At 42.9% G+C, this 288,358-nt stretch overlaps 4 protein-coding genes and 4 non-coding genes across 17 annotated transcripts; 3 read left to right on the forward strand and 5 right to left on the reverse strand.

Annotated features, from left to right (window-relative positions):
- Positions 1-5,629: 5,629 nt before the first annotated feature.
- On the reverse strand, positions 5,630-82,422 carry DENND6B (DENN domain containing 6B). Of its 4 annotated transcripts, XM_040343193.1 has the most exons (20): positions 82,198-82,417; positions 81,959-81,997; positions 76,696-76,738; positions 73,355-73,464; positions 72,531-72,611; positions 49,255-49,360; positions 47,740-47,819; positions 44,090-44,149; positions 42,751-42,806; positions 41,261-41,383; positions 37,556-37,651; positions 34,964-35,058; positions 34,767-34,832; positions 33,162-33,226; positions 20,831-20,920; positions 20,680-20,733; positions 19,004-19,113; positions 11,286-11,388; positions 10,037-10,111; positions 5,630-6,556 (listed from the first exon to the last, which is right to left on the reverse strand). In XM_040343193.1, exons 1-20 carry the CDS (start codon positions 82,345-82,347, stop codon positions 6,434-6,436), a joined length of 1,725 nt encoding a protein of 574 aa, XP_040199127.1. In that variant the 5' UTR covers positions 82,348-82,417; the 3' UTR covers positions 5,630-6,433. The 4 variants fall into 4 exon arrangements, with proteins under 4 accessions (XP_040199127.1, XP_040199128.1, XP_040199130.1 ...); XM_040343194.1 differs by lacking the exon at positions 81,959-81,997 and having other exon boundaries at positions 82,198-82,418; XM_040343196.1 differs by lacking the exon at positions 76,696-76,738 and having other exon boundaries at positions 82,198-82,415.
- A 17,291-nt stretch (positions 82,423-99,713) lies between these two features.
- Positions 99,714-99,785, forward strand: TRNAP-AGG. The gene has a single exon. It is a non-coding gene; the product is annotated as a tRNA-Pro (tRNA).
- A 749-nt stretch (positions 99,786-100,534) lies between these two features.
- CALU (calumenin) lies at positions 100,535-119,014 on the forward strand. 4 transcript variants are annotated; one of them, XM_040343200.1, is made up of 7 exons: positions 100,535-100,641; positions 108,481-108,717; positions 111,599-111,792; positions 115,310-115,476; positions 115,610-115,670; positions 116,556-116,755; positions 117,071-119,014. In XM_040343200.1, the coding sequence occupies exons 2-7, from the start codon at positions 108,497-108,499 to the stop codon at positions 117,173-117,175; spliced, it is 948 nt and encodes a 315-aa protein (XP_040199134.1). In that variant the 5' UTR covers positions 100,535-100,641; positions 108,481-108,496; the 3' UTR covers positions 117,176-119,014. The 4 variants fall into 4 exon arrangements, with proteins under 4 accessions (XP_040199134.1, XP_040199132.1, XP_040199135.1 ...); XM_040343198.1 differs by lacking the exon at positions 111,599-111,792 and adding an exon at positions 111,848-112,041; XM_040343201.1 differs by lacking the exon at positions 111,599-111,792 and adding an exon at positions 111,848-112,029.
- Positions 119,015-128,172: 9,158 nt separating this feature from the next.
- Positions 128,173-154,919, reverse strand: OPN1SW (opsin 1, short wave sensitive). Its single transcript, XM_040343202.1, has 5 exons — positions 154,535-154,919; positions 151,753-151,921; positions 136,645-136,810; positions 131,624-131,863; positions 128,173-128,455 (listed from the first exon to the last, which is right to left on the reverse strand). The coding sequence occupies exons 1-5, from the start codon at positions 154,878-154,880 to the stop codon at positions 128,327-128,329; spliced, it is 1,050 nt and encodes a 349-aa protein (XP_040199136.1). The 5' UTR covers positions 154,881-154,919; the 3' UTR covers positions 128,173-128,326.
- Positions 141,665-141,738, reverse strand: TRNAT-AGU. The gene has a single exon. It is a non-coding gene; the product is annotated as a tRNA-Thr (tRNA).
- Positions 154,920-160,028: 5,109 nt separating the features above from the next.
- Positions 160,029-160,100, forward strand: TRNAP-UGG. The gene has a single exon. It is a non-coding gene; the product is annotated as a tRNA-Pro (tRNA).
- A 349-nt stretch (positions 160,101-160,449) lies between these two features.
- TRNAP-UGG lies at positions 160,450-160,521 on the reverse strand. The gene has a single exon. It is a non-coding gene; the product is annotated as a tRNA-Pro (tRNA).
- Positions 160,522-206,188: 45,667 nt separating this feature from the next.
- Positions 206,189-269,323, reverse strand: IMPDH1 (inosine monophosphate dehydrogenase 1). 4 transcript variants are annotated; one of them, XM_040343203.1, is made up of 16 exons: positions 269,131-269,323; positions 264,070-264,168; positions 240,471-240,519; positions 236,940-237,041; positions 234,428-234,502; positions 232,587-232,793; positions 231,767-231,854; positions 228,384-228,583; positions 228,194-228,284; positions 227,022-227,129; positions 226,512-226,655; positions 225,755-225,899; positions 223,599-223,742; positions 222,349-222,432; positions 214,564-214,580; positions 206,189-207,242 (listed from the first exon to the last, which is right to left on the reverse strand). In XM_040343203.1, the coding sequence occupies exons 2-16, from the start codon at positions 264,165-264,167 to the stop codon at positions 207,151-207,153; spliced, it is 1,644 nt and encodes a 547-aa protein (XP_040199137.1). In that variant the 5' UTR covers position 264,168; positions 269,131-269,323; the 3' UTR covers positions 206,189-207,150. The 4 variants fall into 4 exon arrangements, with proteins under 4 accessions (XP_040199137.1, XP_040199138.1, XP_040199139.1 ...); XM_040343204.1 differs by having other exon boundaries at positions 227,034-227,129; positions 269,131-269,316; XM_040343205.1 differs by lacking the exon at positions 269,131-269,323 and adding an exon at positions 253,931-254,052 and having other exon boundaries at positions 264,070-264,159.
- Positions 269,324-288,358: the final 19,035 nt, after the last annotated feature.

Consider the following 288,358-nt stretch of genomic DNA (forward strand, 5'->3'; position numbering starts at 1 on the left):
TCCACTCCACGCTGTAAAAACAGCAGGACCCTGGAAACCGAATACGTCCGTGGATGCCAGTCCATCGCTTCGCACATAGAGACGTTGGCCTTCCAAGTGTGATGGTATATCTTCCGCAAAGATGACTTTGGTGCCCTCAGCATGGTTGAAATGACCAAATCCGACAGACCTCGGTCCCTTAGCACCTGGCTTTCAATAGCCATGCTGTTAAAGCCAGTGACTGTAAAGCAGGATGAAGTATGGGAACCTGAGATAAAATGTCCTCCCGCATTGGCAACCGCCAGGGTACATCCGCCACCAGGCACACAAGGTCGGCGTGCCAAGGACGCCGGGGCCAATCTGGAGCGATGAGAATCACCGGGATCCCCTCTGTGTCCATTCTGCGGAGCAGACGAGGAAGCAGCTTCAGTAGGTTAAAGGCATAAATTAGCCGATACTGACCCCATGGGGCCACCAACGCGTCTGCCCAGGGATCTCTGGACCTGGCCACGAACCTCAACACCTTGCTATTGATTCGAGAAGCCAGGAGATCCACGTCCGGTGTGCCCCCACCTCCGCCAAAGGAGCTGAAACACCTCCTGATGTAACGACCATTCCCCTTGGTCCAGCATCTGGCGACTTGGATAGTCCGCCTGACAGTTTTCTACGCCCGGAATGTAAACGTCTGACAGAGCCAGCACGCTCCTTTCTGCCCACCGCAGGATGTGAGCGACCTACGATGCCGCAGCCAAGCTCTGTGTTGTGTTCCCCCCTGATGGTTGACATAAGCCACCACGGTGACATTGTCCGACTGGATCCTGGTTGAACGTCCTTGTAGCCTCTGCAACCACGAGGAGAGGCAGAGCCTGATCGCTCAAAGTCCTAGTACATTGATCGGCAGGCGGGATTCGTCCGGAGTCCAGCGACCCTGGGCCAACTGGACTCCCCCCCAACCTGTGAGGCTGGCGTCCGTCGTGATCACAGCCCAATGCAAAGGAAGGAACGACTTCCCGGACTGAAAAGCCGGGGATCTCAGCCACCAACTCAGTGAAGCCCTGACTAGGTGACTCACCTAAACCTGACGATCCAGAAACGATGGAGATCTGTTCCATATGGACAGGATCTTCTTCTGCAAGTCTCGAGTATTGAATTGGGCATACGGTACTGCCTTGAAGGAGGCCACAGAACTTGCATGCAAAAACAGAGAGACAACCTTTTGCGGAATGCTAACAATTTCACGACTGGAGTGTCTGCAACTTCACCAAAGGAAGGAAGACCTTTGCACATGAGGAGTCCAGGATCAACCCTAGGTACTCCAGGCGCTGAGTCGGTAACAACACCGACTTCTGGATGTTCAGTACCCAACCAAATTCCCGGAGGGTCTGACTGGCTATAGACATGTCCTTCTCTAATTCTGAGCCAGAAGTAGCTCTCAGAAGAAGAGTAGCCCATGACAGCAATGCCTCGCTGTCTTAGCAAAGCCATCGGGGCGAGCACCTTGGTGAACACTCTTGGTGCTGACGCTAGGCCAAAAGGAAGAGCGCAAACTGATATTGGTCTTCGCCAATCGCAAAGCGCAGAAACCTCTGATGTATGGTGAGGACATGCACGTATGCGTCCTTGATGTCCAGGGACACCAGAAAGTCCCCCAGATGGAGCGCAGCAACCACTGAACGAATAGATTCCATCCTGAACTTTCGCACCCTCACAAAGGCATTGAGAGCCTTGAGATCCAAGATTGGATGGGATTTGGGACTACAAACAGATTCAAATAGAATCCCTGAAACCTTTCCTCCAATGGCACAGGTAAAATCACCTGCACCTGAGCACGTCCTGCACTGCTCCCATTAAAGCAGACTGACAAACCGGAAGGAGAGGAAGATTTGAGGGAAAGAATCTGGCGGACAAGAAAGAATTTCGATCTTGTACCCCAAAGTGACCACCTCACAGACCCACTGGTCGGAGAGCAGGGTGTCCACCGAGCTGCAAACACGTGACGCCATCCCCCCCACCCTTGAGTCGGGCGGGGGCAAAACTTGTCAGTCGGAGGATCTGCCGGCTGACCCTGACTGACGAAAATACCACTTCTGCACAGAATAGGAGGGCCCCAGCTTACGGCGCGGCTCCTTTCCCTTAAAGGACTGAGGGAGAAGTGTGCTCTTGCCTCCAGTGACATCCTTAAAAATGTCATCCAGCGAGGTACCAAAAAGCCTCCCTGAGGAAAAACCTGTGAGGTGAATGTACTGCGCGCCGTTCAGAAAGTCAGTGCTAGAGGCAAAAACCCACTCCAAAATGGCCGCCAGACGCCTCAGATAAAAGGGCGCGGATCACAGCACAGCAACAGCAAAATGGCCGCCAATGGAATTTTCAATAGAGAAAGGCAGGCACACTAAAAATGGCGTTGGCACTGTAAAAATGGCGCCTGAGCACTGCGATGTGGACAAGAAGGCCGTGTCAGGGACCATCCCAGGAGACAGATCACCCCTCACAGAAAGCGGACCCGGAGTCCCCCCACAGGTACACCCCGATCGCAGCGGCCTTTAGGGCAGGGGGGGAAAAGGGTGACAGAGAGCCGGTGAAGGGAGGACAGGAGAACCCCTTACTCCCGGGAATGCCCAGCTGTTCCATCCTGCCAAGGAAGGAGGAACCGTACTTACCCATCCATGCGAGGACTTGCTGGCGTTTTGACAGACCTACAACCGAGTGGTACGAGTAGCTGTCGGCACGGTCCACTGTGAGTGAGACAGCAGCAGCCCAGTCTTATGTGGACCCCGGAGCATATGCTCACCGGCCACCCCCTGAGGTATGTCGTGGCCGACCCAGCACGTAGCCAATGCCTGCTCATGCTCGATGGCCGGACCGGGGAGACTACAAGGATCTATAATATCCAGCCTGTCGCCCAGCCAGCAGTTAAAAGAAGAATCACAAAAATAAAGTAAATAAAACAATTTTGGGCCCAAAGGGAGCCATGTCCACCTCCTCTGCTAGGCAGAAAAAAACTGAGCTGCATGCTACCCTGGGCGGGGCTGTTCAACTCTGTTAAAATTACATGTTTTAAGATAACCAACATGTCTGCCTAGTCCTCTCCTAATAGACGGAACATAACCCACTTGTCAAGATTTATGGAGCTGTGTCCGTCCATGGACGAAAAAATAAATATGTGGAGGGAGTTGAAGGTTTGAGTTACCAAACGTCAGCCTCAAAACCTTAATGAGAGGTTCTGCAAAGAGGAGTGGGACAAAATCTCTCGTGAGAGGTGTACAAACCTGGTGGCAAACTACAAGAACCATTTGACCTCTGCGATTGCCAACAAGGGTTTTGCCACCAAGTACTAAGTCATGTTTTGTGAAGGTGTCAAATACTTATTTCACTCATTAAAATGCAAATCAATTGATAACTTTTTTGAAATGCATTGTTCTGGATTTTTTTGTTATTCCATCTCTCATTGTTAAAGTAAACCTTCCATTAAAACTCTAGACTGATCATTTCTTTGTCAGTGGGCAAACGTACAAAAGCAGGGGATCAAATACTTTTTCCCCTTCACTGTAGGTGCTGTCAATGTTGATAGGCTTATCAGTGATTAGCCATGCCTGGATGCGCCCATAGACCTTTAGATTAACAACACATTACTTAGGTAGGCCATACACAGCAGATTTCTTTCCTACAATCACTGTATTCTCCCAACAGGGACGGCTTCCCCCATAAAAGAAATGTGCTCCGTGTATGGCCTGCCTAAATTAATGTGTTGTCAAGCTAAAGGTCTGCATCCAGGCATGGCTAAGACAGTGATCGCTGCTAGCGATAATCATATGTAAAATCAGGCAGCCGGGTTGACCAACTAGATAAATTCAGCCTGCCCATACATGATTTGAACCTTCTATGGCTGATCTTAATCGTCAGGCGTTAGATCAAATCATGTAAAAGTCCTGCTCTGTCCTTCCCCACCCCACCTCTGTCCGGTAGGGTTAAATTACATCTCTTAAAGTCATTTAAGATGCCAACTTGCACTGAATATACTTGTTTATCACTCTGCCAAAGAAAGAAGTAAAGGGTTTAGATGAACTTTAAAATACTTGGTGATCCTGCCATGACTATCCTTGTTCAGGCACTTCCTGTTATTGGATGACAACTGTCTCCCAGTTGTGTGCCTGCTTTGTCATTCTGTGCATGAGATAACATTTCAGGTACATACAGTTATGCCGCGTACACACGGTCGTTTTTTTGTGATGAAAAAAAAACGACATTTTTAAAAAGACCGTGTGGGGGGAAAACGTTGTTTTAGGTCTTCTGAAAAACCAAAAAAAATAAAAATCGAACATGCTTCAATTTTTTATGTCGTTTTTCAAAACGTCGTTTTTTGTGTCATAAAAAATGATTGTGTGTAGGCTAAAACAACGTTTTTAAACCGGCGCATGCTCAGAAGCAAGTTATGACGCGAGCTTGAATGGAACAGAGGGCCGCCGTACGTGCTGAACGTAACCGCGCTTTGCTAGAGCATTTTGAAAAAACGATGGTGTGTAGGCAACGTCGTTTTTAAAAATGAAGTTTGAAAAACGTCGTTTTTAAAAATGAAGTTTGAAAAACGTCGTTTTTTTTTCATGAGAAAAAACAAAGTTTTTTTACAAGACAAAAAACAACCGTGTGTACGCGGGCATTAGATTACCAATAATAAATAGATGGTGCAATGACAGCACCATCACTATGCAGTTCAATCAGAATAATGCCACTGACATACCCAAACACACACCAAAAGCCATTCCATGCTTGTATATTGCGTAAGAAGGCCAATTGTCACATTATAGGAAAACGATGGCCTATACATCTGGGCATAATGATCATTGCAGTTTTCACTGAAGATAATCTTTTTTGAACATATGCTTAGTTGACAGCTTTATTTTACAGATAAACACATGCATTTTAAAATAGACTTATTCAACCAAAATGCTGATATACAATTTCGGAATAGGCCTTCTAAGATATTTTATGTTTCTGAAACAATATGTGCCTCCAATACAGAAAATGACTTGTGCTTGAGTTCTATATTTACATATAATTTAATAATTGGGATTTAAGCTTCTATAACAAAATGTGTTTTAAGGATCATACACATGGGCATCAACTGTGTTAGGAATCATGCACACAGGTAGCAGATGTGTTAATGAAAAAGCAGCTTTACACCCAGTATGTCAGTTGCTCTGCAACAGCCCATATTTATCACTGTGGTAATTGTAGCCTGCAATGGACACACAGCATTAGTCAGTGTTTCCAACCTGCTTTAAGCAGATACCAAATGCACACATCCCTGTACCCAATGGGGGGTGCTGTAGCTTTGACCTACACCAGGGGTCTCCAAACTGTGGCCCTTTGCTAGCCTTTATCCGGCCCTTGGGGCTTTATTCCTCCCACCGATATGAGGCACGATTCTTCCCACTGACACCAACAAGAGGGCACAATTTCTTTCACCGATACCAATGATGGGATACAATTACTCCTACTAATAGGGGCACTACTCCTTATCCTACTGACTGCAAGCTCTGAGGCCATATTTATTCTCACCAATGCTGGTCCCGGGACATTTTCTACCCCCGCTGGCCACAACCCGGCCCTCCTAAAGTCTGAAGGACAATAAACTGGCCCTTTGTTTGAAAAGTTTGGAGACCCCTGACCTACACTGTGCAGGTATTAAAGCCTGCATTCACCTCAGAAGCAAAAGGGTGGTCAAACCACATATTTGTTAATGCACATGTGGATGTCTAAACAGCTTTACATCACAATAAATTCAAATGTTGTTATATTACATTTAACTTAAATCAATAAATATAGTGACATATATGAAAATATGCCCTGTGCAGCATTTTGCACAAAGTAATACAGAATATAAAACATAGTATCATCCACTTAAAGCCCAGCTCCAATATAGGTCTTGCTGAACTGAAGGGTGTAGTTCTAGCTATAGCTGAACCAATTCAGAGATTAACAAAAGTGAACTATTCACAGAAGAATCCCAAACTCTTTAGCAAATTACACAAACCTCTATTGTTACATAAGCAATAAAGTATCAGTATTGAAGAAAAATAGGTTACATATTTCATTGCCTCTTCAAAGGTTGGTATAACCAAGCACCCAATAAGCTATCTTTACATGGGACCATCTTTGTTGTGCTTGTTCCTTTGGTGATAATGCAGGATCCCAGTAAATCAGACGTTAATTTTTTTTTTTTTTTACAGATTTCGTAATTTGCAAATAAAAAACATACTGTAGATCTTCCAGTGCTTTGGAGCCTTGTATGGTGTTGGCATTACAGGTTTCTCCTAAATATTAGGGTTGCTTTTTTTTCTCTAGTTTCTCTTATCAGTCCTGCAGAAGATTGTCTTGATGAAATAGATACAAGAGGGTTTACATATAATGCAAGATTCTCTACGGGTCTTGGAATGTTTGGGAATGCTACTGAAATTTACTGAGGATGCAAAATGCTCTGCAAATCTTCAGGAAGCGAATGGATTACTTCATCAATGTGAAGTCTCAGCTTGGCCAAGGAAGTAGAGCTGATAGGAAGGTGTTGTCTGTGAGCCCTGAGCTGCAAATGGGACATATAAAGAAACAAATCAGAACATTTAATAAACTATACGCAGTATCTACATTCAGTTAAAAATACAGATTCTGAAGCAATCTAGTTGTAGATATTATAGCACAAATACAAGAAACGGGTTTAAAAAAGTATTTTCCTGACAAACAAATTGTAATCTATTGCAACAACTCAAATATACTATTGTCATACAGCCCAGCTATACTAAAGACAATGCAAAAAGGAAAGAGATTGCGCTAAATAAATGATGAGTGAACATAAATAGTGACAAAAGTTCAAATAGGTGGTCAGTCCCGCCACAAAGGCAAGTTAAATCAAATCTCCCAGGTGATGAACACAATCCACAAAAGAAAGTGCTTGACAGAAAAGATCCTCCACCAACGATATAAAAGCTTCTTATAATCTGGAGATCAATTCCATTTGGTAAGAGATCAGATGGCGCATGGTAAGAGACATGGATGGATAACATCCCATAAACAGCAACAGCGATGGAATCTTGGTAACTATGTCTTTACAGGTATATGCTCTCGATATGTCATCCGGGGGTATATAAAGACAGAAAGGACTCACATAGCGTAAAACTGTCTTGTTTAATGGTAAAAAAAGAGAAAATGCACTTACATAGCACAGCAGGTAAGAAGCATGTAAAGGTAAGCCGGCCAGCTCGATACACAGCCCGTATCCGGGTAGAAGATGCGCGGTGACGTCAGAACGCCACCTCCCTACGTTTCGTCACGACATGACTTGGTCACGGGATACGTATCCCGTGACCAAGTCCTGTCGTGACGAAACGTAGGGAGGCGGCGTTCTGACGTCACCGCGCATCTTCTACCCGGATACGGGCTGTGTATCGAGCTGGCCGGTTTACCTTTACATGCTTCTTACCTGCTGTGCTATGCAAGTGCATTTTCGCTTTTTTTACCATTAAACAAGACAGTTTTACGCTATGTGAGTCCTTTCTGTCTTTATATACCCCCGGATGACATATCGAGAGCATATACCTGTAAAGACACAGTTACCAAGATTCCTTCGCTGTTGCTGTTTATGGGATGTTATCCATCCATGTCTCTTATCATGCGCCATCTGATCTCTTATAATCTGGAGATCAATTCCATTTGGTAAGAAGCTTTTATATCGTTGGTGGAGGATCTTTTCTGTCAAGCACTTTCTTTTGTGGATTGTGTTCATCACCTGGGAGATTTGATTTAACTTGCCTTTGTGGCGGGACTGACCACCTATTTGAACTTTTGTCACTATTTATGTTCACTCATCATTTATTTAGCGCGATCTCTTTCCTTTTTGCATTGTTGTTTGTGTGGTATAACACTTTTTGATCGCTGCTTTTTTTCACCTTAACAAGCGCAATATTTTCCTTTTTACTATACTAAAGACAACCCTATTGCCTGGCCCAACAATTCAGCTTTTTGTTTGCCTGGAGCTTTCAGTAAACCTATATTTAGAAATGACTAAACTGTAACATCAATAAAGAGCAGTCACCTTTTGTGTTTGCACACATTTTTAAATGCTTTAGGACCCCCAAAGCCCAAAGAACTCCAGTGTGCAAAATACTGTCTATGAAAAACAAAGTCGAGGGCTGTCACATCTACTTCCTGTGCCTTCTGTATGTGCTTAAAGAATTGGCCATAAAGTAACAACTGACTTGGGAGTTGGAGAGTGTGATATCAGCCTGCCTCTCTGACTCAGCTAATCAGAGGAAACTTTGTATTCATTGATGGAATACAAAGCTGCCTATGAATGAATGAGCCCTGGTCAGACCGAATCAATTTTGTTCTGGGTGTGAGAAAGGAAAGTCTTGTCTTGCACCCAAAACACAGCACTTTTCAAAATTGTCAGCTTGTTTTATTTATAGTGCAAAAAATAAAACGCTAAGGTGATTAAAAGCCACCAAAAGAAAGCTCTATTTGTGGGGGGAAAAAAGATAGAAAGAATATATATATATATATATATATATATATATATATATATATATATATATATATATATATATATATATTCTAACACTTACCTGTGTCCAGGGAGCCCACGATGTCGGTACCCCAGCAGATTTTCCAATCGGCTGTCGGGTACTGCCACCGTCATCTCCACTAAGGGAAACCAAATTGTTCACTACTGTGAATGCGTAAAGCGCGCTGCGCTTGCTAATTGGTCCAGTGGTGGGCCGAATTCACCAAGAGGTGGTGAGGGGACTTGTCAAAAACAGGTGCCATAGGGGGCTGAAAGGTGCCGCAGGGGGTTTAAATGCAAATAGGCGAAGGTTCCACCTTTGGGTGGAATCTCCGCTTTAAACACCTCAAAGTTACACATGGTAATAAATATAACAATTGAGATTATGATTTTCCTGCCATATAGATGCAATTGGATTCCTCCTCTGCTTGATAATGCAAGTGATGGTGGGAGGAGTTCTGCAGAGCTAGCACGTCATTTCCTTTGTACTAGCTTCTGCATCTCCCACATGGAACTACAGTTCCCATGACCCCTTATGCCTTCCATAATGCTCAGTCTATTTTAGATAACACACACCCAGCTGTTGATTGACAGAGGGCAGTGTGTTATGTAAAACAGGGTCAGCACGATCCGAGGTATGTAATTGCCAGTACTGATGTAGCAATGCTCCCAGTGAAAGGTAGAATAGACGGTAACAGGCTGTATAGAGATAGGCAGGAGTAGGCAGAGCATAGGCAGGAGCAGGCGAAGGATGGGAGGGACATAGGCAGGAATGGGCTGGACATTGCAGGCAGATTGTGAGGGGGAGTGGGCCGAGCCTTGGCGGGACTTCTGTGTTGATTGAGATGACAGGGCTTTTCATGGATGAAAGAACTCCCCCAATCAAGTAATAACAGTACGTTGCAGTCTGTACAGAGCCGCATAATGCAAAAGAGGACAACAGAGGCATTTAGAAACAGAAGAAGCAGCGTTGTCTACTGATTACAGGAAGTGAATGAATGTGAATAACCTTACTGGTTTTTGCAAAACAACCAGTGAGATATTTAACAGTTTACAGATTTACATTCCATATTGATTTTTTCTTTTTTTTTTAATAAGTCACCTCATAACCTTCAAATGCACTCCCACGGGAGCATGGTGCTCATAGCTAACTGGAGAAACACATCCAGCATGAATCTATCAGTGCTTGTTGGCTGGCTGGAGAGACTTGCAGGATTTAACATATTTATCATAAATCTAACAGCAGCTGTTAGTAGAAAAATATTCCAAACAAAGAACAGCAGACCTGCAAAAAACATGTTCACTCTCCTAAAAAGACACTAGGAAAAAATACGGTATGATGTTTGTTGGAAGAATTTTCTTGCCAGAAACCTGCTATAAAGCGTTTTTTTCCCCTTTTGACTTATATGTGGAGACAAGCAGTTCTAATACCAATAAAAGGCCAATCGCCATGAGCCATAAAAAAAAAAAAGATATTCGTAGAATGGTTGGATTCTGATACATTACCAATTTATCCCTTAGCTTCAATACCAGATCTACAATCTCCACTTCTGATTTGTTCTTGATCCATGCTCCAATGTTCTACAACAGAAGCAACACACACATATATGACACCGCTATGGTATGCTCAATACATTTTAGGAATTAGGCTTAACTGTTTATGAAAAACTACTTGTGCTGTTTCTTAAACTTCATAGAACAATTTAGTTTAGATGTTTTGGCTCCATTAGTTTAAATTGTTTTCTGGATTATTTTCCTTTTCATTACTGGTGGTCCTGCCACTAGAACATTTAGTGGAGGAGCAGCATTGTCACCCTAGGGTGCTCTCTCCTAATTTAGACAATACAACACTCTCTCTCCTCCTAATCTCTATAACATAAGGTGGATGTGTTCTATATTTTAAAGAGAATAATAGTGCTGCTAGCACTGCTTAACATTTCAGTGCAGCACAGGCAAAAGGCACATAAAGTTATTTCGGGCAGGATCAACACATTTTACTGTACTTGCACTATTTTAATTCCCTTCATTGCCAATAATGTGTACCACACGTCATGGCATTAAAAGGATTACAACAGGCTTGTTAAAAATTTATTTATTTATTAGCCAGCTGCTGGCTTTAATTTAGAAGTAAACAAGGCATCTGAAAATCTGTCTGATCACTTCTATGGGCAGCGGCAGTGGTCCTGGGCTCTCCCACTACTTTTGGGAGCCAAGGACCCCAACAATGTGTCAAGGTGGCCAGAGGGGAGTAAACAGGAAAGATCTGATGCTTGATCTTTCTTTCATGCAGCGAACCCAGAAGCTCTCTGCTCTAAACACTTCCAGGTTTACAGCTGTCAGATGACAGCATGTCGTACCCAGGTCACATTAGATTGTGTACTTTCTGTACTGGATCTGTTAAAAGGCAAAGGAAACATTATGGGTCCAATGGACCCCTGATGTTTCTATTACTGGGAACTGTCACCTGACCAATGCCATGACAATCTCCTTGTTATAGCAATACTATCAAGTAAAAAAAAAGAAAAACATACAACCTAAATAAAAAAGGACCCCCTCCCCCTGTGCACACACATACATAAAGTAAAACCTAGCACACAATGTGCTTAAGTAAATGCCAGTTGTGCAACACATATATGGTCCTGCAGAAGGGTCGTTATATACATATCATATTAAGGTTAACTGTAAATAATATGTACTGTAGTGGGTTTTATCCTGAACATTTCTGAGCCTGGAAAAACTGCTCTTTGACACTCACAGCTTCACAGATGACATTGAGATGTGCCGTTTCCAGCTTCTCTCTCATCTCACGTTGTTTGTGACGATACCAACCATCGAAATGTGGAGATTTCAAAAAACGCCTGCAGAAAAATAAAAAGCATTAGCTTTCTCGAAAAATAAACTAAGAACTTACGAATTCATTCTAACTTTGGTTAAAATATTTTAGGAGTATTCATTACTGTGATGTAGAAAAGGATTCATCTGGTAAATAAAAAAAGCCAGGTGTGACATCAAACGCAGCGCACTGTATATTACCAACAAATGTGTAAAGATTCAATGGGTCTTTATGCTTGGTAATATGTAGGAGAGCAAATACTAACATATCACCTGAAGACCTGCTGACATGTTTACCACGGCATGTTCCCCCTTATCTCATTACTTTAGGTTTCCCCTGTTTTCCCACTGAAAAATATGAATGAATGAATGAATGAATGAAAAACTTATATAGCGCGGCACATGCGAACTGAATCGCCTCTGGGCGCTTGTTGTTTGTGTCTCATGCCTTTCAGAAAAGCAGGGTTTTGATCTGCCTTCTGAAAGACAGGTGGTCTTGCTCCAACCGAATGCTGGTTGGTAAAGCATTCCAAAGCCTGGGGCCCTGGAAAGCAAACCTTCTTTCTCCTTTGGACTTGCATTTGGTTTTAGGAACCTTGACCAGATTTTGGTCGGTGGATCGCAGCATGCGATTGCAATTGTGCGGTTTGATCTTGTCGCATAGATATCTAGGAGCCTTCCCTTGGATGCACTTATGTGTCAGGCAGAGTGCTTTGAATGCAATTCTGTCTTTCACTGGCAGCCAGTGAAGGGATCTCAGTGAAGGTGAGATTGATTCCCAAGATTTTTTCCCAGTCACCAGTCTAGCGGCCGTATTCTGTACGACTTGAAGACGAGCGATTTGGTACTTGGGTAGCCCGAGGTAAAGGGCATTTGCATAGTCCAGCCTGGAATTCACGATAGTTCCCACCACGACTGCTACGTCTTCTTTGGGGATAAATGGAATTAGTCTGCGTAGAAGGCGCATCAAATGGTGCGCCCCGCTGACTACTGACCCTATTTGTGCGTCCATTGTCATGAAGGTGTCAAACGTGACTCCCAGACTTTTGACTTTGGAGCTAGGGGCGATGATTTGTCCCAGGATGGGAGATGGTGTCCAGTTTGTCGGTGGTTTCTTCCGACTGGCATCGAAGATAAAGAGTTCTGTTTTAGCACTATTGAGTTTGAGATAACTCTTAGTCATCCAGTTTTCTATTGAAGAGAGACATTTCTCTAATCTGAGATGATGATCCTTTTTATGGCAGATGCGAAAATACAACTGCGTGTCGTCTGCATAAGAGTGATAAAGTAGTTCATGGCTACTGATAATATCAAAGAGAGGACGAAGATAGATATTAAACAGCACTGGTGATAGGGGGGATCCTTGGGGGACCCCACATGGCACCGTGCGTTTTTCTGACGTGAAGGATCCCAGTTTCACTGTTTGTGATCGGTTTCCAAGAAAAGAGGAGAACCATGGTAAGGTATCTTCTGAGACTCCGGCGACTTCTGTTAGTCGTCTCAGTAGCAATTTATGGTCTACTGTGTCAAAAGCTGCGCTTAGGTCCAGCAGAACCAGGAGACAGGATTCTCCTTCGTCTGCGGCCTCGAGTGCATCGTCCCATATTTTCAGTAAGGCCGTTTCTGTCCCGTGTCCGGGACGGAACCCGGATTGAAATGGATCGAGTAGGTTGTGGGTGTCCAGATGCTGTTGCAGCTGATTTACCACCACTTTCTCCATTATCTTGGACAGAGCATTTAGACCTGTTATGGGACGGCGGTGAGTTGGGTCCATAGGATCCAAATTAGGTTTTTTCAAGATCGGCAAGATTGTGCCCTCTTTCAACAGGGAAGGCACTATGCCTTCCTTAAATGACTGATTTATAAGCTGCGTGATCGGAGGCGCCAGGATGTCGGCACATTCCTTCAGTAGCTTAGTGGGAATGATGTCATTTGGTGCTGTGCTGTTGCGCAGCAGGCCAATAAATTTTTTTGTTGTATCAATGGAGATGGGTTCCAAAGTGAACTTAGTTGATTGTAGAGGCGTTCTGTCGTTGTTTTGATTGAAGACGGGGCTGAGTGGAGTATTGTTTTGCCGAATACTTACCCGAATTTTTTCAATTTTGTTGATGAAGAAATCCGATAGTTCGTTGCAGAACTCTTGGGTGTCTGAAGTGGGGACTTCTAGACATCCAGGGTTCATGGTCTGGGTGACCATCCTGAAGAGTTCGCGTGGGCGATTCATTGCGCTGTTAATCACCCTGGAGAAGTGAAGTTTTTTGGTTTTGAAAATTTCCTTGTGGTAACGCGTTGTTACTGCTTTGTAGAAGTTGAGGTGCTCTTCTGACGGACTTCTTTTCCAGGCGGCTTCCACCCTCCTGCGCTCTTGCTTCAATAGCGACAGCTCGTTATTGAACCAGCTGGACTTTTTTTCCCGGCTGCGGACTTTGCGCTTTGGTGCTGCTAAGTCGGCTGACTGTAGCAGAGCTGCATTAATGGCATCCAAAGTATCTGAGGCTGCTAGCTGGGGAGGAATAGCCCCAATTCGGTTTCCCAGGGTAGATCTGAAGAGTTCCGAGTGGAGCTTCTTGTGAGATCTAGCCCAGTGTATTGTCACCGGCTTGGGTACTTTCATGACTAAAGGAGTTCTGGGGATTATGAAGCTAATTGCATGGTGGTCTGTCCATGGCAAAGGTTCATTTCCCAAAATGTTTATTTTCAGATTTTGTCTGAAAATTAGGTCGAGTGTGTGACCTGAAGCATGAGTTGGTCCGCGTATAAGTTGTTGAAGTCCTAATCCTTCCAGGTGGTCGATGCAGGCATCCGCGATGGGATCCTGTGAGGAGTTAGCCCACAAATTGAAATCCCCGAGCAGCAAAAGATGATTGCTGCTAAGGGAGTAAGTGGAAATGAACTCCGTTAATGCTGAAATCAACTGCGATTTGGGCCCAGGGGGCCTATAGCAGAGGAGAATGTGAACGGTCTCCTGAGAATGAGCTTGAAGTTGAAGCGTAAGGGTTTCCATAAAAGGTAGAGGATTTTGAAGGACCGGTTTAGTGATTGCAATATGCGACTTATGAATCACCGCCAGGCCTCCTCCCCTTTGCCCTATTCTATTTTCCGTTAAGATACGATAGTTTGCTGGCACCAATTCTCCAAGAATGGTGTTGCAATCGTCCGACAGCCAACTTTCCGTAATAAAGAGGCAGTCTAGATCGTTTTGTAGTAAGAAATCATGGATTTCTGATCGGTGTTTAACTGCTGATCTAGTATTAAGCAAGGCACAAGATATGTGCCTGAGCTGTATTGAATGATTGAAATTTTTGATGATCGATCGATGATCGAACCTCAAAAGTTGATCTGATTTTAAGGCTATTGTGGTGGCGGCAGGTATTGTAGTTGCGAATTGTCTCAGACCCCAAATGGTTTCTGCAGAGTATCGCAACTTAACCATTGTTGCCCGTCACCGAGGGCTGGAGTGCGGGCGTAAGGTGAGAGAGGATTCGAGAATCCTAGCTCAAGGGGAGTTTAGGTTTTTTGGTCCAGAGGAAAGCAAAAAAACCCTTGGCAAGCTGGCCAATGTGCTGCGGCAGGGAAAAAAATTCCTTCCTGATCCCTGAAGGCGATCGGCTCAAAACCCTGGATCAAAAGACAGACGGCTAAGGAGGGGAAAAAAAGGGGGGGGGGATGCTGGGTGTCACTGCTGCTGGGGTAAACCAAAATACTGGCCGCCAGGCAAAGTACAGGACCCGGGCTGGGGGGGGGCTGTCAGCTTGGTAAAAATAATATTTACCGATGAAGTTGCTGAACAGGGGGCCTCTGGGGGTGTGGGGGTTGAAAAACTAGAGCAATCTATACTTAGGAAGTTAATAAAGAGAGAAATGAACGGCGCGCCGGTAGGCCGCGGCTGAAGCCGCGGACTTTCCTAAGGTGCGGCGGCCGCGAGAAGGAGCAGGCTGGCGCGGGGGTGAAAAAGCACCCGAAAACGCCGGAAATACACCCAGGGGGGGTGACTTGGGATCACCACAAGAGCGGGTGGCCGTGCGGGCGATGATGCCGGCGAGAGATTGTATAGAGAGCCGCAGTGTGGGGTCAGAGTGACGGCTGCCCTGATAAGGACGGCCGTCCGTGGATCCCCAGGATGTCGGGCCCTGAGAGACAGGGTCTTACCTGCGGAGGTAAAGAGGAGTCCTTGTGGAGAGCGAGGTGCTGTTTCCTGGTTCCAGGGAGCTGTTTCAAGGAGCGTCTAGCCTAGCAGCTGCCTAGCCTCTGACTGCCAGGTCTGGGTGGAAGCAGGCTCGTATGCGGAAGGTCCGAAGCGCCCTACTCCACCGCTGACACTGACTGAACTGACTGACTGACTGAACTGAGTGAGACAATATAAAGCATATATCTAAAATGTTTCCCTGCATAGTACATTCTTCAAATCTTTTTTAGATAATTGGATAGACTATTTGCTGTCTGCAACCCATTAGGGAGATATCCATCGACTTTCTCTCCCAGAGACACAGCTGGAACAGAGAGAACTCTGCAAAGAATGGACAGTTTACACCACAGAAGGTGTACCCTTAGAAAAAAAACACCTTCACATCTTGCTCTGACAACTACTAGATTTCCCATCACCTCCTGTCTTGGAGACAAGGGTCAACAGGACATAGAGGGTGAATATACCCAGTGGGGACCCTCAAAACACCTATTACCTTTGCAATATATTTTTCTGAAGAAACAATTGGATCTTTGTTCTCATAAAATCTTTTTCGCTTGAGTCCATTGAGGGACACAAAAATTCTTAGACTCACAAGTTAAACTGCCACCTACAGGAGAAATGGACAATTGCAAAAAAAAAAAAAAAAGGAGGAGGAGCATTGGCGAGCACAGGATAGCCCCACCCACAAACATCACGCTTCAGTTTTTTTGGCAAAGTTGTACCGAAAGCATAAAACCTGCGTCCCTCAATGGATTCCAAGAAAAGTATGTTATGGTGAGTACAAAAAGCCTATTTTTATTCTTGTTCATTGAAACAGGAATTTTTTGACTGTCAGCATGTTCAATAGCAACCCAAAAGAGGGATGTGCAGCATAAAGACAAACAGACTTCAAAAAAATCAACAGAAAACTAGGTACTGCCCATAGCTCAAAGAACTGCCTGAATAATCCATTGCCTGAAGTGGACTGGTAAGACCTCAAACATTCGCCTGGTAGAATTTAGAAAGAACAGAAGAATATGTAGAAGCCTTGCAAATTTGCAAAAGATGCTTGATGGCGAAAAAAAACCCCCCAAAACATTCACATTTAGTAGATTGTTTTAAAAGAGGCCTGGATTCTTTCCTAAATTAACATAATACACTATATTGCCAAAAGTATTGGGACACTCAAAGGGTTCAATATTGAGTTGGCCCACCCTTTACAGTTATAACAGCCTCAACACCTCTCGGAAGGCCGTCCACAAGGTTTAGGAGTGTGTTTATGGGAATGTTTGACCATTCTTCCAGAAGCCTTGAGAGTTTCCTTCACTGGAACTAAGGGGCCAAGCCCAACCCCTGAAAAAAAAAATCCCCCATCCAACAAACTTTACACTTTGCACAATGCAGTCAGGCAAGTACTGTTCTCCTGGCAACCACCAAACCCAGACACGTCCATCGGATTTCCAGACAGAGAAGCGTGATTCGTCACTCCAGAGAACACATCTTCACTGCTCTAGAGTCCAGTGGCGGCATACTTTACACCAGGGCTCAAAATTTCAAGTCCTGAGCTACTAGCCAGGCCTCAAGAGTTACTCGCCACCAGTTGCCCCACCTAATTCATACACTGCCCTCCGCCTTATTGCACCCGTAAACACGCCCTCGTAGATTATCTCATGGAATGACAATGTTTTATGCAGAATCAAGTTACAAAATTAAATATTACCAACAACTTTAACAAAATAGGACCGGGCACTGGGGGCAGACCAGAGGGACAGGGCACTGGGGGCAGACCAGAGGGACAGGGCACTGGGGGCAGACCAGAGGGACAGGGCACTGGGGGCAGACCAGAGGGACAGGGCACTAGAGCTGGGTCTCTTTCCCATTCTCTTGCTGTCTCCTCTGCAACTCCCATCCATCCTCTCTCTCTCTCCCATTCATCTCATCATCAGGAGCCTGTGTGTGCGGCTCCACGCTTGCATGTCCCCACTCCCCCCTTTTTATTCAGGCTGGCAGAGATGAGAGGAGCTGCAGCACAGTGGGAGGGAGTATAATCCAGCGCTGAGATCCACACAACTGCAGAGCCATTGACACCATAGCACAGCGCACATTGAGACCAGTCTGTTCACAGTGCTCAGGCTAAACTGTTGGACACTTACATAGAGCACAAGGAGAAGAAAACTGCACAAACTAGAAGGCTGCCGCTCTCATGTCAGGGCAACTTTCAGTGAGCGCTGCACCGGAGTGGTAATTTTTGCAATCCTCCACCTCACTCATTACTTTCTGCTCTCCAGCTACATTGGTCGGGGGAGGGGGGGCAGGCTCAGAGAGGTCATACTGTTAGGCCCCAATGCTTAATGAGAATTGTAAAGGAGAGCACCTGTGTACTGCTCTGCCTGTGCGCGGCTCACCAGACTACTTTTCCCGAGCATGCACCTTTCCTCTTCGGCCACCAATCTCATCGGGACTCTAAGTGTAGGCACAGATTGGAGGGAGATTGGTCATGCAGCCCTGTCATCACTCGCCCCCAGCTTAAATCCACTCGCCAAATGCTAGTAGGCGAGTGGAAATTTTGAGGGCTGCTTTACACCACTGTATCAGTCGCTTTGCATTGTGCTTAGTGATGCAAGGCTTGGATGCAGCCGCTTGGCCATAGAAACCCATTCCATGTGCTAATCCGAAAGCCAAAGTTTGGAGGTCTGTAGCTATTGACTGCAGACAGTTGGCAACTTCTGCGCACTTCAGCTTGCGCTGACTCTGCTCCATTATTTTATGTGACCTACCACTTGGTGACCCCCCTCTGCCTGTCAGCTCCTGTGTGTGAGTCTTTGAGGGACACCCCCCCCCCACCACCACCACCACCACCTTCCCCTGCCGCTATTAGTGGGAATGTAAACTGTAACAAAATGTCACTGCCAGACCCTCTCTTTTATGCAGCCATAATGCACAGTGTAAGTGTTTGTTGAAAATCAAGGCATGTAAAAAAGGTATTTACAGGCTTCGTTTTCAGCAAACACTTACACTGTGCCTTATGGCTGCATAAAAGAGATGGGCTTGCAGTGACACTTTTCTAAAGGTTACAAACACCTTAAGCCACTGCTGTCATTCGCAGCAATTGAGCCAATGAAGACAGAGCGGGGGAAGGGCCAGAGCCAAGTTCTGGGTGTGAATGGACAAGAGACTTGCTATTGAGGGCATTGAGCAGGGGGGGGGGGGAATCAGGACTGCCATTGGGGGACCCAAAACAAGAGGATCGGGTTTGCTCTGTGCAAAACCATTGAATAAAGCAGGTACTGTATGCCCTAACAGTAACAGTCTCTGGCTGTGCTATGTGACTGAATCTCAGGACTTGTTGGCCAGAAATACAAATCCTATGGCCAGTAAAACAGCTCTCTTGTAGGTTTTTTATGTGCATTTAGCTGTCCGTTTAGACTTTGATAAAAAAAAAACAAAAAAAACAAAAACAAACACAGCTCGTTTACCTGTACAGCCCCATCCAATCCCCTTTTATTGTAGAGCTAAACTGAGGTCCTGTGTGTTCCAGCATCTTCATGAGCTCCTCTTGCTGGAAAGGTCTCACCTGGGGTGGATTCTGTACATTTAGATTAACCATGTGTTAAATGATGCAGCCTTTGAGCTTGGAAACACAAATAATATAAAAATTGCTGTCAGCAATAACCATTTTTATAGGTTACATTAAACTAAACCTATCCTAAGAGAAACTTTGAACCCATAGCAGACTTTTCTTTCTGCAGATTCTAGCTGCTTGGTTGTCAGACTGACACTCTAGCTTCAATACTTCAGATCACTAGCCCAGAACAAACATGTAGATAAGGGCTCCTAATCTCTGTATATGTTCCAGGTGCAACTCAGACAACTGAAGCTAAAGGTTCAGCATAACTGTCAGGCAACTAGCATTTTCATTACTTTTCAGAATTGAAAATATATGCACAAACTGAATAATGCATAAAAAGAAGTTATGGAATTATTTATAATGAATTCTTAAAAGAAAGGTTTGGTTTTTAGAAGAAAAATTATACTCACCTAGGTGGATGCGGCATAAATCCGATGCTGCATCTGTCCCCCGCCGCGTCCAAGACTGAAAACTGAGTGATCAAAGACCGCTGATCGCTTAGTACTCACTCTTCACTGAGCAGAGAGCCGGTAACAGTCAGCCACCGACACTCTGCCCCTCTAGTGCTCACTGGGAGTCGAGAGGGCAGCAAACTGAGAGGTTGCCAGTCCAGGCATCTGGGTGGATCCTGACTTTCCCAAGCCTAGATCAGCTGAGGGACGCTTTAGGTTTTAGCTCGTCACCGGAGTGAAGTACGAACTGTGCTTCTGTGACCTACAGGAGAAGTATAGCCAAAATAGCTTTGACTATACTTCTCCTTTAAATAAAATATTACATGTTGGGGTGCATGTATAAGACTAGACAAGATCCATTCTGAGAGGAAAAATAATCTGAGCATAACTTTGATCCTCTCCTTCAGTAGAGATCACATGAACATCTGTCTAGGCCTTTAGACAAAGCTTAAAGAGGAAGTTAACCCTGATTGGTTTTACTTCCTTCGCCCCTGCAAATTAAAAGCATAATGTGCTAATATGCATCGCTCCATCCCTGCTGCAGGCCACATTCATGTTCACCCCTCTTCCTTCCGGGGCCACAGACTCCGGCTCTGTGACTGTCCAGAGCCGCGGGGCGTCACTCCCATGCATGGGAACAGCCAGTCACGGCACTTGCTCGTGAAGAAACTGCATGGGGGGGGGGGGCGTTTCCTCACAGCGCCTGAGCTGATTACATCATCGGTGTAAAACACAGTAGATCTCTCCTAAACAGGGCATGTTTAGGAGATATTTACAGTACCTATAGGTAAACCTTATTCTAGGCTTACCTATAGGTACAACTTCCACAGCGAGGTTTACAACCTCTTTAAAATATTTATTTTATTTTTGTTTAAAAACAATATTGCTGTCAAAATAGCTTTTATATATTATAGCTCAAAATTTTATATATTATATAGTTCAACTATTAAACAGGCAAAAATTAAAACATCTGCTGTAATATTTAAAGAGCATGTTTTTGATTCACAGGATTTTTTTTAAATATGATAAATGTTTATGTATAAAAATATGTTATTGTATAAAAACTTCTTACCTTCCAAGGGGTTATAGAACTGTGATGTGGCATCAGACTACCAATGTACCTCTCCTAAAAGAAAAAGTGAAAATATCATGATCTAAAAAAAAACATATGATGTAAAAAAAATAAAAAAAATTGAATACCAAACAAAAGCCGAGTGCCTCACCAGTGGAAGCATAAAGCTTTGTGTAAGCTCAAACAGATGTTTTTGAAGCAATAAACTCAGCGTAGAAGATGGGAGCCTCTTCTGAAGACCCTGTCGAAGAAACATCAGACAATGTAAACTTGCATGCTAGTATCCTTATACACACAGGCTATAGTAGAGTAAATCTTCACATTCTGGTGTCTGAAGTTTATGTTTGTGTTCAAACATGAGGCGTGCCGTATGGTGCTGCAAAAGTTATCAATGACCCCTGTCTGTAGTGTGAGAACTACATTTTCCTCTGAAGAAACTAGATATCCCACAATCCAGTGGTCTCTCAATCTAGTGCTGGTCCAGGTGAGAGCTTCACAGTAATGATATCTAACACAGACTCAAACAGGCACAGCATTAAGCCCTGGTTCACATTGGTGCGTTTTGGTATGGAAAATTGGCTGCAATTGCCAGCAATGGCACCGTCCGAATCGGTGCAATGCTACAGTTGATTTCAAAAATCGTTTTTGTACTACTTTTTGCAATTTCAGAGTGCAATTTCCATTGACATCTGTGCAGAAACCCTCATAGATGTCTGTGAAATCGCTGCCGAAATCGGGACCGACATGCAGGAGTGAAATTGTGTGAGTTCAGCTCAACTCGCACGGCTTCATTCCCGTAGCTCAGTGTGAACCAGGGCTTACACTGAGTTCACTGCTGCAGCTAGATGTTTTTTTATTAACTTAGAAGAAACAAAGGAATGAAGGGTATTTGACGATGGCCCACTGGTATTTATATTGGACCTCTTGTTCTGTCAACCCCACATATCTATTTGTTTTCAATGTTTTTATAAACTCAGCACTCCCATGTTTGTGATGCCATACAGAGCAGATGGCAACGCATGCTCTAGACCAGGGGTGTCAAACTGGCGGCCCTCCAGCTGTTGCAAAACTACAAGTCCCATGAGGCATTGCAAGGCTATAGGTTACAAGCATGTCTCTCACAGGCAGAGGCATGATGGGACTTGTAGTTTCGGAACAGCTGGAGGGCCGCCAGTTTGACACCCCTGCTCTAGACTCTGCGTGACCCGGAATAGGAAGTTTTCTTGCCCCTTTCGCAAATAGGGACAAGCTAGGTGAATGAATTTATGGGCATAGGGGAATCGATTAGCATGGCACTACAAACTACAGCTACAACATGTGAGCCCATCCTTAGAAGGTAAGGCAAACAAACAGCACAGGAAATATAACTACACTAGTACACAGTTAAAAAAACAAAAACATTTGAAAGTGTACAATGTCTTTAAGTAGTCCCCCCACCTCTATATCTTGGTTGAACTTTCCTGTTTCTTATGTTACCTGCTTGATTATTGGGCAGTAATATGGCATCACTGTACTGAAAGCAACAAAGTTAAGGTTAGGTTGACATGCAGAATTCAACCCACATTTACTACTTTACACCATCCGCTTTGGAACAGCAAAATAAAACATCAACGGCCTTTTTATTTTGTAGGGAAGACCCTCACCATGCCAACATCCAAAAAAGGGATTTTTATATACATCTTACCTGTAAAATTATTTTCTTGAAGTACATCACGGGACACAGAGCGGCATAGTCATTACTATACGGGTTATAGAGTCTACCTTCAGGTGATGGACACTGGCAATCTCAGACAGGAAGTCCCCTCCCATAGTGGGAATACCTCAGGTTTTGTAGCAAGCAGTATGCATCCCAAAATCTTCCCCATAAGAGGGGCGGGAGCTCTGTGTCCCGTGATGTACTTCAAGATAAGGATTTTACAGGCAAGCTGTATATAAAAATCCCTTTTTCTTTATCGTACATCACGGGACACAGAGCGGCATAGTCATTACTGTACGGAATGTCCGAAAGCAATGCTTTAATGAGGAGAGGGAGACATCTCAACCAAAAAAGACTTAATTCAGGAAATAAATTTAAATCCAAATTAAATCAAATTTTTTTTTAAATCAAGGGTGCCCCAGATACCGAGGATCTCAAATCGCAGCTTGCAGTACCGCCTGCCCAAAGGCTGCATCGGCACTCCTTCGAACGTCCAACTGGTAAAACTTTGTGAATGTGTGGACTGACGACCAGGTCGCCGCCCTGCAAACCTGAGCCATGGAGATCTGGTGGTGTGCTGCCCAGGAGGCGCCTATGGCCCTGGTAGAATGGGCCTTTATTGACAAAGGAGGGGGTAACCCCTTCAAGCCGTAGGCCTGACTAATTAATTGTTTAATCCATCTAGCGATGGTAGCTTTTGCTGCCGCCTGACCCTTCTTGGGCCCATCCGGCAGGATGAACAACATATCCGTCTTTCGAATCTTTTCTGTAGCCTTAAGGTAGGCCTTCATGGCCCTGACAATATCCAAGGTATGCAGCAACCCTTCCTTTCTAGAAGTGGGTCTTGGAAAGAAAGATGGTAGGATCAAATCCTGGTTTAAGTGAAAACTGGATACCACCTTAGGCAGAAAAGACGGGTGAGGACGGAGAACCACCCTGTCTTTTTGCAGAAAGAGGTATGGTTCTCTACAAGACAAGGCCACCAGCTCTGATACTCTTCTAGAGAGGCCATGGCGACCAAAAATACTAACTTTCTAGTTAGTAATACCAACGGAACTTCAGCCAAAGGCTCAAAGGGCTGCTTTTGCAGGGCAGATAACACAAGATTTCTAGCCTTAATCAGAGTAGCAATTACCTGGCGAGACAGGCCTCTACCCCTGAGGATCAGGAATTCAGCCTCTAAGCCGTTAAATTTAGATGCAGTAAGGCAGGGTGGAGGATCGGGCCTTGTGAGAGTAGGTCTGGACGAAGCGGAAGGGTCCAGGGCTCCCCCCCACTGACATTCTCACGATCAGCTAGTACCATGACCTCTGGGGCCACGCTGGGGCTACCAGAATAACTGGTCTGTTCTCTACCCTGATCCTGCGCAGCAGGCGGGGCAGCAATTGTAATGGGGGAAAGGCATATAGTAGACTGAACTGATGCCAAGGACAAACCAACGCATTGGTTCCACAGGCCAACGGATCCCTTGTCCGGGACATGAACCTGTTCAGTTTCTTGTTGAACCTCGATGCCATGATGTCTACCTCCGGAAATCCCCACCTCTGGCAAATCTCTTGAAAGACCTGGGGATGGAGAGACCATTCCCCTGGGACTAACTGTTGCCGACTTAAGAAGTCCGCCTGCAAGTTGTCCACTCCGGGAATAAAAATTGCCGAGATGCATGGCACATGTGCCTCTGCCCACAGAAAAATTAAGTTCACCTCCTTTTGGGCGGCACGACTCCTCGTGCCCCCTTGGTGATTTATATATGCCACCGCTGTGGCATTGTCGGACTGCACTCTCACCGGAGACCCTTGTAATCTGGGTGTCCATGCCTTCAAGGTTAACCGAGCAGCTCTGATCTCTAAGACATTGATGGGCAGAAGCTTCTCCGACTCTGCCCAAGTCCCCTGCTGAGTCTGCCCGTCTAAGACCGCTCCCCAGCCCTTTAGGCTGGCATCCGTGGTCACTATTTTCCAGCTGACGGGGCTGAAAGACTTTCCCTTCAGTAGATTCTGAGAGATTAACCACCAGCAAAGGCGATCCAAAGCTGCCAGCAGAGAAGCTTTCTTTTCTTTTTTGTTTAATATATTTTTTATTGATAGAAATAGACAGTACAAAAAGAGTAAATCAACTCTTTAAAGAAGCATCAATACAGAGTAATAACTTGGGGAATATAACAAATGATGCATCATAGAGAGCACAAGCATTTCAATTGTGCAGAGAAGCTTTCTTTACCGGATCGTTTGGTACCCTTGACTCCTGAAAATGAGGAAGGGGAAACCCCAAAAATTCTATTTTGTAGCCCGCGGCCACCGAGGAAAGGACCCACTTGTCGGGGACATTGGCTTCCCAAACTTCTGCGAAGAATCGAAGCCTTCCCCCCACCCGATTGAGTGGAGGCGCCCCTTCATAAAGCTGATTTGGGAGCTGGGTTTGCTGGCTTGCGAGACCATGGTCTCTTGCCACCTGAGGCCTGTCCTTGCGACTTATTACCAAAGTTTGATCGTGCAGGAGGCCGTCGATACTGCCTGGAGGCCGAGGGTCCTGGGGCTGGAGACAGCTGCCGCTTAAACTTGGGACCCCGTGATCTCTTTTTGACCTGCAAAAGAGTACTCTTGCCACTAGATATTGTCTGTATGTATTTATCCAGATCCTCTCCAAAAAGTCTTCCTCCGTGAAAGGGGAAGCCCGCTAAGAGTTTTTTACATGGAGTCTCGGCCGACCAGTTCTTTAGCCACAAGAGCCTTTGCATATGCACCAAAAATAGTGACAAACGGGAAGCCTGCTGGATGGAATCCTTTATAGCATCCACCGCAAAACACAGGGCTCTGGGGAGGTCGGCTAATTCTCGTGCCTGCTGAGCCGGAATGTCCTTCAACATCTGCTTTGTCTGGTCCTTTAACGCTTGACAAACACCAATAGCAGCTACAGCCGGCTGCACAACTGCTCCTGCCGTAGTAAAGGAAGCCTTCAAAAGAGTTTCTAACCGTTTATCGACCGGGTCTTTGAACATTTGTAGGTTCTCTACCGGGCAAGACAAGGATTTATTCACACAGGAGATGGCTGCGTCCACAGCCGGGAGCGCCCATTTCTTTGAAAATTTCTCTTCCATAGGGTAGAGGACAGAAAACCTCTTTGGAGGCAGGAATATTCTGTCAGGCCGTACCCAATCCTGAAAGATCAGATCCTCCAAAAGAGCATTACTTAGTGGCGCCTTTAAGGAGCCCAAAGAAGACACCGCAGGGATCTGAGGCCCTGGTAAAGGCAGCTTAAATGCTGAACGGACCATGTCTGTTAAGGACTGGATCCACAGACTCTCCGCTTGGGAGGCTGAGAACGGTTCTTCTATGGTGGATTCCTCAATCTCTGAACCTTCTAGGTTCTGTTCCATTTGATCCTCCTGAGATTCGTATTCCTCAGGAGAGAGAATCTCAGCTTCCGAGCATACGAGTTTAGGCGATGGGGATCTAGTCCGCTTCCTGCCTGAAAAAGAATTTGCAATTAAAGTTGTCAATCTTTGTTCTAGCCCACTCAGAGTGGTAGCTAGCATATCCTCTGTGACAAACAGAGGGTTGGGATGGTTAGGGCCAGCCAACTAACCAAACATACCCAATGGCTCATCCAGGCGACTTCCTCTGTTTTTTTAGGTGAGGGTAGAACTGGCATAGCCTGACTAAAATCCTCAGAATCAGAGGGGGAACCCTTCTGCTTTTTAGCATTTAGCATTAGCATTTTGTACCTTTAGTTCCTGAGCCTTTGGGAGCCATGATACAACACCGAGGCACTCCACAAACAACAACCAACTGTTGCAGCAAGGAGTAAATAATATGGTTAGGGTAAATAGGTACTACCTAATGCCCCTAAGTTCTGGGAAGGCAGTTGCGCTTTTTTTTTTTTTTTTTAGACAGTACTGCTCCCACGGACTGTGCTTGCCAGCTGCCAGCTGCCGCAAGAGACTTGGCTTTATACTATAAGGTCATTGGGGAGCAAGCTCCAGACCCGCAGTTCTCTCTTACGCCACCGGGTGTCATGTGTATCCTCGGAGCGCCACCGCTCTGTGTCCGTCCTTCAGCGTGCTTCTGAGCTGAAGATAACAGTGAGGAGGGGACGCCCCCTTCCTCCTGACGCTGACTGACGCTCCCCGCCCCCCCCGCACGCCGCGCATAACCACGTGCACGCGCGCGTACCCGACGGGGGGGGGGGGGGAGAAAGCTGTGTCAGGCACTGGTGGACTCCATCCAGCCTGGAATGAGGGACACCTGCCTTTCAGCATGGGAGCGGTTGAAACCCTGGCCAGGTAAGACAATTTAGGCCCCGCAGAGTCCTATTGTCATGGGGTAGGCTTGAGCTCCTATCCCCACCATGCAGAGTTGCAGCAGCAGAAAAAACACAACACAATCAGGGGGACCAGCAACTGAGGGTAAAAGTATGACCATCCTGTCTTTAAGCAGACATAGCGGAAAGTTTTGCCAATGCAGAGCATATCCAGGCTAAACCCCCCAATATCATCCCCTGGGGCACCTGCCGTCGAACCAAGTCCCGCATGCCCCCCTTACCTGCTCCATGCCGCAGGACAACTGCATAGCAAGTGGTCCAATCTTCCCCCATCTCCGTGGGTAGCGTACTAGACCTTCAGGTACTGGGGTCCAGGAAGGAACACCTCTGCCCTGGACCTATACAGCACCCTGGCAGCAGGTACTTTTGGACTTTAAAAAGCTCAAAGCCCTGGGCCCAGGGTCCAGCCCTCCAAGGAGAGGCATTATAGGCAAAAACTCCACGACTTGGGGCCTGGGTACTTTCCACTTTGGCTCTGAGGCACCTTGGACAGATCCGGTTAGCCTGCCTAGGTCCCAAGTACGTGGAGGCAAAGCTATCTCGTGACCAAACACCTAAGACACTGGCGAAAAAACGGAGGTACTCCCACTATGGGAGGGGGTTATATAGGGAGGGGACTTCCTGTCTGAGATTGCCAGTGTCCATCACCTGAAGGTAGACTCTATAACCCATATAGTAATGACTATGCCGCTCTGTGTCCCGTGATGTACGATAAAGAAATATATATTCAAGGATTAACCAAGTCAAAAAAATTTGCGGACTTTGTGGGCACACAATGAGAGAGAGAGAGAGAGTGCGAGTCAGTAAAATTTTTTATTGCAACATATTTAAAAACAAAACAAAAACCATTACCTTGATACAGTATTAAATTAATCTTTGTACCGTAGGTCCAGTCCTCTAACTGCATTATTGGGAAACTATGTCCATACAGGGTGTTTGTATGTTGTAATAAATTTATACTTTTTTACAGATTCTCTCTCAGTAGTGCGGAGTGCCTCGGTGTTGTATCATGGCTCCAAAGCTGTTCACTATGTGGCCCTGCTCAGCCTTTCTTCCAAAAATGGAGCTTCTTACTGTGCATGTGCACCGCAGCCCCATTTATTCCTTTGAGAATACAAAACTCATGGTAGCCTCAAGCAATTGCTCGGAATATAGCTTTCCCATAGAAGTGAATGGTGCTGCAGTATGCATGCACAGTTAGAAGTAGGGTTGTCCCGATACTAGTATCGGGACGGATACAGAGCATTTGCGCGAGTACTTGTACTCGCGCAAATCCTCCCGATGCCTGATCCGATACCTGGGAGAGAGAGAGGCAGCGTGTAATGCCTGTGTCCGTGTATAATGCTCAGACGACAGCCATCCAGTGTATAAAAGCCACGCCTCCTCCTCTGATAGGGGAACACTCCCAGCAAGTGAGTCAGTCAGTGTTCTGCCTATCACGGACACCCTCTCATCCTCATCCCATGGACGAGGATGAGAGGATGTCTGCGATAGGCGGAACACTAACTCACTGCTGGGAAACTGAGTTCCCCTATCACGGACGAGGAGGAGGAGGAGACGCGGCTTTTGAACACTGGATGGCTGCCGTCTGAGGATTATACACGGACACAGGCATCAGAGGCGTTGAGGATTTTTTATTTGTTTTAGCTGACACGTCCAGCGCTGCCGCGTGTATGTCTGTCCCTCTTCTTGTTCCTCCGCTCACCTCCCCCATACTGAGCCAGCCGCCAGCGAGGCGAGACTCAGCTCAGCCTGTCACACTGATGATGTGACGCGGCTCAGCGGCTGCACGCACCTGCTGCAACGATTGCTGCCCAGTCCTCTGTCTCCTCTCTATGATATGGGGGAGGGTGCGTTGGCATGTAGTCCGCCGACCAGTTACACCACCTGAGCGGCCCTGAGCTGGTGTGACAACAGGGGGGGGAGCTGCTTTTGTCATTTATTGTAAGGTTTCATTTTATGGAATAAAAAATGCATAATAAAAAAATGATACATATTTGAAAAAAAAAAAAAAAAAAAAAACACAATTTGGAAGCAAATCTGTCACATGACATTAAAAAAAGTATCGGTACTTGTACTCAGTCTTAAAAGAGCCCTTTCACACTGGTGCGTTATTGCGGCATTTTTGCCGCATTTTTGCTGTAAAAATAGCGATATACTCCCCATGCATCTCAATGGATCCTTTCACACTGAGGCGTTGCGCTGGAGGAGCATTGAGAAAAGTCCTGCAAGCAGCATCTTTGGAGCAGCTTTTGAGCGCTGAAAAAAACACTCCAAAAACACCTCCCTCCATTGAAATAAATTGAAAACGCGGTAAAAAAGTGGTGTTTTACCGCTATTTTAGCGCTCCGCTATAGGCGTTTCCAGTGTGAAAGGGCTCAAAAAGTGGAATCGGGACAACTCTAGTTAGAAGTATCCATTTTCAGGGGAATATAATACACTGCAGATTGATGGATCAAGGCTAAAGGGCAAGTATAAGACCTAGAGGGCAGCAATCATATGGATAGAGGCAATTAAAGAAAAGGAAAACAAATAAAAATCTACAGTTGGCTTTTAAATCCCTCAATAGCAAAAGATAAAAATAGCCTACATGAACATAACCATGGCCTGGTTGCTTCAAGTACAATGTTGCCTATTCACTTTGCAATAAGCAAGCAGGTAACATGGGAGAGTGGAAAACTAAAACAAGGATATAATGGCGTCACCTGTCTTAACTAAGCGAAGTGAGGGAATACATGAATCATACGAATGGCTCAATTCCAAATAAAAAGCAAACAATTGGAACAGCATTTTGCACTGATTCGTAGAGCAAGGCTGCAGTCACACCTTTGCGTAGGCGATATGCCTCGTATTGCGGCAACATAAAATAGGCGTTTTGTCCCGCGATTTGCGGCGACAAAACGCGTTGTTTTTTGCTGGAGGGGTGATTTTAGCATTGTCGGCTATGCCCGAACGCCGAAGCCACCCGAAAAAAAGGGTCCAGGACTTGTTTTGAGCTTCAGGCGTTTCGGCGTTCGGCGTGGAGATGTGAACCATCTCCATAGCCGACAATGTAAAATCACCCCTCCAGCGTATTAGGGGCTGCTGCGGCGTCGCGCTTCAGGCGTATATACGCCTAGGTGTGAATGGAGCCTAAGGGGAGGTCCTCTGTATATATTGTAAGGACTTGCAACAGCTTGGTTAAAGCACTTGCCCACCGCCATGCTGCTAAGGCAGTCTGCCCTGTGTTTGGCAGAACTGCTCCTCTAAGCAGCAAATCCCCAGCTCCTCTGCCCATACTGGGCTTATCCTCATAAGGAATCAGCGCCCCGGGAGTGTGTCACGTCACTTCCGGTGCCATCTTGCCACATCACCGGAAGTGCGTCATCAGACACCATATTGATACACCCAAAGCAGAGAAGACCATGAGAAGAGCGCTCCCTCTGTAACCTCCCAACACCCTGGCAAGATGACGGATCCGGACAGTGGACATTGCCAATGAAAAAGAAAACCAAAAGAAAAAAGTAACCCACAAGGAAAAGGGGGGGGGGGCCTTTTTAGAAAACAATGCAGAGAACACCGCAGACACAGCCACAACCAGTCTGGGTATTAATAAAAAGTGGGTCCACTAATCACAGCTATCAGACCTGACCAAAATAACAAACATTTTTGGTGCATATCCTGGAAATCTGGAAACGCAAAACAACTGAGCGTCAGAGGAGAGGGAGGGGCCTTTTAAATTGTGTCTGGTTTGTGTTTCCTGTAGAAGGGCGGAGCCAATCATCTCTCAAGTAGCTGTCCTGGAAGATGAAGGGGGAAAGTACTCTTGCCAAATCTTGGAAACAACCTACAGTGTCCCTGGCACAGACTAGGAAAAAAGTCATCTGGATTACGCTGTACTCAAACAAAATTGATGTCATTTTTTTCCCCACAAATAGAGCTTTCTTTTGATGGTATTTGATCACCTCTGCGGTTTTTATTTTTTGCGATATAAACAAAAAAAAGACCTACAATATACATTATTCTACATATTTTTGTTAAGAAAAAAAAAACAATTGGCAAAAAGCGTATATTGATTGGTTGGCGCAAAAGTTATAGCGTCTATAAAATAAGGGATAGATATACAGTACAGCCCAAAAGTTTGGACACACCTTCTCATTCAAAGAGTTTTCTTTATTTTCATGACTATGAAAATTGTAGATTCACACTGAAGGCATCAAAACTATGAATTAACACATGTGGAATTATACATAACAAAAAAGTGTGAAACAACTGAAAATATATTTCATATTCTAGGTTCTTCAAAGTAGCCACCTTTTGCTTTGATTACTGCTTTGCACACTCTTGGCATTCTCTTGATGAGCTTCAAGAGGTAGTTACCTGGCGCAGCACCCCATCACTCTCCTTCTTGGTCAAATAGCCCTTACACAGCCTGGAGGTGTGTGTGGGGTCATTGTCCTGATGGATGGAATAGCATGCCGCTGCAAGATGCTGTGGTAGCCATGCTGGTTCAGTATGCCTTCAATTTTGAATAAATCCCCAACAGTGTCACCAGCAAAGCACCCCCACACCATCACACCTCCTCCTCCATGCTTCACGGTGGGAACCAGGCATGTGGAGTCCATCCGTTCACCTTTTCTGCGTCGCACAAAGACACAGGGGTTGGAACCAAAGATCGCAAGTTTGGACTCATCAGACCAAAGCACAGATTTCCACTGGTCTAATGTCCATTCCTTGTGTTCTTTATCCCAAACAAGTCTCTTCTGCTTGTTGCCTTTCTTTAGCAGTGGTTTCCTAGCAGATATTCTACCATGAAGGCCTGATTCACACAGTCTCCTCTTAACAGTTCTAGAGATGTGTCTGCTGCAAAAGGTGGCTACTTTGAAGAACCTAGAATATGAAATATATTTTCAGTTGTTTCACACATTCTGTCTCCTCTCCCCTGCCAGAACGGGGGGGGGGGGGGGTGTGCGCACACACACACACACCCTGTTCTGACTCTGTCAGGAGCGATCGCGGGTGCCCAGCCGACATGTGCAATGGCTCCTCAGTGCGCGGCGGGCGCACCCCCTATACCTCTTAAAGCGCCTGCCATACAGCTAAGGCGATTCGCGCAGGGGGGCCATTCTGCCACCGTCGTTGGTCGGCAGGAGGTTAACTTGGCACATCTCTTTGGTTTTAGAGACTATTCTATCCCCCTTGACCCTGGCTCGGACCACTCTTTTCTGCTTTGTGCTTTTTCTTTTAGCTTTTTTCTCACTTTCCTTCTATTGTACGTTTGGTTTCCCAAGCGTTTCTATACTACCACCCCACATGTTTAGTTTTTTTTTTTCTTCCGTTTTTTTGATTTTGGGGTAGTCTTTATTGGGTATGTACTCATCTGCTAGATTTATCGGGTAATAAGGTACTGGCCCCTATTTAGATTGCCGTTACTTTCACTGTTTTGGAATTTACATTGTGGGTTTCAATATCTCATGTACCGTATTTTTGGCTGCATAAGACGCACTTTCCCCCCCCTAAAAATGGGGGAAGTGCCTCTGCGTCTTATGGAGCAAATATTGAGCAGGAGTCGCCACCGCCGCTTGCTCCGTCCACACACACGGGGCACACCACCTACTTGGGCCGCCCTCTCTTAACTCCAGCTAACCAGAAGCCAGCCCCGCCCAAGGCAATGCCGCTTCGCCTCCAATCACGGCGCCGCTAACCCAACATGTGGCAACGCCGTCACCAATCGCGGCCATCCCCATGATGTTTTCTGGGAACGCCTTCCTCCTGGGCTGCTGCGAGCCAGAGGGAGGCAGGGCCAACTGAGATGGAGAAGCGGCGTGTGTGTTGGAAACATGTGGTATGTATCATGTTAGGTGCTTAGACAGATGGAACGAGACACAGCTAACTACACTCACTGTTTCTCACCTTTTCTTACCATTTCAATATCTTTGCTTGTATTATGACATTGGTGTGTGCATACTGTGCTATATATCCATAGGAACATGGGAGACATCCTGCTATAGATTTACACTGTATGGCCTTATAACATCCAATTACTCGCTCATCAGATCATACTCACATAAACACTGGTGTATCCTTATGTATTATAGGAATACCACTGGCTAACGTACGGTCCACTGGCTAATGTAAAAAAAAATTGCCAGGCTTCTGTATGGGTCAGAATATTTTTTTTCTTGGTTTCCTCCTCCAAAACCTAGGTGCGTCTTATGGTCAGGTGCATCTTATGGTGTGCGAAAAATACGGTATTTGTTAATGTTTTCTTTACTTGTTCCGCTAATGGCGGTTCTTATTATTTGTAAAAGTTTTCAATAAATGTTTCGAAAGAAAAAGCAAAAACAACAACTAGTGTTTTGTTGGATGACAGATAACAATATATGAAGGTTAGCACTTTCCAAGGCTAAACTAACTAAATGTAAAGGATGTAGATGTATAGGGTTACACAAATATTGAATATTCACCATTCTTGCCACAGTATTACCTTTAGCAACTGTTTGATCAGTGTTTTGTCTTTATGAAGAAATGGCTTGTAGGAGGTATACATTCCTAAAGTAGATTTAAAAAAAAAAAAAACATGTAAAGGAACAACAATGCATTTTTCTGGCTGGGCATTTGAACCATAATATAGAGGGGATGGCTGACTGGATGAACAGATTTTTTTTTCTACCACTCTCTTTCTTTCCTACAGCCGACTCTTGTACTGTATTTTGTGGTTAGTTGTGACTGCCATTTCTAACCTTTCCTTCTAAAAGTGCTAGTTGCCTGGCTATCATGCTGACCCAGCCAGCAAATTGCATTTTCAGAAGGAAAACAGCAAAGGCAGACTAGGTTAGGGAAGCGAAAGACTGGATCGCCAGCTGCAGAGGTGCCCAGGACCGCTTCTCCGGCACTTGGTCAGCTTGGATAGCATATGTCTGCGACCCAGGACAAGTGTCCTCTAGCTTGGACGTGGCCCTACTGGAACTGGCATAGCCATCCCTTAAGCGATGCCCTCAGACTCCACAAGTGAGAATAGAGACCTAATTTAGCCGCCTGTTGGGGGGGCAAAAAAAAATAAAAAATCTTTCAGTTACATATTTTGCTTTGGCATCAGAGGCAGAGCGTGAGAGGTGGCGTTGGACGCAAGATTCCAGGTATGTTACAGTTATGCAACCGTCTTCCTTTTCTTGTTCCCTATACTTTTTCTTACTTTTATCTCTTCTTACCCGGTCCCCTGACCAATGGTTGTTCATTTGTTTACACATCAAGTAGTAAATAGATGTGCCAGCTGGACAGGCAAGCTAGAGCGTTTGTTACCATGAGACAGCCCAGCCCACCCGTTTTGCCACCATGGAGCAAGCACTCTGCCTTAGGGTGGCCCTGGTAAGGGCGGTGTGTAGGGTGAGGTCAGTTGGAGGCCTATAGTTGCCCCCCTCCCCTTGCACTCCACCCAGGAGACCCAGCCCTTAATCTTCTTAACACACCATAACCACTTGTTGTTTGGAAAGCGGACTAGTCCACTCCTACATTACAACTCCTCTTCAGGGGACATGTAAATGTAGAAAACAGGGTGGTTGCAGTTCCCCCCACTCCCTGTAAGGGAGGGTGCCCCACCACCGCCCTGTTACATGATTGAAAAGCCTTTCACAATTCTAATTCTACTACCTATTCTAATTACCGTATTTATCGGCGTATAACACGCACAGACGTATAACACGCACCCTAACTTTAAGAGGGAAGATTCAGGAAAAAAACTTTACACAGCCCCCTGCATATAACACGCAGGCCCAGTTTCCCCTCTATTTTCTGGGTAAAAAAGTGAGTGTTATACGCCAATAAATACAGTATGTTGTTCATGTTTTATACTTTGATATATATGACTCGTGCAACATTTTCTTCTTATGCCAATGGCACTGCTCATTGAGATGTAATGCCTTGTCTTTCACAAATAAAGATTTTACAAAAAAAAAAAAAAAAAAACCCCTAGGAGTCCATCAAGTCTGCCAATTTGTTTGGGTTAACATTTGTGTCCAAGCATAGACCCGCATTTATGTGTGCAGTCCAGACCCATTTAATTTGCCTCTGTATTCAACACCAAAAGTCTCACCGGTTTTAGTATCCAGCGTCTTTAGTTTTGTTAGCTTCTTCAGTTTTACTTGCTTTGGCAGATCCCCTGCAGATAAAAAAAAAAAAAAAAAAAATAGTACACCATCTGCTGATTCACGTGCAAATTGACTGATAGGTTTAATTTTTTTTGGCAACAAAAGTCAAATTAAACCATGCAAAATCTATTCTGTCCCTTACCAGATATCCTGGGTTCTCCTACTCGTAGAATGTGTGGCCAATGCTGCAAAGTTTTTATGAAAAAAGGATTGGTGACTCCTAGGAGAAGGCTAGGTCTATATAAAAAAAAATAAAAAAAAAATGAAAAAGCAGCAAAACATGTCTGTACATTATTTTCACTAAACAAGAAGTAGTATAAAATGCTCAGATGGTTGGTGTTGGTGTTCAGTATTTACGCAAACCCCCAAAAAAATAAAAAAGACCCCCCCGACTAGCTCCATGGCAGCATACGAATGGGTAGTCTCTTCCCTGGCCTTCCCCTGCCCTTGAGTCTGATCCAAATGTTCCTTAACTAGCCTACTTTAACTGGGAGGGATTCTATCCTGCCATGGAATTAATCAGGAAAGAAAAAATTTGGTAAGTATTTGATAATAAATTTCGGTTTTCCTGACTAACTCCATGGCAGCAAACAAATGGCATATAAAGAAAAAAAAAAAAAAAAAAGTACAAAGTAATGCCGCGTACACACGCTCAGAATTTCCAACAACAAATGTTCGATGGGAGCTTTTGGTTGAAAATTCTAACCGTGTGTAGACCTCATCAGACATTTGTTGTCGGAATTTCCGACAACAAAAATTTGAGAGTTGATTCTCAAATTTTCCGACAACAAAATCCGTTCTCGGAAATTCCGATTGTGTGTGGACAATTCCGACGTACAAAATTCCACGCATGCTCTGAATCAAGTGCGAGACGGAATCGCTTGGTCTGGTAAAACTAGCATTCGTAATGGAGAAAGCACATTCGTCACGCTGTAACGGACTGAGAAGCATGAGTCTGAAAAAGGGCGAATTGTCTCTCACCAAACTTCTACTAACACGACTTGTATTGAACTTCCTTTTTATAGTGCCGTCGTACGTGTTGTAGGTGACCGCGTTCTTGACGTTCTGAATTTCTGACAACATTTGTGTGACCATGTATATGCAAGACAAGTTTGAGCCAACATCCGTCAGGAAATGTATCCACGGTTTTGTTGTCAAAATGTCCGATCGTCTGTACGCGGCATAAGCGTTCAATCACAGCTTTAACTAACAGAAACTTTAATGCCAAAAATAACAGGAAAAGGATGCTACAACTTCAAAAAAAGATGGGTCACTAAAAACGACATAAAAACAGAATGCAATCCTTTGCAAATCTCATAAACCGTTATTTTAGTCACAATAGAAAAATAGAAGACATCAAATGTTTAAACTGAGAAAAATTTACCATTTTAAGAATGATTAAAGTGGTTGTAAACCTCTGTCATGAAATCTGAAAAAAGCACATTTATATGTAGTGTTTACTTATCTCTCTCCAAAGCTCCGTCAATTCTCTCTGGTGTTTCGTTCCTCCGTTATCAGCATGTCTCACTTCTGAGAATTTTCCCCAAAAAGTTAGGTAATTTGTGACTGGGAGGGAGCTCAACATGGAGTTGGTCTATTCAGAACACAGCTCTGTATCCTTCCTTCGTTCCCACTTGCTGTGTGGAAGGGGGTGTGTGCCTTTCCTCCAATCAGCTCTCACACAATGTAACTACAGCTCTCTGCCCCCCCCCCCACCTCTGTGATACTAACGGGAGAAAGATTTTAACAGGATTCTGCCCTTTTGAAGGGGTATAGGGAACAGGACTGCAGATAAACAAGGAAAACCTTTGTAGGATGATTTGTTTCATCTCTGTGCATCACCTGAGGTCAGTCACTTCACTGGGTATATGAGAGGGTGTATAACCACTTTAAAGCAGAGCTCCATCCAAAAGGGACCGCCTAGGCGATACGAGTGGAAGTTCTCCTCTCCTCCTCCCTCCCTGCAGTCATCTGGGACACGTCACAGGTCCCAGGTCCCTGATGACTGCCGGACCATTTAGAACACACAGCATGATCTCGCGTGCGCATTGCGTACCCGGCTGTGTAGCCGCAAGCTCCCACATCCAGGTGCCCAAAGTTGAAATGCCATCACTGGAGACAGAAGAGGGAGAGAAGCGATTGCTCGGGTGAGCACATCGCTGTATTCTGGGACAGGTGAGTGTGTGTTTATTAAAAGTCAGTAGCTACACTTTTTGTAGCTTTTGACTTTTAATAAACATAGAAATGACTTGAGCTCCTCTTTAAGGCAATTTGGAAATTGATGGCAGCAACATGTCTGAAAAAAGTTGTGACAAGGCCACGATTACCAAGGTGTAGCATCCCCTCTTCTTTTAAGAACACCCTGTAAAGGTCTGTGAACTGAGACCAGTTTCTAGAGTTTTGGGAGAGGAATTTTGTTCCATTTTTGCCCGATATAGGAACTGCTCAACAGTCCTGGGTCTTCTGGGCATTCCCTGAAAAATAAATTTTCTGGATGGGAGAATATACTGCTCTAAAAGCTGGATATATCTTTCAGCATTGCAACTTCACTCCACAGTGAGCCATAAAGGTATTTTTGAGGACCATGTGGTCACCCTACAATTACTTTCGGCACCACGTTACAGAAGCTCACCAAGTCCACAAACGCTTGGTTGAATGTGTTGTCAATGCTTTTGAAGGAGCCATTTCAGTAGCATAACTATCCTCAATTTGCCCCATGCCAATATTTACTCACGGAGCCTGTGTCCTTGTTGTATATTCTTTGAATTCACTGTCATGGATAGTGAAATATGGACGGAAGTCTGAACAAAACTTCAGAGGCGAAATGCATCTAGAAAACACAAAAGCATAACCGATTTGTATTTCAGCATATTTAACTGTAAAGCCTGGATACAGCAGCAATGGCTTTAAACCCTGTCAGATTGTTTTTTTGCCATCTGTGTCTCATAGGGGTATTTTCCTATCACTTCCTGTCCAATAGACACAACAGGAAGTAAAAAAAAAATGTATTTCTAAAGCATCACTATTGAAAGATTTCCCCTCTTATTTGTGTCCTGGTGACTCAAATTAATGGGAAGAATTTGTGAGTAGGACAAATGGAGAAATAGAATCTCCCTAGTTTGGAGACAAACAGCAACAATAAAACCTGACAGAGCAAATATATTAGATCATTTTGCTTAAGTTACACACCAACATCATGATCTGTACTATAAATATCCTAATAATAATTAAAAAGCAACTAAAGATGGAAAGGTGGTAAATATACAAATAAGCCAATATAAACAAGACACCAAAAATATGCGTGTGTCTGTCCTGCTTTGAGATCATAGGGAATCAATGGAAGCCATACTCTGTGTGCGCCCTCCCCGACTACTGGCCACAGAGTTCTCTTTTCTTTTTTTTAATTCCTACAGGTGTACAAATGGAGCGCAAGGATATAACAAACAATACATCTCTTTACCCCAGACTAAAAACATAATATAGTGCCTAGTTTAGTTGTAAATAGTGTTTAATGAAACTAAATAGCATTATAAAAAGTAACATATTACCAAAATAATTTATCCAATAGGCATATTTTATAAGAAAATGGCTGTGAATAGTAAAGGGTTGAATGTAAGCTGTTGTGTTCTATCATGCTACCCTCTGTATGTGAAGCATACACTGTTCTATCCTGATAATCAGTGACTTGTTCACTTAACAATTCCTCCTAGGGTGGAATAAAAATTACAGTACACACCTTCAACCTTGTGCAGTTCATAAATGTTGCCACCCTTTCATTATCTGCCATTACTAGTGGCTTTAGCTTATTATGTGCATTGCTATCGCTAAAGCATATCCTAATGTTGCCTTTTGATCCCCATGCTGTCACTTACATATGTTATACAACATTACAGTAACTTGTATGCCACTTCTGGAAACAGATAGGATCGAATAACTAAAATAAAGACTAAGATTACTTGGATGGTAAAAGACTAGGCAGAAAACAATGTAGCAAAAGTGTGAGCTTTGCCAACACAGAAAAAAAGGTGTACAGTGCAGTGTAAACAGTATATACAGTGCATATAGGAGGCAAGAGAACCAGTCTATAAGTGCCCCCTAACTGTGCAAGCTCTAAGAAATATACCATTTAAAGCCTAAAAAAATAAATAAAAAGGAAATGAGCACAACTGAGAGATGCCTTTAGTAGGATGTGTCCCCTGTGCTTCTGTCTTCTGGTTCAGTAGTAATTTTCCTCCTTCAATGCTGCCCCGGGTCCCCACTCACCGCCATAATCTTTCAGTATATCAAGCATTAATGGAATTGAGGAACTGCCACAGGCACTCATCATAAGTGCCCGACTATGACCACCCCTTCTGCCCAGCTCCTCCATACACAGAAGCTGTACTACATGAACCTGAAGGCAGAAGAACAAGGGACACATCACACTGAAGGTAAGTAATGTCCCCTGTGCTTATTCTTGTATTTGTTTTACAGGGTAAACTCAAGGGTAAAGTTTAACCACTTAAGGACCACCTCCTGCAGATATACATCGGCAGAATGGCACGGCTGGGCACAAGCACGTACCTGTACGTCCTCTAAGTGTCCAGCTGTGGGTCCCCCGAGCTGAAGAACGGGGAGAGCTGTGTGTAACACAGCTTCCCGTTCTTTACAGTGGCAGCTTCATTGATCGTGTGTTCCCCAATATAGGGAAACACGATCAATGATGCTTTTTTATATCTTTTTGGGGGATATTTATTATAGTAAAACATATTGATTTTTTTACAAAATTGTCGCTTTATTTTTATTTATAGCCCAAAGAATAAAAACCGCAGAGGTGAGCAAATACCATCAAAAGAAAGCTCTATTTGTGGGAAAAAAAGGACGCCAATTTTGTTTGGGAGCCACATCGCACGACCGCACAATTGTCAGTTAAAGCGACGCAGTGCCGAATCGCAAAAACTGGCCAGATCCTTTACCTGCATAAAGGCCTGGGTCTTAAGTGGTTAATCTGTTTATATTTTGCCTCCCCTGGTTTCTCTATCAGCATGCTTATGACATTTAAAAAACAAAACAAAAAAAATAACCTTTCCATTTTCATTACATACGTTATATTAGTCTCAATGATGTCATCACTGTTTTTTTGCATATCTATGCAATGCAAACATATCTTGGCTGGTGGAAGGGGCTAGCAGGGTGCGGTCATGTTTTCAGAAAGCCATGAACAGCACCCTCAGCCTCAGTACTCCTCATAACGTTCCTCAAACCTGATGCAAGCAGTGGGAGTGCACAGAGTCTCACTTTTAGAATACGCTGATCAGCAGCTGCAGTTACTGTTTGAGAATACAATTCCAATATTTCCAATTGACAGATGTCTATTTTGATCCATTTATGGCCAGCTAGAAGTTGTTGGATGTCCTCCAGTAAGACTAAAGTAAAGCTAAAGTTCAGCTTTACCTATCAAAAGTTTTATTATACTGGATTAAACCTTAAACTCAAACTCTAAACAATTTTTGGGGTTTTCAAATGTCAGTATAAAAGGAAGAATACTGGATCAAGTATCTAACTATAGATTAAGAATCAGTACGTAATAATTAGTGAGCTTAAAGCGGTGGTTCACCCAAAAATCAAATTTCTGTCACTAGATCCAGCATACTGCTGACATCTGCAGTATGTTGGATTATTTTTTATATTTTTTGTACTTAGCATTTTAGCCGTATTTCTTCTCCGGCTACGAGCGGCGTATCCTTCCGGGTATAGGCGTTCCTAAAAAAAAGCACAGTTGCTTGGATACCGCGGCACACCATCCGGAAATAGCCGACGTGACTCTCTGCAATTTACGGCGCCTGCGCAGTCAGCTGTACACGGCAGGCGCAGGCGCCGTAAGCAGCGGAGAATCACGTCGGCTATTTCCGGATGGCGTGACGCGCTTATCAAGCCCGTCAATCAACTGAGCTTGATTTAGGAACGCCTATTTCCCGACGGATTCCCCGCTCGGAGCCGGAGAAGAGATACGGCTACAACGATAAGTACAAAAAAAATAAAAAATCCAGCATACTGCAGATGTCAGCAGTATGCTGGATCTAGTGACAAAAAGTTGATTTTCAGGTGAACCTCCGCTTTAACCAGTATTTTTTTTAGTAATTCTTAATGGTCCGTGGAAGTGAGCTTGGCAGTGTGTATGTAGCCTAAGCCTATACAGTATATTCTGTTGGTAAAAGCTGTTCCTCTTTCTCAATTAAAGAATGTTAGAAGGTGGGTCAGAATCCCAACATATGAGAGGCTACCCCTAGATCTACTTTATAGAAATCTACAAAAAAGTATCACAAGCCATCTACTGTACAACCAAACCAATGTCTTATTAGTGTGGTTTCCCAGCCAAAGTTTCCTATATAAGCAATAGACTATGGTTTCCATGCTACACACAACATTGTAGTTCCAAAAAGAAAGGACAAGCAGTTACCCAGTTAATGCCAGTACAATCTCAGAGGAAATGGTTGGAGAAGGAGCCATAACAACCAAAGGTTCCCCAAGTAGAACCAACTCCCATAGTAACTGGAGGTTCATCAGTACAGACTGAAAGGATCTAGAGATATTGAAAAAGACAGTCGTTTATACACTAGGAATAGATACTTACATAAATACATAGTACATATACACAGGCCACTACAGTACCCAGCAGTGTGCACTGCCTGTCAAATCGCATCACCTCATGCTCACAGCAGCTACAACTATGAGGAGAGGAGATGTGTGAGATAGACAGTTACAATAAAACACTGTTAAAAAAAAAAAAAAAAAAAAAAGGAAGAAGAAAAAATAAAGTTTAGAGGTCATTACAAATAAGACACAAATATATCTGGTTATATTAGGTTAGCCGGTTAGAAGATGAATTTGTTATACAAAGCATTATATAAGCATTAAGTCAAGAATACAATTTTCTCAGAATCTGTGAATTACAGCAAACACAGTACTGGAAAATGTATGATAATTAGAAATCCTAAAATCTAAGCTTATTATTCAACAACATAGTACTGACTTATAAATCAAAACATATGCATACATTTGGGGTCCCTGTATTCAGGTTATACAACAGGAAATATTGGAAAAAGTATTTTACAAAATAGATTATGCATTTAAAAAATTTGTGGTATTTTGGTCCATTTCATATGCTTTTTATAAAATAAGTATTCAAGGTGTTTTTAAAAACAAATAACCAAATTGGGATGCCATTTGTAAAACTCATTTGGTATGCAAATCAGTTAAAACGTTACTGCTAAATAAACTACAGCATACTAAAAATTATAATTATGATCTTACAAATGTTGTGACGACTCATTGACATGGACAAGGATTTAAAAGGAAAAACTATAAATATTGGTTGCAAAAAATCTCTTAACAAAGTCCCATGTTCAGGATCATTTCACACTGTTTTTTCTTTTTAGTAAAACTGCATGGTGTAAAATCTGGTGCAGCTTTCCATAGAAACCAATCAGCTTCCAGGTTTTATTGTCAAAGCTGAATTGAACAAGCTCAAGTTAGAAGCCGATTGGCTACCATGCACAGCTGCACAAGCTTTAGTAAATGTCCCCCACTGTATCTTACGCACCCAGGGCCAATTTACTGTGCAATGTAGAGGAGAAAACGTTATTTATTCTTCGCAGGGTACCACAGTACTTATTCCACACTGTTTTTTCACACTGTCCACACTGCATTTTATTCACCATATGCAGAGGGTGCTGTGCAGTCTATGGTGTCCTAAAGAATGTTCTCTCGTCAATGATAGGTGGAGAACCCTATCACAAATCCTGTCAAAATCATGTGACCACTTTACTCCTCCCTGCACTTTTTCTCAATTATTAAAAAGACTTGCTTTTACTGTTACTCCTGTTCTTTTCAAAGTACTCACATAGCTAAACTTAACTTGGCATGGGTTTCTTTTCAATTCTAGCTCACCTGAAAAGATCCAACTCGTGGATGCTGGAGATGTGATAAGGAGGATCCAGGCGGTCCTAGTCACAATACAAAACACAATCAGCAGAAATACAGGAATCTTGTTTAAACGTGAAATAGCCTATGATATTTGTATTATCTGTTTCTTTTGCTCAAATTAACAGAGTTTTTGACATGGGGGAAAAATAGAGCAACCAATAGGTCCTGTTACCAGTGTGTCTGTTGTAACTTACATCCACCATGATCATGGGTACTTAGGTCCTTGGCTGCAGTGCTGCACAAACACCAGGAACATTACAGCAGTCTACCATCCTCTTTGCAGAAATTTTCTTCAAAATCTCCATGCTTGGTATATGGCCATATTCAAGTCTAGGTGAAGGAGGAGCCAGCATTGAAGAGAATTTCTGCAGAAAGGAGGTAAACACCAGAGTGGGCACCCACTGTGATGTTGAGATAAATCCTGAGGATGTAGGGGGGCTTGAGAGTAGAATAGTGTTACTTTTTAAAAAGGAAAAATAATAATTAAAAACAGGATAAAATTGACCTAAAATCATTATAGTTTGTCAACAATTCGGGTATAGAGATATAAAGTAATGCTGTATGATAATGGGACCTTTTTGATTTGTAAAAACTTTTCTGAATAATGTATATATTTAAAGCTGAATTCCAAGTATGTTTATTTTGGAAGGGGGGGGGGGTCACCTGCTTGGCATGGGAGCTATTTAGAGAACACCCTGTATTAATCTTTGATTGGATGAGCTGGAGATTGTGACATTAACGCCATGTCTCTCCAAGTGCAAAGCATTCTCTAAGAAGTGCCAGGAAGACAGCAAAGACCAATGTAGTAGCACTGGCTTCTATAGAGATGCTTTGCTTCTACAGGGATCAGTCAAGCATGGAATCTGCATACTTACATTGGTCCAAGCTAAACCAATATAACTGTACAAAAAAAATACCTGCAATTAAGCTTTAAACACAAAACGAATATGTCAAAGATTTTCATTATTAGCACATAGCTGTAAGCTTCCTATACTATTTCTAATGGGGTACCATGGCAGTTAAGGGTGCCACCTTGCACTAGTGCTTGTTGGTGGTGAATAGGCATTTGAAGACACTGTAACCATCTGCTCCCATATATTTAATTTTCTAACCTTTGATTTGCTTTGAAGTAGTTTTCAAAGTATTAGAATAATTATCATATGAAATATTTGTTGTAAAGCAAACAAATAATGGGAGCAGTACAAGTACTGTATTAGCTAGTATTTAAAAAAAAAAGTTTGCATATTATGTATAATCAGGTAAACTACATATTAACAACTTACAAGAAACAAGGATCACATACTTTTTGATGATCTGTAATAGCATTTGTCTCCAATAGATCATCATGGCCTGGAATTTTGACCTTTACAATATGAAACGAAAATCAAAAAGGTAATTGATTACCGTTTTACTAAATAAATTGCACAGTACTGTCTTATGCTAATCTTTTTATATTTCGCATGCATACAGTACACCTACCCTTGCTAATCATCTGCCTAAAAGTATGGCTTGAAGAGTAAATTTTGTCAGAACAGGTGATCGCCGGCCTCAGGTAAAGCGAGACCAGGTGTAATGGGGAGGGGGTCCAGTGTAAGTTCATCTTTACGAAAATCTGTAAGGTGAACTTACACTTTAACTTTGATCAAATGATTCACCATAACTGTAGTCTTGATAAACTGAATTTCAACCTATGGATCAAACTGTGAAAATAGGACAAAAATGTAGCGCTCATGAGATCAGTACCCAAGTACCAATCACTGAATAACTGTAAACAAATCACTAGTGATTGATATACATTAGATAGATAGATAGATAGATAGATAGATAGATAGATAGATAGATAATATAAATAGTCCCACGTGACATGTGGCTAATTAATAAATAAATTAAATAGTCCACAAAGTGAAGCGATATTCAAACAAGATTCAATCTTCTTAAAATCTTCCACCACACCGCCGTGCTTGTGACACCACCCCTCTGGAATCGCACTCACCAGCTAAACTTGCCTCCCACTTTTGTGTTCGGCTCAAGAGCTTGTTAATTAGGACTCAAACGATAAAACGGCCGTCCACTGTGTGTTTCAACTCAGGACAAAACGACCATCCAATATACAACTGTGTTTCAACTCAGGGTTTATCCACACATGTAAATAAGAAAAAGTGCTCCAATAGTGTAAAATAATAACGACCAATTTATTAAAATCCACATTAACACTTCAATCATTGCACTCATGATGAACTTTAAAAACCAGCCTTTGAAAAATCACAGCAAACATGTGTATATGATGGCTCTGCAGTGCTCTTTGCGGTCACAACGGACCCGAGATATGCGCTCAATCAAGGTCTCTCACCCCCTCCTGGATCCCAGACCGTGCTGATCGTATCCCGAGCTTAGCTGCGGCGTCTCACTTCAGCATAGATTCCTGTCATGCAGCCACGCCGCCGACCTTTCGTCACTTGGACTTATTCATGGGCCCATGAATAAGTCCAAGTGACGAAACATCGGGGGCGTGGCAGCATTTCACCTGTTTATCCACCTGCCGTATGTTTAATGTCTATTTTTTATATTTTAATATCTGGGGTAAGGGGACACCTATACCCCAAGATGAACGGAGAACCAGCAACCACCTATTGGTAGCACTCCATACTAGAGCAGCGACGGCTGGTGCTCAAATTTTTTGAGGGGGGGGGCGCAAACAAAAAAAATAAAAATTGCAGTCTCACTGTGCCCATCAACCGCAGCCACTGTGCCATCAATTGTCACCACTGTGCCATGCCATGAAACGCAGCCACTGTGCCCATCAATCGTCGCCACTGTGCCAATTGTCGCCACTGTGCCCTGTAATTGTCGCCACTGTGCCAATTGTCGCCACTGTGCCCTGTAATTGTCGCCACTGTGCCCTGTAAAATGCTGCCTCCTCGCCCTGTAAAATGCTGCCCCCCCCCCCCCCGCCTGGCACTTACCTTTCTGGGGTCGGCCAACCTCCTTCCACGGTCCCTCGATGTCTTCTCCCGCCCTTGGTGACGCTTCAGCCAATCAGGTTACCGGTAACCAGAACCGGTGAACCTGATTGGCTGAGACGCCTGTCAGTCTTATCCAAGGAACGCACCCCCCTGTGCGTCCCTGGATAAGTATTTGGAAGCCTATTACAGCCTGAGAGCTTTAATCGTAAAGCCGCTGGCAGTGATAGGCACTTCCACAGGCAACCAGCTGCCGTTATTCAGATGGCTGGCGCTCACCAGGGGGCCGGCCATCTGAATAGTTGGCGGCAGCGGCAATACATAGATTCATGCAATGCAGGAATCTATGCATTGTATTCAGTGGCGGTGCGGGAGCGAGAGGGGGCGGCGCTCCGGCGCCCTCTATGGACGCACCGTCACTGTACCAGATACTGACTACTAGCACCAGCACCTTCACTGTGATCACTGTGCACACACAGCCATCCATCCAGCTTGCACCTTATGGACATTATCTGCACTGCGTTTTTTTTTTTTTATTCATTTTTATTTAATTTTATGGAATTTAAGTGTGAATATATTTATTTATGGTTGCACATGCCACATGATGATGCCATTTTAAAGAGTTTATGAGTTTTATTCTCACATCTATTTTGTGGTACACTTTTCACAGTATTTGGACACTTTATTAGTCCATCGTTTATACTGTCGCAGCCGATTTATATTTTATTGTTGCTATTTTTACCATTCATTTATTGCCTTTCGAGTGTACCTGTCACAAAAGCACATTTGCACTTTATCACCAATTTATGAACAGTGCAGCACTACTTCTACATTTATAATGAAGTGTTAGTGTGGATTTTAATAAATTGGTCGTTATCATTTTACACTATTGGAGCACTTTTTCTTGAAACACAGTTGAATATTGGATGGCCGTTTTGGCTGAGTTGAAACACACAGTAGATGGTCGTTTAGCCCTTTGGAGTTTTAATTAACAAGCTCTTGAGCCGAACACGAGAGTGGGAGGCAAGTTTAGCTGGTGAGTGCGATTCCAGAGGTGTGGTGTCACAAGCATTGCAGTGTGGTGGAAGATTTTAAGAAGATTGAATCTTGTTTGAATATCATTTCACTTTATGGACTAATTATTTATTGATTAGCCACATGTCACGTGGAACTATTTATATATATTATTTCTATCACTAGTGATTTGTTTACAGTTATTCAGCGATTGGTACTAGGGTACTGATCTCATGAGCGCTACATTTTTGTCCTATTTTCACAGTTTGATCTATAGGTTGAAATTCAGTTTATCATTATTATTTTTTAAGTGGCAGCTTTTATCTCACATTCTTTTCTTTGGCGCAGTGGTGGTACAGGATATTAGGGGCGGTTTCATATCTTTATACCAATAGTTCAATAACTGTAGTCTTGTATGAATTTAATGGTGTATTTAAAAGACCAAAAGAAAGCAACTAAAATAAGTTCATATTTTGGGCTTACATACACTTTGTTTATGCTCCGTGAGCAAACAGCTGGCGACTGTCAGTAACCGACTCTCTGCTCCGACACACCCCCCCCCCCCCCCCACACACACACACACAGAGAGCTGCGCTGTGGAAAATGTGGGAGCAGCTGGCTCTCAGTGGCACGCTGAGAGGCTGAGCCAGGTGTCAGCCCAGGCTCCTGGTTGGATTCCAATCATATGGATGCGATCTTTCTCCAGCCTAGACTAGCTCTGACATCAACCACCAGCGGGATTCAACCTGCAGTTGGCTGAAAACAAGTCACAGGAGTGCAGACCGAACTGCACTCCTGTGATCCACAGGAGAAGAAGTACAGCCAACAAGCTTTGGCTGTACTTCTCCTTTAAAAGTCAATAGCTGAGACATAATAATTGTGATTTGTCCTTAAAGAAGGTACAATAAGATTATTCTGTATATGGACCTACATATGGATATAACTACTACTATTTCTGCTGCTACTGAAGGCATAATACCTGTAGAACAAGGCCCATGATTGGTAGAGACAGTGAAAGTCCTGGTTCTGGAAATGGCCAGCGGTCAATCTGGTTACATACTGAAGGAGATAAAAATATAAGTTTGCTTAGCTTAAAAGTAGACGCATGTAAAATTATGGTAAAATCAACAGTGCTGTATTCCTTATCCTTGTCTGTTACCTTAATGGCCCACTGTGAACAAAGTAGAGAGACAGTAAGTAGTGAAGCAAGCAAAAGCAATAAAGCTTGCACCTTCAAAAACAAATCTACAGTCGCCGCTCCTGTATTTCTGTCCTGAGAGCATTCCGGTCGATTTTTAGAAACCAGTCAGGAATCGTATGGTTGCTTTCTTGAATAAAGCAACCCATCAATTACAGCCCAACCCCTATTGCTCCTCCAGTTGATACAGTATCCAATTAGAACATTTGTTCTGTATTTGTGACATGAGGTTTAGCAGCACCAGACAAATGGGAAGATACAGCAGAACAATCTTAACTAAGATTACAGATCTTTAAAAATGAATGTCAGCAAAGGATGAGCACACAGGGACGCGGGGGCAGCATACGTATGCCGCCTGCCACCCCCATCGCCTGTTTTTCAGGTGTACAGGGGATCTGCATGGGTCCCCTGGAGCATAGGGCTGGGTCGCAATTGTGACCCCTGTAGGTAGTTCCCTGGCTAACAGTAAAAGTTAGTGTCAGGTTAGGGTTAGAATATTGTGCAGTTTCACGATTAATCAAGCATAACATTAGGCTGGGAGGTTAAGTATTAAGAATATATGATGTATAGGATGCCGGGGATGGGACATATGTGTCCCCATTATGTGGGTTGTGGGGGACGAAGGGGGACGAAATTAAACAATTTTGAGTATTCAGGGATTGTCAACCTAGGGTAAGGAGTTCCAGTGTCCTCCTGCAAAAGGGGAAAACAGACTTAGTTTTCTCAGGGATTGTCAAGTCCTGGTATGGGACCCAGAATTTAGAGGCTCTGGGTTTTTTTGGTGGGAAAGAGCCCTCAAACCCCGATTATGGGTATTTGGGTCCTGTATGGATTAACCTGCCTGCAAGAGGAGGGCTAAAAAGGACAGGAAGGAGTCAGCAGGTGTCTGTGAGGTGTAGAGTGGAGCATGACACAGATGTGTGAGGACTGTGTGTGGTCTGTATCCAAGACATTGATGAACTGTGGAGACTTCTTTTTTGGGATCCTTGGAGCAGGTGGGGGACTTTAAACCCTGTATGGGAGAAGTTTTATGCTGGCGGTGAGCCATATCTTTGTGTTACAAGTGTATTAAGCATTTTGTTTGTGCTAAAGGAAACTGTTTTGTTTTGCATGTTTTTGAAGGAATAAAGACAGCTAACTGGTGATCCCAGGCTCCCCAATATTACAATTAATTCATTAGGGCTTAGGTTGTGGGTCATTTAGGAAAACTGGTTATTTTTTACTTATTTTCAGAGCCAAAACCTTAGCCCAACAAACACCAGCAACAGGTCATGAAAAAAATATTTACATTCTTACCAGCTTCAAGACATGGCTCCAGTTTGTTGAAATATTCAGGTGCAATCAGTTGCAAAAGTGTGTGGAAGAGATTGGTATATGGCAAACTTGAAAGGAGAACTAAAGACTGAAAAAAGGGAAAGGGAAAACAGTCACATACCTGTAAACAAATTAACCAATGTAACAATATAATGCAAGGAGCATGGAACGCAGCACCACATAGCATTCACAGGTCAGTGTTTAATAGCTTGTTGGCGAGTGTAATACACAGCTGAGAAGTATAATGCACAACAAATAAGAAAATAGAAAAACTAGCATGAGTGTCGTGACCTAGTACAATCCACAACCAACATTGATGATGGTGAACACATACTTTTGAATTTGGACTCTTCAGTAACCCTCTAGTTAGAATTAGGATTGAAATTACAATTAGATTATCTATCTGTCGTTTACAACATAATTTAATTGACCCTTTCCTATGCACCTAAATGATCAATTATTTTATATGCTACAAATGCCATAATACCAATATAAGCAAACATTTCCAACCAGTCTAATAATTTTTTTCATCTATTCCACCTATAAAACTGAATAAAAGGGGCCAATAAATGCCTACACATAGGATTTTTGAGGATCCGATTTGAAGGTGGGATTGCCAACAACATAATACCAGTTAAAAGTATAACTTCAGTAATTCAATCATGTATATTACAGCAAGTATTCTACCTACATACACCTTTAAAGATGCAAACATGTGTTGTAGCTCCCCCCCAGGTCTAAAGCCATAGATTATGCAATTTTCTTTCTTTGTTTGATTCCGGAAAGCCGTCCCTGTGGGAAGAACACAGTGATTATTGCCAGCGGCTATAGCCATGGGCAATAATCGCATGCAGAAATCCAACATGCTACACAAGTTGATCATAGATGGATCGAATCTCAGCCGCTCCAGGCTGAACCAGCCAAGATTCAAACCATCTATGACCAGCTTAAGGTAAAACTAAAAGGCAAAACTTTTTTTTTTGCTTTGGATAGAGTGGAGATGGATTAGAATACCTTTCAGTTTTTATTGCTGTCTGTACCCCATTAAGGAGATTCGCCACCTCTATTTAACCCATTTACTGTTTTCATTGAAAGCAAAAGAAAATCCCCAAATGTTGGGTTATCCCCAGAAAAGTAATAGAGGGGAAATATTCCAATGGGGACACTAGTTCTTGTGACCCTCAAAGAATTCCCTTAATTTGCAGGGATTTCCTCTCATTATGGGACAGTAAGTGATGCGAAATCTATGCGATGGGACACAGATGGTGAGGGGAAAAAAAACTGACAGGGGTTATAACCCCCCCCCCCCTCCCCATTACTCTATCCAAAATGAAAAGTTTTGCCTATAGTTGTTCTTCAAGAACCTAACATCATTTGGGTCACATTGGAGTCTGACAGGTCTACTGTAGCAATTAAAGATGATGGTTTAAAAAAAAAAAAACACACACACACACACACACACACATCCAGTGAGCCAAGGTCCCTTTCACACGGACGGATAGAATGATGCTTTTAGCTGCGGATTCTCAAGTTATTTACCGCAGCTAAAAGCACACAAAGCTTTCCTATGGCTCCATTCACACACTGCGTTTAGTTACATGCGGTTTGGTGCAGATAGAAAAAATAAAATTGACTGCGTCCAGGAATGAATGAATGAATGAAAAACGTATAAAGCGCGGCGCATGCGAACTGAATCGCTTCTGGGCGCTAGTTGTTCGTGTCTCATGACATCAAAAGAGCAGAGTTTTGATCTGTCTTCTGAAAGTCAGGTGGTTTTCCTCCAACCGAATGCTGGTTGGTAAAGCGTTCCATAGTCTAGGACCCTGAAAAGCAAACCTTCTTTCTCCTTTGGACTTATATTTGGTTTTTGGTACCCTGACCAGATTTTGGTCGGTGGATCGCAGAACGCGATTCGAATTGTGAGGTTCTATCTTGTCGCAAAGATATTGCGGAGCCTTCCCATGGATGCACTTATGTGTTAGGCAGAGTGCTTTAAATGCAATTCTGTCTTTTACTGGCAGCCAGTGAAGGGTTCTCAACGAAGGTGAGATTGATTCCCATTTTTTTTTCCCAGTCACCAGTCTGGCGGCCATATTCTGAACGACTTGCAGACGGGAGATTTGGTACTTTGGGAGTCCGAGGTACAGGGCGTTAGCATAGTCCAGTCTGGAATTCACGATTGTTCCCACCACGACTGCTACATCTTCTTTGGGGACGTAGCTATGGCGTGATTTGGCGCAGCTATCTGCACATAACAGCAGGTAATTGCAGTGCACCATGTCAGCTGCGTTTGGTATGAATCATGAGAGGGAACTCCACGCCAAATTTTAAATAAAAAACAGCATGGGTTCCCCCTCCAAGAGCAGGCCCTTGGGTCCCCCCCAAAAGCCATACCAGACCCTTATCCGAGCACGCAGCTCAGCCAGTCAGGAAAGGGGGTGGGGACGAGCAAGCGCCCCCCCTCCTGAACCGTACCAGGCCTCATGCTCTCAACACGGGGGGGTGCCCTGCGGCCCCCCCTACCCCAAAGCACCTTGTCCCCATGTTGATGAGAAGGGCCTCTTCCCAACAACCCTGGCCGTTGGTTGTCGGGGGTCTGCGGGCGGGGGGCTTATCGGAATCCGGGAGCCCCCTTTAATAAGGGGGTCCACAGATCTCAGCCCCCCACCCTATGTGAATCAGTATGGGGTACATCGTACCCCTACCCATTCACCTGGGGGAAAATGTGTCAAGAAAAAAGAAAAAAACAACACTAGACATTTTTTTTTAAATGTATTTATTAGGCAGCCTCGGGGTCTTCCGACTTCTCCCGCTCTTTCTGCCGGGCTAGTCCTCTATCTTCTTTCAGCTCTTTTACTAGCGGCGGCCCGGTCTTCTGCCTCGTCTTCTTCTGATGTTGACTCGACTATCTCTCCCGCTGTAATGCCGCGTGCGCGGTGCGCAACGATTTATATAGGCCTCTTATGACGTCACAGTCCCATCATGCTCCGGGTGGTAAAGACACGGAAGACCCCCAAAGACGGAAGACCACCAAAGACGGAAGAAGACCGCCGAAGACCAGGCCAACGCTGGTAAAAGAGCTGGAAGAAGATAGCAGAGGAGCCCGGCAAAAAGAACTGGAGAGCGGAGACGTCGGACGAAGACCCCCAAAGACGGAAAACGACCCCCAAAGACCGGGTCACCGCTAGTAAAAGAGCTGGAAGCAAATAGAGGAGCCCGGCAGTAAAAAACGGAGAACGGGAGAAGAGAGCGGTAAAGTCGGAAAAGACCCCCCAAAGACGGAAGACGACCCCCAAAGATCGGGCCACTGCCAGTTAAAGAGCTGGAAGAAGATAGCAGAGGAGCCCGGCAGAAAGAACCGGAGAACGGGAGAAGAGAGCGGTGAAGACAGAAGACGGCCCCCAAAGACGGAAGACCCCCAAAGATGGAAGAAGACCCCCAATGACCGGGCCACTGCTAGTAAAAGAGCTGGAAGGAGATAGCAGAGAGGCCCAGCAGAAAGAACCAGAGAGCTGAAGAAGAGAGCAGAGAAGTCAGACGAAGACCCCCAAAGACGGAAGACCCCCAAAGACCGGGCCACCGCTAGTAAACGAGATGGGAGAAGATAGCAGAGGAGCCCGGCAGAAAGAACCGGAGAGCAGGAGAAGAGAGCGGAGAAATCAGACGATGACCCCCGAAGTCGGAAGACCCGCAAGGACCCCCAAAGACGGAAGACCCCCAAAGACGGAAGACGAATGAAGAAGGGGCCGACGCTAGTAAAAGAGCTGGAGGAAGATAGCAGTGGAGCCCGGCAGAATGAACTGGAGAGCGGAGACGTCGGACGAAGACCTCCAAAGACGGAAGACGACCCCCAAAGACCGGGCCACCGCTAGTAAAAGAGCCGGAAGCAGATAGCAGAGGAGCCCGGCAGTAAAAAACGGAGAACGGGAGAAGAGAGCGGTTAAGTCGGAAAAGACCCCCAAAGACGGAAGACGACCCCCAAAGACGGAAGACGGCCCCCAAAGACAGAAGACGGCCCCCAAAGACGGAAAGACGGCCCCCAAAGACGGAAAGACGGCCCCCAAAGACGGAAAGACGGCCCCCAAAGACAGAAGACGGCCCCCAAAGACGGAAAGACGGCCCCCAAAGATGGAAAGACGGCCCCCAAAGACGGAAAGACGGCCCCCAAAGACGGAAAGACGACCGGGCCACCGCTAGTAAAAGAGCTGGAAGAAGATAGTGGAGGAGCCCGGCAGAAAGAACCTGAGCGCGGGAGAAGAGAGCGCAGAAGTCGGAAGAAGACCCCCAAAGACGGAGGACAACCCCCAAAGACGGAGGACAACCCCCAAAGACGGGGCCAACGCTAGTAAAAGAGCTGAAGAAAGATAGCAGAGAAGCCCGGCAAAAGGCAGAAAGAACCAGAGAGCGGAGAAGTCAGAAGACCCCTGAAGTCGGAAGAAGACCCCCGGAGCTGCCTAATTAATTATTTTAAAAACCTGTCTATAGTGTTTTTTTTTTCTTGACACTTTTTCCCCCAGGTGAATGGGTAGGGGTACGATGTACCCCATACTCATTCACATAGGGTGGGGGGCCGGGACCTGGGGGCCCCCTTATTAAACACTTGCCGCCCGCCAATGACAGATGGACGTCGGCAAAGTGGTTGTAGAATCCTGACTGGACGTCATATGACGTCCTCAGGATTCTGAGCCGCTGCGCGCCCCAGGGGGCGCGCATCGCGGCGATCGTTGTTGCAGGGTGACAGTCTGACACCCCGCAACACCGATCTTGGTAAAGAGTCTCTCACGGAGACTCTTTACCACGTTATCAGACGTGTCCAACCACGGCTGATCACGATGTAAACAGGAAGAGCCGTTGATGGCTCTTCCTCACTCGCGTCTGACACCCGCGAGTAGAGGAGAGCCGATCTGCGGCTCTCCTGACAGGGGGGGTTAGCGCTGATTGTTTATCAGCGCAGCCCCCCCTCGGATCGCCACATGGACCACCAGGGAAGCCCACCCTGGACCACCAGGGAAGGGCAAACCAAAAAAAAAGGGGGCAAAAAAAAAAAAGTCTTAAAAAAAAATGTCTGGAAAAAAAAAAAAGATGCCAATCAGTGCCCACAAATGGGCACTGACTGGCAACATAAGTAAATCAGTGCCGCCCCACAGTGCCCATCAGTGCCACCCCACAGTGCCCATCAGTGCCACCCCACAGTGCCCAGTGCCACCCCACAGTGCCCATCAGTGCCACCCATAAGTGCCACCCATGAGTGCCCATCTGTGCCGCCTATGAGTGCCCAGTGCCGCCCATGAGTGCCCATCAGTGCCGCCTATGTGTGCCCATCAGTGCCGCCTATGTGTGCCCATAAGTGCCGCATACCAGCGCCACCAATCAGTGCCACCTCATATGTGCCCGTCAGTACTACCTCATCGATGTCCATCAGTGCCATCTCATCTGTGCCCATCAGTGCCACCATATCAGTGCCCGTAATTGAAAGAGAAAACTTACTTATTTACAAAAAAAAATACAGAAAAAAATAAAAACGTAATTTTTTTTCAAAATTTTCAGTCTTTTTAGTTGTTGCGCAAAAAAAAAAAAAAAAAAAATCGCAGAGGTGATCAAATACCACCAAAATAAAGCTCTATTTGTGGGGAAAAAAAGGACGCCAATTTTGTTTGGGTACAGTGTAGCATGACCGCGCAATTGCCATTCAAAGTGCGACAGTGCTGAAAGCTGAAAATTGGCTTGGGCGGGAAGGTGCGTAAGTGCCCTGTATGGAAGTGGTTAAAGGGGGTTCTCGGATTCCGATATGCTCCCCCGCAGACCCCGACAACCAACGGCCAGAGTTGTCTGGAAGAGGCCCTTTTCCTCATCAACATGGGTACAAGGTGCTTTGGGGTGGGGGGGGCACAGGGCGCCCCTGCCCCAAAGCACCCACCCTCCATGTTGAGGGCATGCGGCCTGGTACGGTTCAGGAGGCGGGGGCGCTCGCTCGTCCCACTACCTTTCCTGACTGGCCGGGCTGCATGCTCGGATTAGGGTATGGTATGGCTTTTGGGGGGACACCCGCGCCGTTTTTTCATAGGGCTTCCCTTTAAATCCATACCAGACCCAAGGGCCTGGTATGCTCTTGGAGGGGGAACCCATGCCACCGTTTTTTTATTTAAAATTTGGCGTGGAGTTCCCCCTCATGATTCATACCAGACACAGTGCCTGGTATTGGCGGGGATTCAAGTCGGATCCCCGTTCAATATCGTGCCGCAGCTAAATGCAACCGCATGTAAACGCAGCTAATTGTACTGTACAAATCTTGAATTTCACAGAAAATAAACATGCTTTTAACTGCGGCAGAACAGCCGTCAGTATGAAAGGGGCCTAAATGTCTTGGGGGCAAAAAAAAAGCAAGTTAGGCTTACCGGTAACTTGTTTTCCAGAAGTCTTTCAGGACAGCACCTCGAGAGATAGTGGCTCCTCCCTCTCCAACAGGAAACACCTTCATTCCAAACTTTAAAGGGAGGCTCCTCCCAGCACACTTCAGTTGTTACCGAGAAACCTCCGGCCCCGGCTGGAACATATAAACACATAGGTTAGTCACAGCATGGCACATTTAACAAGTATCTCAAACGGGCGGGTTGCTGCTGTCCTGAAAGACTTCTGGAAAACAAGTTACCGGTAAGCCTAACTTGCTTTTTCCCAGAGCGTCTTTCAGGACAGCACCTCGAGAGGATACCAGAGACTTACCACCTTAGGGCGGGACAACAGCTTGTAGGACCTTTCTGCCAAATGCTTGGTCCTTGGCAGAAATCAGGTCCAATCTGTTATATCCTCTGTGTTGTGAGGGAGACAAGACTCTGGTCTGGTACAATGGATGTTTATTCAGTACAGACTGTACACTGGAACATGCATCTCAGGACATTACAGGTTATCTCTGCTTTCTACATGTGGTCTCTCTAAGATGGCTACTATACCCCTTGACCCTTGTCATCACTGCTGGGTGGAGCCAGCCTTAAAGTGCCAGTACATGTGAAACCCTTCAGGTATAACACCTTCCATCCATCCCTAAAAAAAAAAAAAAACAAACAAAAAAAAAAAAAACACAACAAAACAATAACAGGCACAAAACATTAACTGATAGCTGTCCAATAACAGTCCTCCAAACACAGGAGAATTACGGGACTTCAAGCTTCCAGGAACCGTTGCGGGGTTAATATGTCATCGGATCACTTCCGTCGGCCCCGTCGAAAGTCTCGTAACCGCTCTTGCAACTGAAACCGGTCAGGAGGGCGACAGTATCGTTGAGGCCGGGCATCCAGCGATTCGGGACCGGAGGATACTGGGCTGGCCGGAATGGGTACCGGCGGGGCCAAGAAGGGATCCCCCAGCTCAGAGGGTAAACAGACCTCCGGACCAGAGCTGGAGGGCTCTGTTGGAGACGAGTTCAAAAGTTCAGAGTCCCCACAATCATCAGTCTCTGTGCATCCTGATTCGCTGGGAGCAGATCCTTGAGACACTGGTGGTTCAGCTGGCATCAGGGATTCGGGCAGTTGAGAACGAGGACGCAGTTGGTCCGCATGACGTCTGCAAATGGAACCATCTTCCAGGCGGACCTTGTACATCTTGGGTCCCAAGGTCTCTGCAATGACAGCAGGAAGCCAACGGGTGTTGGAAGCCCCATAAGATCGGGCCCATACCTTTTGTTGGGCTGTGAATCGGGGGAGCTCGTTGTGTTTGACCATTTTGTCTTGGGACTGTAGTACATGTTCCTGGACTGTTTGAGGGCGGAGCATATCCAAAACAGTCCATGGCTGCCGCCCCAGAAGGAGTTCTGCTGGAGTTTTCCCAGTGGTTGCATGTGGTGTGTTTCTGTAAGCAGAAAGGAAGGAGTCCAGCTGCTGGGGTGACAGGGACTGTTGTTTACTTGCAGCCACTGTAGCTTTGAAGTAGCGTTTAAAAGTCTGCACAAACCGCTCTGCTTGACCATTTGTAGCCGGGTGGTAAGGTGCGGTCAACTTGTGCTTGATGTTGTGGGCAGTCAGGAAATGCTGAAACTCCTGACTGGTGAATTGTGCACCGTTGTCTGTGACGATTTCTCTGGGGTATCCAAACGTAGCAGCGAGATGTAACAGTATGGAAACCGTTGCCTTAGTCGTTGGCTGAGTAACAGGAATGACCTCAGGCCACTTTGAATGGGCGTCCACTATGATCAAGAAGGTGTGTCCTCTGATCGGGCCAGCAAAGTCCAAGTGTAGGCGAAACCAAGGAACCGTGGGCCAAGTCCAGGGCTGGACGCACCCTCGAGGAGGGTCTCTTGCCGTTTGTGCACATCCAGCACAAGCATTCACATATGTTGTGATATCTGAGTCTAGGTTTGGCCACCACACATAGCCTCTGGCCTTTTGTTTCATACGTGTGCTCCCGGGATGACCAGTATGTAGCAAGTCTAGAATGTGTCTCCGGAGGGTCTGTGGAATGATCACTCGGTCTCCCCATAAAACACAGTTGCCAGCCACAGTTAATTCCATACGCCTACGGAAATAAGGTTCATACTCCTGTGTGACAGTTGCAGGCCAACCGGAACGTACCCAGGAGAGTATGGTTTTCAGAAAGGTATCCTTGGTTGTATGGGCTGCTATCTCCCCAGAAGACAAGAAGGACAGGCTGGTGTAACGACAACTCCTGACCGGTGGAGAAGAGTCCATGGACCTCCCTGTCAGTCGGGACATAGCGTCCGCATTAGCATTGGCATCATGACCACGATACTAAATTTTGTAGCTGTATGCCCCCAAGAATAGGGCATAGCGTTGGAGGCGGGCCGCAGTAGTCTGGGAGATGCCTTTGTCAGGGCTAAAGATCTGAAGGAGTGGTTTATGGTCCGTCAGTATGGTGAATTCCCTACCATACAGGTAAAGATGAAACTTCTTAATTGCCCATATCAGCGCAAGAGCCTCTTTGTCAATGTGTGAGTAATTGCTTTCTGCTTTTGTCAAAGACCTGGAGGCAAATGCCACTGGTTTTTCTGACCCATCTGGTAAGATGTGAGATAGTACCGCCCCCAGACCATAGGGTGAGGCATCACAAGCCAAGGTGAGAGGCTTCTGGAGGTCATAGTGCACGAGCATGCGTGACGCCAACAGCTTCCGCTTAGAAACTTCAAAAGCACGTTGGCATGCAGCCGACCAGTCCCATCTGGAGTGTTTCTCCAAAAGCTTGTTCAACGGAAACAAGGTGTGTGCCAGATCTGGCAGGAATTTGTGGTAATAGTTCAGCAAGCCAAGGTATGATCGCAGCTGCTGGACGTTGGTTGGGGCTGGAGCTTTGACTAAAGCATCAACCTTGGCTTCCGTGGTGTGTATACCTTCTGCATCCACAAGGTGGCCACAAAACTCCAATTTAGGCACCATGAATTGGCATTTTGCTAAGTTCACTTTCAGACCCTGTTCTTGGAGTCTCGCCAACACAAGCTCCACATTCTGCTTGTGTTCCTGGTCGGTCCGACCTGTAATGAGCATGTCATCTAGCAGGCACTGAGTTAAAGGAATGTCCGCCAAAATCTCGTCCATTTTTCGTTGCCAAATGGCTGGGGCAGAGGCTACCCCAAACACCATCCGATTATATTGATACAGTCCCTTGTGGGTGTTGATGGTCAGAAACTTGCGGGAAGAAGGATGGACCTCAAACTGTAAATATGCTTGTTTGAGATCAAGCTTGGTGAACTTTTGACCTCCTGCAAGAAAGGCAAAAATGTCATCTACTCTGGGTAGGGAATACTGGTCTATTTCCAGTTGAGAGTTCAGTGCCATGCGGAAATCGCCACAAATGCGCAAGTCCCCATTCGATTTCTTTACCGGTACAACTGGTGATGCCCACTCGCTGTGCTCTACCTTTGAGATGACACCTTGTTCCTCCAGCCGACTTAGTTCTGCTTCCACACCTGCTCGGAGTGCAAAAGGTACTGTCCGAGCTTTGAAGAACTTAGGCTGAGCGTTGGGTTTCAGCTTGAGTCTCACACAGTCATGCTTTATTTTTCCCAACTGGTCATCAAAAATCTTTGGGAACCGCTGCTTCAGGGACACCACCCATCCCTCATTATCTCCTAATGGAATGGTAACGGTGTTACAGGGACTTATGGCGATGTCTGGCATACCAAAGTGAGCAATCCAGTCTCTCCCGAATAGAGGGGGTCCCCCATTTTCTAGGATATATAATGGCAGTCTCTTTGTCTGACCCTTGTACAATACTTTTACTTTTGCGTAACCCAGTGGGTGGAGTATCTGCTTTGAGTATGTCTGCAGTTTGATTGGTGTTGGGCGGACAGTTTTTCGGGTCTGAAGTTGTCTCCATTGTTTCTGGGTGATAACTGAAACTGCTGCTCCTGTGTCTACATCCATCCTGAGATTCTTTCCCTCAACGGTTACATCTATAGTCATTGCGGAGGGTGCTGAATGCATATGATGTATGTCTAACCTGTGGAGCACAGCCTCATCCTCTGACTCAGATGATGATGTATATCTTCCCACCATATATGTCTTAGTCTTGGGGTTCAGAGGTTGTTTATCTCGCACCTTCTTGCTACGGCAAACTCGTTTCAGATGGCCGGTCCTACCGCAATTATGACAGGTCTGATCCTTAAACCGGCAGACTTTGTAATCATGGTCTGTATTCCCACAATGGTAGCAAGCTGACTCCCGGCTTGGTGGGGGTCTGTATTTCCAGTTTGCAGCAGTTGGCTTGACTGCTGTTCTGAAAACTTCCTGCTTTACCTCTTCCCTTCTGCTCTGGGGGTTCAATTCCTCTGTATCTTTCACAGCCATTTCCATCACTGAAGCTATCTCAATTGCCTTTGTAAGGGTAAGGTCTTTCTCTGTTAACAGTCTCTTTTGTGTTGACTCACAATTCAGTCCCATGACAAACTTATCTCTCAGTGCAGTAGGTAGGTAGTCCCCAAAAGAACAGGTCGAGGCTAGTCTGCGAAGGGCGAGCACATAAACTTTAATCTCTTCACCTGTCTGTTGCTGCCTCTGATAGAAGCGAAATCTTTCTGCAATCTCTAATGGTTTAGGCTGGAAGTGATCCTCTAGCAGTGTCAGCAGCTCTGCCAATGTCTTAGCTGCTGGTTTTACAGGGGAAAGCAGATCCCTCAGAGTGTCATATGTCTTGGCCCCAACCACTGTCAGAAACACTGCTACTTGCCTGTTGTCTGGGATGACATTTGCACTGAAATACTGTTCCAGTCTCTCAACCCAGGAACTCCAGGATGTCTGTTCTCCATCAAACTCACTTAATGTCCCGATTAATGACATTTTCCTGCTGGGATCTGTGATTGCTTTTATCCAGGTGACAATCCACAATGTCTTTGTCTCTCTCTCAGACTGATAGACACTTTGTAAATCCCATCCTCGTCGCCACTGTTATATCCTCTGTGTTGTGAGGGAGACAAGACTCTGGTCTGGTACAATGGATGTTTATTCAGTACAGACTGTACACTGGAACATGCATCTCAGGACATTACAGGTTATCTCTGCTTTCTACATGTGGTCTCTCTAAGATGGCTACTATACCCCTTGACCCTTGTCATCACTGCTGGGTGGAGCCAGCCTTAAAGTGCCAGTACATGTGAAACCCTTCAGGTATAACACAATCTATAATGCCGTATGAACGTGTTAAAGCTTGACCACGTCGCCGCCCTGCAGATTTGTTCCGGGGTGGCACCAGCTCTCTCTGCCCATGAGGTCGCAAGCGCTCTTGTAGAGTGGGCACAGATCCCATCTGGTGGGACAATCTTTGCATGCAAATAGGCCTCCCTGACGGCTAGCTTTAACCATCTGGCTATCGTGCCCTTTGAGGCTGGATGGCCCCTTCTTTTGCCCCCAAACAAAACAAATAGTGAATCTGATTGTCTGAAGGACTCTGTTATTTTAAGGTAGCATAACAGAGCCCTTCTCACATCTAACATGTGAAAAAACGATTCTTTTTCCCCCCCGAGGGGTTTGAACAAAACATAGGTAGTACAATCTCTTGAGCTCGATTGGCTGCTGAGGCTACCTTTGGTAAGAATGTTGGGTCTGTTCTAAGCACAACCCTATCCGAAAATAAAGAAAAATACGGTTCCCTTATTGACAGGGCCTGTAGTTCGCTCACCCTACGGGCTGAGGTGATAGCGACCAAAAAAAAGAACCTTTAAGGTAGCATCTCTAAGAGAAGCATCACACAAAGGTTCAAAAGGCTTTCCAGCTAAAGCTTTCAAAACAATTGACAAATCCCACTTCGGGAAACCCCTGACCTGTGGCGGCCTAGCCCTCGAGAGGGCTCTAAAGAACCTTGATACCAACGGTTCGGAGGCTATTGATCTTTCTAGGAAGACTGCTAAGGCGGATACTTGCACTTTCAGAGTGCTGACCGCTAACCCCATATCTGCTCCGTTTTGCAAAAATTCTAGGATGGCCCTCAAACTGCTAGGTTCCATGTTAGCAGTGTGACACCAGGACGTAAATACTCTCCAAACTTTAGCGTAGATGGCTCTTGTGACCTTCTTCCTGCTATTTAATAGGGTAGACACTAACCGATCCGAAAACCCCTTATCCTCTAGGATCCTTCTTTCAGAAACCAAGCTGAAAGGGAGAGCCTGGATACGTCCGGATGACACACTGGACCCTGACTCAGAAGATCTGACCTGCAAGGTAGGTGCCAACATGGTCTTGTAGCCATGCTTAGGAGTGTCGAGAACCATGGTCTCTTGGGCCAAAACGGAGCAATCAGGATTACTGGGACTCCCTCCTTCTGAATCTTTCTCAGGACCAGTGGAATCAGTTGGAACAGGGGGAAAGCGAAGGAGAGGCGAAATCCCCAGGGATGCGCCAGGGCATCCACCCCTAAGGAGCCCTCCAGTCTGTTTAGAGAAAAAAACAGAGGTACCTGGGAGTTTTCTCTCGAAGCAAATAAGTCCACCTCTGGTTGACCCCACTTGCTGACTGACTATTTCTGCGAAGACTTCGGGGTTTAGAGACCACTCCGACTCCTGAACCTGACGCCTGCTCAGAAAATCTGCCACCCCATTCAGGGATCCCTTCAGGTGTATTGCCGAGAGGGATCGCAGATTTTTTTCTGCCCATAATAGAGTGCCTTCGGCCAACATCAGCAGGGACTTGCTTCTGGTGCCCCCCTGCCTGTTCAAATACGCTACGGCCGTAGCGTTGTCCGTCAACACCTGGACATGTTGGTCTAGAAGATCCGGAGCAAACCTCTCTAGAGCTAATGAGACTGCTCTCAACTCCCTCCAGTTCGAGGATCGAGCCGATTCCTCCTTTGACCATCGGCCCTGAACAAAGTTCTTTCCCAAATGGGCTCCCCATCCCCAGGCACTGGCATCTGTCGTTATCCTTTCCCCCACCGGAAAGGACCAACTCAGACCTCTCGAGAGAACCCTCTGGTCCTTCCACCAATATAGGGATCTTTTTACCCGAGATGGAATCTTTACTAGACTGTCCAGGGAATTGAGGTTGTGATCCCATGACCTTAACAGAAAACTTTGTAGGCACCGAAAATGCAGCCTTGCCCACTGGATTGCAGGCATGGTTGAGGTTAATAGTCCTAACGCCGCCATTATTTGCCTTATGGATATGGGTTGATAGGACTGAAGTCGAGAGATTGTCTCGTGGACCTTGATCTTTTTTTCTTGGGGCAGAAATATACTTTGGCTCAGAGAGTTCACCTGAAATCCTAGAAACAGAATATCCTGAGCAGGTACCAATGAGGATTTCTGAAGGTTTAGGATCCATCCCAGGGACTCCAGGTGAGTCTGAGCCGTGGCCACGTCTATCAGTAATTTTTCCCTTGACGGGGCAAAAAATAGCAGGTTGTCTAGATATGGTACCACTGCTACTCCCTGTAGCCGCAGCGGGGCCAAGGCTTCCGCCATCACCTTGGTAAACACCCGGGGTGAGGATGAGAGCCCGAAAGGCAGAGCCCTGTACTGCAGATGCTGAACTATCCCCCCTCTCCTTACCGCAAACCTGAGGTATCTTTGGGATTGCGGAGAGATCGGGATGTGCAGGTAGGCGTCCCTTAAATCTATCGACGCCATGAAGCAACCTGGCGTCAATAGATTCCGGACCGAGAAAATAGAGTCCATTTTGAACCTCCTGTACCTGACTGACCTGTTTAAGGGTTTCAGGTTTAAGATCATCCTGAATTTTCCTGTCGCTTTCCTTACCAGGAAAATATGGGAGTAGAAACCCAGGCCTTGTTCTGCCTGAGGTACCTCTATTATTACCCCCTGCTGCCTCAACTCCTTTAAAGAGGATTTCATGGCCAGGGATTTTGCTGGATCCTTCGGGAAATTTGTCACCAGAAATCTTTGGGGTGGAGTTTCTGAAAACTCTATCTCGTAACCCCGGGACAGGGTGGTCAGAATGTACTGATTGGTGGTTATCTCTGACCATCGCGGAAGAAACCTTTGTAATCTTCCGCCAACCCGGGACGCCGAGTCATTGCGTTTTTTGGGGCTGTGCAGGAGGATTGAAAAGGATTCCCTTCTTTTCTTTGGCTTTCTGTGCCCAACCTCTCCTGTCCCCTTGGGGTTTGTTACCCTTATCTTGTGCCCTTTGCTGATGAAAAAAACGTCTAGGGGGCTGCCTTTTCCTTTTGACCGGGAAAGATTTCTTTCTATCTGCGGTCCTGTCCAGGATACTATCTAAGTCTGGACCAAATAAGAGATCTCCTGAGAAAGGGATACCGCAAAGTTTGTTCTTTGATGCAGCATCCCCTGGCCAGGTTTTTAGCCAAAGCGCCCTCCTGGCCGAATTAGCCAGGGCCGCTGACCTTGCTGACATTTTAATGGCCTCCACTGAGGCATCTGCAATGTAGGCTACTGCCGCGGTCAGAGTAGAAAACGATTCCAGAATCTCCTCTTTCGACGAATCAGCCGAAATATGATTCTTCAGCTGATTTGTCCAGAATTCTAGATTCCGGGCAACACAGGTTGTGGCCATGGCGGGCTTTAAACCATTCATGATTGACTGCCAAGATCTTTTGAGGAGGAGATCCATGCGCTTATCCATGGGGTCCCTTAGAACGCCCATGTCCTCAAAGGCTAGGTCCGTGGACCTAGATACTTGCGAAAAAGCCGCATCGAGTTTTGGAATTTTATTCCAAACTGCTGTTTGATCTTCCTCAAAGGGAAAGCGCCTTTTATGTGCTTTAGGGAAAAAGGTTTTTTTCTCTGGGTCCTGCCATTCTCTAACTATGGTCTCAGAAATCACTGAATGGACCGGAATGACCCGCCCCTTTGACTCACCCAGACCCGCATACATGCGGTCATGCAAGGTTAGATCCCTTTTTTCCTCACTCAGGCCTAGAGTTAAATGAATAGCCCTGATTAAGGCGTCCACTTCCTCCAGGGATAGTTTAAATTTTGAGGGGTGCCCCACAGACTCCCCTTCTGACTCCTCTGAGTCCTCGCTGTCTGGTACCTGAGAGCCCCCTTCCCTGGGACCTGCGTCAACTGTTCCCAAAATCAGTTCCGGTACTGACACTGAATCCTGAGAGGATTGGGAAGTGGAGGCTAGAGGGGTGGTAGGCGGAACTAATGACTCACGTAAGGACTGAAATGTGGACAGTAGTTCTTTCTTTGCTGAGGAAATCAGTTCATCCCGCATAGCGGCTGACTCCTCCTGTATCAAAGAATCAATGCATGGTTTACAAAGTGCCTTCTTCCAGCTGTCACTCATCTTAGTTTTACATGATGGGCATCTCTTTTTAGAGTCAGACTTAGCCTGCAAGGAAAAAACAACAGGGAAGAGAAGGCAGGGAGACCTTAGTGAGGAACCCTGTTCACACTTATGGACCCCCATAATAGGTGCACTAGGAAAAAATAAAGACCAACCAGTGCCCAGACAGGCCCCCAAACCACTGGGGGGGAGAAAAAAGATTTTGAGACTGACCATCCACCTTACAGAAAAAAGGAAAAAAAGGCAGAACTCATAAGGAAGGAAAAAAACACTCACTGTGCTGCTTCCCGCCGAGGTCTTGCTGGTGCCTGTGCCTGTCCCCACCGCTGGATTCTCTGCTGTCTCCATCGCAGAATACCAGCGCTTCACTCGTGGCTTCACTGACCGGCTTCCGGAGACTTATAGCGCCGTTGCGCCGGACCGGAAGTGGAAATCGGCACCAGCTCCCGCTCCGCCCCTTCCTGGCCGGCGCGCCGGAAATGACGCATCGGCCAGCGCCCGCGCTGTAAACAGAATGGCGCGAATCGCGCGCGCGGCCGCCGGACGCCATCCCCTGCTGTTTGTGGCTCCACTGAGCACACCTCGCCCGCCTGTAGCACCCGGACCCCGGATGCATGGAAGGGGAAAGCCCGGCTACTACCGTCGCCGAACGGGTAGCTCGGGGAGCGGAGTCTCCCAGGCTCTTAGCCTGTAAAAGGTATGAAAAAACGGGAGTAATCCAGGGCTTCCCTGGCCTCTAAGAACTCCCTTGAAGATGTTCCCTCCGGGTCGGAGGAAACACAAAAACTGAAGTGTGCTGGGAGGAGCCTCCCTTTAAAGTTTGGAATGAAGGTGTTTCCTGTTGGAGAGGGAGGAGCCACTATCTCTCGAGGTGCTGTCCTGAAAGACGCTCTGGGAAATAACCTTGATGAGGGAGGTCAGAAAAGAACAGCCAGACTGCTGTTCTCTGCATCTCTGAACACAAACAAACTTGAATAGGATGTACGTTGTACTACAGCAGCAGAAGACTATGGCAGACTCCACCCCTGGTTTCTAGGAAAATAAGCACACATTGGGATCACCAAACAAATTTGATGAATCTCAATTTCTGATGGGAAGACTAGATCTTCGGGGGTTTACTAAAACTGCCGGACAAAGAATCTGTTGCAGCTGTGCATAAAAACCAATCCGCTTCTAGATTTTATGGTCAAAGCTTAAAGTGGATGTAAACAATGTAGAGTAGATGTCACAATGTCACAATGTAGAGTATAAGATTTCCTATCATCTGTGTCCAGTCTTGCCACACAGAGTTAATCAAGCTCTGAGCAATCCTCTTTTAATGTTAATTTTCACTGAACAGACTTCCAGATAAAACCCTGTCTAAATAGAAAGTCCTTTCCTCTCTCCTTGTTTGAGTGACAGGTTATTTACATATCTAGCTTGGACATGTTTATCATGTTATGTTATATCATAATATGAGGTGATCCACAGTATAAAAAAGTGAGAAATTCACCCCTCCCCCACATAACACACCCTGGTAATATACAATGAACTATAAATCACCTCATATTATGATAAACATAACATATGATAAACATGTCCAAGCTAGATATGTAAAAAAAACTGTCACGCAAAGCAAGGAGAGAGGAAAGGACTTTTTATTTAGACAGGGTTTTATCTGAAAGTCTGTTAATTTTCACTGAACAATAAAAGAGGATTGCTCAGAGCTGGATTAACTCTGTGTGGCAAGACTGGGCACAGGTGATAGGAAATCTGATACTCTACATTGTGACATCAAAAAATATATATATATTTTTTTTTATATATATATTTTTGGGGGTTTACATCCACTTTAATTGAACAAGCTGACGTTTGAAGCCGATTGTTTACTATGCAGAGCTGCAACAGATTCTGTGTAAATTAGTAAATCCCCCCACTGTCTTATTTCAACAGTCCAGGGTGGTGGACATGATGTGGACGGTTTCAATTTGCATACATCAGGCCTTTTAATACCAGCTGAGCATGATTTGTAAGCCAGAATGTAGTGGGTATTGTTGCCAATTCTATTCTCCTCTTTACTGGTACGGATAGGTATAATATAATGGCCACACAGAGTATATAGAGCTATACTGTAAATGGAAAGAGACAGATGAGACGTATCTTTATTTATGTGCAAGTTATTTAATGTATCTCAAATTATCCATATGGTGTTTCTGAAATAAAGTCTGTACTGTATTTATAAACAGATTTATTTAAAACCCCATCCATCCTAGATTTTGATTTTCAAACAAAATACATGCAATTAGCAGCTGCTGACATCTGCTGCAGTCAAGAAGTAAAACGAGCATTCAAGTGCAAAACTATTTGTCAGACAGAAAATCAGCTTCAAACGTTAGCTTGTTCAATTAGGCTTTGACAATTTTTAGTAAATAACCCCCCCCCCCCCCCCCAGTGTGTGCCTTTCTGCAACATTTTCTAAAAATAATGCTGGGAATGAAGGAGGTAAAATTTTTGGCTGTAAAGTATTTTTTGATTGATTTACAAAGCCTTGTTAAACGAATAGACCACTTCCAAGTGTGTCTTCATGTATAACAATGTAGAGTGTATGCCAGCAAGTCATCCAAGCATGGCATGCAACGACTACAGCCAATAAGCATTCACAATTTTCACACAACAAAAAAGAAGCTTCATTATACTTCAGGATCATTTGCTGACCGTGACAATAAGGGACATAGCCAAGGTATCGTATTGTTTGGGTGCAAAGGATCATTACTCTGGAGAAGTTGTTCTTTGACATGTTCATTCACTACTCCAAAATGGTTAGAAAATCTCCTCATTAGTGACTAAAAACGCAGCAATGGGAAGCATCAGATGATCTAGGATCTAATGCTGCTACCCCGATACAATGGGTGACTGTGGGCTCAATTCACTAAGAGTTAAATACTGCATGAGTATTGGTGTTAACATTAAATAGTATTAACTCAAGGGCATGCAATTCACAAATTAACCACTTGCTGACCAGGCTTTTTCTGGCACTTTTTGTTTACAAGTTTAAAGCGGAGCTCCACCCTAAAGGGGAAGTTCCTCTTTAACCACTTAAAGGGGTTGTAAAGGAAAACAATTTTCCCCCTAAATAGCTTCCTTTACCTTAGTGCAGTCCTCCTTCACTTACCTCATCCTTCGATTTTGCTTTTAAATGTCCTTATTTCTTCTAAGAAATCCTCACTTCCTGTTGTTCTGTCTGTAACTACACACCGTAATGCAAGGCTTTCTTCCTGGTGTGGAGAAAGCCTCTTGAGGGGGGGGGGGCAAGCAGGAGTGTCAGGATGCCCACTAACACACAGCTCCTTTCTCTATCTGCAAAGTAGAGAGTGTCCTGACCCTCCTGCTCGCCCCCTCCCCCCTCAAGAGGCTTTCTCCACACCAGGGAGAAAGCCTCTCATTACTGTGTGTAGCTACAGACAGAAGAACAGGAAGTGAGGATTTCTCAGAAGAAATAAGGACATTTAAAAGCAAAATGGAAGGATGAGGTAAGTGAAGGACTGCACCAAGGTAAAGGAAGCCATTTAGGGAAAAAAATGTTTCCTTTACAACCCCTTTAACCACTTCCATACCGCGTCATAGGAAAATTACGGCGGCAGGAACCCCTCGCCGATCCGGGTGGACGTCATATGACGTCCAGCCCTTCTCGCCGCTACTGCGGGCTCCTGGCAGCCCGCAGCACGGCGATCGGTGACGCGGCGAGTCCCTCGGAGACAGCCCGTCCCCGATTACGGTAAATAGCCAATAAAATTGTCTCTTTTACCACGTGACCGGCTGTTTCCAATCACAGCCGGTCACTTGCCTATGAAGGAGGCGCGCGTGCGGCCCCGGGCGCGTGCATCTCGGCGATCGGGCGCGCGCACTGCGGTAATCGGGCATGAGGCAATAAAATTCAGCTCTTTACCACGTGACCGGCTGTGTCCAATCACAGCCGGTCACAAATGTAAACAAACAAAGCTGTAACCGCTGTCTCTGGGCTCTCCTCCTCACACACCGATCCTGTGTGAGGAGAAATCAGAAACAGTGAGTTACAGTTTACAGTGTCCGAATAAAGAGTACCTGTCACCCCCCCCACCAAAAAGTACCCGAGTACCTGTCACCCCCCATCAAGAGTATCTGTCACCCCCCCCCCATCAAAAGTACCTGAGTACCTGTCAACCATCAAGAGTACCTGAGTACCCGTCACCCCCATCAGGAGTACTTGTCGCCTCCATCAGGAGTACCCGAGTACCTGTCGCCTCCATCAGGAGTACCTGAGTACCCGTCGCCCCCATCAGGAGTACCTGTCACCTCCATCAGGAGTACCTGAGTACCCGTCACCCCCATCAAGGGTAATTGTCACCTCCATCAGGATTAACAGAGTACCTGTCACCCCCATAAAAAAGGAATACCCGTCACCCCCATAAAAAAGGAATACCCGTCACCCCCATAAAAAAGGAATACCCGTCACCCCCATCAGAAGTACCCGTCACCCCCATCAGAAGTACCCGTCCCGTGAGCTCCATCAGGAGTACCTGTCCCGTGAGCTCCATCAGGAGTACCTGTCCCGTGAGCTCCATCAGGAGTACCTGTCCCGTGAGCTCCATCAGGAGTACCTGTCCCGTGAGCTCCATCAGGAGTACCTGTCCCGTGAGCTCCATCAGGAGTATCTGTCACCCACCCCCCCCATCAAGAGTACCTGTCACCCCCCCAACAAAAGTACCCGAGTACCTGTCAACCCCTATCAAGAGTACCTGTCACCCCCCATTTTAAAAATTTAAGATAAAAACTAAAAAAAAAAGTGTTTTTTTTTTCAAAATGTTCTCTTTTTGGGGGAATACAAATAAGGATTTTACGGTGAGTACAAAAAAAATCCTTTCTCCGACATCCATGGACGGACACAGCTCCTTAAATCTTGACAAGTGGGTTATGTTCCTGTTCACAAGAGAGGACTAGACAGAAACATGTTAAAGTAACATGTATTTAATGATCTAACATGTTTATGCCTAGTCCTCTCCTGTGAACCGGAACATAACCCACTTGTCAAGATTTAAGGAGCTGTGTCCGTCCATGGACGTGAGAGAAAAGGATTTTACGGTGAGTACAAAAAAATCCTATTTTCTCTTATCGTCCATGGACGGACACAGCTCCTTAAATCTTGACAAGTGGGACTTCCCCAATAAGTGTCAAAAACGAGGGGTGGGAACAGCATCGGTAAAACCAATTTTAACTTCACCCCAAAACAAGCAGAGCTCCTCAACAGAGGAGGTGCAACTTTAAACAGCCGCCTGCAAAACCTAGTGGCCGAAAGAAGCATCAGAAGATGCACTCACAGCAACCATGTAAAATCTGGAAAAAGTGTGAATGGACGACCACCTGTGAGACAGACGCATGATGTCAGAAAACCCAGGAACCACCAATTGCCCTGGTCGAAAGTGCCGTGACCGGAACTGAGGCAGCATACTGCAGGGAGGGGGGTTATGTCTGGAGGGACCGCCCCCTGGGCGGGGCTGTTCAACTCTGTAAAAGTAACATGTATTTAATTATCCAACATGTTTCTGCCTAGTACTCTCCTGTGAACAGGAACATAACCCACTTGTCAAGATTTAAGGAGCTGTGTCCGTCCATGGACGATAAGAGAAATAACAATTTTGTTTGGGTACAACGTCGCACGACCGCACAATTGACAGGTAAAGCGACGCAGTGACGTATCACAAAAAATGGCCTTGTCATTAAGAGGGTAAATCCTTCTGGGGCTGAAATGGTTAAAAAAAAAAAGAAAGTGAAGACGTTGCTCTGGTCTTCCAAGGCCATAGAGTCAAAGGGTTAACTCTTTGATCGCCTATGGCAACAGCCGGCTGTATCGTTTCTCAGGCATACCAGCGAAAACACTAAGCCCAAGAAACGCCAACAGCTGGATTGGGGGGCGCTTCAGAAACCGTTCTGTTAATGAGCTACTCGGACCAGTTTCATGGAAAAGCCAGCCGCCTGCTACAAAAAATAAAATAAAAAATAATAATAATAATAATAATAATAATAATAATAATAATAATAATAATAATAATAATAATAATAATAATAATAATATGGTACCGGGGTTATGGCGGATATCTTCAGCCGTAATCAGGGTAAACCTCTGTTTAATGGTCCTCTTAGATGAAGAACATAGGCAAGATATTCAAGAATATTCCTGAGAGAAACAATTTTTTATAAACATATAACCCTGAAATGGATGCAGCCCTCCCCACTCATGTGTGGTGTGCATCTACCTTAACGTATTCAACCTCTAGAGATTGAGTACCTCTTTTCTATGCCCACAAATCAAGTTAACCTTGATCATAGTGATAGACGCCAAGATCATTGGTATATTCAAAAGAAACTGAACCAACTCAGGGAAACGTTGGTTTGTTATACTGTTTATTTTGTTCCATGGTTTATTGCACGTGCTTGCCTTTTTACTATTGTATGCTGCAAGGATATCTGTATGATATATTGTATGTAATGTCAAGTTTTTGGTACCCTGTCTTTGTACCTCTTTTTGCAATAAACATAGTTAAATAATTAAAAAAAAAACCTGTATATTCAACAAAAAATATAACACGTCTTTAAACGATACCTTTCCATTTCTAATTAAAGTTTAACTAAAATGGAATATATTTGTTTTGGACAGAACAGAAAGGGATTAGCACCCCTGTCAGTTTCATTGCTGTCTGTGCCCCCATTAGAGAGATTCACCCTCTCAATTTGTTCAATTTACTATCATCATTAAAAGAGAAAGTAAAAGAAAATCTCAAATTTGGTTGCGTTGTCCCTAGAAAAGTAGTAAGAGTGGAAATCTACCAATGAAGATATTAGTTCTGGTGACCTGGGAGTCCCCATGGAATTCCCTTAATTTGCAGGAATTTCCTCTCACTTCCTGTTTTGGCTATGGGACAGGAAGTGAATCTAAATCTTCCCAATGGGACACAGATGGCAAAAATAAACTGACAGGGGTTTTGACTTTCTCTTTAAAAAAATTAAAGCTTTGCCTATAGTTCTACTTTAAGGACAAGCATCTTCTAAAACTGCCAAAAATTCAAATATTGCTTCTTTGCAACATGAAAAACAGGAACAAAAATTTTGTGTGTGTAAAGTAATATAAAAAATAAAAACAAGAGGCTTTGTGTACAGCATTTTTGTACAGGACCAACCTAAAATTCTGCTTCTTTTATTAGCTTACAATTTTTCTCAGAATTCTGCAGATTAGTGGAAGTCAAATTATAGGCATCCCCTGCATCCGTTTAGTCTTTACCGAGATGCTTTTTGAGACTACCAGGTAAAGGGATGCATGCAATGCTGTTTTTCTTATTTCTCAAATGGTTATGCTGAATGTAGATCCTCTTGTTGCCCCCATCAGTTTAAGAGGATAAAAAGGTATGACTAACCGTGTCTTCAGAACAAAAAAGTTACAAATCTGAAAAAAAGGCTTGTAAAAATCCTTACAGTGTATATAGTTTACTGGGGAGAGACAGTTTTTTCTCTTAACAAATCTTAACGCCTATTGTAAACACTTACCTTTTGGAAGTAACCTCTTTTCACAGAGCTGTCTTTCACTTGTCTGAAATATACATATCCATAGTAATGGGCGGGATCTCTCTGATAGAATAGAAGAACATGTCACTATATGGATACAATAAAGATTTAGACATAGCCAGCCACACAAGTTACAATCTGATTTTGCAAACCCTGTGCAATCTCCTGTAGATTTACTAACAAAAAGATAGTGGCGGAAGCAATATCTAACAAATCCATTTATATTGCTTATATTAGACAGGGGGACCCTTTACACAACATAGTTGCGATTGTTAGCAAGCTGAAATGGATGGTACAAATGGGTTGTAATGTGTGTAACCAGTTTATGCCATTATTTTTTTTAATTTTGTCAGAAATTTCAGACATTAGAATTTACCTGTATGTATGCTAATTCAACAATATCATCATAACACTAGGCTTATTGTACATTTATTAGGAGTACTCCATATTTATGTTTACTGGGGTGACTTACGTATGCATCTTACACTGTCCCATTATACATTTTTTTGACCACTTTTATTCCCATTACAAGGAATGCCAACATCCCTTGTAATAGAAAGAAGTATGACAGGTCCTTTTTATTGAGGGATCTGGGGTCAAAAATACCCCAGATCTCTCATTTAACTTAAAAGACGAAAAAAGGACATTGCGCAGAACTGTGATTCCATTATCCACCATCCAAGACTTATATTTGTCAATTCTCAGGAGAATTCATGCCGTCTTGTATGCCAAAGGTGGTCCAACACCATTTTAGGTAACTTTAATGTTTCAATGGTATACTGAACACTGTCTGTGTTTGAACTCACCTGTAACGTAACAGGAGCTTCTCTATTGTACTTTTCATTGTCTTGAAATATGCTTCTCTGCCCTGCAGAGCGCCGCATTCGAAAAGTGAATTGTGTGTCACCCAGACATCCTTCAAAACAAAGAAGAAATGTTAGATGCTTAAGATTTGCATTTTGTTTGCCAATTAGAACTTTCAGCCTCTTCTTAAATCCAGGTCTGGATTTAGTAAAAGTAAGAATTACCACACAATGCATGCAGATAAACATAAGGACAACCCTTAAAACATTGACAAATTGAATACATGCAAAAAGACCTGATCCAGGAAAAACAGACAGATAATCTCTTGCGTAGGACCAGCTAAAAGTCAAATCTACTGTATAGCACCACTAATCAGAAATCAGAGCCTGTATACAGTATATGTAGCTGACCCCATGTACAGACATAATTACAAACCAAACATGCAAATAATTTTTTACTATAGGCTTATTACTTTCAAATGAATTTGTAACAAAATAAAATTAAAATAAAACACAATCACTCTAACACTCAATCATGCAAGGTCAGTTAAGTATATGGTTTCTAGCTTTGGATTTTGGAAATATTAATAAAAAAAAAATGTCTTGTGCTTGTTTGCATCAGCATATTAATGTGCTTCAAATAAACTTTGAATCATTCAATTAAATCTTAATTTAGCTTAAAGGAATCGTAAAGGTTTTTTATTTTATGTATAGGTTCCTTTAAGCTAGTGCATTGGTGGCTCACTTACTTTTTCCTTCAATTTCCCTTCTAAATGTTTTTTTCTTTATCTGAATTTCTCACTTCCTGTTCTTTCTCAGTAAGCTTGCCCCCATCATCTGAGCCATTCTGGCTGGGGGTTAGTCAGCCAGAACAGCTTACTGAGGAGGAACATTCAAACAAAGGAAAAAAAAAACATTTAGAAGGGAAATCAAAGTAAAAAGGTAAGTGAACCAACAATGCACTAGCTTAAAGGAACCTATTTAGAAAATAAAAAACAAACCTTTACAATCCCTTTAAAGCGGAACTTTAGCCATAATGACTAATAAATAAAAAATGTCTTTAGCAAGGAACTGGAACATACAGTACAGACCAAAAGTTTGGACACACCTTCTCATTCAAAGAGTTTTCTTTATTTTCATGACTATGAAAATTGTAGATTCACACTGAAGGCATCAAAACTATGAATTAACACGTGTGGAATTATACATAACAAAAAAGTGTGAAACAGCTGAAAATATATTTCCTATTCTGGGTTCTTCCACCTTTTGCAGCAGACACATCTCTAGAACTGTTAAGAGGAGACTGTGTGAATCAGGCCTTCATGGTAGAATATCTGCTAGGAAACCACTGCTAAAGAAAGGCAACAAGCAGACGAGACTTGTTTGGGCTAAAGAACACAAGGAATGGACATTAGACCAGTGAAAATCTGTGCTTTGGTCTGATGAGTCCAAACTTGAGATCTTTGGTTCCAACCCCCGTGTCTTTGTACGACGCAGAAAAGGTGAACGGATGGACTCTACATGCCTGGTTCCCACCGTGAAGCATGGAGGAGGAGGTGTGATGGTGTGGGGGTGCTTTGCTGGTGACACTGTTGGGGGTTTATTCAAAATTGAAGGCATACTGAACCAGCATGGCTACCACAGCATCTTGCAGCGGCATGCTATTCCATCCGGTTTGCGTTTAGTTGGACCATCATTTATTTTTCAACAGGACAATGACCCCAAACACACCTCCAGGCTGTGTAAGGGCTATTTGACCAAGAAGGAGAGTGATGGGGTGCTGCGCCAGGTGACTACCTCTTGAAGCTCATCAAGAGAATGCCAAGAGTGTGCCAAGCAGTAATCAAAGCAAAAGGTGGCTACTTTGAAGAACCTAGAATATGAAATATATTTTCAGTTTCACACTTTTTTGTTATGTATAATTCCACATGTGTTAATTCATAGTTTTGATGCCTTCAGTGTGAATCTACAATTTTCATAGTCATGAAAATAAAGAAAACTCTTTGAATGAGAGGGTGTGTCCAAACTTTTGGTCTGTACTGTACATTCCACATTAATAATTAAAAAAGAAAAGAAAAAGAAAACACACAACACCCTTCATCGTTAGTCAAATCACTTGCCTGTAATGAAGTATTAAAGATAATTTTTTCTCTTCTTGTCCCTGAACTTCTGGCACTGCAGTGGTTAATAGCTTTAGGCGTGCAGGCAGAAGACATTGACTTACGGTGACACATCCACTCCTCCATCATTGATTACACAGCTTCTAACAGGATCTAAATGCGGGAAAGTCGGATCAGTCACAGGATATTATCCCCCATTCGCAGATCCAGCCAGAAGCAGCATAATCAATGAAGAACTTTTATCAATGTAGGAGAAGGAAAGAGGAGTTGTGTCCCTATTGGATCTTCTATACCGCCGTTCTGCCTGAAGATCCTAAGCTGTTAAAGAATAATTCCAGGCATGGGTATTTTATGCATTGTCACATTGGTCCAGCTTAGATTAATGTAATTATGTATATACCATTCCTAGCCGATGAATCTGGAAATCACTGAAGTATACCCTGCTAATCTCCACTTACTTCCAGGCCTTGTGCTAAGCAGCTGTTCTTCTGCATTGTGAATACAAAAGGTTGCCCACTCACACAGGTGCCATTCAGAGGATGCTTTGCCATTCCTGAATAAATGCAAAGCGTTCTCTTATTTGACAAGGTGCAGAACCTAACACCTCTTCACCTTATCCAATCAAAGAATACTTTCAGAAAACGCAAACCATTCTTTGAATGGCGCCTGTGCTGAGAAGCTGACCTTGTGTGTTCATAATGCAGAACAGCCACTAAACACAGGACCTGGAAGCAAGTGGAAATCACTGAAGCAATGGCGTCCACTTCAGTTATTTCCAAAAGCATCAGCCAGGCATCTCCTCCTCCTCTGCTTCACGGGGGCTTCCCCTGCATCTCCTCCTCCTTGGCGGCCAATACGATCGCTTCTCTTCTCAGCTAATCGGTCTCAGGGCCCGCTTGCTGATTGGCCGGGGAGGAGAATCAGGAAGCCAATAGCGAATATTAATATTATTCGCTATCGTCACACAACTGGATGGGCTCAGGGCGCCGTGCTCTAATCAAGGGCTTCTAAAAAAAAAAAAAAAAAAAAAAAAAAAAAAACATTGGAGTCCATGCGTCTGGCTCTTAGCATGTAGATTAGGGGACGGGCCCTTGGACTAGGGGGGGCAAAACAAAAACTTTGTAGTAAAACCCACGAAATATCTTGTTTTGGGTTTCATATTCATCATATTCAAGGACAAATTCTCTACAGTGCTAAATGTTCCTTTAGATATTATCTGCCTACCTGAATAGGAGTCTGGAAAGGACAGGTAGCAAATATTAGTTTTCTGCAAGGAAGGAAACAAAGCAAAAGGAAAGAGAAAGTGTGAGATTCTAATCATGCAAGACAGAACAGAGAGAAACCTGGTCAATAAAGCATTTACTACTCACTTTAACACCTTCCCGCCTGGCCTATAGCAGAATTACAGCCAGGCGGTGGCTTTACTATCCTGACTGGATGTCATACGACGTCCTTCACATTGCACCGCTCGTGCACGCCCCCAGGGCCGCAAAGCGATTGGTGGTGAGCTGTGTCCCTCAGTAAATAGCCGATGGCATAGGCTATTTTCCATGTGATCAGCTGTGTCCAATCACAGCTGATCATGTGTAAACAAACACCGATTATCAGCATTTACTTTCCCCAGCGATGTCTGTGTCTGAGGGAAGTAAAGCAGATATCCGGCTTTCCATGTACAGTGGACATTTACACTGATAATCAGGGCACTGATTATAAGTACAGCCTCATCAACGACCATCAGTACAGCATATCAGTGTCGCCTTATCAGCTTCCATCAGTGCATCCTCATCAGCGCAAAATCACTGCAGAAGAGAAATTACTTATTTGCAAAATTGTTTAACAGAAACAAGGGAAAAGGATTTATTTTTTCAAAATTAAATACCACTGAGTTTTTTAAATAGAAAGCTTGATCTGTCTCAAACAATTATGGGTTATTTCATATGGGCACAGTGTTGCATGACCGTGCAATTGTCGTTTAAAGTGTGACAGTGATACAAATTGGCCTGGGCAGGAAGGGGTGAAAGTACCCTGTATTGAAGTGGTTAAGGAAAGAAAAACTGCATGGATTACTGTGTTATTTCCAGGAACAAAAACAGAACGACTTCACCTCCTCTGCACTTTTTTTTTTAATCCCCTCGAGTGCATCACACACACACACATATACACATATATATATATATATATATATATATATATATATATATATATATATATATATATATATATATATATATATATATATATATATATATATATATATATATATATATATATATATATATATATATATATATATATATATATATATATATATATATATATATATATATATTACAATCTGATTGTACAAGTTCTTTTATTTCTACCAATGAGTGTGGGCCTGCTTAATTGGATACAAACTGGATAAATTAGGTAGAATTTGCATTGTCATGCTATAATCAAACCATTTCACAAGGGTTGTCACACCCCCATGTTCTTCGCTTACCATGGAGAGACAACCCAGTCCTGTCCCCCCTACCGGTATGCATGTGCCGTTTCTGTAGATTGACCTGAAGCCTCCTGGGATATGTAACATAAGTATCCCAGATGGCTGCAGGCTGAATAAAAAAAAAAAAAAAAAAAAGGATTTATATACATATTGGCATATACAGAGCTAATTTCCAGCAGGAAAGCAGGGGGAACGCAGTTCCGCCACCTCCAGCACTGAATGCATGTAATGGCAAGGGATGTAGGGTCTATTGATGCTATCTGCTGGGGATCTATTGTTGTTGGAGGGGTCTATTACTGCTGGTTGGGGGATCAGTTGTTGCTGGGCAGGATCTAGTGATGCTGGCTGCAGGGAGATCGGTTGTTGCTGCTGGGGGGTCTATTGTTGAGGGGGGAGGGGGTAGTTTGTTTGGAAAGTTGGAAAGAAACTGCGCTAAAACACCATAAACAGAAAAAAGTGAAACAAGAGGAAAAGGGGACCTACAACCAAATGACAGTCTATTCACTCTGAGAGCTGCGATTAGCATTTAAACAATAAATACAAGTGAAAAAATGTGAGAAATATATAAATCGTGCTGACTCTAAACATAAAAAACTTTTTAAAAACACAAAACTGTGATTTGAACATGAGTGACATATATGTGTGGCAATCTCAGAACCCCACAGTGTTAATAAACAGTGATATAAGAAATACCAACAAAATAATAAATTCTTTGGTGGCCCATTGTTGCTTTCGGGGGGGGGATCTAGTTTACTGCTTTTCTTGTTATTAATAACAAATTCCCCACAAATGACTTAGTACCACAACCGTTACTTTGTTCTAAAGAGACAGTACTTGGAGTTGGGTAAGGGGTGGAACCAAGGAACGGTGCTCTGAGGTGAGATGAGGGTGGAGAGGGTTTTTTCCTAAATAGCTTCCTTTACCTTAGTGCAGTCCTCCTTCACTTACCTCATCCTTCCATTTTGCTTTTAAATGTCCTTATTTCTTCTGAGAAATCCTCACTTCCTGTTCTTCTGTCTGTAACTCCACACAGTAATGTGAGGCTTTTTCCCTGGTGTGGAGTGTCCTGCTCGCCCCCCCCCCCCCCCAGACTACAGGAGAGTCAGGACCCCCACTAACACACAGCTCCTTTCTCTATCTGCAACGTAGAGAGTGTCCTGACTCTCCTGTAGTTCAAGGGAGTGGGCAAGCACGACTCTCCACACCAGGGAGAAAGCCTTGCATTACTGTGTGGAGTTACAGACAGAAGAACAGGAAGTGAAGATTTCTCAGAAGAAATAAGGACATTTAAAAACAAAATGGAAGGATGAGGTAAGTGAAGGAGGACTGCACTAAGGTAAAGGAAGCCATTTAGAGGGGGGGGGGTTGTACCTTTACAACCCCTTTAAGCTGATAACACATAAACAATTCTTATTGTTTGTGTGCCTTTATTGAACACCCCCATTAAATATTCACAGTGCTAGAGGAAAAAGTAAGTGAATCCACAGACTAATTACTTCAACGAAAGCCAATTGGAGTCAGTAGTTTGCACACTTGGGAGTCCAATTCACAAAATGAGTTTGACGGTGTGGCTTAGAGCTACTTAGACTGATAAAGGACACAAACAAACAATTTTAAGATTGCTGTTTATAAGAAGCATCAGCTAATGTTAACCATGCCTCACAAAACTGGAGCTCTCTGTATATGTATATTATATGCAGTTATCTATGAAATGGAGAGAAGAGGGGAAGGAGCAAGATTTGTTACGTGAAAGAAAAGGAAGGCGCAATATTATTGAAAATACCAAAGGGAAGTTAGGGCTTGGTCACACCATAGAAATGCAGTCTGGATGCGATCCGGATGAGATTCTGCATGCAAGTTGTTGATACGTTCCAGTGCATTTTTTCCCTCACCTTAACTACTTTCCGCCCATGCTATAGCCGAACGACGGCTACAGCAAGGGCCTTAATTGCCGGGATAGCGTCCATGGACGTCCCGTGCATGAGCTCTGTGATCAGGCGCTCTGTGATCAGTGGGGTAGATTCAAAGAGCAATTGCGCCTGCGTAACCATAGTTACGCAGCGCAATTGCTTACTTGCCCCGGCGTAACGAGTGTTCTGTATTCAGAAAGCTTGTTACGCCGACTGCAGCCTAAGATATGAATGGCATAAGGCTTCTTATGCCATCGTTTCGTAGGCTGCATTCTTGCGATGGCCGCTAGGGGGCGTTCCCGTAGTGGTCAGCGTATAGTATGCAAATTGCATACGAACGCTGATTCACAACGTTACGCGAGCCCTGCGTACGCAGTTTACGTCGTTTACGTCCGTCGGGTTTCGCGTAAGGCTGCTCCTGCTAATAGCAGGGGCAGCCAATGTTACGTATACCCGTCGTTCCCGCGTCGCAAAGTTTAAATTTTACGTTGTTTGCGTAAGTGATTTGTGAATGGCGTTGGACGCCATTCACGTTCACTTTGAAGCAAATGACGTCCTTGCGACGTCATTTACCGCAATGCACGTCGGGAAAGATTCCCGACAGGGCATGCGCCCTATGCTCGGCGCGGGAACGCGCCTAATTTAAATGATTCCCGCCCCCTACGGGATCATTTACATTAGGCGCCCTTACGCCAGGCATTTTTGAGCAGCGCCCACGCAAATTACGTGGCTACTGCTTCATGAATGAAGCGTAGCGCAGATAATTTGCGTAGGCGCAGGGTAAAAAGGGTACACTGCGCCTCCGTAAGGAGCGCGCAGCTGTACCTGAATCTACCCCACTGAGTCTATGAGACTCGGTTGATCACAAATCTGAGTAAGGGTGTCGATCCCGGCCCCTTACCACGTGATCAGCTGTCAGCCAATGATGGCTGATCATGTGATTTAAACAGAAGCTCGGTAATCTGTATTTTTTTTTTTACGTCACGATGTCAGCGTGGGTGGAAAAAAAAACGATCACTGGATTCTGTCAGAGGGACATTGGTCCCTCACACAGAAAGCCTCAGCTGTATTTTCTGTGCCCACCAGTGTCAGCTGCCTGTGCCCACTGTGTCACCTATCAGTACCCACCAGTGGCACCTACCAGTGCCACAGATCAGTGCCCCCCATCAGTGATCATCATTGTCCATCAGTGCCACCCATCAGCGTACATGAGTGAAGGAGAAAAATTACTCGTTTTCAAAATTTTATAACAAACTATGAAACAGTATTTTTATTTTTTTCAAAATTTTCCGTCCTTTTTTGTTTTATTTAGCAAAAAATAAAAAACCCAGCAGCAACTAAATACCACCAAAACTAAGCTGTGTGAAGAAAAAATTATAAAAAAATAATAATTTTGGTACACTGTAGCATGATTGCGCACTTGTCATTCAAAGTGTGACAGCGCTGAAAGCTGAAAATTGGTTTGGGCAGGAAGGGGGTTTAAGTGCCCAGTAAGCAAGTGGTTAAATAAGGACCTTTGTGGTTTAGTGCATTTTACCGCGTTCCAGCACAGCTCAGTGCAGAAAAAAATGCACTGGACTGTATGTGGTGTGAACCGGGCCTAAAGGTCCCCTTTACAGTGAAACTAAAGTCCAAAAAAAATGACTTCTGCTCACCAGTCTGACACCCACAAGGTCCCTCGCCAGTATGTTCTGGGTGCCTGGTCTACAGCCATCTTGTTAGGATGGCAAGAGATGATTCAACTCCCGCTTACAAGGTCAGACTTCCCAGCGCAGGTAATGTAAAGTGAGCTGCGCATGTGTGGCTCAGTGTACATTTTAAAGTGGACCAGAAGCAGACAGGTAAGTTTATTTTATTACAGAAAAGACACTGCATGTCTCTTCTGCAAAAGAGATGGCTGCATTTATATTTCGATTTTAGGATCATATGTGCGAGTCGGGAATTCATGGCTAATCGCACATGAACACGACCTGCAGACAAAACACAGAAACATGGCCCCCCCCGGAACCTGGGCTTATTAGACAATGATAAAGTCATAGAGAAGGGAGAGCGGTGCTGACAATGCTGCATGGTTATGGGGGGCACAGGTTACCTCTTTCTCTGTGATCCGGGTGTTATGGGGGTACACCAGCTGTAAGAAAAGACAGATAGTTATTGTAGAGGACACAGTCTATGGTAAAGACATTGGGGTGCTGACCCTTCCCTCCCCGTGTGGATGATCTCTCCTCCAGTCCTCCTCCTCTATCACCCCCCTCCTCCGGCCGAGTATCTCTCCTCAGCCTGCCTCTCCCATACAATGACGGCCTCTCCCTCCTCCTCCCCCGTCCTTACCTCCATCGCCTGACCCAGCTCCAGGTCGAAGGTAACCACACACACTCCGTCCAGCCAGGCTGAGAAGCATTCCCATGGCAGGCGGCCACCTCTAGGGCTCTCCGGCTCCTCCATCTCTCTCCCCTTTCCAGCCCACTCACTGCCCAGCATCCCCTCGGGTTACCATAGACACTGGGTCCGCCCTGTGCCTGCGCACTATCATCCCGCTCTGCGCCGCTAGGTGGCGATCTTGCCATACAAGTGCTGCTACCATAAAGACGAGCAGCGCTTATGCCAGATAATGGTGCGCGCTGTATTGCAGAGGGGAGTGTATAGGGGATGGGAGTGCGACTGACTAGTGGAGAGAGTAGGGCAGGGCTGGAAACCCTTGTCACATTTTTGTACTTCAAAACAATTCTTCAAATAAGGAGACTTTTTTCAATGATAACTGGCTGTGAGATTCGGGGTTGTAAAGGTTCGTTTTTTATTTTCTAAATAGGTTCCTTTAACCACTTCAGCCCCGGACCATATTACTGGTCAAAGACCAGGCTACTTTTTGAGATTCGGCACTGCGTCGCTTTAACTGACAATTGCGCGACGTTGCTCCCAAACAAAATTGGCGTCCCTTTTCTCCCCACAAATATAGCTTTCTTGTGGTGGTATTTGATCGCCTGTGCGTTTTTTTGTTTTTGCGCTATAAACAAAAATAGAGTGACAATTTTGAAAAAAATTAATATTTTTTACTTTTTGCTGTAATAAATATCCCCCAAAAATATATAAAAAAAAACAATTTTTTTCCTCAGTTTAGGCCTATACGTATTCTACATATTTTTCATAAAAAAAATCGCAATAAGCGTTTATTGATTGGTTTGCGCAAAAGTTATAGCGTTTACAAAATAGGGGATAGTTTTATGGCATTTTTCGTAATAATTTTTTTGGAGGCGATCAGCGATTTTTTTTATCGGTACTGCGACATTTTTGGGACCATTGATTACTATAAAAATGCCACTGGCAGTAAAGGGGTTAACACTAGGGGGCGATGAAGGGGTTAATCATGTTCCCTGGGTGTGTTCTAACTGAAGGGGGGGTAAGACTGACATGGGGAAATGACAAATCGCTGTTCATACATTGTTCATACATTGTATGAACAGACGATAGGTCATTTCCCCCCCTGACAGGAGCGGGAGCTGTCTGTTTACACACACAGCTCCTGGTTCTCGCTCTGTAACGAGCGATCGCGGGTGCCCGGATCGAGGAGGAACATGAAGTGAGAAATTCAGACAAAGGAAAAAAAAACATTTAGAAGGGAAATCGAAGGAAAAGGTAAGTGAACCAACAATGCACTAGCTTAAAGGAACCTATTTAGAAAATAAAATACAAACCTTTACAACCCCTTTAAAGCGGAACTTTACCCATAACGACTAATAAATAAACATTTTCTTTAGCAAGGAACTGGAGCATACATTCCATATTAATAATTATGATACCAAAATTAGTGTAAATTGCCTCCAGCATTGATCTTGTTTCTTCTGGCTGGAGGCTGCCATTTTGCTGAAACACAGAGCCCCTGAACAGCAGTAAATCATAAAGCAGAATTAAACCCAACAATTTAACGGTTTCAAAAAAACAGCTACATTCCCAGAATGCAGGGATTATTAACTGTTACATTTGCTTGTGTCCTCAACCAAACTGTCACACCATCAAATGGCTGGTGTCATAACTGATCACATGTGCAGCACCAGGGCAGTTGCAGATCGAACAGAAGCAGCTTTTTTGGCTTTAAAGGATAGGAGGGTTTAATTCCACCTTTAAAGCAGAGTTCCAGCCTAGGGAAGAAAAAAGTCAGCAGTTACAAATACTGTAGCTGCTGAATTTTAAAGCGGAGTTCCCACAGTTTACATTTTTTTTTTTTTTCATGAATATTGTTTTTTTAATATTTTCAGTTATATTACTCGCGTGTTTTATATAGGTCGCCGCTCGATTGCTGATTTCCCAAACAAATATAACTTTTATTCTGCCTTGCTGGCAATTTCCATATTGCTTGTGAGCATGTGAAGCCCACAAGCACTATCTTCCTGGGACACAGTGCAGCTGAGCGACCAGCATGCACCGCCTATTCTCGTGCATGCGCAGTATCAACGGCTCGCAGCGCCGTACACTTCAGACAGTGCCATTACAACGGGCGACGGCAGCGTCGGAAGTGCCGCCCCGTTGTTATGGCAAACTAGCCCTCTGCGCTGCCCACTAACTCCTGGGAAATGATGACACACATCTCCCAGGAGCACCAGCGCTGAGGAAAATTACATCAGGCGCCACAGAGAGGAAGTGGCAGAATGCAAAGGACCACATAGCAACAGTGCTGAAGGGATGAGTACATTTTTTTTTAAATAAATTCCATTAAAAAAAAGAAGGTAGGGGGCGCTCACTGACTGAATAACTATGTAACTAAATGGGTGAACAGAAGGATAATTGATAAGATAAAAGCTGATCAATTATTAAAAAATGTCCAGACAAATCCAAAACATGCAATTTCAGTGCAAAAATAAACCAAGTGGACAAGTGAAAAAAAAAAAGGTGAAATAGGCAATTAGTGACCCATATAAGATTTTTATGTTTAACCACTTAAGCCCCAGAACAAATATGCAGCTAAATGCCCAGAGGTGTTTTTACGATTTGGCACTGCGCTGCTTTAACTGGTAATTGCGCGGTCATGCAATGTTGTACCGAAACGAAATTTGCGTACGTTTCTTCCCACAAATAGAGCTTTCTTTTGGTGGTATTTGATCACCTCTGCGGTTTTTATTTTTTGTGCTATAAACAAAAATAGAGCGACAATTTTCTATAATAAATATCCCCCAAAAATATATAAAAAAACATTTTTTTTCCTCAGTTTAGGCCGATACGTATTCTTCTACCTATTTTTGGTAAAAAAAAATCACAATAAGCGTTTATCGGTTGGTTTGCGCAAAATTTATAGCGTTTACAAAATAGGGGATAGTTTTATTGCATTTTTATAAAAAAATATTTTTTTACTACTAATGGCGGCGATCAGCGATTTTTTTCGTGACTGCGACATTATGGCGGACTCTTCGGACAATTTTGACACATTTTTGGGACCATTGTCATTTTCACAGCAAAAAATGCATTTAAATTGCATTGTTTATTGTGAAAATGACAGTTGCAGTTTGAGAGTTAACCACAGGGAGCGCTGAAGGGGTTATGTTTCACCTAGTGTGTGTTTACAACTGTAGGCTGTAGGTCTGACGTCATCGATTGTGTCTCCCTATAAAAGGGATGACACGATCGATGCAGCTGCCACAGTGAAGCACGGGGAAGCCGTGTTTACATACAGCTCTCCCCATTCTTCAGCTCCGGGGAGCGATCGCGAGGGGGCGGCGAATAGCCGCGCCCTCATCCCGGATCGCTCCCCGACGATTTCCAACCGCCGCATGTACCGGGGGGGGGGGGGTCCCGACCCAAGTCTAGGCAGCGACGTGCGGGCACGTCGTTCTGCCTGTCCGTGCCATTATGCCGACGTATATGTACATGCGGCGGTCGTTAATCGGTTAATATATCCTCCCTTTTTTAACCTACTGCACTAGGAAGCGCTCCTTTCTCTCCTCTATGTTACTGTGAGCTGATTTGAGGAGGCTGGCCATGTTTGGAGCTTTGGATCTGTGGATTATTAGATGTCATCAGGAACTTGTGTGTGTGTAAGCCTGCTGTGCATGTGAAATCAGGAGCTGGGACGGTAATGAGGAGAGAGCAGTAACCAGTCCTAAAGAGATATTGCAGCAAGGCTTTTATTTTAAGCCTAATAAGGCGAGGGGCTGGGGGAAACTGTTTTTAGCACCTGCACTGGAAGAAAAACAGAACCTGCACTTCTGTAATCACTGTGGTCCTGTGAAGATTGCCTGTTTGCACTTTTGGAGTTTATTGCACATCAGTATGAAATATGAACTTTTTTGAAGACTTTATTTTGTATCAGACTTTTCCACTTTTATGCACATTGATTGATGTCAGTTGCACATTTACCTATTTACTGGATTTGTATCCATCTATCTTATATGGGTTACTGATTGCCTATTTCACTTTTTTTTTTCACTTGTCCACTTGGTTTATTTTTGCACTGGAATTGCATGTTTTGGATTTGTCTGGACATTTTATTAATTGATCAGTTTTTATCTTATCAATTATCCTTCTGTTCATCCATTTAGTTACATAGTTATTCAGTCAGTGAGCTACCTTCTTTTTTTTTTTTATATTATTATTTATGTGCGAACATTTTTAGGTGGCTGCTGCTACTTATTATTTCAGACGTTTTAGCGCTAAAAATAGTGCATAAATAACGCCTGAAATACTCCTGCCCCAGCATTCTCAATGTGAAAGCCCGAGGGCTTTCACACTGAGGCGATGCGCTGGCTGGTGAAAAAAAATCTCCTGCAAGCAGCATCTTTGGAGCGGTGAGAGGAGCGGTGTGTATACCGCTCCTTCCCATTGAAAACAATGGAACACCGCAGCTATACCGCCGGCAATGCGCATTGCCGCTAGCATTGCTAAAAATAGCGGCGCTATACGGCCACCGCACATCCTGCCCCAGTGTGAAAGGGGCCCTAGAGCCCTTTCACACTGGTGCGGTAGGGGCGTCTGCGGTAAAGCGCCGCTATTTTTTAGCAGAACTTTACTGTCGTTTTTGTTGCGCTGTTCAGCAGCTAGTAGCGTCCGAAAAAGGGTTAAAACCACCCGCAAAGCGCCACTGCTGATTTCAATGAGCAGGGGCGCTTTAGGAGCAGTGTATCCACTATTCCTACAGCGCCTCAAAGATGCTGCTAGCAGGACTTTAGCATCCTGCCAGCACACAGCTCCAGTGTGAAAGCCCTCAGGCTTTCACACTGGAGTGAAAGGAGCGGCTCTTTCAGGATGCTTTGCAGGCGCTATTTTAAGCGTTATATCGCCTGCAAATCGCCTTAGTGTGAAAGGGGTCTTACCTGTCCTGGGAGCCCGCAATTTCAGCACCTGAAGCCAACCCGTCCATCAGCTTCATAGCCTGTTTCCTACTGAGCATGTGCGAGTCGATCTGCGCTTTCTGAATGATCCCACTGTCCCTTCTGGGACCTGTGTGTGTCTCCCAGAAGGCAGTGGGGGGGGGGGAGGAACAGGGGCCTCAAATGACGTAGGTCGTCGCTGCGCCCTTACACGGAAGTGGAAGCGGATACCTGTTTTTGACCAAAGGTGCCAAATGTGGCACCGGAGGATGGGAGGAAGCAGATAAGTGTAGCTTTCACATTTGGGTGGAACTCCACTTTAAGTGCTGGTTCACATATATGCGATGCGGGAACCAGCGCGATTCCAGTGCAGGTTCCCGCATCGCATGTCACCTGTTGGCGGTTCACACTGACATCTGAAAACCACTGTGGGTGTCAATGCAAAGTTAATGACACCCCCAGAACGGTTCGCAGATCGCAGTGCCAACTGCCCAATGCTGCAAAAATTGGATCGCATAGGTATGAACACCCATGCAATCCAATTCCAGTGCAGGCCAAAAAAAGGGTGCTGCACCGCTGTGATACAAATGCGGATACAATCTTTATGGCTGAATTCGCATTGCACAGGTATCGAATGTGATCTGCACAGCAGTCCGGTTCAAATCACATGCAATGTTTAACATCGCACCAGTGTGAACCCAGCCTAGTGCCCTGTACACACGATCGGAATTTCCGGCGGGATAAAATCCGATGGAATTTTCCGTCGGAATTCCGTTCAAGCTGTCGTGCATACACACTGTCAGACCAAATTCCGGCCGTCCAAAACGCGATACCGGAAACGCACACAGAAACGCACAGAAATGCACATGCATCACGCTTTTGTTCCAATAATTCCTAATGGCATCCCAAACATGGCCATTAGACAATCATTTTTTTTTTTTTTTTTTTTTTTTTGCGCATTTGTTGCATGTAGGACACCTTATTCAAGTAAATGGACTGCCCTAAGTGCAGCACATGCAAAAACATAATGCTAGATGTGATTGGGGAATGAAGAGCGTGGACAGCCAGCAGCAAGGGTTGCCACCTGTCCAGGATTCACCCGGACAGTTCAGGTTTGGAATCATGAGTCCGGGTTTCAGACTGCCTGAAACCCGGACACATTATTTAGACTCAACTATGGCTTCCCAGCAGGGTTGCTGGCTGCAGGTGTCTAAGCTGCCTAAAGCCAGCACTAACAATCTCCGCCCCCTCCCCCAAAACACACACACGGAGAGGAGAGAGGGCTCAATCTGCACCCTTTTATCCCCCACACCCCTACCCCTCTGTGTCTTCCCACACTCCAATCCTTGGCACTGTGCCTCAGAAAAGGAAAGTTGGGGCCGAAAATTTGAATTCCAGCAGGCTCATATACATCTGGATGAGAGGTGTCGACTGCCAAGAGGTGAGTGAGCTCACCTTCCATCCCTGTCTGTGACTGAAGTCTCCCCCCTTCTCTCTCCTGTCTCTGAGTAAGTGCGATGAGGAAAATCAAGTTTCTCAGATTACCCCTTACATCAGAGTTCCCCTTTACACCAGAGGCCACAGTGTTTCCCCTTACATCAGAGTCTCCGTACATCGATGTTCTCAGTGTTCCCCCATAAATCAGGGTTTCCAGAGCATCCCTTATGTTAGAGTCCCCAGAGTTCTCCCTTACATCAGAGTCTGCAGAATATCCCCTTACAGTGAAAGGGAACTCTGCGAGTTCAGATGTAAAAGGGGAACTCTGCAGACTCTGAAAGGGGACTGTTGTTATTAAAGTGGAGTTCCACCCAAAAGTGGAACTTCCGCTTAATCCACTACTCGCCCCCTTACATGCCACATTTGGCATGTAATTTTTTTGGGGGGGGAGTGGGGGCTTCAGGAGGAGTGGGACTTCCTGTCCCACTTCCTCCTTCCGCCGAGGGGCTGCTAAGGCGAATCGTCAGATCGCCTTTTGGCAGCCCCTCCCTGTAGGCGATTGCCTGGGACACGTGACAGGTCCCAGGCGATCGCCTGTCCAATCGGATGGCGCAGCGCCGCTCGCGAATGTGCAGTGGGTTCCCGGCCGTGAAGCCGAAAGCTGTCACGGCCGGGTGCTCACACTTAGAATGAAGAGGAAGGCCGGAGAGGGGGGGAGAGGAGCAGAGCCCCCCGGCCGGCGCGTCGCTGGAACGTGGAGCAGGTGAGTGTATGTTTATTAAAAGCCAGCAGCTACACTTTTTGTAGCTGCTGACTTTTAATAAACATTAAAAATTACTGGAACACCCCTTTAAGTTCATATGATTACAAATGTTATTTAATAGCAAAATATATGTATAGTTTATACTATAAAAAAAATAAGTTGCTGTGCGCCGCTAAAGTGTTTGGGTTTGACTTGAAGAAAAGGTGGCAACAAGGGATGACCCTGCAATATGGATGAAAATTATTGAGAAAAATAGCACAGACACAGACAGTACACACACCACGTAGCTTTAGGTGCACACTGCAGAGGACACGGGCAGTGCACACACCACGTAGCTTTAGGTGCACACTGCAGAGGACACAGGCAGTACACACCACGTAGCTTTAGGTGCACACTGCAGAGGACACAGGCAGTACACACCATGTAGCTTTAGGTGCACACTGCAAAGGACACGGGCAGTACACACCACGTAGCTTTAGGTGCACACTGCAGAGGACACGGGGAGTACACACACCACATAGCTTTAGGTGCACACTGCAGAGGACACAGGCAGTACACACCACGTAGCTTTAGGTGCACACTGCAGAGGACACGGGCAGTACACACACCACGTAGCTTTAGGTGCACACTGCAGAGGACACAGGCAGTACACACCATGTAGCTTTAGGTGCACACTGCAAAGGACACGGGCAGTACACACCACGTAGCTTTAGGTGCACACTGCAGAGGACACGGGGAGTACACACACCACATAGCTTTAGGTGCACACTGCAGAGGACACAGGCAGTACACACCACGTAGCTTTAGGTGCACACTGCAGAGGACACAGGCAGTACACACCACGTACCTTTAGGTGCACACTGCAGAGGACACAGGCAGTACACACCACGTAGCTTTAGGTGCACACTGCAGAGGACACGGGCAGTACACACAACGTAGCTTTAGGTGCAGACTGCAGAGGACACAGGCAGTACACCACGTGAGAATACTGCAGCTAGCACAATCACCTGCCTGCCAGTAAATTAGAAAGTGCAGATCTAGCTAAACTATACATTGTATAAATATATATACAACACCTGGGATGCATATATATCCTCTACACACTGTAACTTTAACTGACTAGCCTGCCTGCTTGCCTGCCTGCTCTATCTACCTACTAAAAATTACACTCTCTCTTTCTCTGTCTTCTCTCTTTTAACCACCGCAACACACTACACAAGGCTGAAAAACACAAACTGGCTGACCGCTGGAAGTCTCAGCCCTATATCATATGTAAAAAGTTGCCTGACCTTCCCGTGTATCAGGTCCGACCTGAAGGCAGTGTGGGGCCCCTGAAAACCTGGCATAGGAATCATCTACTACCCCTCAATGAAGCTGTTTGACTACCCTCGACCCCTGACTCTCTGGATTTACCCCCCCGCAACCAAACCCTCTGGGCCGGTCACTAGATCTCAAGTTCCACATCCAGACTCAGAGGATGAAGAGTCCACAGATGAATGGATAGGGTCAGAGTGGTTATGGTCCTCTCAACGATCAGAACCTAATGCTTCGTTCCTGCCCTCATCTGAAGCGACCAGTAGTGGGGCACTTCGACCAGAGGCCCCTAAATTCATACCACAGAATGTATTCAGTGAAGACCAAGAAGAAGAGATTGATTTATACTCAGCAGGAGATCTCATGGAGACCCCAAGCCCACCGAATGGAGATCTGCACGATTCAGGGAATGAGGAATCTGCTATGTCTGAATCAAAGGATGATGCTGCTCCCCCGGACTTTGAAATAGACCCTGCTCCTTCTGGCCCATCAACGCTGGAAGAACTCAGAGAAAAGAGAACTATTCATCCCCCAAAGAGACTGACCTATAGCCAATTGGGAGAGTGTTCTGAAGAGACTATTTTCACCTCAAAGAGGTCTAATGTTTTGAGTGATTCTCCAGCTGCCAATTTAGTGGAGGTCAGCCCCTGCTCACCCCCTGACACATCTGAACCTAGCACTCTAGTGTTAGTAGAAAATGGACAGGGCAGCCTACCCATACCCAACGATTGGTGGGGGGTTCCTCTGTCCAGTTTGTGCCAGTCATTGAGTTGTCTAGCTTTGCACAAAGTAAGAAGTAATGCACATCATTTAGTGCCTTGCATGAACTAACAACCTTTTTCTCCGCTTGTATCTTGAGAAGCATGTATCAGGGTCCATACCCTCTTTGGGGACCAAAGAATTCAAGTGGGGGGAGTGTGTAGCGGGGTTGTCCTGTCAGAGCTTCGTGACAGGTTATCCCCGCTGGACTTATATTTTAAATTGTAAATATGTTGGACATTGTTGGGAGGCTGTGCATTGCGGGACTACTGGTAGCAGGAGACACGGACTCCATGGACTCCTCGGAGAAGCAGACTACATTTCCCGCAATGCTTTGCCCTCCAGAAGGATGTGACGTTTTGCTCAGACTGGTGGAGGAGGTCATTTAAGGAAGGGGAGTCACGCCTTTTTGCTCTCTCGGGACCAGCCTTCTGATAATCTTCGAAATTGTCAGGGGTTCCTAAACTTTTGCATACAACTGTATTGCTGCCAAACTGCACGGCCGCTTTGGGGGGGCAAGCCAGGATGGCCAGATTCTAGGCCCGGCAAGGTATTCTCTGCTGAGGAAAGTCCGGCCTCACCAATTGTGGACATATAAATTGGCGAAAGTCTACGCAAAAAATTGTGGAGAATGCAGCAGCAAAACACGATGTAGATTATTTTATACTCCGCCATGTGTATGTAAGTTAGAAATAGGCGGAACCGGCTGGCCATTATCCCGAAGGCATTCTCCACAACTCTTCGGGCTCTGGCCAGCCGGTAGTTGAATACCCTCCTCTCTGGGGTGAGGGTCCTCTGGGGGAATGGCCTCATGAGATGCGGTCCCAGTCCAAAGGCTTCATCAGCCAGAAACACAAAGGGGAGTCCTTCAACATTCTCTGCATCTGGTGGCAATGCAATGTCATCACTCTGGAGACAAAAAGAAAACTCCGTCTGGCTGAAGGCTCCCCCATCCGACATCTGGTCGTTCTTCCCCACATCGACATAGAAAAGTTCATACTGTGCTGACACCACCGCCATCAACACAATGCTATGAAACCCCTTGTAATTGAAGTAATAAGAACCCGAACGGGATGGTGGCACGTTGCGGACGCGCTTCCCGTCGATTGCCTAAATTGGGGAAATCCCACCGCATGGCAAACTCAGATTCCACTGTCTGCCATTCCTGTGGCGTGGAAGGAAGCTGTGGAATCAAACAAGTGTAGCGCCCTGCTCCCAAATTACTGGGCGATATATGTTAGATTTAGTGGGTGTCTGAGCCGATAATGTGGCTCGGACTGTATAATTTATTCTGAAATAGCCTCTGTCCTGGCAGTGGCTGTGCCTGATAGCATTTTCCCACTGTTGCCTGTAGGTGGTGATACCCCCACAGGTCAGTGTTGGAAACCGGGTAAGCCATAGGTCATTGAGTGTCTTTTCTCGGGAGCAGCCCAGTGGGAGTTGTGCCCCGCTGTGCATGCCGGGAAGGGATACTTAAGGGGCAGATGCCATGTTTTGGGGTCTTCGCCTCGTGGCCCCCCTGGCGCAAGGTAATGTGTTGTGTGATTTCTAGCCCCGGGGCCATGTTGGCCCAAGGCTGCATCTCTGCTAGTAGGCCCAGTAATGCTGGTTGGGGCCTACGAATCAAGAGGGATCTTAAGCTGTCTATCTAAGTGAAGGAAGCTACCCTTAATGAAGGAAACCAGGGGAGGACTTTCCCTGGAGGAGACCAAGCGGAAGGCATAGGCCTGGTGACATTGTTAAGAAGGGATCCACAATTCAAGTTGTCCTACAGTTCACCGGGTCGGCTTAAAGGCTCTTTAACTGTACGGCTGGAAGTTTGGGTATTACATCCTGTGGCAGAGGATTCCGGACTATTCAATTTATTCCCAATCAGTCTGTGGCAGAGACTGTTAGCAAACTGGTTCGTGCTTCATTCCAGCTGCTAGGCCTGGTGAGAGTGGTCTGTCCGGGTGAGCAATACCCACTCCGGAGGGAGTGGCGAATGACTTTGGAGATATGGGGATTTTCCCAAGTGATCTGTATCGTGTACCTGAACCTTCCCTTCCCCTTCATCCTTCTTCACAAGTTCAAGCAAGAAAAAAGATATTTCAGACTTTCTTCCCCTAGACGACAAGTGTTGAGGTAACGTGCAGGCCCAAAACTATCCAGCAGCTCCTACGGGGGTAGTGCTACACAAGATAAAAATGTTTTAGTACTTTTGCACATAACATTGCAAGCAGATTTTACAAAAACATTATTGGCCAACATCATTATAAGATTTATTTTAAGGAGTATTTAAGGACAAACATAGAAGGCCCCCCTCTGATGTCCCCTTGTAAAAAAAATTAGGGGGGCTAGATGACAGCATGCATGAGGACAAATTCACAGCATATTACAATTTTAGGGAAGGATGAAAGAAATACAATACATTAGCAAGCATTAAATACATAGAATGTGATATTAAACTTACCCCTACAAATAATTCTTCTGCGGGACTTGGATGATGGCAGAACAGGTGTCTGGGATAATGAGTCCCAGAGCCTGGGGGGAGATGCCTGTTGTGAACTTCAGGTCCTGCAGGCTTCTCCCAGTCACCAGGTATCGCAACGTAGCGACTAGCCTCTGCTCAGCTTGATGGCTTCCCGCATAAAGGTGTCCTGCCTGGTGATATAGGGGGACACCAAAGCCAAGAGATGCTGAAAAACGGGGTCCGACATCCTCAGAAAATTCCTGTAATCGTCAGGGTTATTCTCCTGGATCTCCCGCAACAGAGGCATGTGAGAGAATTGGTCCCGCTGGAGCAACCAAATCTTGGTCCATGAACTGCTCTTCACCCTGTTCATGGACTTGTCTTGGTCCAAGACAGGAAGACCAACACAAAGCGCCTGCACAGCACGAACTCTATGACGAGAACGTACCCACAACATGGCTAGGAAACGGTCATCTGATCAGAACGAACTAAACAGAACGCACTGAAGAACAGCAAGGCCTATGAGGAACGACCTGAAAGTCAGAAACGAGCGGACAAGAACGCACTGAAAAACAGATACGACCTGACTACACTCCCTGAAAGACAAGATACGAACCCACAAGCACAAACTGAACCGCAGAAAACAAACTGAAAGCACGAAGACTGAAAAGCACAAATCGTCTTTCACCAAACCTTTACTAACGCGCAGTAACACGAGATTAGCAAAAGCAGCCCAAGGGGTGGCGCCATTGGAATCGAACTTCCCCTTTATACTGCCGTTGTACGTCACCGCGTTTTAGAACAACGAGATTTTGGCTTGACAGTGTGTATTCAAGAAAAGCTAGACAAAAATCCTGTTGAGAAAAAAAAAAATTCTGACGGGATTCTCGTCCGTGTGTACAGGGCTTCAGTCTGCGTATTGCACTGCATTGTGAGTATTTTTAATACTTTCGAGTAAATTGTTTAATCAGCAATACTACAATTATAGGTGTGTGCACAGCCTATTGCATTAGGATGTGCACCCCAAATCTCAAATATGTGTGTGTGTGTGTGTGCATGTGTATATATACTGACAGTGTCCACAGAGCAGAGATTGGTGTCAGTAGGGCAGTGGACAGTGTCTGTAGTTTTTATTATTTTGTACAGTTTTGTTTTAAAAAAAAAAAATTACAATCGTTTTCGGATCCCCATTAGGGGGTTTTGGTGAAAAATCAGTGCTCTAAACGGCGAATCTGCAACACATAGGGTGATTAGGGTGTGCCTATGACTACACTGTGATTACGATTATGACCACACACACTTTGAATCTGAGGGGTAGATCTGAAATGAGGGGAAGCAGTGTTGATTGTATCATCCAATCATGTGCAAGCTAAAATGCTGTATTTTATTTTCCTTGCATGTCCCCCTCGGATCCACAGCGACTGCACTTCCAAGTAGATTTGCCTTTAGTAAATAACCCCCATTGTGAAATGTTGTATTATATTTGTTCCTGAAAATATGCATTTAATAAACAGTTGCACAAAAATCTTGCAACAACTATGTTTTTATTCCACGGGTCCTCTGCTTTCAGAAAATATAGAATGTTCTGGGGGGGTTTTAAATAAGGCAAAAATGCAGATTTTTACGTGTACAATTTTTTTTTTTAAATTGCTCTAGTTGTTGGTTACCCGATAGGATGAGGCACTGAGGTCTTGAAAAATTAAGAATTCAGCTTTATATGCATAAGAGAACGGCATACATGTGTGAGAAAGGCATTACAGGAGAGAGCAGAGAGGAAAAAACTTCTTTCATGTGCAGAATATACAAGCCTATATAAACACACAGATCCTAGTATAGCACTATAGCACCCAGGGCCGATCCTAGGCAGGGTGCACAGGGTGCTTTGCACCCAGGCGCCTGCAGAGATGGGGGCGCTGAAATGCCAGAGTTCTCCCCTCCCTCCTTTTCTTGTTTGTGTCTGTCCAGAACTAGTGTTCGGAGCATAGGTGTGTGTGTCCATCCAGAACTGATGTGTGAGCATAGGGCAGCCCGTCCAGCCTGGCAGTGCTTTTCCTGACATGAGGGTTCTAGTTTTCAGTGGCTGCTGAATGCTGATATATGAATAAATTCCTCACACTGTGAGTCTTGGAACCCGCACTCCACCAACTCCAGTTGGAATGCCTCCCCCTCCCATCTCTATCTCGGGCTGCGCAGAGAGAGAACCAAGTTGAATTCAGTGTTCAGTGTGCTGGGGGATGGCATACCCAGCATCCCCCAGTGCTCTGGGCTGTCCCTGCTCTAGATGTTTTATGGCATGATAGATTGCATATGATACACAGCCCCTGCCCATTCCTGCGCCTCAGTAGTCCATCTAAAGTTGTGATGTACCAAGAGCCCTTTCACACTGACGGTGAGGGGGCGCTGGCTGTAAAGCGCCGCTATTTTTAGCGGCTCTTTACCGTCATTTTAGAGGTACATTTAACCCCCACTAGCAGCCAAATAAAGGGTTCAAAGGCACCAGTGCCAAAGTGCTTTGCAGGTACTGACCATTGATTTCAATGGGCAGGGGCACTTTAAGAGCGGTGTATACACTGCTCCTAAAGCACCTCAAAGAAGCTACTTGCAGGAATTTTTTGACGTCCTGCCAGCGTACTGCCCCAGTGTGAAAGCACTCGGGCTCTCACACTGGGATTGCAGATGAGGCTTTTTTCAGGCGCTATTTTGAACGCTAAAGTGCCTGAAAAATGCCTCCAGGGTGAAAGGGGTCTAATGGACCATCTCCTCCTGTACTATGTCTGCAGTCTCTGATCGTCTCCTGTACTATGTCTGCGGTCTCTGGCCGTGTCCTATATCATGTCTGCAGTCTCTGACTGTCTCCTGTACTATGTCCGCAGTCTGTGACCACCTCCTGTATTATGCCTGCAGTCTCTGACCATCTCCTGTCCTATGTCTGCAGTCTCTGACCATCTCCTGTATCATGTCTGTAGTATGTCTGTTGGCTCTTTCTAACAGACTCTCTAACAGAAGCCCTCTCTGGGTCCATCAGAGAGGCCCCCCTCCAGGTCCCAATAGTCCCAAGTACTCTGCTTGTCTTCCTGTATTTTGTTTATTGTTAAGAGATCATGTAAGGATCCCAGGTTAATGAAGACTTTGTGGGGGAGCATCTCTGTGGTTAAGTCATTGCCATAGAAACATTTGTAAAGGGGAGGAGTTAGTAAAATTACCACGCCAATGTGGGGCGCCAGAAATTTTTCTGCACCCAGGCGCCTGTGACCCTAGGATCGGCCCTGATAGCACCATCTATAATTCAGAGTGCATAGTACCGTATATGCTCTGTTGCACTTTCAACACCCCTTCTTAACATTATATGCTTTGCTTTTATGATATTGAGGTTCTCCTGAAGAAGAATAACAATGGATTGGTGATTGCATCCAGTCATCTCTTCTGATGGGAAATATTGAATGTTGATAATACTTTGCTCTCGAATGTCCCTAAGCAGATGATACTTCACGTTCATGTGCTTGGTCCTAAGATTAACCCTTTCTGATTTTGTCAGCTTTATACAGCATACCCCACATTTAAGTACACAATGGGGTTTATTTACTATAGCTGAAAAGTGCAAAATCAGGCTCACTTCTGCATTGAAACCAACAAGCTTCCAGGTTTTATTACCAAAGCTTAATTGAACAAACTGGGGTTGAGCCTAGGTTCACACTGCTGCGAATTCAAAATCGCGGTAAAATGCGCGATTTTACCGCGATTTCGGCCGCAATTTAATGTAAATCGCGGCCCGAAATCGCAAAAAGTAGTACAGGAACTACTTTTTGAAATCGCAGATGCGGCGTCGCACTGATTAGGACAGTGCCATTGCCGACAATTGCCGCCGATTTGAGATGCGATTTGACATGTCAAATCGTTCCAAATCGTACCCAGTGTGAACCAGGGCTAAAAGCTCATTAGTTTCTATGCAGAAGTGAGCCTAATTTTGCACTTTCCAGCTTTTGCAAATAAACCCCATTGTGTACTTAAAAGTGGGGTATGCCTGTACATCCCTCGTTGTCTTTGAAATTTTGGCCATAGGCACTGGTGCCACAACACTGCAACCCCTCACAGATAAAAAGTCTGTTTATGGTGCGACAGGAAGTCGGGTAAATCTGGGGGTGTTGTCACAGACAGGACATACATTTCTGACTTGTTTAGACAATACACCAATTGTTATTAGGCGTCGACCACTAGGCTGTGCCAGACTCCCTAGATAGGTTCCTGTGTGGTGAAGGTAGACGCCCCAAGTGGCCAGGGTTTATTTTATGTTTGATCTTGTTTATGCTGTTTGGATGCTTGCACTTGTTTCCAGCAAGATGGAAAAATAAACCAAAATCTTTGTTTTCAACCGTCTTCGACTGCCTGTCTGTATAAATTCAGTGTGTAGTGAACCCATCCAGGGGGTCACACACCCCGCTACTGAGCTAACCCCTTACAATGGGTACTAGACATGTGCGCACTGAAATATTTTGTTGCGGAATTACGTTTTCGTCTGAAAAATACATTTATTTAGTTACTCCCGAAATTTGTATTAATAGATTTCATTAGAAATTGCATTTGTCCGAAAATCCGAATTAACGTCGAATCTGTCATTGAAGGTGTCTGTCGAATGTTCAAAGAAGATTCGACGGAGCAGAGAAACTGTACATTTCCAGTCCGCAATGTTCCGCCTACAATAAGGTGACCAGATTTTTAAAATAAAATCTGGGGACATATTTTTGTTTTTTACTGGCAATGGCGGCAATCAGCGACTCTCTCCCCCCGTCGCCTCAGTCTGTCAACTCTTAGCTCTCTGCAAGGTAAGGAAAGGAGATAGCCAGGAGCTGTCCAGGACTTGAGCCAAGGCAGAAGAACATGCGGATGGAGCGGAACAGGCATGCACCCGAAACTGAAGAAATATTCCCTCTGCTCTGACCAGCATATGATCATCAGAAAGGGGCACAGATAATGGGAAAAAAATACACCCCTCCCCCTTATTTTTTTTTAATTCTGCACTGACTGTCATTGAAATTGCCCCAGCCCCTGTTCAAATCCAACCCAGGGACAGACTTGGTCCGGGGACAGTGTCCTCAATCTGGGGACTGTCCTCGGAAACTGGGGATGTCTGGTCACCCTAGCCTACAAGCTAGCTATAGTAGAATTTTAATGTTGTATGACTAGCAATAATTATATTTATTAATTATTATTATGACTAGTCAACCAACATTTTTCTATAGCCTATGGGTGGATGCATTTGAACGGAAATGTACGATTGCAGCGTCGTACAGTTTAGCTGCTCCGCTCTTCTTTAGAACTTTCGACAGACACCATAAGCCTTCAATGACAGATTCAACGTTTGTATGTTTTTCGCTGCTTCGTCGTTCATTTTGAATTGTCAAGTTAGTTCTAGCTATTTTACTGCTCCTCCTCTTTGGTTACAATCAGCCTATAACATTCATCATCATCATTATTATTTTTATTTTACTTCCCCCACCCAATTCCAGCAGCGATCTTTTCTCTCTATGTCGAATAATTAGGCACATTCGACCACAGGTTCGATAAACACAGATTGTTATTGTTAGCGTCATGTTGAATCTCCTATCTAGATCAAACTGTTGTCGCAAAGAAAACGAAAATAAAGCATTTGTTTATGTTGGAACTTTCGGTTTCTGCGCTTTCGTTTGTTAAAACAATAATGAAAATACCTGAAATTCGGACGGAAATGCATTCGGATGAAAACAAATGCACATGTCTAATGGTTACTAGCTGTCTGTGGTATGTTGTATGAAGGAGCTCTCTGATTGGACCAGAGGTGTTGTCACCATGTGGCTCGTTGGTCTAGGGGTATGATTCTCGCTTAGGGTGCGAGAGGTCCCGGGTTCAAATCCCGGACGAGCCCTATTTTGTTATTTTAGTAAACACAGAGTACCATTTACAGACGTTCATGGGAAGATGTGGAATTCCTCTCCTCCTTCGGTGTAGTTCTCACTATGGTGTACATCTATCAACCAGCAATATGTCCTCCCTGTACATCCTCACTTTTCACTGTGTATAATACTAGAGCCAGTTTAACCACTTCAGCCCCACAAAGATTTTCCCCCTCATTGACTAGGCCATTTTTCTTGCAATAAGGCACTGCATAATTTTAACTGACAACTGCGCGGTCGTGCGACATTGTACCCAAACGAAATTGATGTCCTTTTCCTGTCACTCCATATACAATGTTCTTGTGTCTTTCACCCATTTATATCCCACACCCTGATGTGTGTAATGTGATGCGGAATTGAGGGTCCCCTGGTTAGGATAATATGAGGTGCCGCCTCCCCCGAGCTCGCCTACATCATTGCCTGTATGGATGGGCTCCCCCTCCTAGCAGAGCTCACACACACACTATCTGAATACTGTCGTCACAGAGCACGCCAAGGCGGGGGCGCGCCTGACTCCTCATACGAGGCACACAATTCTCCAGAGAGAAGCGGACCTCTCCCTCACAGTCATGAATCTCCCGCCACGCCGTAGCGCGCGCTCACCTCCCCACCCTCCTCCCTTCTTCACTAGAGCGGCGCGCGCCCGTGTGGACGTGGCGCTCTTCAGCCAACCGCAAAGGAAGACCCGCCTCTTTCCCATCTCCCGCTAATGAGCGCAGAGGAACAGGGTGACGCCGGGGCAGGAAACCACGCCCACAGGGAAGAGCAGCTGCTTCCGGTGTCGGCGTGTGAGGGGCAGGTCGGGCGGAGTAGAGAGAAGCTGCTAAGGTAACGGTGAAGGGACATTGCGGGTTCTTCTTATGTGTGTTATAGAGTCGGGGCTGTATTATTGTGTCAGTATTGTGAAGTGTTTTCTATATATAAAACGGAGAGGAGCAGTCCTTCAAGTGACACCATGGGAGTGCATTCCTGTGTCAGGAGGTGATGTTGCTCTAGTCTGGGGGGAGCACTCCATAGACATAGAGAGGACAGCCAGGTATAGGTGGGGGCAGTGGTGTATTTTGGTCTTGTGCTGCCCTGGGCAAGATTAAACCCCCCCCCATCTAAACTTGTCCCATCCCTTCCTTCTCTGGTGGCTGTGTGGTCCCAGCATGAATGAACACTGAGATCTAAGGGGTCACATCCTTAGATCTCAAAAGTTCATACTTGGACTTGAAGTGCTTCACTAGTTGGGGAGTGTCATGTCCTCAGCTCTGAGGGGGTTCATGCTGGGACACTGCCAAAAGTAAGGAACTACATCCATAGAACACCTGAGATCTATGGATTTGACCCCCAATTTTTTTGAAGGACTAAAAGTCCCAGTATGAACCCCTGAGATCTACAGATGTGACCCCCCCCCCCCATTTTTTTTTAAGCACTTCAAGTCCCAGAATTAATCCTTGAGATCTAGGGATGTGTAACCCCTTAGATCTCACTGGTTCATGCTGGGACCTGTAGTCCTTCACTAGTTTGGGGGGGGAGGTGTCACATCCTTGGCTCTGAGGGGTTCATGCTGGGACCAGTAGTCCTTCACTTTTAGGGGGTCGCATTCCCCAACAGTGAAGGACTACAAGTCCCAGCATGAGCCTTTTTTTTTTTTTTTGTGTATGGGTCTCTGGCCATGCAGTGACTGTGCCCAGCTCCCTCCATGATGACACTACACACATTGTATCATTATGGCCTGCCTCAGCTCAGGTTTTAGTTCCCTTACCTCAAAGCATGCTGGGGGCCTGGAGAAGGTGGGTGGCGAGCACTAGGCATGAAGGAAGTTAAATCTTCGGCCGCATTGGGGTGGGGAGTTGTGGCCGTGATGTCGCTGGTTGCTAAACACCAGGCGGCTCTAGCAACCAGTGGTCAGTAGAGCCTAAGTCAGCGCTGGAGGTGGAGCCTCAGTCTAGTGTGTCTGTGACCACCCAGTCCACCCTGTGTTCCTGGGCAAGCGGACTGCTTGGTAGTGTCCCCTCTGGTGGGGCAGAGCCGCCGCCCCCCCCTTTAAAAATGCCACCCCTAGTGGGCTTCTCACTACAAATGTACAGGCGGTTTCCTCTTTATAAGATGGGGGCTGGTATATCAGGAGACGCCATGTTCACTTTGAATAGCCAATCATGCGCTATTATTTTCCTCAGATGTAATTTCAAGTTCAAAGCTTTATTCTATTCATTAAAGCGGAACTCTGCGGAATGGAAATCTTCTCCCCTGACAGTGGGGCTGGCATTACAAGGGTTACATGCTCATTTAGGTGGTGATGGAAGCGGCAAATATCTGTTTTACTTACCTGAGCCTCTGCTATGGCAGGCCTCCTCCAGGCTGTGAGATCGGTCCTCAGTCTCTTCTCTATGCTCCAGAGGTCACAGGTCCTCTGATGTCATTAAGGCCAATGTAGAGCTGAGGGACCATTCACTGTCAGAGTGTAGGAGAACACTGGAGGAGGTAAACCTTCACTTTCTGAACCCCTAGATCTAAATGTGCATTTAACCCTTAAATAAACCCTCTCCACGCTAGAGTACTTATCCTTAAAACCCATACATATGATCGGAAAATCGAACGAAAAATACATATTTCGTATCGTTCATACGATAATCTGATCACTAGTTACTTGAGAGCAGGAAGATCAATGAACTATGAGGACACTAATCAGTGCCCTTAGTTCATTGAGAACTACAAGCTGACGGCTGCAATGGATCATGGTACTTGTAGCCTATCCATTCACAGGAAACTGAATGACTGATGCGGCTGTGTTTGCAAAGCCTTGCACAGCAGTGCAGTTGTCATATTGTGACAGTGGGCTTGGGAGAAACTTCCTCTGCTCACTAGTACAGGGAGGGGGGGGGGGGGGGGAGAAGGTACAGATGCTGGAACATCTTCCACCCTAAAAACCGGTGGAACATGTAACATGTTCCAAAGGTGAACTTTTTTTTTTTTTTTTTAAATCCTAAATGAATGTGATAAATCTTATCAACATTAAGCTGCCCCAAAGTAAATACAAACAATTTATATTTAGAGTAAACATTTCCCCCAAACTTAGGCCCCTTTCACACGGGGCGGAACGGTAATGATCCGCCCCGTGAACCTCTGTATGCTCAGCAGGGATCGCTCCGTTGATCCCCACTGAGCCGGTGGATGACAGGGCGGTCCCTGCACGCTGTGCAGTGACCACCCTGTCTTTCCTCCGCTCTCCCCTATGGGGGGATCGGATGAACATGGACCGTCTGTCCGTGTTCATTCGATCCGCAGACAGAAGAAAAAATAGGGTTTTCTTCCGCCTGCAGAATCGGAGGCCGCTGAGATCGTCCAGTGACACCCGCAATCTCATAGGGACCAATGTATGTCCCTTTTTCATTCGCACACAGATGCATGAAAAAGCGGACATACCGTCCACAGGTGTGAAAGGGGCCTTAAGCTTGGCGCTCAAAACACAATTATAACATTAAACTGAAACAGTGAGTGTCGATAAATAACGAGGTAAAATTAAACCTTTATGATCCAACCAATTTTTACTTCCTCAAAATGTTACTTTGTTAGAACTTAGTGAAAACAACTGTCCAAAAAGTAATGTCCAGCGAATATTTGCCAACAGTGTCCAAATACAGATATTTAAAAAAAATCATCAATTTCACCACATTACTGTATGTTGCTATTTGGACACTTTGGGGGTTATTTACGAAAAGGTAAATCCACTTAGCACTACAAGTGCAAACTACACTTGAAATTGCACTGAAAGTGCAGTTTCTGTAGATCTGAAATGAGGGGAAGCTCTGCTGATTTTATTATCCAATCATGTGCAATCTAAAATGCTGTTTTTTTTTTATTTTCCTTGCATGCCCCACATAGAGCTACAGTGACTGCACTTTGTACTTGTAGTGCAAAGTGGATTTGCCTTTCGTAAATAACCCCCTTTGTTTTCAGTACTTTTTAACAAAGTAAAATTTTGAGGATATAGAAACTGGCTCATAAATGTTTCATTTTACCTTTAATTCTTTCGACACACTCACTGTTTCAGTTTAATGTCATAATAGTGTTTTGAGCGCTGAGTGTATATTTGGGGACATCTTTATCTCTGAATATATTTGTATTTAGCATTTAACCCTTGTGGGTGGGGGATGGGAGCAGTATGTATAATACCATACCTGGCTGATCACATTGTAAACTGGAAATCACCAAAGTAGACACTGCTTGCTACTCCAATGATCTCCACTTGCTTCTACTCCACACAGGTTCTAGTAAGGGTACTATTCAGGGTAATGTTAGGTGGCACAGTGGGCACTGGCAGTTGACACTGGAGGGCACAAAAAATGCAGCCGTGGTTTTCAGTGTGAGGGACCAATGTCCCTCTGACAGAAGCCGGCGATCAGCTTTTTTTTCCCCCACTCACGCTGACTGTGTAAGGGGGTAATAAAATACAGATTACCGAGCTTCTGTTTACATCACGTGATCAGCCATCATTGGCTGGCAGCTGATCACATGGTAAGGGGCTGCGATCGACCCCTTACTCTGATCTGTGATCACTTGAGTCTCAGACTCTGTGATCAGAGTGCGACCCGCAGATGCTCTCCCCCGCTCAGCGGGGGAGATCGCTGGACTAACCTTGCATAGTTAGTACAGCTTGCCCTCAAACAGAGCTGTCAGTTTTTTTCTGTGAAACCCGCTGTTGTGTACTAGGCTTAACAGGAGCATAGACTGCAATAAAGACCTTGCGGTGGTTTTTGCCTTCCCCACTGAGTGCAAATTGAACATTCAATCATGTTGTTGATTCTAACCCCCCTTACCAATCAATTCAGCATAGGTCAGCAACCTCCACTCATTTGGTAAATCCTCCTCCTGGGCTGCTAATGTATTTAGGATCTTGGGCTCTTTTCTAATTTGTGGCTGTGGATCTCATTGGTCTTAGCTGAAATAACTGTCACTTTTTGATTGTAATATCCTTATCCTGCTCTATTAGCTTTGTTGGTTGAGCCTCTTCTCATTTTAATACTTGAGGGTCTTTACCGATCTCTTTTCTATGACATACTTGGACAGAGATTATATTTATGCCTCGTCTGATGGTTCTACCACCCTGATTGGAGGGAGAAGCTTTTTTTATTACCTATAGTCGGCTCCAGTGCAATTTTTTTTTTTTTTTCTTTATGGCACACATGTAAAAATCATTTTTTTTTTTTTGTCAATAAAATCCCTGAACATTATTTTTTTGAATGCAGAGGCCCATTGGGAAAAAAAGGTGATAGTTGCACATTTTTGCTTCACGTAATATTTGCGCAACTTTTTATTAAAATCCAAATTTCCCTGAACAAATATAATACATTTTAGTGCAATTTAGATCAATTTGCATCTTCTCAATAAATGCGATGTGTTCTCTGAACAGGATGGAGATCATGTCACCATCCTGTTTCTCCACCTCATCCAGTCTGCATGTTCTCAATTAATGCAAAGCATCTAAGGCTGCTTTCACACTGGGGCACTTTGCAGGTGATATAGCGCAAAAAAATAGCATCTGCAAAGTGCCCTAAAAAAAAAGCCGCTCCACTGTGAAAGCCCTCGTAAAGTGCCCCTGCCCATTAAAAACAATGGGCAGCGCTTCCGAACTGCTGGCAAAGCGCTGTTGCAGTGGCGGTTTTAACCCTTTTTCAGCTGCTAGTGGGGGTGAAAAACGCCGCTCCGCCCCAGTGTGAAAATGGCCTAAGTGTTGTTGGGTGCATGTGCAGAGCGAGTGACCTCCTGTGTTCATGCTGCAGCAGAGCAGCCGCTCAGTACACGTTTCAGGAGCTAGTGAAAATCACGGTAATACCAGTAAATACTACAGTGATTTCCAGCTTCTATGGGGATCCCACAAGTATGGCACATGCATGCTTACATTGGTCTGAGCCAGACCAGTTTAATTATTTAAAAAGTGCCGGACCTAAACTTCAGCTTTAAGTAGGGGTGCAAAGGATCACAAAACTCACGGTTTGGATCGTTTAAGCGAACAGTGCTATAAATATGCACTGATTACTGTATAAATGTGACTGGCAGGGAAGGGGTTAACACTAGGAGGCGAGGAAGGGGCTAATGTGTGCCCTGCATAGTGTTTCTAACTGTGGGGGGAGGGGAGTGACTGGGGGAGGTGACCGATGGTTATCCCTATATACAAGGGACACGCCATCGGTCTTCTCTCCCTGACAGGACGTGGATCTCTGTGTTTACACACCAGAGATCCATGTCCCTGCCGATTGCAGCCCCCAGGCGGACATCGCAGCCCCCAGGCAATGCGCCTTGGCACATGAGTGACGTGGCGGGTGTGCGTGCCCCCCCCCCCCCCCCCCCAGTGGCTGGAGGCCGTATATAGATGGCCTCCCGGCAATTAAGATCCACATTGCGGCCGTAAAAAGTCGTCGGGCCGCGGGAAGTGGTTAAAGTTGTACAGCGGTGATCAGTGCTTGTAACTCCCCCCCCCCCCCAAAGCCGCAACGATCACAGCTGACTCCCTGTATCCTCCTCCGTTCTGCTCTCCCCCCTCCATGCTGCTCAATGTTCTCCTCGATCTGTCAGGCTGGAGAGCGTAGGTAGGAGCCGCTAAATCCAACTCCTACCTTTTCAGAATGAACAGAGTCAGTGATCACTGACTCTGTCCATTCACATAACTGAGCATCGTAACCTGTGTTTACGCTGAGGCTGCAGAGAAAGGGACTGAGGAATCTGTGTCCTTGGTCCCTTTCTCTGTCTCAAAGAGGAGATGTCAGAGGTCTGTTAAGACACCTGATATCTCACCAAAGACCCCCAACAGGGCTGATAAAAAAAAAAAAGAAGAAAAAATTGCAATAAAAAAAAAACGAAATTAAAAATAAAATAAAAATGTAAATAAAAAAACACACAAATCCACTCCCCCCCCCCCCCCTAAACAAAAGAAGAAAGCACTGTAAAAAAAAAATTGTAAAAATTAAAAAAACAAATACTGCCACTGTCACATGACAGAAAAAAAAGTATCGGTATCGGCGTGTACTTGGGGAAAAAAGTATCGGTACTTGTACTCGGTCTCAAAAAAGTGGTATCGGGACAACCCTAAAGATAATACCGTATTTGCCGGTGTATAAGACAACCCCCTAATTTTCCAGCTAAAATGTTGGTTTTGGGATATACTCACCATATAAGATGACCCCCTTCCTACTAGTCATGCCTCGCATCACCTCACTGTGCCGCCATTACATGCCAGACTGTGCCGCCATTACATGCCAGACTGTGCCGCCATTACATGCCTCACTGTGTCACTGCTTACCTTATCCGTGACATGCAGACCGCGGCCGTCCATATTTCAAAAGCCGCGCCTCCTCTTTCTGCTTTTACGTGATAGGCAGAACACTCAGCTTCCCAGGAGACACTGTGTGTCGGTCTCGGACGAGAGCGCATGCGTGATAGGCGGAACACTAAACACAGTGTCTCCTGGGAAGCTGAGTGTTCCGCCTATCACGGAACAGCAGAAAGAGGAGGCGCGGCTTTTGAAAAATGGATGGCCGCGGTCTGCATATTAGGTTACCGGCGTATAAAAGACCCCCCGACTATTAAGAAGAATTTCAGGGGTTAAAAAGTCGTTTTATACGCCGGAAAATACGGTACCTCACAAATGTCACAGAACCTAGAAACAATAGGGAGCATATTGTAAAAATGCACAGATACGTAAAAAAATTAATCTGTCTTTTTTTATTTTTTATAAATGCTTTTGGAGTTAAAAAAAAATATGTTTTTCTTTTTAAGATGCATTAATAATTGTGTTTATTCAGCATGGAATTGAGCTTAGTTATGTAGCATGAGGCTGTATATTGTGTGAGATATATATATATATATATATATATATATATATATATTCTCTCTATCCTTTTTTGGTAAGCTCAATGAAGATTTATATGCACTGCATTCACACAATCACAATTTTACAGTAACGTGAGATAAAACAAAGTTCAGGAATATGCCTTTATCCCATTGTTTTGAAAATCTATGTACATTACAAACTGTATGATTGAATTGGTTCTGATGTCGCTGTTTTACTAATTTGACAGCTTATTCTGAACTGGAAACCTTAATTTTGTTTGTAAGTATTTAAAGATTCTAACTTCCATTAAGAATAAGTCCTTACATTTAAAGAGCACCTGTCATTTCAGATCCATCATAGCAGGGCCTGTTAGGGGGCATCCACTCACCTGCTGCCGCCACGTTCCTCACCTTGTGTCACTGCCGCATCACCAGCGGTCCCTTTTAAAGTGAATGGGGACGGTCAGAGGAGAAGCCGCTGTGGGACAGAGATGACAGTTGCTCTTTAAAAATTATGATTTAAATCAAGCCTTTTTACTAGAGATTGAAATCAAATCCACTCTGGTTCCTTAACTGCATTTTAGCAGATGCAACATTGTAAGAAAACAGTTTTGATAAATGTCCTCTTATGTAATACTGGTAATTGAATATGGAGCCAAGCACCACCATGCACATCTAAATGGCTTGCTTTTTTGCCCATATCTGTACAGCAGATTGTTTAAATTTATTCAGGATAATTGAGACAACACTTATATTTTATGTAATACTTATTGTTACTCGAGAATGTTATAAAATTCATGTTTAATGTTTCGAAATGTTTAAAATTGGGCATTGTCTTTATTTTTAACTAAGGTGACTTCATTAAGCAATGGACAAGAATTACCTCCTGCTGATTTTCAGCCTCTGGGCTCTCTGTGCCCTTTGCAAACCTACTGAGAAAAAAGATCGTGTCCACCATGACCCCCAACTCAGTGAAAAATTACACGATGACTCCCAGAGCTTTGATTACGACCATGACGCTTTTCTAGGAGCAGAAGAATCAAAGTCATTCGATCAGTTAACCCCTGAGGAGAGCAAGGAGAGGCTAGGGTATGTGTTGTGTTTTGAGGATACTTTTCATTTTTATTTAACTTGCCTTTTAATCCCCTGATTACAGCCTTGTGTTTTTAAATCTTTTGTTTTAAACCATCCTCGTTCTTCCATTTCCCTTAACTGTATGTCCCTGACCAGGAGCACACAGCTGAAAATATCTTGAATACTCCTGAAATTATCCCTGCTGTCTTCTCTCCTTGGTGCACACAAGCACTATGGCCCTGTTCATTCCTATGGGTGAGCTGTATTCCAGCTGTCCTGTGGAATTGATTCCTACAGTGCCTTGGAAAAAGTATTCATACCCCTTGATATTTTCCACATTTTGTCATGTTACAACTAAAAACGTAAATGGATTTTATGTGATGGACCAACACAACAGTGCACAATGATGAACTGGAAGGGAAATGATAAATGGGTTTCTTTACCAATATCTGAAATGTGTGGCGTGCATTTGTCTTTGTATTCAGCCTCCTTTACTCTGCTACCCCTAACTAAAATCTAGTGGAACCATTTGCCTTCAGAAGTCACCTAATTAGTAATTAGTCCATCTGTGTGTAATTTTAATCTTGGTATAAATACAGCTGCTCTGTGAAGCTCTCAGAGGTTTGTTAGAGAACCTTAGTGAACAAACGACATCATGAAGGCCGAGGAACACACCAGACAGGTCAGGGATAAAGTTGTGGAGAAGCTTAAAGCAGGGTTAGGTTATTTAAAAAAAAAATAGAAAATCCCAAGCTTTGAACATCTTATGGAGCACTGTTCAAGCCATCATCCAAAAATGGGAAAGAGTATGGCACAACTGCAAACCTACCAAGACATGGCCGTCCACCTAAACTGACAGGCCGGGCAAAGAGAGCATTAATAAGAGAAGCAGCAAAGAGGCTCATGGTAACTGGCAGAGCTGCAGAGATCCACAACTCAGGTGAGATGTCCATAGGACAGCCATTAGACATGGATTCCACACACCATCCCCACCGTGAAACATGATGGAGGCAGCAGCAGCATCATGTTGTGCTTTTCTTCAGCAAGGACAGGGAAGCTGGTCAGAGATCATGGGAAGATGGATGGAGCCACATACAGCCAGAGCTACGATATAATTATTTAGATCAAAGCAGATTCATGTTAGAATGGCCCAGTCAAAGTCCACACCTAAATCCAATTGAGAATATGTGGCAAGACTTGACAGTTGCTGTTCAGACACTCTCCATCCAATCTGACAGATGGGCCATTTTGCAAAGCAGAATGGGCAAAAATGTCATTCTCTAGATGTGCAAAGCGACTTGGTGTAATTGCAGTGAAAGATGGTTTTACAGAGTATTGACTCAGGGCTATATACAAATGCATGCCACGCGTTTCACATATTTGTAAAAACTTTTGAAAACCATTTATCATTTTACTTCTACTTCACAAATATGTGGCAAATCCCAATAAAATAAATTTTGTTTTTGGTTGTAACAGGATAAAATGTAAAGGGGTATGATTATTTTTTCAAGGCACTGTATGTCTAGAAGATTGGCGTTATATGGCTGCTTTAAATAATGTTTAGATGTAAAGGTTCCACAAACATATGTAATTCAAACTGAGCAAGTGATACAAAAATTAGTTGGCAGTGATTTATATTCAGTGAAAATTGATTATCAAAATGATCGCTAGCTCCAGATATTTAGGCAGCTGAATTTAAACCCCAGACTTAACTTTTTCTGTAAAAGAAAAAGTTCAAAGACTTCTGAGCGATCAGGATTACAATAAAGAAACAAAGTGGAGGTTTAGGGGTCTTGAAGCCAAGCTTGGAATTTACTGCAAAAGTATAATTTGCATATAAATTCAGCTGCCTATGTATCTGGATCTATTCATTGTTTCAATATGCCGTTTTCACTGCAGGCAACTTCTACTTGTGTATGTCTATATCCTATGCTCAGTTTGACTTAACCAAGCTGGTGACAGGATAATAAGAACATGCCTTACTATTGCTCTGCTTGCTATCTTATATGGATAACCTCAGTTGTTTTGCTGTCACCCAGGCCCCAGCTGTAATTTTTTTGTTTGACATTAAAGCGGAACATAACTGTATCTGAGCACTACAAACCAAAAACGCTGTTTAATTAATTTTCCAAATTCAGAGCAAACTCGCCTACCCATCCATGTTTCCGTGCTTTATTTTGCTGAAAAATCATTTTGGAAAAATGCCACTCTAGCATTTGATTTAAAAAGCATTTATCTCCTGGAATTAATCTGCCTTTAGTTCAGGCATGCAGGCAGGAGGGCATGTTGGCTGGAAAAGCCCCTCCTCCCAAGTGAAAGGAAAAAATGATGTATGCCACATCATTTTGACCCTGGCCAGAAAGCAACTGAAAAAATGTGTGTAATAAAAGTAAATACAATGTACCATTCTAGTTATTTACTAAGGCCAATAGCATAAGGATTAAAAATGGCTATTGTTGATTGAGAGAGTAAAGTTCCGCTTTAACGTTATCCATTCGATTGAGGGGTTTCCTGTGTTTGTTATAATCCATGTCATGTTTGCTAATATGTCTGGCAAATGATTGGTTTGGATTTTCTTAAACACTTAAACCTTTAACTGTTGTACCAATAGGCAACTTTTTTAATTGGTTTTTCAAATTTCCACTACGAAAAAAAAAACTTGACACCTCTACCAATGTAATGCCATTGATTCATGAAAGGCAAAATCGATGTTCCTGGATTATTGGTGTGCATGTTAACATGGCCCAACTTACCCATCAACATTTAGGTTCTGCCCTGTCATGTTTTTGTTACATTCAAATATTTTCTCACTAAACTGTACCCTTTCTGATTTTGACTCGCATCTAACATATTGCCTTTCTTTCCTCTTCTGCTGGATGCTATGATGGCCCAACAGAAAGATTGTGAGTAAGATAGATGCAGACAAGGATGGTCTTGTTACAGTTGAAGAGCTAAGGGATTGGATAAAATTTGCTCAGAAGCGTTGGATTTTTGAGGACGTAGAGCGCCAGTGGAAGGGCCATGATCTCAATGGGGACAACCTGGTGTCGTGGGAGGAATATAAAAATGCCACCTATGGTTACATTTTCGGTAGGTGTTGTTCCTGTCTGCATCCTCTTCACCCCTGCCATTTTTTTCTTTGTAGAATCATTGTAAGTAAGATAGACTTGGATAAGGATGGGTTTGTGACGGAGGGGGAACTGACTGCATGGATCAAGAAAACCCAAAGGAAATATGTGTACGACAACGTCGAGCGTCAGTGGCAGGAGTTTGACATGAACCAAGATGGCTTTATATCATGGGAAGAGTACAGAAATGTCACCTATGGTACTTACCTGGGTAAGGGGGCTGGAAGTAAAGTTTAAAAATGTGTTTGGTACAGTTCCTGGGCTGACATGCTAAAGAAACAGCCATGTAAAACCTTGCATTAGGTGAAATCTTACACTTGTCAGTTTAATGTTGTTGAGCACAAAAGACTAAAATAATGTTGCTTGCAGATTCTACTTTTTAAAACTTTCATGATGCAGTAACTATTTGACATTAGAAATTTAAGGTAGTTGAGCTTTGAAAAGGTTTCAATTACTAGTTGCATTAGTGGGTCAAAAACTTAAGTTTTTGGATTAAAAAAAAAAAAAAATTGGCCTGCTTGGCCCCTTGTGTGATAGAAACCTTTGCCCCAGTGGATGGAGGATTGTATATTAAGGTACCCACCTTGGTGCTGCGTTGCAGAATGCTAATATCAGTTTAGGTACAAATGCTAGTTCGTTGTACAATAAAAGTAATTGTGTGTGTGTTTATGTAACATATAATCAGTTATACATATATGTAAAAGAATGGAGGCATAAAAAAAAAAAAAAATAGAACTAAAGATGGCAAAAGTTGATCTTATAACCAATATTTTATTTAATATAAATATAATGCTTTCCAAACCTGACTTCCAGTACCACCAGTGGCTTACATTTTGAGGATCTCGGACAGGTAGTTAAAGTCCCACTGCAGCCATGATTTCAATTTTTGATTAAATGAGAGGGGGGTTTAGAAACACCTTTTTTATTGCAGTCTGTATCCACATTTGAGAAATCTTATCCACTTTTTTTTTTTTTTTTTTTTATAAAACATTTTTGACAGAAATGAAAGGTCAGACTTCATTACTATTGGTGTCCTCTCTCGGAATGCTACTCCTCACTTGCTTTCCAGTTCACAATGTGTCAGACACGGTGGAATGGGAAGAAATTTCTCTAGTGGTGAGAATATATATATATATATATATATCACTTTATTAGGTACACTTTGCTAGTACTGGGTTAATGGTCAGAAGTGTTTTTTATTTTATTTTTATTTTTTTTAAATAGGTTCCTTTTTAAGCTAGTGCATTGTTGGTTTACTTACCTTTTCCTTCGATTTCCCTACTAAATATTTTTTTCTTTGGCTGAATTTCTCACTTCCTGTTTCTCAGTAAGCTTGCCCTCATCATCCGAGCCGTTCTGGTTGGGGGTTAGTCAGCATGCTCGCCCCCTCCCTTGGGACTACATCCCTGCGGGGAGACGCTGTGAACACACACGAGCAGCCATCATCCCCCAACTAACCCCCAGCCAGAATGGCTTGGATGATGGGGGCAAGCTTACTGAGGAGGAACAGGAAGTGAGAAATTCAGACAAATTAAAAAAACATTTAGAAAGGAAAGGTAGGTGAACCAACAATGCACTAGCTTAAAGGAACAGATTTAGAAAATTAACAAACCTTTAATGCATTAAGATGAAAAACAAACCTGTGTGCAGCAGCCCCCTAATACTTGCTTGAGCCCCATCTGTTTCTCTCTCCAGCGATGTCCACGACTGCTTTGGTCGCCTGGGACTCTCCTGATTGGCTGAGACAGCAGCAGCACCATTGGCTCCCGCTGCTGTCAAAGTCAGTTAGCCAATCAGGAGATGGGGCAGGGCCGAACTGGGGCTCCGTGTCTGAATGGACACGGGAGCTGTGGCTCGGGTGGCCCCGTAACCAGCTGCTTGCTGTAGGGGCAGGAGGGAGGGGCCAGGAGAGCTGAAAAGGGACCCGAGAAGAGGAGGATTGGGGCTGCTCTGTGAAAAAACACTGCACAGGTAAGTATAACATGTTTGTTATTTTGACTTAAAAAAAAAAAAACGTTATCACTTTAAATGTGCTGTTCTAACTTCCTAAAGCCAGTCACGTGATGATCCAGTCCCAAATCTTCTTCTCCTATTCAGTTTGCATGAGGTGGAGTCCTCCTTCAGGCGTCCATGTCACTTTAATACATGAACTTATAATAACAGAAAAGTCTAACTAATATTCCAAAGTCCATGGATGTGTAAAGTGCCCAATTAAACTATACACACAGTCCAGTGAGCGGCCATCATCCCCCAACATGCACAACGCTGTATGTATCAGGTGCCGGTTTATAGGGCGCAGCAGCAAGTGAGTGTATTTCTGTATGCCTCAGTTTTTTTAATAAACCTACCACAACTGTATTATGCTATGAGCCTCTTTCCCTGGGTATTCTTCCCTTTTGAGTGCTATGGCTGAGCACAGTGGACGAGTATTTGGTGGAATACAAGCCGCATAGATCTGTTGGGGGGATTCCCCTACATGCACCATACTAGATATAGTTGGTCAAAGAGCTAAGATGAGTGCAAATCTACTAAATAAAGCACGTTTTGACTGAAGCACTTTGTGAAGTCCACAGGGAGTACCAGCACTTTATTAAATCAAGGGAGGTCCAAAGAAGCACTGTCACTTTAATTGAAGTTGCATTTTAAAAACGTGGGACTGCTTATATTAATCACTCTAATTAAAGTTACAATTTGAAGAGCAGGACTTTTTATAGTACACGGAAATCTTTACATTTATTATTTCTCATATTTTATGTAAAATCTATTTGAATTCACACATTTTGAGTTGTTGTGATATTCATGGTTTATTTTATATAATTTTCTTTGTGTATTTGTGTTTATTTTGCACACGTGACTGCAGCATTTCATATATATTATTTTTTGCATAAGCACGTGGTTATTTGTAAAAATGGTGTACCTGAAAGGGTGAAAACATCTTTTTAGGACAATGGAGGAGATTGATCCGTGTATCAGCATGATTTGCAATATACTGTGTGTGTGTGTGTGTTATGTATGTATGTGTATATGTGTATATATATATATATGTGTGTGTGTGTATGTGTGTGTGTGTGTGTATGTGTGTATATATATATATATATATATATATATATATATATATATATATATATATATATATATATATATATATATATAATCTCATTTTTTCCATAAACATGTTTGCGGTAATACTGGATTTAGTAGGTTTCCTCCTTCTTCCTTTTTTTTTATTTTTTTATGTATTAGTTTTATATTGTAGGGAGAGCTGTATTTGTTGTGCCATGTTTGGGTACTGTACTTGTATAGCGGCTAATTTTAGGGATTATAGATACTTATTTTTTTTCTTTTTTTTTGCTTTGATTATTTACACAGAACGTATTGTACTTTTTCTTATTTATTTTTTTATTTTTTAGAGTCAATAACTAACGAATTGTTATCATTGCAGTGAGCCATTAATTGATTCTTGCTATTTCATGTTTTAGATGATCCTGATCCTGACAACAGTTTTAATTACAAACAGATGATGGTGAGGGATGAGCGACGTTTTAAAATGGCTGACAAGGATGGCGATCTGATTGCCACAAAAGAGGAATTCACAGCATTCCTGCATCCTGAAGAGTATGACTATATGAAGGATATTGTTGTGCTGGTGAGTTTACGGGCATAAATAGAAGGGGATTTATAAAATTGCTTTGTGCTTTAAAACACTTATGCAGTCACCATGTTACTTGATTTGTTTAAAAACTTTTAATTTTATATCCCTTGTTTATCTCAATACACAGGAAACAATGGAAGATATTGATAAAAATGCAGATGGAGTGATTGATTTGGAAGAGTATATAGGCAAGTCCTCAACTGTTTAATGAATAATAAACCTAAAACAGACCATTGTTTTGTTGCATTTTAAATAATGGTTAAATGCCAGATGTCAATTTTAGTTAACTTGTGTGAGAGAACATCTAGGGGCAGATCCTCAAAGAAATTACGCTGGCGTATCTCTTGATACGCCGCGTAATTTCAAATTTTGCGTGTCGTATCTTTGTTTTGGTATCCACAAAACAAGATACGACGGCATCTGGGTTAGATCCAACATGCATACGCCTTAGTACGCCGTCGGATCTTGGATGCAATTTTTCGCCGGCCGCTAGGTGGCGTTTCCGTCGTTTTCCACCTCGAGTATGCAAATTAGCTATTTCCGACGATCCACGAACGTACGAGCGGTCGTCGCATTTTTTTTTACGTTGTTTCCGTTCGGCTTTTCCCGGCGTATAGTTAAAGCTGCTATATTGTGGCCTACTCAATGTTAAGTATGGTCGTCGTTCCCGTGTATAATTTTGAAATTTTTATTTTGTTTGCGCAAGTCATCCGCGAATGGGGCTAGACGCCATTTACGTTCACGTCATTTGGAGCAATGCACCCTGGGAGTTTTTAACGGACAGCGCATGCGCAGTTTTTTCGGCGTGGGGACGCGCTTCATTTAAATGAAACACGCCCCCTACCCGCCAAATTTTAATTTCGCGCCCTTACGCCGCGAGAGATACAATACGCCGCCGTAACTTACGGCGCAAATTCGTTGAGGATTCAAACCAAATCGAAGTAAGTTACAGCGGCGTAGCGTATCTTGCATACGCTGCGCCCGGCGCAGATGTATGTGGATCTGCCACCTTGTGTTTTTGTGGGAAAATGTTGTCATGCGACTTGACTTTATTTACCTCTCTTTCTGTCCAGGTGATATGTACAACCATGATAATGAAGCTGATGAACCAGACTGGGTGAAGACAGAGAGAGAACAGTTTCTCGAGTTCAGAGATAAGAACCGTGATGGAAAAATGGACAAAGAGGAGACCAAGGATTGGATCTTACCCTCTGACTATGACCACGCTGAAGCTGAAGCTCGTCATCTTGTTTATGAATCTGACCAAAACAAGGTAAACCCTGAGAAAGTTATGTATTTACTTACAGAAGGGGTAAACTAATCTCGTATGGGATGGCGCTAGACTTCTTTTCCCCAAAAATAACTTTGCTTTTACAGACTTTCTCAAATATAGAAGTAGGGGCATTGGATCTGAAGTTCTTGGGATTTCATTGCTCCTAGATAAAGTAGTGTTTATTTAACACCTTAATGTCGGCTGTATGTGGCAGAACGGCAGTGGGCTTTAACACCAAGCTGTCACTTGTTCTAATGAAAAGGCTTGTAGGATACACTTCGATGATACCACTAAAGATATGTATTCTTTTCTCAGGATGGCAAGCTGACACGAGAAGAAATAGTTGATAAATATGACTTATTTGTGGGCAGTCAAGCTACGGACTTCGGGGAGGCATTGGTGAGACATGATGAGTTCTGAAGAAGATCAGTGACTCAGCGCTCACTCCTGAGCACAGGAGACTCCTCACCCTTTTCATGGGCTTTGGAGGATGCATCCAGAATACAAAGAACAAAAGTAATTTATTGCAAACTGACTTTTAAACTTGGGAGAGAAGAAGATGCAAACCTAACTCTACTCTTTGTAGACCACATAGACATTTCTCTGTAAATTAATATGCCTCATAATGGCAACAACACTATTTTCTTTTCACTTTATTTTTATTCTGGGATATGTCGGCGGTGTTGAAGACTTGGAATCATTCCACATTACTGGCTATAGTTCTGTGGGTTTAATGTAGCCATGCTCAATCCCTGTCCTAGAAATACACCAACAGTGCATGTTTTCCCTCTACCAGGTGGGGGTGTACCTCCATTAAATAGAAAACTGTGTGAATTTACACTTCTTGAGTTTGTAGAGAGAAATGAAAATGTGCACTGTTAGGAAGTCTAGAAGACCAGAGTTGAGGGCTACGGTCCTAATTTCATCTGACTGTATAGAGAACACAGTATATCCTAGGGTCCCATGGCATTGATTTGTATACAACTTGTTAAAATCGCATAAAAACACGTACAAATTCAAAGAACAAATTGATGTGGAATTTTCTAATAGTCATGTTCGTTCATGTTTTTTTTTTCGTTTTTGTTTTTTTATATATCGCGATTGCGACAGATCCCAGGGCCTTATTTGTAAATGTATAGTAATTCTTTGCTTGATCGTTACTCTTCTGAGTATTCTCAGTTTTAAATAGTCTGTTAAAGGTCAATTTGCTGCCTATTTTTTATATTTAATGTTATTGAATTACCTATAACCTACATTAATGGTTACAATCCTGTAACTAATTCAGTATTGGTCCTTTTTTGTTCATTTCAAATATGACTCCTTTTTAACCTATACATAGTACGGATTTTGTAATGACACTGGCAGAAAATCGGTTAAATAAGTCCAGTGAATGAACAAGATGAACACAATCGTTTTTAGTTGTTCTCCCCAAATTTTGTATGCAATTTATTGATGAGTATTATACAGACTAGGTAGTTCACTCAGCTGATGCCAGTGTTATTTCTGAGGAAAGTTAAATCGTCTTGTATCGGCTGCTTTGTTTTATTGATCACATTTATTTATATTGGGACTTGAGATAATTGAAAGCAAACAGCAATTTAACATGTTCGGATATGGTTTCTAACTATACAAAACAAAGCCCAAATCAAAGCTTTCATCTTTTTCCAAACTTTATAAATGCTTTTTTATAATGTGGTATGAATATTTTGATATTTAAGACTCCTCTATATAAACGTCTGGCTGCAAGGCTGGTCAAGGTGGAATAAATGGGTATCAAATGCCCTTTTATTGCAGCTGGCACTTATAAGCTCTTTTTTTTTTTTTTTTTTTTTTTGTTAACCTCTGTAATCCACTCAAGGAGTCAGCAGAACATTTTAAATCTACATTTTGTCCATCTCTAAATGTTTGCCTATTTTGTATTTTCTAAAGGAAAACCTCATATAAATTTATAGTATTACCACCCAGTTCAGATATGAACACATAAAATACACTAGTATCACAGCACGTTGGTCTTAAATATACATTTAGATATGAACAGGGAAAAGCCTTGTCCTTTTGTGTTGTAGGCACTCTCACCACTTTATGCTATACTTATGTGCTAAAGATGAGTTGGTGTACTTTTTGTTTTAAGAGTCTGTACAACAACCGTTCACTTTTGCAGTTTATCACAATTCAACTTATTCTGAATTCATACTGTCATGGGTGCTAAAACATGTCTGATTTGTACATTGACCTGCTATTAAAGTGATTTCCAATATGGCTTGTATTTGTTTTGTGTGCTATGCTGTAAATTGAGTTTGTGCTGCAACCACTGATGAAGTAAAATTTAGCAGACCACAAGGGGTAAGTATTCTATATGGTGAATGGAGATGCGTTCAAAAACTTGCCCATAGATGTTTTATTTTTTAGCTTGTAAGACATACTTTTTTTTTTTTTTCCCCTTATTTTAATCTCCTAAATGGTACTTTAAATGCTGAATGCCAGAAAAAAAATAGATAAGATGTAGGTTTTTCATCTGTGCATTTCACAGTTTTATCTGACAGTATATCGTGATTCACACAACTCGTCACACTATGTAATTCTGGGGGAAACCCACCCCCTGTGTGTGTGTGTGTGTGTGTGTGTGTGTGTGTGTGTGTGTGTGTGTTTTTTTTTTTTCTTTATCAAAATTTAGTTTAGCTTGGTTGCCTCCATACCATCACTCTGTTGATTGGACAATATATCCTTATTCCTTGAAGTGAAAAAAAAGTGTGTGCCAGGCATGTTGAACACCTACCTACGCTTATAAGGTTGTACTGAGCTGTACAGCTCTACATTGACCTGAATGAACTTCACTTTACTTTCATCCTCACAAAGAAAGAAATGGCGGGGAGTTGATAGATACTGTCCTGCATGAAAAATGCTTAAAGTGTGCATACCCACATTAGAATATCAATGTGCTTTCCTCTCCTGTAACTAAGCCTCTCAATGTTAGATTGACAGCATTGAGCAAATAGAAAAGCATTGACTTATTCACTGAGCTGGCACTCCTTGCATATCTCACACAAGGACTGCAAACAAAAGCACTGTCCAAAAAAGAAAAATACTCCAGTCAGTCCTGCCTTGGTTGTTTCCTACACATTCCTGAGTTTTATTAATAATGCAAGTTGCCTGGCTTTCTGTAGGTTCAATAACATTTGACTCTGACTTGAGGCAAACATGCTCTTGAAGTCGATGGAAAATCTGAAGTTATCTGCCAGCGTGTTCTGGATCAATATCATGGCTGGGTTCACACCTATGCCAATTGGATGCGGTTTTCCCTGCATCCATTTCTCATGACAGGTGATTGTGACCGGTTCACTTATCTCGGTTGCGGCTTGCACAGGAGTGATGTGCGTATTTGGCTCTGTTTTCAGGGCCGAATTCAGGCAAACATTTGACCCTGATTTGTCCCTGAACAGAGAACAGTGCACTGGACCCCTGCTGTGAGCTGCATCCATCAGAGGTGTGTACCCAGCCTTAAGGGTTTGGATCAACAATAACCGAGTGCTACCATCCACTTCATTTAAGTTCTCAACTTCACAACATATAGTTCATGTTCCAACCAAAAACACAAATGTATTTTATGTGATAGACAAACACAAAGTGGAATGATAAATGGTTGTCAACATTTTTTTTACAAATAAATATCTGAAAAGTTTGGCGTGCATTTGTATTCAGAGTCAATACATTGTAGAACTACCTTTTGCTGCAATTACACCTGCAAGTCATTTTGGGGATGCCTCTACCAGCTTTGCACATCTAGAGTGACATTTTTGCCCATTCTTCTTTCCAAAATGGCTCAAGCTCTGTCAGATTGGATGGAGCGTGTCTGTGAACCATTTGCTTTTGGTCTGGACTTTGACTGGGCCATTCTAACACATGAATATGCTTAGATCTAAACCATTCCATTGTAGCTCTGGCTGGATGTTTGCAGTGTTAATTTTCCACCACACACCGTGTTTTGCTTTTAGGCCAAAAAGTAAAATTTTGGTCTTGTCTGACCAGAGCACCTTCTTCCTCATGTTTGCTGTGTGCCCCACGGCTTCTCACAAACACAGGATTTCTTATAGCTTTCTTCAACTATGGCTTTCTTCTTTCCACTCTTCCATAAAGGCCAGATTTGTGGAGTGCACGACTAATAGTTATCCTGTGGACAGATTCTCCCGCCTGAGCTGTGGATCTCTGCAGCTCCTCCAGAGTTACCATGGGTGTCTTGGCTGCGTTTCTGATTAATGCTCTACTTGCCCAGCCTGTCAGTTTAGGTGGATGACCATGTCTTGGTAGGTTACAGTTGTGCCAAACTCTTTCCATTTTCGGATGATGGATTGAACAGTGCTCTGTGAGATGTTCAAAGCTTGGGATATTTTTTTTTTTAATCTAGCCCTGCTTTAAACTTCTCTGCAACTGTATCCCTATCCCTCTCTAGCGCCTTTACAGAACAGCTGTATTTATACTGAGATGAATTTACACACAGGTGGATTCTATTTACCAATTAGGTGATTTCTAATGGCAATTGGTTACACTATATATTTTAGTTGTGGGTAGCAGAGTAAAGGGGGCTGAATATAAATCCACGCCACACTTTTCAGATATTTATCTGAAAACCATTTATCATTTCCTTCCACTTCACAATTATGTGCCACTTCATGTTGGTCTATCACATAAAATACATTTACATTTTTGGTTGTAACATGGAACATTTCAAGGGGTATGAATATGTTTTCAAGGCACTGTGTTTATATATATATATATATATGTATGTATGTATGTATGTGTGTGTGTATATGTGTATATATATATAGATTTACACACACACGTGTAGTTTGCCAGGGGGTGGCACGTTTGCAGATGGGGTTCTTTGTCAAAGTGGGGGTATTTCTATAGGAGGGAGCACTTCTGAGGGCCCCGTACACACGTCCGAGGAACTCGACGGGCAAAACACATGGTTTTGCTCGTCTAGTTCCTTGTGAAGCCGCCGAGGATCTCATCGAGCCATGTTTCCCCATTGACTAACGAGGAAATGGAGAACATGTTCTCTATTTGGCTCGACTAGTTCCTCGTCGGCTTCCGCGGCCAAAAGTGTACACATGACCGGGTTTCTCGGCAGAATACGGCTCCGATCGAGTTTCTGGCTGAATTCTGCCGAGAAACTCGGTCGTGTGTATGGGGCCTGACTCTGCACTCATCATCTGTGTGTCTCTTCTGAAAATGTCTTCTCTGTCCTTCCACAGGTATGTGCTCACACTGAAGCAACTCTAATCGCAATACTGAAAAGTGTTTTCCTTATGCATTTTTAACTCTGGTATGTGCTCACACTGAAGCAACTCCATCTCTAATCGCAATACTGAAAAGTGTTTTCCTTATGCATTTTTAACTCTGGTATGTGCTCACACTGAAGCAACTCCATCTCTAATCGCAATACTGAAAAGTGTTTTCCTTATGCATTTTTAACTCTGGTATGCTCCTTTGCTTAGCAATCTGTACTGTCTACATACCTTGCTTTTGTTTGTTTCCTCCCTATGCCTTACCATTTAAATCATGGCCTTTGCTTATCTCTCTTAGCGGTCCACTTGTAAGTTTGTTTCTTAAGTGAGAATTTTGCTCTGCAAAGCCAGTCGTTTATTACCTCTCTAATTAGTAATTGGAAGATCACACCCCCCATTTCTAGCCGTATATTTAGAAGCATCTCTTGGGAAAGGCATGTTTGCAGATGGGGGAATTTCTATAAGTGGGAGCACTTCTGACTGCACTTCAGCGAATGCACAAAGCAAAGGAATACAAAATACCTTGTGTTCCTTTGTACTCCCATACAGGTGACCTTATTTATTAGAAGTCTAAAAAAAAAAAAACCACAGCCGTGCTCTCGAGCGCCTGTGGTCCCAGACAGATTTCAGCCAGTATAAATCTGCCCTCCAAAAATACAATTCCAGCCTCCTTACTGCCAAGCAGACCTATTTAATCCCTATCATTAAAAACTTATCATTCCGTCCCCGCCAACTCTTCTCAACCGTCAACTCTCTACTTCGTCCTCCACCTACTAACTCAGTCACTGCTCAGGATATCGGCAATCACTTCAAACAGAAGATTGATACAATTTGCGAGGAGATCTCTACTGTTCAGGTACCCTCCACACCTTACACCTTATGTTCACAGGTACAATCATTGCTCCCCTCTTTCAACCCCACCACTATTGACGAGGTTGCTAAATTACTTGCCAACGTCCATCCTACCACCTGCCCCCTGGATCCTGTTCCCTTGCAAATGCTACGTTTACCCTCTGGCTCTATTCTACACTCTCTAACCCACATCTTCAATCTCTCCCTCTCTTCTGGCATCTTCCCTAACTCTCTAAAATATGCACTTGTCAGCCCCATACTTAAAAAGCCCTCTCTGGACCCATCCAATCTTAACCTATGCCCCATCTTCTTGCTCCCCTTTTTATCCAAGCTCATTGAACGTCTAATCCAGTGTTTTTCAACAGCAGTCCTCAAGGCACACCAACAGGTCATGTTTTCAGGATTTCTTTCAGATGAAACGGCTGTGGTGATTACTAAGGCAGTGAAACTGATCAAATCACCTGTGCAAAATAATGGAAAGCCTGAAAACATGACCTGTTGGTGTGCCTTGAGGACTGGAGTTGAAAAACACTGGTCTGGTCTAAAACCGACTGAGCATCCACCTTGCTGATAATGGCCTTCTTTTTGCCCTCAACACTCCACAGAAACTGCTCTCCTAAAACTAACAAACAATCTACTAAAGGCCAAAACTAAGGGACACTATTCTGTACTGCCTTTGATACGGTTAACCACCTCCTCCTCCTCAAAAAACTCCATGCCTTTGGTCTCCGCGACTGTACTCTTCACTGGTTCTCTACCTACTTATCAAACTGCACCTTTAGCGTTACTTAAAATTCTACTTCCTCCTCGCCTCTTCCTTTCTCTGTTGGAGTCCCCCAAGGTTCTGTTCTTGGACCCCTCCTTTTTTTAATCTACACCTCCACCCTGGGTCAGCCTCCCACGGCTTCCAATACCATCTCTACGCTGACGACACTCAAATCTATTTCTATACCCCTCAACTAACTCCTAATTTACAATCGGATATATCAGTCTGGATGTCACACCACTTCCTCAAACTTAATTTATCCAAAACCAAACTTATAATTTTTCCTCCTCCCCGATCTCTCTTTTAAAATCGATGGCACAACTATCAGCCCATCCCGGGCATGCCAAGGTCCTATGTGTAGTCTTGGACTCTGAACTCTCCTTTAAGCCCCACATCCAATCGCTGTCCAAATCTTGCCGCCTCAACCTTCGCAACATCTCCAAAATTTGCCCCTTTCTTACCAATGATGCAACAGAGCTCTTAATTCATTCCCTAATCATCTCTCTCCTTGATTACTGCAACTCCCTCCTCATTGGCTTACCCCTACATACTCTATTCCCCTTTCAATCCATCATGAATGTTGCTGCCAGACTCATCCACCTTACTAATCGCTCTGTCTCTCCTACTCCTCTCTGTCAATCCCTCCACTGGCTTCCGCTCACCCAACAAATTTAATTCAAATTACTAACGACTACCTACTAAGCCATCCACAACTCTGCCCCTAGCTACATCACTGACTTAGTCTCAAAATACCAACCTACTCGTTCTTCGCAAGACCTCTTGGTCTCTAGCTCTCTCATCACCTCCTCCCATGCTTACCTCCAGGACTTTTCCCAGAGCCTCTCCAAGCCTATGGAACACCTTACTCCAATCTGTCCGCTTATCTCCTACTCTATTAGCTTTTAGACAATCCCTGAAAACCCTTCTCTTCAGAGAAGCCATCCTACCCACACCTAACAACTGTTTTTTTTTTTTCATCTTGTCCATCTGATCATCCCCCACAGATACTACCCTTTGTTCCACTTGACCCTCCCTTCTAGATTGTAAGCTCTAACGAGCAGGACCCTCTGATTCCTCCTGTATTTTATTGTAATTGTACTGTCTTCCCCGATGTTGTAAACTGAAAACTGTTGGCGCTATATAATAATTATAATAATAATAGACACTATTCTGTGAATTCAGGTGGGCTTGTATTTTGTATTCTTATGTTTAGTATTTGCAGCTTTCTTAAAACTGTACACTTAAATCTATTGGTAGTTGTCTAAAGCTCAACTGTCTTTTAAAAGGCCAGTGCTCACTTGTTCCAGGTTAGTAACTCACTGGGTAGGGAAGCAAGTATAATTTGTACCTTTTGAAAACAACTCGCTGGTGATAACAGGTTCTGTTTAAGATCCCACTTAAAGAATAACTGCTCATCAGTTGCTAAGATGCACCCAAGTTTAAAGCGGAGGTTCACCCAAAAATCCACTTTTTGACATTAGCTGTAGCATACTGCTAACATCTGCAGTATGCTGTTTTTTTTTTTTTTTACTTGTACTTATCGTTATATGAGCCCTTGTTTTCCGGCTCCGAGCGGCGACACTGCGGGGAATGGGTGTTTCTAAGCGAAGAGGAGTTGATTGACGGCTGCTAAGGCGCGTCTTGGCCTCTGTTTAATCTTCAACTGCCATGATGCTGCGCATGTGATCAGTTATGACACCAGCCATTGGATGGTTTGACAGTTTGGTTCAGAGCACAACCAATGTGACAGTTAGCATTCCCGGCATGCCAGGAATGTAACTGCTTTTTCAAACTGTTAAATTGATGGGTTTACTTCCGCTTTATTAAGGATGCTGGAAAGTTCATTTTGAGGGTGAACCTCCGCTTTAAGCAATAACAAGTTCCAGTATGTGATTTTAGTGCAGCACAAAAACCTTTATCGCCTGCCATTTGAGCTTGCCAAAAGACACAGGATTCAGATAGTGTAGGGTTATTCACCACCTACAGGAGGATTAAATCCTGGCCAGCCCAGGATTACCCCTTCTGCTCTGAGTATGTATGTTTGTTTTATGCTAGTCTCCTAGGAGGAAGGACGTCTTATCTTTAGCACTACTGAGAACAGTCTAACTAATTTTATTTTTTCCTTAATTAGATTTTCAGAATCTTTTTACTCTGACTTTAAATTAAGATTTCACACTGCATTGCTGATTGATCTGATATCTACATACCAAGCTGTCTGGATCAGTCTTTCTTCAGCATGTCTTTGCAATGCTGTACCTGGACCTGACTGGATATTGGGGAACTAGCCTGGAATATGGCCTTAAAGCAGTAGTAAAGGCCGCTTTGTTATTGTTACCTACAGGTAAGCCTATAATAAGGCTTACCTGAAGATAAAATTAATATCTCCTAAACATGCACTGTTTAAGAGATATTCACCCTGCATGCAGCTGCTGCCATTGCCGGCACATGTTTTCTGAAGGTCTGGCATACCATGCCAAACCTTTAAGCCACTGGAAGGGCTTTGTTCTAAGGTAAGTATTTTGTAATGTGCTAATATGTGATGCATAAGGCACTGCTTTCCAAATATGTACCTGTGAACACTTTCCAAGTACAGAGCCTATACTCTCAAAGGGATTCTGCTTGGTATCCTCTAAGGCTACTGATGTTTGCAATATGGAATTCAGCTACTGTGTAATTATAAGGTCCTTGGAGTATCCTTTAGCTCCATTGGATGAGGCTGAGTCTCATAACCCAGTCATCAGGTGCCTCTACTGCAGCCACTCAAGACTGTGCATATATTCACCCTATTGCGCATGGATACTGACCCCCAGAGGCACCCCTCCATTTTATCTGTGAACAGGCTGGGCCACCAGTCACTGTGACCATCTCTGACAGAGAATGATTGAGGCACTGCAGGCGTTTGCCTTTACCTCAGAATTACAGGACAGACCTTATTAATGCAGTGCATACTACGTTTCATTTCAGCTCCTACAGCTACAAAAACCTTTTCACTACATCTACTATGCACCTGTAGTCTGTAAGCACACTGAGGGTCTGTTAGAACTGTATCCTTTGACAGGGAATTGAAAATGAGGGTTAATACCCACTGTGGTTCTGCCAATGACCCACCTTAAAGTGATTGTAAAGTCTTGTTTTGCTTTGTTTTTTTAATAACAATGTTATGCTTACCAATATAACCACAAACAAGTCTGGCACTAGGGGACCAAGACAGTGAGTCCCTTGATGACAATGAATAGTACCACATGGGGAGCCATAAGCAGCTGTGTGGAGCTTCTGCACCAGGAGCGGTGCTAGAATTGAAAGACAAAAAAACAACCAACAGAAAAGAAGCACAGTAAAAATAGCTAAAAGGAAACCCCTGTGAAAGAGGCAGATGACCACTATGCTTAAAAATAGTCTATGATGGTGCCAATGTTGTAAAACCATAAAAACGTTTATTGCAGTAGTTGCCCCCAGGCCCTCAGCCTAACTCAGACACCTCATAAGGTTTGAATTTAGAGACCAGCTAAGCCCTCTAAAAAGCCTTCTCCATAAAGGTGTGTCCCCACCTCTACAAGTGGGGGGTGGCTGATGGTGAACCCTGGCAGGTCCATAGATATTTTACCTTTTGAGGCATTAAAGCAACCTCATTAAATACAGTTTTTGCCTTTTTGTCCTAGGGGTTTAGAGGTGTAAAGGGTTGGGTCTTCCCATGTAGCCCTGCTTGTCTTACCTGGACTGAGGTTCCTGCTTGAGATCTGTCCTTCCTAGTATCTGTTATTTTTACTTTCAGGTCTTCCCTTCACAGGGATTCAGTGAGATTTGGTTATTCACCCTCTCACTGGTTTGGGTTTGGGTTTGTTGTTCACTTCCTTATGAAAACATTTCCCTCTGGTGGTGAACTTTTTATCTAGGCCTTGAGCATCTGGTTGATTTTGTTGGTGCCTTTCCTTTGGTCATCTTGGAAGGTTCTCATAATTGGTAGCTTCTTCGAGTTCATATTCATGTCTTGGGTCTTCACATGGCTCCTGAGCTACATGATGTATCCAGTTCCTTCACTGGGCCTGTAAGGTGTTCCCATTTTGCCCACCCCTGAGTTGGACTGCTTAGGGTTGTCCCAACAGTATTTGAATTCCCGAGTGTGTAATTGGATGAGATAGAAAATAGAATGTTTATACTTACAATACAATTATTTTCGATTGAAGTACACAGATCATACTCCTCTATTAATGGTACTGCTTTTGGCACCTCTTAGAACTGCGTTGCAACAAAACTGAGGCATGCTGAGAGTAGGAGGGGTTAATTTGGGCTGGCTCACAATCTTTGTTTGCCAGCGTCAAATTGTGTAGACAGTAGCATAACCAACAGTATCTAAATTCTCATGTCCTTCAATGGGCGCCAAGAATTTAAACTTCTATTATTGGATGTATTGGTAAAAATTCTGTAGAAATAAGAAATGCCTGCTGTTTGAATACATTTCTGCAGTTCCTTTTTCGCCTCCTGAGTTTTTGTAAAGCATACGTTTCTACATAAAATACCACAAAAATTTCTTGTTTTATATTAATATCATTAGACACATTTTAGAAGATTCAATTAAGAATGCTTTTACTGTGAAACCACTTAAAAACAAATTACAGTGAAACATAAAAGCAACTATCTGTCTTAGGAGTTTGTTAAAAAAAAATGTTGCTAGCTGGCAGATGGGCTGACCTGGCTGTGGGATACTGTAGAAACTTCAGTTTTTTGGCTGGTGCTAGACAATGTGGAATCATCGGTCATAGGTCTACCACATACTGTCTCCATGATACATCCACGGAACTGGGTGTAAAAGAGAGAATGATATGTTAACCTGAAAATGTATCATTTTTTACATTTATGTTCACATCAGGATATATTGTTTTCATCTAATATGACTTAAAACAGGGGAGTTGTAATTATGATGATATAACAATTAACCTTTTTTTGTACAGTGACTGTAACAAGAATTTTTTCTTACTGTAAAAGCCTTTCATATGGGACAAATACAAAATCAATAGTATGAGTAATCAAGACAAGGGGTACGACCTATGTCCCTTAACAAACACCAAGACAATTATTTTATTTTATGTTAAGTCAAAAATCTTGTTTTCTTAATTGTAAACAGAGCCATTAGGAATTATGAAAAGTACAGGATATCCAAAAGCAACACAGTAAGCAAGCAATAAAACACCCTCAAGCAACCAGGTAAATACTAACTGCCTGATGGACTGTACAGCCAAAGCTTGCATCAGCCTGAACATCCACCTACTAAATCTTAGGCTGGGTTCACATCTGTGCAATGTGCTTGAGGTGCGCTTTTCATGTGCTGCAGATGTGTTACTATTGAACACTTTATAATGTGCTCTGTGCTCATATTTGGGCTGTCAGTTTCCGAGCTCTAGGAAGTGCGAATGGACTACAAGCATGCTAATTAAGACACTTGCAGTCCACTGAAACTACAAGTCTGTCTGCAGTGGCAGATAAGACTTGTAGTTTATTCATTCACAGATCTCTGTGATTTAATAAAGCTGTTGTGCCGGATTTAGAATGTGAAATCAGTTGCCCGGACTGGCCATAGGGCATATGCCCGGCGGCCTGCGGTGGCACACAGGCCGCATGTCACGTCTCACCCCCAGTGCACTCTCAGCTGCGAGTCGGAGCCGGACTCGAGTGACAGTGACACCAGTCGGCACATCAGAGGGCCGGGACCCACAACGATCCCCTTCTCTCTGGCACGGTGGCCGCAACTCTGATGATCTGATCAGTCTCGGCTGTCTCACACAGCCAAGCAGAGTGAAGCCGCCTCCCCCTCCTCCTTTATGTTTACACAGGGGGAGGGGACCCGACATGCAGTTCCGTGCTGATCTGAGGTACATTATGGGTCTGAAGTGGGGGTCTGTATTGTAGGGGTGGTCTGAAATGTAGGTGGGGTCTGTATTGTAGGTGGGGTCTGTATTGTAGGGGGGTCTGACATGTAGGGGGTCTGTAATGTGGGGGGGTTCTGTATTGTAGGGGGGGTCTGTATTATTAGGGAGTCTGTACTGTAGGGAGGGGGTCTGTATTGTGGAGGGGGGTCTGTATTGTAGAGGCGGCTGTAATGTAGGGGGGTCTGTAATGTAGGGAGGTCTGTGTAACATGCAGGGGGTCCAGAACTGTTAGGGGGGTGTCTGTGTAACAAACTGTGGGGGGCTGTGTAATGTAAAGGGGTCCAGAGGTGCAGTGCTGTGTAATGTAAAAGGGTCCAGAAGTGCGGTGCTATGTAATGTAAAGGGGTCCAGGGTGCTGTGTAATGTAAAGGGGTCCAGAGATGCAAGTTGCTGTGTAATGTAAAGGGGTCCAGAGGTGCAGGGTTCTGTGTAATGTACAGGGGTCCAGAGGTGCAAGGTGCTGGAACCCCACATCCCATAATTAACCGCTGCAGCGGGCACGGGCCTATTTTTTGTCCCAGTCCGGGCCTGGTTGCAGGGAACCCCTACCCGCTGTCACAGGGGCTAAGGATAAGGTGGTCTGTGCTTGAACATGTTACACCTTATTCCCTAAATACAGGTGTAACATGTTCAAAAGGTGAACCTTATCTATAAATAGGTGGCTCTGCAGATGAACATGGCAGGCTGAAGGTTTCATTTTTTTTTTCATTGAAGACTCCAGTCTACATGTGATCACTATGTGTTGTATTTATAAAATATTTAGAAAGCTATTCATCCTATAAATCGCTGATTGCCACCAATACTAGTAAAATAAATAAATAAAAATTCCATAAATATGTCCCATAGTTTGTGGATGCTATAACCTATCCAATCAACATACACTTATTTTTACCAAAAAATATGTAGAAAAATACATATTAGTCTAAATTGATGAACAAATTTAATTTAATTTTTTTGGATATGTTTTATAGCAGAAAGTAAAAAAAAAAAAAAATTTCTCCAAAAAATAAATCTCTATTTGTGGGGGGGACACATTTTATTTGTGTACCGCATTAAACAACCACAAAATTGTTAGTTAAAGTAAAACAGTGCCCTAGCGCATAAAATTGACTGGTAAGGGGGAGGGGAGGGGTAAATCTTCCAGAGTGGTTAATAAACCAATTGCGCAGTGCTAAGGGGCTATGATGGAAATAAAATCGATTAACTTTTGGCTTTGGTGCCAAGGAAGAAAACTAAAAACCATAGAGAGAGATATCATTACATCTGACTAGTGTTCCTACTTTATCTTCAACCCCAGCTACATTATTTTTCTTCAGTAAGGAATTAAAAAGGGTTGTATTGCTCTCTGTTTCCAGTTGAACAGATTTACCTTTACTTCTGTACTAATGCCAGTGGCTCAGGACAGGAAGTGCTTGAAATTAACTTAATAGGGATAAAATAGAGAAAGCTTAAAGAGGAAGTAAACCCTCTTAAACATTTACTAAAAACAAAAACCCTGCAAGAAAAAGGCATAATGAGCTAGTATGCACAGCATACTAGCTCATTATGAATTACTTACCTGAGATCGAAGTCCCCGCAGCGGTCCTGGGTGACTTCCTCCGTCGTCGCCATTATACCCGGAGTGACTTCTGGGTATCGCTGCTCTGGCGCTGTGACTGGCTGGAGCAGCGATGATGTCACTCCCGGGCATGCACGCGGGTGCCGCCACTAACGGCATGATCGCCATTAGAAGCGGCACGCTCAGTGCGACTGCGCCCGATGTAGACATCGGTGCCGGTATTTTCTGCAAATATCTCCTAAACCTTTTAGGTTTGGGAGATATTTGTTGCACCTACAGGTAAGCCTTAATCTAGGCTTACCTGTAGGTGAAAGTGGTTGTAATGGGTTTACAATGACCATAAACCTCTGAAAATTAATTTTGTGCCTTCACAGGGATTAAAATGTGAAGTTAAATCTCACCAATGGAGGCACAGACAACAATAAAAACCTGGTAAAGTTATAAACCTTCAGCACTCACACCCAAATAATGTCACAGCGTTACCTGTTTGTTCATGAAGGTGTATATGATGGGATTGTAGACACAGGCGCTCTTGGAAAAAAAAGCAGGGATGGTTACAAGTCGTAAATCCAGTCCATGGTTTCGATTAGTAATCATATACATTGCCATAGCTGCATAGGGAACATAACACAAACAGAAGGATCCAACCATAACTACGACCATACGGGAAACTTCCTTCTCAGCCTTCTGTGTACTGGCTGATTCCTGTTGCTGTGCTGCAACCTGTAAATGTAGAAAAAAGGGTCTCAAGGTGGGAACATAATGGAAATGTGGCTATATTGCAATTAGTTATATATCATTGTCAGAATTACTGATTTGGCCTCTCCCCTTCCTTCACAGTCTCAGAGAAGACAGGGACTCGGGATCATCGGTGGCACCAGTCAAAACCAGCCCACACTAGTCAGGGGGAGAGCAGGAAAGGCATATGCCGATCGGGGGTTCCGAAATTCTTAAAGCGTAACTCCACCTTTGTTGAGAAAGAAAAACATTCCTCTCTGGGGGATCTCTGTACATTATAAGGATTTTAACAAACTTTGTTGCAGATTCCTACCTTTTGTTATTCTGAAGTAATCCCTGTGTGTTTGTCTGTATCCATGTGGAAAAGGGAGTATAATAGGAGTGGTTTCATAATTGTCAATCGGCTGTGCACCTGCAGGGCTCTAATGAGGAAAGCTGCTGGGCCTGTGTCACTTTAGACATGATTTCCTATTGGGAGTATCTCACCAAAAATGACATTTTTGTTGCAGGGGTTGCCTGAAATCTGAATTGTATCTTAGGAAGACTTCTGGGAAAATCTGTGTAATATTATTCTGCAACATAACCATATTTAAAAAAGTGAAAGGGATCTGAATACTTTATGAATGCACTGTAACTCCAAAGTTTGAAAAAGGTTAATGTGAGAAATTTCTATGGCATATTTTTCCACATACCTTACATAAATCGCAAAGAAAACAGGGCTCGTCCGGGATTTGAACCCGGGACCTCTCGCACCCTAAGCGAGAATCATACCCCTAGACCAGTGTTTCTCAATTCCAGTCCTCAGGCCCCCCCAACAGGTCAGGTTTTCAGGATTTCCATTATTTTGCACAGGTGATTTGATCAGTTTCACTGCCTTAATAATCACCACAGCCTTTTCATCTGAGGGAAATCCTGAAAACCTGACCTGTTGGGGGGGCCTGAGGACTGGAATTGAGAAACACTGCCCTAGACCAACGAGCCAATTGATAGGGGATGTCCCTTTTTTTATGGTCTCGATTTTGTTAAGTTGTATATTTTTTTTTTATAAAACCAGTCACTGTAGCATCGCTGTTAAAACAACTTGAGAAAAACCTTGAAAAAGCGCTCCATATTACCAAACAGACCATCAATTTCAAACAAAGGCAAGAGGACAATGATCAATATCCAAATCGGCATTCATATGTGTAAACTTAGGTCTAATTCACAAATAATGCCTGGAAAATCAATAAATAAAGGGCCTCACAACAGCAAAGGATGTTTTCCACATGCTGGCAGTAAATCCGGGTCAGAGGACTTCACCCCCTGAATAGGACTATTCCCAAGCTATGAAACTGTTCAGGTAACAGGTTAAGCTGCTGTGTTAGGACTCTTTAGCAATGTAGACCAGACCTTACCATATTTAGATGGACACTCTCTGCTATTGTAAATGGCCATATATAAAGTAAATACAGAGTTTACCAAAGACTTCCAATTGGCCAAAGTTGATAATCCAGAAGATTTCCAATGTAAAACAATTATTTTACTGACATAGAACAGTAATATACCAAGCAATGTTCTGTTTGCCCTTCTTGGGGCCAAGGATTCCACAAGACCCAATAGGCAGATTGATATATCTTGAGGTACCTGGAAAGTCGTTTAACCTCGAACACAAATTAGAGACTCTGGGACCAGAATATCTCTATTAGGGTCCACGTCCAAAATATATGGATGAAATCTGCATTTATACAGGAGCATCTTTAACATGCACTGGTATGGTAAGCAGAGAATTTACCAAGCCTAGCTGGTGAAAGGTAGTATCTCTGAATAATTTCAAATTGTATAAGCCTACCTACAGCAGAAATGAAACAAATATTCCTATAAGTCATCTCAATTATCATTATCTAAAGTGGTCAGGTCTGGGGTCCATGCTTCCCCACATTTAACTAAGCCCTGTGTGACATTGGTTGTTCCAAAGCCTTATCCAGCTTTGAATGATCTTTAGATAAAGCCTCCTCTTGCCAAAGTACTACCATGTTAGTGGAAAATAAATAGAATGAGGCTAAGTCAAACTGGAAAGAACAAGCATCTTGTAATTGGATAAATCAGAAAGAATTCCAGTTGAGGAGGGTTTACTTAGCTTTCAATACGTCAAATGAAGAGAATTGACCATTAAAAAACAAATCCTTCAAGACCTTCGGGTCCGGGAATTGAAGAAATGGTGGAGATTTGGATTGTTCCACAGAGGAATATGGGGTGACCAGCAGTTTATGTTGGCTAATGCCAAGCCCTTATGCCATGTTGCCATGTTATCTTATGCCATGCCCTAATGGTGGCTTTCATAGTAATGGGGTGAGTTGATATAGGGTGTGGCCATCCCGATATAGAAGGGATTGTAGCATTTCACATAATCCCAGAAAAGCAGCCTCCGACACAACTATTGCTTTATCCTTCTGTAACGTAAGCCAATTATTTGCATGTATCAGTTTTTCATCTAGGAAATACTGGTAAAAGTTTGGTACAGCCAAACCCCCAGAATCTGTAGGCTGTTTCAGAGTGGGCAGACTAAGTTTTGGTGCTCTTTAAGGAAGAAATCAAAAAAATAAGAAATCAAAGCATGTTTGAGCAAGGATAGGGGAAACTTTTATTTTTATTAGGTTAATCTTGCCAGCTAGAGATGGGAGTAGAGATATCAAAGTTTCAATACTAGACTTTGCTAGCTAGCTTTCTAGCTGCAAAGGGGAATGAAGTTCAAAGGTACAAAGTCTGTCACTTTTTTAGTCACATGAACATCAACCACTAAAGACGTAATGACCCATATCTGTTCTTCTCAGGCAGCACAGGGTCAAGGGGAAGTATTTGAGACTTACCCCAGTTAACTTTAAGGACTGAGAAGGCCAAATACGCGTCTAAAGTCAACAGAGCAGCCTTCAAAGAAAGATTCAGGTCTTGCAAAATCAGGAGAATGTCATCTGCTACTGTGCAACCTTTTCTTCCAGTCTTTTGGCCTTTAATTTGGGGAGTACTACAGAGACCTACCACAATGGACTCCGTCATGAGAATAAAAATCATAGTTGAGAGAGGACAGCTCTGGTAATAATAATAGTATTTTTAATGCAACTGTTAATTAATTTTCAGGAAAATTCTCTTATTTTAATATATACCCCCCCCCCCCCATACACAAACACATCTCTTTGAATACAGCGCTTGAATACACTCCTAGTGAGGACCAGCTCAGTTCTTTTACATACTGCACACCAGGGCCCCTAATGGCACCATGGGCCATGACAGCTTCCAATGGTCCCTTTGAGTACAGATTACGCATATAAATATCCTGAAATATGAAGAGAAGTTGTTCTTCCTCAAAACTAGCGTTGTTTCAATAAAGAATCTCACATTCAATTGCAACAGACTATTATAAATGTCTCTTCATGCATATTGGGTATCAGCTCCTTACCAGATTGATTGACCCATGTTAGAGAAAAGTTTGCTAAATTGAGGAGGAAAGTTAGTATTATTCTGGTGGGCTGCACTCAGGGAATAATTAAAGGACAACTTCACTTTAAAGTATAGCTCACTTGAAAACTAGGGACGAGTTTTCATAAACATTTTAGGAAGATTTTCCTTAATTTTCTGTCCTTGTCATAACATATCAACAGGAGTAGATCTGCAAGAGGGACACAGACAAAAATAAAAACTTTTTTTTGGTAGTGTAGGAAAAGGGTAGAGCCCCCAAAATCTTTTTATTGCCATCTGTGTCTCCATCTCTCACTTTCCGTCTTGACGACATCCCCAGGACAGGAAGTGTGTGAAAATGTTCCTCAGAGGCTAAAGCAATATGATTTGACATTATGTCCAATGATAAAAAGGGCTAAAACTTCCATACAAATCATTTAGGGCCAGATTCACAGAAGAGATAAGACGGCGTATCTCCTGATACGCCGTCGTATCTCTGAGATACGCTTGTCGTATCTATGCGGCTGATTCATAGAATCAGTTCCGCATAGATAGCCCTAAGATCCGACAGGTGTAATTGACTTACACCGTCGGATCTTAGGATGCAATTCTAGGCCGGCTGCTAGGTGGCGATTCCATTGCGGTCGGCGTAGAATATGCAAATGACTAGTTACGGCGATTCACGAACGTACGCTTTACACGTCGCTCTAACTTTACGTCATTTCCGTCGAGATACGCCGCGTAAAACTAAGGCTGCCCTCTAGGTGGACTAGCCAATGTTAAGTATGGCCGTCGTTCCCGCGTCGAAATTTGAAAAATCACGTCATTTGCGTAAGTCGTCCGTGAATGGCGCTGGATGCCATTTACGTTAATGTCGAAACCAATGACGTCCTTGCGACGTCATTTAGCGCAATGCACGTCGGGTAATTTGACGGACGGAGCATGCGCAGTACGTTCGGCGCAGGAACGCGCCTAATTTAAATGGTGCCCGCCCCATTTGAATTAGGCGGGTTTGCGCCAAGCGGATTTACACTACACCGCCGCAAGTTTACAGGTAAGTGCTTTGTGAATCAGGCACTTACGCTGTAAACTTGCGGCGGTGTAACATAAATGGGATAGGTTACGCCGCCGCTGCGCAACGTAAATGTACCTGAATCTGGCCCTATATGTGTAAACAAACACATGCAAAGGTCTGTGTTCTCCATAGTACCTTATTATGTTATAGATGTTTTAGTAGGGGTTAGAAAAATAAAAAACATCCAAAGAAAAAAAAAAAATTATTGATTGTAAGGGCAACAATGCATGCAAGCTTTCCATATTTTTCCTGCACTCACCGCCCGCAGTGCTCCCAGCAGTCTTGCATAAGAGTAACAGATCAGACTCAGAGGAATAATAAAGCAGAACACAAATATGAACCACGTGTAATATTCACTGTAATATTTTGTACCAACAGAATACCAATCAGGACCACAGGAGCATTGCAAACCTTCTGGGATATACCTGAACAAGAAAAATAGGTAGAAAAAAAATGTAAACAGCAATTCAAGGCAACAAGTTAAAGCATTCAGTGAGACGCAATACTATCCTACAAAACAGCAACTATGCTCAAGAAAGAAATTCACTCAGTTTACCTTTATATGAGTTGTGTGTAATACCCATTGCTGACCGCCTAACTGGAATTATACGACATGGCTGTACAGTAGAATACTGGGGTTATGGCTGCAGCTAGATGCCAAAACCCCAGTATTACAATGTTTACATTTCTTGTCATAGCAATTTTTTTTATGGGACAGTGTCAAAATGTAAAAAAAAAAATATGAAACAAATAATAATAAATACTTTTTTCAAACGCCGCCATTACTCCGTGCTCACGTGCATTGGGGAACGCATACGTAGGTCATGTCCACATATGTAAACGATGTTTGCACCACACACGTGAGGTATCGTCACAAACGCTATAACTTTAAACTGGTAACCTGCAATTTTTTTTAGATTGTTGCTTATAGAGGTATTTAAGTACTGTAGTTTGGCCATTCCACGAGTGTGCGCAATTTTAAAGAATGACATGTTAGGTATCTATTTACTCGGCATAACATCATCTTTCATTTAAAAAAAAAAAAAACATATTTTATATATTGTGTTTTTTTCCAAATTCATTAAAGTGTATTTTTGCCAAAAAAGTGCCTTTTAAAAACCCCTGCGCAAATACCGTGTGACATAAACAATTTCAGCAACAGACATTTTGTTGTCTAGGGCCTCTGCTAAAAAAAATATACAGTATAATGTTTCTAAGTGATTTTCTAGCAAAAAAATACTTATTTATACTTGTAAATAGGGATGAGCTTCGTATTCGAGTCGAACTCACGTTCGACTCGAACATCGTATGTTCAATCGTTCGTCGAATTACGAACGTTTTGGGCCGTTCGCACCAAATTCGAGTGGCTTTTCACAACCCATAATTCACTGCGGCATCGCAGTGCATTGCTGGCTGATGATTGGCCAAGCATGCACTATGACCCGCATGCTTGGCCAATCACAGCTTGCAAAAAACGGAGAGCCATAATTGGCCAAAGCCAGGGTGGCTTTGGCCAATTATGGCTCAGGGGGTTTAGTACACGCCCCACACTATAAAAGGCTGCCTGCAGGTCGGCCTTGTGTAGTGTGTTGCGGTGGTTAAGAGAGAGAGAGAGAGAGTGTAATTTTTTTGTAGGTAGATAGAGCAGGCAGGCAGGCAGGCTAGTCAGTTAAAGTTACAGTGTGTAGAGGATATATATGCATCCCAGGTGTTGTGGTGTGTACTGCCTGTGTCCTCTGTAGTGTGCACCTAAAGCTACATGGTGTGTACTGCCTGTGTCCTCTGCAGTGTGCACCTAAAACGACGTGGTGTGTGTACTGTCCATGTCCTCTGCACATTGTGCACCTAACGTAAAGCTGGTGTTTCTCATATTTATTCCTAGAGTCAGGGATCTGCTCATATTAATACTACAGTTCTTATTCATCTAATGAATTCAGTCCCCCTCAATCATCCTGATCGCTAAGGTCATCGGAAATTAAATTTAGGTCTAAAGCCCCCGCGGTACACACAGGCGGAATATGGGCCATATTGTTTGGTTGAACAGAAACATTCAGCCCGTGTGTTAGGCTCGATTCACACCTATGCATGTTGCTTTTGAGCGTTTTTGTAGTGCTTTTCGCGGTGCTTGCTGCGTTTTTCGACATGCGTTTTTGCATTTTGCGCTTTTTTTTAGCTGGTAATTTTTATTTTTTTTACATTTCCTTTAACAACCAGGTATAAACAGGTTAAAAAAAAAAACGTAAACCGAGGCAAAAACGCGGTACTTGCATTTTGGATGCGGGTCAATTGAATTAGGCTGGATTCACACCTATGCATTTTTAGTGCATTTTGCAGATTTTCACTACAGAACGTGTTCCATAGGAAACCATGTTACATGGATTGTAGTACAAATCGGCAAAATGCAAAAAGCACTAAAAATGCATAGGTGTGAATACATCCTTAAACAACATGCAAAACGCTGCTTTTTGCAGGAAGAAAAGTCCCAGACCCTTTCCAAAAACGCATAGGGACAAAAAAGCATTGATGTGAGCATGTTCCATAGGAAACCATGTTAAACAATTTCCCTGCATTTATGCAAAATGCAAAATGCATAAAAAAAAAAAAAAGAATTAGTGTGAATGGAGTCTAAAGCAGTGTGTTCAACAGGAGCTGGCCAAATGTTTGACTTCTGTCGAACAGGCATGCTGGAAAAACAGCAGCCAATTGGTATTTGATCAGCGCTCTGAGCCAATCGCTGCAAGAGCTGACCAGTGTGTTCTGGTGAGGGGGGGGGGGGGGGCACAGAACACAATTGCTCAGTGGGGATATTGCTGTACTAACATTGCATAGTTAGTACAGAGACCTCCTTACATGCGTTTTTTGTGAACCAGGCATAAGGCAGGCCATACATTATGCATTTTTCTTTCTTTTAACCACTTCCCGACCGCTGCATGCATATGTACGTCCACAAAATGGCACGTACAGGCAAATGGGCGTACATGTACGTCCTTGCCTTCTAGCGGGTGGGGGGTCCGATCGGGACCCCCCCCCACTACATGCGGCGGTCGGATTCCCGCGGGGAGCGATCCGGGACGACGGCGCGGCTATTCGTTTATAGCCGCTCCGACGCGATCGCTCCTCGGAGCTGAAGAACGGGGAGAGCCGTATGTAAACAAGGCTTCCATGTGCTTCACTATGGTGCTGCATCGATCGAGTGATCCCTTATATAGGGAGACTCGATCGATGACGTCAGTCCTACAGCCATACCCCCCTACAGTTGTAAACACACACTAGGTGAACCCTAACTCCTACAGCGCCCCCTGTGGTTAACTCCCAAACTGCAACTGTCATTTTCACAATAAACAATGCAATTTAAATGCATTTTTTGCTGTGAAAATGACAATGGTCCCAAAAATGTGTCAAAATTGTCCGAAGTGTCCGCCATAATGTCGCAGTCACGAAAAAAATCGCTGATCGCCGCCATTAGTAGTAAAAAAAAAAAAATTAATAAAAATGCAATAAAACTATCCCCTATTTTGTAAACGCTATAAATTTTGCGCAAACCAATCGATAAACGCCTATTGCGATTTTTTTTACCAAAAATAGGTAGAAGAATACGTATCGGCCTAAACTGAGGAAAAAAACTAATTTTATATATGTTTTTGGGGGATATTTATTATAGCAAAAAGTAAAAAATATTGTTTTTTTTTCAAAATTGTCGCTCTATTTTTGTTTATAGCGCAAAAAATAAAAACCGCAGAGGTGATCAAATACCACCAAAAGAAAGCTCTATTTGTGGGGAAAAAAGGACGCCAATTTTGTTTGGGAGCCACGTCGCACGACTGCGCAATTGTCTGTTAAAGCGACGCAGTGCCGAATAGCAAAACCTGGCCTGGGCATTTAGCTGCCTAAAGGTCCGGGGCTTAAGTGGTTAACCATGGGTTGGGTCGCCTATCTACATTTTTAAGTACCGTAGTTTGTTTACATTACACAAGCATGCGCAATTTTAAACCATGGCATGTTAGATATCTTTTTACTTTGCGTTTGCATTATCCAAAAAATTTGGGATTATTGTGTTGTTTTTTTTTTACATTTGTAGCTGCGTTTAAAAGACTGCTGCGCAAATACAGTGTGACATAAATATTGCAACGATCACCATTTTATTCCCTTAGGTCTCTGCTAAAAAAAAATATATATATAATGTTTGGGGGCTCTAAGTAATTTTCTAGCAAAAAATACTGATTTAATGTGGAGTTCCAGCCTCTTAAAAAAAAAAAAAATATGTAAAAGTCAGCAGCTACAAATACTGTAGCTGCTGACTTTTAATATAAGGACACTTACCTGTCCATGGATCCTGCAACATCGGCCCCCCAAAGCCGATTTGTCCCTCATCTCGGGTGCAGGCATCGGCATTGCACACGGCAGTGAAGCCTTGCAGGAGGCTTAAAGTGGTTGTAAACCCCCCAAAAAAACTGTAAGACAAATGCATAATGAGCTAGTATGCATCACATACTAGCTCATTATGAAATACTTACCTTAGATCGAAGCTGTTGCAGCAGCCCAGCACACCGCTGTGACCGGCAATATGTCTCCCAGAGTTATTTCTGGGTTTGCGGACTCCGGCTCTGTGATTGGCTGGAGCCGCGATGACGTCTCTCGCGCGAATGCGAGCAGGAGCCACTGGTCACGTCTGCTGAAGAAACAGCACGAGCGAGCCGTTTCCTCAGTGCGCATGCGCTGATGACGTCGGCGCAAGTGTATATGTTAAATATCTCCTAAACAAATGCAAATTTAGGAGATATTTACAGTACCTACAAGTAAGCCTTACCTGTAGGTACAAGTGGTGTAACAGAGTTTACAACCACTTATATGCCCTGTTCACATCTGAGCGACTTGGAATCATGGGCAGAATTGCACGATTCTGCCTGCGTTTCCAAACTGTGCACAAATTGCGTCAAAAAGCACAGAGCGTGCCCCAAAGGCGATAAGAAACTCTGCATTTTATTGTGCGACAAAACACACAAAAGACACGCCAAGTCACCTCCAAAAATGGAACAGGCTCTACTTTGGTGCGGTTTTGATGATACAAAGGGCGTTCCATTGCTTTGAATGGAGTCGCTCCAAAAATCTGTACGAAAAATGCAAATCTCATTTGAAGTGGATCATAATAGATTGTGTCCGTTTATAACTGTTTGTAAAAACGAATTTGTGTGGAGTTATTTGATCATTAGACGGGTCTATCTGGAGCTGTGATCTTACATAATAGGAGGGGGAGGGAAGAAAAAAAAAAAAAAAAGCGTAGGCACTGCTGAGATTCGAACTCAGGATCTCCTGTTTACTAGACAGGCGCTTTAACCAACTAAGCCACAGCGCCCCACGTACTCTGCTGAGCTCTATACGACCTTCTAGCATTCTTTACTAGAAATGAGCGTCATGCTATGTTCTCTGTGTGACTTGCTAGGGCTTTCTGTGAAGCATAAAAGGCCTCATGTACACGGGGCAGTTGAAAACCTCTTCTGAACACTTTTACATTCTGAGTTTAGCAGCAGTTGAGGTTAGAAGCTTTTTTAAAGATAACCTCAGGAGACCCTCCCAAATGTCCACAATGCAGGGAAAACATGTAAATTATTAACTATTTCAGCCATTCTGTGAGAAGAGAGAGCAGTGTTCTTTAATTATGGAGTCTCTCTCTAGCACTCTGCCAATCAGTCCCTCTCTCCGCTGTCTCCCTCTCTCCGTCTCCCTCTCTCTGCTGTCTCCCTCTCTCTGCTGTCTCCCTCTTTCTTTCTCTCTGCTGTCTCCCTCTCTCTCTGCTGTCTCCCTCTCTCTGCTGTCTCCCTCTCTCCGCTGTCTCCCTCTTTCTTTCTCTCTGCTGTCTCCCTCACTCCGCTGTCTCCCTCTCTCTGCTGTCTCCCTCTCTCTGCTGTCTCCCTCTCTCTGCTGTCTCCCTCTTTCTTTCTTTCTCTCTGCTGTCTCCCTCTCTCTGCTGTCTCCCTCTCTCTCTCTCTGCTGTCTCCCTTTCTCTGCTGTCTCTCTCTGCTGTCTCTCTCTCTCTGCTGTCTCCCTCTATCTGCTGTCTCTCTCTCTGCTGCTGTCTTGCTGTCTCTCTCTCTTTCTGTGCCTGTCTCTCTTGCTGTGCCTATCTCTGCCTCTCTCTCTCTGCCTGTGTGTCTCTCTCTCTGCCTGTGTGTGTGTGTGTGTGTGTCCCCCTCTCTCTCTGCCTGTGTGTCTCTCTCTGCCTGTGTGTGTCTCTCTCTCTCTCTTTGTGTCTGTGTGTCTCTCTCTCTCTCTCTGCCTGTGTGTGTGTCTCTCTGCCTGTGTGTCTCTCTGCCTGTGTGTGCGTCTCTCTGCCTGTGTGTGTGTCTCTCTCTCTGCCGGTCTCTCTCGCTGTCTGTCTGTCTCACCCTCCCTCCCTTGCAGGCAGCAGCATGTGGTGAAAATTGTGTTTCTCCCATATCTTACATGTTCCTCTTTAGGAACGCTTAGGCACCATGCACACGAGAAGCAATTACAAACACCTCTAAACTCACGTTTTCAAAGGCAAAAACCGGCGTTTAAAACGCCCGTTTTCCTGCGAATTTCGCCGCGTTTTACCGCGTTTGCGGCTGAAAAAAAAAAGCTTCTGAACCCAAAATTTTGCGTCTGAAAAAACGGACATAAACCCAACTGCTTAAAACGCCAAAAAACGTGATTGTGTGCATGGACACATAGGATAACATTAAATGTGTTCATGGGGCCTTATAAATGAAAATGTGGCTAAACTCAGGTTACAGCTTTTACATGAGTTTACAAGCATTTGGCATTTCAACTGCCTCTAAACACAGCTTCTGAACACATTTTTTGGGGTTCAAGAAAAAGCCTCTAAACACAACTGCCTAGAAATGACTATAAACGAACCAGTGTACATGTACTGATAAGATAACATAGAGGAAAGTTCAGGAGCAGTTGTGTGCCGCCCAATGGGCATAGATTTGTTATATATACATATTGGGCCAGATTCAGAAAGGACTTACGACGGCGTATCTCCAGATACACCGTCGTAAGTCCAAATGTGCGCCGTCGTATCTATACGCTTATTCTGAAAAGCAGATACGCCTGAATTTTTGCAAGATACGACCGACGTAAGTCTCTTACGCCGTCGTATCTTGGGTGCATATTTACGCTGGCCGCTAGAGGCGCTTCCGTAGATTTACGTGTCAAATATGCAAATGACCTAGATACGCCGATTCACGAACGTACTTGCGCCCGTCGCATTCAGCTAAGCCGTTTACATAAGACTTACGTCCGGCGTAAAGTTACCCCTGCCATATAAGGCGCAGGTAATGCAAAGTATGGACGACGGAACAAGCGTATATTTTTACGTCGTTTACGTAAGTCGTACGTGAATGGGGCTGGGCGTAGGTTATGTTCACGTCACAGGCATTGAGCCGGCGTATCTTAGGGAGTAAATTCAACGTAATTCTGAGCATGCGCGCGCATGTGCCATTTGTTCGGCCATGCATATACATGGGGTCACGGTTAATTTAAATACAACACGCCCACTACTTGCCTACTTTGAATTATGCGGGCTTACGCCGGCCCATTTAGGTTACGCCGGCGCACATATGGGAGCACGTTCTTTCTGAATACTGTACTTGCCTCTCAATGTTACGTCGGCGTAGAGCATATGAGATGCGCTACGCCTAACTAAAGATGCGCCCGTCTCTCTGAATCTGGCCCATTGTTTCTCTCAACCATTTTCTATGTATGTTATGTTAAGTTTACATGCTGCCATCTATTGACCTTTTGTGCTAATGCACCTATTCTTTATTTCTTTGTCTGATCTATGACACATTTCCTTTCTGTGTAATGCTCCACCCTTCTTGCTGAGTTTTATACTTCCCATCTAATGGAGAAAAGCTACAGGCCACATGTGTTCTGCATAAGTAAGCTTCAGACAGTATCATCTTTTGACCACACAATACTACAACCTGTTCATCTGCAGTAACCTGATGTATTTTGATGTGTGGATTAAAGCAACTTCTGTGAATAGAATCGGTATTGGTGAGTTCAAGCTATCTGATAAGGATTGTCCTCAGTGATTATATCTGGTTATACAGGCCAGGCATAGAGGTCTCACAAGGGATAAGTCGCTTCACAACAATCGGAGTCAGAATAGTCAAAAGATGTCTTCCTACAGCTTGCTGTGTGTATGTGTGTGTCTAATCTGCAATCAAGCTCAGTGCCATCCGCCATCGGTTTCTCTACATTAAACTGTGTTACCCCACCTGTCTAAGCTGCTGTTTGTCTTCTTAAAGAGACAGTACCATTTTTGAAAAAACTTGAAAGATGTCTACAAAAGACTCTGATCACCTTTCTGTGGCTGAACCAACGCAGATTCATCATGCCTCTGAACACCCGCAGATGTACAGGGAGCAGACATTGCCGAACAGAGTGTAAGACCCAAACGTGCAAAAAACCGACACAGAAACTCAGAGAAAACTATGAAACCACTAGAGATGAGCTCTCCAGCAATCTCTCAGACTTATGAGACAGAACCTCAAACTGCATGTCAGTTTTGTCACACTTTAATGATCAACCAGCTGAACTAAGAGACTCTATAGATCGCTTATCTGTAGCGTATGGACGCTACCAGCGGCTGTTTGCAAAGTACACAGCTTTCTTGCAGGACTGTATTATAGAGGACTCTTCAGCAGAACTGACAAGAGCTGATGCACTAAACCAGCAAAGGGATCTCTTAGTGAAAAAAGCTCAGAATAAGGCAGAACTCTGCATTGCTCAACTGCAGGAGACCAGATCTCACAGATCCACATCAACCAAGCACACAGCACGTACTTCCAGATGCTCTCACTCCAGAAGCTCAACATTAAGTGACAAGCTAATAGAGGCCCGTGCACGTCTGGAAGAAAATAAAGTGCAAAGCTCCTTTACCAGAAAGGAAGCAGAAATAGAAACACAAAAGGCAGCTCACCATGCAAAGATGGTAGCTCAACAAGCAGCTCACCAAGCAGAGAAGGCAGCTCACCAAGCAGAGCCAGATTCCCAAATAAAGGTTCTGCAAATGGAAAAGGAGGAAGCAGCTGCCCTAGCAAGGCTGAGAGTCCTTGAACAAGCGATGGGAGAAAGTGCTAACTCAGACTGTTCCATCCCAGCGGAACTGCAAGACCCGGTTGAATGCACCAGTGAATATGTACTAAAGCATAGTGTTTGCAATGATACAGAGTCATCTCCTGTACATCATACTAACAACACTGTTCTGACTCTCAACACAGAGACATCTTAGCTCCAAATGCCTGAGCCTCTTCAAGTCTACAACACAAGTGCATCTTTGCAGCAAACCACATCTCCTCTAGCCAGGGCTGGACTGGGACAAAAATTTGGCCCTGGACTTCATCCAGACTGGCCCACTTTGACAGGTCTCTCCCATGGGGGCCGGACAACTCCCGCACCCCTACCCCGGCCACCCAAGCCCCCTCTCCCCCTTCACTAGCCACTCGCCATTCTACTTTATTAGAGTAGAATGACTGGTACTGGTACTTTTATAGGCAGTACCAGTGGGGAAGCTAGACATTATTTCACCCGGGGCAAAGAATCAGTTTGGTGCCCCCCCTTATGGGACAAGGTTAGGCAGAACTGAGAAACTCCCAGGCCATAGCTGTTGAGTCAGCTGTCTGTCCCCTCCCCCATGCTCCTCTGGTCCCCCCCCCTGGTTCTCTGTTCCCCCCCAGGTGAGCGCTGCAGGGAGGGAGAGGAGGTGAGCGCTGCGGAAAGGGAGAGACAGAGTAGCAGAGGGGGGCGGCGGTCCGCTGTCACTGAAGTCGGCCCACTGAGCCATCGGCCCACCGGGAAACTCCCTGTAGTCCCAATGGTCAGTCCATCCCTGCCTCTAGCTGACAACAAGGTGACTTCCAATAACAAACTGCAACTCAAGCCACAGCCAGCACAAGCCTCAGGGATTACAACACAGTTAAACGCTCTTGCAACATAATTTTATCCTGGTAACCCTCACCCTACTTCACCAAAGAACTTTCACACCCGAGGGGCTGCAAAAGTTACTTTGGCACCAAAGAATGAGAGATCAGACTTGAATGACATTGCCAGATATATGATACGCCGTGAGCTCATTAACACTACCCTTTTAAGGTTTGATGACTGTCCAGAGAGCTACAGGGCCTGGAGATTAACCTTCAAAGCTGCTAATGCTGATCTCAACTTTACTGCCAAAGAGGAACTTGATTTGCTCATAAAGTGGCTGGGGCCAGAATCTACAGATCGTGTTAAAAGACTGAGAACAGTGCATGTTGACCACCCAGTTGCAGGTCTTGTCGCTGCATGGGCAAGACTTGAGCAAGCCTATGGTAGCTCTGAAACCATAGAGAGTGCTCTATTCAAGAGACTGCAAAACTTCCCCAAAATAGGTAACAAAGACTAATGCAAGCTTCAAGATCTGAGTGACATTCTCATGGAGCAAGAGTTGGCAAAGACAGACCCACGTTTACCTGGACTAAGCTTTCTGGACACTGCTCATGGTGTCAATCCAGTGGTGTCTAAACTGCCATACGGCCTGCAAGAGAAATGGGCACAACAGGGCTCAAGGTACAAAAGAGACTATAATGTATCTTTTCCTACATTTGCATATTTTTGCACGTTCATCAGCGATCAAGCCTGGATGAGAAACGATTTCAGCTTCAGTGAACCCAACTTGCCTGCTTCATCATCATCATCATCTTCATCAAGGTATGATAACACAGCAGCTAAACGTAAAGACTTTAATAGAGGAATATCTGTTAAAAGGACAGACATCACACCACCCAAATTATTTCCTGCTCACCAGAGCGATACGGTGATAGAGATAAAGACCCTAATCGTCAGTGCCCTATTCACAAGAAGCCGCACCCCCTAAAGAAATGTTGTGGGCTTAGGACAAAGACGTTACAAGAGCGCAATGAGATTGTTCAGAAACTTGGAATATGCTACAGGTGCGGTGCTTGTTGTGGACATTTTGCTAAAGACTGTAAAGTTGTGATCAAGTGCACAGAATGCAGTAGCGACAGACATGTTACAGTCATGCATCCGGGCCCACCCTCGGACAATTCACAGCAGCTTCCTATCTCCAGCCCTGTCTCAAATCATGGCGGGGAGCAACAAAGTCATGCTCCAGCCACAGCTAATGTTACCTCTTCATGCACAGAAGGCTTGGATTACAAATGCTGTGCTAAGATATGCCTAGTCAAGGTATACCCAAAGAGCCAACCTGAGGAAGCCATTAGGATGTATGCCATAATAGATGAACAGAGCAACAGATCTCTGGTTAAGCCTAAATTCTTTGAGATCTTTGGTATAGATGGACATGCATCACTGTATACTTATCAATAAGGGAGAGGGCATACCCCTACCAACGTTAGTTGAGTGTGACCAGATACCAGAGAAGAGAAGAAATTCCTACTCCAGAGGCTGCATCTCACCATCCTCACTTAAGGCACCTTGCTAATGAGATTCCTGCAATGAACATGAATGCTGAAATCTTGGTCTTGCTAGGAAGAGACATTCTCAGAGTACATAAAGTACACAAGCAGTGCAATGGACCTGATAATGCCCCTTACGTACAAAAACTTGGTCTACTTCATCATGGGCGATGTATGCTTAGATGGAATGCGTATGTCATCCGAGATCCACTCCTTCAAAACGTACATGTTAGGAAATGGACGTGCAGCCCACTTCAAACAGTGCCCTCACCATTATGAAGTAAAAGAGAAACCTCTTGACATCATCCAAGTACCTGATATCACTCCTAACCTTTGTGATGGAAACCTAAGTACAACAGTGTTTTGTACTACAAGCGATGACAACAAAATAGCCTTGTCAGTTGAAGACAGAGAGTTCATCAAAATAATGGACAAAGAATTCTTCCAGGATGAGTCTAACAGTTGGGTTGCACCATTACCTCTTCGTGCTGCAAGGGTTAAACTTCCAACCAATCGCGAACAGGCTCTATTCAGATTCAACTCACTTCAGTGAACACTAAAGAACAGGCCTGAAATGAAGGACCGTTTCATCACCTTTATGAAAAGGATCTTTGACAATGATCAAGCCGAACCAGCTCCACCACTTCAAAGACATGATGAGTGCTGGTACCTGCCTTTCTTCGGAGTGTATCATCCACGTAAACCAAAGCAAATCAGGGTAGTATTTGACTCAGGTGCCAAGCATCAAGGCGTATCCCTGAATGATGTTCTTCTCACTGGTCTGAACCTAACCAACAACCTTGTAGGTGTACTTATGAGGTTTAGAAGAGAGCCAATTGCCATAACTTCTGACATTGAACAAATGTTTCATTGCTTCATTGTACGTGAAGACCATAGGAACTTCCTAAGGTTTCTGTGCCACCGTGACAACAACATGGACAATGAGATGATTGAATAACGCATGAAGGTACATGTTTTCAGAAATAGTCCCTTACCCAGTGTTGCAACATACGGTTTATGAAGGACTGCCCTTGTTGGAGAAAAGGAGTATGCCACGGATGCTCGACACTTTGTTGAGAGAGACTTCTATGTGGACGATGGACCAAAATTCTTACCTACAGATGAAGAAGCCATAGACCTGCTCCAAAGGACACAAGGCATTCTTTCTGAGGCCAACCTCAGACTACACAAGACTGCCTCAAATAGTGTTGCTGTTATGAAAGCCTTTCAACCTGGCGATCATGCCACAGGGTTTAAAGACTTAAATCTGGGAATGGACATATCACCTGTACAGAGAAGTCTGGGCCTACGGTGGAACTTATTAGAAGATACCTTTGGCTTTCAAGTCAGCTCTGCAGACAAGCCATTTACCAAACGTGGTGTTCTGTCGGTGGTGAACAGTCTATACGATCCATTGGGATTCGTAGCTCTTATCACCATACAAGGTAAATCCTTACTTAGACAGATCTCAGAGACTATTAAAGATTGGGATGCTCCACTACCAATAGACCAGCTCTACATGCCTTAGATGGAATCCGTATACCACGCTGCTACACTCCTGCCTCCCTTGCTACAAGTCAAAGGAAAGGGCTTCACATCTTCTCAGATGCATCTACTGAGGCCATAGCAGCTGTTGCTTACCTCAAGGTAAGAGACTCTTCTAATCAAGCCCACATAGGGTTTCTGTTTGGGAAAGCTAAGTTAGCACCTAAGCCTGAATACACGATTCCCAGGCTTGAACTTTGTGGAACTGTGCTAGCTGTAAAAAGCAGATTTTATACTGCCTGAGCTTGACATTTAGATAGATGACATCAAATTCTACACAGACAGCAAAGTTGTTCTGGGCTACATATACAACCAGACTAAACATTTTTACGTCTATGTCAGCAACCGTGTAGAGAGAGGAAATCATCTAAACCTGAACAATGGCATTATGTTCCATCTGAAATTAACCCTGCAGATCATGCCACCAGGCCAATGTCTGCAAGTGTCTTTGCAAATTCTTTTTGGTTAACAGGTCCTGAATTCTTGCTGGATCATCCAGAAGAAACCACAGCTAATGTCTTCAGTATTCTAGAACCTGATAAGGATCCAGAGATTCATCCTGAAGTCAAGACCTTTGCCACTGATCTGAACCCTAACCTCCAAGTTGGAGACCTTGTTTTGCTTAAGGACCAGCAAGCTAAAAGAATCGAATGGGGTATGGGACTTATTGTAAAGAGCATTCCTAATGATGACGGTAAGGTACGCAAGGTGGAGGTGAAGGTTTCAAGACAAGGGACTGTAAAGACTTTCATCAGACCTATCACGGAACTTATTCTGCTCTTGCCCTTTGGAGAATGAACTTGTTTGCATACTTGTGATTTCAAGAAGAAAGTGTCTTGAACTTTAGTTGTCATAACTTGAAGCCTTAATGTGGAAGTTATTATTGTTGCATATATATGCATGTTTTTTAATGTCTTTCAGGTCTTCAAGACATCAAGGCAAATTACACTGTTGTTATTTGCAGTTGCGTCACTACCGGTCTGATGCATATAGTGACATTTACAATGCCAGATGGGGAGTGTGCCGCCCAATGGGCATAGATTTGTTATATATACATATATAGCCGGATTCAGAAAGACTTACGCCGGCGTATCTAAGGATACGCTGCGCAAGTCCATAGATGCGCCGTCGTATCTATGCGCCGTATTCAGCAAACAAGATACGCCTGGATTTTGGCTTTCTACGACCGACGTAAGTCTCCTACGCCGTCGTATCTTGGGTGCATATTTACGCTGGCCGCTAGGGGCGCTTCCATAAATTTATGCGTCGAATATGTAAATGAGCGAGATACACTGATTCACGAACGTACTTACGCCCGTCGCTGTAACCTACGTTGTTTACATAAGGCGTTTTTCCGGCGTAAAGATAAACCACCAAATAGCTTGTCTAAGTCATGTTAGGGTATGGACGTCGTAACTGCCTTCGGATTTTACGTTGTTTACGTAAGTCGTACGTGAATGGGGCTGGGCATAGGTTACGTTCACGTCATTGCCATTGAGCCGTCGTATCTTAGGGCGTAAATTTGACATGATTCTGAACATGCGCCGTTCGGCGCTTCATTTACATTCATTTTATTACAACACGCCCACTACCTGCCTACTTTGAATTAGGCGGGCTTATACCGGCCCATTTACGCTACGCCGCCGTAACTTAGGGAGCAAGTGCTTTGTGAATACTGTACTTGCCTCTCTATGTTACGTCGGCGTAGCGCATATGAGCTGAGCTACGCCCGCTTAAACATACGCCGCTCTACGTGAATCTGGCTAATTGTTTCTCTCAACCATTTTCTATGTATGTCATGTTTAGTTTACATGCTGCCATCTAGTGACCTTTTGTGGTAATGCACCTATTCGTTATTTCTTTGTCTGATCTATGACACACTTCCTTTCTGTGTAATGCTCCACCCTTCTTGCTGAGTTTTGTATTTCCTGTCTAATGGAGAAAACCTACAGGCCACATGTAACATGGGCACATGTGTTCTGCATAAGTAAGCTTCAGACAGTATCATCTTTTGACCGCACAATACTACAACCTGTCATCTGATGTATTCTGATGTTTGGATTAAAGCAACTTCTGTGAATAGAATCGGTATCAGTGAGTTCAAGCTATCTAAAAGGATTGTCCTCAGTGATTATATCTGCTTATGCAGGCCAGGCATAGAGGTCTCACAAGGGATAAGTCGCTTCACAACAATCGGAGTCAGAATAAGTTGAAAAAAAATGCCCAACTGCTCCTAAACGTCCGTTTTCCAGCATCAGTGTACATGAGGCCTAACACACCAAGCCATACATTCATGTAGCTTTACTAAAAGATGTGTAGGTCAAAAACTGGCTGATGTGAGGAAGCACATGATAGTATAACACCAAATACTGACTTACCTACTCCACCCAAAGAAAGGGGGTACTGACACCCCGATACCAATCATCCAGGTACACAGCACTACCGCCAAGGCGTGCTTAGAGGTGAAGGTGAAGGTGCCCATCGGTTTGCAGATAACAATATACCTCTCAAAGGCCAAAAAGGCCAGAGACCAGCCTGTGACTAAACCTACAAGAAAAAGAAGTGCAAATCAGGAATAACAGCAGAGTTGTTATAACCAGCCAGACACAACATTGTCCCCCAATGTCACCTCACACCTCCCCCTGAGGTACACACACCTTACCCTTCATTCTGTGGTAAATGCAATAATGAAAGCTTGGGAGATTAATGTCTGCTATCCTGTGGGAGAATACAATTATGCAGGAATTTCCCTTTTATAATAATAAAAAGTATTAATGTCAGTGCAGTACACTGAAGAGGAACATGCAGCCACCAATGCACATTTTGCTTCTTTTTAGGACCCCATTCATTGAGAAACTGACTGAAGTAAAACGCTGCATGTTAGATTTTTAACAAATGTGAAAGGAGTCTTAAGATTGCCTCCTTTTCTGGGAAATAATACCGGTCTTAGGATCTCTTTCTTAGTCATTTTGGAAGCATGTTTCATTTTGTACTGGGTAGGTGTTAGCCCTAGAATGGGCGCTATTGAAAATAGTGGATTTGTCAAGTCAGTGCCTTGGACTTAGACTTGAAATTGTAGCAAAATGTTTGACAAACTGGACCTAGTGATAATTGGTAGGAGAAGTTTTGTTAGATCTATATGATTAGTACTACACATGACCAGTCATACATTTCACTGAAATGAGAGACCTATCTGCCTAAAGCTGACCATACACCAGGAATATTGTTCGACACATTTTTGGAATGCCCATTTGATTTCCTTATGGTTAGTGTGGTCAAATCAATGTTGGTTTTTGACCATAGGGGCAAAGAAGTTGTCAGAATCACGGATGGAATTGTCAATCTGGTTTTCATTCAGAAAAAAATTAGACATATTGTAATGCTAATGTTCTGAAGACAAAATAAACCTGCTTAGTACATCTGGGATTCCATTTAAGTAGCAGGTGTGGACAAAATTGTAGAACAAAATTAGTTGACTGAACAAATGCTCTGATGACCTTTCAGACTTCCCATGCGAACATTCAATGAAATTCTACTGATGTATGGCCAGCTCTATAGATTATTTTACTGCATTGAAGACTGCATATGGTTGTGACACCAATTACCCACAAAATAACAAAATTTGTCACTTTTTCTGGTAAATTGCATGAAACCATCATACTAGTGTAGGTGGACTTATGGAAAGAGCTCCCACCAACAGTTTTCATCAATTCACAGTTTTACCAGAAACTGTAGGTGTTACATTGCCTTGACCCATTAGGATGATTTTGGAGTCAAAAGCCAGTTGAGATTTGCTAAAATTGCCTGAAATATGTCATGTATGTTGCTGGCATAACCATGGCCATAATTGCCCCAGACTCCAAGTCAAGGTGACAGCCCAATGCACCCATCAGACTTTGTAGGGCTTCTTTAGTGAACAGTAACAAGCTCTTCCCATTATCAAATGCACACGTTGTCATTACACACAGGGATTTTGTGCAATGGGTCAATTCTTTACACTTTTATTTATTGGGTGTGCTATCTATAGCAGCCATTCCCAACCAGGGTTCTGTGGAACCTTGGAGTTCCTTCAGAGGTTGCTAGGGATTCCATGTGCTGTGGGCTGATTGACCTCCCATTTGATGGTTCCCATATAGTTCCAGCGTCAATGTCCCTTGGCTGGGTCAACAGCGTGATACAGTCTTTTTAGCTACCTGTAAAGGGACATTTTTCTCAATGACCACCAATGTAAGGGGCACTTTTTCAAAAGACTCCTGCTTTTAGTAAGGGTTTTCTGACCCTAAAACCTAAAAATCACTTCAAGGGTTCCTCTAGGGTAAAAATGTTGCGAACATCTGAACTGTAGGCTGACTTAAAAAGCATGGAACAATAAAACCCTAGTCAGCAAACTAACAGAATGTGACACATAGCAATCTTGGCCAATAACAAAAGCTTATTTTTGATTCTCACCCGTTTCGCAAACTGTCATTTAAACAGGGAACTACACGTTAATTAAATAACAACATTGCTAAACGAATTTAACAGGGTAATAAGTCAAAGTTGTAAGTATTGAAAGTGATTGACAAAAATTTAAAGTTGCAAATTTCTGAGCAACAGAAAGAGACTGGAACCTCTTGAACAAACATGGCTCTATAAGACTACAACAACTCAGTATTTGAAACTTAAAACCAGCAAGACTTTATAAAACAAAGCAAACAATATTTTAAAATACATCTACAGCTATTTTCCATATTGGATAGAGTAGGAGAGGTTTGAAATTTCTTTCAGGTTGTTGTTTTTTTGCCATCTGTGTCTCATTAGAAAGTCTTCCCTTCACTTCCTGTCCTATAGACTCAACAGGAAGTGTAAGTATTTCTTTCTAATATGAGGGGTATACCCTCTTAGTCTGTTGTCACTTGAACAAATGTCCTTATTGGAAGCTTTTCCCTCAATTCTAGTTACGGTGGTAACTCCAGATTTTGGATTTACCCTCCTAACTTTCATTTTTGGTGACAGTTATGATCAGGACAATTAGAGAGAACAAATCTCCCTAATGCGGACACAAACAGCAATTACAAACCGGCAGTGGTTCTAACCACTCAATCCACATCTACAATAAGGTTTTGCCTTTAGTTATACTTTGGATTTTAGGTCACAGTATGGCTGTTATTTCTGTCTTACCTGCAAGTGTGCCCACAAAAGCCTCAATAGCACAAAATGCCTTCCCAAAAATGAAGTAGCCCTGCGAGCTGTTCATAAAAACTACAAAAATGGAAAAGATGCATATGAGAAGGCCACCCACTGAGATGTTTACTAGGATGTAGTTGAGTGGTTGCCGAAGTTTCTTGTATTTTACCGTCACCACCAATATAACGGCATTTAGTGGTGTGCCAATAATAAAGACCACACCCATAAAAATTGCCTGGAGGGTGAAGGCCCATCTTGGTGCAATATGATACTGAGGACCATCCCATGGCCGTATATCGGACACATTCTTAAAGAGGTAGAAGTCTTCGTCATCGAACATCCCTCGCTTTCTGTATAGAAACCTCTGTCCCTGAGTCACCCTCACGTCCCATTATATAGGGCCTTTTCTCATTGCAATCCTTTTAAGTACTCATCAGGATCAGCCAGTAATCTTACTCACAAAAGATTTATGGATGTTCTTAACATGATGTAGAATCACAGATAATGAGCACTGGAGGGGGAGATTAGAACAGGAAAAAACAAGCGTGAGTAGGGTAATCCTTTCCTACTCAAGTCATAAAAAATTCATTTATTGTAACATTTACCATATTTATTGGGGTATAGCGCGCTCCCGCGTATAGTGCGCACCCTTAAAGTTGCCCCGAATTCCTGTGGAAAAAAGTTTTTTTGTACTTACAGTTTTGGTGTCTTGCGTGGCGTCCATCGGCGGCCTCGTCGGGTCCGGCGTCTGTCTGCAGCTTCGGGTGTCCTCTTCGTCGGGTCCGACGTCCTTCTGCGGCGTCCTTGCGTCCTCCCCGCTCGTTTCCCGCGCCGAGTTTGAATACTGCGCCGACATATACAGAGCGCAGTACACTCGTGTATTGTCGGGCAGGCTCGGCTACTCTCGCGCTGACGTCCTGTACGTCCAGGACGTCAGCGCGAGAGGAACCGAGACTGCCAGACAATACACGAGTGTACTGCGCTCGGTATATGTCGGCGCAGTATTCAAACTCGGCGCAGGAAAGCGGGTATCGGCGTATACCGCGCACCCATGATTTTGCCCTGATTTTCAGGGCTAAAAAGTGTGTGGTATACGCCGATAAATACGGTATATTCTGAATGTAATAGAAAGTTGCCCATGTACAGCAGGCATAGTGTTGGACTGACAGTCTCATCTTAGAACACTTGCAAGAAGTACCATTTTATGGCCTCATGCACACAGGACGTTTTTGCAGCTGCTCTTTGGTGCGTCTAGAGTTTTTTTTCCTTGCCTCTCCATGTTAGCCTTTGTCCATGCACACATAGACTTTTAGCAGCGTTTCATGGCAGGAAAGTTAAGGCAAGGAAAAAAAACTCTGCCTGTGTGTCCAGGAGCAGCAGAGTTTGGGCAGAAAAAACACTTGTAAACTTGTCTAAATGCACCTCAATGCTAGTCATGATTGAGCATTAATTAATTTCAATGGCCAGAATAAAGTATGAATTATGAAATGAATTAACGCCCAAGCGATTTGACACCTGTAAACATGACTAAACGCCTGTAAAAGCGCCAGTCACTTTTACAAGTGTCAGCCATTTTTTCCGCAAAAACGCTTTTAGGGGAGTTAAAAATAAAGTCCTGTGTGCATGAGGCCATAGAGGCCATAGACTTCATGCATGCGGATGCCTAGGGTCATATGATGTAAAATTTGCTTGTATCTCCCTGCCCCGTCCCCACAGCTACTGTGTACAGCCTCCCTTGGAAATCAAGGGTTGTATACAAGGTGTATCTAAAAAGTTTGGTGAATGGTATCGGAAAACAAACAAATGGTATCAGAAAACAAACAAAATAAAAGATAAAAACAAATTACCTTCATTGGCCTTCAAAATAACTGCCATCTTTCACAACACATTTTTGACAGCTTTCATAAATCTTCTGGAAACTGTCAGCAAAAACCTCTTTAGGAATTGATTGTAGAACACATTCTCGAATGTGCGCCCTGCATGACACTCTTCTTGGACTTTTGCAGGCGACTCTTTTTGGTCACGGGGAAGACAGTGAACCACACCTCCCAACATTTTGAGATGGGAATGAGGGACACCTACTACCAAATGTATGTAGGCATAGGACACGCCCCCTGCCACACCTCCCTAAAGGTGAATTATCTAAAAAAAAGGTTTTATTAAATCCACAAGGGCTTTTTTTTTTACCACTAGTATTATTTTATATTGCCAATTCCTCCGCCATCAATTGTAGAGTAATTTTTCGATCTCTTGTCAGCATTTGTCACCCTCGCTCCATCATGTCTGGGGTTCTGCTTATTGGTGGCTGCCCCAAATGTAGCTCATCTTCTGTCATTTCCTGCTCGTCGCGAAAGCGTTTGAACCAGTTGTAAACACATTCTCTGTTTATGGCTCCCGTCCCGTACACTTGCACCAACATTTCATGCATCTTCATTGCCATTTTCCCCAATTTGTAGCAGAACTTGATGTTCACGCCATTGCACTGTGATCCTACCTCTCACACTGACTATGACTACCCGCATCGGGTTTAACACAATGGTCACATATATTCCACGCCAGGTGGCGCTTCTTTAAGTTTCTGTGGATAGCCATGTGCATGTGCGTGCACCTGGCTCATGTTGCCGCTGAGATATTGGACCATTCACTGAACTTTTTAGACACACCTCGTATTTTGGTACTTGCGTTAGCACCCATACAGACACGTGCACCTGGACAGACAGGTGTACTTCTGTACGTGCCAGCATATACCCATATACGGCTGCATCCTGTCATTTATTTCCATAGGTGGCTGTACGCAGCTTCTGTGGATCGCAGGAGGTAAATTTGCTTGAAAATGGACGGCTAAGTTTATGTAGATCGCATCCCCAATCCTCGGGTCTAATATCTCTCATTTATGCTGCTATAATCAGCTCCAAGAGACCACCACTGAGGCCTTATCACCTCCAGTGGGAGGCTGAGCTCGGGAAACAGCTTGATCCGGAGGACTGGCAGATCATGACTATTGCGCTGTCCAAATGCTCCAAGAATGTCCTCTTTTTGGAAAACACGTATAAGGTGTTTTATAGATGGTACTACACCCCGGCCAGATTGGCAAGTTTTATTCCATCCTATTCCCCCTATGTTTCTGTGGATGCTCTCAAGAGGGTACAATGGCGCACATCTAGTGGACCTGTTCCAGGGTATGCAGATTGGGGGTCAGAATTTATGCGCTGCTCCGCAAACCTTTTTAACACTACTATAAAGAGGGACCCTTTTGAGGCTCTTCTGTGGAAACCAATTACAGAACTCCTCCGTCCTGAATGGCAACTGGCAGCACATATTTTACCTGTAACTAAATTGACCATAACACGGGCCTGGAAAACCCTGAACCTCAGCTTTGAAGCAGTTAAAAATTGCGTGAATGACATGGTTAACTAAAAGCTTACTGACATTTTATCAGACACCCACGATAGGTTCCTTCGGGTTTGGCAACCCTGGGTGACTCACAATCACTCTTCACGATTTGACCCAACACTTCTTTCCCTTTAATAAGCCTCTATCCCCCCCCCCACCCCACCCCGTGGACCCTCCTTCCCCTCTATCCTACCCTTTCCCTCTTTCTTTCTTTCTTTCTCTTTTCTTTTTCTTCTCCTTCTTCTCCTTTTTTTGCTTTTGAATTATATGCTTACGCCTTTTTTCCTAATGGTTCTCTCTCCTCTCTCCACTTCTCTTCTTCTTTTCTCTGTTGCTCTGGTCCACAGGCTGGGTCCTGCTGGGATTGGACACAAGATGTGACGCTGTTTATCTGGCATATTGGAGAAGGTTACCCTCCTTTATGTAATCCTTTTAGATTGTTTCCCTTATTTATGGCTAAGCATTATAATGTTTTTTTTTGCCATAGGTTTCATACATGCCCCTGTGTACCAGACAGTTTATAAACTTAGACCAGTATAATGTCACTTTATCAGGATTTATGTGGTGCGGACTTCCTCTTGCTGGTCACCTATGCTCGCCCTTAGACTTCTAAAGGCTGTCTTGAATTTTGGTTCCTCAGTTTAACCTTCCTGATGCCTGTAGTTTTATACCTGTTAGTTCATGATGTGTCCACCACTGTTTTTGTGCTTTTCTGATGTTGTGAATTTTCAATAAAACCCTTTGTACAAGAAAATATCATAGGGTTAAATCAGGTGGGGAGGAGGTGATATAACACCTGTCAAACGCCCTCGGGAAAAGTGATACAAACTTGGAGGGCATTGCCCTCCACCACAACTGAAAGAGCCCCTTCTATGTGTAGCACCCTGCTCCTGTTGGGTAGGCGCTATTTGTAAATTTATGTTATCTGAGCTGTAGTTTAGCTCAGAATGATTATGTCAAATTATTGGTTTCTGTTCCAGTTCAACTGCATTGCACATTTTCCACTTGACTGTGGGTGTCGCTGTCACCACAGGTCAAGGTTGGAAACGCAGCGGGTTGGGTGCATTGAGTATTCGTTCCCAGAAGCAGCTCAGTGGGCGTGGTCCCCGCCAATGTGCATTCTGGGAGAGGGTACTTAAGGGACAGACACTGTTCTGGTGGGGTCTTCCGATCCTGACCTGATGGCCCTCCTGGCCTCAGGGATGTGCTAGCAGTTTTTTTCTGGTGTCGGGGCCTGCTGGCCCAAGGCTCCGCTACTGAGAGTAGGCCCAGGAGTTTCTGGGGCCTACTGGTCCAGGGATGGTTCTTTGCTGTCTTGCCTGCGGAAAGAAGCCGAACAATTGGGGATTCAATTGGAGGACTCATCCTGGCCAATCTACCTCACAGTGCTGCCGGCTGGCTGAAAGATCTTGGTACTGTGTAGCTGTGTCTTTGGAACTTTTGCAAAATGTGTGTGTGGTTACATGGTCCTGTGGAAGAGGACTGTGCAAGGACTCGTTTACACTCATCAAGTCTGTGGCAGAGACTTTTGAACGAGCTTCGCTCCGGCTGCTAGGTCAGTGAGAGAGGCCTATCCGGTGGTTGCTGAATCCAGTGTGGAAACAGTTTGTCCTCTTGATCCAAGAACGTACCTGTAATCTGCAAAGCAAGGTACCCGAATCTCCCCTAACCCTCCATCCCTCTGTCTGAGTTTGTTTAATAAAACCTTGAAGAAAGAGAGACTAAGTGTTGGTGCAGAAATTTGTGAATAACTCTTCAAGGAGGATCCCTAAGACGAACGTGGTGAACGGTGAGGTAACAGCAGGCCCAAATTCAAACCAGCAGCTCCTACGGGGGTAGTGCTACATATGCTTTCTGGTACCAGGCAAAGTCCACTAATTGAGATACCAGCCAATATGTTGGGTAGAGGAGAAGGATTTTTTTTACATTTTACTTTTATTACAAGAATCTATACTGCTACTTTTGCCCGAAGAGACACAACAGGAAGTAGTTCAAAAATCTTTTTGAAAAGAAAGAGAAACTATAATATAATAAATAGCCAATTTGTTATCCTTCTCTAACTATATTTTTAGCTGTATGAAATTGAAAGGTAACTGGCTCGTTGGTCTAGGGGTATGATTCTCGCTTTGGGTGCGAGAGGTCCCGGGTTCAAATCCCGGACGAGCCCTGTTTTTCTTCACATTACCAGTATTCTCACTGAACCATTGTTCAGTCATGAGCTCACTACAAGTAAATCCCCTCAGGACAAGTCTATTCAGAAAATCTGAAAACAATGTGTATAGTGAAAAATGCAAATAAAGATACAGGAAGGAAGTCTAACAAAATGGCTATTTGTTACATGAGAAACCGTCGCAACCAGTATGACGAGGAAACAGTGAAAACATACAATGTAGCAAAGAGATTCTGGTTGTGACGGTTTCTAGTTTGTAAACATCAAATAACAGGAGAAAAAAAACAAAAAACAGTGAACTGAAAAGCCTGAAAAGCGCAACAATCGGAGTAGCCAAAAAAAATAAGGGCTCGTCCGGGATTTGAACCCGGGACCTCTCGCACCCAAAGCGAGAATCATACCCCTAGACCAACGAGCCGATGTCTATGCTATTTTTCCTCATTATATAAAAGCTCTGCAGGCAAACTGATTATATTTTATTTAAATTTTTTCCTTAGATGTATACAGTAAAACCTTGGTTTGAGAGCGTTTTGCAAGACAAGCTAAATTTTAAATACAGTAAAACCTTGGATTGCGAGAATAATTTGTTCCGGGAAGCATGCTTGTAATCCAAAGCACTTGTATATCAAAGCAAATTTTACCATAAGAAATAATGGAAACTCAAATGATTCATTCCACAACCATTTATTCATAAGTCCTTTAGTTTATAGTCCATATAAAAAGATTATAGCAATGTGATAAGTTGTGTAACCATAAAATGTCCATCCACAAATGGAAGCCTCCACAAGGGGATTAGAAGCAAAATCCAGCAGGAGCTACAGAGTATAAAAGAGAAGAGAGGTGCCTCCAAGTGTAGCAATATGGTTACAACATTTAGCACCTCACATGGTTGATGATTAAGAGGTACATCTAAGTATGCAGGCATCCGGGGGAAAAGCGATCCACATAGACCGTCCTCCACACCGCCGGCTCTCACTGCTGTCAGTCTGCAATCGTGACCAGGAAGACTACCCCGCAGTAGAGCGATCTGAAAGTGAGGCTTGAATCGCTCGTGGAAGGGATGACATCAATGGTGGTGCCGAGGATGGTCTATGTGGACAGCTTTATCCTGGATGCCTGCATACTTAGATGTGCCTGTTTTAGTCATCAACCATGTGAGTAGGGATGAGCTTCGTATTCGAGTCTAACTCACTTTCGACTCGAACATCGTATGTTCGATCGTTCGTCGAATTACGAACGTTTTGGGCCGTTCGCGGCAAATTCGAGTGGCGTGTCTCGGCTCATAATTCACTGCAGCATTACAGTGCATTGCTGGCTGATGATACCGGCGTCTCACTAAGGGCACCTTACATTTGCCACCTGCTCAGGACAATGTGGAGTGCCTCAACTTCCTATTTGTGGTATCACTGGCAGACTAGTGCTTACCGAGGCCGAGATGCCCAGAGCGCTTCTCCCTTGCGACTAATCGCACTTTGTCCCCTGGAGGTGAGACAGGGGAGGAATGGCACAAAGAGGCACAGGCTACCCAGCAGGTTCAAGTAGACTTGTATCAGGGGCTTTCAAGTGGTCGGGCAGCTGTGTCAAACTTGCAGGTGCATGGCTTGCTGGAAGAACTTAACCACAGAGTCCAAAACCAGGCTGAGGGTCAAGCACAGGCAGGTAAGGTAGTCCCAACACAGCCGGAGGTACTGTGTAGGGAACACACAAGGCAAGTCCAGGTCACAGGCAAAAAGGTCAAGGCAAAGAGATAAGAGGCAAAGTCCAGGTCACAGGCTGAGGGTCAAACACAGGAGACAAGTGGAGTCCGTAGTGTTCCCCGAGGTCAGGTCCAGGAGAAGATCAGCAGAGTCAGAGGCAATCCGGGTCACAGCAGATAGTCAAACACAGGAACAAGTTAAGGGAAACAGGAAGCTGAAGACAAACCAGCAATTCCTGTAAGCACTTCCTGAGCTTTTATAGACAGCCAGGAAGTCATGTGGTGCGTGAGTGTTTCACTGTCAACTTTGCTGCCATCTAGCGTTCAAATGGAAGTAGAACATGACTCTTCACAATGTATTTCTCTGACATGTGGCAGATGAGGCCTTTGCTCTTGGGGAACATCTTTTGAAGCCCTTTCCGATGAGGAACCTCACCCCTGAGCAACGTGTTTTTAATTACCGACTCTTGCGTGCCAGAAGGGTGGTCGAAAACGCCTTTGGAATCATATCAAGTCATTTTCGCCTTTTTTTAACTGACATTAACTTGGCTGAATATATACTCAACCATGTTGTTTTGTGCTGCTGCATCCTCCATCATTTTTTAAGGAGGAATTCTAGCAACTACATAGGCTCCGGGCATACTGATGACCCTACCAGGTGTACGAGGCAGTAATGCCAACGCTGGAAAGTGCTCGTCCTGCTGTCTCCTCCCAGAATGCCTGTCTTGTCCGTGAGCAGTATATGGAGTACTTTGTGGGTAGAGGGGCAGTGCCTTGGCAGAAAAATGTCCTTGAGAGTGTGTAAGAATTTTTTTTTTCTTATAAAATTAATTTCTGGACCTACTGTTGTCTGTGTTTATTATTCTTTTTGCAAATGTCATTCTAATCATATTTGTCATTTTATTAACTATTGCTAACTAAGCAGATGTGCTAAATTGCTGTTAACATCTTGCCTTGAGCTATGTAGTGTATTATTTTGTGTTATGGCTCTGCTACACACATTTTCCAATACACTGTCAATGTAACTACACCAAATTATCAAATATACTGGTATTGATAATATAAATAAGAAGCCACACATTGTTTGAATCAAATTTTTTTTTTACTTCCAGCACATTTAAATGTGCGTTTTTGAAAAAAACAACATCGTTATTTGTGTATGAACATTTATATTTTCCTTATTTTCTGGCTAAACATGCAATACACATCGCCAATTCTTTAAAACTTAAAATTTCAACATTTTTACATTAAAACACCATATGAGACATTATTAAAGATTATTCTCAACTTGGGAATATCTTGCCTTCCTCAGGTGGTATGAGCTCATCACTTTCCTTGACAAATTTAGAAGAGGCCTAAATCTAAAATTTCCCCTATGATACCCTGCCTAAAATGTGTGTACCTTCAAAACAAAAATTAGTAAAAAAGTGTTGTTTCTTTACGGATGTTAAATCCACTTTGCACTGAAAGTGCATTTGGAGGTGCATTCGCTGTATATCTGAGGGGGGCAAATAGGATACCAAACATACATTTTTGGATCATGCCCATGATTGGATGTTACAATCAGCAGAGCTTCCCCTCATTTAGGCTAAATAATGTTCAGCGACTGCACTTCCAAGTGCACTTTCAGTGTACTTGCAGTGCACTTGTAGTGCAAATTTTGAATGATGTCTTGAAAAAACCCACCCACTGTGTGTTGTATGGAATTTAAAATCTCCATGTAGGCAAAAAGTCTCCTAATTTTGGATAAGTGATCATGAGGGAAATAGAAGGTCTGTGTCCTCATTTCTGTGGTTCTTCACATTTTGTCTTTGAAAAGACAATAAAAAAAATTATTAGCCCAAAATGTAAATGTAGGACCAGTTCACACCAGATGCAGTTCCGTTCAGTTTGTTGTGCATTTTTTTGTGCGCCAAAAATGCATGCAGTCTTTTCATATTTATTCCAATGGTTCTAGTTGGCTCTAGTTCACATCATGCAGTCAGTTTCTGCACCAGACATACTAATGGCCTGCACAAATACTGACACTACTTGCAGATCCCTGCCTGTGGTATTAATATGAGAACACCAGCAATTGTATTCACGTAGCTTTAGGTGCACACTGTGCAAAGGATACAGTACACCAAGTAAAAATACTTGCAGATCCCTGCCTGTGGTATTAGTATGAGAACACCAGCAATTGTATTCACGTAGCTTTAGGTGCACACTGTGCAAAGGACAATAAAACTGAATACTGTATGTCCCTGCCTGTATTTGTATGAGAACACCAGCAATTGTATTCAGGTAAGCTTTAGGTGCACACTGTGCAAAGGACAATTAAGCTGAATACTGTATGTCCCTGCCTGTATTTGTATGAGAACACCAGCAATTCTATTCAGGTAAGCTTTAGGTGCACACTGAGCAAAGGACAATAAAACTGAATACTGTATGTCCCTGCATGTATTTGTATGAGAACAACAGCAATTGTATTCAGGCAAGCTTTAGGTGCACACTGTGCAAAGGACAATAAAACTGAAAACTGTATGTCCCTGCCTGTATTTGTATGAGAACACCAGCAATTGTATTCAGGTAAGCTTTAGGTGCACACTGTGCAAAGGACAATTAAGCTGAATACTGTATGTCCCTGCCTGTATTTGTATGAGAACACCAGCAATTCTATTCAGGTAAGCTTTAGGTGCACACTGAGCAAAGGACAATAAAACTGAATACTGTATGTCCCTGCATGTATTTGTATGAGAACAACAGCAATTGTATTCAGGCAAGCTTTAGGTGCACACTGTGCAAAGGACAATAAAACTGAAAACTGTATGTCCCTGCCTGTATTTGTATAAGAACACCAGCAATTGTATTCAGGTAAGCTTTAGGTGCACACTGTGCAAATGACACTAAGTGAAAATACTGCAGCTAGCACAGTCACCTGCCTGCCTGTCCGTATATTAGGAAGAGCATACAGGAATGGATCTAGCTAAACTCAATACAGTGTATAAATATATATACAACACCTGGGATGCATATATATCCTCTACACACTGTAACTGTAACTGACTCGCCTGCCTGCCTGCTCTATCTAACTCAATTGAAATGACACTGTCTCTCTGTCTCTGTCTAGCTTTAACCACCGCCACAACACACTACACAAGGCCGCCACACAGGCGGCCTTATATAGTGTGGGGCGTGTACTAAATCCCCTGAGGCATAATTGGCCAAAGCCACCCTGGCTTTGGCCAATTACGGCTCTCTGTACAGGCGGCGCTGTGATTGGTCAAGCATGCGGGTCATAGTGTATGTGGTGCCAATCATTAGCCAGAAATGCACTGTGATGCCGCAGTGAATTATGGGCCGTGATGCACCACTCAAATTTGGCGCGAACAGCCCATAACGTTCGCAATTCGACGAACGGTCGAACATACCATACAACTCGACCATACTATGTTCGAGTCAAACAAGAGTTTGACTCGAACATGAAGCTCATCCCTACTCCTGTTGCCTGATTGGACGCATGACCAGAGCCCGAGCAGATGACCACATCTTCCTTGATGAGATGCCCTGAAGCCCGACCCACGTACAAGAGGATCCCAGACCGACTGGCTATTACTACAGCTCACCATGTCATGTCCTCCTTATAAGTCATGCTCCTGAGGAACAGAGTCTACATGTCAAGCCGTGTTTTCCTTTTTATGAACTCATATGGACTGTAAGGACTGTTTCATTTCCAGGTGTAAGAAAAAGATTGTTTCATCGAGGGACAAATGGGAGCATATGACAAAAAACGAAGGACTGTTGTGGAAATTTTTATAAATGTATTTTGTCAGATGTAATACGCTCATGTGAGCGTATTTGCACATACAGATGTTGACGGAAGACCATTGGCCGCGAAAACCTTCCTGTGGACATGCAGATTTGCTCGCTCTTTTTAGGAATGTTCATTTATGCCTCACCAAGAGACTGGCCACTTCTTGTCGACTGCATTTAATGACTCAGAGCGGACAGATCTGCATTTATGGGAACTATAGCATAACTATACGAAAGTTGTGGCCCACTGAGCCATGGTTTTTGTATGGTTCGCGTCATTGGAATCAGTTCACGTCACTGCTAGTCTTTTTGAATGTATACATGTCTGTGATTGGTTCTTTTGAAAGAATACAAATATCTGATTTGCTGTCTGTGAAGACACCACCTTCTTTTGTTGTATTCATGTATTGTATTGTATTAGCTGTATTTAACACATCCTGTTAGAAGGATATCCTTATATGGTCATTTGCTGTGTGGAGGTCAGATTCTGTGACCTCACTTCCCATGGAGGAGGCGATTGGCTGCTGATGACATCACTTCCTGTTTGTGAAAGCTTTTGTGATGATAAAAGCCCAAGCTGGCTAGTCAGGATCAGTCATGCTGGCGGAGATGATAACTTAGGATAGTGATGATTTTTTACTTGGATGAATGGGGAATCGAATGATTGGTAAGATGCATTATATCATTAAGACGAAATGTGTGCTTATTAGAGACACAAGATTTGGCTGTGCGCTCTGTGTACAGCCTGATTTCACTAACAGCACTGACCACCAGCAGATCACAAGGGCAGTGCAATTGGAATGCAGTGTGGGAAGATGCACAAGAACGCAGATTTCCTCCACTGAATTGGGGCCTCATTCAGGCTTAGTTCACACTTCTGCGCCTGGTTGCGGGAGTCGCAGTGATTCCCGCACCCACAACCAACTGCAGTAAAAACACACTGCTCTGCGAAAATGGCACCCCCACGCATGTAAAATCAGTGCGTGTGTGCAGGAACCGCAGGGAAATTGCATGGTTAAAAAGACCATGCAATTTCCCTGCGGCCGCATAATTGACAAGGTGCATGCACTTTTTTTTGCTTAAATACATTCATTTGAATGGGCTGCGTGCCCATGCAAACAAGACCCACAAAAAGACATAGGTGTGAACCTAGTAGGTGTGTCCTACAAAACTGTATGCCCATAGGGGGATGTGTCTACCCACACAGTAGGGGTGCAACGGATCAAAAAAACTCACGGTTCGGATCGTTTCTCGGATCAGAGTCACGGATCGGATCATTTTTCGCATCAGCAAAAAAAAAAAATGTCATAACGTGGCTCAAGCACTTTCAGCATGTGTTTAAAGCCCTCGTTTTGCACAACTGAATATGGCCTCATGTCTGCACTTATACACACCGATAGCGTTTGTGATGACTTTAGGGGCTGCTTAAATGCCGCAGTGATAAGCGGTTGTTGAGCAGCTTTTGTTTTCGTTTTCACTCCTGTCAGTGAAACACCAGGGTGATGTTGCTTCAAATGCGTGGCCGTGCTTGATGCGTTTCCACTGTCATATGGCTTTCTTGTGCCACAGTGCCTACAAACCGTCACGGTTTTTTCCACTAACCTCTTTCCTTCATCATTAAATTTGACAGGGAAGCCAAACTACTCCCATACAGGGGATTTAAATGACGCGGGGCGTTTAAATTCCTCTGTTCCTCCGCTTGCCATGACCACGCTGTGTGTGGACTGAACATGCGCACAACTTTTTTTTTTTCAAAAATCAATCCTCGGATCACGTGTGTGCGGTTCGGATCAATATCTTCGGTTCGGATCACGGATCAATGACGATCCGTTGCACCACTACCACACAGGGGTGCTCACGTGTTTCATGCATACCTATGCAGGCAGTCCCATTGCTGTCAATTGGGATGCATCGGCTGCATGGGCATGGATGCATTCTTGACTGTGCACCTGCTATGTCCTAATTGACAGCAATGGGACTGCCTGCATGGAGATGCTGTGCACCCTCACGAGAGTAAAGCCTGGTACATACTATGATTTTTTTTTCTTTCGACATAGCAGGCTAAATTAATAAAACCTGACAGATCGGGGGCATGGCCGCGGCATGGACGTGTGAGGACGTGTCTGTGGGGAGCTCCGTCCGCCCGCCGTTCTAACAGCATCCACAGCAGACATCCGCCGGGTCCTTTTACTCCACAACTATGCCGGCTAAGCAGCGGAGGACCTCGCCGCAACCACAGCGATCCTCCCGGCACCGATCCGGTTCTCTGGACGTTTATTTCATGGAGCGGGGACGCGCTCCTGAGACTCCCAAGATGGCGCCGGCGAGCAGGTACAAGGCCTCACATGCGGCCTCTCCTATCCCTTCGCCGCAGCAGCCTTCCCCTCCTCACTCGCCACAGCTTCCCACCTCCCCTGCTAGCACGGTCAGCTCCCTGCCTGCAGCGGGGCCCCTGAATGAGATGATGGGGGATGCAGATCTTAGAGCACACATCTTGGCTCTCCCCACAAAAGCTGATCTGGAGCTGTTTGCTGGCAGGGTCGAGAAGGCCCTAAGGCAGGACATTGAGGCCTTGCAGGCGGACACTGAGCACATTGGGGGTAGAGTGGAGGACCTAGAGGCACAGTGGGATGTGGTTGCTCCGGCCCTGCAGTCTCTCCATGAACACTGCAAGAGACAGGACCGCAGGATTGAGGCCCTAATCGATCAAATGGATGACTTCGAAAACAAAAGCCGCAGGGTTAATATCCGTATCAGAGGCTTGCCTGAAGCCACTGGCCCCAGGGATATTGTGCCCTCCTTACAGGGCCTCTTTAAGCAGGTTCTTGGCCGAGATGCACCTGACCGCATCGAAATTGACCGGGCACATAGGGCGCTGCGCCCACCGTCGGATGACCCTGACAAGCCACGGGACATTATTTGCAAATTGCATAAATACTCCCTGAAAGAAAGCATAATGGCCCATGTCAGGGGGGTACGTCATGTGGACTTTGATGGGGCACAGTTATCTTTTTTTCCGGATCTTTCTAGACGTACCCTGATGCAACGCCGTGCTTTGAAACCGTTACTTGCAGCACTGCAGGATGCCCAGCTAACCTATAGATGGGGCTTTCCTTTCCAGCTCTCCGTGACTAAGGATGGCCGCCAAGTTGTTCTACGCACCGTGGATGATTTGCCACACTTTTTGCAGAAACTGGGCCTCCCTACCATCGATGTTCCAGACTGGAAGTCCGCTCCTGAGATTCCCTTGCCCATGCAATCGCAACCTTGGCGTACGGCCCGGCGTAAGGGCCGCAACAGGCGCCGCTCCCGGATGGATGCTCCCCAAGAAGATCTGGCTTCTCAGCCCTCATCTCCCCCCCAGAGGGGGTCCTGAATGATCTACTGAGCCGTGGTTGACGGTGGACTGTCTGCCAGGTTTTTCTTTTACTGCACACAAGTTGAGGGCACTGTTATTGATGCTTCATTATGTTTGACTGTTTTTCGCATTTTTGATGCTGCTGTGGTATTTTTTCTGTGGGCGGCATCCTCTGTGGGTGTCTTGCCACTCTAATGATATGCGGCGGGCTTACTCCCTATGGGCGGGCCCGCACCTCATGCTGTGCTTCTTCCCCCACGTAGGCCGACTCCATGGAGTCCTGTCCCATGGTTGGGATCCCGGGTTGCTCGCTGACCTTCTCCCTATGCCGGCTTGCCGACGGGGTGGAGGTCCCCGACCAATCGGATTTGGATACCTCGGGGTTTTTTTTGAACCACCTCCCTTTTGGAGGCTATTATGTGTTATGTTTTGTTTTTGTTCTCACGTCTTTCTTTTTTTTTCGTTCTCAATGTCTTTTTCAGTACTCATTGCACCGCGGTTTGGATGTCTGCAGATCTCTCTCCCCTCCTGGCTAGGGGGGGCTCCCCGAATATCCACCCTATGGCTTCCTTAAAGGTGACGTCCTATAACGTCCGAGGGCTGGGATCCCCCAACAAACGCAGTAAGTTGTGGCTCAAGACTAAACGCCTAGGGGCACATGTTCTTTTTCTGCAGGAGACGCACTTTCGCACTGACTCGGTCCCCCGCCTGCCTATGCACCTTTATTCTCAATGGTTCCTCAGTAATTCGCCCCGCTCTAAGTCTAGTGGAGTCGCTATAGCTATACACAAGGCCTGCCCTTTCGTCCTGTCAGAACAGCTGACTGACCCGAATGGCAGATTTGTTTTCATTAAGGGGCACATCATGGGTCGTATGTTTACATTTGCAACCGTATACGCACCGAACTCTGGTCAGCTTACCTTCCTGGACTCCCTCCTGGATTCCCTTTCCCATTTCCGGGAGGGTCAGCTGATTCTAGGGGGGGATTTTAATGTTAGCCCTGACCCTGCCATGGATACATCCTCCGGACGCTCTGCCCACTCTTTTGCTTTCCTAAAACGTTTCCGGAAGACTTTACAAACACACCATCTTGTGGATTGCTGGAGAGCGCTCCACCCGAGGGTGAAGGACTATAGTTATTATTCGGCGACACACGCTGTGTACACCCGGATAGACCTACTGCTGATGGACCAGTTCACCCTGGACTCTTTGTCCGGTGCGTCGATTGGTTCCATCACCATGTCGGATCACGCCCCGGTGTCCCTATCTATACACCCGCTGGTTTCTGGTGCTAAGTCTTGGACTTGGCGCCTGAACGAGAATATTCTAGACGATGTTGTAGCCCGCAAGAGCGTTTCCGACACTATCACTCATTATTTCTCTGAAAACGCCTCGGCGAAGGTAGGGGCGGCATCGGTCTGGGAGGGGCACAAGGCAGTGCTACGGGGGGAGCTCATATAACAGGGAGCGCGTCTGAAAAAAGCGCGGGAGGGAGACCTTCAATCCCTGTTGCGGAAAATACAAATCGCGGAAACTGAACATAAGAGACGCTTGACGCCGGAGCTGTCGGCTAACTTAGAATCCCTTCGCATGGAGCTAGCTACTTTGCTCGACACCCGTATACGTGAGCGTCTGCGTCGTGTGTCCTTTAAATTTTACGAGTATGGTAACAAATGTGGGCATCTCCTTGCCAGGGCTTTGAGGAAACAGCGTGATTCGGGACATGTACATAAGCTTCAAGTAGGGTCGGGCCCCCCGGTGGTTCATCCCTCTAAGATAGCGGCCGTTTTCAGAGATTACTATGCTCAATTGTACCACCTGCCTACCATACTCCCGGGTCTTACGGAGGCGCAGAAACAAGAACGTATCCGTGACTATTTAGCTGAAGCCCGAACCCCTCAACTCTCCCAAGACTAGTAAGTCTCTGATTACTTCTGAGGAGTTAGAAATTGTTGTGAAGGGCCTGCCGACGGGGAAGAGCCCTGGCCCCGATGGCTACACGAATGCCTACTACTACTACTACTACTACTTCCTTCCCCTGCTCTCAGGCCCTATGTGCACCTACTTTAACGCGCTGGCCTCGGGTACCCCTATGCCTAAGGAGGGCCTGCATATATTGGTGCTGCCCAAGGGGAAGGATTGTATGGTGCCGGGTAATTATAGACCGATTTCGCTCTTAAATACTGATATTAAAATCTTGGCGAAAATACTCGCAACTAGGTTGCAGCCCCTTCTTCCCTCTCTTGTTCATCCTGATCAAACGGGGTTTATTACCGGTCGGGAGGCGAGGGACAATTCGAATCGGGCCATTCAGCTGATTCAATGGGCACAGATGCGGGCGGACCATCCTCCTGTCCACTGACGCCGAAAAGGCATTTGACAGGGTGGATTGGATGTATCTGCAGGCTGTGTTGTCTAGATTGGGACTTGGACCGAAAATGCTTTCCTGGGTCTCCTCCCTGTATAGTGGCCCAGAGGCCCGGGTCAAGGTAAATGGCACTCTCTCTGACTCTTTCCCTGTTAGGAATGGGACAAGACAGGGCTGCCCGCTGTCCCCCCTTATTTTTGCCCTCACCCTAGAGCCTCTACTTAATAAGATACGTTCTAACCCTGATATCAAGGGCTTTTGTGTTGGCTCTCATGAACACAAGCTCTCTGCTTACGCGGACGATGTTCTCTTTTATGTAGCGAATCCCTTGCTTTCCCTCCCTAACATTATGATGGAACTGCGGGCTTTCGGAGCCCTCTCTAATTTCAAAATTAATTTTGCAAAGTCCGAAATCCTGTCGTTGAGTGTCCCACCGGACCTGCGTACACGGTTGCAATCCTCCTTCCCCTTTACATGGTGTGCTTCTCATATGAAATATTTGGGGGTTTGCCTCACCCCCCTCTACTCCCAATTATACTCCAGTAACTATGCCCAATTGCTCTCCACCATCAAGGCGGACCTACGTCGATGGGACAGGGAGGTGTTCTCATGGATGGGCCGAGTCGGTGTGTTAAAGATGAATGTGCTCCCCCGCATTTTGTTTTTCCTTCAAATGGTGCCTATTTCTCTACCTAGGTCTTTTTTCTCGAGCCTGAACAGTGCGTTTCTCCGCTACATTTGGCAGGGCCGAAGTCCCCGTCTGGCCCTCCGTATTCTGCAAAGGCCGAAGCGACTGGGGGGTTTGGGTGTCCCAGACGTTCGCAGGTATTATGAGGCTATTGCCCTTCAGAGAATCTTGGACTGGCACCATGGAGTGTCCTCTAAATTGTGGGTCCCCTTAGAGAAGTCCCTGGCAGGCCGTAACTTATCCCATGCCCCTTGGCTTCCTCAGACACAGAGAGGTTTATCGTCCCATGTCTCCCTAACGTCAACTCACACCCTGAAATTGTGGGATGCTATGAATAAGACGGGGGGCCTTGCCCCCCCTTTCTCCCCTCTAGCGCCCCTGGGGGGTTTCCCCTGGTTTCGACCGGGGGAACACCCATCTTTTTTGCGCTCCTGGACAGCGTTGCGGCAGGTTTTTTCAGGACCAGGGTTTGCTCTCCCTAGGGGAGCTTCGGGCTCAATATGGGGGATTCCCAATGGATAGCTGGAGACATGGACAGCTTAAGCATTTCGCACAGGGCCTGCCTCACGCCATACGTTCCCCTACATCCGCTACCCCTTTTGAGAGACTATGCATGTCCTCTTCCCCTGTCCCCCATGCAATATCCGTGCTTTATGGCTTGCTGCAGGACCGGGGTTCCCCTGGGAGGCCCGCTTGTGTCCGGGAGTGGGAGAGAGACCTGCAGCATACGTTTACTGACACCCAGCTCAACCAGTTGTACCGCCTCACCCATTCCAGTTCAGTGGATACTAAAATGCAGGAAAATGGGTACAAGGTTTTGACCAGATGGTACAGGGTTCCCACTAGGCTCAGGCAGATGTACCCTATGGCCTCGGACGCCTGTTGGAGGGAATGCGGTCATAGGGGCACCTTTTTACATATTTGGTGGGAATGCCCTAGGCTGCGTCCTTTCTGGCAGGATGTTAGATCTCAAATCAATTCCATTCTTGACGTAGACCTGCCAGATTCTCCTATGAGTTTCCTCCTGCATGTTCCTGCCATTCCCCTTGGCCTGTACTGGAAATCTGTGCTACCGCACCTCCTGAATGCGGCTAGGCGGTTAATCCCTATTTTCTGGAAAACCAGCCGAGTCCCGTCCCGTTTGGACTGGATTCGGCTGGTAAACAATGTTAGGTCAGCGGAGGAATGGATGGCAAGGTATAAAGATGAATATGATAAGTGGTACGGGGTTTGGGCTGCCTGGATACACTATGTGGGCGAGGGTGAGGGAAATGCTGCTACACCTTCCTCGGGAATCACTGAACGCGTGACTGTATCTGCAGATTGATTGCTCTGATGATCACACTTGAGTACGCTTTATTTTTATTTTTTATTGTTATGCTGTTTTTTTTTTCCTCTTCCTCTTTTTTTTTACTTCATTGTTCCTGTTTTTTGTTTGCCTGTCTGAACCGGGGTGATTAGCCTACTTCTGGTCCTCTGCACCTTGCAGACTGACTAGGGACAATTTCATTTTGTTTTGGTTTATATGTATACTGGACCTTGCAATTGTAACCTCCGTCCCTTTTATTCAGCCTGTGGGGCTTCCATTTGGGCCCTTTGTTTTATCTCTTTGGTAATTCATACATGTAAGGTTGGACGGCATTGTATGTTTCTTTTTTGTCTCTTTATTTCTCTACTGTTGTACAATGGAAAAATGTTTATTTTTTCTATTTGAATAAATAAAGATTATATAAAAAAAAAACCTGACAGATCGCCGTACTAACACATCCGACGGGCCAAAAGTCGTCAGGTTTCAACTGTAACAGCTGATTTCAGACGATATTTGGCCATCGTGTACCTGGTGTAAGCCTGGCCCTTCATGGGCGTACTGTTAGGTGCACCTTATGTGAACAAGGCCTAAGTGGTTGCATGGTACAGGTACAGATGAGTGGTAGTCACCTTAAAACCATATATTTACTATATTGCCTCAACTATATTAATGGTTTAATGTTTAATCTTTAACTGATTTCGTTATTTTTTTTTTTTACCTCCATTTTACCTAGATTTTCAAGCACAAGTTAATCATTAGAAGATGAGTACTGGTGGGAGTATGTACAACTGTACTGTATGTGTGATATACAACTCTGTTGTGCTGCTTCTGGCGTGTGTACTAGTTTTACTGTGTTTATAGATAACCCATTTAGATTTGAGACCTGCTAAGATACTTAGCTAGTCTTTGTGTTAATTGATCCTGCTCTGCAAAGGTGGATAATCCTACAACCTCTTGTTATCTCATCATCCCTCATTACAAATAGCATTCATTCCACAAGGCAAAAAACAGACAAAATACAACAAGATTGCCATACATTGCACAAGAAAATAATGAAATTAACATAACGACCCAAGTCTACCCCATCTAAGATACCTAGCATGAGTACCTTAGGGTGAAAACCGAGGGTTGAGTCACAGAGCCTGTTAATTTCAACTACCACTGCTATCCAGAAATGTTTAATGGAGTTGCATGTCCACATCATGTGTAAGAAGGAGCCTGCAGAGGAATGGCAATGTGTACAGGAAGGTTTCGATGAATGTGAGATAGTGGCCAGCCATTGTGGGTTGAAATAGGCTTAGTGGAGGAATTTTAGCTTAAAAAACCTGACTCTAGTGGACACCATATAGATATATACTGTGCAGAGACCGCCCTGTCTTTTCTCCGCTCTCTATGGGGTAATCGGATGAACACGGACCCGCCTGTCCGTGTTCACCCGATCCGATCTGCAGACGGATGGGAAAAATAGAGTTTTTCTCCGTCTGCAGAATCGAGGAATGCGGAACCGGGCGAGATCGGGTGTCAGCGGATGTTCATCCGCTGACACCCGCGATCTCATAGGGACCAATGTAGGTCCCTTTTTCATCCGTACACGGATGGATGAAAAAGCGGACATACGGTCCGCCCGTGTGAAAGGGCTCTTAGTGTTCAGATTTACCAAAACCATGTAGTGCAAGGGCCTGCCTGATTGCATACAAATTGAAACTCTTAACGCTTGACCTCATATTACCGTATATACTCGAGTATAAGCCATGTTTTTCAGCTCTTTTTTAAGGCTGAAAATACCCCCCTCGGCTTATACTCGAGTCAGTGTATCTGAAATGATTGACATTGTTTAAAAGTTGCGGTCTCCTCCTGGTACCTTCTGTGATAGGCGTTTCTCAGCAGACACAGTTCCGCCTATCACGGAGTTCTCTTATCCTCGGACTCAGTTTCCTAGCAGACACTGTGTTCAGTGTTCCGCCAATCAAAGACGTTCTTTTATCCTCGGACAAGAGGACGTCCATGATTGGCTGAACACTGAACACAGTGTCTGCTGGGAAACTGAGTCCGAGGATGAGAGAACATCCGTGATAGGCATTTCTCAGCAGACACAGTTTCGCCTATCACGGAAGGGACCAGGAGGAGACTGTCACTTTTAAACACTGAATGGACACCCGCGGCCTGTCAATAATTTCAGGTACACTGACTCGGGCACAGTGAGGCTGCAATGGGCACAGTGAGGATGGGCACAGTGAGGTTGGGCACAGTGAGGTTGCAATGGGCACAGTGAGGATGGACACAGTGAGGTTGCAATGGGCACAGTGAGGTTGGGCACAGTGAGGTTGCAATGGGCACAGTGAGGTTGGCACAGTGAGGTTGCAATGGGCACAGTGAGGCGTGCAAATGGGCACAGTGAAGCTGCAAATGGGCATTGTTGACCCTCTTTTCCAGGATACTTTGCAGGTGGGAGACATTCCTGTAGTCTCTCCTCCCCACTCCCCCTGTCATGGATATGCAACAAAGTCTGTCTGCTTACCTGATCTCCATGTGTTCATTAAAGGCCTGACCCTGTTCTGGTTCGCCTTTTTATCACTTCCTCTTCCCGTATGGCCCCACCCAGGCCATTCCAGGAAGTCTATATTAACCGTTGCTCTACAGGTCTGCAGTGCTGTTCAACAGTGTTCCTTTGCTTAGTTCCTGTCTGCAGTGTAGTTTGCTAGTTCCTGTTTGCAGTGTGCTACGATCATCTTTCTGTGTACCGTTTTGGCTTGTTCCTGACTTCTGCTGTTTGCCTGTGCCCCTGACCATTTGCCTGTCCCACGGTTATCCTTGTCTGCCTGTTGCCCTGACCTCGGCCTACCCATCACCACCATTTGTCCTGCTGGCTGCTTCCCCTCTCTCCCTGTGGAGTGTGACCTAGGGAATCTCGGGGTCGCGACCTGGATCCAGTTGCGGCCAAGGCCATCCCCACCATCAGGGGCTCTGGTGAATACAAAACTGGGTCTTAGACTCCGTGCCTGGGTGATCTTAGGTTCACGCTTCGTCCCTGATAGCAGCGGTCGGCCATAGGGTTCGTTATCCTTAGGTGCATCCCTGACCCCAACGGGGTGCACTTGTCACCTGACTACAGGTGACCTGACACCCCCATTCTGTGATGGTGGGCGGGAGATCTTCTCTCCGCTGTCACAATTGGAAAATAGTGTGGAAATGCGGGGCTCTGTCCACATGGCAGTGTCAATAAATGTGAAAATAGCGAGGCCACGCGGGGCTCTGCCCACACGACTGCGGCATTCACTCATGGTTTCCTGTAAAATATACCTACAAGTATCACCAGCCATTTCGGCTGATGGCTTGCAGTTCTTAATGAACTACGCGAGAACTGGTGAGCACTCTCACAGTCCATTTATCTTTCTGCTCTCAGGTAACTGCCTGCCCATACGAGGTATGGACAGACCTCTGTCCTGGGAGTCTGCAGGAGCCTAAGATTGCATTTTTCCATGTATCTCTGTCTTATCTCCCATCTGTTTGTGACCCAAATGACAAGGTTGCCAATAGCCACAAGCAGAAAATCAACACTAGCAAATCAGACGGATTTCAAACAACTTACCTGCACTTGTGTGCTTGTACATAGGTTACCATGCACTTACTACACAGGATGGGAAGAGATCAATACTTACATAACATTTGTGAACTATATAAAGAGGGAAAAGCAGGTCAACATAGCATTTAATATGCCTGAAGTTCTATTTTCATCAAGTAAACATAGGGAATTTCTGTGCACAAAGAAGATTAAAGGTTAAGCCATAAGAGATACACCTTAAAGCTTTAGGATCAGCCACAACTTCCTGGAGGTGCTCAACTCCATTCTCTGAACAAGTCCAAATCAAGGAAATAAAAGATTGCTTACAAAAAAATATGATAATCATTTATTGTTTTTATCCCTGGCGACATTGGATAAAAGGATTTTTAATTAATTATAAACATGAATGTGGATTACATTAAAATAACCATGAGAAAAAAAAAGCTTAGCACAAAACAAACAACATATTGCAGAAGATAGTAGGACAAACCTTTGAAAATTATTCAAATATATTAATAGTAAGAAGGTCAGGTCTGAGCATGTAGGCCCTTTACAAAATAATCTAGTGGGTGACTGGGGACAAACAGAAGGCACATTTATTAAATACTTCTTTTAGCTCTGTGTATACAACGGAGCATGGGGGAGCTCATGTCCATAATGGGGGTGGTATTGACACAGCCCCAAATGATCCACAATGGCTCAAAAGTGATATGGTCCAGAAATATTTAGACAGAATAAAAGTGGATAAAGCACCTGGACCAGCTGGCATCCACCCACGGATCCTAAAAGAATTGAGCTCTGTCATTTCAAAGCCATTGTTTCTAATTTTTAGGGACTCGTTAATGACTGGAATGGTACCACTGGATGTTGCGCCCATATTTAAAAAAGGATCAAAGGGCCAGATCCTCAAACGAGATACGACGGCGTATCTACTGATACGCCGTCGTATCTCTGTTTCTAACTATGCGACTGATTCTTAGAATCAGTTACGCATAGCTAGCCCTAAGATCCGACAGGTGTAATTGAATTACACTGTCGGATCTTAAGGATGCAATTCTAGGCCGGCTGCTAGGTGGCGAGGCCATTGCGGCCGGCGTAGAATATGCAAATGAAGACTTACGGCGATCCCCGAACTTCCCGAACGGCCCGTCGATCTAAATCGACGTCGTTTCCGTCGAGTTACGTCACGTAAAACTAGGGCTGAGTCCTATTTGGGCTAAGTATGGCCGTCGTTCCCGCGTCGAAATTTAAACCTCAACGTCGTTTGCGTAAGACGTCCGTGAATGGCGCTGGACGCCATTTACGTTAACGTCTAAGCAAATGACGTCAGTTGCATGTCGGGTAATTTACCCGACGGAGCATTCGCAGTACGTCCGGCGCGGGAGCGCGCCTAATTTAAATGGGACTCGCCTCATTAGATTGGGCACGCCTTGCGCCGGACGGATTTAAGTTACACCGCTGCAAATTTCCAGGTAAGTGCTTTGTGGATCGGGCACTAACTTGGGAAATTTGCGGCGGTGTAACTTAAATGGGAAAAGTTAAGTTGCGCCGCCTGGCTGTGGATCTGGCCCATAGTGACTACCATGTAACTTCAGATCTGTTAGTTTAACTTCTATAGTCAGGAAGATACTGGAGAGTTTAATAAAAGACCACATAGACAAGTTCTTGCTGCGATTGTTTTATTTTTAAGAAACAGTCAGCATGGATTCATGAAAGACAGAAGTTGTCAAACAAATCTGGTTTCTTTTTATGAGGAGGTAAGTAAAATCCTGGACAGATGGGTGGCGGTGGACGTAGTATACTTGGATTTTGCAAAAGCGTTTCACACAGTTCCCCACACACAGCATGTGTGAGGTAAAGCCTTCAGGCTTGGAAAGATCAATTTGTAAATGGATAGATAACTGTCTAAAAAACTGAATTCAGAGAGTAGTGGTTAATGATTCTTTCTCTGAATGGTCTAATTTTATCAGTGGTGTATCCCAAGGTTCAGTGTTGGGACCCTTACTTTTTTTATATCTTTATAAATGATATAGGGTCTGGGATTAAAAGTACCATTTCTCTCTCTACAGATGACACCAAGTCCTTAATTTACAAGCTGATCTCAATGCACTGTCTAATGTGGCAGATGAGGTTTAATGTTGATAAATGTAAAGTTATGCACTTGCGGGCTAAGACTTTGCATGCATCATACATACTAGGAGGAGTACAACAGGGAGAATCCATAGTGGAGAAGGATCTGGGAGTTTTTGGTAGAAAATAAGCTCAATAATAGCATGCAATGCCAAGCTGCGGTTTCCAAAGCGAGCAAAGTCCTTTCTTGTATTAAAGGGGAGTTCCACCCACAATTTCACTTTTTAAATATAAATACCCCTGTAATACACAAGCTTAATGTATTCTAGTAAAGTTAGTCTGTAAACTAAGGTCCGTTTTGTTAGGTTGTTACAGCATTTAAATAGTTTATAATCTAGAAATAGACCATGGCCATCTTAAGTGTGGGCATCATGAAGCCAGACTGTATGACTTCCTGGATTTCAGCTTTGCATATCTCGCACATGCTCAGTGCACAAGCAATGTAATAGGTTTCAGTCAGGTTTGCAAGGACTACTGGGAAACATGATGCCCAGGGCTTTTTTTCAGAGGGAACTTGGGGGAACCCAGTTCCACCACCTCTGGCTCAGACCCTTTGGTGCCTGTTCACCACAATCACTTGTAAACACAGAAGTCCGGTTTCTGTGTTTACAAGTGACAGCTCTGCACTCTGTGTAACCACCTGAACTCTGCATTCTGTATGTAATGCAATCCTGGTATTTAATGGTCCTTTAAGACCCTTCTACTGTTTGTGAAATCTAACCAGGGTAGTGGTTGAGTTCCTGCACCTATTTTCTGAGAAAAAAAACTCTGATGATGTCTATCCCAGAAACCCTTGCAAATAGCCTAGGCAAATAAGGAGGAGGAAGTAATGAAGGACTACAAAATAAAGGTATTTACAAGCAACAAATTAAATAAAAAGTGTCCATTCTGAACACTATGAGATTAGAGCATGCAGCACAGACAAACATAAAAAAATGGGTGGAACTCCACTTTAAGAGAGGTATGGACTCCAGAGACAGAGATATAATTTTGCCCCTGTACAAATCATTAGTAAGACCTCATCTGGAATATGCAGTTCAGTTTTGGGCCCCAGTTCCCAAAAAGGATATCGGGGAACTGGAGAAAGTGCAGAGAAGGGCAACCAAACTGATAAGAGGCATGGAGGAGCTCAGCTATGAGGAAAGATTAGAGGAACTGAATTTATTCTCTCCTGAGAAGAGGAGATTAAGGGGGGATATGATCAACATGTACAAATACATAAGTGGTCCATATAGTGAACTTGGTGTTGAGTTATTCACTTTAAGGTCATCACAGAGGACAAGGGGGCACTCTTTACGTCTGGAGGAAAAAAAAATTAATCGCCAAATACGGAAATGTTTCTCGACAGTAAGATCAGTGAAAATGTGGAATAGACTTCCTGCAGAAGGGGTTCTGGCCAGCTCAGTAGATTGCTTTAAAAAGGGCCTGGATTCTTTCCCAAATGTAAATAATATAATTGGGTACTAACATTTATAGGTAAAGTTGATCCAGGGAAAATCCGATTGCCTCTCGGGGGATCAGGAAGGAAATTTTTCCCCTGCTGTAGCAAATTAGAGCATGCTCTGCTGGGGTTTTTCACCTTCCTTTGCATCAACTATGGGTGAACAGTTGTTGATATGGGATTGTATTTTTTATTTTTTGTCGGAACTACAGCCATGGCCAAAAGTTTTGAGAATGACACAAATACTAATTTTCACAAAGTCTGCTGCCTCAGTTTTTGAGATGGGAAATTGCATATACTCCAGAATGTTATGAAGAGTGATCAGACGAATTGCAATTAATTGCAAAGTTCCTCTTTGCCATGAAAATTAACTTAATCCCATAAAAAAAAAATTCCACTGCATTTGTCAAGAAGGCTTCAGGGTGCCCAAGAAAGTCCAGCAAGCGCCAGGACCGCCTCCTAAAGAGGATTCAGCTGCGGGATCGGAGTGTCACCAGTGCAGAGCTTGCTCAGGAATGACAGCAGGTGTGAGCGCATCTGCATGCACAGTGAGGCGAAGACTTTTGGAAGATGGCCTGGTGTCAAGAAGGGCAGCAAAGAAGCCACTTCTCTCCAAAAAAAAACATCAGGGACAGATTGATCTTCTGCAGAAAATATGGTGAATGGACTGCTGAGGACTGGGCAATGCTTTATCCTGGCCTAGGCTAACAAGGCCCAGGCCTAGGGCAGCACTTTGCAGGGGGGCAGCACGGAAAGTGCCCCCACCGGCTTGTGCTACACTGTTAGGCAAATTAGTTTAGCACCCCCATAAATCGGCCGCACTGCTTCCAGTAAGTGGGTGGTTGGCATTCTGCCACTGTGGGGGGGGGGGGCTCGCTTCTAATTTTTTACCATCCCTCTCCCATTGCAGAGATTTCCCTTCACTTCCTGTCCCATAGCCAAACAGGAAGTGAGAGGAAATCTATGCAAATTAAGGGAATCCACCCCCCAGGCCATCAGAACTAGTGTCCCCACTTGAAAATTTCAGGGTGATTCTTAAACCGCAAGGGGTGTGGCCTTGACAGGAAGGGGTGGGTCATATTTAAATTAGGGGGTGCACGAGTTTAGTCAGGCCTAGGGCAGCACAAAACCTAAATACACCCCTGGGACTGTGGCAAAGTCATATTCTCCGATGAAGCCTCTTTCCGATTGTTTGGGGCATCAGGAAAAAGGCTTGTCGGGAGAAGAAAAGGTGGGCGCTACCATCAGTCCTGTGTCATGCCAACAGTAAAGCATCCTGAGACCATTCATGTGTGGGGTTGCTTCTCATCCAAGGGAGTGGTACCTAGATCCCAGATGCTTTTGTTGCCAAGGTGGAAGCAGCGCGTTGAAAAACGGGGGGTGGGGGGTAAAAATTGCCCCCTTCCCTCGCCATCTTCAGGGGACAACTCGGATGCGGAGCCGGGTCCAGCTACGACTCATGACCCTGGCTCTGGTGTATCTGAGGATGCAGACCAAGATCAGCCGGGCAGCGAGGATGGATCTGGGTCAGCACGCGAAAAGGCTCTGGTAGGTGATCTCATCACCGCAGTGCGAGATACTCTAAAAATAGAGGAGTCTGCGGAAGCAACAAAGGCGTCGGCCCCTTTCGGGTTCCGTAAGCCGACCCGCACTGCTAAGGTGTTTCCTTGTGTGTCTTATCTAGACAAACTTTTATACAAGGAGTGGGACAAACCACAGAAGGTTTTTTCAGTCCCTCCTAAATGAAGGCTAATACCCACTTTGTCAAGTTTAACCACTTGACAACTGGGCACTTAAACACCCTTAATAACCAGACCAATTTTCAGCTTTTGGTGCTCTCACATTTTGAATGACAATAACTCAGTCATACAACACTGTAACCAAATGAAATTTGTGTCCTTTTTTTCCCACAAATAGAGCTTTCTTTTGGTGGTATTTGATCACCTCTGCGGTTTTTATTTTTTCCGCTATAAATGAAAAAAGAAAGAAAATTTTGTAAAAAAAATGAATTTTTCTTCATTTCTATTATAACATTTTGCAAAAAAGTATTTTTTTCCCATAAATTTGGCCTAAAATGTATACTGCTACATATCTTTGGTAAAAATAAAAATAAAAATTGGGTTATTATTTAGTCTGGGTGAAAGTTATAGGGTCTACAAGCTATGGTACCAATTACTGAAAATTGATCAATTTGATCACATCTGATGTACTGACAGCCTCTCTCATTTCTTGAGACCCTAACAAGCCAGAAAAGTACAAATACCCCCCAAATGACCCCTTTTTGGAAAGAAGACATTCCAAGGTATTTAGAAAGAGGCATGGTGAGTTTTTAGAAGTTGTAATTTTTTCCCACAATTCTTTGCAAAATCAAGATTTTTTTTTTTTTTTAACAAAATGTTCATATTCGCCGGTTATTTCTCGCACACAGCATATGCATAACACTAATTACACCCCAAAACACATTCTGCTATTCCTCCCGAGTATGCCGATACCACATGTGTGAGACTTTTACACAGCGTGGCCACATACAGAGGCCCGACATGCAGGGAGCACCATCAGGCGTTCTGGAACACCCAGACCAATTCTGACATTCCTCTCCTACATGGAAAAATCATCATTTATTTGCTAGAAAATTACATAGAACCCCAAAACATTATATATGCTTTTTTAGCAAAAACCCTAGAGAATACAATGGCGGTCGTTGCAACTTTTTATCGCGCACGTTATTTTCGCAGCAATTGTTCGAATGTGTTTTTTTGGAAATAAAACGGTTTTGTGCTTTTAAAAAAAAAAAAACATTAAAGTTAGCCCAATGTTTTTGCATAATATGAAAGATGAAGTTACGCCGAGTCAATAGATACCCAACATGTCACCCTTCAAAATTGCACACGCTTGTGGAATGGCGGCAAACTTCGCTACTTAAAAATCCCCATAGGCGACGCTTTAAATATTTTTACTGGTTACATCTTTTTAGTTGGAGAAGAGCTCTAGGGCCAAAAGTATTGCTCTTGCTCCAACGTTCGCAGCGATACCTCACATGTGTGGTTTGAACACCGTTTTCATATGTGGGCGGGACTTGCGTGTGCGGTCGCTTCTGTATACGTGCACGCAGGAACAGGGGCGCTTTAAAAAAAAAAAATTATTTTTATTGTTCATTTCACTTTATTTATTTTAGTTTGATACGTTTTTCCCCAAAAATAAATGTTTTGATCACTTTTATTCCTATTACAAGGAATGTAAACATCCCTTGTAATAGGAATATAGCATGACAGGTCCTCTTTACAGTGAGATGTGGGGTCAATAAGACCCCACATCTCACCTCTAGGCTGGGAAGCCTGAAAAAAAAATAAAAAAAAATAAAACGATCCTGGTTTCGATCGTAGCGGTGAGTCAGAAGAGGCACCGGAGGGAGAAAGGAGGGGAGACGTCCCCTTTCGCCTCCCGTAAGAACAATCAAGAGGCGGAACAGCGGCCATGATCATTCTTATGGTGTAGGGAATCGCCGGCTGAAAAAAATGATATCTGAATGATGCCTGTAGCTGCAGGCATCATTTAGATATCCCTGCACAAAGTCAAGGACGTCATGACGGCCGGTGGGCGGGAAGTGGTTAAAACGCATTTTTTTCCCAGAGTATTTTCTGGGTACTGCAGAGTATTAGCCGGGGTATTGCAGAGTATTAGCCGGGGTATTGCAGAGTATTGGTGTTAGGGAATTGCAGAGTATTGGTGCGGGGGTATTGCAGAGTATTGGTGCGGGGGTAATGCAGAGTATTGCCGGGGAGTAATGCAGAGTATTGCCGGGGAGTAATGCAGAGTATTGCCGGGGAGTAATGCAGAGTATTGCCGGGGAGTAATGCAGAGTATTGCGCAGGGGGGTATGCAGAGTATTGAGCAGGGGGGGTATGCAGAGTATTGCGCAGGGGGTGGTATGCAGAGTATTGCGCAGGGGGGGTATGCAGAGTATTGCGCAGGGGGTGGTATGCAGAGTATTGCGCAGGGGGGTATGCAGAGTATTGCGCAGGGGGGTATGCAGAGTATTGCGCAGGGGGGTATGCAGAGTATTGCGCAGGGGGGTATGCAGAGTATTGCGCAGGGGGGTATGCAGAGTATGCGCAGGGGGGTATGCAGAGTATTGCGCAGGGGGGTATGCAGAGTATTGCGCAGGGGGGGTATGCAGAGTATTGCGCAGGGGGGGTATGCAGAGTATTTCGCAGGGGGGGGTATGCAGAGTATTTCGCAGGGGGGAGTATGCAGAGTATTTCGCAGGGGGGGGGGGGTATGCAGAGTATTTCGCAGGGGGTATGCAGAGTATTGCGCAGGGGGGTATGCAGAGTATTGCGCAGGGGGGTATGCAGAGTATTGCGCAGGGGGGTATGCAGAGTATTGCGCAGGGGGGTATGCAGAGTATTGCGCAGGGGGATTTGCAGAGTATTGCGCAGGGGGGTATGCAGAGTATTGCGCAGGGGGGTATGCAGAGTATTGCGCAGGGGGGTATGCAGAGTATTGCGCAGGGGGATATGCAGAGTATTGCGCAGGGGGGTATGCAGAGTATTGCGCAGAGTATTGCGCAGGGGGGTATGCAGAGTATTGCGCAGGGGGGTATGCAGAGTATTGCGCAGGGGGGTATGCAGAGTATTGCGCAGGGGGGTATGCAGAGTATTGCCGGGGGTATGCAGAGTATTGCGCAGGGGGGGTATTGTAGAGTATTATAGGGGGTATGCAGAGTATTGCAGGGGGTTTCAGGGATGGCTGAGCAGGGATGGATGGATGGATCTGTGACTGCAATAGTCACAGATCCATCCACAGCGCTGCTGACACCCGCGCTCCCCCCTCTCACACTGTACCGCTCGGTACATAGAGAGGAGGGAGGAACCGGCGTCATTAAAAGACGCCGGTTTGTTTACATGTGATCGCTCCGTCATTGGACGGAGCGATCACATGGTAAACGGCCGCTATCAGCGGCCGTTTACCGTGATTGGCCGGGTCCTCTGGACCCGGCGGTCACGAATGTTCCCGTGTGCGCGCCCCAGGGGACGCGCGGGAGACGGACTCTGGGAGGACGTACATTGACGCTCTCCTAGAGTTAACCACCCGCCCTGTAGACGTATATTGTCTATGGGGCGGTTACCAAGTGGTTAATGGGGTTGTAAAGGTACAATTTTTTTCCTAAATAGCTTCCTTTACCTTAGTGCAGTCCTCCTTCACTTACCTCATCCTTTGATTTTGCTTTTAAATGTCCTTATTTCTTCTGAGAAATCCTCACTTCCTGTTCTTCTGTCTGTAACTCCACACAGTAATGCAAGGCTTTCTCCCTGGTGTGGAGTGTCGTGCTCGCCCCCTCCCTTGAACTACAGGAGAGTCAGGACGCTCTCTACGTTGCAGATAGAAAAAGGAGCTGTGTGTTAGTGGGGGTCCTGACTCTCCTGTAGTCCAAGTGAGGGAGCGAGCATGACACTCCACAGCCGGGAGACAGCCTTGCATTACTGTGTGGAGTTACAGACAGAAGAACAGGAAGTGAGGATTTCTCAGAAGAAATAAGGACATTTAAAAGCAAAATGGAAGGATGAGGTAAATTTGAGACCCCTGGATTAGATAGATAGATAGATATATTAGATAGATAGATAGATAGATTAGATAGATAGATAGATAGATTAGATAGATAGATAGATAGATTAGATAGATAGATAGATAGATTAGATAGATAGATAGATAGATTAGATAGATAGATAGATAGATTAGATAGATAGATAGATAGATTAGATAGATAGATAGATAGATTAGATAGATAGATAGATAGATTAGATAGATAGATAGATAGATTAGATAGATAGATAGATAGATTAGATAGATAGATAGATAGATTAGATAGATAGATAGATAGATTAGATAGATAGATAGATAGATTAGATAGATAGATAGATAGATTAGATAGATAGATAGATAGATTAGATAGATAGATAGATAGATATATTAGATAGATAGATAGATATATTAGATAGATAGATAGATATATTAGATAGATAGATAGATATATTAGATAGATAGATAGATATATTAGATAGATAGATAGATATATTAGATAGATAGATAGATATATTAGATAGATAGATATATTAGATAGATAGATAGATATATTAGATAGATAGATAGATATATTAGATAGATAGATAGATATATTAGATAGATAGATAGATAGATATATTAGATAGATAGATAGATAGATATATTAGATAGATAGATAGATAGATATATTAGATAGATAGATAGATAGATATATTAGATAGATAGATAGATATATTAGATAGATAGATAGATATATTAGATAGATAGATAGATATATTAGATAGATAGATAGATATATTAGATAGATAGATAGATATATTAGATAGATAGATAGATATATTAGATAGATAGATAGATATATTAGATAGATAGATAGATATATTAGATAGATAGATAGATATATTAGATAGATAGATAGATATATTAGATAGATAGATAGATAGATATATTAGATAGATAGATAGATATATTAGATAGATAGATAGATATATTAGATAGATAGATAGATAGATATATTAGATAGATAGATAGATATATTAGATAGATAGATAGATAGATATATTAGATAGATAGATAGATAGATAGATAGATAGATAGATAGATATATTAGATAGATAGATAGATAGATATATTAGATAGATAGATAGATATATTAGATAGATAGATAGATATATTAGATAGATAGATAGATAGATATATTAGATAGATAGATAGATATATTAGATAGATAGATAGATAGATATATTAGATAGATAGATAGATATATTAGATAGATAGATAGATATATTAGATAGATAGATAGATAGATATATTAGATAGATAGATAGATATATTAGATAGATAGATAGATATATTAGATAGATAGATAGATAGATATATTAGATAGATAGATAGATATATTAGATAGATAGATAGATATATTAGATAGATAGATAGATAGATAGATATATTAGATAGATAGATAGATATATTAGATAGATAGATAGATATATTAGATAGATAGATAGATAGATATATTAGATAGATAGATAGATATATTAGATAGATAGATAGATAGATATATTAGATAGATAGATAGATAGATATATTAGATAGATAGATAGATAGATATATTAGATAGATAGATAGATATATTAGATAGATAGATAGATATATTAGATAGATAGATAGATATATTAGATAGATAGATAGATATATTAGATAGATAGATAGATAGATATATTAGATAGATAGATAGATATATTAGATAGATAGATAGATATATTAGATAGATAGATAGATAGATATATTAGATAGATAGATAGATATATTAGATAGATAGATAGATAGATATATTAGATAGATAGATAGATAGATAGATAGATAGATAGATAGATATATTAGATAGATAGATAGATAGATATATTAGATAGATAGATAGATATATTAGATAGATAGATAGATATATTAGATAGATAGATAGATAGATATATTAGATAGATAGATAGATATATTAGATAGATAGATAGATATATTAGATAGATAGATAGATATATTAGATAGATAGATAGATAGATATATTAGATAGATAGATAGATATATTAGATAGATAGATAGATATATTAGATAGATAGATAGATAGATATATTAGATAGATAGATAGATATATTAGATAGATAGATAGATATATTAGATAGATAGATAGATAGATAGATATATTAGATAGATAGATAGATATATTAGATAGATAGATAGATATATTAGATAGATAGATAGATAGATATATTAGATAGATAGATAGATATATTAGATAGATAGATAGATAGATATATTAGATAGATAGATAGATAGATATATTAGATAGATAGATAGATAGATATATTAGATAGATAGATAGATATATTAGATAGATAGATAGATATATTAGATAGATAGATAGATATATTAGATAGATAGATAGATATATTAGATAGATAGATAGATATATTAGATAGATAGATAGATATATTAGATAGATAGATATATTAGATAGATAGATATATTAGATAGATAGATAGATATATTAGATAGATAGATAGATATATTAGATAGATAGATAGATAGATAGATAGATAGATAGATATATTAGATAGATAGATAGATAGATATATTAGATAGATAGATAGATAGATATATTAGATAGATAGATAGATAGATATATTAGATAGATAGATAGATAGATAGATAGATAGATAGATATATTAGATAGATAGATAGATAGATATATTAGATAGATAGATAGATATATTAGATAGATAGATAGATAGATATATAGATAGATATATTAGATAGATAGATAGATATATTAGATAGATAGATAGATATATTAGATAGATAGATAGATAGATAGATAGATATATTAGATAGATAGATATATTAGATAGATAGATAGATAGATAGATAGATATATTAGATAGATAGATAGATAGATAGATAGATATATTAGATAGATAGATATATTAGATAGATAGATAGATATATCTATCTATCTATCTATCTAATATATCTATCTATCTATCTATCTAATATATCTATCTATCTAATATATCTATCTATCTATCTATCTATCTATCTAATATATCTATCTATCTATCTATCTATCTATCTAATATATCTATCTATCTAATATATCTATCTATCTATCTATCTATCTATCTAATATATCTATCTATCTATCTATCTAATATATCTATTAGATAGATAGATAGATATATTAGATAGATAGATAGATAGATAGATAGATATATTAGATAGATAGATAGATAGATAGATATATTAGATAGATAGATAGATAGATATATTAGATAGATAGATAGATAGATATATTAGATAGATAGATAGATATATTAGATAGATAGATAGATATATTAGATAGATAGATAGATATATTAGATAGATAGATAGATATATTAGATAGATAGATATATCTATCTATCTATCTATCTAATATATCTATCTATCTAATATATCTATCTATCTATCTAATATATCTATCTATCTATCTAATATATCTATCTATCTATCTATCTATCTAATATATCTATCTATCTATCTAATATATCTATCTATCTATCTATCTATCTATCTAATATATCTATCTATCTATCTAATATATCTATCTATCTATCTATCTATCTAATATATCTATCTATCTATCTAATATATCTATCTATCTATCTAATATATCTATCTATCTATCTATCTAATATATCTATCTATCTAATATATCTATCTATCTATCTATCTAATATATCTATCTATCTAATATATCTATCTATCTATCTATCTAATATATCTATCTATCTAATATATCTATCTATCTATCTATCTATCTATCTAATATATCTATCTATCTATCTATCTAATATATCTATCTATCTAATATATCTATCTATCTATCTATCTAATATATCTATCTATCTAATATATCTATCTATCTATCTATCTAATATATCTATCTATCTAATATATCTATCTATCTATCTATCTAATATATCTATCTATCTATCTATCTATCTATCTAATATATCTATTAGATAGATAGATAGATAGATAGATAGATATATTAGATAGATAGATAGATATATTAGATAGATAGATAGATATATTAGATAGATATATTAGATAGATAGATAGATATATTAGATAGATAGATAGATATATTAGATAGATAGATAGATATATTAGATAGATAGATAGATATATTAGATAGATAGATAGATAGATATATTAGATAGATAGATAGATATATTAGATAGATAGATAGATAGATATATTAGATAGATAGATAGATATATTAGATAGATAGATAGATATATTAGATAGATAGATAGATAGATATATTAGATAGATAGATAGATATATCTATTAGATAGATAGATAGATATATCTATCTATCTATCTATCTATCTAATATATCTATCTATCTATCTATCTAATATATCTATCTATCTATCTATCTAATATATCTATCTATCTATCTATCTAATATATCTATCTATCTAATATATCTATCTATCTATCTATCTAATATATCTATCTATCTATCTATCTATCTATCTAATATATCTATCTATCTATCTATCTAATATATCTATCTATCTATCTAATATATCTATCTATCTAATATATCTATCTAATATATCTATCTAATATATCTATCTAATATATCTATCTAATATATCTATCTAATATATCTATCTATCTATATATATATATCTATCTATCTATCTAATATATCTATCTATCTAATATATCTATCTATCTAATATATCTATCTATCTATCTAATATATCTATCTATCTATCTAATATATCTATCTATCTATCTAATATATCTATCTATCTAATATATCTATCTATCTAATATATCTATCTATCTATCTAATATATCTATCTATCTATCTAATATATCTATCTATCTATCTATCCATCTATCTAATATATCCATCTATCTAATATATCCATCTATATATCTATCTATCTATCTATCTAATATATCTATCTATCTAATATATCTATCTATCTATCTAATATATCTATCTATCTATCTAATATATCTATCTATCTATCTATCTATCTAATATATCTATCTATCTAATATATCTATCTATCTATCTATCTAATATATCTATCTATCTATCTATCTATCTATCTAATATATCTATCTATCTATCTATCTAATATATCTATCTATCTATCTAATATATCTATCTATCTAATATATCTATCTATCTATCTAATATATCTATCTATCTATCTATCTATCTAATATATCTATCTATCTAATATATCTATTAGATAGATAGATAGATAGATAGATAGATAGATATATTAGATAGATATATTAGATAGATATATTAGATAGATAGATATATTAGATAGATAGATAGATATATTAGATAGATAGATAGATATATTAGATAGATAGATATATTAGATAGATAGATATATTAGATAGATAGATAGATAGATATATTAGATAGATAGATAGATAGATATATTAGATAGATAGATAGATATATTAGATAGATAGATAGATATATTAGATAGATAGATAGATAGATAGATAGATAGATATATTAGATAGATAGATAGATATATTAGATAGATAGATAGATAGATATATTAGATAGATAGATAGATAGATATATTAGATAGATAGATAGATATATTAGATAGATAGATAGATATATTAGATAGATAGATATATTAGATAGATAGATATATTAGATAGATAGATATATTAGATAGATAGATATATTAGATAGATAGATAGATAGATATATTAGATAGATAGATAGATAGATATATTAGATAGATAGATAGATATATTAGATAGATAGATAGATATATTAGATAGATAGATAGATATATTAGATAGATAGATAGATATATTAGATAGATAGATATATTAGATAGATAGATATATTAGATAGATAGATAGATATATTAGATAGATAGATAGATATATAGATGGATATATTAGATAGATGGATATATTAGATAGATAGATATATTAGATAGATAGATAGATATATTAGATAGATAGATAGATATATTAGATAGATAGATAGATATATTAGATAGATAGATAGATATATTAGATAGATAGATAGATAGATTAGATAGATAGATAGATATATTAGATAGATAGATAGATAGATTAGATAGATAGATAGATATATTAGATAGATAGATATATTAGATAGATAGATAGATATATTAGATAGATAGATATATTAGATAGATAGATAGATAGATAGATATATTAGATAGATAGATAGATATATTAGATAGATAGATATATTAGATAGATAGATAGATATATTAGATAGATAGATATATTAGATAGATAGATATATTAGATAGATAGATATATTAGATAGATAGATAGATATATTAGATAGATAGATAGATAGATATATTAGATAGATAGATAGATATATTAGATAGATAGATAGATATATTAGATAGATAGATAGATAGATATATTAGATAGATAGATATATATATTAGATAGATATATTAGATAGATAGATAGATATATTAGATAGATAGATAGATATATTAGATAGATAGATAGATAGATAGATATATTAGATAGATAGATAGATATATTAGATAGATAGATATATTAGATAGATAGATAGATATATTAGATAGATAGATATATTAGATAGATAGATATATTAGATAGATAGATATATTAGATAGATAGATAGATATATTAGATAGATAGATAGATAGATATATTAGATAGATAGATAGATATATTAGATAGATAGATAGATATATTAGATAGATAGATAGATAGATATATTAGATAGATAGATATATATATTAGATAGATATATTAGATAGATAGATAGATATATTAGATAGATAGATAGATATATTAGATAGATAGATAGATATATTAGATAGATAGATAGATATATTAGATAGATAGATATATTAGATATATAGATATATTAGATAGATAGATAGATATATTAGATAGATAGATATATTAGATAGATAGATAGATAGATAGATAGATAGATTAGATAGATAGATGGATATATTAGATAGATAGATATATTAGATAGATAGATTGATATATTAGATAGATAGATATATCAGATAGAAAGATAGATAAATTAGATAGATAGATATATTAGATAGATTAGATCAGCAGTCTCAAACTGTTGGCCCTCCAGCTGTTGCGATCATGCCTCTGACAGTTACAAGCATGGTTCCTACAGGCATCCTTGCAATGCACCATGGAACTTGTAGATTCGCAACAGCTGGAGGGCCACTAATTTTAGACCCCTGGATTAGATAGATAGATAGATAGATAGATAGATATATTAGATAGATCGATAGATATATTAGATAGATGGATAGATATATTAGTTAGATAGATATATTAGAAAGATAGATAGATTAGATCAGCAGTCTCAAACTGTTGGCCCTCCAGCTGTTGCCATCATGCCTCTGACAGTTGCAAGCATGGTTCCTACAGGCATCCTTGCAATGCGTCATGGAACTTGTAGATTCGCAACAGCTGGACGGCCACTAATTTGAGACCCCTGGATTAGATAGATAGATATATTAGATAGATAGATAGATATTTTAGATAGATAGATAGATCTAATATATCTAATTAAATAAAGAAATAAAAAGAGGGGTTGCCATCCGGGACCTCTGGGGCCCTTTAATAAAAAAAATATATATATATATATATATATATATATATATATATATATATATATATATATATAAAAAAATGAAATAAACATTTATAATAATATATAAAAAAAAAAAAAAGGGGGGGTTGCCATCCAGAGCCCTAGGGACCTCTGGGCCCTTTAAAAAAAGTATATATATATAAAAAACAAAAAAAACTCATTTCTAAAATATATATATATTTTTATAAATGTTTTTTTTTTTATATATATATATATATATATATATATATATATAGATATATATATATATATATATATATATATATATATATATATAGATATATATATATCACACACACACACAAGAAAAATAAAAAAATAAAAAATATTATAAAAAAAAAAAAAAAAAAAAGGGGGGGTTGCCATCCGGGGCCTGGGGATCTCCGTGCCCCTTACAGATGTACTGCCTGTACCCCCCTGATGGCGGCCCTGTGGATAATACGTGGTCTTCTATCTTCATGTTCCTTTATTTTATTCATAGGCTCTTTGCAAATTGATGCTCGACTTACCAAGATATCAATTTTTGACCCTCTGTGTCGCATTTGATATAAAATATAACAATTTTCTATAAGACGGTGAAAGAATAGCAATCAGACTAGTTGTATTGCAGTGACCAGGTTTGTCTGAGGATGTTTCTCAAACAAATGCCATGGGAACGGTTGTTAAGGTAAATGAGTTTGTAACCATTGTCAACAAACTAATAAACAAAAGCCAAATAAAAGGAGTAGTAGAGACCGATAGAAGCCCACTTCATCATCCATTAGAACCAATGACAATCTGTAAGACCAGGGGCCACTCATGGATTAACACCAGAGCAGGAGGAAGAATCTTTAATAAGCAAAGAAGGTGCAACAGAGATCATGATTACACAGTAACCGGAGTTGAAGGATCACTAAAGGAAACATTTTTTTTTTAGCTTAATAGCTTCCTTTACCTTACTGCAGTCCTGGTTTCATGTCCTCATTGTTCGTTTTTGCTTTGATGTTGCTGTAAAACTGCTCTGATCTCCACACTTCCTGGTTGTCTGGCTCCTTATAACCATCATACTGGGAGCTTTTCACGGTGGTCTTAGATGTCATTACTGTGTGTCTAAAACTTAACAGAACCAATCAGATTCATTTTAAAAACAAAACACTGTTTGTTTTTGTTCTGTGGGTCTCTTTACTTCACAGAAACATGAAACCAGTTTAAAAACGAAAGTGAAACTACAGGCACATTATATGATTGGCCTCAACATTGAGCTCGATCTCAACTGTTTTTTATCCAATGACTGATATGTAGTGCCTTCCTTACGTATCTCGAGTCCAATCAGGTCGATCAATCCTTTTTTCTAATTACACGATGGGCAATGATGTGTTTGTAATGATACGAGTCAGACTTACCATCGTCGATCAATCCTGTTTTTGCCATGTCCGTCATTGACAGTTGGCCCTCTTATAAATTTCTATATATATATATATATATATATATATATATATATATATATATATATATATATATATATATATATATATATATATATATATGTCTATGCACATATATATATATTTATATACTATAAAATATTTCCTTTGAAAATCCCATTTGGAGTTCGTCGTCATGTCCATAAAAATAAATTTTCCACTATGACCCCTGTTCAACAGACCTAAATGGGACTGTGTCCTTGGCTTATAAAAAAAAATATATTTAAAATTATTTCCTGTCAGTTATATGCTAGGCATATTCCAATTCAAGCCACTACTCATGGATTCTCTTTGTGGCTTCTATAGTGTCTATTGGAGGTGTGCGATAGGGTGCCATCTAGTGGATTTTAAATAGATGGCAGCCATCCCTCTTTAGTTAGTTGGCATAGGAGTCTGTGTCACAGTAGGAAGGATGTGATTTATAAGTAGAGGTTGGTTTCAGTCAGATGTCGTTTTTCTCTTTTAATTAGATCAAGAAATGTAAATGCTCAAGCCACCACTGGGACTGCGCCGCAATTGGCTGTAACTTTTGTCAATCAGATTTTCCCATAGGGATTTCCAGTTCCCGGATGCTGCGCTGTAATTGGTTGCAGCATCAGTCCCTGCCACTTCCGGTTTTTACATTCGATTGGCACCGCGCTGCCTAGTTCCCGGATGCTGTGCTGTAATTGGTTACAGCATCCGTCCATCAGCCCCGGCCACTTCCGGTTTTCACATTCGATTGGCACCGTGCTGTAAGTGGCCGGATTACACGCCAAACAATTAGAACTACTTCCGGACCCTGTTAGATAAATAAACGTGACCCCAGTGACCAGGCACGCCCCCCTAAAGACGTATTACGTAACGATCGTCGGCGGCGTAACTTGGTCACGTTTTTATCTACCCATCTCCTACCATCCGACCCTGTGCGCTGACGAGGCGAGAGGGGACACATGCTATACGCGAGTACAGAGCCTGCCACCCTATTTCACTCAAGGCCCGCAGACCCAGTGCCGGGATGGGCACTTTTTAATGTACGTGGCTACTTGGCCCATGATTTGTTTTATATTTTTTAAATAAAAACCGGTTGCACTATGGAGCTGTTTTTCTATTTTATGTTCCATCTATGAGACTGCTTGGAGAAGATTTGCCTGTGTAAAAGTACTGGAGGACGCACCATATGTTAGCAGACATTAAAAATGCACAAGCGATTTTGACTTTCTTTTTAGTTAAAGAGGTCAAATCGCTTTGGTAAGCACATTTAATTATCCGCACTTCTGGGTGTCGTTCTGCGTATTTGGTGGAAGAAAATTATCTGAAGCACCTTTGTCCTTGAGAGAATTGCATGTTTGTTTCTTGGACTATTTAGAAGATTCACATCTGTGTATACTACTGGCTCACTGCGAGTATAGGATTACATGGACAATATCAATATCACATAATTCTTGGATTTACCAATTTTTTCTGATATATGGTTTTGGGAGCACTTCACTCTTTGATTAGAGTCTCTTTTGTGAACTTTTTCTTTTTATTCTCTATATTGACCTTACCAATCTCTTCTGGATTTTGCTACTAGGTCAATCTATTTTGAGATTTATATCTATCACATAGGTTTTGTAATTGCTCAATTAGTAAATTTACTACTACTATTTATTCACAGTATTTTTATATAGTAATTTATATAATTTTGGTATTTAGGAATAGGTTTAGTATATTCCTATCACATCAGCGCCCCCTACCAATCACCATTCACTAAAATTAACAAGTCACTACCTTCTTTAATTTTAGGGGAGCAGCTATACTTTTTTATTTTAATTATTTCTGTCCCACTATTTCTATTTTTTTGGCGCGAAAATATACTTCTAACATTATATGATTGAATTTGATTACTTTTAAAAATAGATTAGTTAACTTTTATGTCTCTATACCCTGTAAACAGTCATTTCAGCAAAAAAATGTTTTCCTTTAGTGACCCTTTAAGCAACTTTTAAGTGTATTTCTACTGTTACAGACCATAGGCTGTTGATTTGCTAGTTAGACGTCTGTCAGTCTTGTGTTCCCAATATTGTAATAGTTTTTAGTGTATTGTAATAGTTTTGTATTTACAGCACTTTTTGTATAGTAAAAGCACATTTACACACTGCAGAGGTCTCAACTTTCTTGCTTATACAACAAAAGTAACCTTGCTAGATCGTTTCAAGCAAAAGCCCTCAAAAGGACATCTGGGCAAGTATCACATCATAATTTTCTTTCTCACTTCTGAATCATTCCTATCAGAAGATATTTTTTATAAGTGTTACAACACCTCTACATAACTAACATTAGTTTAATCATGATTGAGCCCTTCATATTCTATGATGACCACTTTATAGTGTTTTTTTTTTTTTTTTTCCCTTCCGATTCCAAAAAGATGTCCAGGAGGTCTGAAATGGTTTTGTTTTATTCTGAAATTGTTCCTAGTCAAACTAGAGAAATCCAGTTCTCAAATTTCTCAAAAATTTTTCATTTGCATTTTTTTCCTCATGCAGGGGTGCAATCTTTTTTATTAGCACTTGTATACCGAGAGAAGCTGATATGCAAATAAATTGTATATTAATTCCAAACATAGCCCATTTTTTTTTTTTTTTACAGTAACTTTCAAAAGGTACAGGAGGACCCTGCTTTACCCATCTACAACACTGGTCCCTATATAGGGTGAAAGCTTTGTGCATCATGGTGTGAAAAGGGGTCTCTAGATGAACAGACCACAGCTCTGGACCCGTACCGCATCCTGTGGCAAACTACGCAAATTGAAAAAACAAAAGAGGGAGGGCGCACCGACCTAGTGCATTATCATAAGAGATTTTAATTTTAGTAAAAACAAGTGATTTATACTCACAAACACGAGTTTGGATACAGCTTTGTCAATTAAATCAGACCAGTCTTCTTGGTCCCTGCCAGCAAGACTTTATGATACCGAGGATTCAATGATACCCTTTAGCGGCGGAACGGCTAACGTTTCTGGGGCACACCCCTTTCCTCAGAGCCTGAGAGGTCATAACAGTCTGTGAACACCCATGGTTCAGAAGAGGGCTGCAAGACCTGTCATTTTATCTTACGATTGGACTGCATTACCCCATAACAAAAACACCAGAGCACAGGAGAATTTTTTTGTATTGAAACTACGCAAATTGTACAGAGTGCCAAGTTGAGCATCCAGATAAGATTCCTTGCCTGAAGCTACATTACAGGCAGTGTGGGGTCCAGGCACAAAACCTATCATTTAGAAACTACCCCTTCAAGTATATTTGCACTTCTGTTGTGAATATAAAAAATAAAATCCAAGCATAGAAAGGCAACAAAATAATAAATCCACTTTATTGTCTTTACTTTTTTTTATTCACATTTGCACAAAGAATTTGACCCAAGTGTGTACAGTTAAAGCTTAGAGATATATGTATATGATGCGGACATACTTTGCAAACATGATACACAAAAGTAAACATCAAATTGGAAAAAGGTTAAGGTAAAAAGATCCCTGATAGTGTCCAACACTGCCTTCTAATTATTTCTAATTGACCTTTGGGAGCATCTGGTACTAAAAATGAAATCGGACCATGCAAGTAATGAAGCACTAATAAAAGTCTCAGAGTGCAAAGGTTTCTAGACAACATCCTGTTTTAATGTATACTATAACTTTTGCTAGGGGCTAAGGATTTATAGGCTGGAGACCAGTTTCCTAATACCAATATACAATAGTGGCTATACTGGTTATCCACTTTAAACAGGGTGGGGGGGGGGGGAAGGATTTAAAAGGACAGCTTAAAAGTAGTAAATGTCAGCTTCCACATTACTGTCCTGGCAAGTTTAAATTGAATGATCTAGTGAATGGATTAATTAGGAACACTAAAATATATAATTATGTTAGAATATATTTATATTAGTTCCAAGGGTAGCCACAGAACTCTAGGCTTGAAGTAAATGCCCAGATGTTCATCCACAAAGAAATCCAAAAACGACTTTAGAGGCACTCAAGGGTCTTGCACAGGAGATCAAAGAGCCGTGTGTTTTCTTTTTAATAGCCGTTTCAATGAAGCTCAGACCATCATTCTCAAGGTTTTGGTCTTGAGTACCTCCAAACCAGTTTTGGAAAATTGTAAATTTATTTTAAAAGAAAATATTATATATATATATATATATATATATATATATATATATATATATATATATATATACACATATATATACATATACACACACACACACACACACACACACACACACACACACATATATACATACAAACATTTCTTTACTTAAAAATAAATTATATATATATATATATTTATATTTATTTCTTTTTAAATAAAATTACAATTTTCCAAACTTGGTTTGGAGGTACTCAGAGACCAAAACCTTGAGAATGATGGTCTGAGCTTCATTGAAAATGCTATTAAAATACATTCATGCTACAACACGGGTGAACACAGGTAACTTCAGGGAAAGAAGTCGTGGAGTGTAGAAAGCATGGAGCCAAAAAGGCAAAGCTTACAAAATATATTGAGTACCCTGTATTTTATATGTTGTAGATTGTCTGCATACTAGCTGGACGACCTGAGAATATATTGCTAGCCATGTATTGCTATTATATTGGAGGGCCGGTGCACTTACATGTAGATATGGCGGAGCATAGATCGGATCAAGGACACAGCCTGACCAGTTGAAACAGGAGCTGGGAAGAACACAATGCACTCTGAAATGTATAAGAAAAGCTTGGGGTAATACATGTACCATTTTCCATATTTGGCGCATAATTGCAGGACTTGCTTCAGTCATCGATCTATATCTCTCTCTCAAGACTTCATTACTAGCAGAGAGGTTATCAGAAGAACATTCAAAATGATGTAGGAGTGTAATAGAAACCATCCAATCTATGGTCAGATTATATATTGAACAGCTGTGGTTTATGTGTGTTTATTCTATACAACCACAAAATACATGAATAAAGTCTCATATTTTATACTTTCTACTGTACACAAATCTGTTAATTTTTTTACACATTATTCTTTACAAGGTTTTTTGTTATGACATGACAGATTTATAAATAAAGTATATAACATAAAAAAAAAAAAAAAAAAAAAAAAAAAGTCAACCTCAAGCAAATATACTAAGAATTTATAAGAGGAGTGAAAATCTAATACAGTGAAATTCTGATTTTCATAATACACTGCCTGCAGTAAATTTATCCAAACATAAAAACAGATGGCATTTGAAAGACATGCAAAATACATTATTCAGTTTTGTGTATGTTCCAAAGATGCAAAACAAATGTCAGTTAATAATAAAAAAAAAAATACGGCATGGCAGACATGAGGAAATAGAAGCCAACCTGTGGAACTCCTGCTACTATGCAAAAACATGTAATCCCAGCAAGTAAAAGGGGCAGCATTTCCTTATTTTACCCTTGGTGATCCACAGGCCGATTGTCACGGCTGACCAAAGACGTAGCCATCATACAGATCACAGTGCCACCTGGTGTGCAATGCAGCATATTAAACACATGGTTTTTACATGAGAACTTCATATTAAAAAACATGGCTCCAAACAAAATTCACACGATTTAAAAACTGCAATATCCAAAATACCCTTTTTGCAATATTCTAGAAAACATTTAATTTAAAGGGGCTACCCTTACAAAGGGGGTTCAAGTGTTCTTACAACTATAACTGAAATGGTACTTTCAGGGCAAAATACACATGTAAAGGATATGTATAGCAAGAATTTGTATGGAATGTAGGTTCAGTAACAATACTTACATCCAAGTACAGTCAACAGCTATTTTTTTTACACTACACAGAGAGGGAGAGAAAGAAAGAAAAGAAAAGAAAAGAAAGGAAAAGAAAAAGAGCTTCTTCCACAGGAGGAGGTTTGCCTGTAGAAGCAGCTCAATCTTATCCTACGTGTCCATGCACATTAAACCCTGGACCTCAAAAAACATGCCTTAATCATCCTAGAGGCAGAAGAGAAGAAAAAAACAAAAAACAAAAAAAAAACAAAAAAACAAAAAAAACCACACACACAACCCCTTCTGGTTTGCATTTCCAGTTTTAGCTTTCTGGCAGAAAAAAACAAATCATGAAACTCTCCCAAACTGAGTACAAAAACAGCTCTATGTGAGCATTTTTTTCTGCCAAGAGAACTGGCTATTTTTTTTTTTAAGCCCAGTAGGCATGGAGTCTAAGAATCAAAATGTCAGAATGTGGGAGATAACTATATGCACGTTAGGTTACTGAACCTACTTCCCAGGAAGATTTTCAGCTTTTACATTCTATAGAAAAAAAAAAAAAAAAAAATCAGTAAAATTATTTTCAAAATGAATGCTCAGCAGAACCCTGGTGCAGGAACATGTCCCACTGACTTCTGCTTTTCCTGAACGGGCAAATTGCATTTAACTTGATGCACAGATAATTAAATGTAAAAAACAAAACAAAAAAAAACAAAAAAAAACAGTTCCTTCGAAGCTCTGTTTATCTAGTTGTGCAAAAGAGCCAAAGCACACACACCATCAGCCATCCTAAAGTCTCGTGACTAGCTTTTTCAGCACTGCAAAAACAGTCACCGCTAAGTGTTTTCCACGTGCCCAGTTCACACTGCAACACAGACAGAAGGTGAGGAGGCGAGCTGTGGTACAATGCAGCATTTTACAGCAGTGCACAGGAAGGCACCACATACCACCCGAATAAAGCGGCACTCAAACAACATTACAAAAAAAATAAACACTGCAATGCAATGAAACGCTGCTCTCCATCCACAGCTTACTAGAAGTAGAAATCGCATAGCTGTCCAAACAAGCCCAAAAGACACCCACATCTGGTGAAATATGGAGGCCGCTATTGCTGAGGTTCTGAAAACGCTTTTCATGTCTTTGTTCCTGACTTTTCAGCTTGTTCCAAATCAGGGTCTCAAAAAACACTGAAAATCAGAACTCCTATATCTTTATAGTTGCTTCAAGCCAGTGGCTCCAAACTACTTACTGAACCTACTGGGAACTAGCAATTTCAGGAGAGGCCAGCAATGGCAGCCTCAGCATTTGCTCAATGCAGGATTCAGGGTAGTTCACAGCCATATTGTAAAATAGGATGAGCTCCAGCATGTTCACAAGTCCACCAGGAAGCCGACACTCTGCAGCGCTGCCAATCACAGGCAGTGAGAATTTCCCACCCCGCAGCTGCACAGATCGGTAAAGGTCTCACTGCCTGTGATTAGCAATGCAGTGTCAGCTTCCTGGTGGGCGTGGACATGCGGACTCGTGAACACGCCCAAGCTCATCCTTAATTGTAATACTATACCTGAGGTTCAACTCTCAGAAAGACAGTACCAACTGCAATGTTAGGAGACCAGATATTCTTAGCCTAGTCAGATGCATACATTGGAAGGATTTTAGCCAGAGTCTTACCAGCTTTGAAGCACTTCCCATGGAGTGGGAAGATCTTCCTTCTACAGTCCTTTGATTAGTCCCAGTGTTCTACCGAACACTGGAAAAGTCAGGGAGACAAAAAAAAAAATATCGCATGAACAAAATGACATCTCCAATTCTAAAAACCAGAATGTCACCATAAAAACGGAATCTAGGTTTGATTTTCTTTTCAAATTATAGCTGGCTGCAGATTGCATTAGAAAGGATAAATTGTTCTACCAATAAATTAAAAAGGAAGGCTTGTGTAGAAATTTGGTTTAAAAAGTATATAACCTAAATGGTGTTACTCTTTAATTACATGTACAGGTTTATCAAGAGAATTACATCCATTCAATGTGGGTCTATTAAATAAAGCAACGGTTCTGCAAAACCGCTGGGGTGTGATGTCTGTATAATACAAGAGAAATGTAATAAAAAGGATATTTAGCGCAAACCAGAAGCCAACGGCTGACCTTTTTTTTTTAATGATAAAGCTGGTATCAAAAGCATGAAAGTTAGTCCAGTTATCGAAAATACAAAAAACACATTTGGTTCTTAAAACAACCTTCCTCAAAAACACGTTACCATGGAATAAAGCAGATAAACGATTGTTTCGCTAGAATTTTAAACCTTGTGTTTAGGATAACTTTGATATCCAATCATTGAATGCCATAGGCATTACATGCCCTATAATTACACATTTTTATTTACTCTCTGTAAATGCAACGCCATTTTTTTTAAACATACTAGAAAATGAAAAAAAAAAAAAAAAAGGAAATATTTCCAATTACGTTTAATGTGAAAAAAAAAACGAAAAAAAAACAAAAAAAAACACAATTAGCACTGTATGAAATGTTTGTGTACTTTTTATTGGGATGGGGGATACACAGATATGCATTACCCCTGGATGGTATATAGCACAGTGTGTATAAAATGGCAATGTAACACTTCTAAACAGACTGCTTTATGCATTTAGTGCCACAACCAGCGCGCTACAAAAGCTCTAATGGTATATGGCATCTGCAATTGTTAAAGCTAGTGTAAATTTATGGCCAGTAATGAATGCAGCATAACCCTAGAAGCTAAAACATGTAAACTTAAAAATGAATGCTACACAAATAAAGCTTCAATGTTAATCAACATATAAATCACAGTATACAGAACACATGGACAGCTTCAAATCTGCATTTATTGCTTTTTTGTTTAAATTATATTTTGGTTAGGGTAAGGTAATATAAGAGTTAACAATCCAGCAGGTTGGTACTGTTGCAAGCAGATTATTAAAAACACCAAAGACTGTATGCAGTACTTTTCTCCTAAATGTTCTTCTCAGGTTCCAATATATTGTGTAGTCTGCCATGGAAGGCTTTGGAAAAACTAGAAATGTAGTATCAAAAAACATGTTTTATGATCAGCTTTTAGGTTTTATAATTGTTCATGAAGAGATTAGTGGAGTAATCTCTACAGAAATATTTAGCAGACTCAACATATCAGGAGTACAAGTGATTACCATGAAAGTAACCCGCAGATATATCAGAGGATAAGGCCCCATACACACGAGAGGATTTATCCGCAGATACGGTCCAGCGGACCGTATCCGCGGATAAATCCTCTCGAGGATTTCAGAAGATTTCTATGCGATGGCGTGTACACACCATCGCATTGAAATCCCTGCTGAAATCCTCTGCCGATGACGTGTCGCGCCGTCGCCGCTATTATGACGCGGCGACGGGCGCGACGCTGTCATATAAGGAATTCCACGCATGCGTCAAATCATTACGACGCGTGCGGGGAACCCCTTTGGACGGATGGATCCGGTAAGTCTGTACAGACGAGCGGATCCATCCGTTGGAATGGATTCCAGCAGATGGATTTGTTGAGCATGTCAGCAAATATCCATCTGCTGGAAATCCATCCCAGGGGATAAATATCCGACGGAGTGTACACACCATAGGTTCTATCCGCAGAAACCCATTTGATGGGATTTATCTGCGGATAGATTCTATGGTGTGTATGGGGCCTATCACAAATTGGAATGTTTTGCAGTTGGCCAACATTTCTGGTTTGTTTCTTCCTTATGCATTAATATCTTAAAAGTGCAACACAAGCCAAATTTTAATTTTGAGTTTCGGATACTTTTTTCCTGAGATTTGTGATCTTAAGTTAATTAGCGTTATTAGGGTTATTATTTCCCCAAGAGGGTTACAGACAAAAAAAAAAAAAAAAAAAGCTTTTACTCTTGCAAAGTCTATCCAAGTTTTAAACAAATGTTTTGGTCTTGAGTTGGGCTTTAAAGCACATTTAAAATCACCCGCCCCCTTTTAATAGCTCTTTGCCTTGATAGAAGTTGATGGACCAGATTGCACTTAAACATGCCTATAAGCAACGTTGCCTCCAATAGAAATTAAAACCCAACATTCTCACTCCAATGCTTTATGTTGGCATTGTTGAGTAACAGCCATGCCTCTCGTCACATCTTCACACAGACTTTCACAAGAGAAGATGCATCCGACTAGGTTTGTAAAGGCCCGTACGTACGATCGGATTTTCTGACAAGAATTGTGTGATGGCAGGGTTTTGTCGGAAAATTCGACCGTTTGTGTGCTCCATTGGACAACTGTTGTCGGATTTTCCGACAAACGTTGGATAGCATGCTTTCAAATTTCCCGACAACAAATGTGTGATGTCAGATTATCCGATCGTGTGTACACGTCCATCGAAGAAAAAAAAAAAAAAAATCCAAAAGTACAAACACGCATGCTCAGAAGCAATGCTAACCATAGCACAACATTAGCAGTTGCCCAATGGGTGGCGCTAAAGAGCTGAAAAACCATGTAGTTTTGCATTTGTTGGCTGACAAAGTTTTGCCGTCTGTATGAAGAACACGTTCACGGCCAACGCCCTTTGGATAAAAGTCCTACTCTTTGTCTGGCAGAAATCCAATCGCGTGTGAGGCTTTAGACTTTGGGGTGCACTGGGAAGCACAGTAAAAATATTGTAACTAACCTTATATCAGAAGAATGTATTTCTAGTGATGTCGAAAGGGAAAGAAATGTGTTCCCAGAAACTGTACAGGGGAAAGACACCTCTTATGGTGTCTATAGGCAGCAGTGCCTAATGGTAAACATGGCCCTGTTGGTGCCCATTGGACCGTTCAGACACATTGGACAACTGCTACAACATGAAAGATTATGAGAAGGGCTGTTATTGGTACAAAATCAGACTTTTTTTTACTTTAAATTTAGCTTAAAATTATGAACCGAATTGTAAGAAAATTGTGGATTTCAAGACAATACTCACTCAATAGTATATTTTTGATCTAGCTTTCCCTGTAACAGAAAAAGTGTGGTTTAGGGGGGGGGGGGGGGGGAATTCACATTAAAGAAATAAAGTATGACTCCAGCAAAAATGTATATTTTGTTTTAAGAAAGTGAAGAAGAATGGTTAGAACCTTTCATCAGCTTTTAACCACATCTATGACGTATCCTTGAATAACCACTCACGTTCTATTCTGATGCCAGTCAGCAGTGGAGGAATAGAAGGACAAAAAAATATCCAAATGCGAGCATTTATTTTATTCAAAAAACAAAAATGCAATTTGTCTGGAATTCCACCTTGCTTTCTTTCAGTTCACTGCTAGAACTATAAATGAGCAGAAAAGCGCTTGCTTCCTCATCTTCTGCCATGTCACAGCTGTTTACAGACCATTTAGCCACATGAATACAGGCGCCATTTTATGGTATATGGAGCTAAATGAGTGAGACTTTGGTCACAAGATGGGGCCAGCTGACAAAATCTAAGACCACAGACTATACTAGATTTATGACCTCAGATATATCCCTCTTCCACAGGGCTGAAAACCAATATATTAGAATTGACAAATATGCATATACAGTCAAACTGCCAAGTTAAGCCAAGCTTGCGACAAAAGGAAAGAAATAGCTAATGCAACCCAAACAGGGATGCCTGACAATATTACCATCTCAAGTACAACCCACAGTTTGTTAGTCATCTGAGGTACCTTCATTGAAAACCGGCCCTCTGCTGTCATTATAATCCTGTTTCCTGAACACTATATGGAAGAAAGCATAATCTGCAGATTGTCAGTTCAATGTGTCATACTCAGATTTCTTAGATATGTTTAGGTGATTGAAACACTAACATGATCGTTGTTTCTTGTATTGATCCAACAGCAATGCATCTCTATCCACTCCAAGTAAGCACCCAGAGAATTATCAATGTACATACTGTAATTGCACACAGATGCAAATGTAACAAAACGTAATTTTAAGTACTGCCAATTCAGCACAATGATCAGTATTTCAGCATGGCAGCAGCTTTGTCTTTCATTCTTTCAAGTCTTTCTTACACACCCTACAGAATGGTGTCCTTAGTGCAAATATCACCCCATGCAGCGAGTCAGTAAACATTGCCGAGTTGGATTTCCTGCATAATTCAGGGAAAGGGAAAAAGGCGAAGAGCTGGGGACAATGGAGGAGGGTCTCTTCAATGCATCATGTGGGTTTGGTTGGGATCAGAGAGGGAACGTTGGGAGTAGACTGGCGATGGCTACGTCTCCCAGTTTCAGTATAGTCGTTTCTCGTAACTGAAAAAGAAAAAAAACAGAAATGTTTAATCCAGTAAGTAAATGCCAAACTGAAAATTTATAAAAGCAAAGTATAAGAAGTTATGACAGTCCAACAGTCGGAGACCGGAGCCACATTATATCAAACTAGTGAACCCCCACACAGTCAAAACAAGGTCTTCCACTCTTTCAAATATAGGCCCTAATTTAAATGAAACCTGACACTTACCTAAAAAAGGAGAACCATTTTTTCTTGATGGCCACAGGAGTACATATACTTTTGTTCTGTGACCCATGGCTAGCTGGTAGTGATCTACTGCCCACTATCAGCTGATGGGGCAGTTGCCCCAGGCTCACAAAAGCATTCCCAAAAATTGTCAGGATACAACCTGCTGCCTGATTGACAGTTGGTTCCATCACGTAGCTATACGTCATCTCGCCGAGCAGCTAATAGGGGCACGCGCATGCCCCCGACTCCGGCGGGCGCGATCCCTGCCGGGCACCCGCGATCGCTCGTTATAGAGCGAGGACCGGGAGCTGTGTGTAAGAAATGCCTGAACAGCAATCAGACATTTCCCTCAGTCAGTCCACCCCCCTTCAGTTAGCACACACCCAGGGAACATACTTAACCCCTTCCCCGCCCCCCAGTGTTAACCCCTTAGCTGCCAGTGTCATTTTTATAGTAATCAATGCATTTTTATAGCTCTGATCGCTATAAAAATGCCAATGGTCCCAAAAATGTGTCTGCCATAATGTTGCAGTACCAAAAAAATAAATAAATAGCTGATCGCCGCCATTACTAATAAAAAAAAAAAAAAAAAAATGTCTACAAAATTACAACTTTTGCTCAAACCAATCAATAAACGCTTATTGCGATTTTTTTTAACGAAGAATATGTCGAAGAATACATATCGGCCTAAACTGAGGAAAAATTATGTTTTATATATTTTTGGGGATATTACAGCAAAAAAAAAATATTTTTTCTTCAAAATTGTCGCTTTATTTTTGTTTATAGCGCAAAAAATAAAACCTGCAGAGGTGATCAAAATACCGCCAAAAGAAAGCTCTATTTGTGGGGGAAAAAAAGACGCCAATTTTGTTTGGGAGCCACGTCCCCCCAACCACACTAATATGTACCTTCATCTCACTCACATGTCAGAGCCCTTGAGAACATCAGGTAATTTCAGGAATGGGGGAATGTGACTCTCTTGACTTCGTATATGGCAAGTGGAGATGTCATAAGTAGAGGTCGACCGATATATCGGCCGGCCGATATATCGGGCCGATATTCAGTCATTTTGGAGAAATCGGCATCGGCCGATTATTATCCAAATGTGGCCGATATTTAGCAGATCTGCATCAGCAGAGTGTGGAGAAGGAAGGAGGAACATGGGGTCCCCCCTCCCTTCTCCACACTGTCTGCAGAGCAGTGCCGTGTGTGTGAAGGAGAATGGAGCTGTCGGACTGATGTCGGGGTGGGCGGGACCCGGGGTGGGCGGGACTCAGCTGTCCAACACCAGCCAATGGGATGAGATCATTGGCTGGATAGCTGCTGGGTCCCGCCCACCTCCAACATCACGATGAATCTGAGCTCCTCTCTCTCTCTGCTCTCACAGTTTCACAGCACATAATGTAGCTGAATGTGTGAAACTCTCTCTTCATACAGTTTCACAACTGCTGCAGAGAGAAAGAGGAGCTCAGATTCGTTGCGATGTTGAAGGTGGGCGGGACCCGGGGTGGGCGGGACTCAGCAGCTATCCAGCCAATGATCTCATCCCATTGGCTGGTGGACAGCTGAGCCCCGCCCAACCCGGGTCCCGCCCACCTTCAACATCGCAATGAATCTGAGCTCCTCTTTCTCCCTGCAGCAGTTGTGAAACTGTATGAAGAGAGAGTTTCACACATTCAGCTACAAATTCAGCTACATTCAGCCCCAAATTCTAAATATCGGCATCGGTATCGGCCAGAGAAAAACCCATATCGGTCGACCTCTAGTCATAGGTCCTGTGTAAACTCTGAGGGACTTACAATTGAGGACACAAAAGGACTGGGTACACAGTATGTTAAATATTAGCGGAAATGGGGCATGGTAAAGAGCTGAGAAGACTCATGGGATTATTTTTCTCTTATTAAACTGGATATTGTTAATCTGTATCCAACATAAAAAGAAAATTATATTGTAGCACATTTAGTTTTTATGTTTCCAGCTTTTTACCTTTATTAACAGCTAGTGATCCTGCCAGTAACAACTGGGTGATAACGCTCACTCACTGTACTGTATCTATATCAAAGCACCATTGTCACCATGCTCTCCTGATTTGGACTACAAACACCTCTTTTTTGTAGTTCATAAAAGATTGCGGAGAAAGCTGATAACATGGAGGGCCCTTTCACACAGGGCGGATCAGTAATGATCCACCTCCGTGTGTCCGCTTTGCTCAGCGGGGATCCTCCGTAAAATCCCAGCTGAGCCGTCGGCTGACAGTGCGGTCCCCGCACACTGTGCAGGGACCGCCCTGTCTTTCCTCGGCTCTTGCAAATCTGAGTCAAAGGCTTGGCAATGCACCACGCATGAAGCTCTTACTATCCTGGTAGGGTGCACTCTAAAAGAAACAGGGGGAAACCCTCTCTTTAAACTACAAGCCTGAATAATAACCTGATAAAACATTGAAAACGGTTGATTGAGACGCAGCCTGCCCTTTCCTGGGGCCTCCTGGTAGCGCAACATCAGTTTTCCGTATCCGAGCAGCCGCTTCAGATAGGCCTTGACTTTTCTTATTCCAATGAGAGAAAGTGTAACCATTTTAATAGCTGATCTGAACACTGCCTGCCCATTTCTGTCTTCTGGCAGCACAACAAAACATCAGTTTCCTATATCTGAAACCTTTAGATAGCTTTTTTTTTTTAACGGCTCTCATCTATATCGAGAGAAAAGCACTAACAGAACATGGCTTACTTTCCTGTGGCTGCACGACTTCTAGTGCCTCCTTGGTAAACAAAGTAAATCACTAGTGTGGCATTGTCGGATTGACAGAAAAATCCTGCAACATAAAAACGTCCAGGCCCTTAAGCCAGATGCTCCATCCGTAGCTCTGGAATGCTGACGGAAAAGGCCAACTTGGAGCTTGACCACTTCCCCTGGGCAGTGGTCTCCTCCAGGTCTGGCCTCCATCCCTAGAGGCCAGTCTTCGTAACCGCCACCTCCCAGGTAACGGGCGTGAAGGGCCTTCTTTTCTGCCAACCTTTTGGTTAAGAACCACCAACTGAAACTCCAGCATATACCTGGGATCAGACCATTTGGATAATACTAGGTTAGGATCCACTCGTTCCAGGCCGACAGAATAATGTTTATATCAGCCTTGAATGAAACGGAGCATAGGGAACTGCTTTGAATGAAGCCACCATCTTCCCTAGCACGTTAAGCAAAAGGCAACTGTAAGGAACTGTTCCTTGCCTTGACCACATAGACCAGCTTTCTCATAGCGCTGATCTTGTCGGAGGCCAAAACATTTTTTTTTTTTTTTTTAGGTTGTGTGCCCAAACATTCCAAGCTTCTTACCAAACGAACAAATGTGCCTTTAGACTGGGATCCTAACCCAGGAGTTCCAGATACTTGACCATGCTGGTCACACTTGGGTCCAGCCATGCTACTGACTGATCAGCAGGAGTTTGCCTCGGTATGCCATTACTGCTATACCCTGGGCCTTTAGACTTGCTAGAGGCGGGCCCTATCACCCAGTAAACCCAGGCACATTGGCTAACCCAAGGGGCAAGACCACCGACTGGAGAAGGTGCTGTTCGCAGACAACCTCTGCAGTCCCATGTAAATAAACACATATGTGGCAAGTGTTAAAGCCATATGCTTCTATGGAAAAGTGCGTTCATGGAAGCATGAATTCATACAAATATGTTTTAGGCAAAACATATAAAAGGGGCGCGCTGTATACACGCATGTGTGCTATGGAACGAGCATCTTGCAAGCAAGCATGCGTTATGAACGGGTTTTTTTTTTTTTGGAAAATCCTTTACTCTGAATGACTGCCCGAAGTCTGGAACCCATAGACATTACCAGAGTAAAGGATTCTCCAAAAAAAACAAACACACACACAAAAAGACATTTGATTATATTCATTTGACCAATTACATTTGAGCCCCTGAAAATGGGACGACTATTAAAATAAAAAAAAAAAAAAAAAATAGTTGCAGTTCCTAAAATGTGTACTTATTTATGTTCAACCCCTTGAATTAAAACAAAGTCTGCACTTCAAATTTCACCTGGAGTTTTGTTTTAATTTTATTCTGGTGGCATACAGAGCCAAAAGTATGAAAATTGTGCTCGTGTCCAAATATGGACCCAACTGTATATTTGCAGCGTTTTGTTATCTCTCTTCAAAGCACTGTGTCCTGTAGCAGTCTCCTGCTCCGTTCTTTTGTTATCAGCCTGATATCTGACAAGTTCTTCGTCACATATTATAATAGAAGCCAGAGTATTGTGTTGGGGAGAATGCTATAAATAGTTTAGCAGAGCCCTGAACTACTCAAAGATCAGCTCTGAAAGTCTCCAACTATAAAAAGAGAGGGGGTGTGTGCCTTTCCTCTAATCAGCCGTCTTGGCTGTATGCCCAGACCTCACTGCAGTGCTAACCAGGAAGAGAAAATCTCCTTACATGATGTGCACTTTCTAAAACAGTATCTAAAGATTAAGACAGCCGATATACATGTACAACTTATGTAGGTAGTTTCATTCCTGTGCATCATCTGAGGCTGTTCACTTCACTGGATATATGCAAGAATTTACATCCACTTTAAATAATTTCTAAAAACAGCTCAATTTGTTTCACATGCATGAAAAAGCAACTTTCAAATATGCAAAAGGCTTGGCTCTTCCAAAAAAGAAGTTAGACTTTAATTTGAACGACACAGAAGAGGAGTCAAAGATCAGTTCTGTGGTATACTTTTAGTCCGGAGACTTTCAAGATTATTATTTTAGTATACATGTAAAGTAATTTGCATTAGGTCTACTTGCACTGGGAAAAATAAAATGACAAGAGGAGAATTGACCAAATCTACTACCAAATAGAAAGGGGCAAAAAAAAAACAAAAAAAAAACAAACACACACCTTTAGTATACAACCATAAAAGAAAACCGTCTATTACTATGGTGAGAAAACTGCTCTAAAAGCACCGAGCATAAAATGGTTGAAGATACATAGATTTGGGGGAAAAAAATTATATATATATATATATATATATATATATATATATATATAATGAAAGTGGCTTCTGCTGCTTTCAATTAAACTCAGTGACAGGGGGCCGGGTCCTGCCGCCTGTCAATCAACGCAGCAGTGGAACTCGGGAATGAGCCCGCATAGGGGCCCCCAGGAAAAAAAACGGCTTTCCGTGGGGGCATCTGATTAGGAGGAGGGGCCTGGAGCTCCAGCGGGGGACCCCAGACGAAGAGGATCGGGGTTTCTTTGTGAAAAACCATTGCACAGAGCAGGAAAGTATAAATGCTTTTTTTATATAAATAAATTATATATATATATATAATCACATATACCATAAAAAAAAAAATCTGAAATACCAAAAAATAGAAATGGGATGGATTTTATGAGTAAGCATATGCAGTCACTAGCATTTTAAGATCATCCTGTATATAGCTTGATGTGCAGTTTACATAATCACTACAAGAGTGCTACTAATTAGAACTTATTCTGAGACTGACTGACATTTTCATGTAGATATGCAATGCCAAATAGTTATTGGAAGAACACAAAGATAAATCATTTTTTTTTATAAAATCGGCAATATAGACAAAATTAAGGGGGCCATAAATGCATGTATGTCTACAAACCCAACCCCTTTAAATGACATCATGTGCGCAAGTAAAGAACAGAATTTCTGGCCATCCGTGGCTGTCCGCCCAGCCAGCACTTACCTGCAGAGATCGCTGCTGCACATACTTTATGTGCGTCCAGCAGCCATCGTCAGAGGTAATCGCCGTCTGGGTGGACAGCCACGGATATCTGCAGTCGCTGACCTGTCATTAAAAGGCGTCCAGGACTTAGCTGCAGCTATCTACTCACAGGTGGCTGAAACTATTCGCAAAAGCACTAGCCGTCCGTGCAAATGTAGCCTTATACTGAAGGAAAACTAGTTCAGAGAATGTGCAATTGTCTCCATTCGGTTTTGGGATCACAAAGAGGTTTGAGTAAAAACCTGAACCTCGCTCTTTTTAGGGGAACTTCTGAGATGACCCCTTGGGATAGTAGGTGATCCAATCCTTTGAAAAAGGACGCTCTTTTTAGAGGATCTTTGGAGAGCCTTGAGCTTCGGAACTGGGAAGATGGGATTTCCTGAAATTCCAACCTGTACCCTAGGGATACTGTGGTTACTACCCATCTGTCCTCAATTTCCGTCTGCCATGCCGCTGAAAGCGGACGAAGCCGTCCCCCCACTGATCCGAGCGGGGGCGTCTCTTCATATAGAGGCTTTGGGGTTCTGCGTGTTAGCTTTTGAACTCCACTGCTTCTTGTTTCTTTGGGCCTGGTCTTCCTTGGTCTTTGTGGCTGGCTGAAAATGCCGTCGCCACTGGCTGGAGGTAGATTTACCAGGAGCCGGGGAGAGAGAACATTTAAAACAAGGTCGCTTGTTTTTCTTCTCAGGTAATAGCGTAGCCTTTCCGCTAGATATCTTTTGGATATACTTTTCCAAATCCTCCCCAAAAGGGGCATTCGCCATGAAAGGGGAAACTCGCTAGAAGCTTCTTGCATGGTGCCTCTGCAGACCAATGCTTTAGCCAAAGGATTCTGCGCATGTGCACCAAAGTGGGCTGTGGCCGCTCTGCATACGTGAAGCGCACACAGAGCAACCATCTGCCTGCTCAGCGGACAGATTCCACGCTAAGAAGGTGGACTCCAACAGAGCCAGCCCTGAGTGTATAGGGGCCTTATTGATAGATACAACCTAAAAGCTTGAATGTTTTGGCAATTTATTGATGGCCTAAATAATTGTAGCCAATTAAAGGGTTTAATCAATGGTGGTGAGAACGATTGCCATACTGCTTAGGTGTTTTTGCAATGGCAGTGAGCACCATTAACCATAGTAGAAATATAAAGTTGGCATCATATACCGATATGCATATTAAATCACACATTTGTAGGATAGGAGGAATTATTGGGCCTCTAGGTTTGTCTTAGGGCCATATGCTATAGAATATGTTTAAACCCCCCCCCCCCCCATTTTTTTTTTTTTTAAACAGATGTCTAAAGTACATAACCCTGTTTTTATTTGTCCATGGACCTTTCAGAACACAAGACATAAATACTCTGTTACTTACATGGTAGGAATGTATATCTAGAATGGATGCATGTACAAAAGAAAGAGAGAAGATTAAAAGCCGTCTGGGATTTTCTTAAATTTGAGATCTCCCACCACCATCACCAAAATAAGCACAAATATAAAATTCCTAGGTCAGGGAAGAACACATTAATCTGAAATTAAAGCAAGGCTCCAGCCAAACATATAAAAAGAAATCTATACATTTAATATATGCCATCATTGATTTAGAAACCATTGATTAGTCTCTAGCTAGAATGGCGATAACAGTAATCATTGTAGCTCTATTGCTTCCTCTGTGACCCCATCTGAAGTTAGCTCATTGGACTATTAAAAAGGACAATACTTTACTTGTAAGCTATTACCGGTGTTGTCTTGTAAACTAGGTAAACACCTCCCATTTTAAAATGTTATATTGACAGCAGAAAGCAAACAACTGGACTGACTATTAATGCAGAATTTTGTAATCCCTTCCATTTCCCCCGCACAGTGGAATACAGAACGTAAAGACCGATTTCAGGCAATGACACTGGCAGTAGTCAAGTAAATTGTATACTGTCAATATTCGAAAATTTTATATTCAAATAAACATTTTGTGTGTGGAGTTTTGCTTTAAGGAATCAGGCCATTCTGGGAGCCAACAGGTAGAATACAATATACTAAAAAATAAAATATAGTCCTATATATGCTAAGAAATGAATAAAAAAACATCACAAAAGTATATTTAAATTTCAAGATCAGAAAACGTCTTTTTTTTTTTTTAAAGAACTATATAACAAATGAGAAATGCACCACTAGCAGGGATGGTTTTCTTTACCACCGTTTCACAAGCAAAATATACAAACATCAAGACAGCTATTTTCATATTTAGCTGTTGGTTTGCAAGCAGTTTATGCCCATTTACAGCTAAAATTCTTGAATTCGGGCTGGCAAAGTTTCCAGAGATGTACACTATGAGATCTAGAAGTTTACAGATCAGCAAAGCATAAAAGAGTCAGGCAGCTAGTATTCTCAAGGAGAGTTCAGCAACGACAACCTCTTTATTCTCTTTGCACAGGTGCCCACTTGTTCCACTCATTCCTAGGTGCCAATTAAAACAGAGGTGGTATAGTTAAAGAAAACAAGACACTAGGGCGATACATGAGGTGGATGTAGCTGGTCTCCACTTCTAGTATTCTTATTGGCTGGAATATTCCCCAGATAGTCAGGTGCTCACTACACCTTGCAACTCTTCTCAGACAGGGGTGATCCAGAACACAACAAAAAAGCTCAGAGGATGAAGAGGGGAACACATTGAAACCCCACTAAATGCCTATAGAAGTCATCTGTGGCTTTATGGGACCACTGGCCCTGGTCAACATTCCTTCTGTCATATGTGATGAGCTTATTATCGACTTATGTTTCAGAGTATATTTATTTATCCTTTCATTTGCTAATAAATGATGCCTTGGTTGAGGGCACTAGGCTGGCGCACCCTTATTGCTTTTTGTTTTGTAGGAGGTAGTATAGCGGCCATTTTAAAACTAAACTTGGCCGCTTCTGTGGGCTGAAACATAAACTTCTCGGCTTGCAATCTGACTAAAAAGTGGTAACTTTGCGTGACAATGGTCAGTTATGGAGCACTCTATACACACACACACACATACTGCACGATTCTGGCTAAAATGAGAATCGCGTATTTTTTTGCTTCGATAGATAGACCACGATTTTCTTTCACATTAAAACAAAAAAAAAAAAAAAAATTGGGCTAACTTTACCGGTTTAAATTTTTTTTTTAATTATTTTTTTAATTAAAGTATTTTTTCCCCAAAAATTGCATTTGAAAGACCGCTGGGCAAATACAGCGCGACATAAAATATTGCAACAATTGGCATTTTATTCCCTAGGGTCTCCGCATTTATATATATATATATATATATATATATATATATATATATATATATATATATATATATATATATATATATATATATATATATATATATATATATATACACACACACACACACACACACACACACATACATACATACACACATACACACACACACACACACACATATACATACACACACACACATACATACATACACACACACACATACATACATACATACACAGGGCCGCTGTTAGAAATCATGGGGCCCCGTACAGCCTACCTGATGGGGCCCCCCCCAACCCCACCTCAAAAAAGTGATATTTTAAGTGATATTTATCTTTGTCCAGGCTAATCACATTCCTTCTAACAAATGAGAGTGCTGCAGCTGACTTTAAGGATTCAATTTTCCTTAAGCCAGCACATCTATTATGCCTTTAAATCAGCTGAGGCATGCACTCCAAAAAATTATTTAAATCTGTATGACCCAATTCACACTAGCATTGCTCTCTGAAGAGTGATCTGCATGCGGATTGCTCTTCTGACAGAATTTGGCTGGTGGTGAACAGGCACTGTATCACCTCCTCAGCAGGAAACATGGTGGGTGGTTACAGTAGTTGCTTTGCGGATGCAGCATATGTACTTTGCCAACCACTACCTTTCCAGCATGAGGGCCCTTTCACACAGTGCTGCTCCACTCAGCAAGGGATCAGTGAGTGGATTCTCTGCAGAATTGGAGCTAAATGGGACAGATGTGTTCTGATTTCCAGGTCTGTTCAGTTTGCATCTGCACACAATGCACAGCCCACAGGGGAGGACTTGTGATGTCTCTATGCGTGGCCAAATGGAAATTTGGACTTGTGTCCACTCACAACAGGCAATGTGGAAGGAAGATTGACCACACTCCCAGCATCAGAAAAAAAAATTGCTTTTATATCCACATAGAAAAGCATCACAAACCCACAATACAGAGAGATAGCAGCATTTTTTTTTTTTAAATCTATGTACATCTGGATTCCATCCTATATAGAGCTTTCATACAGATCATACAGATCCACATGAAAAAATGGCAGGCAGATCTAATTGTAAGGTTTGGGTGAAAGCTTCTTTAAGGAGGGGTGGTTGGTGGGTGGTTAAAAAAATGCAGCTCAGCTACATGTTTTTACTCCCCCCCCCCCCCTCCCATCCAAACAAGTAGCAAGTGTAAAGTAGCATCTCATGCTTATGATTATCATTATGATGATCACAGAACTTTAGATCCTCTATTGCTCTGCCACAGTGCCACATGGCTATTGAGTGCTGACTTTGTTATGGCTCTATTGTGTGACAGTCTGTACACACTCAGACCCAATAGCCATGTGACACTGTGGAAGAGCAATAGAGGATCTAAAGTGCTGTGATCATCCTAATGACGATAATCATGAACACAGTGGGGAGTCAGGGGGCTGACCTTCTTTCCATGGTGTGACTGTGTGCCCTTCCTTGCCTGTAGCTGTGCACCGCTGCTCGATTAAGTTTCCTGCATCCTCTCAGCCAGACAGTCACATGCCTCTCTAACTCCCACCCACAGACAGCACTTACTGAGGGAGCCCTGTACACATAAATCACTCCGCCAGGGATGGTACAAGCAGAGGGCAGCCGGAACTAGAACATGTGCAGCGCATTATGCGGCAGGCTTTATCTACCTGCGCCCCCCGAAAATGGAAATAAAGTCCCTTCAGTTATTTCACTTCCTGGGCCCCTCTATTGCCCTAATGGGGCCCAGGATTATGTAAGTACACCCTAAAAAGCAAGCAGGAACATGGGTGGTTTAGAAAAACATTTTAATATATTCTGTCAGAATTTAACTATAAAGCTTCCCGGGCCCCCTAGCTGAGCCGGGCCCGGTACATCAGGGCTGGCTGTACTGCCCTATCAGCGGCCCTGCACACACATATACATACATACATACACACACACACACACACACACACACACACACACACACACACACACACTTTGTTGTTTAGGGTTCCAAGTAATTTTCTAGCAAAAAAATATTGGATTTTAACTTAAAGTGGAGGTTCACCCTAAAACAATTATCCAACATTACATCCAGCATACTAACGACATGTACAGTATGCAGGTATTTTATTTTATTTTTCCGCCGTACATACCGTTATATTGTTATTCCCCCCCCCCCCCCCCGGCTTCCGGGTTCTGATTCACGCGGGACTGGGCGTTCCTATCCCTGGGTTGGATGATTGACGTCTGGTGAAAAACTTCCCATGGTGCATACGGCGCGTTACCAGCTTTCCGTAAATAGCCGACCTGCGAGTCGGCGCTATACGGCACCTGCGCCCGCAGTGTAGAGCTGACTGCACAGGCGCCATGTAGAGCCGACTCGCAGGTCGGCTATTTACGGAAAACTGGTGATGCGCCTTGGAAAGTTTTTCACCAGACGTCAATCTAACCCAGGGATAGGAACGCCCAGTCCCGCGGGAATCAGAACCCGGAAGTCGGGGGGAAAACAATATAACGGTATGTACAGCGAAAAAAAAAAAAAACCTGCATACTGTACATGTCGTTAGTATGCTGGATGTAATGTTAGATAATTGTTTTAGGGTGAACCTCCACTTTAAGAAACACGTGTCAGAAAAACATTTAGGACTTAAGTAGTTAAACTTCCTGCATTTACACACAGAAGTTTGATCCAAGAAGGAAGTTAGTTACAATGTTTCATGTTGTTTAAAACTTCCCAGATGTTTTTCTTTACACACACGTTTATACCTTTGATCCAAGAAGAAAGCATTAGTTACAATGTTTCCTGTTAACCACTTCCTTACCGGCCCATAGTGAAATGACGTCCACAAAGAACCTCTGCCGTTCAGAGTGGACGTCATATGACGTCCTAGGCTTTGTGGGGGGGATATCTGAATGATGCCTGCAGCTAGAGGCATCATTCAGATATCCTTCTAAACTGCCGGCGATTCTGCACAACGTAAGAACGATCATAGCGGCGGTTCCGCCGCTAGATCGTTCTTACAGGCGGCGGGAGGGGACATCCCCCCCCCTCCCGCCGCCATCCGGTGCTTCTCCGGGCTCTCCCGTGCCATCGGGGGCCCGGAGAACGAATCGTCCGGCGCTCGCAGGAAGCATAGAGATGACTGGTGACCAGATGGTCACCAGTCATCTCTATGACCGTCGGAGGACCCGGGCGCGATGTGATGACGTCACGCCCGGGTCCCGTAAGTAAACAAAGCCGCGATTGCGGCTGCTAAGCAACAGCAAGCATGAGATCGGTGAATTTTTTTTCACTGATTTCATGCTTTCCAGCCTGGAGGAGAGATGTGGGGTCTTATTGACCCCGCATCTCTCCATAAAGAGTACCTGTCACACACATTCCTATTACAAGGGATGTTTACATTCCTTGTAATAGGAATAAAAGTGATAAAAAAAAAAAAAAAAAAAAAAAAAGTGTAAAAAAAAAGAAATAAATATATAAAAATAAAAAAAGAAATAAAAATTTCTTTTTTTAACGCCCATGTCCCCGGTAGCTTGCGCGCAGAAGCGAACGCACACGCAAGTCCCGCCGGCATATGTAAACGCCGTTTAAACCACATATGTGAGGTGTCGCCGCGTGCGTTAGAGTGCCAGCAACAATTCTAGCACTGGATCTCCTCTGTAAATCTAAACTGGTAACCTGTAAAAAATTTCAAATCGTTGCCTATGGAGATTTTTAAGTACCGAAGTTTGGCGCCATTCCATGAGTGTGCGCAATTTTAAAGCGTGACATGTTAGGTATCTATTTACTCGGTGTAACATCATCTTTCATATTTTACAAAAAAATTGGGCTAACTTTACTGTTTTTTATTTTTTTTAATTCATGAAACAATTTTTTTCCAAAAAAAAGGCGTTTGAAAAATTATTGCGCAAATACCGTGCAAGATAAAAGGTTTCAATGACCGTCGTTTTATTCCCTAGGGTGTCTGCTAAAAAAAAATATATAATGTTTGGGGGTTCTGCGTAATTTTCTAGCAAAAAAATTATGATTTGTACATGTAGGAGAGAAGTGCCAGAATAGGCCTGGTATGGAAGTGTGTATAACTGCCCTGTATGGAAGAGGTTAAAAACTTGGTCAGATCATCACTATAGGAATCTATTGCTTGCCATGTACAGAAATGGGTTGTGTATATTTATATATTTAGTATATTTACTATAATCAATTACCTCTCAACATTAAACTTGAGATCAAAACAATTACGTCAGATGCTGGTAACTGACATCTTGCATTTACCATGATTACATCTGCACTTACTATACAAACAGCAAATGCTCATATAAACAAGTGTAATGCCTTTAAGGAGCTTAGGCTGGCCAGAGGAGTCCGTTTCTGCCATTTAACTCAAAAATGTACCCCATTGCGAATTCTTCCCGCTCGGTCATTGTATTCCAACGGCGAGGAGACTTCCCCCGTTCAAATGTACAGATCATAGCTACACAGTCTGTAGCCTGCAGCGCTGATCAAGGAGCAATTTTCCAACAGGGCAGTTGAACAGAAGTCAATTCAACCACAGTGGCCATACACGGATCGCAATTTAGCCAGTCCTTGCTGAACCTTCGTGATCACACACACCAGGGAAAACTATGGGATATCCTTTCAAATCAACTTTGTCTATATTTTGGGGGGGGGGGGGGGGGGGGAAGCTAGACATATACACAAACTAAAAGTTGCATTGGGGAGAATTGGCAACATTTAATTTTCTATTTTTTCCACCCAAGCACCCAATTTGTTTCCAGAGAGGGAGGAGACAGGAACAACAAGTGCCCAGAGGCGATTTAGTTTGCATGTGCCACGCTATATAAGTTTTCATTCATTCAATCATGGGGTGCCTTAGTATGAAAATAGCGAATTTAGGAACAAAAAGTGCCACTTGGCCACACCCCCTTCATGTGCATCACTACTGGTCTCCAACTACGATGAAAAAAGTGAGGCACAGGAAGGAAACAATTGCACATGAGAAAATTAAGTTTCCTTTGTAATCTATAAGCAATTAGCCAAGTAAAGGCAACTGCGTGAGCAAGTATGTTGGCAGCTTTAAATTCTACCATGTTGAATTTGAACATGCAACATCCTATTCGGTCTACAAGATCAAAGTCGTAAATGAAAGCAGCCTCACTTAAATGGCATGGTTTAGAAATGTGCACCATGTCTCCCTCTGCTCCAGCCCCCCTACACTAGCCTGTATGTGTCGTACACATGCACGCTCATGTAATTATATGTCCAGGTGTGGAAGCACATGGGCACACCCGTAGGACCCCATACTGAAGTGTGCATTATATATGTGCTGTGACCACAGCCATTATATCACGACAAATCAATACATCAAAAATAAAATAAAAATATATGTCTCCTCCAGATGGTCCACTACACTCTGCCCAAGCAACCATCTGAATAGAAGAAGTGTTACAAAAAGGAGATTGATAGAAATCGTCATGACAGAAACACAGATAAAAAAAGGAAAGGGAAACAAAGGGGGGAGATTTACTAAAACTGGAGCACTCAGAATCTGGTGCAGATGTGTATAGTAACCAATCACCTTTAATGAAGTTTGAAACCGGAAATGGTAAAAAAAATTACAAGTAAATTCAAAGCATCAGAGATTCCATACTGCTGTAGTAGATTACAAAACAGGCAAAGCAATTAATGGTGCAGAAATTGGTTCATAATTTCAGCACAGTACACTACGAGGAACCTTATGCAAATGTTTTAGTGATGCAACGCTTAACGTAGGAAGAAAACAAAAAACAAAAACACACACGAAATTGTATACCCAATCACAAATACTACTAGCTAACATTCACCAAATTACATATAGAAGGCTATGGAAACACTGAGGCACTAAACAATAACAGGAGATATGGACTTACGAATGGAGACCATGGACTCCACCTTCTACTTGGGCAGACATGGTTCTCTTTTCCAGTTTGAGTTCTCCAGAATACATCATAGAACTGCAAATAGAGCAAATGGCTACAATCAAGCTGTGTTAGCTGCAAACAAATATCAAGAGCCAATAGCACTTAAAGTGGAGTTCCACCAATAAATATAACATTACATCAGTAGTTTTAAAAAAATGTCATTAGTCTTTTTTTTTTTAGATGTCTTCAAAGTGTTGTTGCTAGGCAGAATAGTTAATCTTCCCACTTCCTGCACCTAGGTGCTTAATGCTTCCTAACCTACACCGCACAGACTCCTGGGAATGTAGTGGGTGTAACTTTCCAGGAGTCTGTGCACTCCCCAGTCTCAAAGAATCATGTGACTTGGACAGCACAGGTGCTGAAACCTGATCTGACACTGCTTGTGCAGCACTGAGCATGTGCGAGACCTGAAAGGCTGAAATCCAGGAAGCCATACAGTCTGGCTTCATGATGCCCACACTTAAGATGGCCCCAGTCAATTTCTATTTTATAAAGTGTCTAAATGCTGTAACAACCTAACAAAACGGACCTTAGTTTACAGACTAACTTTACTAGAATACATTAAGCTTGTGTATTACAGGGGTATTTATATTTAAAAAGTGAAATTGTGGCCGGAACTCCGCTTTAAATAGGAGTACAGAAAAGAAAAAAAAAACAGGGCCAAGAAGGTGCCTGTGGCAATCCCAACTGCTGCTCATCTTCCCTTCAGTAATGGCAATTGCCCCTGGAAAATTCTGAAGATTACACAAGTGGGCAAATTCTCAAAACCAGAATACTAAAAAAAAAAAAAAAAAAATTCACTGAAGTAGCGGTGTCTACTATAGTGATTTCCAGCTTCCAGGGACATCGTCCAGGTATGGTATGGTATATATATATATATATATATATATATATATATATATATATATATATATATATATATATACAAAAAAAACACACACACACACACACACACACACACACACAGGTCCAATGGGCACCAATAGAACAATATAAAAAAAAAAAAACGTACAGTGTCTTAAATGAAAATTTTCAAATGCTTATTATCAAAAGCAAAAAAACAAACTTGATTAGGGATTTGCCAAACAAGGTCAGTTTGTACAAATAGGTATACAAGGAACATATCCAATATTACGCGAAAGTAAAGAGCTGGGTACACATAAAATAAACAGCACATGTATTAAAACAGCGAAACTTACCGTAGTACGGAGAGACTTTTGGCCCCTATGTCTTGACAGCCATGCTGAATGCCTGCAATTAGGTATGGTGCAAATTTGTGGATGGACCCTTTGTCTTGAATGGAACCAGAAACTCCTTGGGCCACTTTTACTTTATCCCCTTCACTAGAGTTTAAAAATAAAATAAATCAAGATTATACATATGAAAATTTATATATATATATATATATATATATATATATATATATATATATATATATATATATACACACACACACACACACATTATAATATGTATGTATGTATGTATGTATGTATGTATGTATGTATGTATGTATGTATGTATGTATGTATGTATGTATGTATGTATATATATATATATATATATATATATATATATATATATATATATATATATATATATATATATATATATATATATATATATATATATATCTCTACACACACACACACACACACACACACATAACACCCCCCGCCATTAAGCCACATTTCTTTGTATGTTGTGTTACAAGTGCAGCTTCCCCTTTTGGGCGGAGATTTGCTTTAAGTACAAAAGTCCCATTTTCCACCTCATCTCATTTAGTGAGGGACACAGGAATTCAGAGGCTGTTGGAATGTCTAAGCAGTCCAACTGAGGGGAGGGCAAAATCGCAACAAAAAACACTAAAAGACCCATTAAAAAAAAAAAAAAAAACGCTAGAGAACTGGGGACCGCCTGCAGCTCAAAACAGATGCCAAAAGAACCTTATAACTGAAGTTGGCCTCAGATGAGGGCTGAACATCCGCCAGGTAAAACTTTGAGAACTTGTGAATAGAACACCAGGCGACAGCCTTGCAATGCTGGAAAAAACGCTGCCTGAAACCAAAAGGTCCAAGAAGTTCTCAGACCTAGTAGAGTATGCCTCGGCAGGAAAGCTTGATCCTCAAAGCTTCCACCGCTTTTCCGGTTCCTCCCCCCTCCGGTGTCACATTTGTAACGTTTCAGCGGGCAGCAGATACCTGTCTAATACAGGTAGTCTGCTCCCACTTCCGGGCTCAGATACCCGAGCCACCCTTGGGTATCTACGCCCCTTCTCCCCCCGCCTGTCTTCTGGGAGACACACAGGTCCCAGAAGACAGCAGGGACCAGTGAGAACACGCAGGCTTCACTTCCTGATTCCCTTACCGAAGATGGCAGCAACCGAGAGCCGAGGGATGCATACAACACAAACTACATTCAGGCAATTGTGAGAGAACCCTGTCTGATGAACTGGTGCTTGGAGAGAGGATGAAAAAACAATGCCCTGCTTGAGGTGCAAGGTTGAAACCACTTCAGAAAGAAAGATCTAGGCTTCAACACCACCTTGTCAGTGTAGAAGACTATAAAGGTTTTACAGGATAAAGCTTCCAGCCAAGATACTCGTCTCACACAGGTGGTGAGAACAAGGAACACAACCTTGTGAGAGTGGAGAAAGGGAATGACACTGACAGGTTTCAGATTGTTTTTTGAAGTAACAAAATTCACAGGAAAGCCAGATTAAAGACGCTTTTGCTGGCCATCCAGGAGGTACAGGAAACTGAAGACAGCATGCCTGTATTAGGTATTTTGTTCAGCCACCCCACCATGCAATCAAACGCGCACCTCTACCACACCCCTCTCCCAATCACAGCCCGCCTCTAGAATATCCTGCATCTAGCCTTAGGCTATAAAATCTGCACAGTGTCCTGTAACCCCCACTCCCACTACAAGGAAGAAGAGATGCATGGCCACAAAAAACAGGGCTTTTTAACTTTGTAGGTAAGCAAAAAACTTGCAGTGCCTGCAGCATTAGATCTGTATTAGATAGGCCAACAGTGATGGCGAACCCTGGCACCCCAGATGTTTTAGAACTACATTTCCCATGATGTTCATGCACTCTGCAGTGTAGTTGAGCATCATGGAAAATGTAGTTCTGAAAAACAATCTGGAGTGCCTAGGTTCGCCATCACTGGTCTATAAAATTGTATGTTCACAAATACATTAAGTTATACAGATACCTAAAACGTGTTCATAAAAATAAAAAAAAGAAGGATCAAAAATATATTTATACCCATTATTGGATGAATTAAAAAATTATTTTCTCCTGAAATAAATCAATCACATAACAGGTGAAAAATTAGGCAACTGAAAATACCTGAAATATCTCTTCTGACTACTGGTATTTTTCTCCATGGCATCGAGCGAGCCCATCCCTCTGTATTTCTTTAGCCTCACACCATCAGAGAAGAAATATTCACCAGGTGCTTCCGTGGTAGCAGCCAGCAAGGAACCCATCATTACTGAACAAAAAAAACACAACAAGATCTCAGTAACAAACAAATATTTACGGTTTGAAAAAAATGTAGTGTGGGTGGGTGTGCGCGCGCACACGCACGTTTCGTCACATAAAATTCAAAGTGATAGGTTTTCTTCCTGTGCCCCCCCCAACCAATTAAATCGTAAAATGCCTTTTTTTATTTACTGATGAACGGTTAGGTCCGGTTCACACTGCTGCGCTGTAAATTTGGTCAGTTTTTTGTGAAGAAGAACAAGAAGGTCAAGAAGGTCAAGAAGGTCAACTTCCTGTTTTTTGGGGAGAATAGTGTGGTGGAATTTGCACATATGTGAACCCATCAATGTGATACTAGATTGATTTACATTGATGTCTATGGAGACTAAAAGCAACGCAGTAAACTCACACAAGACCCTTTTTATTGCATCGCATTCGTAGAGGAATCGCAACGCATGTATGTGAATGACCGCCATTGAAAACAATGACTTTATGGATGACATTCAAATTTAAAATGGTTTTGACGCATCACATTCGGTATGAACTTGCATCAGTGCGAACCAGGCCTTAGGGAGAAGACAGATACTTGTTCAACTAAAGTTGGTGGTTCTCTCCAACGTACCTGTAGAGGCCCCTAGAGCCAAAGCTTTCACCACGTGTCCAACTGTTTGAATCCCTCCATCTGCTATAACAGGGACACCAAACCTGCGCGCATACTCTGCAACTTTGTATACTGCAGTTCCCTGAGGTCTGCCACAAGCCATTACTGTAAACAAGCAACATTAGATTTAGAAGATTTAAGCATATGCAAGTTAAAGAAAAAAATAATAATAATATTATATATAAAATACAAAAGAAATTGTAAGTTATTGACAACAGCAATTTCCTGGGGGAAAAAACCCACCACTAGATAAAAAAGTAAATCTAAAATTTCTAAACAGTTACAAATAATAATAATAAAAAAAAAAAATGCATTGTTTAATTTCAGACACAAGAGCAGAGCTATGCAGCCCCTTTGTTGTCAAATTGGCAGGCTGTGTCCTTAACCGAAATGTTCGGTCGGATGGATGCCTTAATCACAAGTCTGGCAAAACAGAATCCAAATTGTCTGCCATGTAAACATGTGATTTACCATTTTCCTCACCTTCCTGAGTGATGCATATAGATCCACAACCCATTCCAACCCGAAGAGCATCCACACCAGCATCAATTAGATTCTTGGCTTGTGCTGCTGTTACAACTAATGGACACAAATATAAAAAGTTAGTCAGTATAAAAAAACAAACAAATAAACAAAAACACACAAATAAGGCCACATATACATAACATGAATGGTTTGACACTGAAAAATGCACCAACATAAAATCCCAGCTTGTTTCCATGCCCATAAAAGCAGCAGATGGCATGTACAGCCAGCCATAGAGGTAAATAATAGCTGTACACGCTTGCACTCAGACCTTCGCCAATGCTTTTGTGCATTGATGTAAACATGTGCATGACATTCACCAAATGCAGAAACCTAGCATTCAGGGGGGGGGGGGGGGGGGGGGGGGGGGGGATACAAAATTTGCACATGTGCATTTTACAGCAATGCACAAAAGCATTGGTGTATATCCACGTAGAAGCCTGTCCGGTCAATTCTATGGTAGGCAGTGTGTGCCACTTCTGGATCCCTGGGCATCAGAAAACTCCCAGAATTGTTTGCATTTTGTTAGCTTTAACCTGTCCATGTGCACAAGGCATTAAGGGCCAGATTCACATAGAATTCTGGCGGCGTAACGTATGTGATTTACGTTACACCGCCGCAACTTTTCAGCGCAAGTGCTTGATTCACAAAGCACTTGCCTGTAAACTTGCGGCGGCGTCGCGTAAATCCGTCCGGCGCAAGCCCGCCTAATTCAAATGGGGAGTTTATCATTTAAATTAGGCGCGTTCCCGCGCCGAACGTTCTGCGCATGCTCCGTTTGGAAATTTACCGCCATGCTTTGCGCAAAATTACGGCGCCCCGACGTGTTTTTTGAACGGCGACATGCGTTACATCCTTTCGTATTCCCGGACGTCTTACGCAAAAAAAAAAAAAAAAAATTTAAAATTTGACGCGGGAACGACGGCCATACTTTAAGATGGATGGTCTAATTTTACACCACCTAAATAGCACTCGTAACTTTACGACGGAAAAAGCCGACTAGCGACGACGTAACACAACAGTATAAGCAACAAATTGTGAAATCTGGCAAACATACATTTATCACAATCGGCCAAGCAGCTTTAGAATAAAGCATAATCCAAGATAAACAAACTCACCATTTCCTCCTACAACTTGCAGATCAGGATACTTCTGTTTGATGTAGTGGATCATGTTTATCTGATAAACAGAATTGCCCTGAGAAGAGTCCTATCAGAAAACAAAAACAAAAAACAAAAACAAATTATCTACCCAATAGAGCCCACTGGCTAATTCTATAGAAATCACGAGAAGATTAGTGATGTATACCAGTACTACAACATCGACACCAGCTTGTGAGAGAAGATCGAGCCGATACTTGTCATCTTCTCTGGTCCCAATAGCTGCACCACACAGCAGCTGTTTACGGCAGTCCTTGGAGGCAAGTGGGTAGTCACGGTTCTTCTTCAAATCTGTCCTTGCAATGATGGCCACCAATTCATCACTGTCATTTACTATGGGCAGTTTTCCTAAGGTTAAAAAGGTGGAAATAGTTAAAGTGTGCATTTTGTTGCTCCACTAACACACAGCAAACAAGCCTCACACGTGTAGTCACTTAGTAGCGATTTAGTAGAGCCAGAAAAGTAAGGCATGAATGTAATGTTACTTAGATCAGAAGCTGAAAGATGTAGAGAACACATGTATTCTAACTAGCTGCCAAAACTTGCTTGCAAATACCTTCCTCACTCATTTGTTTTTAACGTTTTTTTTTTTTTTACAATGCGGTGGGTAAAAAAATCAATTAAAAAAAAAACTCACACACCACTTACCTTTACAAAACCATGTAATGTAACAATTCTACAAATATAATACATGGAAAATACAGACATTTGCTCCAACTGTGAACTCAAGCAAAGGACTGTAAGCAGCCTTTTAACATTATCTTCTCCGAGTTGGCTAAGCAAGGTCTTACCACCATGATCCATTTTGGTTGCGTTTGATGGAATTTGCTCCTCTCCCTTAATCACAGGGAAAAGCCATGGGGTAGTGATGGAAAGTAAAATGGTATCTGGTCCAGGCTCGTGCTCACCTTTTATCAATGAGTAATTTAAAATGTGCACATAAGACAAACAAAATCATGGCACTAAAAAGGGTCTAATTTTCCTAACCAAGAACATCACCTTATCCATTGCCCTGGTAAAAAAAAAAGTTCCCAACCTCTTGCCGACCAAGAAACGCACATGGGTAGTGGCAAAGAGTTCCACACGTGTGTCCTTAGCGGCAAGGGTTTCAGTGCTAAAAGAGCACTCCTAGCACAGCGACTGGTCTTTTAGTTCTGATCAGAACTCAGTAGGATGGGCTCCTGATAGCAAGGTTATCGTTTTAATGTAATAAAATAACTTGATTAGTTCAACTATGTGTTATTAACCTAAAATCGGCTCTGATAAAATTGCTGTTTTACTAACCTGACAGCTAATTTTGAATAGGAAACCTTACATTTTGTTTGCAAATATTAAATGATTCTAACTACCAGCAAGAATAAGTCCTTACATTTAAAGAGCACCTGTCATTTCAGACCCATCACGGCAGCCCCCGTTAGCGGGCATCCACCCACCTGCTGCCGCCACGTCTCTCACCTTGTTGTGTCACTGCTGGATCACCAGCCATCCCATTAAAGTGAATGTGACTGTCGGCGAGTCAGCAGCGGGTCAGAGGAGGAGCCGCTGTGAGACAGAGATGACAGTTGCTCTTTAAAAAGACTTGATTTTATGTCATGACTTTAAAAGTTATGATTTTAATCAACTTAATTTAAATCAAATCCACCCTAGTCCCTTATGACTAAAAGGACAACTGCACCTTTAACTTATTACTGAAAGATGACCCCCCCAAAAAAAAAAAATTCTTAAACCAGCATTATAGACACTATACCTTTGTTCCACATAAAATTAGGATTTTGCCTTTAGGCAGAAAGACAAGAAGTGAGGTCATGGTGCCATAAGTGGGCAGGGATCTGTTTGAATATTTTTTATTTATTTTTTCCCCTATAGGTTTATCTTTAAGGGCTGGTTTACACCACAATCCCCACACATGCAGTGTGCAGTTCCACATTTGCATGCATTTGTAGTGCGTTTTTTGCATTTAGATACATTTGTGGTGCGTTCCAGTAGGTTTATGTGCGAAACAATATTTTACTAGAACTAGGACTACAATGTGAGCTATAAAGATACTGTAGTACCATTAGGCATATACAGTGTTGCATTTCTCAAAGCAGTACAAGTCACTTCCCATCGTGCTGAATGCTTCTCCGCCAAAAATATTTCCACAAGCCATTTGGTCATTTAAAGTCATTAAAAGATGCAGGTGCTGGCCGCATGCAAATATGCAGCCCGTCAGCAGCTGGGCCTTGGCACTGAGCAGCTGCATATTTGTGTGCATTAGGGAAAACCTCGCTGTGCCGAGAGCACGCGCCCTGCTCCCTCCCGTCACTTGACGAAAAAAAAACTCCCAGTCGCTGCTTGCGATCCGGATATTTCTGCTCATCCAATCACGGTGGTCACTACCTTAAACCCCGCCCCTGGTATGTAAAACCCCTTTAAGGGGCTGGCGCCCGCCAGCTCCGAGGGGGTTAAGAAGCTAGATTTATTGTGCCAAGTAGTTAAACTGTGCCTCTTGCATTGCAGTTATTCTTGTCGATTGGTTATAATATAACTACTAATATAGCTTATTCCATAAATAACAAACTCGTGTAACACTGTGGGGGTTATTTATGAAAGGCAAATCCATTTTGCACTACAAGTGCACTTGAAAGTGCAGTCGCTGTAGATCCGACGAGGACATGCAAGGGAAATAAAAACCAGCATTTTACCTTGCACATGATTGGATGATAAAAATCAGCAGAGCTTCTTCCCCTCATTTCAGAGCCACCCCTCAGATTTACAGCGACTGCACTTTCAGAGCTTGTAGTGCAAAGTGGATTTGCCTTTCGTAAATAAACCCCTAAGGCTCCTTTCAAATTAGTGTGTTGTTTCCAAAGTCGCACGATTTCCTGTACCACTTTGATCTGCATTTACATTCTCTGGGATCACAGTCGCACCAAAAGTTGGACTAAGGTAGTGCAAGAAGCTTTTCTGATGTCGCACTGACTTCTGTAGTGTCAGTAGGAAAGCCTCTAATATAAATAGATTGAATTCTACATGTCCTGAAACTTGGTGTCTCACAAATGGGATCCCAAGTTGCACAAGTATGAAAGGAGCCTTAGGCTGCATTCACACCTGAGCGTTTTGAATCGCCATGATTCTTCCTGCGATTTCAAAACACTCTTTAAATGAGAAATCACACATTTCAGATGCCATTCATTTTAAATGGCACCTAAAAAAAAAAATGCAGTCCAGTTCTGGCACTATAAAAATCGCGCTGATGCCTGTCGCCTGAAAGAAGCTCTGCATGCTTTTTTTTAGGCAACAAGCTTCACGCAATACAGATTGCAGCACGATTTATCTCACAACAATCGTGGCAGAACCACGTTTTAAAGCAACATTAAAAATGAATGGCATCTGAAATGCGTGTGGTTCGATTTGTAATTTTAGCAGAGAGTTTTAAAAATCGCTGCGATTCAAAACACCCAAGTGTGAATGCAGCCTAACAGAATGTTTCAGCAAGTGAGAAGAACTCTTTTCTGGAAATGGCATACAGAGCCAAAAATAATTCCTTACCTTTCTTACTACGCTGCAGGATTTCATTAGCTTCTTTAAGAGTGACTCCGGAGGGGGCAACAACCAGTTCATCTCGCTTGGTCATTACCTGCAATATAGAGCACATTTCATTTTAAGGTTTGCGCTACATTACACTGAACACCAATAGTCTGGCCATTTCTAATTTTCGTCCTTTGAACTACAGACACATAGGCATTCAGATCAGGAGAGCAGAAAAAGTCAGAATTCCTCATCCACAACCTTATTATGGGACATCAATTCATGCTCTGAACAAAAGGGTCAGGGAAACCACTAGGGAACACATTCAGAAAAATTACTTTGGTGACAGCTTACAAAAACACGTACTGTACCATATGTCAACAAAATATATATAAATAAATTAAAAAACTGAAATTTTTACTTTCTCCCCTTTTGAAGAAATAAAAATGTGGTCCCATAAAGCATCACCACTTATCAAAATGCAGTTATACAATATTTTTTTCAATGGCAACCAATTTTATCATCTGAAAAAAAAAAATCTACTTTATTTTGAAATAAAGTGGAAAATGTGGGGGTTCAAGTGGATTTTATATAGTATAAAATTGCATATCAATGAAATCCCAGTTTTGGGGAGAAAAAAAAAAAAAAAAAAAGGAAGGGGGAAGACCATGTTCAATCCAGCTATACTGCAGCATTTCCTATTCTAGTAATTGACATTTGTAACAAAGCCAATGCATTGGTACTTTCTTGGTGACATCGTGTACAAACATCTTTATAAAATGACCCATGAATAAGCGAACTGTCCTGACCCACTGTGACACCCCAGCATTTTATACAGTACCTCGCTCAGATAAGTGGTGTAGTCCTTCTCGGTCAAAAAGTCAACATCTCTGGAGGTGACGATGCCCACCAACTTGCTTCCCATTTTTCCAGTTTCAGTCACTGGCATGCCAGAAAACCCGTGTCTGGTTTTAGCTTCAAAAACATCACCCACAGTATGTGAAGGACTCATTACGACTGGATCGGTAATAAAACCTTGTTCAAATTTCTGCAGAGGAAAAAAAAAAAAAAAGGAGACAAGAAAGCCATGCAAGAATGTTAGTGGAGAGGATGATAAAAGAACCCGTACATTACATTTGTGCCTGCAACTGAGTCATTTAAATTTAGGCCCTATACGCAGACTTTCATCCAGGGCTGCGAGCAGCCACGAATGGCAGTGGGAGCCGTCAGCCTCCCATGGCATTCAATGGGGCGTACGCCAACAGCTAATCGCTGGGAACCCTTTTTGGGTCTCCCTCATCAAAAATCGCCAAAAACCCAATTTGCAAAAAGGCAAATGGGGCTTTACAGCCATCAGATTCTTCTACTGAATAGGACAACCCCTGTTGGAGGTATTAAAATAGATTCTCTCGCTGAATTTCCATAATCATAAAAAACGGACCTCAAGAAGCAGAGCAGATGCCCAAAGAAGCTCAAACAACAGAACTCTAAAAATATATTTAGAAAAAAAAACAAAACCTATACAATTACTTTTCTCATATAGATTTATACAGCCTTTATATCTTTAAAATCAAAGAAAAGAAACCACACACAAAAAGTAAATACAGTTTTAGAACGTATGTTGTATTTTACAATGTGTAATTAATAAATAAAAAAAATATATATATATATATATATATATATATATATATATATATATATATATATATATATATATATATATATATATATATATATATATATATATATATAAAAATAAAAAAAACACACACAACACACACACACACACACACAGTAGGATTGTAGCACACAATCGACTTTTAAAATGAAGGGTTGGTGGTAAGGTTAAAAAATGAAAAATTGTTGTTTAAATAACTATTAAAAAAAAAAAACGCTGATCGCCACCATTAGTAGTGAAAAATTTATTTTTTTATAAAAATGCAATAAAACTATCCCCTTTTTTGTAAACACTATAAATTTTGCGCAAACCAAATAGATAAACGCTTATTGAGATTTTTTTTTTACCAAAAATAGGTAGAAGAATACGTATCGGCCTAAACTGAGGGAAAAATGTTTTTTTATATATTTTTGGGGGATATTTATTATAGCAAAAAGGAAAAAATAGTGATTTTTTTTCAAAATTGTCGCTCTTTTGTTTATAGCGCAAAAAATAAAAACCACAGAGGTGATCAAATACCACCAAAAGAAAGCTCTATTTGTGGGGGGGGAAAAAAAGCCGCCAATTCTGTTTGGGAGCCACGTCGCACGACCGCGCAATTGTCAGTTAAAGCGACGCAGTGCCGAATCGCAAAAACTGCCCCAGGTCCTTTACCTGCATTTTGGTCTGGGTCTTAAGTGGTTAAAAAAAAAAATGTAACTTTACTGAAAACCACATCAAAACCAATCACCCCATTCAATGATACAAGCAAATCATAACCTTTCCTTTACAAGTGGAGACATAAAGGGGAGAAAATTTATAAAAACTGAGAAGCTGTGCATGGCAACCAGTTTATTCAGTTAAGCTTTGAAAATGAAAACTAGAATCTGACTGGCTGCCATGCACAGCTACTTAAGTCTTGATAAACTCCTCTCACAGTGTGTAATTGAATTGGTGTACAGGAACATGCAGCCACAGTAGTGTGAACCCAGCCTGAGACAAAGACCTATTTAAGGAAGTCTTACCTTCACTTTGCGAACTTCATTGGCTTGGAACTCTGGAGTACAATTGTGATGAATAATACCTATACCTCCCATTAACTGCAATACAAGAAAAAAAAATTATTGTGAGAGCAAAAAAATAAAAATAAACCACACATTGTGTAACAAGTTTCACATACAGATTTAAAATTAAGAAGCTTTTACCTCCTCCAAGATCTCCTAAAGTGGAGGACAACTTCTCCGAAACTGTTTAATGTGTCCGCTAAGGGCAACTCGGGTGCCATGTACATGAACTCTGCCAACAAAGGCATAAAGACCCCAATTGGTCTCTTCTGTCATAACTACAACTCACCGTCTGTCAGCGGTAATGTACACCGAGACACACTTAAGGAGCTCAGCATACTTGTACAGCACTGCTCTGTGCCATGAAGCCACTCTCATGCACCTATATGGAAGTGATCGTCATTTTCTGTCAATCAAGCAGTCCGAACCTGGAAGACCAGGAGAAGATAGAAGTGTCCATGACAGTCATGAGCGCTAAAGCTGCAGTGCTGGAGGGGACCACTTGAGATGCCAAGTCTGCCATAATGTACTAAAATGTTGTGTATACAGTGGAACCTTGGATTAGGAGCATAATCTGTTCCAGGAGAAAGCTTGTAATCCAAAGAACTCGCATAGCAAAGTGAGTTTCCCCATAGAAGTCAATGGAAAAAGAGAATTATTAGTTCCACATTGGCTTCTATGGCATGAAATACCGCATGCGGCCAGAGGTGGGGGGGAGCGCGATGGAGAGACTCGGAAATCATTCAGCTGCCTTTGGAAACTGCGTTTTTCCCTGAACGGCTCTGATCAGCTCCCCCGCACCTCTGGCCAAATGTGGTACTGCACACCGCAGAGGCTTGAATCTTGCAAGACAACACTCAAAAACCGAGTCACGATTTAAAAAAAATATTGCTTGTATTAAGAAACCCTCGTTAACAGCGTTACTCGCAATCTGAGGTTCCACTGTACTAGTAAAATTATGGCATAAAGCTCCCAAAAGCTGCTTTAACACTCCTATGACTTAATAGTGTTACTAAACCCACAACAGTAAAATCAGTCTGTACATGCAGTAAAGCATGCTTGTTATACTCCCCGTGGAAAAAGGCAGTTTGATCCAGTCTTCTCTGATCCTCCACAGTCCCCAATACATCTCCTAACAGTACAGAGCTTTGGGGGGCACTCTGCATATGCTCAGTTTGGTGTGCATCGCTAGAGAGTTTATTTTTATTCTTGGCAGGGAGCATGCGATCAGTACTGTCAGGAGTCCTGCAGCCTCATTAAAACTCCTATAAGCTTTAACCAGTGTTTGGTCAGACACTGATAAAAGTCACAAGACTGCTATATACTGCTGATGAGTAAAGTTATTTAGCAGTTTACATTTACTAAAATACCGTATTTAACGGCGTATACCACGCACTTTTTTTGCCCTGAAAAACAGGGAAAAATCGTGGGTGCGCGATATACGGATACCCGCGCTTTGTTCGAACCACTGCGCCGACATATACCGAGCGCAGTACACTCGGGTATAGTCGGGCAGGCTCGGCTCCTCTCGCGGTCACGTCGTGTGCGTCCTGTACGTTGTTTATGCGAGAGGAGCCGAGCCCGCCCGACTATACCCGAGTGTACTCCGAACCGGACGAGGCCGCCGATGGGACGCGCTGGACAAGATACCGACGAGGGGCATCCAAACTAAGTTTTTTTTTTTTTTTTGCAGGAATCTTCCTTCAAGTTCAGGGGTGCGCGCTATACGCCGGGGCGCGTTATAGCCCGATAAGTACGGTAATTGAATTTCCATGTTCTGTGGTAGACCAGAGGTCCTGGGTTTAGTAACACTCGAACAGTGTGTTAGACAGGTGGGTCTGAGAATTAGTACACAGAGGGGGGCACTAAAACTGGCACACACAGAATCTGCCAAACAAGCTGCTGACTAGGCCTGTGCTTTGAATTCACATTGGAAAAAAATACCATTGTAGGTCCAGTTCACTTCTGGTTTGTTCACTTTGTTTCCAGTCAAGCCCCGATGAAGGGGGCACTTAGACCCCAAAATGTGTTGGATACTTTTTGACATGTACCCCTGACCTTTAATGGAAGTTGTAGCTGAACCTCTTGGCAGTGGTGTGGCTCTTCCATTTCAACCATTTACATCAAACAGAACCTGGTGCAGCTTCTAGGTTTTAGTGTCAAAACTTGATTGAACAAGCTTAAGTTTTAAAGCCATTGGTTACCATGCATGGCTGCAACAGATTCTCTGCGCACCAGTTTTAGTAAATCTCCCCTGCAGTGCATGCCAAGTTCTCTGCTGCGTGGTTAATTTACGTTCTCATGGCAAAGGACAGGTTACATTTACACTTAAAAAAGACATCGCTCCAGCCACAACTAAGCATGAAGAGTCTTAAATCTGCTTCAGTCCCCCCCCCCCCCAAACTATACATATAGTGTTAAAAACTCCTGCATATTCAGATTTCCATAGTGCAAAACAGAGTTTTATATTTACCGCCATTGCAATGGCCATATCCGATTCGGTCACAGTGTCCATAGGGGAGGAGATTAACGGTGTCTTCAAGGTTATTTTACGAGTCAAGGCAGAAGTCAGATCCTAGAACGCAAAAAAAAAACAAAAAAAAAAAAATACATAATTCAGAAAATCGACACACACACACAGTGTATCGGGCATTAAAATCTTGGCCAGTGCAGCAGGGACCGGACAAGATTCAATCCATGTATGGGTAGGCTTAATGAGCTTGGGTACACCCAGCCTGGAGGATTTTACATGCGATTATTGCAATAACTGTTCTCCTGGGGATATCTTGCAGGGTTTACATGACTGATATTCTATCATATTTAGGTTCCTTTTCCGGCCTTGCTCAGGGCAGACAGAGCAACGCACAAGCGGCAAAGTGACAGGACATAAAGATGTGCAAACAATCCTGACAAAAAATGGTTTAGAGTGAAAACAAATAAATGAAACTGAATAGTGTATATTGAGCCATTCTGTTAAATGCAACAATCTGACCTGGTCTTCAGAGAGTGATTGGTTACAGTGGGGCATGCGTTCTAGATGACCCCTTTTGGCACCAGTCTGTGTTACTCCAGCTAACATTTGGAATGTCTCTGCAGACCAACATCCATTAGGCCAAAAACATACGCAGTTTTGAAATCCACCACAAGGTGGTAGCAAAACACCAAAGAGTATGTCAAGTACATCATAGTTTCCACTTCAGTTAAAGTGGAGTTCCACCCTGAAAGATTTTTTTTTTTACACCAAAAATCTAAAATAAATAAATAAAAAAAATATTTTTACTTACCCGAAATGGCGGTTGCTATGCGGAAGTCCCTAATCTGCCTCTTCATCCTCCGCGGTGGATCTTCTTCCTCGTCCTACACACGGTTTCTTCTTGTGAATGGGGCGCGCTGCCTTCTGGGAACTATGTGTATCCCAGAGAGCAGCTGACAGATTCACAAAGCGCCGCGCTGCTCGCGCATTAGGAAACGGGCAATGAAGCCACACAGCTTCACTGCCCGTTTGCCTTACTGTGGATGGTGGCCCCTGGAGCTGCCAGAATCGAGGGATCGGCCTCGGCGGGGCCGACATCGTTGGCGACAAGGACAGGTAAGTGTCCCTATTAAAAGTCAGCAGCTACAGTGTTAGTAGCTGCTGACTTTTAATTATTTCTTTTTTTTTTAACCGGACCTACACTTTAAGATTGCACATGACAAAAAATAAAAAATAATATTAAATTTTTTTAGTAGGTTACTTTTTTTAAATCTTACTATGTCCTATCTTGATAAAATTAGGGACATTACAACCCAACGGTTTTCCTGGGCAGTTCAGGTTGGCACACAATGGATCAGCTCCTCCAACCCCAAAGCTCTACATAGCAATTTAGGCTTTAGCATCTCAAAAATCTCACTTTGTCCTACTGAAGCTCTTACTCAATTGTGCTTTAGTGCAACACACAGGTGTGCCACTTCACAGCCAGGTTTAGTGTTGTCCTCGGCTCCTCCGGCCACCGGTGGGGCGCGCCCGCCGCGTCACTGGGGTGCCGATACGCGTGCCTGGCTGCCGCGATGTCTGCCAGGTACCCGCGATCGGCCGTTACACAGCCAAGGATGTGGATCTGTGTGTGTAAACAGATCCACGTCCTGTCAGGGAGAGGAGACCGATGCCGTGTCCCTTGTACATTGGGACACAGATCGGTCACCTCCCCCAGTCAGTCCCCACCCCACAGTAAGAATCACTCCTAGGGAACACATTTAACCCCTTCCTCGCCCCCCAGTGTTAACCCTTACCCTGCCAGTCACATTTATACAGTAATCAGTGCATATTTATAGCACTGATCGCTGTACAAGTGTGAATGGTCCCAATAAAAATCAGATTGCCACCATTATTAGAAAATAAATATAAATATATATATATATATATAAATATATATATATAAATATATATATATATAAATATATATATATATAAATATAAATATATATATATATATATAAATATATATATATATATATATATATATATATATATATATATATATATATATATATATATATATATATATATATATATATCAAATTTTATTTATTTATTTTTTCCCATAATTCTATCCCCTATTTTGTAGGCGCTATAACTTTTGCGCAAACCAATAACTATACGCTTATTGCGATTTTTTTTTACCAAAAATATGTAGAAGAATACGTATTGGCCTAAACTAAGAAAAAAAAAAATCGTTTTTGAAAATAAAATTCGGATATTTATTATAGCAAAAATTAAAAAAGTGTTTTTTTCCCAAATTGTCTGTCTTTTTTTGTTTAGAGCGCAAAAAATAAAAAATAAAAAAACGGCAGAGATGATCAAATACCACCAAAGGAAAGCTCCATTTGTGGGAAAAAAAGACGTCAATTTTGTTTGGAAGCCACGTCGCACGACCACGCAATTGTCAGTTAAAGGGACGTAGTGCCGAAAGCTAAAATTTCGCCTGGGCAGGAAGGGGGTGTATGTGCCCAGTAAGCAAGTGGTTAATATCACTTTCACACAATATTTAAAGTGGTTGCATAGATCAGGTGTCGACAATATCCGGGCGCCAGGTCGCAATTGCGACCAGAAAATGTGACCTGGCGCTTGCCGGTAATTGAGGCCGCGGCCTCAATTACCGGCAGCCGCGATGGGGAGGTGGTTGCGCACGGAGGCACAGTATCCCGTGTCTCCGTGCGCCCCCGCAACGGCCGGTAATCTTCCTTCTGTCAGCTGGCGCAATTTGGTGGTGGCCGTTGGCATTACAAGTTAAACAGCAATTCTAAAATGTCATTTTTCACTGCAATCTCCTTCCCTCTAATTAGAATAAAAAATATATATAATGTTTGGGGGTTCTAACACCCTAGAGAATAAAATGGCGATCGTTGCAATACTTTGTCACGCCGTATTTGCGCAGTGGTCTTACAAGCGCACTTTTTTGGGGGAAAAAAAAATTACACTTTTTTTAATTAAAAAATATGACAGCAGTAAAGTTATCCCAATTTTTTTTTTATATTGTGAAAGATAATGTTACGCCGAGTAAATGGATACCCAACATGTCACGCTTCAATTGCGTCCGCTCGTGGAATGCCAACAAACTTTTACCCTTTAAAATCTCCATAGACGACGTTTAAAAAAATCTACAGGTTGCAAGTTTTGAGTTACAGAGGAGGTCTAGAATTATTGCTCTCGCTCTAACGATCGCGGCGATATCTCACATGTTTGGTTTGAACACCGTTTACATATGCGGGCGCTACTCACGTATGTGTTCGCTTCTGCGCGCAAGCTCGTCGGGACGGGGAGAGTTTTCTGGCTCCTAACTTTAGCTGGCTCCTAGATTCCAAGCAAATTTGCCGTAGATTGATTACTAGTGATCCAATGTGTGCTTTATGATTTTTAAAAATACAGTAACATTTTAGCCAAGCCAATATAGTCTATTATTTTACCATAAGCTAAATCATTATGACTCGTACATAATAATAATAAAAAAATAAAAAAGCTACTCACCACTTCATCGGCTGTAAAGTCAATGAATCCAGGTAGAATCAAAAAGTCACTAAAAGAAAAAAAAAGAATAAAATTATATATATTATGTCAGAGCAGAAATTAAGCACTGAATGTGTAGGGAGGACAGCAGAAAATATCACCATCAAATTTGGGAGAAAAATAAAAAAACTATGGATACAATTTTCATGCATATGGAAAGTCTAATGCTTTAGTGGCGACATCCACTAGCTAGAATTCTCAATTTGCCCCATTTATCACTGCATCATATTTAGGCATGCGAGCACTACTCCATAATAAAATGCTAGCCCTGAAGAACAACCTCTAATGCACATACGCGCCTGGTCTCAAAGAATTTGTGCACTATAACAAATATGTAGGCTGTATAACTAGAAAATGCTGGTTCCCTGGCTGTCAAACTGATCTAACCATTTCAATCCTTCCACAGCCAATGACCTGTTTGACAAGTATGCAGGGTCAGGTATTCACAAGCTTATTCTGGATCAATGGTGCAAATATGTTGACACCAGAGACAACCAGCATATAATAAAAAAAAAAATATATATATATAAATATATAAATATATATATATATATATATATATATATATATATATATATATATATATATATATATATATATATATATATAAATAAATAATAATATTATTAATAATCTTATTTTAGTAATATCTGATCACCTCAGCGCTTTATTTTTTGAGCTATAAAACTAATAAAATAAATAAATAAAAAATCCCCCAAAAAAATAAAAATAATTCCTTCCTCAGTTTAGGCAAATATGTATTCTACATATTTTTGAAAAAATTAATTAAATCGCAATAAGCGTTTGTTGATTGTAAACGCTATAACTTTTGTGCAAACCAAACTATGGGATAGATTTTATGGTATTTTTATTATAATTTTTTTTTTTTTACTAGTAATGGCGGTGATCTGAGATTTTTAGCGGGACTGCGACGGGCATATCGGACACGTGACACTTTTTTGGGATCATTGATATTTATTAGGGCCGAAACAACTAATCGATTATGAAATCGATTACCATTTTCATAATCGAACAGTAACATAATGGGGTTAAAAAATAAATAAAATTATCCCTTTATGGTACAAAAAGAGCAAATTGCTACTGTAAATATTACTTTCACGGTCCCACAGTAAAAAAATTAACCCCTTACAGTAGCAATTTGATCTTTTTGTACATTTTTTTTTTTTTTTTATCCCATTAGGTCACTAAACATCTCAGGCCTGGGTCACACCCTTTTTTGTTGCTTTTTGCAGAAACACTACAGTTCTTTTACATGGTTTCCTATGGGACACGTTCACATCTGCTTTTTTCAGCTGCTGCATATTTGGAAAGGGCAAAACGGTGCCATTTCGTTTTTTTGGTTCAATATACTTCAATGGAGAAGCTGCAGAAATGCATATAATGCAATTTTGCAGCAATTTGTGTTTTTTAATCTACCCAACAACAAATTGGGCAAAAAAATAAATACAAAAATAGTAAAAATGCAAATTGCAAAGTTATTAACTGATTAATCGAAATAATAATCGGCCAGCTAATCGATTATGAAAATAGTTAGTTGCAGCCCTAATATTTATATTGCGATCAGAGCTAAAAAATAGCCACTAATTACTGTATACATGTCACTGGCAGGGAAGGGGTTAACACTAGGGGCGATCAAGGGGTTAAGTGTGTTCCCTGGGAGGTGTTGCCAACTGTAAGGGGCTGGGCTGACGAGAGAGCTGTTCCTAATCACTAGGAACAGACGATCTTTCTCCTCCCCTGACAGAACGGGGATCTGTTTGTTTACACTGACAGACCCCGTTCTGCCCGTTTCTGGAGCGATCGCCGGGTGGCGGTGGACAGAGTCCGCCAGACCCGCTGGTTGTCTCCCCAGCTCACGAACAGGAGCACCCTCAAATCGCTGTGTACACCCCCAATCGTGCAGGGGAGCCAACCTGCCACAGTAAAACTGCGGCGGGTGGTCTGTAACTAGTTAAATTGCACTGCAAAGAATGCATTTGTCATTTGAACTAGAATGCGGTGCGATTCCTGAACGAATCACATTGCCTGCATGAAAGTTGCAGCGGCAGCTAAGGAGCTCAACTGCACTTTGAACACTCCATTCTTATCGACACTCTGACCACATTGCACCTCCAAAACAAGAAAGGTCTTTGCTTACCCTAAAATTCCTGTACCAGTTTCCAACATTTGAATCCAAACAAAGAAAAATATCCAGCTCACTTCCCAGCCAGCCTGCAATAAATCGAATTGTCCTGCCTAGCAGTTCATGTTAAAACCAGGAGGTTTAGTTTGCACACATTTGCACTTTAGTGTATTGCAGTCCCAACTATGATTTTTTCCAGAATTGGAGCACATATATAAGAATGGGCTCCCTCCGGACAAAATTGCCCTTAACCCATCAATTATTATACATGGGTTCCAACTTTGGAAACTCGACATTTATAGGAGTTAGGACTGCAGTACACTAGGGTGCCACGAAGCGGCCCTGCAGCTTTACACATATACAGTAAAACCTTGGTTTGCCAGCATAATTCGTTCCAGAAACATGCTTGTAATTCAAAGCACTTGTATATAGGGCTGCAACTAACGATTATTTTCATAATCGATTTGGCCGATTATTGTTTCGATTAATTGGATAATAGCATTAAATAAAAAATTGGCATTTTTAAAAATTTGGGGCCAATTTGTTGTTGGGCAGATTACAAAACACAAATTGCCGCAAAAACACATTACATGCTTTTCTGCAGCTTCTCCATTGAAGTACATCGAACCAGAAAAATCAAAATAGCACCGTTTTGCGTTAAGTCCTCGCCCTTTCCAAATACGCAGCAGCTGAAAAATCATGGGATGTGAATGTGTCCCATAGGAAACCATGTAAATGACCTGTAGTGTGTTTCTTCAAAGAGCAACAAAAAACAGAGGTGTGACCCAGGCCTGAGATGTTTAGTAACATAATGGGGTTAAAAAAAAAAAAAATAAGTACAAAAATAGCAAATAATCGCTACTGTAAGGGGTTAATTTTTTTACTGTGGGACAGTGAAAGTAATATTTACATTACATTTTTAACACCATTATGTTACTGGCCGATTAATCGTTTTGGCCCTACTTGTATATCAAAGTATTTTTTTTTTTTACAGAGTATAAAAGAAGCGAGGCACCTCTAAGTGTAGCAATATGTTGCTAAATGGTGTACCATCATCAAATGTAACCAGATTGCTACACTTAGAGGCTCCTTTTTTTATACTCAGTTGTGACATGACGCTACTCTTATATCAAGACATTGCTTGTATAGCAAGACAAACATGTATTAAAACATTTTGCTTGTCTTGCAAAACGCTCTCAAACCAAGGTTTTACTGTATTTGCTAATTTATGCAAACTAACCCCCTGGTTTTAACGTGAACAGGACAGGACAATTCAGTTTATTGCAGGCTGGCCGGTAAGCGAGCTGGGAATTTTTGACATTCGTCACCATTCCTCCTTGCTGCAAAGGCCAGTTATAGGTTGGGCTATTTGTTTGTACGCTTTATGAATTTCCCCCAACAATGTTTTAATTATTCTAGGTTCTTTAATTTTCATGTCTTCTTTCTGCATATTTGACAAAAAGTTATAACAATAATAATAGCAATGAGAAATAAAAAAAAAAATAAGTGGATTGTAATAGTGGGAAGCACATCAAGTATACGTGAAGTCTTGAAATAACAAAAACTGCCCGAGAACATAATGTACATAAACAGGTTTGCAATTACTGGGAACACAAGCCATGAGGACCAAGCTGCAAGAAAAGCAGATGGGCTTTACTCAGCTGGGTGCCAATGGTATGTGCTGATTAATCTTTAGATACAGATATACACACACACACACACACACACACACTAAAAAGCCATCAACAGCTGAAAGACAATTATTTCTGCAGGCCTCCATTTTATGTCATAGCACCAAGTATCATCCTGACACCATATCAATCATGGTGCCGGGATAATTGAAGCACTAACACCAGCCATTGCCTCGATATACTGCCCGCGAAAAGCCGCATCCCCCCCCCGGCATAAAACACTGGGCCGGTTCACCTCACCGTCATTTCAGACCATCATTGCAAGCCCACCCTCACCAACATTGCAAGCCCCCCTCACCATTGCAAGCCCCTCACGATTATTGCAACCCTCCCCCTTCATCATTATAAGCCCCTCATTGCAAGCCCCCCCCTCACAATCATTAATTGCAAACCGATCATGATCATTGCAAGCCCCCCCCACCTCACCATCATCTCATTGCAACCCCCCCTCGCCATCATCATTGCAAGCCCCCCCCCTCACAATCATTAATTGCAATCTGATCAAGATCATTGCAAGCCCCCCAATCATCATCCCCATCACCATTGAAAGACCCTCATTGCAAGCCCCACCTTCAACATTACATCAGCCCCTCATTGCAAGCCCCCCCCCCCCCCATCATCATCAGCCCCCCCTCACCATCGCAACCCCCCCCCACCTCACAGCCTTACTCCTTACTGTGCCAAACTGCTGTCACGGTCCCGCTGTGTCACGAAGCTCACAGTGTAGGTAATGGTTCTGGCGCGCTATGATAAATGTCCCGCCCTCCTCCTCTTAGACCAGCTTGTGTGATAGACAGAACACTGGCTCTATCACACGAGCTAGTCTAGGAGGAGGAGGGCGGGACATTTATCATAGCGCGCCAGAACTGTTAACACTGTGATCTCCGTGACACAGCCGGATCGCTGTGTTACAACCTGCCATGTAACCGGCGTTGCTTGTCAGGGTGGGCCGGTTAAAAGTCCTCCGCGGGCCGCAGTTTGAGGACCCCTGATCTAAAGCGACGTTTGTACTCTTGAGTGTACTAGGAGGATGCTCAATGTTTCTTCGACCTGTATTATGGTGGTTTTCTGTATATCCGCATGCTCGCTCTTCTTAAATAAAGAATTTATATCATAAAAAAAAGGGTATATATATAGGTCTACGCTAAAGGATTTTCTTTACACCGCAGTATGCGGCATTAAGCACATGTAAACTTGCATGCAGTGTTGAGTCTTAAAATGTGCTGCAATACTTTAAAACTTTGTAGAACTTTCATTATAAAAAGGAAGCTTCAAGTGGCTGTTTTGACTTGTGTTTATGTAGGCAAGTTGTGCTGAAAAAGAATAGGGCACACAAGTACAAAGCCCTGGCGCGTACTGCTCCTAACAACATTCCTGTCCTGATATGGGTTGACCAACACATGGGGTCCATTTATATCAAATGCCCTGACAAGTGTTTGGATGGGCCATGCTTGCTTGTAGATATCTGAAGTAGGAGACCCTTTACACACTAGAGTGTCTAGCCCCTGTGCCTTCAATCCCAGCAAATTGGTGCACCCAGGAGGTACAGGTTCAGTGTCTAGCCCTGCTACCAGCAGCCGGTCAAAGTTTGTCCAGCTGATTGGTACTGGCGTTTTGGACCCTAAATGCTCAGGGACAAATGAGCAGGGCACTGCGCACACACACACACACACACACACACACACACACACACACACCAAACCAAGATCTAGTGCAGTAGCTAGTTCATCGATCTAACACTATGATGTTATGCTCAAACGTGAATTCCACATCTGCAGTAATGCAACCAGCCGGGTCCTTACAGAAGTTATAGTGGGCCTTCCTGCACAATAACCTCAAAAGTTTTATCATTTGCTTCAAAAAAAATGTTCCCCTGGCAATCGTGACAAGCTATGAATGGCAACCCCCCTTGACCACTGTGACAACATTTTGCAACTGGGGTTTAGATTCTGCTTGTTACAAGACGCATATTGAAAGTAACTGGTATTGAGGATTTCCTCACAATCTCCCTGGGCAGGAAAATCTGCTGTGCCCCTTTATATGTGGAGAACAGATGTGAGTGGGGGCTTCAGAAGCGCAGGCTCAAGGGATTAGGTATTTAATCATTTGATACAGCAATTGCGTCTAATATTTCATGTGCATAGAGATCGTCATTTTACAAAAGCCATTTTCAGCAATTATTTCAAGAGCCCATCTACAGTATATTAGTACACTAGATTTCTGCATTTTTAGAAAACGAACTGAAGTGGCAATCTAAAGCCCCAATTTCACTCTACTTAAAAGCAGTTCTTCACCTGAGGCTGGGTTCACATGATTGTGAATTGGATGCGGGAACAAATAAGAAAAGCCAATTTTTGGATTTTCCGTATTTAAATCGGCGTATACCGCGCACTTTTTTCCCCTTTAAAATAAGGGGGGAAATCGTGGGTGCGCCATATACGCCGATACCCGCGCTCAGTTTGAATGCCTGAGCCGACATATACCGAGCGCAGTACACTCGGCCAGGCTCAGCTTTACTCGTAGTCACGCTCTGTGACGTTTATGCGTGAGAAGCCGAGCGTGGCCGAATATACCCGAGTGTACTGAACTCGGTATACATCGGCAGAGGCGTTCAAACTGAGCGGGGATTCAACACAGAGAAAACACGGGAAAAGCCGGGAGGACACCGAGGCCGCAAACGGACGCCGGACCGGACGAGGCCGCCAGGCAAGACACCAAACTGTAAGGCCGGGTACTCACGACCAAACATGTACGATGAAAGCGGTCCGTCGGACCGTTTTCACCGTACATGCCTGCCAGAGGGCTTCTGTACGATGGTTGTACACACCATCGTACAGAAGTCCGCGCGTAAACAATACGCGGGGCGTGTCCGCGTCGTCGCCGCGGCGATAACGCAGAGACGTGGGCGGGCCTGCCATTTAAAGGCTTCCACGCATGCGTCAAAGTCATTCGACGCATGCGAGGGACGGCGGGCGCATGGACATGTACGGTAGGTCTGTACTGACGACCGTACATGTCCGAGCGGGCAGGATTCCAGCGGACGGTTTTAAAACACGTCCACGAATATTTGCCCGCTGGGAAAAGGCCCGGCGGACAAATGTTTGCTGGAATTCGGCCCGCTCGTGCCTACACACGACCAAACATGTATGCTGAAACTGGTCCGCGGACCAGTTTCAGCATACATGTTTGGTCGTGTGTACGGGCCCAAGTAGTAAAATGTTATTTTTTTTTTTTTTTTTTTTTTTACACAGGATTTCGGGTCTACATTAGGGGTGCGCACTATACGCTGGAGCGCGCAATACCCCCGATAAATATGGTACATAAAGTTTCATGTCTAATGCTGCGTACACACGATCATTTTTCGGCTTGTAAAAAACAAAAAAGTTTTTCAGCCTCTAGAGAAAAAAAAAAAAAAAAAAAAAAAAAAACACGTTTTTTCCCAACTTCATCATTAAAACAACGCTGCCCACATATGATCGTTAAAAAAAATAAAATAAAAATGCTCTAGCAAAGCGCGGTGACGTACAACACGTACGCAGTAAAAGACGACTCACGCTTTTCTGTCTGTTACAGCGCGATGAATGTGCTTACTCCATTACGAACGCTAGTTTTACCAGAACGAGCGCGCTCGTCTCATAACTTGCTTCTGAGCATGCGTGGATTTTTCACGTCGTTAACTACTTAACCCCCGGACCATATTGCTGCCCAAAGACCAGAGGACTTTTTGCGATTCGGGACTGCGCCGCTTTAACTGACAATTGCGCGGTCGTGCGACGTGGTTCCCAAACAAAATTGGCGTCCTTTTTTTCACACAAATAGAGCTTTCTTTTGGTGGTATTTGATCACCTCTGCGGTTTTTATTTTTTGCGCTATAAACAAAAATAGAGCGACAATTTAAAAAAAAAATGAATATTTTTTACTTTTTGCTGTAATAAATATCCCCCAAAAATATATAAAAAAACTTTTTTTTCCTCAGTTTAGGCCGATACTTATTCGTCTACATATTTTTCGTAAAAAAAAAAAAAATCGCAATAAGCGTTTATTGATTGGTTTGCGCAAAAGTTATAGCGTTTACAAAATAGGGGGTATTTTTATTAATATATTTTTTTTACTAGTAATGGCGGCGATCAGCGATTTTTTTTCGGTACTGTGACATTATGGCGGACACTTCGGACACTTTTGACACATTTTTGGGACCATTGGCATTTTTATAGCGATCCGTGCTATAAAAATGCATTGGATTACTATAAAAATGCCACTGGCAGTGAAGGGGTTAACACTAGGGGGCGGGGAAGGGGTTAAGTATGCCTGGGTGTGTTCTTAGGGGGGGGGGGGGGGTGGCCTCACAAGGGGAAACACTGATCCTCTGTTCATACATTGTATGAACAGAAAATCAGCATTTCCCCCGCTGACAGGACCGGGAGCTGTGTGTTTACACACACACACACACACACCTCCCGTTCCCCGCTCTGTAACGAGCGATCGCGTGTGCCCGGCGGCGATCGCGCCCGCCGGGCACGGGAGTCGGGGGCACGCGCCCCCTAGTGGCGGCTCAAAGAGCCGCCGCATAGCTACGGGCTCTCGCCCAGAAGAGCCGACCTGCCGCCGTATAATGACGGTGCGCGGTCGGCTAGTGGTTAAAGCCCACACACACGATCATTTTTTACAACCCGAAAAACGACATTGTTTAGAACGTTGTGAAAAAATAGAGCATGTCCAATTTTTTTTTTGTCGTTTTTTAGAACCCGAAAAATGCTGTAAAGCCCACACACAATCGTTTTAAATTACATACGTTGTTTTTTACAAGCCGAAAAGTGACCGTGTGTACGCGGCATAAGATTATACATAAAAGGGAGGCAGCGATTTTACCAATTGAATACTAAATGCCATTTACTTTAATCCATCCTCCGCCCTGCTACTTCAAAGCATCGGTGACACCAGATGGACATATTTTGCATATGAATAATAGGAGAATAGACTTTTTTTTTTTTTTTTTTTAAACAGAATGCTACCTTACCAACAGATGACTTTGATTTATTTGTTTGCCATTTGCCTTTTGATGCTTACTTGTTCCCTTTCCTTCTCATACCAATTTAACATTAAATAACTTCAGCTCATAAAATTACAATTTTTATTTATTACTACTAACCACATATCGTATATACTTGAGTATAAGCCGATTTTTTCAGCACTTTTTTAGTGCTGAAAATACCGCCGTTGGCTTATACTCAAGTCACCTTTTTGCACCTGATCGCCCGGACTTTGGGGACCCGGTACCAGCCCACATATAGTTGACACATGTAGCCCCACTCTTCCTCTACAAGTGTGCAAAGTTTATTGGCCGGGGACCTACGGCCAGGGAGCACCGACTTTTCAAATCCAGGCTCCCCTTCCATAGACTCCCATGTTAAACGTCAGTCGAGGCATGGGCACAGCGAGGCATGGGCACCCTAGGCTTATACTCGAGTCAATACATTTTCCCACTTTGTGGTAAGATTAGGTGCCTCGGCTTATATTCGGGTCGGCTTATACTCAAGTATATATGGTAATTACTGACCGCTTAAAAAAAAAAAAAAAAAAAACTCAACCACCATTTTTACAAGCTCCAACACCCCATATCATGCTTCACACACTGGAATCTTAAAATACTTGAAATTTGAATGTCCGACATCCTTTAAAAATGCTCAGTACCCCATAAAGGCATCGCTACTCTCCCATGTCCTCATTTCCCAGCAATCGGATACCTATAAAAAGTTTGTGCTCTGTCGCAGATGCCGCGGGGCTGAGTGATACAGTTAACAGCTATGCTCGCTGTATCACGGGAGCGAGCCCGAGGGAGCTCGCATGACTGCGTGGAGTTCTTGCGTGGGGGGAACAGAGACAGCTGCCAAGGCACCCCAGAAGACATGGATCGGGGTCACTCTGTGCAAAAACGAGCTGCACAGTGGAGTAAGGTATAACATGTTTGTCAAAAAAAAAAAAAAAATGTACAACCCCTTTAAATCAAAATTCAGCCTAGTGCAGACAAAGAAGTGTATCCCAATTCTCGTACCCAAAAACTTTTAAAAAACTACTCACCATCTTGAGCAGCTCTCAATCGATACCCACTGGAATATACCCCCCTCCCCAACCCTTGTCCTTCCAAATTTTATGATCATCCCCTTAAGCCGGTTACAGATGGAGCCATTCCCCCCACCTCAAAAGAAAAACACTCCATTCTCTCAACAGTTAGGCTTGGTTCACACCTATGCGAATTGAACGCGCATTTCTCCGCATCCAATTTGCATAGTAGGATTATGTGACTGGCTCTCTACGGAGCCGGTTCACATATCTCCGCAGTGGGTCCGCTGCGGTGTGCAGGAAAAACATGCTTTTTTTGGCCCAAAATTCGGGCTGAAATCAGACCTGAAACGGCGAACCAGTATGCACCGGACCCCTGCTGTGAGACGGTGTGAACCGAGCCTCAGTGTTGATGAGGGAATCTCTCCTGCTGAGCTATTGTGTTCTTCCAGAGGGATATCAATCTACTTGGGTACATTCAGCCTGGTTCAAATCTCGGCCGGTCCCAGCTGAACCAGTCAAGATTCTAACATTTATGACCAGCTTTAGTTTCAAGTCTGGTACACACTATAACAACCAGGAGATCGCTGTACTGAAAACGCAAGCAATATTAGTACAATGATCTCCTCATGCTGTGCTATTGTGTTCTGACAGGTGGAGCGCCCTACCACCAGAACACACCAATCAGCCAATGGCTGCCAGCGCTGTTCAAATGCTGTACACACGGGTCAGAAGTTGGCCAATTCCTGCCAAACATACAGTTTTTGGCCCGTGTGTACCCAGCAGTACTCACATTTGCTACAAATTCCTTCTGCCCCATATAGAGCCTCTATTGTGATCTTACCTACAATAGTAGTGTTATCTGCAAATGTCATAGTTACATAGTTAGTCAGGTTGAAAAAAGACACAAGTCCATCCAGTTCAACCACAAAAAAAAAAAAAAAAAACACAGTAAAATCTTATACACCCAACTCCATACCCACAGTTGATCCAGAGGAAGGCAAAAAACCCCAGCAGAGCATGATCCAATTTGCTACAGCAGGGGAAAAAATTCCTTCCTGATCCCCCGAGAGGCAATCGGATTTACCCTGGATCAACTTTACCTACAAATCTTAGTACTCAGTTATATTCTGTACATTTAGGAAAGAATCCAGGCCTTTCTTAAAGCAATCTACTGATCTGGCCAGAACCACCTCTGGAGGGAGTCTGTTCCACATTTTCACAGCTCTTACTGTGAAAAAACCCTTCCGTATTTGGAGGTGAAATCTCCTTTCCTCTAGACGTAAAGAGTCATGACACATCCCTGTGGAGTACACGTACTTAAAAACAAGACGGAGGAACACTGCTCATTTTGACTACTTCTGACCTAATAAAAATCCAATTGAAGATGGTGGACCAAGCCTAGAAACAAATTTATTTGGAGAAAGTGTTAAAAGCAGAGCTGAAGCCCACAAACAGCAATCTGACATATTTGTCCCCTCCAGGTGAGTAAAGGAGAGTGTCAATGCCTATAGCAAATTGTATCCTCGGTTGACTTGTTTGACTGGAATGTAAAACTGAAAGGGAACAAACCCTACAGGTATGCTTCCTTAAACGCCGACAGTACGCACATATGCGGCCCCAATGGACTGGACTGGGTGGGATCAGGAGCAGAGGGATGATGGTAGTGGAAGGATGGGATCAGTGACACTGGCACTAACCAGCTCTCAGTGTCAGTCGATTCCCCCCTCCTTCCTTGTGCGTTTTCTCCTTCCGATGCCTCTACTGATGTCGGTCTCCTCAAGCTCCTCCCCCTGCACTGTACTGGCTGTCAGTTCATAAGAGGACTTTCCGATTCAGTGAATAATAATTGCCTTGGCTTCTCTCATGGAAGTGCAGAGCACCACATGGAGTGACCGACGTCAGATCGATTCGAAGCAGCATCGTGAACATCTGAATCGCGATGCAGCGATTATATTCAACACAAGGAGCCCTCTGTTAGTTTACAGCAATTCCATCAGCAAAATTACCATTTAAGGCCAACTGCAACCAATTTGTATTTTCTTTCAAAGTCCAACCCTTTCCCTACTCAAACTGATTCAATTGATCTGCAGCAAACTGAAGCATTATCCTCATTAGCTTCTGATGTTCTCTACAGACATGGTCACCAAATTAAAATGGATGTAAACCCTCTCCTATACCCAGTGAAGTGAATAGCCTTGGAAGATACACAGAGATTAAACAAATCTCCCTATAAAAGGTTTTACTTTTATCTCTGCTGACTTTCAAATTTCTACGTTCTTTAAAAAGTGCAGATTGTGTTATAAATCTTTCTTACTTTCCAGCAATGAGCCTAGAGCCTGGGCTTACACTGACAGTGTAAGCCCAGAAAGGCTTGCCCCTCCACATAGGCAGAGTAAGGAACAAGCAGAGCTGTACTGCGAATAGACAAGCTCTCTGCTAATCCACCTCCAAGCTCCCTCCCGGACACAAAAATTCAGCTGCTGTTATCTCGTGTGTTGTCAAGCTTGTCAGAATTGACTCTGCCAATAACAAAGCAGCAGAAAGACACGGCACTTAGAGCTTTGATGAGAGATAAAATGCCACTGATATATCCGCTTAGGCCAAAATTTCATGAATGGGGTTTACAACTACTTTAAAGAACATGGAGTGGCGGGTTACACTGGCCAAGACCTAGCCTGATAGAAATATTAGCTTCCTTGAAACACCAAAACACTTCATGTTTACTTGCATCATTTTATGTGAAAACTAAAAGGTGCACTGAATGGAAATTTTGGCCGGAAATTAGGGTTTGTAAACGTAGCTACTCCCCGCAACAAGTGTCCACGTTGGGAGAAGCGCCGCTGGCACTTTTTCGAGTCCTGCCTCTGCGTATATTCATACGGAAAGCGGGACTCTGTCCCCGTCCCCTGCGTCATTGGGTTTGATTGTCAGCAGCGGGAGCCAATGGCTGCGCTGCTTTAAATCTATCCAATCAAGAGCCGAGACAACGGGCAGAGAGGAAGATCGCAAGGGTTTACAAAAACAAAAAAAAATTATATTTGCCTTATTTATGAATATCATAAATTTAAGTCAATATGAATTTGTCAATCATTAGTGGCACCTTTAGCGCAAGAAAAGCATATCCCTTTATTATTATATAAAATAACAATATTATTATTATTAGTTTGTTCCTTGTAAAAGAAATATGGAGTCCATCAAGTAAATCAGACCTGATGGGGGACTGGTGTAACAATACCCACCAGGCTCCACCCGCCCAGCTACTTCTCTGCCGCTGTGATTGTTGCAGCAACGAGAGGGAGCTCAGAAGAACGGAGGGCACACTCTGGTCTCAGTGCCTACCCTAAACCCATGTACCCCATTCAACCATGTTATTGTGACATACTCACACAGACTTCTTAATGAGGTCATATATACACAGTTCAGAAATAAAAAGGGATTATGTTTTTTTTAATTGCAGATAACACACCTGTGTTCTATAGGGGCAAACACATGACAGTAAGAACAGAAAAGAAGAAATCACTTGCCATTCTGGGTTCTTTAGTAACAAAGGTGGTGATGCAAGCTCATTGCTGGCTCTATCCTCCTGCTCCATTATTGGCTTTAAATGCAGGCAAATCGAGACAGATTTATATTTATTTATTCTGATCTGGAATATGCAAGAAGGGTCACTGTCAGATATTTTTTTTTTTCCTCTTTGACCTGTAAATTCAAGACTAAACATGCTGCCATATACAAGCTCTTACCCACTAAATTACACATCTCTAGAAATTAAAAAAGCCACATTTATGGGAAATCTACAACCGTTACTAAAATGAAGATGCAAAATGATCAGAACGCAAAAAATTGGAAAAAAAAAGACGAAGAAGGGGTGGAGGGAGGATACTTTGGAGGTTTGTGTTATACACAGAGTGGCAGAGCACTGGCAGCACAAAGCTGCAGCTGTCCCTATATACAATGGAAGGAGAAGCAGCAGATGATCTTTCTGGTTTGTCCAGCGAGGAGATGATTTCATAGGAGAAGGTGAGAAGATGCTGAGAAAGGCAATAAATCCTGGAGCATGTACAAGCTTCTGGCTAGGTTTTCAATGTCTGACAGACTGATGACATCTCATGCTTGGCATTTATCTGAATGAAGCTCAATGGCTGCTTTATTATGATAAGCACAATATTGAGCAGCAATATGATTGGCACACTGCAAATGTAATCAAGTAGTCTCCTAGATCTACTAAGAGCTTCACTTTAGTACTAAAAGATATTTTTACATTAACAATTGCATTTGCTTGCACGGCTACATACAGCAAGACTATAGTCTGAAGCTGGACAGTACAATCTGATTGTACAATCGCCTTTACATACACCAACTATCAAGCACTTACCCAACCAATCTGTATCCAGCAAGGTAGACTTACTAACAAAACTACTGGTCGTTAAGTCCAGGGGATGGTACATAGAGCAATACGCAGTGTCAGCTTCAATCTTTTTTATTGCATTTAGGCCCCTTTTACACAGGCATTCAGTTTTCTTCATCTGTTCACTTTTTTTTGGGTTAGGAAACTAGATGAAAAAACAGATACGTTTTTACATCAGCTTCTAACAAATTTCTAATTTTTGGAAAGACTAGAATTGGCTGTGATCAGTGGCATTTCCTGCGGACAGCTGAATGTAAAAAATAAATAATTATATATATATATATATATATATATATATATATATATATATATATATATATATATATATATATATATATATATATATATATATATATATATATATATATATATATATATATATTTTAACAAAAAACAGTGTAACCCCCACAACCACCGGGCCAGGGTTGAGGAAAAAGAGGCACTTGCCCCCATCAATATGGGGACAAGGTTCTTTGCATGCCTGACAAAGGGGTCCTATGTGACACCGAAACGTTGCACTATCCTGTGTTGTGATGATGCGGCAAGGGACTCATCCTTCGGGCGATTTACTCTCGCTTCCTGTTTTAGCTATGAAGTGACAGGAAGAGAAGATAAAGCATCCCCAATAGGACACATAAAAAATAAATGTACACACACACACACACTTTAGGATTCAACTCCTGATGAGCAGTAAGATTTTCTCTGCTGCAACAAACCACAAAAGGTCTTATTATAAGCTGATCAATTAAAAGCCGCTTTCCAGGTGGTTACCAGCATCCTAGAAGCTTAAAACAAAAAGCCCTCTGGCATATGTTGGTATTGAGGGATGAGTGTAGATTTGTTTATTTTTATCTAGTGTGCGGGGGGGGGGGGGGGGGGGGGGCTCTCTTGCAAATCAAAGTGCATGAAAAAGCATTTTTTTTATATTTTTGGATAAAGCAGAAACTTAAAAACAAAAATATTATATATTGCATCTTACCCATAAGCATCATTTTTTTTTTAATTTTTTTTTTTAATAAAGACTTTAAATTGCCACATCTGCAAGAGAGTTTGCAGAAAGCAGGACGTGGTTGACCGTCCGAGGGTATGATATTTACTAGAGTTTTGACACCATGAACACAACCAGACCTGGGGAACAATTAGCATTGTTTAGTTGCATTTAGGATAAGAAAAGTGCTGTGTCATGGGTCGACTATCTGCAGGTAAAAGCACATTGCGTTCAGCAGCAGAAAATTACACTTCCCTTTTCTTCCCGGAATGCTGGCATTCCTTCTCATACATCTTCGTGTTGGTATTCATTTTTTGCAAATGCAGTCTAACAATAGTTAGTAAGCTGTCAAATGAGGACACTGACATTCTGGTAAGGTAAAAAAAAAAAAAAAAAATAATGTATTGGGATAGGGTCCGATTTCTTTATACATCAGGACAAAATATCCACAAGTTAGTTGCTAAATTGTTAGGAATGTACCCATCTTTGCTTCATTTGTCGCCGTCTCTGCCTCAGGGCCAGTTCACACGCTTTGGACTACCCTTCCAATGCGTGTGCCAATTAACTGGCAACGGTATCCCAACTGCAGATTGCAAAGCAGTGCGTTTTGCAGGCACCAAGTCGCATGGTACCACAGTACCATGCAGTTTGTAAAAAATAGTGTCATGCATATGAACCATCCCTCAATTATCTCCTATCAAGCAGACATTCATAAGCACCTGCACCCCATTTCGATTACACAGCTCTACTTCCTGGTTCAGAAAACTACCGTATAAGACGACCTTTAATGCTTAAAAATATCCACCAAAAATCGGGGGTCGTCTTATACGCTGGTATTAGACTCTGTATGCAGTCAGACTGCGGGCATCTATTGTTCAAAAGCTGCGCCTCCTCCTCATCCTGTTCCGTGATGGGCAGAATACTCAGGTTCCCAGCAGAGCCTGTGTTCAGTGTTCCGCCTATCACGGACATCCTCTCGTCCCCGGCCGAGGATGTCTGTGATAGGCGGAACACTGAACACAGGCTCTGCTGGGAAACCGTATTCCGCCCATCACGGAACAGGATGAGGAGGCGTGGCTTTTGAACAATGGACGCCCGCAGTCTGCATGTCAGGGATAAACTCTTCTGTAACAGCCGACTATCCGCTCTGTAATCCCGCAGCTTTTCGCTTCCTCTTGATGAATGGTGGCACAGGTGAGCAGAGGCTGCAATGGTGGCACAGGTGACTAACACCTGTAGGAATAGCAATTATTGTGGCAGATGTAAAGTATGCCCATGCATCCAAGATTGGTGGTGAATATGTGGTGGAATCCATGTTTTTTTTTTTTTTTTTTAATGGTGTGGTCTTGGAAGGGGGTAGTCTTATACGGTGAGTATAGCCCAAAAAGCCCAAAAAGCTATGTTTTCACTTGAAAAATAGGGGGTTGTCTTATACGCCCAGTCGCCTTATACGCCGGCAAATAGGGCACCAACAAAGCAGAAAAAGGCTGTGCCAGGAGTATAACATACTAAGAATGGGATATTGAGGAGGAAAAAACAAAAAAAAAAAAACACCTGAGGACACAGCTAAACTCATTTACAAAAAGATTTCAACTTTTTCAAGTGAAAATTACAGGTGTTAAGCTGCCATCAGATACAAATGTCCGTGTGAATGTGGCTCGGTTCACACTGCTGCGACGGCAAAGTTGTTGCGACATCCTTCTGACTTGGATGCCAATTAGAAGCCTGTACAAGGGCTGAAATGACACCCAAGTCAGACCAAAGTAGTGCAGGAACCTTTTCTAAAGTCGGAGCGACTTGTGCAGTATCAGTTAGGGCAGCTCTCAGAGAAAGATTGAATTTGATATGTCATGCGACTTGGGGGTCTCACAAGCCGGAGCCCATGTCGAAGCATGGTGAACCGAGATTAAAATGTTGGTTTCCTGTTGGGGAGATTAATTTAACTTCTTGTTTTAGAGCTGCAACGAGATGCAAGGCAAAAAACTACAAAACTAAAAAAGGGAATTCCCCTCAGACAGTTTTAATAGAATATGCGCCCTCATTGGAAGATTTACCCTCACAGTTTACACATATACATTGTTTCAGTTCAGTTTGAGGGGGGATCTCTCCCTCTCAAAAAAAAAGGCGGGAAAGATGTACAAAACAAAATATTTCCTTGGCCCCCCCCATTCACACAAGAGTTTTGAAGCTCAAAGCCAAGTAATGCTTAGGCACCCATCAGACGCCTGCCACTTAAATACCGGGCTTCTCTGCAGTCAGATTTGGGTCCCATAGACTAATGGGAGCACCTGAAAAGTTAAAACTTGTGCTGATAAAAAAAAAAAAAAAAAAACTTGCCTTTATTGAATACACAACACTCCAATGTGAATGTAGACTTAAACAAAGCTGTGCTAATATGCAAAGCAGAAAAACATTTAAATGCCGAGGCTCGCCACAGGGGATGCGGCTGGTATGTAGGGTAAAGTAAACATACCTTGAAAATAGCCATATGCAATATGCACTTAGACCGTTCTCAGTAAACATATTCTGCAACACGCTAAAAATGAAATATTTGTACTGTATGTTCTTTCTGCTGTATCAGCACATGGGAGATCAACACCGACTAAATGCCACAACTAAGCCAGGAGAAAAAAATAAAAAAATCTTGCTTTGCAGAATGAAAGTTTAAAAGAGTATGGAGTCCCTATTATCAGAGAACAATAGTGCAACGGGGGAGATCCCTACATTCACATCACTTGTGTAGATGCCGGGAACTATGAGTTTTTTTCCCCTCATGTGAATACATTCAAATACAGAATTTACACAGGAGCCAAGCATCTTACAAGCATGTCTGGGATGAACATAAAGAAGTACAGGAAGAACATGCAAACTTAATGTAGAAAGTGCCTTGGCCAAGATTTTAACCAAAGACCCCAGTGCTGCAAGGCCAAAGTGCTAACCACTAAGCCAGACTGGTTTATACTACTCTAAGAAGCAGTGATTCTAAAGCAAAGCAGTTTTAAGTGGCAGAGTCATGTGGCTATAGAGGCACACAGCCTGGCTTAGGAGTGCACCCAGATGCATGCCAGCTTGAAGGGGTACACAGAAGAAGTGGAGAGTGCCAATAGAGGACTACAGATGAGGAAGTAAGGCACTGCTGTCTGCAAAACCATTGCACAGTGCAGGTACAACTTTTTATTTTAATGTAAAAACATCCCACACACCTTCACAAGTACTTTAACCACTTCAACCCGACGACATACCCGTATTTCCTCAAGGTGAAGTGGTTATATCAGGATATACCTGCAGGCATCATCCCAGGATCAAAATTGTCCGCAGAAGATAGGCTTTCATGTGGAAAAGTGGCCAGAGCGGCTAGACAGCGAGCCATTAGGCTGGATTTACACCTATGCCGTTTTAGTGCTTTTTGCAGATTTGCAGTGCAGAATGTGCTCCATAGGAAACCATGCTAAATGGACTGTAGTGCAAATCTGCAAAATGCAGTTCTGTGATGTAAGAAACCAGAATCAATGAAGATTTCTCAGGGCAGGGAGAGATTTGAGGTCTAATAGTCCATAAAGTGGACCTGGCATGCCTATTGCCATAACAAGGAATGTTGTACATTCATAGAACACTTTTTTTGCAAATGCTCATGCGCCATACACATGAGTACAGCAGCACACATCCATTCATGTTATTGCAATAGGCAATACACCGGGTATTGCGCTAAACTGGCTCAGGCAGCTTGTATGCAAGAGCTTTAAAGGTTTGTTCTGTAATTTAACCAAAGTAACATTTCACGGTTGATACAATTTATATATGTGACTGCCAACATATTAAAAAAAGGACAATTTACAGTCCCTGCAAAAAAAAAAAAAAATATTCAAAACAATGTAGAACTTCTAAAGTGAAAGATTCTGTTGTTCCAAAGATGCAACAATATAATCTTTTGTTAAAGCGAGAAGCATTGGCAGAAGTATATTCTTAAAGCCATCACATTGCAACATCCACCACCTGGTTATAAGTATCATTTACCAGATGTTCAGACCCCACAATCTGTAGAAAGCACACTTTGTTAAGGCCCTCCTGGTTCCTTGATTATACACTGTACCCATTACAGATAAGGGTGCCCTTGCTGCCAAAAGGACACCGCTCCTACCCTGCATGTAGAATCCGACAGCTTCAATAACACAACAGATAACCCACAGCCAGAGAAGCTGCTTCATCGGTGCCTACAGAATGGACTAGCAAGTAGACACTACAGGTAAGGTTGTTCCTCATGAGTGTATCGGTTTAGAAACCCTAATGCTCTGTACACGCGATCGGAAATTCCGACAGCAAAAGTCCGATGTGAGCTTTTGAAAGGAAATTCCGGCCGTGTGTATGCTCCATCGGACTTTTGCTGTCGGTATTTCCTCCAACTTTTGGTTCTCAAATGGAAAAAATTCCAATCGGAAAATCCGATCGTCTGTAGCAATTCCTACTCGCAAAATTCCGACGCATGGCAAAAACAATTTTACGCATGCTCGGAAGCATTGAACTTCATTTTCTCGGCTCTTTGTAGTGTTGTACGTCACCGCGTTCTTGACGGACGAAAGTTCATAGAACTTGTGCGACAGTGTGTATGCAAACCAAGCGTGAGCGAAATTCCATCTGAAAAAACATCCAAGGTTTTTCCGACGGAAAATCCGATCGTGTGTACGCGGCATAACAGAACAGGCAAAAGGCAAATCAGTTCCCACTACAGGTATGGAGGAGTCACATACAGGCGCCACCAAGACCAAGTGGAAGGGCAATGAAGATATACAAAAGGTGTTGGATCATACTCCAGTAGTAAGTTATACTGGGAGGAAACAAAGAAAAACCCCACATACACCACACAAAAAAACAGAATAATCTCTTGAACGTACTGGATACCAAAAACGAACACTTGGGGATGGTGACAGTCTGGTGAGGGGGCAGAGAAGAATAGGGAGAATAAAGTAGAGAAGGGTGGGCATGTGGGATGCCCCCCATACTCTGTTAGGCCACACACACACACAGTTTAGCACCTGTGAAAGAGGATCTGGCAGTCTGGGTGGGCAGAAGGTATGCGATCTTGACACGGCTGTTGGCTTCCTTTAGGCCCCTTTTACACCAGCGGACAAAGAGGGTTCGCCTGTCGGTTTTTTAGGCAGACCACCCACTGATCTCTATGGGGCAGAGGACATGTGAGAGTGTGGGTGTTTGCATCTGAGAGTTTGCCGGCTAAACTAAACCTATGCTAGATTGAAATGTTAAACTTTGTAAGTAGCCCTTTGGCTTTTCTTTTTTCAATAAACTGGGCGGTTTCTATAGAGGGTTTGGCCCCACACAGTATTTCCTGCATTATACCCTGCATGTTTGGCCATCCTAGCAATAGGTGGTCCACACCGTCTGGTAAGCATCCCTGCTCACCGTTACTCAAAGTTCTGCACAATTATTTGGTGGTTAATTTTTTATTTATTCATTATTTTCTCCTCTTCTATATGTACCCCATATAGGACATTTTCTATCACAAGAACCTTTCTTTGCACACATCGTTTAATTTTTCTGTATGTTCAATGTATTTTGCCATTTAGAATTTATGCATGGCACTTTGTGTGCTACTAGTGCAATTCTTTTTTGTACACGCGTCTGCTGATACCCGATCAAAAACCGACTGATGGGGAAACATTCACCATCCATCTGGCAGATCAGACGACAATCAGATGGAAACCGTCTATTTCTATCGGACCGCCCCACAGAGGAGAGGGAGCCGTGTCCATGTCCACTCTGCATAGCCTTGTCATCTTGCTGTTCAGCTGAGCAGGCGGATCCACTCCGTCTGAAAAGGGACATTAAACCTATAGGAGCCTGAAATCTGTGGCCGCTGGACAGTGCACCCAGTTGTTACAAAGTTTAGGCCACAATGCACCAGAGACAATGCATAAAAACGCAAGCAAGTCTGAGTTCCAGACATTCGTCCTTGGGTACCTACTGCCCAAAATGTTACCAACACTCAGTGCTCAATCCATCAGCAGTTTTAAAGGCTGCCGGCTACATGGCCATGTGTGTGGACTGGTATCAAACAGGAGTTGGAGCGTGTAAGCAGCTCAGAGTATGCAGTACAGTTTGGCCACTGAAAACGCAAATACATTATTTTACTGCCATTTTTCTGTCAGCCTTTGAGAAGCACAAATTAAACTCCATCCAATGCTACTATCATATTGCGCATGCATGGCCCCATATTGAATTCAACTGCACAGTCACAGAAATTTCTGTGTGCATGTACACACTTACAGGATCGTCCTTGCCTTTTTTTTACAGTTTAAAAAAATTTTTTTTTATATATATATATATATATATATATATATATATATATATATATATATATATATATATATATATATATATATATATATATATACACACACACACATACATACATATACACACACATACACTAACCAACCTAGTGATTATCCTATACGTTTTACGATATTTTTTTTTTAACCTGAAATTAGAGGAGAGTGGAAAAAAAAAAAATAATCATCCTGTTTTTCCACCCAAATCCTCCCTACAATAAACCTTTTCTAAAAACCTTTGCTTTAGTGTACTGGCCTATTCAAAATAGTCTAAATTTATTCACAGCTCATCCTCACCCAGTTAGAATGATGGCAACTAGTTTTTGGCTTGTCGGCCATTTGAATTGCTTTCCTAAAATAGTAGACATTTGTCACGTCACACCTGAATTTTGTATACTTGTCCACACACCCCTCGTGGGTGCATTGCTTCCCAGGCTACAGCGGAAATAAACACCCCAACACACTTTTTATTACCTGCAAAATTATGTGTATTTATTTTTGCTATTTATTTACAAAAAGGTGTACTTAGGTTTAAGGCCCCTTTCACACGATCAGTTTTGACGGCGGACCTGAACGGCCGCTCCATGTAGTCCTTGAGCGGCCGGATGTCAGCGGAGACATGTCTGCTGACATCCGACCCGAACCACCAAAATCCGACGGATGGGCAATACGTTCCCATCCGTCCATGGCCGATTGGATGAGATCTGATGAAAACGGACATGCTGTCCGTTTTCATCAGATCTCCCCAAAGGAGACAGTGCCTTTGGGGAGCAGAGAGGGACTTGTCATCCGCCGGCGGACATGGCGTAGATCACCACGAAGCCTGCGGCGATCTATGCATGGAAGTGGAAGCAAATACCTGGATCAGACGGGTATCTGCTCCCCCCTAAAAGGTGCCAAATGTGACACCGGAGGAAGGAGTCCGATCAATGGAAGTTTCATTTTTGGGTGGAACTCCACTTTAAAGCATCAGTTTGCAATTATTTCCCCTTGCGATCTTAACAAAAGCAATTCTATGCAGAGTTCTCTGCTCACAGCTGTCTAAATAAAGCCTGCCAAGCTTCTCACAACTTCGCTTAGACGAACATAAAAAGGAGAACATTGCAACACTTGGTTCTTTTAGATCAGGGGTCTTCAAACATTCTAAACAAAGGGCCGGTTTATTGTCCTTCAGACTCTTGGAGGGCCGGACTTTGGCCAGCAGGAGTGAACATTTTCCTGGCATCAGTGGGAGTAAACATCTGATATTAGGGGGAGGAATAGTGCCCCATTAGTGGTGTCAGTGGGAGAAATGGTGCTCCATTGTCAGAGTTAGATGGCAGAAGAGGGTCTCGTATCATTGAGAGGGATAGTGCTCCAAGGGCCGGATAAAGGCAGGTAAAGGGCCACATCCGGTCCTCGGGCAACAGTTTGGAGACCACCGTTTTAGATCAAAGGAATGATCTTTGGTCTGTAAATGAATGAAGTTTAACCAACCTTTTTCGGACACTTGTTTAAACGCTTAGTTAAAAAATCTGTATTTTTTTGCTCAAAAATTACTTGGAACACCCAAACATTATTATATATATTTATTTATTTATTTATATTAGCAGACTCTAGAGAATAAAATGACGGTTGTTGCAATATTTTATGTCACACTGTATTTGCACAGCGTTTTTTCAAACACAAGTAAAAAAATAAACATTTTTTTTAATTTAAAAAAAAAAAAAAAACTTAAATAACCCCCACAGACTTTAATGAATACATTAAAAAAAACTAAAAACAGAAAAGTTAGCCCATTTTTTTTGTAGAATGTGAAAGATGTTACACCACCAGAATCGAGAGAGAATCCTGATCTTTATTCTAAGCAAAAAAATAAATAAAATTTCATTCTCATTTTTGCCAGAATCGTGCACAAAACACAGTATAACTGGTATCCCTTACTTGTAAGTGAGGCCATCGGAGTTTACGAAAAGCTGTTGTGCAGTGAGTCCATCTTCTGGAACGTATCCAGTGCCTCCACTAATTAGGTAGTCTGCCATACTGTTAGGGAAAAAAGAAAAACATTTTAAATAATCTGTGTTTTTAGAGATAATACTAAGAATTAAAAAAAACAAAAAAAAAAAAAAACACAGGACTATCAAACAGGTTAACCAAAATAAAAGCAGGAGCTCAGGGAACCTTGTAAATGATAAGCCATCGTTGTGTCGCTATTTGCAGTAACATGAAACCAGATTATGTACACTTTGATCCAAAACATCTGGAAGGCAACAGGATTTAAACACCACTCAGCTTCTTCAGCATCTTAATCAGAGTGCCACCGTTCTGTAATCCGAAATAATCCAACACGATGCGCCAACAACAACTTCTCCCCAGCAGCACAGTCAGTAAGAGAAAGTCCACTGCTTGCACTTGTAGGTTATGTGGCAGAGCTGGAACCTGTACCCTGCACTGAACTGACCCACAGTTTACCAGCCATGTTATTTCTAATGACGTCTACCAAATAATGCAACATAACCAACATCACCCCAACACATGACAGCAAGGGGGCTGGGCACTGCCCACCACTACTCTACTTTATTTCCTCTGGTCCTCCAATCCACAAGCAGGCAGCCCAGTGAGTGATCACTTGCCTACCAGGCACTTACCTCCTGCCCAGGCCATTTTTCAGCACTGTCACACTTTGAATGACAATTCCACGGTCATGCTACATTGTACCCAAACTATTTTTTTAATAATTTTCTTCACACAAATAGAGCTTTCTTTCGGTGGTATTTAATTACTGTTTTTTTTTTATATATATAAAAAAACAAACAAAAAAAAAACAAACAAAAAAAGGACCAAAAATTGAAAAATGTTTTACTTAGTTTTTTTTTTGTCAGTACATTTTGCAACCGAGTAATTTTTCACCTTCACTGATGTACGCTGATGAGGCGGCACCGATAGGCTAAACTGGTGGGCATTGATGAAGTGGCACTGCCACTGGTGGTGACTGATTTTCCAACACTAAATTGCCTTACTGTAATCAGGGCACCGATGATCAGTGCCCCGATTACATTCCTAAAATATCCCCCTTGTGACGAGATGCTGCTCATCGGCTCTCCTCGCCACACACTCTCAGTGTGAGGAAAGCCGATTAGTGGCTTCTCAGTGTTTACATGTGACCAGCTGTGATTGGACACAGCCGATCACATGGTTAAAGAGCCGCAGACACAGCTCTTTACAGAGATCGGGTCCTGCCATGTCCTAGCAACATGCAGTGGGAGCGTGAGATTGGCCGTTCTGGGACGCGGTCATAGGATGGCGTCCCAGAACGAGAGCTGCCCCGCCATCATTTGACGGTGGAGCAGTCAGCAACCTGTTAAAGTATAAAAGTATTTATTCTTTGGTTTCTTTATATATGCAGATAAACATCACAGCGCAACTTAAATTTGCCTCCAGGACAGGTGACTTTGGCCAATCATAGAGGAAAAAAAAAACGTGTGTGTGTGCGTCAAAGTGTGAGCCCGTGTGTGTGCGCGTCAGTCAAAGCGTGAGCCCGTGTGTGTGTGTGTGCGCGTCAGTCAAAGCGTGAGCCCGTGTGTGTGCGCGTCAGTCAAAGCGTGAGCCCGTGTGTGCGTCAGTCAGAGCGTGTGCCCATGTGCGCGCGCGTCAGTCAGAGCACGTGTGCGTGCGTCAGTCAGAGCGCGAGTGCCAGTCAGAGCGCGTGCTCCAGTGAGAGCGCACGGGGTTGTAAAGGTTTGTTTTTTATTTCTTTAATAGGTTCCTTTAAGCTAGTGCATTGTTGGTTCACTTACTTTTCCCTTCTAAATGTTTTTTGCCCCCCCTTTGTTTCCTTTGTCTTAATTTCTCACTTCCTGTTCCTTCTCAGTAAGTTGTTCTGGCTGACTAACCCCCAGCCAGAACGGCTCGGATGATGGGGGCAAGCTTACTGAGGAGAAACAGGAAGTGAGAAATTCAGACAAAGAAAAAAAAAACATTTAGAAGGGAAAGCGAAGGAAAATGTAAGTGAACCAACAATGCACTAGCTTAAAGGAACCCATTTAAAAAATAAAAAACAAACCTTTACAACCCTTTAACTGATGAGCACTAGAAGCAGGAGGTGGCGACAGTCACATCACTCCCAGCTCACCTTAACAGAACACAATGACATTTCATTTAATCAGCCTACAGGGACCATATGCTGCAGTCGCTGCCAATTTCACCATTTCATTACAGAGACAGCAGTGAAGACTGAACATCCCTACAATAAAATACAATTTTACTGCCTGGAGATCCCACTTATCACCTCACCAGTCTCTGGATATGTACAGCCAAAGAAAACTGTGCAGTGATGACATCAGTTTATTGTTGAAGAGTAAATTAATTCTGTTCCAAAACATAAGAAAGCAGACAGATGCGGCGTTGCAGCGATTGGGACGGTGCCATTGCTGTAGATTTGACATGTCAGATGGCACCAGTGTGAACCAGGGCAAAGGAAAATGTAATTCTCTCAATATGAATGGGGGAATCCCTCCTGTGAGGATACTGTATTCCTACAGGGGGCAGACTTCCCTGCTGTCAGAATACAATGCTCAGTGTTGTTGGCTATAGCCAGCAGCAATAAGAAAGTGAAAAAAAAACCCAGGTGATTGTAGACACCAATCAAGTGATGAGCCTGTACAACCAGCCTGCCCATAGATAGATTGAAATTCAGTCGGCCCCTGCTAAACTGGCAACATTTTGATCCATCTATAGCTGGTTTAACAGTTCACATCTGTGTGCATCTTTAGTGACCCGTTTGGAAAAGCGCACTAAAAAAAACGCATCTTCCATGTTAGTCAATGGAAGTTTAAGAATATTTTGTGAGCCATGTGTCATTTTTTCTCTCCCAAGTGACCAGGGATGAAAACGCATTATTGGTTTGCGCTAAACTAACACAAGCACTATAAGCACCGGTTCTAAGTGGAAGGACACAAAATCTGATGTTCCTGTCCGATGCGATTTCCAGGCGATTAATTTGAAATCGCACCAAAAAGTAGCGTGTGAAGTCATTTTATGCAACCAGATCACATGGTATCACGTGAACCAGGGCGGGCAAACGCACTACACTTAGAGAATGCACACCCAGCGAGTTTGGATGCAGGGCAATCTGGTGTGAACGAGGCCCTAAAAACACGATGTGCATTTTCAAAAGCCACATACTGCGTTTTACAATGTACTGGTGTGAACGAGCCCTTAGGCCCCTTTCACACGGGCGCCTGCGTGAAGCAGGATCCCATAGATCCACGCTAGAGGGGTGGCTGGCAGGTCCTTGTCCGTGCCACAGTGCAGAAAGGACAGACAAAGTCCTGTTCTCCTCTATGGGGCAATTAGATGAAAAAGGCCCATCTGCCCATTTCCATCCGATCAACGAATGGGAAACAGATTCTCCATCTGTCTGTTTTTGGCAACAGGATCAGATGGCACAGGTGCCTGCCGCCATCCACAGCATGAGACGCGCCCGCCGACATCCACAGCATGTGACATGGTGCCGCCATCCGCAGCATGTGACACGTGTGCCAAAATCCGCCACACGTGTCCGCCGGCATCCGCAGCATGAGACATGTGTGCCGACATCCGCCACACATGTCCGCTGACATCTGCAGCATGCGACACGTGCCCGCCAACATCTGCAGAATGTTAGCAGACACGTGTCACACGAAGTGGGTACCACATGTGGCGGATGACGTCCACCACGTGTGCACTGACATCACCCGCATGTGACACGAGTCCGCTGACATCCGCCACATGTGACAAGGGACCGCTGACATCCGCCACATGTGGCCGCTGACATCCGCCACATGTGACCGCTGACATCCGCCACATGTGACCGCTGACATCCGCCACATGTGACCGCTGACATCCGCCACATGTGACCGCTGACATCCGCCACATGTGACAAGGGACCGCTGACATCCCCCACATGTGACCGCTGACATCCGCCACATGTGACAAGGGACCGCTGACATCCGCCACATGTGACAAGCGACCGCTGACATCCGCCACATGTGACCGCTGACATCCGCCACATGTGACAAGGGACCGCTGACATCCGCCACATGTGACCGCTGACATCCGCCACATGTGACCGCTGACATCCGCCACATGTGACAAGGGACCGCTGACATCCGCCACATGTGACAAGCGACCGCTGACATCCGCCACATGTGACAAGCGACCGCTGACATCCGCCACATGTGACAAGCGACCGCTGACATCCGCCACATGTGACAAGCGACCGCTGACATCCGCCACATGTGCCATGCGGCGAATGTCAGCAGACATGTGTCACACGCAGTGGGTACCACATGCGGCGGATGTTGGCAGACGCGTGCGTGACATGTGTTCGCACATGTGGCAGCCACTGCGTATGACATGCGTCTTGTTGACATTTATTTTCTGACAATCACATGTGACCACGACATCTGCCACACCATAGAGAAGACTGTAGTGTCCGATCAGGTCTGCCTGAAAAACTGACAGATGGACCCGATTGGCCGTGTGAAAGGGGTCAATACAATCTGATGTATCTAACCAGGACAGACAATGGAAGATGTACAATCAGATTGCACCGTGTATGGTGAGATTTGTCCTCTATACACAGACATAAAAAGAGATAACATTTTGAAGTGCCTGTGGAAATAGAGACTGACGTTATCAGACAGAATCTGGCGGCAGCTGTGCACGACAACCAATCAGCTTCCACCATCTGCATGGTCCATTAAGCTTAGAAAATGAACGCTAGAAGCCGATTGGTGGCCCCGGTTGGGATGCGATCAATGAATGGTGGAGGGGGAGGCAATGATCGGACAGCCATGCTATGATCAGCATCATTCAGACACCAGCCGGCTCCTTTGTTCTCTCCGCACACAGCTGTGAGGACTGTCCGCCATGTGATCCCCCCCATACACACATCATACATGTCCTCCATCCGGGCTCCCGGCCTGCCCCCCCTCCACACACAGCACAATCACCCCGACATACACTGCGATGGATCCTCTGTGTTATCTCCGCGCTGCAATCACTCCCTCCTCCGATCCACAGCGGGCTCTCTGCACCACCTCCGACCGATCAACCGCGTTCCCCGCAATAATGGCCCGACACCCCAGACGGTGCACTAACATAGGCCGTCACTCAGGGGGAGGAGCCGGGGATGATAACTCCGCCCCGCTTTAGTCACCGCCCCTCCTGGCCAGGCTAAAGATGCGCCGCTCTGCCTCAGGTCCCGGGGCTCTGGTAAACACACGACGAGCTCTGCGTCTGTCCAATCACGAGTGACACGCGGAGCGCCCCGCCTTCTAAACGGGACCAGAACTGCCGCGCAGGCGCATTGTAAAGGCAGGGGGAAGGCCACGTGGGAAGCGGAAGCAAACAGCTGGTACACGTGGGCACTGAGACAGTGAGAGACGGCGTGTGTGTGTGAGGAAGTCCTAATACTACATACAGCCATGGCACGCTTCTCTCCTATAGACATACATATAGGTGCCTCTGGTGTAGCCATGTGGCACACACGGGGTCCGGAGGGAGCGCCATGTGTTGTCAGCAGCTGTTCCCCTCTGTACATTCCTCCGTTATCATAGATACACAGCAGGAGATAATGTCCCGCTCACCGAGTCCCACCCCCTGTACAGCGCCGCGCTCCCCTCACCCTCCGTCCGGTTGTTCTATACACGAGTATTGTCGCCTGCAGTGTGCTGAGAGCGCCAGTAGGTGGCAGCAGTGTCTTCACTTTCCTTCATCCACCAGGGAAGGTGCAGTGCCTATGAGAGTCTATCTTCCTACATCATTGTCACCTGTGTGTGTGCTTCTACATGGCTTCCAGCAACATGCCCCAGGCCTCATGTACACTACAGCTCATGAATAGTGTTGCTCACGAATATGGCATATTCGAGTATTCGCGATATATTTCGAATTTCGCAATGAATATTCGCAATTCCGAATATTCACATTTTTTCAATTTTATTTTTAAAACAGATCACATCCTATCGACGTCTAAAAGCATTGCTGGTATGATTAGAGACCCTGGGCCGAGTAGCTAAGCTGAGGCGATCCTTTTATGTTGCCGAATATAAAAAAAAAAAAAATTGCGAATTTTCGCTAATGCGAAAATGTTTGCGAATTTTCGATAACTGTGGTAGGAGAACTCTGATTGTCTCTGATGCAAAAGGGGGGGGGGGCTTTGTGTATGTTTCTGTTATGAATATTTGTATGTTTGATATTATTTTTTTTTGTAAGAAGGAAAAAATTGCGCATACCTTAAAAAAAGGGGAGAATACAGCAGCAACTCAAAAATGTTATACAACATAAATTAATACAAGACAGAAAATGGAGTCGCTCTACAAGAATAAAAAATATGTCTAGTGACAAGACATGTGGGCAAATTATAAAATAAGCAAGCGCAAATAACTTGTGAAATACACAGTGAAACAAATATATAAAGAAATATAGTCCCAATAATAGAAAAATAATCTTTCATAAAAATGTCTTTGATATGTGAAGTGAAAAAAAGTCCAAAGCATGCAGCATGAACGTGTTCAATCTTCAAGGTGTTTGATTGACAAACGGCTGTGACAGATGGATAGAGTAAAGAATCACCACCAATGCAAAACACTTTTTATTTTCTATTGTAAAATATCAAGAATATTCTGAGCCAATCAGAGTGCTCCTTCCGCATTTGCCGAATATTCGCAATTATTTTGTATTGTAAAATATCAAGAATATTCTGAGCCAATCAGAGTGCTCCTTCCGCATTTGCCGAATATTCGCAATTATTTTGTATTGTAAAATATCAAGAATATTCTGAGCCAATCAGAGTGCTCCTTCCGCATTTGCCGAATATTCGCAATTATTTTGTATTGTAAAATATCAAGAATATTCTGAGCCAATCAGAGTGCTCCTTCCGCATTTGCCGAATATTCGCAATTATTTTGTATTGTAAAATATCACGAATATTCTGAGCCAATCAGAGTGCTCCTACCGCAGTTATCGAAAATTCGCAATTATTTTCACATTCGCAATAGCGAAAATTCGCAATCATTTCATTTCGATAAAATATCACGAATATTCGAATTTAGCGAATATATCTCGAATATTCGACTATATATTCGAGATATATCGCGAAATCGAATATGGCGTATTCTGCTCAACACTACTCATGAACCGAAGATTAGGAGCAGTTGGGCTTTTTTTTTTCCAGCAGCCCCTAAACTCTCCTCTGTTATCTTATGTGACTCAGTCTTTTATAGTAGTTTAGAGACCGTTGAGGTTACAGGCATTTGTTTGAAAGCGACAAAAATGCGTTCAGGACTGTCGTTTACCAGCATTTGTAAACGCCAAATGCTTTTAACCACGGTATATTGCATTTATGCATGTTTGCATTTAAAGAGGAACTTCCTCTTTGTTTACCTGCAAAGGTAAAGCATAATAGGCTAGTATGTATTGCATACTAGCCCATTATGTGTCACTTACATGAAACTGAAACCTGCGACGTCCCTGATTTCCTCGCTGGCTTGAAGCGTCCATTCTTCACCCCTCTTCCTTCCGGAGGCCGCGGACTCTGGCTCTGTGACTGTGATCACATCCCTGACGAAGGGGCCCTGTGCGACTGAAAGGTTGCACACATTTCTGTGATGCAAACTTTCTCAAGAAAATAAATCTTTGGATGGAAGTGTCGATCCATGGCGTGCTGGCGAATATGTTCACTTGCTTGATGTTTCCAGGACCCAACTGGTAATCGCAACAGCACCCATCATTTTAAGAGCCATGCTTTCCAGAAACGTGTGCGATCGGAATATTGACAAGACCTTCTACGGCAGTGGTTCTCAACCTTCTAGTGCCGTGACCCCTTGATAAAATTTCCCAAGTTGTGGGGACCCCTAACAGTAAAATTATTTTCATAGCGTGGGTTGAAAGCACCCAAGACAAGTAATTTGTGCCCCTAACCTGCGGACATTTAGCGCTCCCTGAGTGCCTTCCACTCGTACAGTATTAAAACCCCTTATGGTACATTTTAGGATGTACCACTCTTTCACTTTGTTCTCCTTTCTTTCCCTTTTATCTCTCTATCCTAATTCCTTGTTTTTTTCCCCCATCTTTTCCTCTAACTGTCTTTATTGTTCTCTATTATTTTCCTTTCGTTCCCTTTTCCTTTGTTCCTCTCCCTCTTATCATCTCCCTTCCTGGGAGAACAGTGAGGGCTTCAGGAACAGCCCAGGATTTGGTGGCCCCTGGCAAATCATCATTTGACCCCCAAGGGGGTCCCGACCCCCAGGTTGAGAACCACTGTTCTACGGGCTGCCTGTGCTCGGCTCTGAGGTGGAGGTACACAGCAAAAAGTGGCTTGGCACGCAACTCAAAATGTGCTCTATGCCAAGTACTTTCCATGCAATAAAATCCAGTCATTTAACCACTTCAATACAGGACACTTTCGCCCCCTTCCTTCCCAGACCAATTTTCAGCTTTCCGCGCTCTCGTGCTTACAATGAGAATTGTGCAGTCATTTTACACCGTGCCCAAATGAAATTTTTATAATTTTGTTCACACAAATAAAGCTTTCTTTTGGTGGTATTTACTCCCTGAATGAGGATGGTCGCTGGCTTTCTATGGTTTCACATTGGATAATAATCACTGAATATTCACTGGATTTCTTCACTCATGAACGTTTGAGTTGTTTTTTGTGTGTTTATATGCATATTCACTGCACATGCAGTAACTCTCTGTGGACTACATTAGCACATGTTTTGTACATTGTGTGTTTATGAATATTTGTTGTTCACTTATCACTTTATATATGTTTTTTCAATATTACATAGTTCATTATCCAGCGCTGCACTCCTATTTAGATCTATACTTTTTGGCCCAGATTCTCGTAGGAGGTACACCGGCGTATCTCCAGATACGCCGTCGTAACTCTGAGTTTGAGGCGTCGTATCTATGCGCCTGATTCTTAGAATCAGTTACGCATAGATTTGTCTTAGATCCGACCGGCGTAAGTCTCTTACGAAGTCGTATCTAAGTTGCATATTTACGCTGGCGGCTGGGTGGCGCTTCCGTCGAATATGGTAATGAGCTAGATACGCCGATTCTCAAAACGTACGTGCGGCCGGCGCTTTTTTTTTTACGTCGTTTACGTTAGGCTTTTTTGGGCGTAAAGTTACCCCTGCTCTATGAGGCGTACCAATGTTAGGTATGGACGTCGGAACAGCGTCGATTTTTTCACGTTTTACGTCGTTTGCGCAAGTCGTCCGTGAATGGGGCTGGACGTAAGTTACGTTCATGTCGACTAGGCATTGAGCGGGCGCAATTTAATTTGAAAATTCAACGTGATACTGAGCATGCGCCGTTCGAAAAAAGCGTCAATTACGTGGGGTCACGATTAATTTCCATAAAACACGCCCACCACTTCCACATTTGAATTAGGCGGGCTTACGCCGGCCCAGTTACACTACGCCGGCGTAACTTAAAGCGCAAGTTCTTTGAGAATACGGGACATGCCGCTCTAAGTTACAGCAGTGTAGTGTATCTCAGATGTGCTACGCCTGCCTAAAGATAGGCGATTCTACGAGAATCTGGGCCTTTGTGCCCCATATCAGGGTTATAGTGCTTAGCTGCAGGATATCCTTCACGGTTTACACTTGTTTAACATTTTGTATACGCACCTAGCACAAATTTTTCTTTTAGGCCGGATTCACACTTGTGAGGTGTGAATTTCAGCTCTCTTATCTCTGCAGAGAGATAAGAGAACTGTTCAGCAGATCAGCTCAGTTTTATCTGCGAATTTGGAGACCTGGCAGAGGGGAGGGGGGAAGTGTATTGAGGTGAATGAGACAAATCCTGAAGAGAAATGAACACATTTGCGAATCAGATGCGTGCCCATAGAAGATAATGGGCCTGAATTCGCACCGCAATGCCTAGAAAAAGCACACTTTTTTTGGCAATGCGCAGTGCGAATGCATCGCACATATGTGAACCAGCCTCATTGAAAACAATTCTACTGATACACCGGCGTACTTTCAAATTTGCCGCGTCGTATCTTTAGTTTGAATCCTCAAACCAAGCTACGGCGGCTTCTGGCTTCGATCTGACAGGCGTACGCCTTCGGCTCGTAGATGCAATACTTCGGCGCCCGCTGGGTGGAGTTTGCGTCGTTTTCTGCGTCGGGTATGCTAATTAGCTTTTTCCGGCGATCCACGAAGGTACGCGCGGCCGTCGCATTCTCTTACGTCGTCGCTAGTCGGCTTTTCCCGCCATATAGTTAAAGCTGCTATTTCGTGGCGTATAGATAGACCTGCCATGTTAAAGTATGGCCGTCGTTCCCACGTCGAATTTTGAACTTTTTTTTTTGCGTAAGTCGTCCGTGAATAGGAAAGGATGTAACTCACGTCTACATTAAAAAAATGACGTTGGTGCGACGTCATTTCGCGCAAAGCACGGCGGGAAATTTCGAAACAGAGCATGCGCATTTCAATCGGCGCGAGGACGCGCTTCATTTAAATGAATCAAGCCCCCTACCCGCCCATTTTGAAACACGCGCCGAGAAATACACTACGCCGCCGTATCTTACGGCGCAAAATCTTCCTGGATTCGAAATTCCGCCAGGTAAGATATGGCGGCGTAGCGTATCTCTGATACGCTGCGCCAGGGCAATTCTTTATGAATCTGGCCCAATGTATTTAGAAATGTTCTGCGAATTGGATGCGGTTTAAGCCGCACTCAATTCGCATAGGTGTGAACCCAGCCTTATACTCGTTTTTTATATTTTGCGATATAAGCAAAAAAAGAGCGAAGTTTGAAGAAAAAAATGATATTTTTTAATTTCTGTTTTAAAAAAAAATCCAGTAAAATCAAATTTTGTCATAATTTTAGGCCAAAATGAATTTTGCTACATTCTTTGGTAAAATAAATTCCTGTTAAGTGTATATTAATTGGTTTGTGTGATCACGGACAGATGTGCACAGATGATCACGGACATATGTGTGCAGATTATCATTGGGACAGATGATTTTACTGTGACATATCCTGTTTTTACTATGTGGGGACATGTGTGGGGTGTCACTGTGGGGACATGTGTGGGGTGTCACTGTGGGGACAATGTGTGGTGAGCGGCTGCTGACCTGTGTTCACAATGCATCAGGCCAGCCACTCAGTGCAGGACCCAGAAGTAGTGGAAATTACTGGAGCAGCAGTGTTCACTTCACTTCCAGCTTCAGCATGAGCCAGGTACGGTATACACACAGTGGGCCAGATCCACGTACCTCCACGCATTTTTCCGTCCGGCGTAGCGTATCTCAGATACACTACGCGGCCGTAACTTTCAGCGTATTTTCCGTATCCTGAAAGAATTTGCGCCGTAAGTTACGGCGGCGTAGTGTAACTGTGTCGGCGTAAGGGCGCGCAATTCAAATAGATAAGATGTGGACGTGTTTTATGGTAATTCCTATTGACCCCACGTAATTGACTTTTTTTTTGAACGGCGCATGCGCCGTCCGTGGGGGTATCCCAGTGCGCATGCTCCAAATTAACCCGCAGCATGCCAATGCTTTAAACGTGAACGTAATTCTATGCAAAGCCCTATTCGCGAACGTTTTACGCAAACAACGGAAAATTCGACGCTGGCCCGACGTCCATACTTAACATTGCGTACGCCTCATATAGCAGGGGTAACTATACGCCGAAAAAAGCCTTATGGAAACGACGTAAAAAAAAGCGCCGGGCGGACGTACGTTTGTGGATTGGCGTATCTAGCTAATTTGCATACTCGACCTGGAAATCGACGGAAGCGCCACCTAGCAGCCAGCAGAAATATGCACCTTAGATCCGACGGCGTACTAAGACGTACTTCAGTCGGATCTAGCCCAGCTTCAGGCGTATCTTGTTTTTTGGATACAAAACAAAGATACGCCAGAGCAACCTAGAAGTTATGCGGCGTATCAATAGATACGTCAGCGTAACTTCTTTGTGGATCTGGCCTAGTATATTTAAAATGCATGGCTGTATGTATACATTGCCATACTGAATATAGTGAAAATAAGCCCCAAATGGCAATTTTGAACTTCACAGATTAAAAAAAATGTGCTTTGTTCAGAGTTTGCCAAACTTTTCTTGGGCTGCTGCATGCTTTAATTTCTTGATGATCTGCAAATAAAAAGGAACTGTGTCTTCTGTTTCTCATGGACTCTTTCTACTGAAGTCATTCACCAGTCATGTGAATGTATGAAAATTAACTGCCTGTTCCCTTACATTTTATGGATGTAAAAACATGGGCACCCAATCAGTGTTCTCCTCAGCGTGACTCTGTCTTGAGATTTAATACTACACCATTGTACATCACTAAGACCCCATACACACTTTTAGATTTTTGTCTTCAGATTTACCAAAACCATGTAGTGCTAAGGCCTGCCTGATTGCATACAAATTTAATCTCTGAGCCCTGGTTCACACTGGGTACGATTTGGAACGATTTGAGATGCGATTTGACATGTCAAATCGCATCTCAAATCGGCAGCAATTGTCGGCAATGGCACTGTCCTAATCAGTGCGACGCCACATCTACGATTTCAAAAAGTAGTTCCTGTACTACTTTTTGCGATTTCGGGCCGCGATTTACATTAAATTGCGGGCGAAATCGCGGCCGCGAAATCGCGGTAAAATCGCGCATTTTACCGCGATTTTGAATTCGCAGCAGTGTGAACCTAGGCTCAAAGTGATTGTAAAGGATCGTTTTTTTTTTTTAAATAACAAACATATCATACTTGCCTCCACTGTGCAGCTTGTTTTGCACAGAATGGCCCCAAACACCGTTTTCTGGGGTCCCTCGACATCCATAGCCGCCGAATGTATGTCTCCGGGACCCCATGGAGAGAGGGACGGCACATCCCCGCTGAGGGAAATTCGGGGCTCGGGTAAATAAAACGGGGGGGGGGGGGGGTGCTAGGGGGACGGTCACTGCAAGGTGTTTTTTCACCTTAATGCATAGGAGGCATTAAGGTAAAAAAAACACAAGGGTTTACAAACCCCTTTAAAGTTTGACCTCATATGGTTTTGGTAAATCTGAAGAAAAAATCTGCACATAATCTAATAGTGTGTTTGGGGTACATTGGAACGCATCAAAAATGCATGAAAAACATGTATTCAGAAATGCATCTAGAACACAGAAATTGTGCTGTGAACCGGCTTTCCCCGCCTCCAATTCGCATGCCAGGCAAGTGTGACCGGCTCTTAACAGGGCTGGTTCTCACAGTTCCGGGACTGCTGCAATCCAGTCCAAAAAAGGGTCCTGTGCGTGTTTGGGTCCGGTTTAGGTGAAAATTCAGTCGAAAATTCGGTCCTGAATCGATGAACAAACATGCATCGGACCCCAGGTACGAACCCTGGGGCGTCAGGAGGGAGGGGGGCTGGAGCCCCGAATGGGTCCTCCAAAAGCCATGGGTCTCAGGCATGCATCATTCTATTGTTAGCCAAGACCCGCCGAGTGGGGACCGATCTGGTGCCGAGCGCCGCCGTGTGACATAGCATGTCCCACCTTCTGGAGCCTGCAGCGCCTATGATGAACGTCCCACTGGTCTAATGCTGGGACCGCGGGACGTGTGACATTCGTCATAGGCACTGCAGGCTCCAGAAGGCAGGAATTACAATGCGGCCCCCGCGCCACATCCCCGCTCTGGCGGGCGGCTCTCTTCTCCTCTGGCGACTGGCTGCCTGCTGTGATGATGGCCATTGGGCGCACCTCACACCACGGCTAAGTTGAGCTGCTACAGGACACATGAAGTCTGTCTCATGGTCAGGTAGATCAGTTTATGTATGTCAGGTAGGTCAGTATATATATGTCACTACCGTCAGTGTATATATGTCAGGTAGGTCAGTGTAGGTATGTCACTACTGTCAGTGTATATATGTCTGGTAGGTCAGTGTATGTACACTGCTCAAAAAAATTTAAGGAATACTTTGAAAACATATCGGATCTCAACGGGCAAAAATCTCATGCTGGATATCTATACTGATATGAACTGGGTAATGTGTTAGGAATGAAAGGATGGCACATCATTTGATGGAAATGAAAATTATCCCCCTACAGAGGGCTGAATTCAAAGACACCCAGAAAATTAAAGTGAAAAAATTATGCAGCAAGCTAATCCATTTTGCTGAAATTTCATTGCAACATCTCAAAATGGTCCTCAGTAATTTGTATGGCCCCAAGTGCTTGTATGCATGCCTGACAAAGTCTGGGCATGCTCCTAATGAGACGATGGATGGTGTCCTGGGGTATTTCCTCCCAGATCTGGACCAGAGCATCACTGAGCTCCTGAACAGACTGAGGTGCAACCTGGCAGCACCGGATGGACCAAAACATAATGTCCTAGAGGTGTTCTTTTGGATTTAGGTCAGGTGAGCGTGGGGGCCATTCAATGGTATCAATTTCTTCATCCTCCAGGAACTGGCTGCATGCTCTCACCACATGAGGCCGGGCATTGTCGTGCACCAGGAGGAACCCAGGACCCACTGCACCAGCGTAGGGTCTGACAATGGGTCCAAGGATTTCATCCCGATACATAATGGCAGTCAGGGTGCCATTGTGCAGCCTGTATAGGTCTGTGCGTTCCTCCATGGATTTGCCTCCCCAGACCATCACTGACCCACCACCAAACTAGTCATGCTGAACGATGTTACAGGCAGTATAAAGTTCTCCGCGGCTTCTCCAGGCCCTTTCACGTCTGTCACATATGCTCAGGGTGAACCTGCTCTCATCTGTGAAAAGCATGGGGCACCAGTGGCGGACCTGCCAATTCTGGTGTTCAATTGAAAATGCCAATCAAGCTCCACGGTGTCCAGCAGTGAGCACAGAGCACATTAGAGGACATCGGGCCCTCAGGCCACCCCCATGAAGTCTGTTTCTGATTGTTTGGTCAGAGACATTCACACCAGTGGCCTGCTGGAGGTCATTTTGTAGGGCTCTGGTAGTGTTTATCCTGTTCCTCCTTGCACAAAGGAGCAGATACCGGTCCTGCTGATGGGTTAAGGACCTTCTACGGCTCTGTCCAGCTCTCCTAGTAACTGCCTGTCTCCTGGAATCTCCTCCATGCTCTTGAGACTGTGCTGGGAGACACGGCAAACCTTCTGGCAATGACACGTATTGATGTGCCATCCTGGAGGAGTTGGACTGCCTGTGCAACCTTTATAGGGTCCAAGTATGGCCTTGTGCTACCAGTAGTGACACTGATCCTAGCCATATGCAAAACTAGTGAAAAACAGTCAGAAAAGATGAGTAGGGAAAAAATGTCAGACACCTCCACCTGAAAAACCATTCCTGTTTTGGAGGTCGTCTCATTGTTGCCCATCTAGTGCACCTGTTGTTAATTTCAATTACCGTATTTATCGGCATATAACATGCATAGGCGTATAACACGCACCCTAACTTTAAGAGGGAAGTTTCAGGAAAAAAAATTCCACAGCCCCCTGCGTATAACACGCAGGCACAGTTTACCCTCTATTTTCAGGGTAAAACAAGTGAGTGTTATAGGCTAATAAATACAGTAACAGCAAAGCAGCTGAAACTGATTAACAACCCCTTCTGTATACATCCCTCCCCCTCTGCTACTTAGCTGACCAGATCAATATCCTAGAAGTTCTGATTCAAAAGTGTTCCTTTCATTTTTTTGAGCAGTGTATGTCAGTTAGGTCAGTGTGTTTGTCAGGTAGGTGGGTCAGTGTATGTATGTCAGGTAGGCAGGTCAGTGTATGTATGTCAGGTAGGCAGGTCAGTGTATGTATGTCAGGTAGGCAGGTCAGTGTATGCATGTCAGGTAGGCAGGTCAGCGTATGTATGTCAGGTAGGCAGGTCAGCGTATGTATGTCAGGTAGGCAGGTCAGCATATGTATGTCAGGTAGGCAGGTCAGCGTATGTATGTCAGGTAGGCAGGTCAGCATATGTATGTCAGGTAGGCAAGTCAGGGTATGTATGTCAGGTAGGCAGGTTAGCGTATGTATGTAAGGTAGGCAGGTCAGTGTATGTATGTCAGGTAGGCAGGTCAGTGTATGTATGTCAGGTAGGCAGGTCAGCGTATGTATGTCAGGTAGGCAGGTCAGCGTATGTATGTCAGGTAGGCAGGTTAGCGTATGTATGTCAGGTAGGCAGGTCAGTGTATTTATGTCAGGTAGGCAGGTCAGCGTATGTATGTCAGGTAGGCAGGTCAGTGTATGTATGTCAGTGTAATGGTCAGTGTGTCAGACAGGTGAGTTTAGTGGTCAGCATTGATGGGCACTGGTAAGCCAGGCAGCAACCAGCAAGTGAACTTACCCCCGCCACACAACCCCACCACCCAGCCCCAAAAAAAAGCACCACATACACCCCCACCCCGTTGCCGGCCTTGGACTTCAGGCTGAAGCCCCTGTTTTTTTTTTGCCACCTAGCAACGCCCCTGCCAGGCCCGCAATTGTGTGAACCTGGCCTTAAACTAGTGGATTTTACCACTTCATATACACCAAATAGTTCTACCGCTTTATAAATATGGCAAAACAGTTTTGAAACAACCTTTTTGAAAACTGCAGAATCTGAAGGAGCTTGTTTAAATTTGTCAGATAACAAAATACTATACCAACAAAAAAGGCATATTTCCTTTGTATGATTGTAAATACAAACCCTGGATTTGAAATGAATTACAGTGTATTTTACTTTTCCGGTTCCTTTGATCCCCCAAAAAATAAATGATGCAGTGATTTGCCAATTCTGCATTGTTTTATGTGACAACGTGAGTTCTAGCAAGGACAGAAGTGTGACACCTCAGGCCAAGACTCTGCTTGTTTCTCCTGAAATGTAATTAGTTTGCAAGGAAGCAGCTCATGTTTCTTTCTGCCTGAAGCCATTAAACTCTGTAATTGTCCAGTTTGTTACACAGAAATGACTCAAAAGCTACAGGCCCCACTATGCCTCTATAAAATATGAATTGCTCACCTCCTAATGAAGGTCAGGCTGTTTCTAGTCACAATACTTTCTAAAACTGGCCGTATACATATAGATTTATTTTTGTTCAGCCTACAGTGGTGAGGATGATTTCAAGTAAAAGAAGAGGCATTAGCACAAGGGACACATCCTACTGACTGTAAGTTATGTCCCTTGTGCTGATTTTGGCTGCACATAGGCTTTAATGTGATGGCTTCATTCAGGCCTTCCAACAGCCTTTTTCTTTTTTTGTTGCTAGGAGGCAGATATGCTGCCATGAATAGGCAACAGGAAATGAAAATGATGTTAGGTATGTGATACAATCTCCATTTTCTCCTCACTTCCTGTCCTGGATACATATACAAATGTATGTTAGATTAAGACCCCTTTCACACTGGAGGCATTTTTTCAGGTGCTTTAGTGCTAAAAAGAGCAGCTGTAAAGCGCCTGAAAAAAGCCTCAGCTGCAATCCCAGTGTGAATGCCAGAGTGCATTCACATACAATCTGCATTTGGGGTGCCATTACTGTAGCTACTTGAACTCAGGAAGATTTACCCCCTTTCATGACATGGCCATTTTTTGCAATACGGCACTGCGTTACTTTAACTTTAATTGTACGGTCACGCAATGCTGTAAATAAATCTAGTTTGTCCTTTTTTTCCCACAAATAGAGCTTTCTTTTGGTGGTATTTGATCACCACTGGGTTTTTTTCATTTATTTTTTTGCTCTATAAACAAAGAAAGACAGACAATAAAAAAAAAAACACAAACAAAAAAAACAACAATATTTTTTACTTTCTGCTACAAAACATATGCAATAAAAAAAATGTAGTCAAATTTCTCCATCAGTTTAGGCCAATATGTATTCTGCTATATATTTTTGGTAAAATAAATCACAATAAGCCTATGATTGGTTTGTGCAAAAGTTATAGGCCCAGATTCTCGTATCTGGGCGTAAAACTGCGGCGGCGTAACGTATGTCATTTACGTTACGCCGCCGCAAGTTTTACAGGCAAGTGCTTTATTCACAAAGAACTTGCCTGTAAAGTTGCGGCGGCGTAGCGTAAATCCCCCGGCGCAAGCCCGCCTAATTCAAATGATCCGGGTAGGGGGCGTGGATCATTTAAATTAGGCGCGTTCCCGCACCGAATGTACTTGCGAATGCGCCGTCCCTAAAATTTCCCGACTTGCATTGCGCTAAATGACGTCGCAAGGACGTCATTGGTTTCGACGTGAACGTAAATGGCGTCCAGCCCCATTCACGGACGACTTATGCAAACAACGTAAATTTTTAAATTTTGACGCGGGAACGACGGCCATACTTAACATTGGTTGCCCCTCATATAGCAGGGGCAACTTTACGCGTCGCAAATCTAACGTAAACGTCGTAACTTCACTGCGTCGACCGCGCGTACGTTCGGGAATTCGCGTATTTTGCTAATTTGCATACTCGACCGGGAAAACGACTGAGGCGACACCTATCGGCGGAAAAAAAAATTGCATTTAAGATCCGACAGCGTTCTAAGAATCAGTCGCATAGATACGACGGCCCAGATTAGGACTTTCGACGGCGCACATTGCATTGCGCCGTCGTAAGCCCTTTAAGAATCTGGGCCATAGTGTCTACAAACTAATGTATATATGCTGGATTTTTTATAAAGTAGTATTGGTGGCGATCAGTGACTTATAGCGGAACTGCGTTATTGCGGCAAACAACCTGACACTAACTGACACTTTGTGGGAACCAGTGGCACTAATACCGTGATCAGCTCAATCAAAGGTTAAATGTGTGCTAAACCAGTGTTTATGTCTGTACTGTGAGGTGTTTTTTACTAAGGGATGTAATGGATTTTATTCTTTGCTTTACAGGGAAACAAAACCCATTGCATCCTCCCAGAGTCATAATGGAGCTCTGCATTGTTTACATAAGCAGAGTTCTGTTCTGTGTCTCTCCTTGATGATCAGCGGGTGTCGGCAGACATCCATGGGCTGGCACCCGCTGATCGGTTTCTGCTGTAACTAATCACAGCAGAAGCGGTGCCCTGGCACTCCCTACCAGGAAGTGCATAAGCACTTTATATACATAATTCTGCACAAAACAGCTGCCCTGTAGCAGTAAATCTGCTATGGGCAGTTTTTAAGTGGTTAACAATATATTTGCACCTGTATGCAGATCGCATGGGCAGTGTGATCACCTGCCTTGCGGGAAATGTGCGCAGAATTGTGCCTTTCCCTCACAGAGTTGTGGCGTGAACCAGCCCTAAAACTATGAGAAAGAGAATCAAAATGTGTGAACTGCAGAGGCAAATGCGCCCATGTGAAAAACAAAATTCACAAACTTCATTATCTCTTTCAAGGACAACAAGCAAAAGCAATGTTTATAAATCCCTGGAAGTCGAATGTAATGTTTATCTCAGCTTGTTGAATCTTTAAACATTTCTTCGCAATGCTGACAAAGGCTCCTTTCACATTAGTGTGTCTATAAAGTTGCATGATTTCCATGCGACTTTTGGTGCAATTTCTATTCGACTTTACATTTTATGGATCAATATAGTGCATGCATCTTTTCAAAGTTGCTACAACTTTAGGTCGCAGTTATTTGAGAGAGTGCCATTGAAAAGAATGGTGTGCAATTTTAAAATTGTCTGTCTTTTTTTGTTTATAGCGCAAAAAATAAAAAACACAGAGGTGATCAAATACTACCAAAAGAAAGCTCTATTTGTGGGGAAAAAAAGGACATCAATTTTATTTGGGCACAGCGTCGCACAACTGCGCAATTGTTAGTTAAAATAACACGGCGGCTTCCTCTGTGCGTCTCCTCCTAGGCCAGTGGTTCTCAACCTGGGGGTCGAATGATGATTTGCCAGGGGCCACCAAATCCTGGGCTGTTTCTGAAACCTTTTTGTGGCCGCCCAGCAGGGCTGTCCCTGGAGCCTGCGGCCGCCCATTCAGCCTCGTTCCAGCTGCCCATTCAGTTCACGGCATGGCTGGGGGGGCAGAGACTAGAGGTCAGCTGACTGGTGAGGAATGTGAAGTGGGAGGGGCTGGAGGATACCCTATCTCCTGATTTCGGTACGAGACACCACGAAGTCAGACACAGTGAATCTGGCCCACAGTGAGTAACACTACCTGTGATTATAGTTCCCATTACAAGTCCCCACTACAGTTCTCAGATCAGCAGATGACCTTGATCAAGAGCACCTAAATTGGCTGATCAGAACTCTCCCCAGCATTGCCACTCATCCCAACTCCCCACCCACCGCTGCCCCCCCCCCCAAGGAGTAAGAGAAGGAATAAAAATAGGAAATATATAGAAGGGAGAGGAAAAGAGGGGGAGGAACATAGAAAAGGGGAGAGAAAGAATAAGAGAAATAACTAGAAAGATGGCTAGAGGGAGGGATGGGGGAAAAAAAACAAGAAATTAGGATTGAGAGAGAGAAACGTGAAAGAAAGGAGAACAAAGAGAAACAGTGGTACATCCTAAAATGTACTATAAGGGGTTTTAATACCGTACAAGTGGAAGGGACTCAGAGAACACTAAATGTCCGTGGGTTAGGGGTGCAAATTACTTGTCTTGCCTTGGGTGCTGACAACCCATGCTACGAAAATAATTCTACTGTTAGGGGTCTCCACAACTTGGGAAATTTTAGCAAGGGGTCATGGCACTAGAAAGGTTGAGAACCACTGTCCTAGGCCAATAGAATAACTTCTCCTTTCGGCCAATCGGGTGACAGGTCTCAGGACCCGCTTCCTGATTGGCAGGGAGAAGAATCAGGAAGACATTCATTCGCTATTGTCACACAGCGGGGTGGGCTCAGGGTGCATTGCTCTGCATCCCAAGCTCACCCTTTTTTTAAAGCCTATTAGAGATCACATGCTTAAAAAACATTGGAATCCATGCATCCGGCACCCCACGTGTAGATTATGGGACCAGACGCATGGATAGGGGGGGGGTGGCCCTGGGCCCTGCTTTACGGACTACCACTGTCATCGAGTGAAGGTATGCAGGAGGACAGGCGGACAGGAGGTCATCCTCAGAGCAGCCTGGTGACATCCTCAATCATTGGCTGCTTTCACTGATGTCAAGAAGTTAGGTGGCCCAAGCTCTGTAAGTGGCAGCCTAGGTAGCTGTCAATTACAGCCAATGCCTTCCACTGCCAGCACAGAAGGAATCGTGTGCCCTTCCTGCCAGACGTGCCAGGGGTTGCCAACCTCTGCTCTACAGTTTAAAGCACAGGTTCACTTTAAACCTACAGTATGTTGTCTTTTAATATCTTCTTTTTTAGAGTGTTCTTAAAGCAAAACTCCAGCCAAAAACGAAAAAAAAAAAAAAATGAATATCTCAATAAAAGATCACCTAAAATCAGCTTTTGCTGCATTACTAACCTTCCATCTGGAGCTGTCCCCCAAAGTACTTATTTTCTGACACTAGATGACTTCAGTATCCTGAGCTGAATGATGGCTAGGATCAATCAACTCACTTCCTCTGAGCCCAAGCCCAGTCTTTTACCAGACCTCAGCCTGCAAATGAACAGTGAGGCAGATGTGTGCTGAACTCATCGCTCTGTCACTCTGATCTCTTCTCCTGTCAGCACATGAACTGATTGGCACTGCAGGCGCTGTTTTTTCCTCTCCCACACAAGTCTGCTGTACAGTGAACAAGAATCTGATACAAAGTCATGCTCAGGTACTTACACTGCTGGCATTACACAAAAATACACTTAGTAATGTTTTAATGAATACAGAAGTGCATTCATTTTTGTCTTTTAGATTTGCCTAGAATTCTGCTTTTTTACCATATTGGCAGCTAATAAACTTAGCAGGGTGAAGTGCCAGAAGGCTTCATATTCAGACAGAATGAAATGTTATTATAGAGGGGATGCTTAAAAGCCAGTAAAATCTACTCGGCCTTGTAACTGAATGCATTCACAGGCTCAGAACTAACTAGTGTTTTGTTTGTGGGTTTCTAAAGTCCATTATAAAAATTTCACTTTTCTTTGGCTTCTGTATAGAACACTAGATATTCTGAGACTAAAAATAACTTTTTTTCACTGACATGAAATGTACCATTTGTTGATGTTACGTAAGTTATGCGTGTGTAAAACTGTACAGTACAAAGACTGCGCTGACCTTTGCATGATAGAATCTTGGTGCAGGATTTGTGGGTCCAAAGCTGTCGGCTCTGAAATCAAACATGAATTGCACATTGTGTCTCTGACTTATTCTTACACACACTTAAAAGAGAAGTATGGGAACCCGTTTAAAAAGAAAATCATACTTAGCTGGATGCAGCATCAGTCCCCTGCCGGCTCTAACACTGAGAACCAATCGATCAAACACCTGCAGATCGATCGGTTCTCAGGGCTCCCAGAGCAAAGAGCTGGTGACTGTCAATCAGCAGATCTCTGCTCTTGCTCCCCTTGCTCTCTGTGGAGGGGGCAGGAGCTGCCAGTTTAGGCTCTCAGCTGGTCACCGAGAGGCTGAGCTGGGTGTCGGTCCAGGCATGTGGGCAGATCCCGACTTCATTGTCACGATCTTGCCCAAGCCTGGACCGCCTCTGTGACCTCAGTAGACAGAGGACTTCAGCCTGCTGTCTGCTGAAAAATGGGTCACAGGAGTGCAAAACGATCTGCTTTGGCTGTACTTCTCCTTTAAACCTGTTCATTCCCTAATCTTAAAGTGATTGTGATACATAGAGATGAAACAAGTCCTCCTACATAAGTTCTATCTGTAGAATTTATAAAGCTTTTCTAAGCTGTCAGAAAACAGTGGGTGGGGTACTAAAATGACACACTGCAGAGCTCGGTGAGGAGAGCTCTGAGGCCCCGTACACACGACCGAGTTTCTCGGCAGAATTCAGCCAGAAACTCGATCGGAGCCGTATTCTGCCGAGGAAACCGATCATGTGTACACTTTTGGCCGAGGAAACCGACGAGGAACTCGTCGAGCCAAATAGAGAACATGTTCTCTATTTCCTCGTTAGTCAATGGGGATGTAACGGTCACCACCGTTTACGACCTTCCATCCCATCCACGACAGCTCATCTGACACTCCAACCGTCCAACAGACATCAGACATCCCAGAATAACGAGACTTGCTCCATTACTGGTTTCAAAATGAAGACAACTTTAATGGTTTCTTCTCAGCTTATATACAGTACAAGGCATGGAAGTATTCAAAGGGACAATGAAATCTCCACCCCTCTAATCACACACTAAGGCTAATTACTAAACATTATGCAAAAAAACTATGCAAAAAAATTGTATTTTAGTTGCATGAATAGTAAACTCACATATGAACATATATACAGGTTCAAATCTCGACTGCATGACATATGTTCAAAAATTAATCTATAATACCTCAAATACACTTTTAACTGCCTACTGCTCAGCTAATTGATAGATCATCATATTTATAATTCCAGCTAAAAGAGTGATGTATTTCTAAATGGCGATTCATGATAACTGAACACTTTTTTTTTGCCATATCAAAGGATCTACTACATCAGGAGATTTGCAGTAAGAAGGTGTATCTACAATATTAAAATATACATGAAAAAAAATAGGCCTTAATAACATTTTATAAATACAGTGGCTTGAAAAGGTATTCATAGCCCTTGAAATTTTCCACATTTTGTAATGTGACAACCCAAAAAAAATTTTTTTATTATTATATTGTTATTTTTCATAATTATTTATAGTTATTTATTATATTATAATTTATGATTTTGTGTGTTCAAACTTTATCATACCTGGGATGTCTACTAGACTCTTGTTTGGACAGATTTAAGTGAGTTATTACTAAGAATTACAGGCCTACAATATAAAACGCCAAATTTCTATGCAAAACAATGTACCGCTGTGAGATGCAAAAATCTGACATAATCATACCACCAGGGAGGTTACAGCTTGGGATATTTTTTTATAACCTAACACTGCTTTAAACTTCTCCACAACGTTTTCCCTGACCTGTTTGTTGTGTTCCTTCGCCTTCATGATGCCGTTTGTTCACTAAGGTTCTCTAACAAACCTCTGAGGGCTTCACAGAACAGCAGTAATTATGCTGAGATTAAATAACACACAAGTGGACTCCTATTTTACTAATTAGGTGATTTCTGAAGCTTTTAGTTAGGGGTATCAAGTAAAAGGGGGCTGAATAAAAATGCACGCCACACTTTTCAGATATTTATTTGTAAAAAAAATAATGAAAAACATTTATAATTTTCCTTCCACTTCACAATTATGTGCCACTTTGTGTTGGTCTATCACATTAAGGCTG

Source organism: Rana temporaria, chromosome 3 (assembly GCF_905171775.1).
Source record: "Rana temporaria chromosome 3, aRanTem1.1, whole genome shotgun sequence".
NCBI lineage: Eukaryota > Metazoa > Chordata > Amphibia > Anura > Ranidae > Rana > Rana temporaria.

Coding starts and splice junctions, on each gene's coding strand:
- DENND6B (XM_040343193.1), bottom strand. CDS start 82,347: ATGCTGGGCAGTGAGTGGGCTGGAAAGGGGAGAGAGATGGAGGAGCCG. Junction 42,807..44,089: donor CTATTACAGATCATCAAAAA/GTATGTGATCCT, acceptor TATTGTGACTAG/GACCGCCTGGATCCTCCTTA. Junction 20,734..20,830: donor AAAGCTTTATGCTTCCACTG/GTGAGGCACTCG, acceptor TTTTTCTTTTAG/GAGAGGTACATTGGTAGTCT.
- CALU (XM_040343200.1), top strand. CDS start 108,497: ATGGACAAGAATTACCTCCTGCTGATTTTCAGCCTCTGGGCTCTCTGT. Junction 115,477..115,609: donor TGAAGGATATTGTTGTGCTG/GTGAGTTTACGG, acceptor CTCAATACACAG/GAAACAATGGAAGATATTGA. Junction 116,756..117,070: donor ATGAATCTGACCAAAACAAG/GTAAACCCTGAG, acceptor TTCTTTTCTCAG/GATGGCAAGCTGACACGAGA.
- OPN1SW (XM_040343202.1), bottom strand. CDS start 154,880: ATGTTCGATGACGAAGACTTCTACCTCTTTAAGAATGTGTCCGATATA. Junction 151,922..154,534: donor TTTTGTGGGCACACTTGCAG/GTAAGACAGAAA, acceptor TTTTTCTTGTAG/GTTTAGTCACAGGCTGGTCT. Junction 131,864..136,644: donor TGCTGGGAGCACTGCGGGCG/GTGAGTGCAGGA, acceptor CTACATTTACAG/GTTGCAGCACAGCAACAGGA.
- IMPDH1 (XM_040343203.1), bottom strand. CDS start 264,167: ATGGCAGACTACCTAATTAGTGGAGGCACTGGATACGTTCCAGAAGAT. Junction 227,130..228,193: donor GCAAGTTGTAGGAGGAAATG/GTGAGTTTGTTT, acceptor TGTGTCCATTAG/TTGTAACAGCAGCACAAGCC. Junction 222,433..223,598: donor AAAAGTCTCTCCGTACTACG/GTAAGTTTCGCT, acceptor CTCTATTTGCAG/TTCTATGATGTATTCTGGAG.